Source organism: Plectrocnemia conspersa, unplaced genomic scaffold, assembly GCF_051122295.1.
Source record: "Plectrocnemia conspersa isolate PC_06_02 unplaced genomic scaffold, ASM5112229v1 ptg000002l, whole genome shotgun sequence".
NCBI classification, from domain to species: domain Eukaryota; kingdom Metazoa; phylum Arthropoda; class Insecta; order Trichoptera; family Polycentropodidae; genus Plectrocnemia; species Plectrocnemia conspersa.
In genome coordinates, this window is record NW_028277166.1 from 20,809,175 (window position 1) to 21,097,532 (window position 288,358).

A 288,358-nucleotide genomic window follows, 5' to 3' on the forward strand; every position below is an offset into this window, starting at 1 on the left:
CTAAGTTAGAAAGATAAAGCAATTTTAACTGACGCGTGTCAAAATAAGTTACGTCAAATTCTAGTTTCTTAGACTGTATGTTATGTATTATTTTTAATACTAAAATATTAAAAAATTAACGTAAACCAGTTTTTTTTTTAGTATTAGGAAATGATTCCATATTTTTCCTTTATGTTACTTTAAAAATCACTGTAGATATTTTCTGATAACATACCTATAAAAATAGTATCTACCATTTTTAATATTAATAAATACTTGAAATTAAATATTTTATTATCTATATTTGACAATCGCATTAATAATATATACATAAAAAATCCAATAATCATAGTAAAATATCGTCAATATTGCACATAAATAAAATAAAACAACAATACGAAATATGATATCAGGCCAGCCATGTACATATAATTGCACATGACTATGTTGCAATATGTACACGTAGAATTAACTTTGTCTACCTCCAGAAGGACCGTCTCTCAAGGCCAGAAAGGTGTCGCAATATGTATTAAAAAATAGATAACGCACGCTAGATTTAACCCTATCATTACTAAATTATTAGCCGCCGCAATTCAAATTAAAATAGAAATAATAAAATCATAATAATTGTCGCTGCGTCTAATTCTTCTGAAGCGTGCACTTGAGCGATTTTGATGCCGTGCTTGGACTTGGTAGCTAGGTTATATTACATTTTTATGTTTCAGTGTAAGTTTCGATATTTTCACGACGCAAATACGATTATACACCACCAAAAATGAACCTGAGTAAAAGAAACTCATAGAAAATTTTTAATACATTGCCATAATCATACCGAAAAATACAAACAGAGTATTTTAAAACACTAATCTCTAGAATAAATGAGTATGAAATTTTTTTTTATATTAACATAAAATATCTGAGCACATCTTGCTTTCGAGGTATATTTTTTAAATATTCTTTATTTTATTTTGTAAAAAGTTTTTATTATTTTTTATCACATATTATAATTTTGCTTTTTTATATTTGTATTATTTTACTATTAATTTACTTTCGTAAACTAGTTTTTAATTGTAATGTATATACATATGTTTATATGTAATAAACTTGTAATGAACGTTGTTAAATGTATACAAAGCAGATTAGTGTTTCTCAAATTTGACATTAACACATACATGATCAGTTAGGATAGTCGATAATTGATTTTACTTTACATACATTGTATATGTATATTTTAGCAGCGTTGTTTATCGGTTAAGTAAACTTTAAATGGATATTTTTAACGATTACGATACCAGTATAAATATAATACACGTGTTCTAGGAATGGATTAACAAAATATGCCATAAATGGTTGTATAGTTTAAAGCGAGTTTTCCTCGTTTATTCTTTTTCTATTCAACCTTAAACGTGATGCTTACTAGTTTTAGTATTTAAATAATAAAATACAAATTATATGATATCATAATTCCAAATGATCAAACTTTAATGTAAATATTACCACCAAAAAATTAGATTATGGAATTAAGTTTCTTTTCGAATTGAAAAATATATGTATTAGATATTGTTAACATGCATAATACTAATTTAGTCACAAATGAAAAAGCAATGTTTGACAAAGATCTACATTTGAATGAAAAAATATAAATGGAATCCAAATATTAACCTTTGGTTTTTTTCCTATTGAAAACACGTGTCCACACACGATTCCATAAATATCCAATAATAAATGTTTTTTATTAATACAATGAATCAAATAATATATTAATTGCAAAAAATCTTAAGAGTAATACCAGTATAATATCGTATTAATATAATACATTGAAGATTAACAATGTTTTATGAACGTCAATGAAAATCGATAATAGCTGTAATAAAAAAACATAATTAAAAAATAATCTAACCCATATCGTTTTACAACAAAGTCCACTATAATATGATATTTCTAATTCCTTTTTTTTTTCATTATACATTATCTTGTATTTTCAAAAAATATTTAATCCTTTTATTATTTATTTTAAAAAGTATTTAGAATTATTGAATATTCACAAAGATCCGCAGCAGCAGAGACGAGTTAGAAGACTGCATCGACACTAGAGACACCAGAAAACATCACAGCCGACAATAATATATCTCGACATGCCAGCGAAGACTCTCTGACTTACAAGATCTGCCATTTCACGCTTTCGTCTAATTAATTACATCAGTTGGTGGCGCATCCTGGTGTTACATATCAACCGTTTCTGCAACGGTTAAAGAATTCGCCTTCCTCATCCAGACGAGACGAGACGAGACGAAACAACGTGATACAATATATGGAAAACACGCTTGCGAATTCAACTCCTTGCGTGCGTCCACGTTGCATGCCAAATGACCTGAATCGCTTTACATAAACCCGCTTGTTTTTTGAGCAAAACATAAATATTTATCGCCATTTTCCCCACTTCGTCCAGATGGCAAAAAAGTGTTTCCTGCAACCGATACTCGATCACGTTTCGACGAGCTGACGCAGAAGAGATCCGGATAAAGAATAGGATTGCGAAAAACTATGCAAGATTAGCATAAGTGTATAATATATAATGTAGATTATACTGCTGTTAAGGTCACGATCGGATGCTTTAGTATCATTGTTGTAAATCTGATTTGTGTAAAGGCAATCGTGACTTGGTGACGTAGATAATGCTTAAACAAATAATTTGATACCATGTTAGAAAAGTGTTACTAGATATAACATTTCCAATTCATTGAAGAATATTCCAAAAATTATATTTATTTCTAAAAAAGTTCCTAATATAATTATTTTTACAGTATTTTTTTAATATTGCTCAATTGATTGTCAATAAAAATATTGCACAATATAATATATAATGAACAGTTTTAAAAAGCTCGAAGCAAAAAAATTCTTCTGGATACCCTAATATTTGCACTGTAAATTTAACAGTATAAACTATAAATTTGATACTTTTTACTTGAATACTTATCACCAGGGCCGGGACAAGACATTTTGCCACCTGATGCAAGATATAATATAAAATCTTAAATATATAAAAAAAAGTACTTTTCATTGTTATTTTTTTCAACTTATTTTGTCAAACAAAAAAGTTATAAAAACATACTTGAGATCGTCACATAAAATCAACTAGAATATCATAATATTTTAAATTATTTATTTAACATTTTTCGGTGGTTTAAACTCACTTGTTCAAAAAAATATCAAATATTACAAAAGAAACAAAAAAAATCGTTTACTCTTTATCTTCAAAGTTATATTTTTCATGCTTTTGTTCAAGAAAATACGTCATTATTTATTTAAATTCAATCTGTTTTGTATCACGCCAATCGATAAAATTGTCATATTCGATTTATCCTGGGTAAGTGATCTTATATCTTAAATAGGTTTATTATAATTTCAATTTACTGAAGCCTCTTTTAACAGAGGCTGTGTATGAGAGTGACCGGTAATGTTAAAATTATTCTTAACGCAATATCCAAATTCGTATATGACTATTAAATTACATTCATGCATCGTTCTTAATATTTTTGTAGCTGTCTTGAAATCTGTAATTAATGCCATTGCCTGATTTCCAAAACATATTGTATATGATAATAATTCTTTGGAATTAATATCGGAAAATCAGAAATTCTTTTTTTGTATTCATCGACACCAATTTTTCTTCTGATAAAAAATCGAAATGTGATGAAATTTCATAGTTTTTCATATCTCCATCTAAGCTACGTTATTAAAATATATATCACTCCTTTCATTTTTACTGTAAATAAAAAATTATCATCATAAATCATAGATCAATCATCTAATTTTAAAATTTTACATCGTTTTGCTGCAAGGAATTAGATAATCCTTGTATTTAAAGGTAAAGTTTTAATTATAGTCATCGTTTTTACTGCAAAGCTTTTTTTATTACCTTCTTGCAGTATTAAATTCCATGCAGATAGTGTACACAATTTTTTTTAGTTTTAAAAGGCTTTTAATTTTAACACGTTGTAAGGATTGTTATTTTCCTAAATCCATTAACATGTTATATACTAATGGTATTTGCTGATTCAATTCCTTGATGGTATTTGCTCTTGCTGCTCATTGTAGCTGTATTACATTTCAAAGTTATTTTTAACACATACATTAGTTTATCCCATCTGAACTTCGAATTCACAAAACATGAGTAGATTCTCTAAATAATTCTGAAAAATATAATCATTTTTACAAACCAAATACGACTGTGAGCCAAACATAAAACATACATGGATTGTTCACTTTTCCGATTAATTATGGTTTTACACCATTATAAACATCAGACATATTCGCTGTATGATGTTTGACATATGTGGTCCATGTTTTTCTAATTTATCGATATTTTTATTGGCTAAACCGACGCCCGTTTTTTCTTTAGTCGTTATGAAAGCTTTCTTCAATCGTAATATACTTGTCATTTATAACTATATATATATCGAATAATTTGACACATTTTTTCGCGCTGCGATACATCAGGTGTACAGTCAAGCTTTAAAGAAAAGTATTTTGATTCTTTAACTATATAAATAGATTTCTTAGAAGTGATTAGTACAGTAAGAAACAGACGCCCTTTTGATGTGTTCCGCAATCATCGTATGTATCGACTTACTATTTATATTAGATTAAAAAAAATCCTAAATTATACTCACCAATAGTTTCTTCCGTACCTTTGAGAGATAAATTATTTTTCGCGCAAATTAAAATCACATCTAAAAAGAACACGTCAAATATTTCACCAATTTCATCTTCCAATCTGTATTGCTTTTTGCAACAAATCGTCTAAAAAACAACTGGTTTTCAGCTTTTTTTCAAAGCACTTCCACTGAAGTTATGCGTCACGATGAGATGCGGAATTGTCATGATCGGAAATTCTTTTTCAATCCTTCCATTTTTTATACATATTTCTTTGAGGGATAATTCGAGAATTTATGGTTTGGAATCAGACTGTTTTTTTATATATTTTGTTTCATTAAATGACATGCATTTTTATGGGCAAGTCATTTAATGAAACTTGTCCTCCTCAAATGAGATCCCTGATTTTAGATTATAAATGTGCTGCAGCTGCTGAGCATTTCACACCATGAATATTTTTTAATAAGAGCTTCGTTCAAGACCAATACAGTTTCGTCATTTTTATCAAACTCATCGTACCACCTTTGCCACATTTCTATCCTTCATAAATACGTTGATCTGTGCTTTCTCAGATTTCAGTCGCCCATAGATACCAACATTAAAAAAAGGAGTCGAGAAGACTTGTCAGATGAGAATTGAATAAAATTTTGTAAATCACTATAAATTTTTATTTAAATATATGACGTTTTACAATTTTATTCCACATTTAGTTTTCAGTTGTATATTTGTATTTGCTTGATTAACTTTAGATTTGACATATCTAAAGTAAAGAAAAAAATTATAAATTTTGTTTATTTTTTATGCGCTTCGTGGCATATGAAAATCTGCTTTAAATTTCATTTAAATATATTCTTTTTAGTAAAAAGCTTGACAAGAAGTGAGTTCCAGCACCTTTTTTGTTTAAAAAATCCATGCTTCTATCGCTAATAATTGATGTTTTTATCTATTTATGTAGCTTGTACCATGTTGCATGATTTCAAGGGTGGCAAAACTCGTTTGTAAAAAGTTGTATTTCTTTCTATGTTGCAGCATCGGAAATTGTTTAAAAATGCTTGATGTCGAGCGGCGGAGTGCTTTTGTTAAAGTTATTTAATGCCACTTTGACAGCTAACTAATCTATATTTTTAGGGTTTGATATTCCCGAATGATTGATCTTAGATATTGTTAGTGTATTTATGCCTTTTTGATTGTGTTTTTGTAAGATTTTTAAACATGTTTAATATCTAAGAATCCAATCCGATCTTTGAAGAAGACAATTTGAGATAACGTGGCGTAGACAAGACTACGAGGACGCATATATATTATTGCTCAAATCATATGTGATTTCGTGGGAAGGATGTATAATATAAAAATACGATTATGTTTCAATTAAAATAAAGTTTTCTCAACAAATTCAGAATAAGTGAACGAACGTCTTTACGCATGATTATTTCATGCGAAAGGTGCCTTTCATAAATACTTTGAGTATTATATATAAAATTTAGATAGAAATGATCCGTTCTATTCTGAACTTTTGGTTTGTTTCTAAATCTTTTAACGAAACGGTGTTTCGGTTTACTTTGGCACACATTTGTACATACTAAAATTAGTTTTGTGTTATTCGTGATTCAGTATTTTTTTAAATGTACTGGTTTGGTATCTATACTTGTTTACACAATAAGTGTTACTTACCATACATGAGTTTAATATTACTGTGATAGCATATCGCCTTGAAACATTAGCGGCATAAGAAGATTGTCTCGGTAAAATTGGATAATACCTCTTTCATTATCTCAATGGCGCAATTCATGCAAGGAACTCGTCTAAAATTGTTGTTTGTATTAAAACACATATTTGTGTATTTTAATATCGTATTATTAAAGCTTTGAAAACGAAATGTCAAGTTTTTGATAGCACTGACTTGTTCATTTTGTAACAAAAGCTTTTATCTAAAGAATGTTAAATAAAATCTGTTCTGTTATGGTTCAACTTCACTATCTGCTTTAGCAATAGCCTGGAAATTTTAGCTATAAATTACAAAACGACCTCGAATCTACGTAGTATGTATTATACTACATGTGCCAAACAACGTTTTTTTTAATTGGTCTGATAATTCTAAAAGTAGCGGGGTCATTTTGACTCCACTTACGAGATAATCATTGTACAATGCGAAAAATAACATGTTACTCACGTTAACGTTTCGTGTAGCTGCATAAATTATAAACAAATATTTTAGAAGTTAGCTTCATTGTAATGTATTTAAAAGTTTTTGTAAATAGTCGATACAGTATTATAGACTTAAACCGACAGAGCAATAAGTGAGCAAGATCATTATTTTCTCAAAATATAATGAATCAGAATATGTTACAATTAAAAATAAAACGCATGTAACGATTAGCGATAATAAAAATTGATTGCTTTCGGTCAACGATGTCTCATTGCACCTGGCGTTTTATTACATACGAATGATTCACTATGCGCTTAGATATGCGCCCATTGTTAAGGTCCATTAAATCTGTACAGCGGTCGATCGATAATCCATTGTTATTTTTTTTTCGTTTTTCGTATTGGAGGCTTCCATGTTGGGCAACTGTCAAACAGTGGCAGCACTGCGGCGGTCGAGCGCGTCCATGCATATTAATGATGCTGCAACTGCATACCTTCATCATGTTTACATAGCCGATTATTATAAAATACTGCATATTATAATAACGACTATGTATTTTTACAACAGACATAAACCTTGTAAATGCTCTTCTTCTGACATATTTTACTTTTGCTATTCTATATGACCAGACTTTCTGCAGCAACCAACCTGAAAATATTGGGAGCCGCACCTAAAGTTCTTGGTGTATAAAATGTATTTATTTTCATAACTTTTACATTTTTTTATTTACTTTCATGATTTGTAATGTTAAAATTAATTTTGCATAATCAGATGATAATTAGAAATTTAACTTATAATTAATTATTTCAGATGCTGGCAGGGACGCCGAGAGCTAACCTGGGCCTTGGAAAAACAACGGTTCCGGACCTCATGACAAAAATGGCAATTATATATTTTTAATATCGTAATATAATTTATTCAATAAATAATAATAGGTACAAGTTAACCCTTTATATGCTACAAATAAATATAAATATTAGCTACCGTTGCGACATATTTTATTCGAAATAATTTAATTACGCATTAAAAATTACTAAAAATATCTACTCATTCTTTGCTGCTCGGTGTTGCCATATAGTAAATTTCCAGTCCAGGTCAAAAGCAATAAAATCGTGCCATCGCAGTGAAAACGCTTGATTATATTACGACTTTTTATAACAATATTGCTAGTGAGAATCAAATAAAGTACATCAAAACCGAACTTTGCCCAATAGGAGAGCGCAAAAAACAATTATCCCTTCTCAGAAGTCAAAAATCCACGTCAAAAGCAATAAAATCGTGCCGTCGCCGTCGCAGTGGGAACGCTCGTTACCGAGCGTTCCCACTGCGACGGCGCCGACACGATTTTATTGCTTTTGACGTGAATTTTTGCCTTCTGAGAAGTGATAATTGTTTTTGCGCTCTCCTATTGACCAAAATTCGGTTTGAATATACTTTAATCGGCTCTCTTATATAAGAAATACGTAGTAATATCGTTCAGGATAGCTATAATATTTTTATACAGTACAGTCAGTTCTCGAGTTACGACGGGGTTCCGTTCCACCACCTTGGTCGTAACTCGAAAAGGTCGTAAGTCGAAAATCATACAAAAAAGAATTAAAAACAATGCATACATGCGAAATACAAAAACCACTTTTATTGCTGACTTCAAGTTGGTAACTAAATAATTTTTAGCAAATATCTACATAAATAATTTATTTATAAGAATTGATCTAGAGTATTTTTATCATCTGTGCTACTGATATCCATTGTTAATTCTTGAGATTTTTCAGCGAGTGCAGTGATAGTGCTTGTTTTTCTTAAAAAAAAGCCTAGGTTTGTTTGTACAGTTTGTTGTTTCTTTTCTCTATAAATTTCATAATAACACGCAAGTGCTTGCTGAATAAGGCCGTGTACCCTCGAAGATCTATCGATGTCTTTGTCCATATTTTCAATTTTTTTAATAGCATCATTGATTTGGCTAAAAGCCGTAGCCATGTCTTTTAGCACACATTTTTTTGGTGGTTCTTCGAGTTCATCTAATTCTTTTAGCTCAATTACATTTTTTTCTGTTCCTCAATCTCAATCAAATCTTGGTTTGTGAGTTCCTCAACATCATTTTCCAAAAGATGAATTACATCTTCATTATCAACTTCCAGATTAAGTTGTTGAACACATTTTACAATAATATTTGCTATCTCATCTATTTCCCCTTCTTTATTAAAATACATATTGTCATTATATCTTTTTAAGAGTTTGTTCCATATGCCGTTCATACAATTCGTCGTTACTTTGGACCATCCTTTTGAGATATTGTTTATTGCATGAAAGATGTTGTAATTTTTCCAAAATTCTCTCAATGTCTGATGTTTGTCTGTTCCTGCAATTGCTTGGGCAAAAGTGATTCTTAAATAATGGGCTTTGAAGTTAGCAATACCCCCTTGATCCATCGGCTGTAGAATGCTGGTGGTGTTTGGAGGTAAATAAACCACTTTTATATTTGGATGTGATTCCCCTAAGTGTGGAGGATGGCCTGGAGCATTGTCAAGAATCAATAAAATTTTAAAGGCTATGTCGTTTTCATCACAGTTCTTCTTTACTTCTGGAATGAAACAGTTATCAAACCAGTCTTGAAATTATGTATATGACATAAAAAAAAATTTTTTTTTACAACTTTTTTTTCGTCGTAACTCCGAATGGTCGTAAGTCGAGGTGGTCGTAACTCGAGGTGGTCGTAACTCGAGAACTGTCTGTATAGTGTAATATCGAAATGCAGGCAAACTATGGAGCAATATGTGAGATGCGATGTCTGTCTGTACTTATTCTTCAGCTTATTTTCCCCTGAGGGATGAGTTGGCTTAGTTTGTATTTTGGACTTGACCTCATGAATCTGGACCTCATTAGGGTAGGTTTTGGTTCGAACAGCAAATGGACGTTTCACAACTGTCAAATTGAGCTACATAGACATTTTAGCGCATATCAGTTAAATTACATTTTCGCTAGTAGAAATACATATAAACTGGTGAAAATGTATTTGGACTTTACTAGTGAAAATGTAACTTTACCAAAAAATACACATTCACTGTAACGTTTAGACATCAAATGTATATATATATATATATATATATATATATATATATATATATATATATATATATATATATATATATATATATATATATATATATATATATATATATATATATATATATATATATATATATATATATATATATATATGGTTAATATTTCTAGGAGATATTATATATCTATATTTAACCAAATATTTCTCCGCGAAAACGCATTCAACCACATATATATATATATATATATATATATATATATATATATATATATATATATATATATATATATATATATATATATATATATATATATATATATATATATATTAACGGAACATCAATTTAATCGATTTCATCGTTTCAACATCATATGTCGATCCAAAAATTTATAGTAAACGATATACTGCATTTTTTAAATTGTTGTACTTAATTATTGATACATGTTACTAAAGTTCATTGACTGATTTTGCCGATTTATGTAACATTTGGAGACCTTGATCTCCTTGCATCTCAATTAATTCTAATTCTCCTGGTATCTTTTCGGGAAGTAAACATTTTAATAATGTAAAACCATTGTTAATTACATCGATTTAAAACGGTTTTAATAAAAATGCAATTAATGGTTTTAATGATGGTAAATCTGCAAACCGTTCAATAGATATTTTAATTTTGTTTGAAGTTAATGATTACTGCAAGAGGAATAATACTGCTTTTTTAAAAAGCGATGGAATGTTTTTTCAATTTTATTATTTTGCAAGAGTTTAAAACTGAAGGTGCTGTCAATTAATTCTAAAATATTTTTGTCCTTGCAGTAATATTTTTTTTAAATGTTCCGCTGTATGGGTGAAGAACATAAAGGCATTCTTTATATTTTAATTGCAGATATGATTGCCTTTTTTCATCATACACAGATGATATATTCCAAAAATGCAAAAATTTTATATCGATTTTCACAATTGTAATTTTTTAATTCGTAACTCAGATTTTGGCGGATATTGAGATGCAAACTCTGGGTGCTATTTTTCTTAATGATGCTTTAAATTTCCTACTATAAAATTATGTTGAAATACAACTTATTATTAATATTTTTAGCTGTAAAAGCGTTCTTCCCATTCGTTTATTTTCAATGTAAATTTTGGTAAGCCTTCTGAAAAAATAAATTAATAAAATTAAATAATCCGAAATCGTACCGAAGAACGACCGAACGAATCATCTTCTATGGCTCGGGTGTATTTACAAGATTCAGAAAATTTTAAAAATAGCAAATATATTTTATAGCAACAATAAAAGTATTGAGAGCCGCATGCGGGTCGCGAGCCTCCATTGCTATATAGCATATATGGCCAAATTTTTATTTCCTACGGGCGATTTACTACTGAAATTATTGTTTGCGATGTACCAGTGGCGGACTCATTCATTTCAAACCATTATTTCGTTAAGACACACGATTAAGCATAGATACGATATATATCATACTAAAACGAAGGCGACCACAAATAGCTTCGCGGTCGATTAGTCGATCGCGATCCATTACCAATGCTATAAAGCAATAATTTTATATTATATCAAATTAGCTTTCGTATTTGCTTCACTCGTTGTTGGTTCCAAGCTATATCGTATACTTAAACCATTGACCATAAATATTTTCATATCAGCACAAAGAGGTGTTTTGATAGTTCCGTTTATAACTGCATTCATATCTCAAGTCAATACACGTGAAAACGTCATCTTTCTTACAGGATCTTTTTTTAGAAAATGATGTGGTTGGAATTTTTTAATTAATAAATTACTATTTATTTCAGGAAAATGTAACAATTTATTTGGTCACGCAACGGAAAATTTTTAGGGTTTTTTAAAAACGGATATTGAACTTCATCCGGAAATATAATCGGATATTAAACTTCACAATAAAAAACTGCGCAATAAAAAACAACATCGACGGTTATCGATGGTATCTATCGAAAGCAACCTTCTTGTTTTGTTCAAGATGAATTTTATTACAATCCATTATGTTACAGTTGTCACGATACTAAAGAAAATTATGTGTTTTTATGTAAAGAATAGACAATTCTATGTAATGAATGGATACGTTCCATGTAATAAATGGACAAATTATACAATATTTAGAACTTAAAATAAAAAAACATTTTTAAAATTGATCCGTGTTAAATTACCACTGATGTGTGTTTTTAGCTACCCTCACTTATAATATTGAAGAGGTTAAGAAAGTTGTTATATTTGTTTATATATATATTTAGAACAATATACTTAAGGCACATTTGACAAATATAGTTCTTTACAAACGTTCTACCAAAACTAACACATCTCAAAATTATATTTAAATGTATTTTCATTGTGTGAAAAAACAAGACTCGAAACATTCTCAAGCGTTAATTAGAATACGTTGACACATACAAAGCATACGTCTGAAGTTTTAGTTGTATAATGTCATTTTAGCTACAACAACAAAACAAGTCTTACGTTTGTGGGGAAAAATGATAGAATTTGCAGAATACTCGCACGGTCAACCGTGTGATTCACGTAACGTTTTCAAAACGGGAACCATGACAAAAACGACGCATTCAAATGCTAAACTGTGTCAACGGAATACCATTTATTACTTTATTTCGCATTTAGCGTCGAGTTTTTTCCCTTTTGGATGAATACTTTTTGTTTTGGAGAGTCGCTAATAATGTGGCAAAATGATGACCAAATGGGGGAAATTCAGTAAAACTACATGTGAATTCCAATATTTCATTGATTCATCGATGACCACTAGTAAATAACTCTAGTCTAATTGATGAGAAGATGTTCTAAAGTGATTTCCCTCTTGATATATTATAAATTTTCTTTGAATCCTCTTCAACATAGAGAAGTACGATTCGCAGGGATTCCAAACAATAATACTAGTATTAATGAGAAAGAAACAGTCAATGCCGGTGTTAACATTATTATTTTAATTAATTGACCGAAAAAAAATCCCTGTACCCCGGCAACTATTGTTTCGATTTATTATTTTTTTTAATTACAAATTATTTTAATTAAAATAATTTATAAAAAAATATTTTCTAAAATACGGGCATCTAATCTTTCTTCTTTTGGAAAAATTAATTTATTACAACATCGTCTTTGATCATTCGCTTTTGGATGGCTTTTAAATTTTTAACCCAGGGACCAAAGCACCAATTTATTCCAATAAAATATATTAGTCATTATTTTTTGTCAGTTACAATTATCTGAAAGAACTTTATGGGAAAGAAGTGCGTGAAATGCATAATGCAACATATTTAAAAATACACATTTATGTGATTTAGGTATGATTTATTAATATTATGTTTTAATTATCGCACATTTTTTTTTTAGATCTCAATTATATTTATTTTCGAAAGATTTATCTTTCGTATACTTATTTATTTCTAGGCATGTTAAAAGTAACATTAATTAAATTCGAGTTATAAATGTTTATGTAAATATTATAGAAAAAAAAAATACGTAAAAATACATAACCCTTTTAGTCACAGACACTTTGGTTTAGCGTATGCGATTTTTTTTTAAAAATTTGCATTTTTAGAATAAATTATGTTGTTTTAAAAATAAAAAACTTTTTTGTGTACTCTCAGTGATGTAAGGTAATAAAAAGCTATAATATTTAGTTGATACAACAATAAAAAAGATTATATTTATTTCCTTAAAAAAATAAATGATAAATCAAGTTTGATTTATCATTTTAATTTATGTTACTATGATTTTTTTTAAAAACATAAATTTTGCCCAATTTTTTCAAATACGTTTTTAATTTAAATATAATTATTGAGACTAACTTATTACTAATATTTAAAATATATGTTTAGTGAAGCATATTCTGTGGATTATTTGGGTAAAAATATATCTGAATGGAGATAAAAATGTATGTAATATCTGCCTTTGTTTTTACTTCACCAGCCATCCCTATCATAAAAAAGCCGACAGGCTGCGGCGGTGCGGTCATTACTCTGTTACATAACATAATTACTGGGAATTGTTAGTTACCGTTAGACTTGTCTTGTTATGTTGACATGCGGCGCGTATCGAACATGTTAAATTAAATTTTGAAAATTTGCGCTATCGAAATATCGGTGGAGAGTGTTACTACATGATCCATTGCTTAAACCACTGTCATTACCGGTAATAGGGCCCTACGAGACCAACCCAATGGGTGGCATCCAGCTTTTAAGGGCCAGATGAGCGGGATCCACTCCCCGTAGTGCTACATTATTTGTTAGTCTCAGTAGTGTTTCTCCCGAGCGTTATTGGGAAACGCTCTCCTGAACACCTGCAATTCTGTTGCATTGCTTTTGCATAGCATTAGCGTTACATGCTCCTGCATTTCTATGCTTCATCCTTGAACATCACTTTCGTGATGCCTCAGTTCCAGTATTAGCTCCCGGTCCCTAAGGACCGGGCCCTTATTAGCCTGCTGATTGAAATGCAGTGCTTTGCTCGTCATTGGTAGTCCAAAGGACACTATCTTGGTTGGGTGTTCACAGAGTTTACTTCCTCTTAAGAGATTACGAACTAGCGTATTGTACAGTACGTGGATTTCCGATAAATTGTTAAAGTGACACGCGCTACGCATAACGAAGCCGAGCATCTTCGAAGCCTTATCGTAAACTTTGGCCATGTGCATACAAAATTTCTATCCCTGATCAAACGTCTCTCCCGAAAGTCATCGACAAAGGTATATCTGCTTAAAAATCTGTAAAATTTAACAACGGAACACTTAGCGATGCTGCAAGGTAGTTGGTTATCGATTCACAACCTCCACAGAGACTTCATGTTTTTTTGTGAAGAGAGCGAATCAGAATTTGTGCAGCATATAATATATATTTTGAGTTCCTTATTGCCGCATGTATGTCGTTGATAAATGACTCAGATTGAATCCCTGTGGTACTCAATAATGACCGAAATACTCATCGGATCAACGATTACCAGCGGTGGTTTAAATAACACAAAAAAATAACAATTCCGTGAGAAATGCAAACTTTTTCGAATCAGGTTAGGCTGCATTGACCTGGATTTTAGAATCGAAGGATTTTGTCACCGCATTCGAAAAGCACAAGAGGTTAGTGACGGTGGCATGATGCAGACGAAAAGCGTGTTGTTGGTCCACTAGCGATTGTAGATGTATCTGTTAAAAATTGTATCAAACAATTATATGATTGGGATCTTCTTACAGTGTGTCAAAATAATTAGTTCCCTAACATATTCTTGGCACTTTTTTTACCATTAAATCTCAAAATCATATATTCTTTGTTTCTCCCTTTTTTTTTTAAGAAGTATGTACACGTATCTTCTTCAAAGAGTAAATATATAGATAATTAACGATCTGTATGGTGACACTCTTATGTCTTAATTTCGTCAATGATTGCCATTTTAACTGTCGCAATTAAAGTAGTGACTTCTTAAAAATAAATAATTAGTTTCAAACTAAAGATTTTCAAAGCTCATTTCTTAAATGTGTTAAGATCAAACACGATCCATTTTAACTGGCATACGTAATTTTTAATGTATTCCCATTGTTGTACACCAGAGTGTCTCAAACAATAGAAGCCGATCATTTCAAATTCAACGAACTGAAAATATCAAAAATATCAGTTTGGACAAAGTATGCAAAAACACATTACGAGTGATTCGCATGTTGACACTAAGTAAATTTTTTCCTCTTTCATGCAAGATTATCTTTATTATTCTTCAAATGAGTATCGTGAATCCAATCGGTCAAGGTTATATACGAAACCATCCAATTGTTCAATTAAATCGCTCGATTTGATGTTATGGTGTCTAGATTTGGTTCCAAGAAGTTATTAGAAATTGCACACATTCCTATCACATCGGTCACGTAGATCTATTCATTCATCCTAACACTTCTTAAGGATTTATATCGCTCTAAGAGCGCTGATCAGCATTACAAATTAAGATCGCCATCTTAACGCACGACTCTTATAGAACCGGGTTTTTCCTGACTTTTTTTATCATCATAGCAAACAACACACCATACGTAGTTGCTACGCTATAATCAATAAAACAAAGTTTAATGTTATGATCCGTTTAATAATAATGCATCAGATTTCGTATCGTTTTTACGATAATGTAATGTAAATTATAATGCAGTAAGATTAAACCGTGACATTGATTACCTTGAACGATTCATACAGTTATTATTATTGCGTCATAGAAATTAACGGTTTAATAAGCATACGATTATTCATAAGAAAAATAATTATATGTTGAACGCACTTATTTTATTAATAAAACTAAACGCAGTAAACATATAAAAACATAATTGTCTGATTGATTTATTAACACCATCAGTAGCAGAGTAAGAAATTGATTGAATTCGATTTTATTTATTTTAATATTTTTTATAACTTGTTCTATTTGTTATCAACTCAACCACAGACTGTTTATTTATGTTTATAAATATGGAGCGAGCATTTTTTGCGATAATGCATAATTAAAACTCGTTTTATAAATTCGAAGAAAAACAAAACGGCCACCAACGTGATGTGTGGATGTAATACATATGTACAGTGAAAGCAATTGATTCTTAGAATAAACATGTTGTTATGTTTATTATTATTGTAGTTAAATGGTTCCAAAATCAGAATCTCAAAAGAATAATAAAGTTATTTAATATTATATATATAAATATTTGAGGATAGAGAAATATTATATCGGGATCACCTGACTGCGAGAAAAGACTTGTCGCACATAGTGTTAAATGCATAATGAATGAAACGGTTAATAGTACGTTTGTTATGCTAAGGTATGTGACGATGAAAAACTCGCACTGAATTGATAAATTCCAGACACGCTGGAGAAATACGATAATCAGGATTAAAATTTCCCCAATACAGCGTTACCGTATCTCAAAAAAATACTATACAAACGTTTCTTTGAGTTATATTCATAAAGTCATCAATACTATTTACAGGAAGTCATTTGTGGATTTGGGGGCGGTGTAGGGATGCCAGACATCCGATAATGCGCTGGACTGTTCTGTGCAATAGTGATTTATCCCGTATAAAAATTTAAATGTCCCTCAGGTAAAAAAGAACAGATTTTGCCTGTTATGAAAAGTATTTCTTTCTTCTAGATTTTTTTATTCGAGGAGGACAAAGGAGAAGCAATTACTACGGGACTAAAAATAGGGTCATTTCGTAAAATTTCGTTCAAATGCAATGTAGATGTCGGGAAGCCTCTCGGGGATTGTTAGACATTAGCGTCTGCGTAAATCGGCGTATGTCCAAACGTTCGAAGTGTGCGTGCCGAAGCTTACGCCATTTGTAAAGAATGTATGTTCAATATTTCAACCGTTGCTAAAAAGTCCAAGGTAGTAAAATTACAATTGTTGAAGTATATTCAATTATTAATAATGTTAGGCAGTCCTTGATTAAACATAAGAATGAATGCTCTTATGCAGGGTGACCAGAGAACCTCCTTTAGGGAAAATTGTCCTCCTCGTTCTTCTCGAACAAAAATGTCTGAGATGACAATTTTTTAGCTCCCGCAGCAATTTGTCCTCCTCGAACAAACAGTAAATGTATATTTTTCAGTGTAGTTAAATTTTCACCAATGAAGTCCAAATACAGTTTCAACAGTAGATTTATATTTCTACTATCGAAAATATAATTTAACTGATAGGCGCTAGTGAAATTAAAAGCTACTCTAAAATATCTATGAAACTCAATTTGTCCATTTGCTGTTTAAACCCAAAACTAACATAATGAAAGTTCTAAAACTAATTTTAGTTTTAAAACTTTCTTTTTAGAGCAAACTAAGCCAGCTCAACACTTTGCGGAAAATAAGCGGAAGAAGAAGTAAGGACACGTCGTGTCATGTTTTAAAATTATGATAATTATCTTTACCGATAATACTACGGACTTCTGATATGAATGTTTGTCAAAGTACAATATATTCAATCCGAATTTTGGTCAATAGGAGAGCGCAAAAACAATTATCACTTCTGAGAAGGGATAATTGTTTTTTTGCGCTCTCCTATTGGTCAAAATTCGGCTTAGATGTGCTTTATTAGATTTTTACTTAGTTTGTGCTTTATTATATTTTTCCTTTTTTAAGTCGTAAAATTGTTATAAAAAGTTTTAAAAATATGAACGCTAGATAACAGAGCGTTTTTACTGCGACGGCACTGTTTTATTGCTTTTGACGTGGATTCTAAACAGTTATTTTTTTTCAATTATTAGTTATTTAATTATTTTAAATTTTTTCCCTCTTCTGGAAAAAGCTTAAGTGACGTTTCTGACTATTTCTAATAAATTAGTAATTTTATAATTCAATTTAATCTGATTTTTTATTGATAAATAATTATAAAATACATATGTGCATATAAAAAATAATTAGATCATCATAAAATGTGTTGCGAATGCTTTTAAATTGTTATGACCTTGATAAAATAACTTGTTTTATATTCAATTATAAAAAACCTGCTCGAGCATCTTTCTTAATGCATTCATTAAGCATTTGGTAACTTTTTTGCATAAGTAACTAATGGTAAATTTGATAACGTTACCATTGCTTGATTCATTTAGCAAATGTATTTATAATCATTTTTTATCTATGTCTTAGATATAAAAAACAATGATATTTGAAATTAGTATCTTTGAGACAATGATATTATTATAGTGAAATTAATATAGTATCTTGTATAGTGCAAAATATATTAATAGGTTAGATAATTTTGAGAAGCGCTGTAATAGATAAGTAATGTATTATTTCAAGTATCATATTTTTTAAATATTTAACGGAAATGATGGAAAAGAGTGATAGTAAACTTGCGGTTTTGGTTTTATGACAGGAATTAATTTTGTGTGGAGTATTCATAGAATTTGTGGTCTATATAAATTATAAAAAAAAGTATGATAGTTTTATGATATTTTTATAAAATAACTAACGTTGAATTATAAAACAATATTTTCATTTCGATATCTTCATATTCGGTAAATCAAAGGTTTTTTTTAAGTCAAAGGTTTTTCATTTAAGTGATGCAATTCTACGAAGTTTGCAAAGAAAATGTCTATTTCTTAGCCGAAAACAGCATTCGCCACGGACACAAATAACGGACTTTAAAATATATACGTTTCGGACGGTGAATCTTGAACAAATTCGATCTAGATGCGCTTCATTCTGATGTAAATACACTTTTTTTGCCATTGTCCTCCAGTTTGTAAACAAACAAAACTGTCGCATTTTCCGTGACGAAGCCTCGTTTCGGCGGTCACGGCTATTTTTGTTCGCAAATTGAAAGAAGCCCCCACGTGCTGTTTTGAAAGTTGTGACCGATGTTTAGGAAATGTAGCGCTTGTTGACCGTTGTTTATATTGTAAAGTTGGTCAAACGAGCAAGAACCTCCGTGACTATGATTGTATCTTGTCCGCGCCCAAAAAACTATTTATAATCGTTCTATTATTTTTTTATCAATAATGTTCCGTAACGGATATGAAGTTCATATATCAGGGATATTAAGAAAGTAAATACACAAAGTCGGGATATTATTTCTAAAACAAGATTTTTTCAACACCCAATGCGCGCAGAAATTCTGATATTTCTAATAATTTTCTAACCATTTCATAAAAAAAAACAGTTATCAACATTTCTTTACAATGGTTAAAAGTACATCGACCGTTTAACGCATATTAAAATGTTTTTTCTTCATGAATGACGACAAATGGCCTTCTATTCCTTTATTCGTCAAGAACGTCACTTCTTCCTGCTTTAAATTCAAGACATACGTTCATTAAGTCATTGCTACAAACGGAAACACTGCTCTTTTTTTACAGAAGAAACGGATCAATCGGGATTAGAAATTTGAACATTCAAATGACTTTGTCCAATATTGGATAGTAAATAGGTACTTCTCTTGGAACATATGATTCGATTCATTATGTGAAGATATCGATTGCTGCTCTCTTGAAAAATACATTGTGGGAGTACTTTTTGACCTGTCAGATGCGTTTCATCACGCAAAAGGGCATTGCCACAATAGAAGACTATTGTATTGATAAACGCCGACAGCCGGTGGAATTCTAGTAACAAGTGCAGGTAACGAAAAAATCAACATATCTAATATCCCTATATTGCAGTAGTTGGTTTACGCTTTAGAATAACATCCCATATAACCTCTTCCATCTCGACTAGCGTATATAGGCGCATACGTAATACGCATACTTCCGATAGGATGATAGGAACAATAATCAATAACTTCCACCAGTTTCTTCCGACTTAGGACACTTAAGAACGTGGAAGCCGCCGCTTCCCTCTTCACGTCAACCCTGGTCCAGCAACGAGACGCAGACAAGGACATGAGAACATCAAGTATTTACAAATTATACGCGATTCAACATAGTTTAATATTATGGCAAGCAACAACAGCAGCAGCAACACTACATATACGATTAATAATATAATATGTTGTGGAAGTGTCCGCTCTTGAGTACTAAAAATGCGGATCCCTTTTTGACGTTAGAGCTTCACGGAGAGGGATCCCCCGCATTTTTCACCGTAATCTAGATCAGTGTTTCTCAACCGGTCTTATAAACATTTGGCGTCCATTTTAAAATGTTATGCATAAAAATCAAAGAAAGTCCTGATTATTTATTAATTATGGCCAAAAGAAAATCTAGAAAAAAAACAGTCTCAAATCTAGACCAAATATTTTTTTTAATTTCTTCTCAGTGAAATTCAATTGGAGTACATTTTCACCAATAAATGTATATTTTTAGCAGTAAAAATATAATTCATCTGTCAGTTTCTAGTAAAATATACGATGGTGCCTCGTCCACCGTTCACTTACATATATTTCACAATAAGAAACGTGTAAACTCTATATACTTTTAAAAAATACTACTGCAGCGGCCAAATCTGTGTCTAATTGCCATCCATCACCATCATTCGCAATATCTTCAAGCCCCGTGCAACTAAAATGACTGGGTTCTTCGCTTTTAATATTATCTTCTTATATTTCTAAAAACTATTTATTGTGGCATTGTGTTGAAAATCGTTAAGGCCTACAAAATGGAAAAAATAAGAATCTTTACTATTATTTGACAACAATAATAGTCCAAAAACGAGTATAGTTTAGAAGAAACAAGTAAAATAAAATGTGTTGATACTTTGGAATGTGAAAAAAGAAGCATTGCTAGGCAATATGATAAAAAAGTACTTAAAGTTTTGTTTTGCTTTAGCTCCTGCAAGTGAACTAAATACATATCACTACGGCCTATCTGTGGTATGTTACGAATAAAAAGCACAGTAATCTTGCAGTTAAGCCACTGGATTTTTTTTGAAAGATTATACAAACAGTTGTAAATTCAGAAAAGTCAAATAAAGAAGATGACGACTTGTGACAGGTCGTTGCTTCAAGCTTCTAAAACGAAAAAACCGTTCATTATTGGTGAGAGGAAGTTTTGTGTTCTCAAGGCGCTCAAAAATTCAAAATTGTGTTGTTTTCGAACGACACTTTTTTTAACCAGCCCTTATAAAGATCTTCGTAATGGTAATACATATATGTATTCATTATCTCTTTTTGGAAGACATCAATTCATATACACTTAATACTTTAGATTCAGATCGTACTATGTAATTAATATTCTTTATTTTTGCATTAGTGCTCCGTGAAATCTATATCAAATTTACAGTGGTCTGCAGGTGTAAAAAGGTTGAGAAACACTGATCTGGGTGCAATTTTAATTTTAATAATTTCATTTTCGTTTTTGCAATAAACATAGAATTTTATTCCAAGTTGTTACAAAAATAGTATTACAAACAATCGAACCATTTAAGTTGCATAATAATATTATAAAATATTCGAATTCAACACTGCATGACATGCAAAATTAAAGTTAATTTGACTTCAGGTAAGATACAAAGGTCCAGACAACCAAATAGCTTATTAAGTTTAAATGCAAATGTATAGTAATCACTGTATTTTACGCCCGTCCAAAATAAAGTAAAATAAAAAACTTTTAAGGAAAACACTTTCTTTATATTTTTTTTAAATATTGCGGTTGGAATTTCCAGTATATGTTTATCTCAACTTACAGAGTTAACAATCTGTCAATTTTAAATAAATGCTTAAACAAAGTTGCCAACAGTGAAAAAATACAACCGAGTTATTAATACAAATTTGGGCCATAACAATAAATTTTTGGGCCATAACAATACATTTAATGTATTGTTATGGCCCAAAAGTATTGGTTACAAATGTCATTCATTAAAAAAATGTTTGTCGTGTTAAGCAGTGATTATGCCGAATAACTATAATTAGGCGTCCATCGAACGACAAAAATTACTTTATTTTTTTATATATTTTTTATGAGCTTCGTTATTGCGTCTCAATACATTTTCAGTGTAAACAATGCGCGTCACATATTTTTTTATATAAATATCTACAATACACATGCAAATAAATGCTAGTGTATAAAAAATATGTATTTTTATCAGGTGCTTTAAAAATAGCTTTAAATATTATCAATTTCTAAACGTTTGGTTATTTTGTATATTTTGTGTATTATGAAAAAATCAACTTTTATCCAATTTAAATAAAAATAAAGCAATGAAACTTAATTATGTCACTGGAATTGCAATGAGAAGGGGTCAGTGTACTGCGTCATTATCCGGTAGCCGCGAGAGGTGCAATTTTGCTTCAATATAATATCACATCTTCATAACATACTGGGCTTTATAATATTTTATTTCTCATACTTATAAATTATAATTTATGTTGGAATATTTACTAAAATTTTATAAAAACTGCCAACTTTAAAAATAATCAATTTGTTTGAAACGAATACATTAATCTGTTTGTATTTATAATTTTTATTTAATTCAAATCTTGCGTTAATTTTGGGACATCCTTTTTATCAGGCTGATACGATATTATTTGCCGCTTTTTAATAATAGGCGATTTATAATTATTAATATAAATACATACACAAATTATGATATAACTCTTCAATAATTGTAAAAATTAATAAATAATTAAATTATACACAATCTACGCACGTTTAAGCTCAACGCATTAAAATAATATTGAAGATAATGTATTAGCGATATGATGGTAAAATCTTCATTCCGGCGCAATTAATGCTTTACAAACGGATTTTTATTGTTGACATGGTACCTGTTTGAGGCTCGGTAAAGTGGACCTATATTATTCTACTAATTTTAGAGTAAAACTGCTCTCGACAGAGCAAGTAGTTTTTAGGGGAAAATAGACTGTTACAATATGTACAAAAACATCAGTTACGTAATAATGATTAATATTATAAGTTACCACCCAAATTAAATGTGACTGGTCAAATAAAGAGATTCCCATTTTCCAATCAAATATAAAACGGAACACAAATCACTTTCCACTTTCATCGCGATTTCCGATTCGAGACTGTAATCATCACTTCATATTTGCCAATATAGTCAGTTATTGAACTTAAGTAAATGCAGTTGGCTCGCCATTAGGGCTTCGCCCTTGGCGGTTAGGCCTACCAGAAGCACATGCACTGCGCACTTTTAGAAACAGCAGCTCAGATGCTGCATGAACAGTAGCCGTGCCTCCCAGAGAGTTAGCGCTCCCCAGAATAGCCGCCTTGAGCCAAGAACGAGAAAGTTTCTACGAGCATAGCCATTAAATGTTTTACTACAATATTAATTTAAATACAAATTGAATCATTAAGCAATCTGTAAAAGCCTTGAATTGCGTCGAAGTAAAGTTCACCAAAAAATACCAAATGCGTCAACATATACTAAAAATAACGTTAGTAAATACATATTATAAACATTGAAAAAAAAGCAACAACTGACTCAATTTCTGAATATTCTAACCAGATAATTATTAGAAGTGTGTATATATTATTCAATGAATGTTGTAAAATTAAAAATATTGAGCAATTAATTTGTTATAAAAAAATTATCCAAATGATCGAACCTTTTCGCGGTCACATTGCTATTTCTAATTCATAAATTAAAACTTAGAGCACCACACGAAAGATGGCACTACATATTTGCCATAATAGGTTATATTTTGGATTTTTTTTAAATTATAAGGGGTTTGAAATATACACAAATTACAAAGGAATCTAGAAAAGTATAAAATTATTAATTAAATTCCATATATAAATCGTATGTTACCAATATAGTGTTAACATTTAACCCTTTCGTCGCTATGGACGTCAGTTGACGTAAACATAAGATGTCCTTTCAGTGCTATGGACGTCTACTGACGTCAACCGTTTTACGAACGTTTTATGAGATTTAGGGAGGTCATATTGAAAAAATAATAAAAGGAAATATATTTGTTTATTGTAAATTAAATAAGATGAATTGGCAAGTGTTTGATTAGATCTATGAAATGTTTTGTAGGTTTTTCTTTCAATATTTTTACAGATTCTTGTATTTTTTAAAATTTTATGTCTAAAATATCTTCATCAGATTAACATTTAAAATTTCGTATGAGTTTTTAATATATCATATCATTTTCCCATGAGGAAATGTCGGCAATAAAGTCGAGAAAAAAAGCATGATGAATTCCGTTAAAGACACATTCAATACCTGTCTATATATTGGAGTTGTTTTCTATCAAAAAAACAAAGCTATCATTGTATTTAACCAATTTTTAGATTATGTGTTTTGGTACAAGTTCTGCTATTTTTGACTCGTTCTAATAAAACATATACAGAATTGCATGATTTTAATTATTTTTGTATACGTACATGAACATTTATTACAATTTTATATTATTATTACAATTAAATACAAAAAATATAAAAAAGGTTATTTTCTGTGAACACAGGGACATGTTCTGTCATGTAAATATTAAAATACTATCAGTATCATAATTTTATATTAATAATTTAAATGCATTCGTCTTATTGAACTGCAAAATTACGTTACAGTCATTCATTTTTATAAAATTTAAAAACATTAAAAAATTATGTTATATGGTTATTCATTTTGATAAAGATTATTTTTCATAAAAAAAGTTGAGTATTTCTTATAAATATATATGTACAATATATGATCTAATGTAAAAAATGCCTAAATAGTTTTATAAATTTTTTTTGAACATTACACATCTAATCATAAAATGTTTAAAATAAATTTATTAGAATAGTAAAGAGTCAAGAGTAACTTTTGCATTAAACCTTACAATAGTTTTCCATGTAATTATAAACAGATCATGGCAATAAAAAATAAATAAACATTATACATATTTCTTCGTTATAAAGCTAATGTTAAGATATTTAATCTATAGTTTATTGTTAAAATCATAAATCAATACAGTTTTACTTTAAGAGTTTATAATTTGTTGGTTGTTTATATGAATTAAAAATGTTTAGTTTTGTCATGAAGAACGCCATATATGAAATCTCAAAGCTGCGTACAAAGAAATCTGCATAAATAACGCCCATGCAGCTAATAACGATATGTCTGTAGTAAAGTTTCCCTCTTTCATGTCCATTTCTTCCAAAAACTTTTTAGGCGACTTAAACTGACAAAATGGCACTGAACATTCCAAATCGGGCCTATCGTAATCGTACACGGCTAACATCAGAGCTTCAAATGCATAGCCAAACTGAGAAATATGTGTTAAAAACTTCATATAATTGGGTACGTCGTTAAATCGTATGAAAAAGCCGGAGAATATCAACATTGGTATCGTCAATGCTGGCAGCAAGAACAATCCCATCTGAAATCAAATCAAAATGTATTTGAATTACTGTAATTGCTGTTTATATAGACAGATAAAATACAAACCTGCATGCTGAATACCACACCGCTTACTAATCCGATCAATTGTGATAAAATTGTGAACAATACACAGACGATTCCTACCATTGCGACTCGGAAATAATCGCACGGCTGACCAGATAATGTGTATGCTGTTACCATGAATACTAGAGGACAAATAATCTGAAATAATATTTTATTAATGAATTTTATATGCTGTATAATGTATCTTAGATAAGCTATACTGGATCAAACCTGAAGAGGTAAGTCTGCAATCATTTTAGAGAAATAGTACGATGGAAGCGAGTACCAGTTATTGTAATGTTCTCTTTTAAACACAGCTGCTTCTAAGGGAACTATCAAAGAAAGATTCTTGTAATTCATATAATACAATTCAAAAGTTTTGTTGGTTTTAAACTTGGCTAAGCTTATTTATCAACTATTTTAAAAATTACTTTTTGTTTTTCTGCATACAAATAAAAATAATAAAATAATTTAATTTTAAATTTACTGTATAACTATATATATAACTTAATAAATCGCAGTCTATAAATATTTAGTTATTTATAATTAATAATTTTATTTGATACTCGAAGTTGATTTCTGCAATAGTGATTTTTGTATTTTTTAAAACTTTGAAATATCAACTTACATGTTAAAATTGTTGGCATTGAATTAGCAAAGTATATAAACATCAAGAAAAAGTATAGAAGAGAAGCATTGTTTGTAATTTTTGATGCTTCATTTCCAATTTTATAATATATTAGACCTAATATGAGTCCAACCAGCACATGTGCCACTACACGCATTCTTGTGAGTTGCTGAAAAAATGATTAAATAATTATCATGAATAAAACTACAAAAACAATAGTACTTTTATACTAACCATATCACGGAAAGTACATAAAGTAGATCTTTTAAGCAAAATCCAAAATTGCTTCAATCTTGGTATAGCGTACAAATTAGGTTTAGGCTCACTAGACTCTTTTTCAGCTAGCTGGAATGTGTCATCTTGACAGGTTGCTGTTGAAGGTAAACTATCTACATAACAAAACATGTTAATATAAATTGTGGAAACATATTTAATATATAATATTTACCATTTCTAGATGACATGTTATCGACAATGACTGCTAGCGAATTTGATACTCTTATCGAGTAATCCTTAGTTCTTGTAAGATATTCAAAATTACCGTCCAATTGACGTGTGGCAACTTCTAAAGCTGAATAAAAGATTGTTAAATCGTTAAAGTAATATAAATGATTTACTGCATTAAAAAACTTGTACCGAAATCTGCTCTATTGTAATATTTCGGACACTCGTATCCCGCCAAATGGAATTCTGACAACATATCACTAACAGGTCCGCTGTATATATTTTTGCCATTTGCCATCACCAAAATATCGTCAAACATATCAAACAATCGAGAAGACGGTTGATGTATAACGCAAATTATTGTGCGGCCTCCTTGTGCTAATGTTTTCAAATACGATACAACTTGACACGAAGAAATGCTATCTAACCCGCTGAAATGTCAATAATATTTAGTCTTATAATGTAGGTTTATAGTAAGAAATTATATAAGTGTGACTAAACATACCTTGTTGGTTCATCAAAGAACATAACAGGTGGATTTGTAACAAGCTCCATTCCGATTGACAGTCTTTTCCGTTCACCCCCTGATAAGTCACAAACTCTTGTGTCCAAAGTCTTTTCTAATGCTAAAACTTCTACAATTTCAGATATCTGCAATGCAAAATAGTTATAACGTTTTTAAAGTAGAAACATACAAAACTGAATCTTCACTTTATAAATGCAAAAAAGCTTTTGATATGTGCTAAACAAATCTTTTTACAGAAAAACTCATATACCTAACTAAACAAAATATATTTTCGTTATTTTAGCAGATATTTCAAAGACCCTACATACATCTCTATGTGGTTATGATTCAATCGATTTTAAGCTAACACTTTCTAATTTAGTTTAACAAATGGTAATTTACATTCGATAAGAACACGGTCTATAAAGCGTATCTTTCTAAAAAGGGTTCATGCTGCTGTTCACTTATTGTATGTTTGGCATACTTGCAAGACAAGAAATTATTAAATGTATACAATCTTCATTTTTAGAAATATAAAGAAAAATCACCAGATTGTACTATATTAGTCAAGTAGTTTGGTAAGAAAAGTAGGTTAAATTATGAATATAAAATACTATAAAACCAGGATACTAAGAAAAGAGATTAAGTATGTGTTCTGGAGAATTTGAAACATGACCAACATAAATGTTATGGCTAACGGCGAGAGTTGTCGTCCGATAGTCATAGTGTCTGGTCGTGGAGTTGCGATATCGCTCAATAGTTTTTATTATAAACCATCTGGCGGCAGTTGTGTAAATAAACGTGTTTTACGGTATATGTTAAATATATATGCATTGGTCATTCGAAGCCCCCTTTTAGACAGCCTCTCCAAGAGGGTCATGGCCACAAGTAAAAAAAAAGATCGCCAACTTCTCCTGAAGGAGAGAAGTTAAAACAGTATGTTTGCAGAGAACTATAGATATGTAATCTTAGGGTAGAGAACTGAAATTGTACAAAGAAGCGTTGAAAGGCAGCTTTTCATATGAACCGATATAATATGAAAAGCAAGATGAGGAAGAGTAAAACAGAAAATTAGTTCAAATTAGAAAGACTTTTGTTCAATTGTGGTGATTTTCAAGCCAAATAAGTCACTAATACGTGGAAATGAAAAAACAGGGACGTCATTTCAGCTTTTTTCAGGTGAAGGGGGGGGGGCAAAAGTTGCCCAGTTAGTGGTTGTTTTTTTATATTTTCATTTCATTAATATTTATAGTATTTAATTGAATAACATGCATTTTTCTGGGTAAATTCAAGGGGAGAGAATGCCCCCACCTGTCCCCCCCCCCAAAAAATGACATCCATGTTAGTTATTATATATATTTTTTCAGTTGCTAAAATATATTTTATCTCATTGTGGATTATGTACTATTTATGTAGCTTTAAACTTTGAACTCAACTGACTTCAACAAATAAATAGAGCAAATACTTAAGAATTCAACAAAAGCGCTTCGCGACTGCTGCACTCCGTTCCAGCTCACTGGCAAGTGACGTCAGTGTTTAAAGCTGTATTTAATTACTATTTCCACAACAGTTTACAATGACACACTATTGTGCCAAGAGACGCAATGCGTTCAAACAAGGAAAAAGCACAAATATTTCAGAAAACAGTTGAAAGAGTTGAAATTTGCGACGTTAAATCCACTTTACCATCATTATTAATTTGAGTGCCACTCAACTTTTTCAGGTGTTAATCAAAGTGTGTAAAAAATATTTTTCATATCTTAGTTTTTACTTATAGCAAAAATCTACCTGTTTTTTTTAATATGGATATCTGAATAAATTATATGAATAATTTATTAGATATAAATTATTCATATAATTTAAAATTATATGAATAATTTATACCTTCAATGATTTTTTACTAACATAATCTCGGTATGAATCTTATGTACCCTTTTTTTGTATATTTTTGATTATAGTGTGCTGCGTGTGAAAAATCTAATAAACGCTGATACAATATCATACACGACACGTAGAAACAATATCAGATATGTTCATATTTTATTATTTAATCACTATGTAACATGTATAAATGTGTATCAAATAAGCATCATTAAAATCAAATTTACATTTTCCTAAAAAAGTTTCCTATTAGTAGATAAATTAAACCCAGACAAATAAAAACAACAAAGCAAAAGTCAGTATTAAGGCAAGTTGTTTGTTAATAAATGGAGTTTGATTGTTATTATAAATTTGGTATTTATATGGACTGTTTTCAGCAAAGTAGATATAACAATTCAGTAGTCGTTTCATTATACGATATGAGTATATGTTTATTTACATATGCTATTAGATATTGCTATCTGGCAAAATCTGTAAATTGTAACAACAATTTTTAATAAGCCATGATTATAACTTTAGCTAGCCGAGAGAAAAGTACATAATGCGATATTTGTGCTAAGGTCAGCAATAGTGTTTGACTTTTCTATGTTAACAATAAAATAATAAACAGAGATGAATTTTATATTATGATCCATGACTTGTTCTGCTATTATTATTTCATAAACATTAGATATGATTCTGGTTATTGTTTGTAAAAATAGCAAAAGCAAACTTTAGACTAAATATTTTGTTTAGCACAATTCAGTAATCAATTGTATTAAAAAGAAAACATAAACCATCTCTTACTCACAATTCTACTTTTATGGGCTTTACTCAGTTTTGTTGGTAATTTAAGTTCTGCTGCAATGTGCAAAGCTTCATTTGTAGTCAGAAGAGGTAGCATTGATGTATCCTGCTCTACGAACGCCGAATGCCATCTAAAATTCTCTAGGTTTCGCTCTACTTGATTTATAAGAATTGATCCAGTGACGCCTTGGGTTCTAAAATAATATTGAAATAAATATGTAAATAAAAAATTATCACCACATTCCATCAAACATTTAATATACATACTTATGTCCAGCTAAAATGTTGAGTAAAGAAGTTTTACCGGCGCCAGATGGGCCCAGTATACCCGACAATCTCCCATAATTAAAATAACCAGATACATTTTCTAAGATAATTTTTTCTCTCTTTTCTGAAAGTGTGAACATAAAAGCATTAGATTCCAATAAATCGATTCAATAACATAAATATAATATTTGTATTTAATACAATTACTTTTTTTGCAGGTCACCTTATATGTGATGTCGTTAAATGTAATGTTCAATGGAGTTTTGTTGTAATTTCTCAAATGGACATTTCTAAGCTGCTCCTGTTCGTCCATTTTATTCGTTTATGATCAGTCTTATCGCAATCTTTGAAGAATCTATAATCGAAATAAAAGTTTAGTTCACTTTCTTTTTAACATGTTATCCGATGTATTGTTTTTTTAACGAATAATAAATTTATATTGCTATTTAAGTATAAAATTTTTGTACTGTTTTATAAACTACTATATTTGCTTCTTACATAATAGTGTTACTCGGAGCAATCAAAACGTTGAACTGATAACTTTCACTAATGTAACATGGACCTCATACTCCCACTCCAAAAAGTATTATTGTTAGTTATCATGATTTTTGGTACAAATGTGCATTTTTAATGATTTTAACATAAACAATAACATCAGTAATATATGTAGATATATGTATATTAAAATGCAATTTTGCAAATGATGATTTGATTCAAATTATTTGAATTCTATGGTTTATTACTATAATTATCATTGAAGATAATAAAGAAAACCTTTTAATATGAAAAATAATTTTATTGCATTATATGATATGTATTATATATATATTATAATACATAATCATTGACCTAAATCGTCAGATAAAACACACAGCTCATGATGCATTATATGATACTTTAATCATAAATCATGACTTCATATTATAGTTTTATGAAAGGATATTTTTTATTAAAAATAATTAATTCATTTGCGTCTCAGCATTTGTGATTCACACTGTAAAAAATAAGATAGCCTTGACGAATTGATTATTAACTAGTATCTTACTAGTTAAAAAAAACTACTTAAAGTATATATTATACAAGCAGTATAAATAAACCAAAATATGTTAAATCTATTATTCCTAAAAATATAATTTAGCTTAACAAATAATTCAATTTAAAAAAAGTATTAATTTAATTTTAATGTATTGATGATCTACTTGAATAGTGTTGTATAGTATTTTAATCAGATATATCTATATGTATACTTGTAGTTTTACTATAAATAACTAGTAAACCTATTTTTACATATTTACAGACAAATATTGATTAAAATGTAAATATAGCCATGTTTAAAACCACTATTAAAATATTTATTATTTGACTCCTAACTACCTTCATGCGTTATATCTTTGTATTTATTATAGCAATAAATATAATAAAAATATTAATATATTAAACATAATTGTATGTAATGTATATCATACTTACTATATTAAATAATATTCAAATCTAATCTAAATAAAGATTAATCTGCTGATATATTTCATAGATGTTTCTATAACAATGTATTTTATGTATATATTACACACATATATGTTTATTTACAATTTTTAAATTCGCATAAAAGATTGTATAGATATAATCTGGTAAGAATTTTTTGAGAATATCTATTTTTATCATTCGATTTTTAATCAGTTAATCCATAACAACAAGTTATGAATAAGTAGCCATTTCATCGCTCCTTTGCTAATTCGGCGTATCTATTGTGTGATATAAGACAATGATCTAAATCTAAACATTTAATTTGAACACTTCTTAATATAAAATACAGGTATTGCCTAAATAAAAATTCATATAATAATTTAACATACTTTTTATATAGTATACAAATTTTACGAGTATTGCTTACGTTACTAAATATATTTTGTAAGCACAGAAACAAAGAATAGGTAAACAGCTGCGCAATTTTTTTAAGATTATGAATTTACCTCTTATCGATAAGAAGATTTGTAGACATTGAGCTGTGTGTGGTTTTGGAAAGTAAATTACAAACATGATTTTTAACATAAGATATCGAATTGCTATCTGAATGTATTTATACATGGTGATACTACAAACTTTTTTTTAAATTTGCGCGTAAGTCGATCTTTACTATGGCTTTGTGAGATCTGTCAAAGACACTGAAAATATGTTTTGATAAGTTAGGTGTAATGAACTTATGTTTTTTTCTGTAAATTTTATTTAAGCGTCGTTGATTTTATTGAAAAAAAATGCTTAGCGCGTAGATTTGTTTGCACTAATATAGTGGAATGAAGTTTTGCGCGCTTCTACTTTACTTTAAACACTCATCATTATGAATCAGAATAAAAACGCTCCAAAATAATGAATTTTTGAGAGCAATGACCAAAATAAATTGAGAGCCTCTCTGAGATTTTCATACAAATAAATATTTCATCTATATTATTGTGTTTATATTCTGTCTCATTTAAAATATAAAATTGATGTAATAGTACAGTATCGAAATTATTATATGGCAAGCTCTAATCAAATAAATATCCATAAGTATTTTTTTTTAATCTGACAAATTTCAGTTTGTCAGATTTAAAAAATTAAAAAACATAGTCACAGGAAAAGTTAAATTAATCTGAGGCAAATAATCAAAACCAAAAGCCAGCGTTTGGTTTAATGCAACTACTGGTTGTTATCTCGAATGTTTTAAATATGGTTTTATCAAAATAAGTCTATTATCAGACAAACGTCAAACTAAAACCTAATCAAAATTTATTTTAAAAATTATAATTTCTAAAAAATATATAATTGAGGGGGTCCATTAAATGCCCTCAGGAAACAAAGATTTGCCAACATTGCTTATAATAGCTATATTTTCCGTATGCATTGATGTATGTATACTTCGAAAGATTGTATGAGTTTTTTATGAATATGTTTTATATTCGATACAAAAATTTGTTCAGAATATGTAATCTAACCATTTAATTGAAAAAAACATAAAACAGATCCATTAAAAATTACTAATTTTTAACAAGTGGTCGTTTTTTAAAACTACTGACCTAATAAATACAGGCCATTATACTATATTTATTTATTTTTAAATCATATATATAATGTAAATAGCGATACGTATAATTTCCGTCTATTTACAGTAAATTAAATGTAAGCATTTCACAATTTATGATGAAATACAATGATAATTCGCGATAACATAATAAACACTGCATACAATAAAAACAAAAAAGCATTTATTCACTTGGGTGCCATTTATACTCAAGTATCATACACATAAATTTATTTTTTAAATAAATGTGGCTGATTTTGTTTTGCATATTGGTTGGATTTGGCTACGTTTGTTTGAAGAAAATATTTAGCTTTGTACTCTAATGTTTTAAGTTGATTCTATTTAGACAAGAATATAAAATGTTTTTACCATATATGTACACATGTAGTTGTACTTGTAATGTTACATTACTAAAATATCACATAAGTTTGTCACCACAATATTCACATACTTTTAAGATAAAGAGGTATTTTAACACCAAAACTAAAATAAATGTATCATTACGATCCTCATTTACAACAATGTAATGACGTAAGTATTTAAAACGACCACAGCTTTCACTAACACATCAACACTTATATTAGATAAAACTAATGGCACACACTTCTTTTATAATGCATTTATTAAAATATGTAAAATTGAGGAATGATCCATTTTATTAATGTTATTAGTTAATTGAGGCGAGTTAAAATAACTTAAGAGAGAAATGGTTATGTTTATAAATAAAAAATACGCGTAAACCTTTCGTTGATTATCAAATCACAAACGCTATTTTTGCACATAGAAACAATAGATTTTTATCGTGTAAACTTAAACGGGAATGAACTATAAACGAGTCAAGATTTTGAGCGAACGCGAGCTTCTCCGTCTGCGTCCAGCGCCATACTGACCTTTATTTATCAATTGTTGATATTGTTCACCTCTATACCAATTTATCTAGTAAGCAACGAAGATGGACATCAGACTATAGATAAACTTGTAGGATTGTTGCATCCGCTCTAGGCTGGAAGGGGTGTGATGAGCAGCATTCCTAAAAGTTGTTTCGTCTCAGAGCTGGTTTATAAGCGTGGTATGTTTAAAGGATGGTATAATACTTAGTTCAAGGTGTTCTGAGGCCAAAACATGTAAGAGTAGTTGAAGCCCAAAACTATTCAAAAATAATAACTCAAGTATAGTATCCGTTTAGATTCCAAAACGACTACATTTAATATTATTAAAGAATACCACAAATCTTATTTCTAACCCGACATTTTTAAACTTGCTGTATCATCTGGACAAAAAATGATATTTTTCTTGTGCGGTTATATAAGCTATACATATGTATATATAAATAATAAAAAAAACGCCAAAACGAGTTATAAATGCCAATGTATTGCAACGTATGGCAAATTTAACATGTGTTATTTAATAATATCTACAATGTTATGTATGTATGTGTGGTTTGCAACCATCACTATATGTTTTTTTTCAAAGAAACTTTAATCATAATAGAATAAATTAGAATTTATATTTTAATTTATTTTATTACGATTAAAGTTTCAATAATATAATATAATATATTATAATAATTATTTAAAACAGGATCCACAACATACTGCAACACGTCGAAACGCAGATCCAAGAAATACTTATATAGATTCGATTTGAGGAATTTAAAAAATAAAGTTAGAGTGAAAGTGTTTTCTTTGTCAGTCTTCCTGCTTATATAAGATTAGGGAAATGGGAGGAGATCAACGGCACATTGACCAGTTGAAAATGGAATATTTGTTTTAGGCGATAATAATTTATTATAATTAGTTTATCTTCAAACGCGATACATTATTCCATTATCTGTGACATTCACAATAGATTCCGTTTAAGCGTTATTTGCGTCGGAAAGAAGATACATCGCTGGTTCATTTTCCTTAATAATCTCTATCTGGAATGCACAGAACTAATAATGCTAACGGACCTTGCATATGACGTTTATCTTATTGAGATTTTTTGATGATTAATAATATACAAAATGTATATATATATATATATATATATATATATATATCGACTATCTGCCAAATCAAATAAGCGCAACACTTACAAAAGTCACCATTGTTTAAAGTTTTTTTGTTCAATGACATAATACGATTAAAATTTGAAAATATTATATTTCTTTTTACGCAAAAAAATATTCTTTAATTAATTAGCTGTATTTAAAAATATGATAATATATTATAAATATTAACATTCCTGCTGCCTTTTTCAAAATATTTTTAACAAACTATACTATTTATTTATTCAGGTTTAATTTTTATTCCTGATTGTCAATATGTACATAAATTAGGTCAATGACTCAGGATGCTGAGTGTGTCTTCAACTGCAAAACTATGTGGGCGAAATTTATAAGACAGTTACAAAGTATTAGAACTTAAATAAAGAAGTGCAGAAGAAGAAGCGTTTTGACGAGCTTATGAATAAAATATATATAAAATATATAGTACGAAAACAAATAATAGCTATTGATTATGTATAAAGAGACAAATATTTAGCATGTGCAAATGCGAAATATTTGTATTAAAGATACATGAAACGTTAGAACGACCAATAGCATTAAATCGAACCTTGAAATAACTCGCTCTATTCCAAATGTCTTAACTTCCTCATGATCAGTGGAGCCTATTATTTAACTATTATTCGACGTGCACTGTTTTTTTGTATATAAATTATGTCATAATCGGTATGAACATTTAATTAACTAATTAATCGAGATCATAAAATTGAACAGTCGCCTGAGACTGAATCTTCATATTCTTAATACTGGATCAATCTATGTAGCAGTGTGTTATAAAATAAAAGATTGTCGAATGAATGAGGTTAAATAGTGAAATAGAATAATATTGTTGATGACCCTGACTTTCCACTACACAACGATAAAAAATAATTCTCCGTCTTCGCCTACACAAAATTTTAGGAAAACATTGTTGTTGAATATTTTTAAGTAGTCAAATAATTAGGCACAATTATTAACAACAAAAAAGTCAATGGATGTTGACACGCGAGATCATCACTGAAATAGTTAAATAAATTTCGTTTTAATGACCAAAACGGCAGAAGGTCGCGGATTGTTATGTCACATTTTATAATGCGTAATGTTCATGTTGGTTTATTATCATTAAAGGGGGATCTAAAAAACAAACAATGCGTATTTTTGTATTCTGGCAATACTAATCAAATGGCATAGTCTTGATTTCAATGCGCTAACGCATTACAATCCCTATATATGAATAATATATTTCTAATAATAAATGACAATCACTTATGTACACAATCTTTTACAGTGGATATTATCCTTTGAACGCATTAGTTCATATGTTAGAATTATATTAGATTGTCTGCATTCATACCAATGATTACTTAATTTTATATAACACATAAACAATACAAAGTTATTGAAAAAAAAATCATTAACGTATCTTTAAATTAATTATTTTTAAAGAATCTGTAAATTTGTATTATTTATACACTATGTACTAAATTTCAATCTCCAAATCTTAAAATTGAATGCTTGTTGTAACGTATTAATTTTCATTTGGATAGTTTAGTTATATTTCGCTCATATTTTACCATTTCACTAATAACTAAATATTCCTATTACAAATTCAATGTAAACGATTTAGATATATTTTAATAATAATGAAAAACTTTAATATCACTGTTAATATCAATCTTTATCCGAGTCACAACTACCTCGCAGTAATTATAATTATTATGTGTTGTCTAAATAAATTTATGGAAGCTGGAGCTGTCGAAAATGTACTGCGATTAACTTAAAATCTGAGTCGCCAAAGAGTCACTATGTTCATCGAATTCAGACCCTCCTCGAAACTTTCGCAAGCACAGGAGTCATTAACGATACATAAAATATCATAGCATCAGTAAGTTTGACGAGACAATTTAAAACAATATTTTAAAAGTTATTAGTTATTCGATATAACTTTCTTCCACCAATTAGTCTTTATTACACAATCTCCGTTTATTAAGCATGTACTTTTTAGTCGCTGTAGTTTCACTACTTCCTTTTTTAAATTCATATAACATGCTATGTCGTAAATTAATTTTATTCTCGGCCATTGATAATTTTTAATTTAGATTTGTTACACGATGGTAGACGAAACGAAACTAAACGATTATATTTATTTTGACAAGACTGGAAATTTCTAACGTATACTTATTTTTATATGTAAATACCCATACAGAACACGTTCTTGGAATATTATCAATAATTTGACATGTTTTCAATATTCCAGTTCATCAGAATTTGTTTGATAATATTATTAAAAAAATAATATTTATTACCTTTATTTTATCCCTACGTATTTGCTTCTTGCCCACATAAATATTTATGTGGGCAAGAAGCAAATACGTAGTTTATCATAATTTTTTCTTCATGTTATTTATCTTGACATTAAATTGTAATCTATTCTTTTAGGCATTTCTAAATACAAACACTAAGTTAAATTATTAGCTAAATAAATCGTATTCTATTTCATTTAATTCATAATTCGGGAGTTTATTAGTTTCGTTTAATTTAGATTGTCTTAATAACCTTTTATGGAATCATAGTACGTCGAGTTCTTAATAAGAGATATACATACATATATAACATGTATATTATGTATGTCATACAATTACTAGCATAAAATTAGGATTATAAATTTGGTCGAATATGTATATGGAAAGATAAATTTATAAATGCAGATAACACCATTGTTCGCCTTTTAAGTCATCGATATTAGATATGATTGGATTTAGTTGGACATTGTATGTATGCCTAAAAAATTATTAGAATTGAACATTGTATGTATGCATAATCAATTATTATACCAGTACGATGAAGCATTGGTGAGAGTCATTGATTATATATTTAGAAGGTCATGGGTCATATCTCACATGCACCAAATTCTTTAAAACATTTTATCGTGCCTAATATGTTGTAATGAATAATTATTAGTATTCTGATCGATCATCTTAAAGATTTTCTTAGTATTTCCTAATATAATGGTTGCATGTATAGAATTCTAAATAATGAATTAAAAACGAGCACTATATTAACTTAAATACTACGAAGCCCTCCACCAAAGAGCTAATGTATTAATAATACTAGAGTATTTGTACCATATATGTATAATAAATAAAATCACTCGTGCAATATATTAATCTTAGAAATACTATATATATCTAGTTTTTATAATTGAAGATCCCGATAAAAATCGTTACAAAATCGCTATCTTTTAAAATTATAAATCAGGGTTTTTAATTTAGATCTTTATTCCGATGGAATGTGTAGTTAAACACATAATGTAATCTTATATATAATTGTTCTAAGTATAATATAATTGTACCTGTTTTTATTTATCTAGAAATATATTCAGAAATGGGTCATAGCCAATTTGGATCCGGGACGTTGCCGGGGGTGTAACTCAGTGGTAGAGTGTCTGCTTCGCATGCTGAAAGTCCTGGGTTCAAATCCCAGCTCCTCCAATGCGTTTTTTTACCAAACTAACAAGAGTTCTAAATTTTTGTTGAATAAGCGTGTTTTTATTTTTATTGTTTTGTTTGCCGTTGATATAATAAAATATGTTGTTCAACTTATATTCTAAATAAATAGTTGCTACTTTATTTCAAATGTATATTTTTGCTCGACCTTAGTGCCAATTAAATGTGTATCCTCATTATATCATTATTTTAAGAATACATAACATATAAAGCCATTTTTCTGCAACAATAATCAAAAATTAATGACAACTCTGTACATATATATTTAATACTTAAATACTGTGTATGTATTTTGTAGAATTTAACATCTGCGTACTTTGTCGTTTCAATATTGCGCAATATTGTATTGTCAACATTAATTATTATTCACAATTTAAAAATTAAAATATGCTTAAAATAATAATTTTAAACCCGTTTAAAGTAAATTTACATTTAAACTAATAATACGCAATGTCCAGAATTTGTCGAGATTTTTGTTTAGTTCGATATTACCCCGCTTTTATTTTACTTTGTATAAAGTGAACAGACGTTCTGCTTTGAGAAGGATTGTGTCCCTTAAAATTTTTGTTATCCTTTGTTCTCTTTTTGTCCTACTTTGCAATATCCATAAATAAACACAAATTTCCGAAATGACCTTTCAAAATCTGGTTATCTTACTTATGTTAGTTGTAATTTTATTTATTTGTAGTAGCAACATTTAAAAAGTGATAAATAAGGAATTTAAAAATAAATTAGCCCTCACAGATATATTTCTAATTAAACATTAAAACCATATTTTTTAAATTTTTCAGTTCATGAAAAGTTATGTTCAATTCTAAATAAGCTATAAAATAATTACATGTTATTAAATATATTCGAGTGAACGGTGGACGAGCCACCACCGGCCGCTGTCTTCTCGTCGAAGTCCACCAAAAGAATATGCTGCTCTCCAGCGCTGTCACGTCAGCGTTACCAGAGTACCCCTAAATTTCACCCATAACGAATGAATTAATAAATATATAAATAGGCTCCTTCACTATTTACTTTATCTACCGTATTCCAATGCACTATATTATACTCGAGTTGTATTTTTAGCATGTAAATTTACGCGAATTATTTTCAGAGCATGCCTATATTTATCTGTAACTTAGCATATATTTGCGGCTCGGTAAATTTTGTTATTTATTTCTGATCTGAACTTCATGAGGAGTTTACCCAATGGGTCACAATGACCTTTATACAATTTTTTCAAGTACTCTAACTGACATATTAAAATTATTACTTTGAGCGCGGGACCTTATTCGAATAAATCGATTACGTATGTTTAGAGTCGGCCCCGTTTATAACAAATGAATATGGTGCAAGATAATAATTAGGATTGACCGTATGATTATGTGGTTATAATTCGCAGTGAATTTAAAAAAGTCATTACATTTTTGTTCGAAACGAACGAAACTGTCTGAGGTGGCCTTTTTCCGGTGTAAAATCTGGATCAACGTGTGAAACTGAAACCAAATGCCACACCGGCTAAAATACCGAGAGCAACGGGTGAAATAGGGACTTGTGGTAAACTTAACTAAGGATAACCTTGACGTTGATTTTTTTTGCTCTTGGAGATTTGTTTCTATTTTTTCGTTAATATTTGAGCACACAGATGTTCGAAATATAATATGGGGGAGAGGGGTGGGATACAATTTGAAGTTTCTCCACAGGTTTGGCACGGTCCTTATAATATTAATATGAATTCCCGTCTTATCAAAATAAAGTTTGTTGATAAATTTATTGAAATGATAATTCGTGCAATTTTTAGTGTTATATGCTATTTATTTGTAATTAAAAAGTGAAATTCGATGTAACGAGCACTGCACTCGTTATTGAGATTGAGCAGTTTGATTGCGCGCGCCGAGTGCCGGTTGTCAGTGCGAAATGCAGCCTCGCGGAGGGCCTCCGCCCCCCGCGGGCCCCGCGCAGCCGCACCCTTCCCGCGGAGCGCACATGCAGCCGCACCCCGCGGCTCACGCGCCCCATGCGCCTATGGCGCCTCATCTGCAGCCCATGCACCGCGACGCCAGGTACCGGCGACAGAACGTCATGTCAAACGCGATGGCGGGGCTCTGCCCCTTGCCGCCGCCCGAAACATATTTCCTACACTTTTTCATACAACTGAGCGACGTTAATTTCGTCCCTATCGCGTCTTTGACGGCAAACGGAGAACCGCCATTTGCCATCAGATGTTCGATTCCTTCGAACATATGTAGGGCGCTTTACGTCATTTTTCAATAATAATAATATTATAAGCTATTTAAATTACAAATTTGAATCGTATCATTTGTAATCATATAACTCATTTTGTTTTCCTAATTTATCCGATTGTCTTAAGAAACTGTTTACAATAGCAATAACTGTTTAGAAGACATGTCTCGGACGTTTCATTGTGTTTCTTTTATGTCGCCGCTTTATTCGAGGGGTGAGAACGTATTATGTTTTACTCGTATGTCTGGTTAACCCCTTCTTTATTCTCGGCGTATTGTTGCGAGTGTCTTAAAAAAGTTGAATGACGTGCAAATTTCAAGTTGAAAACGTGATGGGGTATTTACTTTATGCCGATTATCTCGAACGCGTTGGGTGCATATTTCAGTTTTGTGTCAATTAGCTATTTTAGTCAATCTAACTGGTGTCAATAATTTATATATATATGTAATGAAATTATGTATGCTCAATGAAAGTGACGAGCAACCTTTTTTTGCTTAAATAACTTTAATTTATATAAATAAATAAAATCATATATCTTACTGCATTTCCACTTTTAACTTCAGACTAAGGTATTTTTTTTTACAATTGAATAAGGTACTTTTTGTTCATTTTAATTTTTTTCCTTCTTGACGTATTTTCAAATGGTATTCTTCAATAATTTACAAAATTAACACGCAATATATTTATTATTATTGTTCCTATTTATATACCTAATTTCTGCTTCAGCTAGTTACTGTTTTGGGTGTATATCTTCATGCTTAAAATAGTTTTAAACATTTTCAAAATGCAAAATGTCTAGTGCCTTTGTGGTGTGCTTCAGAAGAATAGGATAAAAACTATCAAACTAAAATAACTTTATTGTTAGTGTTAGTTTTATCTAGCTTTGTGTCAGAATTATACAATAGCTCTTTAGAGTCTGATAGTGCAGTAAAAGGTGAGTTTTAACCCTTAGCAGTCTAATATTTTTTACTTATTAAATTTATTTACTCACAACAATTAAGCTTCTATCCTATTATTTAAATATCACTTAATTAGGGTATACATTACCCGTTCCAGATGTTGGAACCACTACCTAAATAAAAACACTCATGAATGCAATGACAAAAGAAAGATTGTTTCACTCTCTATCCTTGTAAATATTATTCAGTTAATTGTTCACTATGGTAATTCACACAACGCCAATGATTCATAACATATTTTTTAATTACTTTGCTATATGAAACACTAAATATATTTATGTATTTACCTTAACAAATAGTTACATATTTACAAACTTTGTGTTTGGTTATATATTTTTGAAGCAATCTTACATCATAAATATATGATTTTGGATCTTGTTATAAAAAAAAATTTTCTTTACATAATATAGGAATAGGTATTTCCTATAAATATTTAAAAAAATATTTAATAAGACACGCCTATTGTCCATCACAACGATTTTTTCGTCCTTCCATGCAGATACTATAATATTATTGTTCGTTTATCTATAGGTTACAACTTCTCTCTTGGTTATTTTTTTGTTGCTTATGAAAGCCCTCTTCTGTAAGACATAATTATACTAGTTAAGTATAATTTTTGTGAAAGTAAATTACCCACTAGTAAGTAAGTAGTTTTTGTTTTTTTTGCGTTCATTTTTAATCAATTTATATGTGAAAAACAATTGAAAGAAGTCGATCTCCTGAGAAGCTTCTGCAATTTTTGGTCCAACTCATTACCTCAGAAAATGGTCGTTGTCTCAGAATGTCATCGCTATTATTAACATTTACCCAATGGTATTAAAATAATCTATGAGAGTAAATTCTGACGATTTAAATTCATTGGTATTATCACTTTCACTCTTGGAAATATTTTCCTCAGTTTCTTGATTATATTCGCTAACAGAAATATTATTTTCATGATAATGCAAATGTTTTTTTGTCAGGCACTTTAAAATTGTAAAAGAATAACTTTTCACCATCACTACTATTGATTTTATAATTTTCTTTGTTAACACAGTCAGCTGTAGTTAAAAACAGTTATTTAATTTATTTAAAGAAAATATGTACATAAATTTAAAAACAAAACTTTTTAGATTGAGAACCATATTAACAATTCACACTTCTGGGTTTTGGCAATAGTCGGGTATTCGAGAGTGGCTGGCACAAACTGGCTAAAAAAATGTTTGCAGAATTTTAGTAATTTGACAATTACAGGTAAAATGATTGGAATTACCGAATCTTTTTACCATAATATATTAATAGCAGTATCCACGGGTAACTAACGAAATAAAAATATAAATTTTATCATCAAGTCACTCAGAAAATAAAAATTATATTGGGATGACATAGATGCCTTTGAACTGCAATGGTAAAACCATTTTGGGAATGAAGAACATGGCTTTGGACTTCTAAGGATTAAATTTTATATTTCAGAAACTTGTAGTAAAGTATAATTACTCCTACATCCTAAGTAGAACAATGTGTTAAAATCGACACAAATATATCGATCTTATCGAGGCTTATAAACCAAGTTTTTACAATTTTTAAAAGCTAAGCTTTGTTATATTTAAGCAGAATATTATTTTAGTTTATTATACCGGTTCTATAAGATTATTATGTAATTATAATTCTGATCGATCATCACAGATTAGGTTTTCGTAGATTATCCTAATATTACGGATGAATAGTCAAAAAATAAAACCAAGCTAGGTTGTGCATAGTGACATCAATTTATAGTAAGCTGTAATAATAGTTTATAATTAATAAAATAGATGTCACTGATTTAGTCTTATGTCTCATTATTTACTTGGTGGTTGTTGGTTGTGTTTACCCCATTGTAACACATTGAACTAACACCTGTAATGTTACAGCTGAAGATATACAAGAAATAAATAGAATTTTGATACAATAACAATAAATAAAACTGGAATCTGAAACGCTTGAGACTGTTTTTTTCAAACGAGTGTTCAAGAATATTTGTACACTTTTGATCGTTTCTTAGGGTTTCATTTGAACGTTTAAAAAAATATTTACGTACTTTTTGGGAAGGTACTACTATGGTGTTATTTTTATGAAATCTGTTTTCTAGCATTAGTTACACTAGTTAACAAATTTCAAAAATAAATTCTGACCTATAACATTTGACAGACATTTTCTATGTAAAATCGCGCGCTGAATCCGAAAATTAAGTTTTCGAGATATTGCCAAGTTTCTGTAATTTTCATTCTGTAAAAGTGTTTTTACCTAATTGCAAATATATCCGGTTCTATTTGGTCGATTGCAAAGTATTTTGTATCAAATTAAAGATAATTAAATTTGCTATCAAGTGTCCATACAACACTTTTCAAGCAGATTATTGGTTTAGGTACTATTTATGAATTTATCAATGATTTTGTATAATTTTTAACAAAATTAAAAAAAAAATTATTGTACGGTGAATTACACAAAATAAAAATTAAATTAGTCTTTGCTTCTTTATTGAATGTTGAATAAAGAAAATCGGTTAGAAAATATAGATATTATTGTATAAGCATTTTAGTAAAAATACAGAAATTCAATTCAAGAAACCAAGTTTAAAACATTTTTTTCTTTGCGTAAATCACAGTACAATCAAAACATTTTCTTATATTTTACTAAAAATGATCTAAAATTGTTTATAAATTCATAAATAGTGCCTAAACCGATCTGATTGGAAAGTGTTGTATAAGGTCGATAGGAAATTGAATTACCTTTAATTTAGTCTTGAACTTGCAATTAAGTAAAAACACTTCTTTTCAAAATGAAAAACTCGGAAATTTAGCTATATATAAATATATACGAAATGACTCAAATGGTATTGGTAAAAATAGCTGTAAATTATGTTATCAGCAGGTGAATTGATAGTAAACATTTCTAATTAAATTAAAGGAAAATAAAATAGTTTTTTAATTAATTACATAGTATGACGACAATTTAAATGAGCAATATATAAAACAATTGTTTGTGCATTACTGTTGGACAGATTAGGTGCGAGCGAGTGAGCATTGCTCAGAACAGTAAACCATCTTATAACTATTTGCAACGAATCCTTTTCAGAATATTTACCTTACATAAATGCACAAATAATTCGTTTTATGGAACAAAGTATTTATTTAAATGCACATTTTCATAAAATAATTCCCTGTTAAATAGCACATTTAAATATTAATTAAAAATGGAATCCGTTCTTCTTGAAGAAGATTGCTATGGTATTTCGTTATTAATACAACTTTCATTTAAAGTAAGATAAATCCATTCTAATTTTGAAAATAGTTCCTGTATGAATCTTGTTACAATCGTCCAAACACTTTTGGTGCCTGGCCACAAATTCAGCTTGATTGGAAATTACTTGATAAAGGAATTAAAACCCCTAATGAACTACCCATAAATTATCACCAAAGCACCACTTTTCCTATTTTCGTTCCTAAATAAATAATTGAATACGCAACAAAAATATTTTGCTTACATGTACATATAACCTACATATAGTATATTGCTAGTATTTTGTATTAGCGTTTGTGTTTTTTTAAATTATGTATATAATATTGCAGATGCTTAAATGTAACATTTTATTTACTACAAAACGCAGTATTCATAATTGGAAAAATTAATATCCCTAAGGATAGTTTTTCTCAACAATTCACATTATTTAAAAAAATGTTTTTGTGTGGTCATTATTTTTAAAATTATTAAAAATATTCTGTTTGAATTATTATCTGTATTAATTACTATGTATATTAACTTGTCACTAACAGTGACAATACTATTTTAAAAAAATTATTGATTTATCACCTTAATTATAAAATGTAACAATTTCTCTCGAAGATGATGGTGATTTTGTTAAATCTAGATCAATCTCATTGAGACAATTTTCACGTGCTACAAAGTTCTTAGAGTATAATGAAAAATGTTTAGGTTTCACAAACTGTATATTTAATAACAAACTAAACTCACAAGTATGTACATGTATACTTAATTTGAAAACTGACATAAATTGATTTTTATGAAACCAACCTAATTCTCAGTAACTCGTAAATGTGTTTAGGATTAAGCCGGCTGGTCAAATTATAATTTTATCAAAATAGTGCTAATATTTATAGTGTCCATATGGTGTTTATCTATTTAAATATTTTTAAGAAGTTGCTCAAAATCTACCTTTACTGTTTTTTTTTTCAGGGCTTACTATAATTAGTAATGAGTAAAAATAAACCACACAAAAAAAATCTGTGATATTTAAAAACTAACCAAATATTATATCCTTATTATATTAAATATTATTATAATTTCAGAATGTTAGCGGGTCACATGACGCACGCAGGCAGCGCCAGCATACCTATGGGCATGAACTACAATTCACACGGGCTTAGAATGAGGCATTGTCCTCCGCCTTCACAGCCTCCCATGTCCGTGCTTCAACAACCTTATCCCCACCCCCCTCCATCCATGCACAAACCCCCGCCTATCCACCATCACATTCAGCATTCTCAAATTCCGACGCAGATGCCGACTGCTCCGCAAAGGTTACCTATAACAACATCTAGCGTTTGTCCATCTTCTGGTAATCATTTATTTCAATTTAATAGTGCTTTTAATTACCATTGTTTTTATTAATAAAGCAACATTTTAAGGTATGATAAGCATGCCGTCTCAGCCTATACCTGTGACTAAGAGTGGAGTTGTGTATGCGCAGAAGTCTTCTCCCCCACCGGTCGAGGAGAAGGCGACCAAAGTCGAATGCGGCACGATCTTAGCAGAACCTAGCAATAATGTATCTAGTAGTAAAGAAAAAACTCCTATGTGTCTGGTCAACGAATTGGCTAGATATAATAAGGTAAGCGTAAATATATTTTGTTAGTTTCTTTATCTTTGTTATTAACCCTTTGGTTGTCATACATTTGATTTAACACAATTAAACATGGGATTAGTTCGAGAGATATTTACATACAGAGATTGGAATGCGGTACTTCAAAATGAGTAGACAATTATAACATTTTATGACAAATTATAAGCTTTACAATTACTCCTTTATGATGTAAACTCTTAGTAGATATCAACACAATTTAAAATAAATAAAAATGCTTATTTTGTATGTAAGACCAAGAAAGAGGATGATGGTAGTGATTATATTTTCCCATAGAATGGAACTGAGAACATTTTAAAATGGATAGCTTTTTTTTATACATATTTATATTGGGGAAAAGGAAAAGGGCCCATTAGAGTTGAATTTATATTCATTGAATATTTTAATTATATCGAAGAGTGTAGAATTGTAGTAAGTTATTTAATAATTGTTTATTATTATTTGTTTTTATAGATTCAGCATCAATATCGATTAACGTCGGAACAAGGTCCCGCACACCGGAGACGGTTCACAGTAGCTTTACGTTTAGGCGGTGGTGATAAAGACCGTCTCGAAGAATACACAGCCGAAGCGCCTAGAATTCGAGCTGCCCAACACGCTGTGGCCGCTGAAGCATTAAGATGTACCAATTTCCCATTGCCGCCGCCACGTCCGCCCAAAGCTCTTCGTAATCAAAGAACTGGCGGTAACGAAATTTGATATACTTCCAGTAGGGGTATAGAAGTAAAAGTGCTTTTAAAGTCTTTTAGATATATGCAGTTTCGCTTCTAAACCTCGTATCTAACTGTAGTATGTATATTTTTTAATTTGTTTGTATTGATTTAGTTCAATTTCTAGGTTCCGATATTATAATGCCCACTGTAGAATTAAACGCTCTAGCAATGAAGCTCGGCGAGCCGGCCACTTATAAGATCGAGAGTCAGCCCACTCAGTTGCTGCAGCCGGTGAGAAACACGTCCGGTTTTACGATGGCGTCTCGTCCGAGAATAAGCCAACCGACGATGATCGGTGCGAATCAAATTATACCGACGACGCACGGACATCCGTCAATGCATGTGCCTAACTTTAATAGAAACGGAAGATTCTACAATCAAAGCAGTCGATATGCATATCCGTATAAATTTGCAAATAACGGTTATAGAGAAGTGTGTGTCTTTATAAATAAATTAATCTCATTCATTGAGTATTTAGTTTTATATTTTATAATATATTTTAGAACATCCTACCTGAGAACTTGTTTCGCGTCGAGTTAACAGTCGGTAAAAGAGTGTTTCACGGTAAAGGGATAACGCTTCAAGCTGCTAGGCACGATGCCGCCGCACGAGCATTACAGGATTTAAGGCAGGCAGAAAAAGAAGGCAGTACTGAAGAGAAAGATTCGTCTATACCAGGTAACATTAGTTTTTATATTTGGGTGTTGTTATTGAATTATTTTATTTATATAAGTTTATTGTAGATAACGAAGGAGATGATAAAAGTGGAGACGAAGATAAATCCCCCGTATCAATGGTGCACGAGATCGCGTTGAAGTTAGAACTTCCGGCTGCATTTAGCGTAAAGAATGAAAAAGGACCACCCCATATGAAAGTATGTTTATTTACATATAATTTTTTTATATTTTAGAGCAGTTGTTATTAAAAAAATATTTGTCTATGAATACAAAGGTGAGGCAAATGAAAGTCTTAAAAAAGTATCGAAGTCAGTGAGACAGTTTAACCGATTCAGATTTAATTATGTTATTAAATACTGTGTTTCCCCGAAAATACTGAGGGCAGTAATAATAATAATTATAAACATGTGTGATCCTAAAAAATGTTTATGTATTTTAAAATATCTATCTCTAATTCGATTTATTTTTAGGCAATGTAGCTAATACTTTTGAGGGTAATAATAATGATTAAAAACACATGTAGTCAAAAAAATATCTATCTCTAATTTAAATTATTTTATTACGAGATGGAGGGGGCAAAAGTTGTCCAGTTGGTGGTTGTTTTTTTTTAATATTTTCATTTCATTAAGATTCATATTATTTCATTAAAACTTCCATAAATTATACAGTTTTAGGGAGGGGGGGTAAAAAATTCACAAAAATTGCACGCATGCATTTTTTGGCTAAATTTATGGAAAAACAAATGCCGTTGTCTGCTTTGCGTCTAAAGCAATAAAATCGTGCCGTCACAGTGGAAACGCTCGGTTATCTAGTGTTCATATTTGGACTTTTTATATCTATATTACGACTTACAATTAGTGAGAATCGAATGAAGTGCAAATAAACCGAATTTTGGTCAATAGGAGGGCGCAAAACAATTATCATTTCTCAGAAGTCAAAAATTCACATCAAAAGCAATAAAATCGTGCTGCTAAAGAAGCACTTGCATGATAAATTATATTTTCATTAGAAAAAATACATATCTACCGGTGAAAATGTATTCCGATATAATTATTATTTTATTTTATATATTTAAAAAAAAGTATTTATGGGAGATTTTTTTTAAGAATAACCTGAGAATTTTAAACAAGTTTTTTTTCTTCTTTTTTGATTAGGGCTTATATATTTAACATTAGGCTTATTTTCAGGGAAACACGGTAGTTACATGCTTATTAAATTAATACACCAACGTTAGTCCAAATGTTCATCCCCACCGTCCAGTATTGCCAGGGGATCGAAATGGCTCCAGGATAGACAACTTATATCTGACCCCACAATTGTAATTTATATAATAAATGGAAAGCACAATAACGTATTATATTTCTATGGTTGTCAATCTTTGTAATTATATAATTATGTATTTTTAACTCAAACTGACATATTTATTCAGAAATTACGTAATATTTTTAAGATGATATTTTGGTATAAATAACAGAGTTAACATGGTTATTTTTTTCAAAGGTTTTTACTACAACTTGCACTGTCGGTGAATTTGCATCCGAAGGTGAAGGCAACAGTAAAAAGATTTCAAAGAAAAGAGCTGCAGAAAACATGTTAGATAAGTTAAAAAAGCTACCGTCGTACCAGGCTCAGCCTAAGACACAAAAACCAAAACGAAAAGCTCAACCACCCAAAAAGAAGAATAGGAACTTAATAAAAGTGAGTTTATTGATTAATTTCTTAACTGGACCCATTTTATGTTATTTATACATTATTTTTATATAGGAAAAGGGCGAAGTGGCCGGAGTTTCAGAACAGAATCCAGTATCTAGATTGCTCCAGTGGGCTAATAATAAAAACAGCGGCGGTGGGGTAGAACCTACTTATACACTTAAAGAAGAAACTCGCGGTCAATATCGGCATAGTTTCATCATCCATTGTGACGTTGCCGGTCGACAAACTACCGGAACGGGAACAAACAAGAAAGTAGCCAAACGAAACGCCGCTGAAAGTATGTCATTTAAACTTCCAAATATAAGCGTATTTTATCTTATGTATTAAATGTTTATTACTGCTTTATAGATATGTTGATAGAATTGGGATTAGGAAAAACAATTCCAGCCACAACTGCATCCAAATCGGCGCCCGCTGATTCAGCGTCTGCGGAGAAACACGATAGCTTAAAGAGTCCACGTAAGGTGACCTTCTCGCTGGAAGCGCAGGCCAAGCAACAGGCGAACAGCGATAGCAGCAGTACGGGGAATACGACCGGTCGTCAGCTCGTGCCGGGCGTTTTACTAATGCAAGATCACTTGGCTTCGGTCGGCGGTCATTTCAAAACACCGACTAAAAATGGTACACATTTTTTTCAAATTAAATTCGTGCTTTTTTGATCTAAATTTATCTAAAATGGTATTACTTTTTTATTCTAAAGTTAGATAAGGAAGTTTTGAAATTATTCACTCGCATTGTGTGCATGTCTTGCTTTTTTTATTTCGCTTTTGCTTTTTTTGTTTTATTATTTTTTATTATTTATCATAGGTGTAAATATTCAAACTACAGCTACTATTGCAAAAGAATTGCTAAGAGCCGGAACTTCGCCTACTGCCGAGGCGCTCGTAAAACAAGATCAGCATTTAGGTAATATTACATCGGAGAAAAGTAGTTTTTATTTTTTTATTGCTTTACTTTATTAAAAACTTTGATTTATTATTTATATAATCTTAATTATTATTAGTCATTTACATATCTATCGTATCTGGTAATTTAGAATTTGTGATTATTATAATTATAATTCTGTTCGTTCTTCTCAAATTAGTTTTTTTTACAAGCTTTTTTAAATTCACGGATCAAGATTGTTGCTCAAGTTTGAGCTAGCTTGTAACTAATGAATACTCAACTAGAAAATAGCTAATATAGTATTAGTTATTATATATGTATAATTAGAAAATCATTTTTCATTTCCACAAATCAGTCAATGTAATGGTATATTTTTTTTGTATAATATCAGAATGACATGATATTTCAAGTATTTGTTTTTTGTGTAATTAAGCCTTGTAAGTTAACCTTTGAATATCGAAAATGGGGTCGAGGACCGGGATGGATACACAGTAACCTAGTTCAAATTTGAGTATTTTTGAAGTAGAAGTTAATACAATAAACCCCCTAATATGACGGTAAATTGGGGCCGTGCTATTTGGGAGCGTGTAGTTTGGGAACTAAAAAATACTCATACAATTTTTTGTAATACGTATGTATGAATCAGGCGCATGTGGTGAGATATCCTTCCTTTGGCTCGCTCATACCTTACATACCTTATTTTTTTATTTAATTTACGAATTCATCTGAATTTTTGAAAATGGTCTGTATTTATTATCTGTTGAATTTCTACTGACCTGAACATCTTTTTTTTTAAATATCAACAATCTTTATCTCAGCATTTCAATCCATAAAATCACTGATTCTCAATAAATGCAAATTATTTCTTATTATTATATAATGCTACAGATTAAAAATATTTTTTAGTTGAAGTTATGAGTTTGTATAAAAAGTTTATATAAAAAATATTTTTTATTTCTAGCCATGAATGCAAATTCGAAGCCGATATCGAGTTCCGTCGTCAGCTCAACGACAGGCGGTAGCGTTGGATCGTCTCAAATTAGTCAAGTCGTTCGTCCCAAAGATCAACTGCTTTATCTAGCTCAATTGCTCGGTTTCCAAGTGCAATTCTCAGATTTTCCAAAAGTACGTATTCCTTTCTCATCTTATCTAGTTTAATTTTTCAACATATTAAAATATCATCTTGCTATGTTTTCAGGGAAATCACGGAGAGTTCCTATCGTTAGTAACATTATCGACCGAGCCGCCTATGCTGTGTCACGGTGGCGGGCTCACGACGGAAGAATCTCACGATCAGAGCGCCAGGGCGGCTCTAGAGCAATTATCGCAAATGGGGCTCGACAATGTCACTCCTCATCAGCCCGTAACGTCCAGTCATGGCACCGAAGGGTAAATATATTAACAATTAATAAAATATTTCTACATAAGTTCGAACGAACCGTGCTCAGTTATGTAAATTCCTTAAAACAGTATTTACATCAATTAGGTGCATAAAATATCAATTTAGCCTATTCTAACTGATTTAATTTAATTGCAGAATTCGAATGTTAAATTCCAGCAGCGGCTCCATCTCCGGCATATTAACGAATGGCATTTCAAAGTAATCGAGAACCATGTCGTGCAGTATTTATAACGTTTTTGAGTAAACGGTTGGCGACTTCAGCGATTCCGATAATATTTATTATTAAATATATAATACGTCGATCAAATTCACAGCCGCATAATACACAGACTGTTACTTTGTGCTAAATAAGTGCGCATACTCATAAAGATGTATAATTATAACATTTGTATATTTGCTTAATGCAAAGTAAAAAAATCGTTTCTGGCATCTGCGGTTCTATCTGTTCGTTAAAATGGTTAAATATAAATGTAATACTTTGATTTTTGATTGCAACTAAATGTATTTAGTGATTAATAAGAAAAAAATATAGCATTAGCTTTCTTGCAATTAATAATCAGAGTAACGTTAGCGATAAGTATATTATTAAAATTTAAAAAACATACTTTATTAATATGTTTATCGATTTAATTTTTATACTGTCACCGAGTATCGTGATACGAGAGGATTCTCATATAAATCTACTTTTATATAATGGTAATTGGCGTATCGGGTAAGTTGTACATACGAGTCGACCGATGCGACTATAATACATAAAATGATAACTTATCATCGCCGCTTGTTTATAAAAAAGTTAGCAACAAAAATTTTATTTTTAAATAAACGTTTATATGTGATTTCTATATCGTTAGAGCTTTAGATGTTTACTGTATCGCTAATCGATGAATTTGCGCATCGTAATCTATATATTTATGTCTATGGTATTTATTACTAATATACGTTACAATGCTCGTCGTGAATCGTATATTGCACAGTAGGGCGTAAATTTGTAAACGGAAGAACTGCAGATGGGGCGAGATGCAGATTTCAAAAATAAAAATCTTAGTTGTATTCGTATGAACATTTCAAAAGACATCGGAATGTAAAATAATATTGACAAATCAAACCTCAAAATCGTTAGATGTATAGAGTAACTCTACCCTTAGGCTTATTGAAATGTTCATATGGATTCAAAGCGTAATATATTTATATATATATTATTTATCCTTTAGATAGTTGAATTAGATTTGTACTTTTTTATTTTTGTTCTTTCCTCCTGTTGCAATTCTTTTGGTCGAAAGAAATTTTATTTTTTACGAGTTTTTGTTTCGTTTCGGCATATATTTACTATGTAGTATATGTTTCTATTTCTTTTCCTTTCGTTGTTTTCTCTTTTTCATTATTTAAAATTTGTTGAAAATATGAAATTGAGAAATTTTATTATATTACAACGCAAAAATTGTAATACATTCTAAAGATGGTTTTTGTCGAGATACCATTTTTATATTATTTATATTGTAATGAAGAAGTTTGACTAAATAAAAAAAATTAGATAATTCATTTTTTTATTTTTTTAAAAGACATACAAAGATTTATTTAGTTCATATTATATAATTTACAATATATATTCAAATCTTAATTCATTAATACGAATGCATTTTGGTAATGAGAAAAATTAATTAGGCGTTGACGGCTTTCGATTTGTTTTGTATAGGTAAGAATAATTTGAACTCGGCCGGAAGTTCATCTTCCGAATACAACCTGTCTGAGAAATAAACCCTTCTGATCCGACAGTTGGCGTGAATTTGTACCCTGAGCGTTTCCACGTAATTTGTGCCGTACGCTCGCCGCGTGAAATCGGCGAGATTGAACTGTATCTGATTCCAACCTTCGTCTAATCGCATCGGCATGGTGCATATGAACGGCTTGACGCGAGTCGTCGATTGATAGTTGCTAGCGCGAAACCTCCTCCTCACGTTTTTATCGTCCAGCACCTGAAATCGATACGCAATTATGAAACGCGTAATCTAAAGCTAAAGCTAGATAATGAATACAATAAATTCCTAACCTGTACTTCGAATGTGAAATATTTCTTTAGATTTTTGATAATCATGACTAGGAAGGGTAGTTTAATCCCTAGCGTTTTGTCAGGATCCGGAGGGCAAGTGACGTAGGCAGTGCTGACGTTTGCTCCGACTATTTCCAGCACCAAGCTCTGGATGTCTCCGTCCGTGATGCGCTTGATGTGTCCGTTGCGAACCTTTTTGTCCCATAGTTGAAGAGGTTTGCTGCCTATACTATACAAAACGGACAGAAAACCGGATTGGAATGTGTTCTTAAACATCTTCGAAGTCGCGGTTCGGTCGATAAGCCGGGTGCCTGGGCGACCGGCTGTCAACAACTTTAAACGCGCTCCTTCGGGGACGTTCTTTAGTAACAGTTCCACTTTTAGGTTACAAATTAAACATCACTATTTTTAACCCATTTTTATATTTATTATGACATAAATTAAAAAATATTTGGTATATGAATTTGTATACGTACAGCTACATTTTATGTATTTATTCACTATTTGGAAAACCGTAAAAATACAATTCCCGTATAATATCACCCTGTTAGTTAAATACAACCATTTGTGTAGGAATTAAGTTACAGTAAATTATTTAGCATTCCCCAGGCAACTGTAAATGTGCAACCTAAACAAGTTTACGATTGTAATACGGGAAAAAGCGAAACGCAAATAAATTGTTGATACTAGCGATAAAATTACACAAAAAGATGTGAAGACAAAAAGATGTATTTTTAAAATTTTCATGGAAAAGTCAATTCGAGAGCTCACCGTTTCATCATTATTCATAATTGAGTAAGAGATGGCAAGTTTGGGTTTACGCCCCCCTACTATTAGCTCTAAAGCACACGATACGGATATACGTTCGATATACTAATCATTAATCCTGTTTATATTTTACAAATTTTATAGAAATTAAAATCATTACTATATTTTTTATATGTATCAATCAATCGGAGTAATGACGTGTGGTAAGTTGCGCCGTCTTGTTGGAACCATATCAATATCTACGATTTCGTGCCAAAAATAACAGTTATCATGCTCTTATAATGCTCACCATTGACTGTTACTGTCCGACCTTCATCGTTTTAAAAAAAGTAAGGCCCAATGATGCTGTCTGACCACAATGCGCAGCAAACAATCACTTTTTGGGCATGTAATGCTCTCTCGTGAATTACATGAGGATTTTGCTCGATTCATATGCGGCAATTTTGCTTAATAACATATCCAGAGAGGTGGAATTGTGTTTTTTTTTTAAGATTTTCTTTGAAAAATCAGCACCAACTTCCTATTGCTCTAATACCCAATTTACGTGAATTATTCGCTATCCATAGTCTATAGGCTTTGGTTGCTGTGTTATCTGAATTTTACACGGGTGTAGGTGCAAGTCAAAACGCAAAATCCGCCAAAATGAGTCATAAGAAAAGCCTAAAAACTGCAATCGCTGACAAATCAACAATTCCGGGTTCTTGGTCACATTTTCACTTACAGCAGCAATATTATCGGCTGACCTAGCGAAACGTCGCTTCAATTTTTTCACTACGTTGCGAATTGTTCGCGAGTAATAGGATGATGAAATTGACTATAATTTTCCCGTAAATATCAATACACAGTTTGTACAGAGCTGTAATTTCTATAGAACAATTAAGCGGTGGTTAAGCGATCCATTTCGTAAACGTGTTGTTGCAAACTAGCATTTGATACTTTGAACGCGCGTGATTATTGATAGTTGTCTGATTTACAGTGCTGTCAACATAGGAAACTGGATATGGATCAGCTTGTATATACGCTGAGGACACATTATTATTAAGCAGTTTTTTACGGCCTTAAACCAATTTCAATCGAATAAAAAAATAAGCAAGATAATACGGAAACATTACCCCTCTTACATGTTAACAGTGAAAAGCCAGTTTTAAGTATCTGGGAATTTTTAGAGCATTAAATTTAAACTTAATAAATACAAACATGAATAAGCCAAGTTAATTTAAACTTTTTCATAAAAATGGCAATCAGATATTAAATACCTTATTTGATTAAAAGTGAAATTGAAAAAAAAAATGTTGTGGTAAAAATAAATGTTTTTGTAAAAAAAATAGAATTTATGAGGAAGGGCACTAGCTTAATGTAACCCGGCATTGATTAAAGTGAAATGAAATCCTGCATTGATTCATGTTAATAAAATAAATAGAGAATAAAATGACGTTCGTTGTTTTGGTTACCATATGGTATCGGGTTCATGGCCGAAAAAAGTCGCGCAGTGGTCATCTGCTCTCGCCCCCCGGCGAAGCCCCAAGCGGCTGCTCCGCCCCCGACCGCCAAGATGACAGCCGAAATGTCTTCCAAAAGGTTAGCGAAACTAAATGCCGTTGTTTTAATTTTTACTTTTGTCCTCGCATTATCGACATTACTTATCTTGGCGACATCCTGTCACGATAACTCTTTCGCATAAACGTGATGTTTTCGTGTGTTTCTAGTAAATTAAAGAAGCTGTCGGAGGAGAGCTTGACGAGGCAGCCCGAGGAGGTGTTCGATATCTTGTGCAAGCTGGGTGAGGGTTCTTACGGTAGCGTTTACAAGGCCCTGCACAAAGAATCGGGCCAAGTGCTGGCCATCAAGCAAGTTCCGGTCGACACGGATCTGCAGGAGATAATCAAAGAGATATCCATAATGCAGCAATGCGACAGCCCCTACGTAGTCAAGTACTACGGTAGTTATTTTAAAAACACAGACCTATGGGTGAGAACAATTTTTTACGTTGCCTATTATTTATTCCAAATTATTTATGGTATTCACTGTTGCCGATAGTGTTTGAAATCAATTCGAATAAAATATTCTTGAACCACTTTGCATTAACGCATGGTATTTCGCACGCTGGCGAAAATTTGTGGTCAGTCAATTCACGCTTTTTCGAGGGTTACAAATAATGGAACTTAGGCTTTTAAAAATATCGTGTGAACATAAACAAGATTTAAACTTTTATTAAAAGAGTGTAATAAAAATATATATATACTTATTTTGATAAAAGTTATTTACTTAATGTTTAAAAAATTGAAAAACCCCAAAATTTTTAACTAAAATAATCGATTTAAACTAATTGTAATTTTATATGATCTGCTTTTATCTATATAATAATAGTTTAAGGATATCTGGTCTATGACATTTCATCGCCGCAGTTTCTTTGCCAGCCAGTTCGTTAATATGTATTTTATTTAAAATGAATTCGCTTATACAATTTAATTTAATTTTTATTTATTATAATATATCTTTACAATTTTTTTTCTTTACAATATCTTGAAACGTTTGCTCTGTAGTTTATTTATTTATTTATAAATTTGGGAAAATTATTTATTTACTTACGTATAGATACAAATTTATTATTTACACATGTAGCTTTTGATGTGTAATTAGTTTTAAATTTATATTTTCCTTAAGGGTTTGTAAATATGAAAACATTCTTAATTACCTAAAATTATATGTAATTACGTTCACGAGGAATATTTTTATAAATTTTCTGCCACCCTATTTAAATATATTATAATATATTTTTAACTTTCATGGATGCTGGTATTTACAAATATAAATACTTGAAGAAAACTATGTTAAAAAAATTAAGGCAATGATAAAAAAAATTAATTGGCCAGTAACGTCCTAAACCTTATTTTATCGCTCCATTTTAAACTTCATTGAAATTGGATCATAATTACGGAAACATTAAAAAAAATCATTTGTGACGAATAAAATTAAATACATTAACTGAAAATTCAAATTTTTACGTTTAAATTTTATTTTATTATATAATAATTGCACATTGAACTTGAAAGTTGAACAATCCAAATGCGTAGGTAAATATTTTTTATATAATTAAAAAAAAATTGTCCAAATAATCGGTGTTGTCAAAAATCTTGTCCAGAATAATCACCGAATCCTTCTCAATATTTAGGTATTAGATGCAATTGAAGTCTTACCGGAACGTAATAAGATATTATATGAGAGGAAAGATCAATTACTTTTCAAATAAATTATTATTTATAAACAAATTAAGAACAATCGCTTGAACCATCGTTTTAAAACTTCATAAAAATTAATACAAATATGATGCATATCTGTTCTGAAATAAACTGTATTGTTCCAAATGTTTCGACTGTTCGTTTCATGCAGTATTGCACTTTCATGAATACTTCAACCTTATATTTCAGATAGAAATGGTGTGTTCTCTTTTCAATGTTCGCAGCATTTTACAAAGATGTAAAAAATGGAATAAAATAAATAAATACAATAACAGCTATAAATCTCTTTACAATTCTCACAGCACAATACAGTTTTAACAATATGTCAAATTAAAATATAAATAATTTACAATTTATGCATGACTTACAATTTTTTATTCGCAAAGAAATCTTCCATGTGAAGATTTAAAACGAAATTGGGATACCCATTAATATGGTTTCAGAGGATTGTAGCATATCCTGCTTTTATAATAGACTGCTACTTTGAAAGCAACAATTTCCAGAAAGAACTTCAGAGAAAAATAATATTATTTTTGGACATATATTTGTTTTATTACGTAATTCATATATATTTAAATAGTAATATCAACTAAAAGGTTAACAATATTTTATCAACTTGAAATATTTTTGGTTTTGTGTGTGGGAAAATATGGAATTCATCCGAACTGAGTGTTATGTATTCAACTCGGGACTTAATTAAATTATGTACATATGAGTAGATTTCAATTAATGTATTATATACTTTTACACAAATGAATTACTTCTATTGCTTCCAGATTGTGATGGAATATTGTGGCGCAGGTTCAGTATCCGACATAATGAGATTAAGAAAAAAAACGCTGACTGAAGAGGAAATAGCTACAGTTTTATGCGACACCTTGAAAGGTTTAGAGTATTTACATCTTCGTAGAAAAATTCATAGGGACATAAAAGCTGGCAATATATTGTTAAACTCCGAGGGTCATGCCAAATTGGCCGACTTCGGTGTCGCTGGACAACTGACGGTACGTTGAAAATCAATCACACCGATTAGAAGCGATGCTCATGATATGTGTATTTTTAAGGACACCATGGCTAAACGCAACACTTTGATCGGAACTCCGTTTTGGATGGCGCCTGAGATTATCGAAGAGATTGGGTATAATTGCGAGGCCGACATTTGGTCGTTGGGTATCACTGCCTTAGAAATGGCCGAAGGGAAACCGCCGTACGGTGATATACATCCGATGCGTGCGATATTTATGATCCCGAGTAAGCCGCCGCCTTCGTTTCGGAAGCCAGATCAATGGTCGCCAGAGTTCATCGACTTCGTTAGCTTATGTTTAGTCAAAAAACCCGAAGACAGAGCGACCGCCACCGAATTACTAAGTCACGTATTTATAGGTAAAGTGTTTTTTGTTATTAGTTTTATCGAGATAGATAAGCCAATACTGATTTATTGTTTTTAGGTAATGCTAAGCAATGCAGTATATTAAGTCAAATGATATTGGAAGCCCACGAATTGAGAAAGAGTCAAGCTTACCAGGCGACGACTAACATTGTTCCTAAACAAAATCAACACGATAATATGGTACTTACTATTTTGGAAATAATTACTTATGTTGCTTTTATTGTAGATGTTAACGTACAAATTGAATTGTTTTAGGATGGCGAAAACAAAGATAGAAACAATACGCAACATGCATTATGCGGCGACGACGATATCGGTGACGATTGCCGTACTTTAGTACCGGGTCAAGATACGTTTTTGCCTGATCAGCAACCTGATTTGGGAACTATGGTTATAAACTCTGATTCGGACGAACCAACAATGAAACGTAAATATGATAATTATAAGATGGTTCTTATATACTGGTAAGGTTACCAGTATATTTAATGTGTTTTATTGAAATTTATATATCTTTTGAAAACCGACCCTGAATTAATGGCTAATGGTACTATGCATCTAAACTGAATTTCTTAGACGCAATTATCTTCGACATTTTAAGGAGTTTTTCCTATTTGCGCCAAGCTGATTTTTATGACTAATTGTTTTCTCGCAGCTTAAGATTTTGATGAGGTTTGTTCTCACTTACAAATTTGTCGCTTATTTGGTAAAGCTCTATGCATAATTGCTTCCCTTTTCAGTATAAAAAATTAAGATGCCTGCAATTACTTTAGCTTTGTGTTGATGATTTTCTGGATATTGTTGATTCGTTTTAATAACCCTTTGAACTCCCATATCGAGATGATCTCGACATTTTTTTCAAGCTGTTCTTAAAGTAATATATTTAGATATTTTTTTATTTTGGTAACATCAGGTAATGGTTTAAAAGGAGACAAATTTCTCATTCATTCAACATCTGGAATTAATAAAAAATGGTCTGCCTAGGATTGATCGGCAGATGTAGTGGGTGCTTGATACAATAGTCTGTGTCGCGACATATCGCCGTGAAAATTTTGTGTATTTTGCAATAATTCATTCTTATCTTGAATGTTTCAATGGTTTTATCATTTATTAGCTAATTATATATTCAGAAAGATTTATTTTTGAGTCGAATTGTTACTGAATTTTAAAATTTTCCAGTACCGATACATAATTATTGCTGAAAAACTTTTGAAAATATCTTCGGAGTGTAAAGGGTTAAATGCTTCATGGGCTTGATACAATAGTCTGTGTCGCGACATATCGCCGTGAAAATTTTGTGTATTTTGCAATAATTCATTCTTATCTTGAATGTTTCAATGGTTTTATCATTTATTAGCTAATTATATATTCAGAAAGATTTATTTTTGAGTCGAATTGTTACTGAATTTTAAAATTTTCCAGTACCGATACATAATTATTGCTGAAAAACTTTTGAAAATATCTTCGGAGTGTAAAGGGTTAAATGCTTCATGGGCTTGATACAATAGTCTGTGTCGCGACATATCGCCGTGAAAATTTTGTGTATTTTGCAATAATTCATTCTTATCTTGAATGTTTCAATGGTTTTATCATTTATTAGCTAATTATATATTCAGAAAGATTTATTTTTGAGTCGAATTGTTACTGAATTTTAAAATTTTCCAGTACCGATACATAATTATTGCTGAAAAACTTTTGAAAATATCTTCGGAGTGTAAAGGGTTAAATGCTTCATGGGCTTTTTAGTCTCCCAGTCTTATCAAACTGACAAATTTAGTCATAATATAAACTATTTGCACTTTTGAATACAAACTAATATATTGCTTAGGTTCAATTAAGTGATAATGAAATATTAAAGATAAAAATATAAAATGTCTTGCAACTTTTACGATTAACAAGGGTTAGGTTTTTGTGTTTTGGATACATATCTCACATATGTATCCATTCTAGATGTATCGTCTTAAGGTACGGAACTCGACTTACAAAAAGAATAATGAAAATAATTTTAAATTTATTGATGTGTATAAAAAAATTATACTTCAAGAATTATAGAACATAAAATTAATGTGATAATATATACATCGATCTTTTGTGAATATATATCATGTAATATTGCTCTCTTAATGAAAATTTTATTTGTCCCATTTGTAATGTCCGTGGTGTTAAAATAATACAATGAATGTTCTACAAGTAATTGCATTTAATCATTCGAATTTAACAAAGTAAAGTATTTAATCATCGCAGAATATTTTTAGTAGTATTTAGTCCTTATTTAATAAATTCATATTTTGTACTTGATATTATTTATATTTGTTTCAGAACACGGCACTGAAAAGTGTGATTATCAGCGTCCGAAATATAGACCTTTATTTTTGGATCATTTTGATAAGAAAGAGCCTAGTCACATTACTATAGAGAATAACACAAATAATGACACAGACAATAGCAATATTATGATGGTGGTCAACCAGAACAAAAACAATTTGAATCACCACAATATGCGGAATAACAGGGAAATCAATGCAATAGAAATGCTGCATCAGCCTACTAATTTTGGTCAAATCGGTGACGAGAGACAGATGTATGTATTATAATTTTAAATATAATATATAATACTTATGATAATATATTATAATTATTACTTTAGTCATGAAACAGTACCGAGTGTTCCTCCGCCGCAACAGCAGCATCATCAGCCGAATGCGCCTTTACCGCCAATGGTGGCACCGATTCCGATAAACTATCATCATGAGAATCAGAATAAATTTCAAAAAACGTTCGTTGACGGAGGAGACTTTGAATTTGTAAGTTTTTTATTTAAATTTCTAATTAAATTAATAACAAAAATTTTTAATACTATTCCATGCACAGTTAAAATTTCTCACTTACGAAGAACTGCACGAGAGAATGGCAAATTTGGACTCTGAGATGGAACGGGAGATAGACGAGCTTCGAAGGAGGTATCAGACTAAAAGACAGCCGATTCTGGACGCAATCGATACGAAGAGGAAGCGACAGCAAAATTTCTAATAATTGCACGCATGATCTGTCACATATCATCACTCTTTGGTTGGTTTTGTGATCTATAATTAGATTATTTCGCAATAGTAAGCTTTCGTCTACTTTCAAATTGCAGTCTTTTCCTCAAAGTTTGCATTTGAACATAGGAAAAAGTCATCCTTTTAGCTTTCAGACATTGTATCTCTTGTGAAAGGATAAAAATGTGCCCTTATAGTCGTAATGAGATAATAATATTCACAAATGCAGTATTATGACGTAAAACTAGTCGTTCGACGCGTTATAAATAACTGTCTCGTTTTTTAATGTGATATATGAAGTGTACAAGTTTTTACGGCACTTAGTGATTATTTAAATAATAATAATAATAAAAATGGAAGTATTTGCAATCTGTTCATGTTTTGTGTTGATAATAAAGTAATATTTTTGTAATACATCATCATGATCGATATTAATTGAAATTTTGTAATCTCAAGTGTTGTTTTAACTTATAGTATTATAATTTTTCAACTTCATAAAGGTATTAATTCGATTACGGTTATATTGTGAGCCATTTCTGCATTTATTGATAATAATAATATCTTATAGTCATATGTTATTTTTCTTTTATTCATTCAATGATTAGTATAACTAAATATTATTTATTTTTATCAGAAATTCAAGAAATTTGTGTTATTATTATTCATGTACTTTTTTATAAGATCTGATTTGGTATTTAGTGATCTATTTAAAAAAATATATATAAAGCAATAATTTGTTTAAATTATCTCTTATTAAAAATTTAGTGATTATGATGTATTTATTTGAGCTCTTAATTTAAATATATAATTATTAACCGAATAGAATGTACTTGCTTAAAGGTGCTATAGAGAATTTAATATTTTTTCTAATTATCTTCTTTATTTCTCTTTTTATATCTTATTATACACACAGATAAATTAAATAATAAGCGGTAATCACAAATGTGTGCCAATAGTATATATATTTTTCTATAGCCATAATTCATATGAAAATATACATAATTTGTATGTATATTATGTTGATTTTGAAAGAAGCCATACTAGTGTAAATTTTTTAACAACATTGTCCTTTGTACAAATGTATGAATAATTAGAAACAATATTTTCTTTATATTCTTTTGTAAGACTACATATTATAATTTTATAAAAATAAAAAGATTACGAACTGAAAACTTCTTTATATTTTAGACATAAAAATACACATATAAAATATCATATTTATTATATATATAATACAATTTCATAAAATACATCAATAAATGTATAAGTTTAAAAATATAATTTTAAATTTGTTTATTATATAATAAAAAAAATATTTTTGTATTATTGGTAACTTAAAAAAAGGCATTCTTTAAATAAAAATCTCACTAAAAATAAATATATCAAACGTTCCGTTTACATTCATCATATCTGATTACACCTTGACTATCAATTTCTTACATTATAATCAGTCTCTACATCCTAAACCGGCCGACCAGTTGCATATTCCTCCCACAGGATCGAAGCTGAGACCTTTAGGACATGTATAAGCCCAACCTACGACGCCACCGTTCTCCATCCTGGCACACGATATGAACTTCTTACATGAATTAGGATGAGGGAAGTTTCCTTGATCCAAACATTGAATAACGCCTACAAGCAATAAAATATTATTTTTAATCCATTCCAATATAATCACATCTGATCTTAAATCCATTCATACCTGTATCATGAACTACCACTTTTCCATTTATAGGATTTTTACCGACTATTTTAATATCGTCATCGTCATAATATTCGTAATCGACGAAGGTTCTGTAATTTTTAACTGGAACGATTTTTTGGAATGCTTCTCTATGTTGAGGCCTCCTGATGATCGGTTTTGAAGTTGTATATATCACACGAGGTGTTTCGGTGGTCGATATTCGTCTCGATTTCGTTGGGAAAGTATATTTGACTTTTCTAGGAAACTCGGTTGTGGATATAAAGTCTAAAACATAATAATAATCAGTCAATATGAATATGTATTACATACGAGTACTTATCTAACAAATTGTACCAGTATGTGTAACTATCGGCGAGGCAGACGATGCATGAAGATATGCTCTTGTAAAATGACTGTTATCCCTATTGTCTGAATCGCTCTGATCGTCTAATGCATACGAAGGTATGGTAGGAAGAGGAGCTGATAACAATTGATGAGCAGCTACAGCAACGTCAGCAGTTACGTCGTCCACATTAGGATCTTAAAAAATATGCACTGTTTTACACATACAAAAATAAAATGCATCATAACTAAAATATATTATATAATTACCATCACTATATTTCACTTCATTTCTACTAGTATCAATCTTTTTCTCTTGCTGCACTAGAGTATGATCTTCTTTAATAACCGAGCTGTAAATCTTCTCCGTCTGTTTATCTTCATTCTGACTTTCAACATTCTCTTCCTCCTCATCATCATCTACATCAGAGATGCTGTTTATAAATGGACGTTTGATTGAAACTTTCTTCTTTCGTAGATCTTCTTCTAATTTAACATCTTCGTTTGCCGCTTGAATTGTAGAATGTGACTCTTGATCGTTATTATCTATATAAACATAATATTAATATATTAAACATACATAATAAAAATCAATATGATTATAAGACATTATATATAAACCTAATTCTGGTTTTGTAATAGAAATCAACGATACAGTTGTCGTTTCCGGTGCTTTAGTTGTGGTTGACGTTGTCGGTCTTCTCCGTACGCCTATTCTAAAGCTTCTTCTGCTCGTTGTTTCGATCGATTTTACAGTCGTCGATGGAACAGTTGTAGCTCTAACTGTAACTAAAGAAAATAATATCTATTATTATTACATAAGCGTGGATCAAATTACACGGCCAATAAAAATATGTTCAACCACGTACTCTTAATCATACGAGTATCACGCCTGTTTCCACTTTCTCCTATTATCATTTCACGAGTGTGCTTACAAGCTTTTTTATTACGTAATCGCATATGAGTTCTCATATATGGCAATATTGATCTTTAGTTTTGATTGAGAACACTTATGGTTTATGTTGTTTAACATTTTTATATATAGGTACATACGCTTTGGGAAAAGTTCACACCATTGTTTCGGTTCACACGTTCGAGCCGGATATTTTTTGTTATATAATTTATATTGAAAGAAGATCAAATTCGTGCGTAAGTATTTTTACGCCGAATATGTGGAACACTTCCCACGGTTGTGACATATGAAATTATGGAAACTACTTGTTTGCGTAGCTCAAGATTCGAATTATGTAAAAGACGATTCAAAAACCTTTGCGAAACGTTTGTTTACAATGAAAGATTTCGATTTTTGTCATTTCATGTGGTGAAGAAATATATTTAGATAACGTTGTTAAGTCCTTTTGTTTGCCAATCTCACTAAAAATTAGCGAATATTGTGATATTTTTTTAGAATTGTGATATTTTATAGAACGTTCAGCAGAAATTTTTAAAAATAATGTTTTAATATTTACCTTCGATTAAGTATAAGCTGAAAAATTCACTTTTTCGTTTCAAGAAATAATAGAAATTGTAGCACGTTAATTATACTCAATTGACAAAAAATAAGCTCCAGTTACGTTCTTAAATTCATAAACACAAAATAACTCAATAAGTAAGGAACGTAATTTCAGCTTTGTCTAGGGGAGGAGGGAAAGCTGGCCAGTCCATGGTAATTTTTTAATATTTCGATTCATTCACTAGTGAAAATCATATAAATTTTCACCAGTAGATAAATATTTCTACTAGCGAAAATATAATTTAACTGATAAACTCTAGCAAAAATTACGTGCAGCTCGACAATGACTATGAAACTCAATTTGACAGTTGCGAAACGTACATCTGATGTTCAAACCCAAACCTAACCTAATGAAAGTTCTAAAACTAATTATAGTTTTAGAACTTTCATTAGGTCAAACTAAGCCAACTCTCTCAAGGGAAAATAAGCTGAAGAAAAATAAAATCAGCAGTGGAAACGCTTGGTTATATAGCGTTCATATTAATACTTTATATAGCAATAAATGAGAATCGAATGAAGCTAAACCGAATTTTGACGAATAGGAGGTCACAAAAAACAATTATCCCTTCTCAGACGTCAAAATTCGACGTCAAAAGCAATAAAATCGGGTCGGCGACGTCGCAGTGGGAACGCTCGGCAACGAGCGTTCCCATTGCGATGGCGACGGCACGATTTTATTGCTTTTGACGTGAATTTTTGACTTCTGAGAAGTGATAATTGTTTTTGCGCCCTCCTATTGACCAAAATTCGACTTGAATTTACTTTGACCAATACTCTCATATTTTAAATCCATAGGAAAGTGCAAACGAATTATGAAGCAATATGCGAGATGTAACGTTTGTCTGTATTTCTTGTTCTGCTTATTTCCCCCGAGAGATAAGTTGCCTTAGTTTGTATTTTGCTCTTGACCTAATGAAAGTTCTAAAACTATCATTAGCTTTAGAATTTTAGTTAGGTTAGGTTTGGGTTTGAACAGAAAATGGGCGTTTTGCAACTGTCAAGCGTTTCATAGATATTTTAGAGCAGCACATATTTTCACTAGCACCTATCAGATAAATTATGTTTTTGCTAGTATCTACTGGTGAAAATATAATTAGATGCCTTTAATTCACTGAAAAATACACGTTCAGTGTAACGTTGTATGTAAATAAATAATGATAAGTAAATAAATGTACATATTACTACATATGGAAAAGTTGAAATTATATAATTTTGCTAGCACCTGCCAGGTCAATTATATTTTCACTGGTAAAAATATATATTTAGCGGTGAAAATATATTACGATATGATTTCACTGAAATTACTTATTATAAAAAATATTTTTGAAGTAGATTCAAGGCTGTTTTTTTTTAGATTTTCTTTAAAAGATAACCCAATAAATTCTGATTTAGAATCAGGGACATCATTGAAATTTGAATAAGTTTCAATGACGTATCAGAGGGGGACCCTGTCTTAAGGTCGCTCATTGTTGACGAATTTAGATCCGTCAGATTGGTTATTAAGGCATTGACCATATGTTATGTTGTTAAGGCTGGCACATTTAAATTCTAGTTTAAATAAGATTATTTATAAAATCTCATTTGTTTAATGCAATTTAGTTTGCTTTGCCTATAAATAAGTCACATGACTTGAGTTATTAATGCTATTGTCATGTGTAGTTTTGTGTCACAATGTCTCTGTTAGTATATGCATATTATAAAAAACAAGCATTTATCTGGTTAATACCTGGATTTTTCCTTCAATCTGCTGTGAAATGTAGATCCAGCTGTGCTTTGTAATGGAACGTTGCTGGCTTTAAAGGCATTGTAATATAATAATGTAATTAAGATAAAAAATGTTGACTGATACATTTAAATGTAGTTCCACATTGCCTTCGCCACAATTATAATAAGTAATTTTTTTTTATTTTTTCGATTAAATTAAGACCATCGTGGCCTAACAGGTTACCCCAATGCGCCACGATGGTCGAAAGCAAATTATAAATTTATAAAACATAAAAAACGTATATATATAAATAAATATAACAATACTTAAACATAACAAAAAAAATTATAAAATATTAAAATTAAAAGATATAAACCGGATCAGATCCTCGTAGCTAACATTAAATAAATCAATTTCCAATGCCAGCGTATTAAGGAGCCGTATGGCCACAGCTATAGGCGAGTCGGCAAGTGCGGATGTCCTAGCCCTAACTGCCATCAAAAGAGGTCTCGATCGTGATTCTCGAAAATGTTCCGGAACCCAAAACTGGAATTCCTCGAGAATAGCTGGATTGTCGACAGCACCTTTTAGTAGTTTGAAAAAATGCTTAGCGACATACAGCTTTCTGCGAGAATTCAGCGAATCATATCCCAACGCTCCTAAAAGAAAGGCGCTGGGATATAAGAACGGATAATAACCAAATGTCCTTTTGTAAAGGTATCTTAAATACCTTTTTTGAATTTTTTCTACTAAAAGGGAATATTTGGCTATTCGGGGACTCCAAATTATAGATCCCGATTCAAGAATGCTACGAACTAAGGTGTCATAGAGGATGCGAATAACTGACGGATCGTCAAAGTGAAAGGGATTCCTCATAACAAAGCCGAGCATCTTGGAAGATTTATCACAGACGTCGTGTATGTGTAGAGAGAACCTCCATTTGCTCTCGAAAGTGATTCCGAGAACTTTAATGGAAGTTTCTCTAGTCAAAATGTTACCACCGAGATGGTAGAAATAAGCTGATGGCGAACGGGATCGAGAAAATGACACAGTATGGCACTTTCCGACACTAAAGGGCAGACGGTTAACGGAAGCCCATCTCCACAGAGAGTCTAAATCACTTTGTAGAGAGAAGGAGTCCGCAACAGATCGAATGCATTTATATAATTTTAAATCATCTGCGTACAGAATAAAACTTGAATTTTTAATTGCTGTATTTATGTCATTAATAAATAACACAAAAAGCAGAGGTCCCAGATTGGATCCTTGAGGAGCCCCCGAAGGGGTAAAATATTCTTTTGACAATCGGCCACCATAGGTTACAAACTGTCTACGATTGCTTAAATAACTCGAAAATAACCGAGTTAAATTATCTGAGCAGCCGAGGTTCGACAATTTTTTTAATAATAAGGTATGACAAACTTTGTCAAAGGCTTTCTCAAAATCTGTATACACGACGTCTACTTGAATTCCGGCATCGATAGAAGTTGTCACCGTTTTGGTGAACGACAGAAGATTAGTAACAGTGGAACGGGCAGGACGAAACCCGTGCTGTTGGTCTAATAAAACTTGCTGAAAGTGATTGTAGAGATATTTATGAATAATTATTTCAAATAATTTAGCAGGAGCTAAATTATTTGAAATAATTATAATTCTTTATATATAATTTGTCACCCTTTTTATGAATAGGGGTGACTTTTGTGCATTTCCATAGATCAGGAAATAATGATGTTTTGAGAATCAGATCATAAATACATTTTAGAGGAGCAGCGAGACTGACTTCGCAACCCTTCAAAATAAAATCGGGAATTAAATCAGGTCCAGTAGAAAGTTGTTCATAATATGCATTTTTGATCAACTATATTTGATTTATTATGCCTATTTTAGTAACTAATGTAAGAAAGTAATACAATCAATTGAAATTACGATAGTCAAAAGCGCCATTTTGATCATGTACGTCGTTAGCATACTTATGACAAAAATAAAAAAATATTTATTGCCGGCCATTATATAACACGGAAAAAATTACTATTCAATAGCTAATCTCCAATACGAACCAAATAGATATCCTTCGTTTCTATGTCACAATATATTCGATTAGCTATTAGATAATCCAACACTATGGTTATGTCGTATGTCTATAATTCGTTTCGATTTTATTGTAACGCTGGTCTTTAAAAACGGCGACGAATGCCAAAAGAGAGATTTAGTTTGCAACTAGAAAAAAGTAACGGGCGTCAATCAAAGCGGCTAAATAAATGATTTGAATGCGGTTGAATTATTTCGTTATGCAACTTTTTTTCTTATACACACAGATTACGGTATTTTACCGTATTTATAACTGTCATAGATTTGAATGTTCCGCACTTTCTTCGAACTAATCATGTACGTGTTGAACCTATTAAAGAGTCAATGTGATTCGTTGCGGTAAAAATCAAAAAATGAATATGTAAAATAAATAACAATAAAGAACAATATTCTATAATTTATTTTGTAAGCTTACTGGAATACAGCTGTCCACATTATATAACTTTCGGGAGCTCCACTTGAGCGTGGGAATAAATTTGTCGCAACTAATTGGTAAAAGCATAATAAAATTAAAAAAATATAATTTGACACTATATAAACGCATGAAACGCATATTTAAGAGCAGCATATAATTTCACTAGCGTCTATGAGTTAAAATATATTCTCAATAGTAGAAATATATATCTAGTAATGAAAATTACTAGTGAAAATATATCTTCCCTGAAAATTATCAAATATACAATTATCACTGCAACGGCGCCGATACGATTTTATTGCTTTTGCCGTGAATTTTTGACTTCTGAGAAATGATAATTGTTTTTGCGCCCTCCATTGACCAAAATTCGGTTTGAATACACTTCGATCAGCACTTTTATATCAGAAATCTGCAGTGATATCGGTAAGAATAGCTACCGTATTTTTAAAACGTAGTATAAGACAAACTATGGAGCAATATGTGAAATGTGACGTTTATCTGCACTTCTTCTTCTGCTTATTTTCCATGAGAGATGAGTTGGCTTAGTTTGTATTTTTGACTTGATCTAATGAAATTTTAGCTATAATTAGTTTTAAAGCCGTCATTATGCTAGGTTTGGGTTTGAACAGCAAATATATGTTTCGCAACTGGCAAATTGCGTTTCATAGACATTTTAGAGCTGCATATAATCGCTAGTAGAAATATATATACTGGTGAAAATGTATTTGGACTTCGCTATTGAAGATATAACTTCGCCGAAAAATACACATTCACTGTAACAAAATTATATATCGCATGTAAATAAACAATGATAAATGTAAATGTGTATATTACTACATATGGAAAAGTTGAAATCATATAATTGCACTAGCATCTGCTAGATAAATTATATTTTCACTAATAAAATATATATCCACCGGTGAAAATGAATTTCGATATGATTTCACTGAAATGACATATTTAAAATCTTTGACTGTTTCTTTCACATTTTCTTTAAGGGATAACCCGAGTATTTCTGTTTTTTAATATTTTTTTCATTAAGATTCATAGTATTTAATCAAATGACATGCATTTTTCTAGCGAAATTCAAGGGGGGCAAGCCCCTTGAATAATTTACAACCACAGGATTCATAAACGAGAAGAAAAAATAAAATATTATAAAATGTCTGAATTTTTATATTTATATCATGAGAAATTGTTTTTAAGTGTTTTAAAAATATCTATTAAAGCCAAGATTGTTTAATATAACGTAAACATAGAATCTAGAGCTAATCTAGCTAATCTTTTTTGTTCGAATGATGTGAAGTCTAAACACAAAAACATAAAAATATGTTTGGTATGTTTAGCTGCGTAGCCTAAAAATAGATTTTTATTAAACACACATATATTATAATTCAAGATTTAGGATACACATATATTTTTACAAGGTAAGTAAGTTCTTAAATGTTATGAATATATCTCTGTGTCTAGGTCGTTATATAACCCTGGATATAAATAACTAATAGGTCGAGTTTTTTCATAAGATAATATTAAAACATTGCCATTTAGAATTATAAATAATAACTCTACAAGGATTTTAAATTGTGACAAAAATATCAATATGCAATTCATTACAAGTGTAACCTCAACCCTACATGAGGTTATATAATTTATCAATTAAAATCGAGGCGTGGTCGCTATGAGATTCGCCTTGAGCGATAACACGATTGACAAGTTTATGACAAGTTTGCGCTTAATCGATCCGGTTGTCTTGTCTTACAAGTGCAGACTTACATATTTTCCACCAATTAAAATATCCATTAAAGGGAGGAAGACTTATATAATTCTCTTCTCGGCGGCTTTCCGAAATGTCCAAATTTGTAAGAGCGCCGCAGCCGGATCCGACACTTTCGATTTACTACGAAAAGCTTACAAAACGGTGCAACCTGCTCTCGTAGTGTCTATCTGTCGTACTTGAACTCGAACGCTTTCATAACTGGGTTCATTCACGCACGCGTTAACCCGTTCACACCCGGCAAATTTTAATTTCAAAATTTTCGCGTTCCGCAACATCGAATACGCGAGGTAGTACCGGTTGCTAAATTGTGAACTTCTTGCTAAATAAGAAAAAAGAGACATTGCTGGACGAATCTATTAGAAACACACGCTTTTAGAATTGCAATATTGAAGAAATATCCGATTTTTGTATATGTACTTGTATAGATATCGGACCATATTTTGGATTAGAAAAGACTAGCTTTAACTGGTTATGGTTCATTTAATTTTGGACGTTTTAATAATATATCAGTCTTTTCTATATTGATACTTTTATGTGTATATGTAAATGGGATATAACGGCTTTTGTGTGTTAAAACATATTTCGTTTTTTCGTTTCAATACAGCGACTGTTAAAAAATAACATAACATTATATAAATTAAGAGAAAAAAGTGTAACATCCTTTCTTTTCACACAAGCATACACGAGTCTTGCGATCAAAGCCGGAAGGAATTTTGTTATATGTAATTTTAAAGCGGAAATGTTAGAAGTATGATTGGATTAAAAAGCCCTTCTAAAATACAAAGTCCTCGTAAAAAAATTGCGTATCGCCTCAAGCGATTTTAATTCGCCTTGAATTGAATTGATAGATGAATGCTTTTGTAATGGGCAATTTTATGTTGCAATGTCACATGTGGGGCATTCAAAACATTTATGATGATAACAGTAATAAATAAACAAAAAACATAATCTATGCTCAATGTTAATTGATACCTGCATACATAATAATTAAAGAAATTTTCCTTTCACTAATAAAAACTTCATTAAATTCCTAGCATATCATAATTTCATTGTTGTGCCATTTAATATTCATGATTGAGATTGGTAAGATAAACTGAAGTATCTCTTATTGGTTTCTTATTTTAATTTTTTAAATAAATGTATGATGAAACCATAAAACTCTTATATCACCAAACACTTGCCGCGCCTACTTATAACACAAATATCGAGGGTGTTTAAAATCCCAAATACGCACAAACTCATTGTGTAACAACCAACACACCTGTTGAACAAATCATAAACACGTTTACGCGTCATTAGCATAACACATTGCCTGATTTGAATAGTAGCGCTCCTTGAAATCGGTATTTTTCTTTTTAATTCCTCTTTAAAATATATTTTAGAATTTGTACAAATAACGTGACACAACATTTTCAATACAAGGTTTAGATCACGAAACCGTGATGATGTTCAATCGAACGTATCGTGTTCGCCGAGCATGAAAAGTGATTGAAAGAATGAGAGTATCAGGTATTTAGTTCACGTTTATAAAAAATATGTATATACAGATATAAAGTTGATGTGTCGTATAGAATGAATTCCTTACGACACCATCGCTAAATTGACAAGTTTCGAAAAATGCGTGGGAATCTTTAAATTGAGTTTGCAGAACAATCGACCTTATGAACTGTTGACATAAGTGCGATTTTCCCAAGATTTTTACGAAACATATTTCGTTGAAGTTGAAAGAAAAATAATTTTGCAACGGACAAAGTAACACGAAAATGCAATGTTTTAGCATTGTTCATAGTGATACTTAATTTAATAGAAAATATGGGACAAAAAGGCACAATTTTCACAAATTTAAAAAGGTTTCACAATAAAAAGTCAAGCAGAAAAATTCCATGGAAGTTTTTACTTTCATATCCTCAATCAATTATTAACCGATACAACTCATACGTAATTATCTGCTTTTTAGTTTATAAGGTTTTTGGCGTAATATTAACTGCAAGATAATAAATATAATATAAAAATAATAAGAACATAATAAATGATAATTATGTTTATTATATTATATCTGTGCCAAACTTTTTATATTGTATATAAATGATATAATATAACGATTGAGATTTTAATCCAAAATATTCGTTAACACACATGCGAAAATGGACGTGAGGAAAAGATTGCTCTAGTTCCGACATTGTTTCTACAAATGATGCCATCCACTAGCGAAACTACCTTGAGCTTTTCCAACTAGTTTATACGGGTGAATTATATATTGTGTTATATGCACAAGTTATTACAAATGAATAACAAGTCTTTCACAAATTCAAGACACATATAACACATGGTATGATTATGGTAAAATATCGGTAGCAAAGAAGAAACTTCGATTTGGAAGCGGAGAAGCATTTGTTTGCAGAAGTAATGAATTAGCCTAGGTGCGGCTCCGGAGCCGTATGCGGCTCTTTGGCCCCTTAAGTGCGGCTCTGGCACAAATATCCACAGGCATTCGCGTAAGACGGGCCGGATTTAAAAAACAAGGAAATATGAAGCTCTAAATTTGAACGACTTTGTGTTGATTTGGAAAATTATAATAAAGGTTTGCTAAGTTAATAAATAGATTTGGCTCTCATTTTTTTTAATCGTTGTAATGTACGTATTTGGCTTTTTGGCTAATGAGTTTGCCGACCACTGGCCTAGGTGGATTAACTAATAGCACAATTCTCAATAATTAGCACGCTAGTGAAATTCTAATAATTATAAACGTATCAAAGAAACATTAACTTGAACTTCAGTTCAACATACTGATAAATGAGAGATATCGACATATACAGACTAACGTGATACTTATTTTTGTTTCATTATAAAGTTTCTAATATGGTGAAATATTTTTTTAATTAAAAGGAAGCGAATAACCTGCTATCTTTGAAGTAGCAAGAATTGCGATTTATATAATAAAAAAGCTATGGAATAATTCGCATCTAACATATAATATTTGTTATAAGATTTTCTATGTACATAGCAAAGGTACCGTTATTCCGATTTATTTTATTCTCTTTTCTCTATATACGCTTGTTCTCCTTTTGTCTTCTCGAGAATTTATCGTCCATTTTATACGCTTCTTAAAAATTTCACACCGTAGGAATATTACAAATATGTAATTTTATGAAGAAAAAAAAATGGTGTATTTTTACCACTTTTTCTTTTAATACATATATGATATTTTTAAGAGTTGAAGAATCTCATTATTATAGAATTTTTAATATCTTATATGTATGCTCTAGCTCGATTTTAATTAATCATCACGAAATTCATACGTGAGATTAGAAAATTCTAACCTGAAATCATTGATCTGAATTATAATTATATAATAAGGCAACAAATTAAATGGTCAGAATTTTATCAACAGCCTGATCATAATTATATTATTCAGGATTAGAATAAATATCAAATGGTTAGATAAAAAAAGCATACGGTCAAGATAAAAATATAATACGATTTGAATAAAAATATAGGATAATCATATAAATTTAAAAAATAATATAAAATTTATAAATATAAATTATTTATTTAAAAAATATATTATAAAATATCTCTCTAGCACCAAAACTGTTAAGACAGGTCAAGTGCGAGCGAGCGGTAGCGAGGGTGCGTTGGTCAGAACATTGAACACCTTATGAATAACTCTCAACGATTCTGCAACGAATATATTTAATTGTATGTAGGACCCGAAGGTATTGAGAACGTCGAACGAAGCGGGAATAACGATAGAGGAGCGGTGAAAAGCACGCTTGGCTTGTTGTATTGACATCTGACAATGTTGCGTGCCCAATCAAACAAGTTGGCCAGATTTTGAAAATTTCAAAGGAGGACACTAAATTGCTACAGAAGCTAAAAAAAGGTCATCATGGAAATTTTTGTTTAAAGAACATCTCGAATTTTTTGTTTGAGAACGAATTGCTGCGAGAGCTAAATAAAAAAGGTATTTTTGAACATGTTTAAGTAGGACAAAGAAATACAAAAGGAGGACGTCTGGTCACTTTACCTATAACACCTTGATAATAACCATGTATTATTATGTCAAAATAATTCTTACCATTAAATATAAATTCTGACCACCTAATATTTATTCTGATCGCTTATATTCTGACCGATGTATTCTGATCTACTAAAATAAATTCTGACCACAATCGTATTAAAATTTTGCCCCGAAGAGTACGAGCCATATAATAATTACTAATTCTAATCTCCCAGACATAATAGAAAATTTAAAAAAAATCACTAGGTCTGTATAAGACCACTCGTATATCGTGTACTTATCCCTAAAACAAATAAAAATACAAAATAGTGAAGTTTTGGTTCTGAGAAACCACTTCCCTCTGCCAAAGGCAAGATAACAACGCGGTCGGGCAGTGACAATTAACAGTAAATCTATTTTCTTTGCTGTAAAAATAGATTAAACATAAAAATAATTTATTCCAGTTTGGGAATTCATAATTAATGCAAGTAAAAGTACCATATAAAACTGTAAACTCGGCAAAATAATCAGTAAGAATCGCGTTGAATGCACCATGGTTTGTCCGCAACTCGATGTAATTCATGAATTAAATACCAGAAATAAAAAATAAGAGATGGCCTATATTGTTCATTTAAAACAAATTGAGGGGGACGAATATAAGATAATGCAAAGCTTTTCTTATTAGACACGGGAAAATTTCTAACAAGAATCACCTCAATGATAATTGATCACCATCGAAGACTTTTTATGCACATCCGTTCCACATACGCCGCATGCGATAAGTGAAACAACTCATTATCAATTTGTATCCGTTTTTTAATCACACGTCACAATTTCATCTCGTTGATGCGATTACTATATTTTTTCATACGCGACAATGATCGATCTCGAAGAATTAGAAAATCGCTTTCATCGCCGCTGAACGCAGCATCATCGTCACGCGATCATGATATTCATTGCCGCATACCTATCTACTGCACACGAGAGGAAGAAGTGCGTCTGTACAACGTGATCATATATTGGCTAAAAACCAGTTTCGCTTACCGTTCGTCCCACTCCTCTGGCCGGCGTACTTCCTCACGAAGAGCCTCGACGGCTTCGGAATCGAGGCCCTGGTCGTGGCAGCCTCAGTCGCGTTTTTGACTTCACTGCGAGCAGTCGTCGTGCTCCTCCTACCCAGCACCAATCTCCTTCTCGGCAAGGATGGAGACGCAGTCGCAGATTTGCGAGTATCTTCTTTCGGCGACGGAGTGGTGCTTTGATCCGGCTTGGGGCTGAATCGACTCGAAGATCTTCTAGGGAAGAATCCTGGCCTAGCTTTCTGAGTAGTGTTTTGACCCTGCTCTTGAATGGAGTTGATCGTGGAAGCTTCCGAGATCTGATGAAAACATAAAATAAGGTAATTAAACAACATGTATATAAAGTTGTATTGTATATTATACACAGCTTAAAATATGAGTAGAGTAGTAGATGGAAATGTCGGTCAACAGTGGTTGCGGCTTATGATTTTTTCGATTCGATTGCGTAACGCACACCTGAGAATTGTTACATCTCAGGGCATCCGAAGATTCATCTCATGGTATGGGTTACGCCTCGAACGGTAAACACGATCCGGTCCGCGGAATGATAGTGAAAGTGGCCATCATCTGATGTGTTAGGCACGGAATTTTTCCTTTAATGTCAAAAGATCACGTTGAGTAACATCACAACTGACGCTTCCTCTTCATAATATTGTTTATTTATTGTTTACAGATCGAGAAACCGGAAAATCAAGATGAAGAAACACACGAGAGGGGACATTGCACATTTTGATGAAAAAAAACATGAATGTAAAACGAAATTAAAACATACTTTCAGCCCGGCTCTTTAGCTGGTGGGCTTGTTTATTTCAATGATCCCATCTCCTGAATTATCCTCTTACATTTTATAACATGGTGTATAATATATAATAAAAATATTTATTTTAACATCAAATAATTTAATTTCTACACTTACAAAAATATTTTACATGGTAATAAATTATATTATTAAATTAACGCCGATTTGCGTAATAATTACACGAAAATGCAAATATGTAACATATGTATGTGACAATGGTTATATAAGTTTAGTGGTGCCCACGGAGAGAAATCCTGTTCATGACACCTTGTACTCGCGAACACGTCTCGCTGTATGTAAATTGGAATTCTTGCGTTTTAAAGGCACGAGCTATTGCAAAACCCTTTTCGAACGGAACGATGAATCGAATTAACATTGAACGTAGCAAAAATTACAGCCATTATAATGATAATTATTCACCAAAAAAATACACATTTATATGCGATTACAAAATACTTAATCTACGCTCGATGCATATTTTAACGCGATATACAAAAAAAACGTTAATTTTAACAACACTTGCATGATGAAATGGACAATGGATAAAAATTAGGGGGAAATAAAAAAAAATAATCATGCTCAACACTTGAGTTATTATGACGCAAACGTCATTCGATAAAATCGCCGCTAATTATTTTTTATTATGGCAACTCACATGTACATATTTATGCCCAATATTTGAGTTGTGTCAAATACATAGATGGTCATAAACGTCATTCGATGAAATTGCCTTTATTTTGTTTTAGATTAGATCGAAGAAAATCTATAGAAATTGATATATCATTTAATTTATAATAATATAAATTAATTTAATATGCACATATTTATTAGTGTCGTGAGTAATAAGGAAGTCTCATAAAACAACATTTTTTAACATGCCCATAATTTGGGTTGTTATCTTAAATTTATGAGCGTAGCTAAACGCCATTTTATGAAATTGTATTTGATGTTCATTTTTATTGTTTTATATATCATATATGTATATATTATTATGATTATTATTAAGGCTGTTCATATGCATATTATTTATGGTATATTATAGTGGGCGTTGAATGAAACTTGAGACGAACCATTTGAATGAAATTCGTGGGAGGAATAAGTTTGGCAATCGATGATGAAACTTTAATGCAAATTAATTAATCCTGCGTCGGTTTTACCAAATATAATCGTTGCCTAATTATGGATTTTTAAACCTGAAAAGATAATTACAGCAAAAAATCACCTTCGCATTGTTATGTTGGAAGCTAAGTTAAGAGCTAAAAAGCTATATCTTAGATTATACAATAATAGCTTTTGAATTATTGAAGATTATCAAAAAAAATATGTAATAAAAATATAAAATATTTAAAACAAACTTTGCTTATATATTTGAATACTTTCCACGATTTTTATAAATAAGTATTGTAATGATAACGATAAGACATGAGAAGCAAATTTTCTGAGTATTGAATACACACTTAGATTGAGCAGTTATATATAGAGAATCATGGTGATCCGCGGAGTAATTTAAATATATTTGAAATTTGCTTATTAAAATGTTTTATTAAAATCCGATTTGTCTTTCTTTTAATTTTCATCTAATTAGATCAATAGGAGCAATATCAAGTATATCACACTTGTTCAAAATAGTTAACGGCAGTCAAACCTGTTCAGATGACAGGTTGGAACTTGTTCTAAAAAAACTAACGCGTCGATCATAAAAGTCCAGTAAAAAAACTGGCTAATCCAATTCAATTCATCTCCAAGTCGGCAGCAGTGGGCGAGCACTAAGTCTCCCTCACGGAAAAACAAGTATCATTTCATCTTTAGAATGTTACTTTTATGAAAAAATCATGGCCATGGTCCGTGAGATCCGAAAGTTGGATGACCGCTGAATATAGAATATAACATATCCATTGCTTTTAAAATAGCAATATTGTTATATATGTTAAAATACATGTCAATTTCTAGTGAAGTTATGTTTTCACTAGGATAAATGGAATTTTACTAACTCAATTAAAATGTATCAAACAATTTTACGGTTGAATAACAGTAAAACTATCTGCTTAGAAACGGATGATCTGTTACGCGTATTTTTATATGATCAGAGATTCACAGATTATTACGACAAAATACTACAACATTTAAAATATAATAAACCAAACTCAAACAAATTAACCGAATGAAAGTTCGACAATTATAGTTAGTTTTATTAGAACAAGTTGGCTTTGGGTTTGAACAGCAAACATTTCGCAATTGAGTTTTATAGATATTTTAAAGCAACATACACTTTCATTAGCGCATCAGTTAAATTACATTTATGCTTGTACAAATATAGATAATACATATATTTGTACTGACGAAAATATAGAAGCAGCAGTTGTGCATTTACAGACTTGTATCATAATTTCATTATTAAAGCACTGCCTGTATAATAAAATGTTGGATTTGAAACATTTGTGCATATACAATTTAGGCTTTTAAAAATATTTATTTTTGTTATGCGGGCATTTTCATGTAGCATTACGTATCATACGGTCTGTCAAGACACTGATAATATCCATCTTCACAATAACAATTACTTTACGTTGTGGCAATATGTAAATCAATAAACATTACATTTGGAGTTACTGGGAGTTTAATTAGAAGACGCAAAAAAAAACAACATACAGCAAAACAACAGCTTGGTGCTATTCTCAAACCCTCAAAAATTTAATAATAAAATGTTTAATGCGAAAAATTATTTAATAGCTTTAAATTTTATTTAATAATACAAACTTTACCGCAAAGGCATTTTAAATAAAAACGAAAGTGATTTTTTGCTATACTCTTATAAAAATTGGTTCACTATTAATTAGAATAGTAAAAGTTCTATATATTTTTTATTTATTCACAACGTAAAATTGCATTTCTAAATATGTTTTTTTTTATTCAATATACCTAATGTATTGACCATAATGTCAGTATAATAAAAACGTGACACCTTTTTTATTTATATTTTATAAATATATTAAATTTCAGCCGCACGTACCAGATAACCATCAAAGAACGTTATGTTACGCGGTTTGCAGCAAAAAAAACTTTGCGGTCAAAAACCTACAAGTCGTTATAATAATTTCTAGTGATAAACGAGAACGCGACTAGCATTACAAATCATGCTATTTATTTGGTAATGGCAATGAACCGAACGTCGCTGAAAATTACGCTAATCAGCGCTTGACTAACGCTCCGTTGAGTCACGATTGCGAAAATCTTCGCCGCAAAATCGACCAACAGGTAATTACCAACGATAATTAATGCAACTCGAACTAAAATCCATAACCTTGGCAGAAATGATTCATACTAATAAACAAAATATTTTGGGATTTTTTACCAATACGACATGTATTTAAATGTCAAGGTATACGTCGTAATTTAGTTTACAAATTCCCTTACATCCTCACATTATTTTTATTGCGCTTAAATGTCAAATGCTTCACGAAGTTCATTGCCAAATATAAAAATCCGGGTGTGTCTTCTTCGCACTTGGAATGCAAATAACCGCAAACGACATAATGCGGATTGAGATTCAGAATAATAAAAACTGGTTTTGCCCAAAATGACTCACACAGTGTATAATAAAATATATAAAAAAAAACGCGAGATGCAGCAAAAACTTATTTTGCGCATCTTTGATAATCAATTGCATCATAATGTAATGGATACATGTGCAATTTTCCTTATTTTCCTTTTATATAAAATACAAATGCAGATCTCCTTGAGATGTCGCCGATGCGCGCAGAATATACGATAGAACGAACGACCCAATTTTAGAGATAAATTTTTCAATCAAACGTTCAGAACCGCTGCTTTGAATCGGAATGGAACTTTGAAAGGTTTACTTCGTGTACTAGCATGAGTCACGAATGCCTGCAGATTTATCATTAGTATCATTAGGTACACATTCTTTGAGTTTAACTATATTATTATCGATCTAGAAAAAATAGCTAATATTTTTATAATATCCATTAGACTAATTTAAGTTTGAGCTTGAAGATGTTCATAAATGAATAAGTGCTTTCGAGTATACTATTCAAAGATCCCTACTTATTAACTTATTTTTACTTACATTTTTATTTACACTTAAAAATCCACCTTTTTTATTAACATTTTAAGAGTTTGGATCAATTGCTAAACAAACAGGAGTTCATGATAAAGAGCTATATGAAATACATATTAACATAGGGCAAACCTTATAGATGTATCCGAAAAGATTTCTCTTAAAAAAATGATTATATAACTGAAGATTGCACAGAGCAGTCGAAAAACCTTAATTGGCAATCAGAAGAAGCTTGCGCAAAGTCAAGATGTCGTTGCGAAAATTCGAGTATAAACAAAACGTATAACGATAATTTTCGCAGAATATAAAAGAAACTGCGTTTTGCAACGATTTCTCAAAGATGAAGAAAATTCATTCTGCATTTACGTGAGAACGGACGCCGGTCCATGTTCTCTGATCAATTATTACACACTCACACACGTAACGTATTTATTTTTTACTAGTGCAAAACCAAAAGATACACAGTGGTCACTGCTCGTAAGATAATTAATAAAAAGTAAAACAAACCGATACAAGATATAAAAAAAATCCATACAAATCTATGTGGGACAAGTCGCCCTTGGAATGTGGTCTCTCGGCTTGTACCGAAAATTCCACAGCGAAAACGAAACTGGAATAACAGCATTGGAATTATATTATAAGCAATAACTTACGTGCATTTTTTCTTTCAGGTTAAAATTTGCATGCATCTATTTAGAGGTCATGTGTGTAGAGAATTACAAAATTTCCTTACAAAACATGCCTTATTTTGGTCAAACGACCATATTTATTATTAAAATGCCTCAAGCGCGATGATGCGTGATATGACTTTTATATTTTTTTAACGTTTCTCACAATGAATGATGTGAGAATAAAATGCGAGTGGTAATTTACTTTATAAAAGTCAAGGTTCGATTCGTTCAAATTAATACACCTGCCGTTTTAAAACAACGATACAATTATATTAAGAAAATGATGATGTTTGATTCTACTTTAGATGACATGTGTTTTTTAAAGGATTATTTTAAGAATAATATGTAATAATGTATCTGCAATACTTTATTGTATTAGATATATTTTTTCAAAAAGTCGAGAATTCTCATTTCTCGAGAAATGAAAATCATCGAGAAATTAGAATGCCTAGTCACAACGACATAAATGTGGTTGAAAACGCAAAACGACCCCTCGGACGGACAGAAAAATCGTTTCTATTGCATTGCGAAATAGTCGGGTTACAAATTAAGGTGTAACTGCTATTTTAAATGATTTTAAAGGAATCGAAATATCAAAGCGACATTTACAACGAAAAAACTGTTGATGATTGGAAAAAAGTACGTCTTTGAATTAGGTTTTAAAATGTTTTTTTTTCAATTCATGCTATAAATGTTTACGGTATTTTTTTTTAATTTAACTGATCCAATCGAAAATCCAATAAAAAATTTTTGAGCAGTTCTTAAATCCAGTGCTCAATACTAATTTAGATATTTTGAAAAATAAACATTGAAAACGTGGGGCTAAACGACCCAAAAATAAAATTAAAACTATAATAGCACTCTAAGTAATAATAGTGAAAGGTGCTGTTACTAGATATTATTTTTTTAAATTAAAACTGTCTAGAAACTACAAAAATATGAAAAATAATGTCTGGTCCAATTATTTTGTCACACCACTGTATATACAGAGTTTTAAAATATCAAAGGAGGATACTAAAACAAAAATAGGTTATCTCGGAACTTTTTATCCATTTAGCTGCTTGAGCTAAAAAATAAACAGCTCAGATATTTTTGATCGAAAAATAAAAAGAATAACAAAATGAGAAGTTTAATATAAAAAAAAAGTTTAATATTAAAATATATATCTGCAGGTGAAAATGTATTTTGATATGAATTCACTGAAATTACTTTTCTACATAGATTCAAGAATGTTTTTTTTAGAGTTTCTTTGAGTGATAACCCGAGAATTTCTGGTTAAGAATCAGGGGGAGAGGGACAAAAGTTGGCCAACCATGAACGTTTTTTTGTAATATTTCGATTTCATTAAGATTCATAGCATTTCATTAAATGACATTGTCAAATTTCCCTGCTCCTATTTGCAATAATTCGTGCTTTTATTATCATTAATATACGTCATTTCATATGCACCGACAAATGTGAAGGATTTTCATTGAAGGAGAATGCACTGGAGAAGAAAAAACATGATAGACAGCTTCCGATCCGGAAAAGAAGAACAATGGGATAAATTACACATGAAAATGGATATATGTAGATGGTGAGATTAATTGCAGCGAGAGAATCATTTATAGATTGCTGTACAGATATTATTTCTAGCTTTTATGAGAAAATAATGCGATTACAATCTGTGAAGAGCATAACCCAATTTTAAAATATAAAATGACCTAACTCACCGTTACGTAAGAATAAAAAAATAAACAAACAACCATTAGATTGACCGCAAAACATACATCATTGGGAAACGTAAACGCTGGTACAATCGTGTCATTATTACATACATAAAAAAAATCGGCGTTGATAATATTTATATTAAAAAAGACTCACCAAAGTCTCGAAGATATGAAGATGATCAAAACAGGCACAATTATATCACAAATCACATATTATAACTAATTGTAAAAAATCTTATAAAATTGTACAAGAAACGCTTTTATTACTATGCATAATAAAATAATACAAAACATACTACATAACGAACGATATTACAATAATAATTTACAGTTCTGTATATCAATACAAATGTCGTATGAGGCAACTTTAACGCCCGAATGATTGGCTGAATCATCATTAATAATTAACTAATAACAATATTAACATTATCGTTAAAACAATACCTTAATATATATACTTATTTGTACATTGATTAACTTAAAACATATGTATGTACGTCATGCGATTAATTAAAATATTTTATGACTATGTGATATTTACAAACTTATCGACTAACTGTCACTATGACACAAGATTCAACACTGGAGCTCATTAATACAATACATTATAATTAATATAATTAACTTTGGATTGGACTACACCACGTGTCGTTATTGTTTTTTTTTTGGATAGGGTTTCACGATGCAGATGTTAAATATTGTCTTAATCTCATACATCCATGCATATTACGGACTTGGGTTATCAGATTTGTTTTCAATTTGTTTTATGTAGGCCATCAGTCATATACTGGCCTTTGGTTGTGTTAATTCATTGTCCAGTCTTCACCACGATTAACTATTTACTCTTCACTGACCTGCGTCGTTGGCGGTAAGGTAGTGGTTCTTCTGAACGCGGAGCTTCGAAGCAGACCAGGCCTCAGAGGCTTTATCGTTACCTTTTTAGGGTTGTCTAGGGTTGATACTTTAGTTATAGCCTCCGTCGTGGAAATTACTTTGGGTTTAATTGGTTCTGGTGCTTTTGACTTTCTAGCGTCTATTGGGACATTTTGGGATCGAATGGCACTGAATCTGGATCTACCAGATGTGTAACTATTAGTCCTGTTGTATTTGGGGGTAGTGAATGGAACGTTTTTAACGTCTACTGTAGTAGCGTTTATTTTATTCTTCGACGAAGGAAGAATAGACAATCTAGTCACGTTATTAGATTTTAGTTGATTTAATTGATTTCGTCTCGGGAATGTTAACTTTGGCCGCTTCTTGGCAATCTTAGATAACGTATCGTTTGCTGACACGACGGGTTTTATGTTAACGATCGAAGATTCTGTTTCAGGTGCTTTGGTCGTCGTCGTTTGATTCTCTTCAACGACTGCAGTAGTGGATGATACAGTTTTCGATACGGATTCTACGGTACTTTCCGTAACATAAATTGGTGTAGTGTTAACACTTTCGACTTTTTCAACTTTCTTAAGCACAACTTTATCTAAAGTGGCTATTGTTATTTCAGCGTCTGGCGCTTTGGAAGTTTCCTCTGTCTTGTTGGATTCGATTGTGGAAACAGTAACGGGAGGTATTTCTACGACTTTGTCTTTCTCAATAATTGATTCAGCAGCAGCTGGAACTCCAAAAAATTCTTGCTTTTCAAATTTCTCGTCTGGTCGTATTACTTGAATTTTAGCAAAAGTATCCAATGATCTACCAGTCTTTTCAGATTCGTTATTTTCACTCGGCGATGAAGTAGTACCTGGCGATGCATACACCACAAACGGTTCGTTTCCTCCTACAGTCTTCTTTTCGCTTGTTACTTTTCTAGCGGTAAGGGTAGAATTATCATCAGCTTTAAAAAGTCCCTCTAAAGACAAAGTTGAAGATTCTGCTACTTTAAGAGTAACGCTTTTAGCCGTAGTACTCGTAAGTTCACTCAGATCAACCGCACCTGGTACAAATCTACTTTCACTTACAGTCGCTGGCATTTCTTCAGTTGTATCTTCTTCTTTTACTTCATCCTCTTTATCTTCTTTTACAATTTCAGTTTTAGATTGTACAGAGTATTCTCTACGATCATAATCTGATATAAGAGGACCGTCAATAATGTCTATATATGCATTTCTGTGATTATAAGCTGAATTAACACTTTCAGACGCTATCAAATTTTCCTTTCCACTATCAGAGAAATTAATCAAATTTCTGGCATTTCTAGCTTCATCAATTCTGATCGGATTGTTGGGAGGATTCGGCACTGGATACTCGTGACTGAGATTAGTAAGATAGATTGGAATATCTCCTTCCACTATTTTTATAAGCGTGAATCTACTCACTTCGCCGATCTTGTCTAACTTAGGTTTCGACTCTAGTTTACGTTCTGTCTTTTCAATTAATCTACTTTCGTTCTTACGATTCAATCTGTGTTTTTCCTGCGAAGAAGATACTTCAACGATTCTGCTAACTTCAAACAATTTATCGAGTTGAGTGCTCGTTTTAATTATAGGTTCACTGATTGCTTTCTCAACGGTAGGTTCGGTAGTCGATGACGTTGTTAAGATATTTATTATAGGAGGAAGAGAATCGTCGTTGTTCTTGCTCACTGTGTGATTCTTTTGATTGAAATGACTAAGTGAAAACACTTGTCTTTCTGTAGTTGGTTTGGCAGTTTCCGCATTGTATATTGTAGTAATTTCGTTATCGTCCACATTTTCAGTGTTCGTTTCATCTTCCATAGATGCCGTGAAATCTTCTGTAGTCGTAAATAATGCATCTATATCCGCATCAGATTCTGTCATGTCGAACATGTCAGTAGTAGTTTCAATAAGATCTGTTGTAATATCAGTACTGTCTTCATCTGTATTTTCCTTCAAAGGATTTGCTGTCGTGAGAGAGAACTTTTTAGGATTACTAAATAGTTGGGTATGCTTAGCTTTAATCGCTTCTCTTATTGCTTCAGTTGTAGAAAGAGTTTCTGTAGGAGTTCTAATTGACGTGAATTTTCTAGAAAAGCTCCTTGTTGTAGATTCTTGGGGTGATGCAGTAGACGTTCCGAATCGATTCTTTTGTTGTGTCGGTCTATTGAATCTTCTGACCTGTTCCTCAGTAGAAGGTCTGGTTCCTACGGGTCTATTAAAACCTACGGGTCTATTGGGTTGTCTAGCGATCGGAACTCTTGGAGCGACTGACGTTGTTCTTTGTGGCGAATTGAATCTATTTGCAAACCTAGTTGTGGTCGTGCTCGGTGTCGTTGAAGACGATGTTACCTCTTCTTCCCTTTCTTCGTCTTCATCCTCTTCGTTAACTTCTTCGACATTATCTTCTACTTTTCTGCCCGTCTGTTCTATTGTTGGACCTCTTGTAAATAACTGATCAAGCGGTACGAACACGAGATCTTCAGGTTCTTCTCCAGCGACAAGGTCTTCGTCTATAAGATCATCTTCGTCAGTTGTAGTCGTGCGAGCGGTTGATACAGGTCGCCTATTTATAGGTCTAGCGCTGAACGTGGGCCTTCGTGGTGTCACCCTAACTTTCTCTGCAGCAGTTACTTGATCGGGAGTTAACGGTGTGGTATAAGGTGCGTTGTTGAATTTTCTACTGTATATTTTGCTAATGGTTGTGCTTGGCTCTGTGGAAGTTAATAAACCTATTGGTCTTTTGATGGGCCGGTAAGACGGTCGATCAGGTTTCGGACGAGTGGAACTCGGAGAGGCTGTTGTCTGTTCAGATAAAACATCATCTTCATCTGACTCTAAGGCTGCTGAAATATCATCGACTGACACTTCCGGCGTTATATTATCGATCAATGTTGTGGAAGAAATCGTTGACACTTCAACTGCTTCCACCTCGTCTATGCGGGTTTTAATTATAACTTCATTCACCGTTTCATTTTCACCGGTTTGAAGTATTCTAGTTTTTCCATCATCTGTTTTAACTGGTTTTAATACTTTACGTAAGATTTTTCTCACTCGAGGAGCTGCAGATGATGACTGAATTTCAACGGTAGGTGTGCTCGTTTCGACGACATTTTCTGAGATCTCATCTTCAACTTCAGGTTCGTACCTTTCCGTTGTAGACGGCTCTGTTATGGTCGTAGTCGAGACTGGCCTTCTGCGCAAAACCTTCCTAACTCTTTGCCTTCCAGTTTGATTTGATGCAAATCCATTTTCTCTATCAATATTGCCACTTTCCGTCACTGCTTCGTCTTTTGTAACATCAACGGCGACAGTCGTAGATCTAATTTTTTTAACAATGATCCTTTTCCTTGGACGTTTCGACACCAAAACATTTGCTTCTTCGTCGTGTTCTTTTTCTTCAATAGCTGTTTCCGATAGTTGGATACTTTCAGAAATTTCTTCTGCTTTTAAAACTTTTTCTCCGGACGTAATTTTTTCTGCTGATGTACTTACAGGTCTAGAGGGACGTCTCAATATTAATATACCACTCTTGTTATTAGTCTGCCCTAGTAAAATATTGGAATTAATAATTTTAGTGACATTTATGGATTGTTGAGAACTTGAAGTACTGGGAGCAGGTGGTAATTTAAAAAGAGAACGACCAGCTTTGTCTTCTTCTGAAACATTAATAACTGGAGCAGACAACCTAGCTTTACCGATGAGTTGTGAATCATATGGTGGTTCGACGATTAATTCGTTTTCATTTTCAGTTTTCGTGTTATAGATATCCTTGAGATTTATCTCTCTATTTAATGTCGTCGCTGAAAATGGTCTTGGAGTGAATCGCTGTATGTTTAAGTTTCTTTGAGAATAAACTGAAGCTTCAGAAGCTTCCGTATTCAATTCTGCATCGGAATCTTCGGTGATTGAAAATCTATTACCACCACGATTTCCAAATATTCTAGGTCTGTTAACTACTCTGGATTCAGTTGGATTATTTTCTTCATCCAAATCATCATATGATTGTTCAGTAGTGCTAGTAAAAGCTGGCCTAAATCGTCTTTGAATATTCCTATTTACGTTCGACACTCTTACATTATTAGCATTTTCACTTTGTGGCCTATACCTGTCGTTTCCTGTCAAAGAAGACAAATCCCCTCTAAAATCTTTTATAGAAGGTCTAAATCTACGATTTGGTAGAGTTCTAGTAGTTGCAATTTCTGTTTGAACAAACTCGTTTCCACTTCCTTCGTTATCAATAGTAGCTGAAGTGGTTGTGAAAAAGTTTTTCGTTCTTGGGAATATAGGAGGTTGTCTTGGAACTAAAGCAGGTCTGATACTGGACGGTGGTTGCTCAATTGGATCTTCTTCTTCTGAACTTGATTTTGAATTTAGCTTACGGCCAGCAAATCTCAATTGGGGGCGCACAAATCTTTTACTGCCATAATCTGTTTCGGCTCCGCTCGGTGCAATTGGATCTTGGTTCTCCTGACTGGCGGGAGTTGTAGATCTGATTTTCCGTACATTTGTTCTTAACTTGCCTTTTGTAACAGTTTCACTAGTTTCGCCTAAATTATCACTATCAATAACCTTTTCAGAATCATCTGCGATTTGATTGCGCAACGGTGCTCTTAACAATGGCGATGAAGTGCTTGATGATGCGTACACACGAGTGCGCTTAATGTTAGCATATTTCCTATCAAAACTCACCTTGTTGTCCGTAGTTTGTTCGCTAACTTCTCGAGGCTTTACTGTGGTCGTTGGACGAGTACGTTTGGCGAACAGCGGGGAGCTTCTTTGAGTCGACGTGATTGGCTCTTCTGAAATTGTTACTTTTGTGGAATAAGCTACGGGGATGCTACTGGGTGTAACGCTACTCTCTTCTGCTGCTTTAGGAGTGTTGGATAATGTAGTGATTTGTGCATTTAACACTGAAGAAGATCCAGCATTCAAGATTACACCATTCTCGGAGGCAAACGAAGGTGAAACGGCCTCGTTGACGTCATTGACTTCAGTGACGTCACTATCTTTTTCATTAATAGTAGTGCTTTCGACTATTGATGATGCTTGTGAAGAGGTAGAAACGGAAGAGGATGGAACGGAAGCTTCTGTGGGACTATTTGCTACGGAGTCTTGCAATGTAGTGATTTTCCCATTATCGTCTGCCGTCGTCGATGAAGTCGTCGATCTGACTCTTTGAATAGTTTTATATCTGAAAAGCAGTTTTGTTTCATAATATAACCAAAAAGCTACATAAACTTAAACATTACGATAAAATGATAATCATACTTGGAATTTGAACTTTCCGTCGTGCTCGTTCTAAAACGATTTATGGTAGAATATTCATTATTTTGTACTTGATTCTTATTTTCATCATCATCTTCTTCTTCTTCTTCCTCTTCTTCTTCTGATTCATTTTCTCTTTCGAATAATGCATATCTGAAGATAGTATAATAAAAATATTAAAAAAATGTATTCCTTATAACTAATTTTTAGAAAAAGATATACACACCGCTCGGTAGATTGCGGTTCTTCTGTGGTCGATGGTCTAGCTCTACGTATATTGACATATTGTGGAAGACCTGGCCTGCTAGAAGTAGATATAATTTTGGTTTCGACTTCTTCGCTGACGTCTTTCTCGGTTAATTCCTCTTCAGAAGATGATTTTTCAGTTTTTGCTGGCCTCTGCCGATTGATTGTTGTATATCTGCATATGAATTATAATTTAATGATACAATCTTTAACTTAAATATCTTCAAATATTAAAAAAGGAGACTCACTGAGGTCTTTCACGGCGTGAATTAACAACCTTATCTTCCTTTTCTGCGCTCAAGCCGAGCGTTTGTGGTCCGCGGCTATTTTGTTGTGGCGGTGCACTGAAAAATGTATGCATTTATAAATACTATATATAACCTTCCATATCATAATAGTATGTAACATACCGTTCATTTTGTGCTCTAGGCTGAGATAAGACTCTTTCATAGAACAGTTTTTTGATGGTCGGCGGCGTCGTCGCTTGAGAATTATGTGCGCTGTTAGCTAAATGTTTTTCTAACTGTTCAACTCCACCTAAAGTATATAACATTATATTAATATATACAATATATGTGTACATAAACACTATAAATTGAAAATAACCTAATTTTTTGATAAGGTCCACAAGCTCTTTGATGACTCTTGGGTCCTCTTCCGAATCACGGCCATTTTCCAAATCTTCTTCTAACGCTTCTTCATCTTCATCGTACTCTTCCTACAATTTAGCAACGCATTATTATAACAAATGTATTACATAAATAATTATTGATTTAGAAAGAATGTTACCTCAATTGACGTCGGCGTTGTGGATTTAAACAGCAAAGTCGTACTGCTAGTTGCAGCAGTTATACGTGGTCTTCTAGTTGTAAAAAGAGCAGATAGAGAAGATAATGGTCTTGATGTTGTAGCCGATGTGCTTTTTTCTGTTGCTACAGCTTCAGCTTTGGTGGTCGAAGCCGGTGGAGCACTAGTGACAACCGTTTTCTTCTTATTACAAAGAACGTTGCGTGCAAAATCACAAGAATCAGCAGCTTTATTGAAGTGAAGTCCTGCAATTGCCATTCAAATAATATATTAGTCAATTCCATGTACATTTAATAGGTATTACGTTAATGCAATTACCAGAGGGGCACGTAAATTGATGTGCAACGATTCCGAGATTGGAAGGTCCACTCTCCAAGCACCAGAAATATTTTTTACAGTCTCTCGGATGAGGGAAAAAGCCTTCCTCTGTGCATTTGAAATCTAGAATATGTAAATTATGTAATTTAGTATCATAAACACACATGCTCATATACAAAACATGGATAGATGTGTACCTGAACCAGGATCTGGTGTAGTGGGTGGTTCTGGAGTATTCAATCCCCAAGATGGAGTATTTGAAGTCGGTGTTGATTCTGTTGTAGTGCTACGTCTAGAAGTATTAGGACGTCTACGATTTGTTCTAGATAAGATGATAAAAATTGCATTTATATTTATGTAAAATAATTTAGTTTTTATAACTATAGATTTTTTATATATGTATGTGTATATATACATATTTTAATATAAATGAATTACTTTGATGTAATCTTCGATTCAGAATCTACTCTATTGCTAGTTTTAGATGTTTTAATATAATTCTTCTCTGTCTCTTTATCTTCAGTAGCTTTAGATGGTTTCGATGGTCTTGTCCGTTTCCTTGTACCTTGTGGTTTCTTCGTAATAGCCGGCTCCGAAACACTAAAAAGTGATAATCATATTATTAAAAACCATATCATAATACAAACCAATACATAAATTAGTATTTATATCTTACCCTAGACTCTTGAACAAAGCTTCTTTAGCTGCTTCAATAAGAGGGTATGGTTTACCGTGGCATTTACCACGGAAATCATCGTTATCGATAGACCAGAACATGATACCTAAAATTACCAATAATTAAAAAAAATATTTTTAATAATATATAGCCTTAATTAACTAACCTCCTAATGATTTCTCAGCGACATATTCAGCCTTCTTTCTTACAATATCAATATCATCATAGCCGACCCATTGATCTCCTTTGTAAGCATATGGACCCAAAGCTCTTGGATTTGGTTGAACAACTACCCATTCCTCTTCTTCATCTTCGTATTCTTCATCGTCATCATCATCATCATCTGAATCTCTTTTTGATCTGGTTTTAGCTAGCAAGCCTTCACAAATCTGTAAAAATAAAATATGTTTAATTGTGTGATACATAAAAAATGTATTCTATAAATGGTTTAATAGTTACTTCATAATATGCAAGGTATCCTTTTTCTCTTGTGGCTTCTCCTTGCGCCCCAGGACCGTCAGCTGGTGAACCGATAGCATTGGCATCAGGATTAATGAGTGTATAAGAACGTCCGTACGTAGGTATGCCCAAGACTAGCTTATCAGAATCAGCTCCAGCTTGCAAGTAATGATTTATGGTGTTTTCCTATATATTATTATAATATTATTAGTGTGTGTAATATAAAAAGTTATGTAATAAATGTATGTGCACGTACAATGTTCAATTCAGAATCAAAGTTGTACTCCGATGCGGCTTCCAAAGAATATAGAGGAGCGTGATGGTTTACTGAAGGCTCAAAAGCAGAGTGGTAATCGTAGGTAAGAAGGTTCATCCAATCCAGGTATCTGAAATTATGATAAAGGCATCAAAAATGGTATATTGTTCATCTAAGTAGCATATTTTTACAGTATTTTGGTGTATGAATGGAGAATGTGAAATTATTTTTAATATCTACTATAATTTACTGTAGAAAAAAGTACTTTTTATTAAAATACAAGAATCATAATCAGAAAATGAAGTAAATTTTTAATAAAATAACATGAAAAATATATTTTTAAGTACTTTAATTTAAACTGCCACTATCTAATGAAAATAAAATATGATTATCAAAATAAAAAATAATGATTTTCTAATGAACATTTTTCTCAAATCCTGTTTAAGTAATCTTGCAGTGCAGTTTTACATTCTCATTTTAATAAAAAAAACATGGAGGTGAGTTTTCGTACCTTTTACTAAAAAAATATTATTTTACTTAAAGTTAACGTTTTGGAAAACCTAGATTGACTGAAATAATAACATTTGTTTGCATATTATATATACTTCCATAAAATATAATATTTGATGTTGAGCGCAAAAGTAAAAAGTTTGTGGCTGTTGCTGTCGCCTTTGTAATTCGGCCCATATCAGGCTCTGGCTCAGGTCTTTTAGACCTATATCGTCAATTAACCGGCAAATTATATTTTTAATAAGCATAGATACTATAATTATACTTCAATTAAACTAAAATTATATTGCAAACAATCCAATAGTTTTATTTTTTTAATTGATTATTTATTAATATTAATATATAGCATACATAATGAATAGCAATATGTTTTTGCACAAATATATAGATAATATGTGATGATTAATCGGTATTATAATTATAATAATCATTAATTTCAATCTCCCAGATAATCAATTAAAATATATTTTGGATCATGTGGGATTCAAGGGCGGCCCTAGATTATTTAACGCCCCAGGCAAAAACTAAGCTGCTTCCTTCCCCTTACATATTATGAACACTCACAAAACATGAGATGAAAAACATTCAAATACATACACCAATACTACTTTATCATCAATTATCATTCATTAATAATTTTAAAATTTATAGTAATTTAAATTAACTATAATCGTTTTAATATTTATAGTAAATCAATCATTGTAATTGTTTATTGTATTATAATTATTTATTAAATATACGCATTTAAGACCTAAAAAATAGTAGAGCAACACTGAAAAAAGTGGCGAAAACGACTGAATGGTAACCACAGAACAAAGAATATAATAGTTGTTGACCAAATCGTCCTACTGTATAAACAATTCGCAACGTAGGACGATCCTGGAAGTGTTGGAGATAAGGTAAGCCAAGTTCATCTCCCTTTGCCGCATATGGGAAAAGGGATTTTTTTTTGTGATTCACTAGATACCTCATTACATGCCCAAACCGTGACTGTTTGGTACGTATTATGGTCAAGCAGCGTCATTAGGCCTTACTTTTTTGAAAACTGTGAAGGATAGACTGTAACAGGCAATGGTGAGCGCTATAAACGCATGATAACCGATTATTTTTGGCACTTATATTGATGTGGAAGACATGTGGTTCCAATAACTTGCCACACATCGGGTGCAATGTTAAACGTTTTGCGTGAAAAGTTACCAGGTCGCCAAAATCATGCGATTTAACGCCTTTTTGCTTTTGGCTTTGAGCAACAAACCCGATATGATCAAAAGGATTAGCTGCTGCAAAAGGTCCAGAGGCGGGCATTTAATTGATATTATTTTTCACAATTAATGAATACATCAAATGTTTGAAGAATAAAAAAAATCTGAATATATCCTTGAATTTTTTTTTTTTTTTTAAAACAAGTTTGAAAACTGAAATTGGATCACACTTTAATATTTAATTGGAAATTAAATATTTTGTTGATACTTTTCCAATCATGATGACCAGATTTGTAACAAAAATAAGATTTTAAGAATTTTTGCCGACGTCAATTATTATTTTTAAAACACTTTTATAAAAACCGTGAGCCTTACAAAGACAAGGGTCGCAGAACATAAATCCCCATTTTCACATTCCATAGAATAATAACGTTACGTAAATATTCAGATAATATATGTATTAGCTTATAACAAAGAGTCTGGCTCCGCCCTGAATCATCTACGTTAATCGAAGGGGCGTTAGACTGCCGTACTCAGTCACTTATATCTGCAACTTCATCTAGAACTACCTAGACTTGGAATAAATGAGGTTTAACTGAATTCACACCGAGTGGAACTACGTTGAATCGATCAAAATGATCCTTTAGAAGACCTTTCGATCTGCTCCAGCTAATGTAGTCTCTTGTATCCCGATCTTTGTGACGACTACTACAAAAAATATCATAAAAACAAAATAATAAACTACCTGTTAAGTTTGGGAATGTCATATCCTTTGTCGATGTATTCGATACCAGCTGGAACAGCCATCGTCAACAAGAGGCGAGGACGACCGCTCGCTTGGCTTTCTTTTTCGTACTCCTCCCTCAACTCCTGCACAAGTCTGGCGTAGTTCTTTCTGTCCTCCGGCTTGCCCCCGTCTCTGAAAGACGGGTACTCCCAGTCGAGATCGAGGCCGTCGAATTTGTTCTGTCGCAAAAACTGAAAAACCAAATGGCCACATTACACAACAATTTCCACATAGCAATTCCATGACATGAATATATTAATAACGATCGACTGGCATTCCAATGCGATAAGACACCGAGGAAATGGCATTAATGAGCGAAACCGAATTGTTCTCAACGCCCTGGTTGCAGTCAAGTCTGCAAGGTCACGTTATCTGACCACATACAGGTTTTGGAGTGTCTGGCATCTGGACAATGACAGCAGCCTCATGCCGATGTGAACTATTCCCATTGTTTTCGACATTAATAGTTTAGGTGTGCGGCACAGTTCCCAAACTTAGATTTACATAGAACCCGATATTTTTTATTCTAAGGTCATTGAAAAATATATCGATCATTCGGAAGACCTTGGGATCTCCTCGCGTTACCGAGTCACGATTTGCAATTTGTAATATTTTTTTGTGTGCGAATCTTCCACTCAATCTTTTGTTCCATTAAACACCCATGCTTCGCGGAAATGATCGAAGCTCATAAAACATAATGACCTGAGATCAAAGCTAAATCGACAATATCATCATGAATTAAATTATCTGATGTTCAAATATGGATATGAGGAAAAACCGATTAATAAAAAAATATATGAAAAATAACATTATAGACAACCATTAAGCTACATATATAATTTGCATCCAAATCTCATTTAAGTCAAGTAATGCATTATGTTAAATGTCACGGTGCTCATCTACAATATATGTTTGTAGAATATTTTTGCCGTATAAGTACATATATATATTATATATATAATAGATACATAGTACATAAAAAGCTAATATAACATAAATACAAACCTTGACTGTATTTTTAACGAATTCCCGTCTTCTTTCTGAACTGGCCACCAACGACGAAAATCTAGAAGAACCTTCATTCCATCCACCGATAGCGATCATAGTCTTCAAATTAGGATTGTATGTCTTCAGACCGGTGAATTTGGCATATCCGCCTGTAAGCCAGCGCAAAGTGAATGTAATTTTATCGCATTCCATACATAGTACATACAAGATAAACGTTGCACTGACCTTTTTCGATGTCTTGATACTTGTCGAAGGGCTTCAGCGTGTTCTCCTTGGTGAATCCGCCGAAAGCGTAAATCAGATGCGTACATAGGTAAGGATTAATGTTCTGAGGATTGAACTTCGCAGTTCCAGGCCTATAGACTGACCAATTCGTATAGTAGCACACCACTCTCGCTTCTTTTGCAGTTTCGCCTGAAATTTTAGAAAAAAAAAACTCTTTCAAAATCCTCCTTATGAAGCAGTCGATATTACCATATATGCCCAAGGCGCATGTAACCAAATCACGATAGTAGCAATTAAATCACACGCATGCACACTTCTTCTAGAAAATGTTGCGCCACCAGCATCTGATCTAGATTTTAAGCATGTACGATTCCGTTTCTAACAGACATTCGTATGTGGCCCAAATAGCGGGGCGCATTCTTGGGTTCGGCTGGCACCAAGGAAACGCTCTCGTGACTGGTGCAAAAACAAAGGAGAAAAACTGGTCCAACAGGATTTCATGCATTGTCAAAATAGATAAAAAAAACTCGTGCTTCATAGTGTTATTATGATGCGATTACTTCACTTCTTTTCAAACCACTCTCACTCGACAAATCTTGTTTCATATGTGTGTCTCTTTATCTGATTCTGAAAATGTTGGAAGTGCACTACTTCACTTGAAGTGTCATCTTATTGAAATTGGTGTCAAAGTGGCATTGGCATTTAAAATAACTTTTACTGTATTAATTTTAATTAAAATATAATCCTGAACCAGTTTTGCTTGAAAATTAAACAGATATACATTTATAAAAGCACAAAACCTAATAATGCCTCGCCTTAATATTTTTTAGGATGATTTACATATATAAGTAGTTTTTTATGCCGAATCTAGTTATAGAAAAAATGTTGATCATGGTACAATATACACCTAGGTACGATTATTCGTTTAAAGCATGTGCATTTTTTGTTATTGGCAATACTTATTTTTAACTGATTTTTTAATTCAATATAATGAGCTTTTTATGTTAAATAGAAAAGACATAAAAAATACACTGCGTCATTAATTAAAATCAAATCTTAGATTAACAAAAAGAGGAAATTGTATTACATGTGTAGGCAATTGGAGGCGCAAAAGACGGATATAAAAGGACCATCTTTATGCCTAAAATCATTTAAACCAAATTCAATATATTTAATGCAAACAAGTCGTATAGTATTTATAATGTAAGAACATAAGTTGTTACGCAGAAAAAATCTTACGTTTAACTAAAAAACAATGTGAAATCTTGTGTTGGCAGAAGAATAAAACTCATAAAATCAGTGTACCACAAAGATAAACATTATTAAAAGAAAAATACTGGATGTTATTATATAATAAATATAAATAATATAAATGTTATTATATAATAAATAACCGTAACCACGAGGCAAAATCAATTGAATGAAAATAAAACAATTGAATGCAAACTAGTCGTAAACTATTTATAATGTAGAATCATAAGTCAGTACGTAAAATATCTTGCGTTCTACAAAATGCCAACTCATTAAAACGTGTTCCAGAATTTTTAAAGATAATTAAGTATAAGAAAACGAGTACGGCTAGGGGAATTATGTACGGAGGTTTTGATTTATATAATAGTCTTCCAAGAGAAATCCGAAACAGCAAAAATATAACGGGTTTCATAAATGGAATAAAAAAACACCTTTGTACATATAGAAATAAATTATAATATTAAGACTTTATTATTGTATATTTTTATTTTTTCTTTCTGTTATGTATTTTTTATATATTTTTATATATGTTTACTAAATTTGTTAGATGTAAAGATTAGCTATTAAGCTAAATAAATTAATAAAATAAATAAATAAATAAATAATTAGAATAGACTCAGACAAAAAACATTAATTAAAAGCAAATAGAGATATAAAATTTTGGATCGACAGGAAGATTAAACTCATAAAATCAATGTGTTTTAACACCGCATGTTTAAAAAATCTTAGGCACAAAAGATGGATATAAAAGGACCACATCTATGAAGCAAAATCAATTAAATTCCAATAAAACCATTGAATTCCAAAAAGTCATTTAATAATAACACTGCATGTTTACAAAATCAGGGACGCAAAAGACGGATATAAAAACGCAAGGACGTAATTCAGGGGAAGGGCAGGTGGAATCATTTGCCCCCCCCCCCATCCTTTTGAATTAAAAAAATATTTAAAAAAAGACAATTGCCTGGACAAATTTTGCACCCCCCCCCCTTTCCTCCCAGAAAAAAGCTAAAATTATGTTCCTGGTTCTAGACCCACAATTCTCAGGCTATACATCAGAAAAAATCTAAATATAACAGTCTCGAAGCTATCCTGAAAATATATTATTATATTTATAATTATTTATTAACATACAATGTATAATATAAATGTTACAGTGAATGTGTATTTTTTTGTGAAGTTATATTTATACTAGTGAAATTCGAATATATTTTCACCAGTAGATATATATTTTTACTAGCAAAAATATAATTTAACTAATAGGCAATATTGAAATTATATGTTACCCTAAAATGTCTATAAAACTCAATTTGACAGTTGCATAAAGTCCATTTACTGTTAAAACCCAAACCTAACATACATGAAGTAACGAAACTCAACATGACCTAATGAAAGTTCTAAAACTAATTTTAATTTTAGAACTTTTATTAGGTCAAGTCTAAAATATAAACTAAGCCAATTCATCTCTCAAAGAAAAATAAGCAGAAGAAGTACAGACAGACGTCGCATCTCGCATTTTGCTCCATAGTTAGTCTGCACTATGTTAAAAATATGATAGCTATCCTTACCGATATTACGACGGACTTCTGATATGAGAGTATTAGTTAAAGTATATTCAAACCGAATTTTGGTCAATAGGAGGGCCCAAAAAAATTATCACTCGTTACCGAGCGTTCCCATTGCAACGGCGCCGACACGATTTTATTGCTTTTGACTTCTGAGAAGAAATAATTGTTTTTTGCGCCCTCCTATTGGTCAAAATTGGATTTAGATAAGTTTCATTGGATTCTCACTAATTGTAAGTCGTAATATTGTTATAAAAAGTATTAATAAAAACAACCCGGTCGCTAAAACTACAGGATCATACAGTCGTATTATTCTCGGAGCATCTTTACTCTTCTTGCTGTTCCATAACATTCGTCCATTTGAGCATCGGCGCTACAGTATAATCAAAAGGCAATACGACAAAAAAGCTTGCGTTTTGAAAAATGACAACCCAAGAAAATGTGTCTCGGTGCTATAATTAACTCAAACAAATAATACTATATCCATAATTTTAATCAAATAGAGATGTATTATACAATTTTGGATTCACAGGAATATGAAACTCATAAAATCAATGTGTCACCAAGACGAATGGTCTCCGAACAATAACATTGTATGTTTACAAATTTTGCGCAAAAGACAGATATAAAAGGACCATATCTATGATGCAAAGTCAATTAAATGTTATTGAATTCAAACCAGACAAAAAAATTGCGTTCTACGAAATGGCAACACATAAAAATGTGTCCTAGAGCTAAAGTTGCTTCAAACGAAAGATACTGTGACATGAATTGAAATGAAATAGAAATGTATAATCTTTACATTAAATAAGGAACAAATTTTTCAAACAAAATCATTGATCGTTTACGAAAAATACGTATTTACGAAGTAGCAACCAATAAAAATAACTAAAAGATAAAATTAACTCTAATTACGATCACTGTAGCATTAATTGAAATCGAGATATAAAAGCTTCTGCTCACAGGAAGAAGAAACACACAAAGACAGTAATTATTCAAACAAAAACATTGGATGTTATTACATATTAAAAGTCACAAAAAATGGATATAAAAACATTCTCTCTACAATACAAAATTATTCGAACAAAAATAACCGCTTTCAGAGATGCAAAATCTTGGATCAACATGAAGATGAAACTCATCATATGAATATGCTACCTACTAAAACATAATTTTTCTAAATAAAAAGCACTTGGTGGCACAAAAGACGAAGATAAAAGAATCGTCTACATTACCCAATACCATTAAACGAAAAACTGAATCTGAATCGTGAACTATTTACTGCGTAGAATCAGAAGTATGGCGAAAAATCTCGTGTACTATAAAATGACAACAAATTAAAATTCAAGAACCAAAATTAAATCAAACATGGAGCACTGTGCTATAAATTGAAATCATATAAAAAACAAAGTGTCACAGAGACAGAAATTCCTCGAACAAAAACACTGGATGTTATATAATAAAATATGCAAACAACAAACATAAAAAGACAATCTAAAATCAGTTGAACGAAAATAAAGCCATTGAATGCAATACCTATATTTTTATTAATAGTTTTTTTGCTATGATCAAATTCGATTGGGAGATTTTATAAATTACATTATGTCGGCTAGTGTTTATGTATTAAAAAACTGATTGCGTAACCATTTAATTAGCTTAAAATCGTTCACACACCTTTTCGTAAACACCATTAATAAAGTTCGATGGGTCAAAAATTCCGCCACTATGTAGGTCAATATTGACACACACAAAATTATTTACAATTATTAATAAATAATAAATATGACGTAAAAGTGTGATTCGATCGCCGGCGGTAAACTTGTATGCTCTGACCCACAAAAAATACGCGCACCAGACACCTGTTTGAGGTCCATATTTTGGGCAATCGGTCAACGAGGCGAGGTCTTTCGTCAGCCAAACGGCAAAATTGCCGCCGTCTGTTATATAACACAAGATCGGAGGTGAAGACGAGTGTTTTCACTTTCTGCCATACCCGGTTTGTGTCGTATATAGAATCTTCCAATTACAGCTAGTGCCTATTGCTTCTTAGGTCTTGTCGGAGTGATTTCTAAAATTCAAATCGAACTACGCAAGATGATTGGGTTATGTAAAGACATGAGGAAATAATTGACAATGGTTCGTTCGCAAGGCTTGACCGTCACTCGAGGAGGAAAAAAGTCATTTGACATTTTAAAAAGCCATCAAGGTTGTCATTGGCGAAAATCGTTAAATTTATACGACCACATATCGTCCAAGGCGAGCAAATGCACTCGTTCAAAAGATCTTGTGTATCTATTCTACAGCATCACGTTTTGATCTAAATTTCGCAAACTGTCATTCATGTGTGGTCAATATAATGGTCGAAAACATTGACCTAGAGAAAGGATCAAAGATTGAATTGTCTTTCTAACATTCATATCATTCCAACACGTACTACTTTGATTAGTTGTTATATTGAATAGACATAAACTATCAGAATTCATTATTAACTAATTATGGTATTAAGACATATTAAAAAAAATATAGATAAAATGCTAATAAGGCACAGTGGTGTGAAAAAAAGATTTTTTGTTGTTAGTTGTTGTTATATTGAATAGACATAAACTTTCAGAATTCATTATTAACTAATTATTTCTTAAGTAACATATGGTATTAAGAAATATTAAAAAAAATATAGTTAAATTAGTTCTTAGTTCTGCAAATGTAATATTACGATATAAGCATAACTTTTCTCAAGACAAATCTTTTTCTTTCACGGAAATATGATGATACAAGCGACGTGTAGTGAGTTTTTTTACGAATACACTACTACAAGTTTTTGAGAATATAGTTTATAACCAATTTATCGCAAGTGTATGTTTTAAAGATAAAATTTACTTATGATAAAAGGTAGATTTGAGTACCATTCTATGACACATGAAGTATAATAATAATAAATAAGTATAGTATATGAAATAAATATTCTTAAAGAACAGCTAGAATTCAATTAGCTAGTTATGCAATATTGAACCTTGTCTGATTGAAGAAAGTTGTTGTTAAAAAGTATCATACTCTATTAGATATAAATATTTAGTTTATTTATAATAAAGAAAAACATAACTACAAAACATAGATAACATAATATATAAGTGACCTTATGTGTAAAAATTGGAAGATAAACAGGAAGGATAATCTAAAATCAGTAAATAAATAAGAAGGACAATCCATAATTTGCAAATAAACAGGAAGGATAATTAATTGTCTTTTATATTAATCTTGTTATTCAAAATCAGAAAATTAGAGCATCCACATATATAAAAAATAATAATTGATAACAGTATATATCATATTTGTTGTCAAGCATGAGCTTTTTGCATTAGGCATTCATTTATGCAAATAAACGATTTTATTCACGTGTATGTACGTTCTAAATTCAATGATTTTAAAACAAGGCTATGTTCAAAGAAAATATTTGCATAATAATAAAAATAAATAGACAATTGATTCTCCAATATAAAAAAAATGAAACAGACAATTTAAAGACTATTATTAATAAAAAAAATCGCAACTTTTTGATGCGATGATTTGTACACGTTAGACGCGACTATCATTATTCATCAAGACATATACCATGTACATTTTAAGGTATCAAAAAGATTTAATACCATTCTCACATACGCCTATCATACAATTTTTAACGCTTACTTCAGTGATATCCAAAACGTTTGTTTGAATAGTAAAAAAATGATCTACTGTGGGAAAAATCACATTAGGTCGCGGTGAGAACACAAGTTGAGCTAATTATAGTTAAGTCACAGCACTTGTGTTAAATTAACGCGTTGCAAAACGGTTCGTTTACTTAATTATTTCGTCAAAATATACAAATTGCAGTAACAAGACAATCGCTCTTGTTAATGACGGTGCGATATAAATCTTGAAATGGTGTGAGAAAATGACAAACTATGGTATACCTGATCTGGCAGCCAATACGGCGCTGAAGATGAACAGCCATATCGTTAAGCCTCTCTGTAAATAAAAAATATGTATAAGTAAAATATTAAAGACATATGTATTTACATAGAAAAAAGTTTTATAAATATCACTAAAATAATAAAGATAGCCATGAATATATTTTTATAGTACATTAACCTATTCCTAAGCATTTCTAAACTCCTCGAAATTAATGTTGTAGTTTATAAAAACAGTTTGTTTTTACTTATAAAATCAGAGAGTGTGATATTATATTTATAAAAAAATGTATATGTATATAATTTATTTTATAGTTATAACATCAAACTCTGAAGAAAAATTGTTCTTATTATAAATGGTATATTAGCAAGATAATAATAATAAAATAGATACTAAACCATCATATTCATTCTCTTGGCCTATTATCTTTTGAACACATAAATAGTGTGTGAAAAAGTCCCTACAAAATAATGTGTGATAAATATAATATAATGTATTGCTGAAGAACAACTCTCAGCAAAAATTAATCAAAGTAACAGAAGCATTTACTTAGGTACAAATATTTTGCTCTATATAACTCATAAATAGAGCTTTTTTTACAATAAATATAAACCATATTTTACTTCACAAATAATATAAAGTAAATTCACTCGCGATCGATTATCACAGATTTTAATAATATCAAGAATGAATATCATGTTAAATAAATAAAATGAACATACCATGGCTAGATAAAATAAGAATTTAAATATACGCTAGATTTTCCCCAATACGTAAGTGTATATGAGCGTTCTGAATTCTCTTCCACCAGGAATATATATTCTTAAGAAAATCATCTACAATCACCACTTCGCTTTCGGTTTGGAACAAACAAAATATATTGCGTATCAAAGCGAACGTTTATTAAACGGTATTTGTTAACACTTTCATTAAAACCGTGGACCTTGTTTGAACAGAGGCGCATAGCTACGGCAAATAAGTACTAAACGCAACATCCCCAGACTACGCGTTTCATAAAATAACGACGTTGTCAATTTTACTAATTTAGAATCTACCGTTTTATAGTTATACAGTCTATTATTTAATAAGTGTTGATTGTATTTACCCCGTTGTAACACAATTTTCAGTGTTTCTTCTCAAGATTTATAATTTCTCGTAAAATTTTAAGAATTTTTATAAAATATTTTTTGTTAAAAATTACATATTTTAAAGTGGTTTCTAATCGCTATGATTATGAAAACAAACGCCGATTAAGATCTGATAAATTTACAGCTACATTCAAAGCAGGTAGTGAGAAAAGGAGCAGAATTTTTTAATTTATTTTTCGAAAACATTGTTTGCCAATATAAGTTTTTTTACTGACTATAGGAAATTACGATAAGCAAACATTTCGTTCAGACTTCCTTGAAAATTTACCGGTAAACAAATTATTATAATATTAAGTCTTTGGCAATGTTTCGTTCGCCGGTTAAATGAAACTTGTTTCAATGGTTTAATGTAAATTCTATATATATAGCACGATAAGATATATAATTAACTAAAATATATGTTATTAATTTACAGATAGATTTCAATCTAGTATTTCATGTGTTGATTGTGTTTACCCCATCATGTAAGCGGAATCCCTGTATTACGCATTCCATAGAATGACAACGTTAGAAATTTCATATATTTCGCATTTATACAGACGAAAAAGATTTTTATTAGACAATGGCAAAGAGATTCCCCCCAATTCACAAATATGTTTTATTAAACACTAATAATTTCAATCCATGGATTTTATGTGATTGCATAAATTTGGTCCTATACGATTGAAACTTTCCTGATTTTCCATATATAAAACAGCTAATAAAATCGTGGCTTTATACCTTTAACCATAAACATAAAGACACACCATAAAACACATATGTGTATTACATACCTACGTAACACATTACAAGTTAACGACCTCAAACGCATAGCTAAATGAATGAAACAACAAATGGTTATGAATACATTACTATCTTCGATACGATATGCGGATGCATTCAATGCGCATCCTCATCAATATCACAAGTTTCGCTCTTAATTTTTCACACATATCAGACACAATGGCACTTCGTTAATGTATATTGTTTAAGCACGGTCTTTACCGTATTATTAACGTTACGTAATTAGTCCACGAAAAAAAACACAACAATGGTAACAAAGTGGCGTAATGATGAATTTCTTTTTCGTATTTTCAACGTGCGTGACTCTTCATTGAAGCGTTTCCTCAAGAAATTATTATAACAGTAATCCGACACAATTCAACAGGAGACAGCGATTTAAGTGCGCTTTGACACTGTTTAACACTAATCAAATTTATTGATTTTCACTATTTGTTACGCAAAAGTCATACTTGCGAAATAATTAAGCGGTAAATGTAAATATTCACAAAGCCAAGGTTTGCGAGTGAAAAAATCTAGTCTTGTCTAAACCTAGTAATCATAAACGGAGAAAAATTTTTCTGCTTTTAGTTATGAGATATGCGATCGGTGTTACGTCGTGCGTTACATTTGCGAATAATATATATAACATTTTTCATACTAATTTAGAAATTTAATGTTTTCTAAATTTCCTGTTCTAAATTCAGCATTGACTCAAATAACACAGCAGAAAAATAATTAAATGTTTCTCTATATTTATATGTGTATAATATTTCTTCGTATTCTTTTAATGTCTAAACAATACTTTTGATACATTTTTTCCAAATATCAATCAAAAACATTTTCGCTTTAATTGAAATAGTTTTGTTATGTGATTTTCACAATTTTCATTTGGTCTTTCAAATGAAAACTGTAAAATGTGTGATGTTGTTATGCAAAAAATCGGAATAATGTTCAGCAGTTTTAAAAATTGTCTAAGTTTAAATATAATGTTATGATTATGATACTAAATATATTTAAGATGATTTATCACAATGTTAAGATATGATTAACGAAGATTATTTATTATTATTTATTTATTTATTAAAATTATAACCATCGTGACCTGACAGGCAAACCTAATGCGTCACGATAGTCAAAAGTACTAATACATCATAATACATACAAATATAAACAAGACAAAACAACAGACACAAATCACCTCAACAGGTGTGCATTGTCCCATACGAATTGAACCAAAACTCCATAAGTGCAAGAGAAAATGTCAATATTACTATGGACAGAATTGAGCAGATAAATGGCCTTGGCCAGAGAAGAGTTGGCAAGTGCTCCAGTTCTACACTTAACAGGCAAGAATAGTGGACGCGACCGAGAACTATATCCACCTTCAGGAGCCCACATTTGAAGCTGCTCGAGCACTGAAGGATTGTCTACGATGCCCTTGAGCAATTTCCAGAAGTGTTTAATTACATAAACACTTCTGCGAGTCGACAAAGAAACGTATCCCAGGGCTCCCAAAATAAAAGCACTGGGAAACAAGAACGGATAATATCCGTATTCCTTCAAGTATAAATATCGAAGAAATTTACGTTGTACTTTTTCCAGCTTCAATTCATTACATTGATTCATTACGCCTGGTATCCAAATGATGGAGCTAGTTTCTAGTATGCTGCGGACTAGAGTATCATAAAGAGTGCGCAATACTAAAGTATTCCTGAAGTAACGCGCATTTCTCAAGATAAAACCAAAAAGATGTTTAAAATATAGAGGTCATAAATGTCTGAGTACAAAAAACAATAATAAAAAAACTAAACAGGTCCGATTGTAAGAATTAAAAATATCTCAAGTTGTCGAATATAACAAAAATATGTACAATAAGTTGAACAAGGCGAGTATCATGTCGATATATAAATACATATAATATGGGTTTTGAGAATAAAAAATGTAATATGTGGAATTACGAATTAGTTAAAAACTCGTTTGGATAACTATTGAATGTCTGTAGAGAGACGATTCGATAATCTTTGTATTAAAAAATGGAAAATAATAATAGTAAAATAAGTTCTAAGCTTCTCATTGGAATTAAAAGTAAAATAATTAAATTAAGAAACAGTGCATCATAGCACTTTATAAATTTATCCAAATCATTTATTACGCTGACTACAATAAATAAATATAAAAAATAGCAAAATAAACAATGAACATACTGTTTGTAAGCAGCTAAAATATTTTTAATTCCGTTGAACAAATTATATTTTTCTACTAGAAAGTACATTTTCCTTACAGATCAACTAAATTTTGCCTTAAATAATTAATTTACTGATATTATAGTGATGATAAGTATTGGGCTGTAACTAAAAAGTTTAATGCACGGCGGCTGCTGTCACGTACAGCTAGCGATCAAAAAATGTGCCAAATAATCGCAATTTTTAAATTGTCATATTGTTAAAATTACGCTACTGATAATTATAAAAGTTTGTGTGGGCACTCACCAATACAATATCAGTGAAAACTTTTCGGTCGTAAATATTCAATATACGCAAAATCTTTGTCGGCTTTTGCAAAATGCCATAAGGCATAAAAATGATACTTCAGAATACGAAAACCACTTCTGTGACTATCCTAAAATTTGTCACCATCGATTCTAAATAAGAATTCCTTATGGTGTGACATTTATATAAACCGATCTAGGAAAATACATAAGGATATTCGAAACGATTTTTTTCAACAAAATCAAGTACCACTAATTATTTAATTTTATATGAAAAAAAATATAATAACGATATCTATTAGAAGAATATACTATCAAAAATATAATTAATCCCTTTTGGTGCCCTAAAATATTCAAAGATGTCAGTAAGAGTCTGTTGAAGTCCCCGATAAGCATTTGGTATTATAACTTGACCAAGTGACCACGATGCAGCGCTTGACGTGCGTGTTAACCATAGGACGCCTACGCGCACATTGAAATTGAACCGAGCTACTCGTTTTATCTCAGTTTTCGAAAAACCATATCATGATCTCTCTCACTCTCGTCACTTAACACGCGAGAGAGCGAAGGGGGAAGTATCTCACCGCTCGCGCTCGAAAGAGCAGCTCCGACTTTGGTCCGTTTGCCGACAATGTTCGGAAGCGCTCGAAGCTGGCCAAGTCGACTGAATTGCCCCCACTTTACCTCCCGTTCTCGGTAAACTCAGACAACTTCCGAGATATTTTAGAGCGGGTCGAACCGAACTCGACCGAAGTAACCCACTATATTCTCTATCCTTGGCCAACCTTGGCCAACTTCCAGAGAGTGTAGTGCAGGCATAAGATTAAACTTTTAGAATTGCAAATAATTTTAGAACTAAAAAATTAATGAATTCATAATGTTTTCTATAATGCCTCATATGCTTTTCAGTTCATTGGCTTAAAGCCATTAAATTGGGAATCGAGTTCAATTATAATATGTTAATCTTTTATTTTTTCAATGAAAAAGGAGGAGAAAAAATTTGTATGTATACATAAATACAATATATATGGAATATTACGAAATTTAAGAACTCCCGCAGTTAATATCTCTACCTATTTTTTATCTAGTCTGATCCGCCATCTTGTTTCAAAATAACGAGTAATAAAAAAAACGTAAATTAAAATAATATAAAAAATATTTTTTTTTCATTTACTTTCGACTTATTTCTTGTGTTTCTGAATATAATGTATAAAACACGACACGAAAATAGTAATAATTTCCCAAACAAAAAATCATAATAAATTTGTGATTGATTAATTTATTTTTATTACTTGAAAGCTTTTTTTATACGACGCACATTTTTTTAACTATGATTTATTATCTGCGTGATAATACATGACTTTAAAGCATACGAAAGTCATAATTATATACATCATTAGCGTCACTACAAAAGAAAGTAACTGAGTTATACAAAAATATATAGTACGTACTGTACATATAATACATACACTTATATAAACAATTCTCATAGATCATACGTTCGATCAAAAACATAGTTATGTTTTCTTTCTAAGCTATTGTTGCATTGTGCGTAAAACATGAGAAATGAAAAAGAAGAGTGAATATCGTACATAAAACTATTAATAAGAAACACCATCGATGAGTATGATTAAAAATCGTGTTTTTATGGGTAGATTCGCACGGTATATGCCGATTTTTATATTGATTGAAAAATTATCGCTTGGTTGACTTGAACAGTTTATGTTTATTATTTATTATTTATTATTTACTCGTCAAAAATGCATTTGGGATTTAAAGGACATTTCTCAACAATGAAACGACCCTCCCGCGATTGTTCGCCTACGATTTCAATTGTATTTATGTTAAGTGAGTAACTCTTCTAATGCAACTAGACAGATTAAAAATCTTTCAAAGGCTCTCCTCGATTTATCGTTCCGTGGGAATCGAACAATCGTCGTGGGGTTTCCGCAAAATCGAAAGAGAAGACAATCGACGTCCTTCACGGTCAAAAGTATCTAAAACCCGATTGTTCTTCGGTTACACTTGAAAAAACAAGCGTGAAGATATTCACTTCATAGTTCGAACCTTACCGTTACTATTAAATATAGCTAATGATGTGTTTGACCTTATATAAATAATTAAGTTAATAAACCGGTATCGCATAATATTATCATAAAATATTTTAAAACCTATTATCATTGTAATTGTGTGACTAAAAAAGACGCGTCATCTTATTCATTTCTAATTAGATTATAATTGAATGCCAATATATGTATATGTTTTTACCATTCAACATTTCATTTTCTCGAGGGCTGATTATTTATATTAATAAAAAGATTATTATTAGAATATTATTTTGTACGAAAAATAATATTCTCTGTCGTAGCACGACGACGGAATGCGGTAAGCAAAAGCGTGAAACGGAAATAATTTACATATATGTCGTTACACATAAACATCAAAATTGATGAAATTCACCTTGAAAATGTCTATGTTTATATCAGTTAAGAAACTTCAGAAACTCACTACATCCAATTTCAATAAAATAATGAATACCGTTACTAAATATAAAAGAGCCTAGCTACATAAAATATCAGCTTGATATCAGTTTACCTCATGTTTTCAAAATAAGTTAGAAACTTCGACAGTGACATTGATCCGCAATTTTTTGCCGGTGTGACGTCGTAAATTGCACAAAAATTCACAATGCCATAATTTCCAGAAATTGATTGCGACTATGAAACGACAGGTATGATGGATATAAAAAATGGCGATGCTTTCTCCTCGGAGGGGCAAAAAAATGTTAAAAGGCCACCGTCGAAAGCATCGATCACACAGAACGGCGCGTGATTCTCAAAGCAAGTGAACACTTTTTTCTCATCTACCCGTTTCTCTCCGCCTCTCTGTCTGTCGTATCGTTACGCCTTTCCGACTCGGCGAAAACGGAAGTGCTCATCACCGGAAACGGTCATAAATTTCCGCTATTCGTTTCTGATGCGCCAAGAAAAAGGCGATATGAGCGAGTCATGAATGTGGATATGACTTTACAAATCAGTATTGGTTAAAAAAATATAATTAATCAAGTTTGCCATTAGAATGCATGACTCAAACTAAATCTATTGACGTCAATAACAGATTGTTACATGTTGATATAATAAATCAAAACCGGTATTGAAATATATTATTAAAATTCTATGCATTACATTAAGATAATGATACGTACAAATTTATTTGTGGTAGGTCAAATTAAAGACGATTACATGGCTTATACGACTGAGTTATGAGTCCAGTTGATATTTTCTGACAAGGTATTATGATAGATGATATGGGTAGTGTAATAGAATGTTGTCAGATTTACTAGATGACTATTGTACTTTTATTTTTTACGAGTATTTAGAATAAGTTTTTTATATTATAACATATAAGTGACAGTAGACTATGTATGTATAAGTAAAATTAAGAAACATTGATATCAATATTTTGATTATTTATATTATTTTTAATGTTAATTAATGTCACTGAATTACAAATTGGTTCTTTATTCACGAGCTATTAAATACTGTTTTTGAGGCTCAAAAGAAATCTGTCGCTGTGTGTGTCAGTTATCAAAAGGAAATATTTGCTAATGTGAACAATTCTTTTATCATAATATATATAATAATTTCACAAGAAAAACATCTTAGAAAAGCTAGGAAAAGTATTAGAATATTTATCTTAAGAAATTTTTTTTTACTGAAATTAAAAATTCAGAACATTTTCACTACGTATAATAAAAAAATAGAAGAGGAATAATTATTAAAAAGCATGACAGTCGGAACACTTAATTACATACCACACTTCACACGGAATGCGAAATTAAACGAGCAACCAATCAATGTCGGTTAAATTAGCCACATTTCGCCATACAGCCATGCATGAGATTCATTTTCATTAAAAAAACTAACTCTAAAATCAAAAGTGAAAAGCAGTGTCAGTATAAACTGTGCGTTTATTTTATTCATATATACGCAATGGATAGTTTAATACATACAAGTCCATCATAAACGTTCACAATTTGCAAAATTACGCAATAAAAATATCAGCCAAGCTCGGAACGGACGAATTGCTACATTCCTAGTTTTACTCATATTTTTTTCCCATTTCTCTTCAACCAAAACCGGTTCTTTCGTTTTTTTCATGCTATAATCGAATTTATGCAACGGCCTCTATGTGACCTCAACTTTTTTCTATCTTTAGTGTTTATTGATGACACGTAATATTTGTCTTTGGGTAACTGCTACCCGTTGTCGTAACACTTTCACTGATGACGCTTCTACCGCTAAACCGTTGGGCAACGGAATCGTCTGAGTTTGATATTTATAAACACATTTACTTTAAAATGATTATCGTCACGTGACGAGGCGAGAAACGAAATTTAAGACTAACATTACGTTGCGTTTAAAAACCGTGAAATTATTATAGCAAACACGTTCATAACGCAATTAAACGATTGCGCATTTATCATACAGCAATTATATTCGGATTATCACATTATCATTTTGTGCTCAGTAAAAACCGCTATTAAATTTTTGGCAAACGGAAAGGTATAAGTGGTTAATTATACTTCGTATTTAATGCATTGCTACTCAGATACAAGCTTTTTAATTCAATATATATAATTTGCAGCATTTTTTTAAAAGAAGAACACCAATCATATAGCTTTTTTACGTTTTAACTACAACTTATTGTATTATTTTGCAGTATAGCCAATAATAATTAAATTTAACCTTCTGTTGATTTAAAATCAATACCATAAAAACTAGCGTCATATTTTAAAAATAAGTTACAGATGCGAATAAGATAACCTTTCAATAAAATACAAAAAGATTAGGCTTAGACATTCCAAACACATTATTTATATAAAATGTTTCAATCAAGGGTTAAATGCTCTATGTATTTTGTCATGGGTATGTAAAGTGTATAACCAATATCAGACATTTTACATTTATCTACTTTTGAATCAAACCCAAAAAAATGTGTATATGTATATACAATTTTCATTATCGTTACTATTTTATTGATATTCTACAAGCTCATTATTATATATTTTTTATACCTTATTTCTACGACTTAACTCGATTTAAAATTATGCAACACGATATTCATCAGTGATATTAAAAAAATCTAGGAAAACCTAATTTGTGATGATCGATCGGAATTATGTTTATATATAATAATCACAAATTCCGATCTCTCAGGTACAATAGAAATTTAAAAACACAGATTCGAACCCAATTATTTTGGTATTAGTCAATGACTATACCATTGATCTATCGACTTAATATTAAAATTATAGTTTCATATTAATGTTTGAGAATAAAACCAACGTTACTAGACCAAAAGTGGTAATAAACTTCTGATTGGTTGTTTTTATTTATTTCGAGTTTAACATATATATTTTTTCTCAAACGTGTTTTCTAGCTTAGAACTTTTTTATAAAAAATAATTATTAGTTTCATATATGCGCATTTATTATAAACATACAGTATAAAAAAAAAAATCTTATGTTGTCACAAATATACTACTGTATTGCATAATCATATATATGCTTATTTTAAATCACAAAAAATATTAGATGCAGATTGAGGGATAAAATTAATATATTGTAAAATTTTTAACGATTGCGATAACAAGTAAACTAATAAAATGCATTGGGGAAACCTGTCAAGTCGTGATGGTCAGATATGTAATAAAAAAATAATAAAATAGGCACTTGATATATAACTAATCGTTAAGATTTTTCCTAAATATGGCGCACTATAAATACTGTGCCTTAAGAATTCAATCATGAATAATAATTCATAGTGATTAATACAAACCGCATTTTAATAAACAATATTTACCATAACCTTGAAAGTATGTATCTATTTTTAACCAATATTGAGTACACTATGTCATGATTGATAAAATACAAGGATTGAAGATCATGTGACATTTTAATTGCAGCAATGACATTGACTTTGAATATTAATTATTTACAAAAATAATATGAATGCATATAATTTATTATAAAAACTCTATTGAATAATAATTATAGTATAATTATGTTTACCCACTTAATTTTATAAATTTATTCCATACTTCATAAAGATACCAGGAAAATATCAACGCTCGGTTGTTTACCGAGCGTCTAGACATCGACGCACAAATTCACGAAACCTGTTCTATCAAAAAAATAATGATAAAATCTTTAAATTGCGCTAAGCGTTACTCTTTCGTCAAAATGAATCTCTTCATCTAAGAAGAATATATAAGTCGTATTACTTCAGTAATTCGCTCCAGATCGCTATTTAAGCATTGAGATAATTACGTCATTTCCTAGAAGAACACATTCTCATGGTGTTTTCACATAGCCATTGTTTCGGGTCTATCCGAAGCTCGGCGATTAATTATGTAAAAAAGAGCAACGCTTCGGAAGTCATAGTACATAATCAAGACGATTTTTGCATGCAGATAGTATTTTTTTCGTCATCGTACATAATAGCTTTAATGAGAAAGAATCTCATAGCTATACACATTTTAATTATTTTTTTTTTGATAATAAATTAATTGAACATTTTAATGAGAATTCTCATAGATGTTTGGAGGTATATTATAAACAATTACGTATATTTAAACTTGAATAAATTTTTCTATTCAGTGAAAGGTAATGGGATTATTATTTTATGGGCCATTAGTGTTGATGTTGGTGTTTTCCACATATGGTTAATATCAAGTGCATTGTACCCAACATCCGAGATTAGTTTCCGCCTAATGTCTAAACTGCATCCAAAGACCACTTTCTCTGTCTTTCAGACGCACAAGTTTAACAAACTGTAAGCCTGTTTAAAAGGGAACGAGTTTGTTAGTGTTCGATGCGAATAAAAACGGATCACGATTTGGACGAAATTGGTCAGAGAAACTATTCATTTTGTAAAGTGGCAAAAGTTGCGATATTAAGACGCAATCGCTAGATGCGCATAAGATAAGGATTTGCTCAAAAATATTTTCAGTTTATATAAAAAAAAAACAATTAAAGCATACAAAACACAAACAAACGTGAGAACAGACTTTTTGCTCGCAAAAACCATCTAAATTTAACTTTCACGCGGAATTCCTAATGGAAATTAGATCTAAACGACTAATTGTCACAAAGATGTAAAGAGAAAATTTTTATATATGATATTGTATTTTTTTAAATAAAATAATTTCCGGTGAAAATTTTTTTATTGTCAACTCTCAAAAGTAAACAGATAAGTTTAAAAAAAATGGAAGATTTTAGTGTCATATAAACCATTAATCGCAACTTTTATTTTTTGTTTTTATTAAAAAAACATCGTAGCTCCATTAATGTTAGACTTTTTTCACACAATACGAAATCTTGCCAATTATTATGGCCTGTGCCTGAGGGAGTTTTTTTTAAATTGGTCTATATATTATTGACTCAAAAATGATGTGGTGCAAATACATTTTCTCTTTTATGAGCAAATTTTGACATTACATACGAGTCATTGACTAAACCAAAGTTAATATAAGATTATACCGCATATTCAATACAGTAAAAATTGCAATGTAGTAGTAAAAATCATTCCATATCAATACTTCAAAAGCACGAAAATAAATATTTAAACATATATAACATACTATTTTAATCATATAAAACTGACGAGACCGATTAAATTAATCGCAAGGACCTGGTATAATTTTAATTGATATATTTGTCCCCTCGGATTTGTAAGAACGGGTTTTTCTCGTCGACAGCCGACATCTGTTAAGCGGTATACATTAACAGTTTCAAAGCACTTGCAAATAAAACCGTCAACAAAAATGTGCATGCTCAAATATCTTCGCCAAATGGGCACCAAGCCCTGGATTTTCGAATCAAAGACAGTAAGAATCTGTTTCTGCCACAAATTATCAATATTGGCCAGACGATCAAGAATCAACGTTGAAAGGCCGTTGAAATCGTTCTGTTATATGTATAGTATGTAATTTCTTAAAAATACCTTACGATATTTTAATGAAGTGTATGCATAACATATCATATTTAGCATATGAAACTTGGTTTATTCATTTTCGATAAAAATATCAGTTATCGTGTTCTTGCCTTAGGTTAAATTATTTCAACTATTAAATTGTTAAACGATTAATAAAATCGATCATTTTGCGCATCCGTTTCCAAGAGAAATTCAGGTTGTCTGTGTGCAATAAACTAATTTTCTCACGCACTTGCCTTAGCAAAATTATAGCAAAACTCTATTCGCCATTCTCGAGTTGAGCAATTCGAAGAGCATGGTGTAAAGGTTATTGCATTGCTTAGATGCTTTGTTCTGCATGAGCCGACCTTTCGGTGTCAACATTGCTGCTATTGTTGAAATTTTAAAGACTACGGTCGTCATGTAAACACAATTTTTATACACAAGCAGTTTTTCATTATTGAAGAGGTGAGAGCAAATCGATCACGATCATCATGATGATCAGTTTTATTATCCGAAATTAGAAATGCACGATTGCGAAGAAAAAATATATAATGAAGCATTCCGGTTATTTAGAATCGTGACTTATCGTCCAATAACGAAGATTAGCCCATTAAACCGCTAAATACAGTTAGAATTGATTTTATCGTTAATAAAAATATAAATTAAATAAAGTTATACTAAATTATCGACTGATGAGCATTACATTCGATGTGTTATTATAAACGTAACTAACCTTCTTGAGGAAGTCTTCAAACCCAATGAATTTGAAACACAGGAGAACGACACAGGAAGCGAAATAGAAAATCAATAAAATGAAAAAATGAAATATGTAACAATAACAAAAGAAGCTATAGAAATATTAACTAATATTAATTCAAATGAAACACCCGGATTAATAATAGAGAAGAAAAAAGCAATTCTTGCCAATTTTATTTTTTTAGATGTTGCTCAAGCTTTTGATAAAGGTTTAATTTAAAAACTAAACAGCAAACTATCGAAACAATATGTAGAATTATTTGAATCATACATTTCCAACATATTATTTGGGATTAAACAAAATAACGAATATTCTGAATTAAAAGAAATAAGAGCTGGAGTCTCACAAGGAAGTGTCCTAGGACCGATACTATATTTGTTGAATACGTATGATTGCCACAAGTAGAGAATGTCATAATTGCAACTTTCGCGGATGATACAGCAATCCTGGTAGTGAAAAAATAAATAGCGAATACTACCGAAAAATTTCAACAAGCTGCCGATAGGATCACCAATTGGAGCAAAAATGGAATATAAAGTTGAATAAATTAAAATCGTTACATATCAACTTCACTAATAAAAATATCACTAAAAAATAAAAAATGTTCATAAACGGCAACACTATTCCATTTAGAAATACAGCTATATACCTTAGCATGACTTTGGACATCAAACTGCAGTGGAAAAACATACACAAAATATGAACTTGAAATAAGGTATAGAATGCTATATAGGCTTATGATAAGAAACTCTAAACCATCAATATATAACAAGATCAAGATATACAATCAAATCTTGAAACCAGTGTGGGTCTACGACATACATCTCTGGGGATGTGCCGAACCGTTCCACAATAAAATGCTTAAAAAAATCAAAATAAAGTGTTATGAAACATTGTGAAAGCTTCGTGGAATATTCGCGATAAGGACATACATCGTGACCTAGGTGTCGAAGACGTCGCCAGTGCTATAAATCGTTTTGCTGTTAAACATGAAACGAGGTTCCAACTGCACGTCAACATCGAGGCAACAAGCTCCTTAATGTGGACAACTTGAAAATACGGTTAAACATGAATTAGCCTTAGGAACTCATTTACTATTAGTGATTATGTAGTATAGAACAACAATTTTGGACGCCAATAGGTAAACATTGTGTTTAAAACATAAATTCTTAAATATAGAAATTAATTGTTGGTCATAAAAAAATCAATTGTTGCTCATAAAAAACAGTTTAAATGTTTTTAAAAAAATAAATAAATGTAGATTTAATATTTTTACACAGCAAACACTTATGATATAGAATTCTAAGTATTTTATACGTTACAGTTAACGTGTTAATGTATTCATTGACTAGCATGTACCTATACTTCGTACTGGCAGCACTTCATACATAATTAATACATTTACAGGTTTTGCATGATTCGTAAAAAAAATCGTTTGACATTAAATTTAGTTTCTATTATATTTACGTTAAATTTAGTGTTAGTAGAATTTTACAATGTATTGAAATTGGTCTTAATGCATCGGAAAACGGCCATTGAATTTTATTAAGAATTGTAATTATTTATCCGACCCCGAATATAATTGTTGCCTAATAAAATTGATTTGAATATTAGCTATAATAAAAAAATCATGAAAAAATGTGCTTTCTCCGTTTGAAAATTGCGAAAAGTACCGAGTGTCCCAAAAATATGGCGGAACACTTTCACCGTTTCGGTTAGCGTATCACACATAATATGCTAATCGATTTGTGTAAAAAAAAATAAAACGCAAATAAACAAACGAGCATATCTGTTCGCTCGGCCCTGTTGCGTAATATTATTATGTTCTAACACCTGGGGAGTAGGGAGAACCCATTTAACTGTGAAAATATGAACATAATGGCGGATTGCATAAACATAAACGCGAGTGCGTACAGATATTATAGAGAAAAACTTATTGTACGACACGCATTCCGCACGTCGCAGACAATGAGAAGGCCGCCGACAAAAAGTCAGCAGCTTTCAGTCGAAAGTTAACGCGTCGCCATTGTGAGACGAATAATTGCATTTGCATAAAACAAATGGATAATCAACCTTCTTCCGCCATTTTGCGGTGCGTCAAATTAGATAACTCGGTTTAACGAGCGTTATTAATTGACGCGACTCTTTGTTGCGAGTAAAAAAACAGCTATTGGAAAATTTTAAATGTTTTTTATAATTTTAATAGTATAGAGTTTCATAATTGTAATTAGTATATAAATTACTTAAACCAGCCATCTGTACTGAGCAATGCGGTTTGTTAACCTTCAACGGGATAATAAACGCCCTCACAGTGACAAAGTGACGCAATAAATTCATATAATACTTCCTCAACCTACATTGTAAAGCAAACTAACTATTGTAAAATTAAAATAAGCATTTAATTACTTAGGGATTAATATTAGAAAAAATAAAATCTAAAATTAGATGTAAGTGATGACAATTTTGCTGCAAAGATAATTTTAACATTAGGCGGCTTCCATAAATGATGTCACAATATTTTCTTGAAATTTTAACCTCCCCATTTTGCCCTCCCCCCCCCCATAGGTGTCACACCATGCCATGTCACATCACAGAACCAAAATTATTTTGATTTAAAAAGGCAACAATATCATAGGTAGTATAAGATATCTTTTTGTGTGGAAGCGATGTAAATTAATAATGAAAGATGTACTCGATATTTATAAACATATAATGTAAATAAATCACACTATATTTGTTCTATTTAAAAAAAATACATTTGGCTTTTTATTGAACAAATTCAAATGCGTGATGTCACATTTAAAAAATCCTACCACCGCCCTGTCACAGACTGTAACAACATTGCTGACCCCTGTGACATAATTTATGGAAACCGCGTTACGTGTTATAATTGATAGGTTATTATAGTTATCTAAATTTATGAACAAATTTTACAAATAATCATGTAACACAACAGGTGTTAAATTTACAACTAAAATGCAATAGCATGTGTTTTATAATATTGTCTTGTAATGGAAATTCTCTAAAAACGGGGAAACTTACTTATATTTATAAAATATGAAGAGTAATTTTAGAATTGTCATATTTTAGATGTCAAGGGCTTCAAAATGCTTGAAAGCGATTTGCAGTCTTTTAGAAAAACACTACCTTTAAGGTTTATTAAAACAACGTTGAATTTAAAGTATCTTTTGCAATGACAATTCATATATGATCCGATATTTTTCTAAGATTTTTTTTAGTAAAATATCGGATCTTCTTTGAACCAAATTCGACGATCTAATCTATAAAGATTAGATCGTCGAATTTGGTCGTGGCAGAAAAATGTGGATGAGTCAAAAACCTCCCTTAGAATGACATGTGTATAAAAACAGACACATCTCGGCAAAATCATCATAAACTTCAAATATAGCTCTTATACCCATTGAGTATGTACAAACTCACACCGAGATGAGCAGCGTAAAAAATAATATTAAATGCTGTTATAAACGCGCGTTTTAAAAATAATTTTAAATTGTAAATATAATCGAAATTTGATTAATTCATGGGAATGGTCGCATAAACATAGTTGTCTCTAGTCTTTTTTAATTTTTGGGGAGTATTTGTTTTCCAAGTTGCATTTTACCATCTGTGGACATAATAATCCTAAACATATTAAAATAAATGATTTTATACACTGACTCCACTCTCTTAGTTTAAATATCATTATAAAAAAAAAACTGATTAGATGTATCAAGCACAAACTCGATGTTGCGAGCGATAATTGAAATCGATTTAAAAAATAGCTAGCCCGAACAATGGCCGGCGCGCCGAGTGCTGAAGGCCAAACATTTCAGACTGGATCGCTGGCGCTGACGCCGGCAACAAGGTTAAGAGTCCGATTTGTTTGATGAAAAATTGTAGCGCCGATGACCCAATAAGCACGAAAATCTCGCCCGTGTGTGAGATCACCGCGAAGAGAAAGGTGTTTGATTGATATTGAGTCACGACGATGTAATATTTCGGCGTACCGAACTCGCTTTTTATGTAATACGTAAAAACTGGGCGTGCGTTTGGAAAGCGCCGATATTGGATGCTGCGCGACCTTGAAACTTCTTCGTTCCACTTCCTTAAGGGGTTTTCGACATATTACATTATACACATCAAACTATGCTGTGACGATAGTGAAAACGAAGCGGAATGGTAGAATAATCGATTTTGAAACAGATCGCGACAGAACGTGTGCGAGTTTCAAAATAGATGCTTCGGTAGAAAGTGTTGCTTGACTTTGGTTCGAACGTATCGAGAACAAAGAATTACAATACACCTATAACTCGTTGTACGGCCGATTTTGAAGCGTCTTTTCGCTATAACGGCCTTCTTGGTTTCGATTTGCAGTCCAAAAATTTACGATGTAATGGCCAAATTTTTAGTTGTTAAGACCAGGGCTGCTTAATTTTTTACATCGCTGAGTTTGAATTTCTGGTTGGATTCTTGACTCTGCAGGCTTTTTTAAAAACATTGATTGATTCAAATTATTAAAATGAATTATAGAAACACTGCTTTAGGAGCAAATTTCTTCTAAAAAAATATTAACCTCAAAGTATTTGATGAAGCGATTTGTCATTTCGAAAAATAAATAAACAATATCTTTTAAAGCAATCTTAAAGAAAAATGAGCATCAATATTTATTTTGATAATACTAACTTTGATAAAAATTTGTGACAAATTTTATATGTTGTCCTATTCTGAATGAGCTGGTATATGTAATTCAAAGTTATTTAAAAAAAATATACATATATTTATATATGTTTAAGAAAATGATAATTATTATTTCTGGCAATTATAGATATTAAAAATATGAAACAGCATTTGGTTCAAACACCCATTCCTCTGATCATAACCACAAATCATTACACAACCTATCTTATACTTTTTCCTGTCGTTTATTATTATTTGCTGCTGTAGATATTATTTTTATTACTTTTAAAATTATTTTAGTCGTAAAACATTATTCTTTACCTGAATAAAATATTGAAGAACGATTCGTTTTGGTATAGCTTTCTCAATTAAATACAGAAATTTATTGTGTTTTCACATTCACAACACATTTAATTAGTTTAGCATAGCATATAAAAAAAATAATGTCTCGAAATATAAGCAAAAATTGAAACATTTTGTATGTGGTCTTATCTCTTCTCCCCCCCCCCCCACCACCATATGACACGAGTTTTAAAAATAAAAAAATAATGCTCAAAAATAAAAGCTTTCAAAAATAAGATATCTCGTTGTGTGCATGAAGCGATTAATGTGTGTTTTATTTCATTATTTTATATTCGACGAACCTTTCATTATTAAATATAAATCATTTATTGTTTATTTATTCGAGATAATTAACTTCAAAGATCTAAATGTGTTTGAGAATATGAATTAAGAGCCGACTAAACTCATATCTGTCTTTGTCGAGTTATTAAGTAGTGGGAGTTTGGGAGACCCTTTTAAGATTTATTCAGTAATCTACTTTTTATTATGGAACTCTTCACTCTTAGAGGAAGTTATTCTTTTTTAATGACTGTTTAAATCTGACCCAAATATCAACGCCTCATATAAGAATAGTATTTTTAATATGGTAAAAGATTATTTGATTTATTTGACCCATAACCACAAGTCATTATGTCCCTAACGATATATGCAGCATAGTCATTATGGTTTAAACTGATTATCCTGTCATAAATATAATGAATACAGATCTCCAAAAACGATTTAATGAAAAATTATTTTTGTGACATTACTAGTTATACCCATTTTATTTCATTCAAACACACAACGAGTATCATCAGAGAAGGCAATTAGGATAACGAGATGAGGCATATGAATACCACACAAGCTTGTAAATAGTAGGCATTTCTGACCATAATGACCTTTTCGCAACGCCTCGTTTGCCGATTAACAAATGTTTTTCTTTCTACTACAATTGTGGTTTTTCTTCTGGTGTACAGTGTGCACTTAAGCAGTTTTTACCCATGTTTTGCTCACGTATCGATACGATTAACGGTTAAGTGTTAATGACGCAAGCGTGAAATCGACACTTGAACAGGTAGCTGACACACTTAGTATTCGTTAATTGAATAACTACTATAAAATAATATGTGTATTGATCATTAATGTATACAGTGAAAGCATTTATTTTTAAATATATAATAATTAATTAAAATTACTTACTGTATTTTTATACATTTTGGATTGTGTAATTCCTCTTGTAATAAATATACGTATATTGTTAATTTAATGTTAATAAATCATATTTGATTTATTTTTTACAGTACTTAATTACAAGTGCTTAGCTCGATGCAATATTGAACACTGAACCAATCTATCCATAAATTAGAACTTTTAATACATAACAATCAATATAAAATAGTTTATAATTTGAATTTAATGATATCAAACGTAAGCGAAGATCTTTATCTAAAACTGGTCATCGTTAGCTTATCAAATTTTAGCTAAATTTTCAATTAATATTTTATTAAATAAATTTGTATTGCTAAAATTAAAAATTTATTTTTTAATTGTTTTATCGAATCCACGTTAAATCGTCAACAAAGTAAAATTTTTCTCAAAGAAAATTGAAATTAGCTTCCAAAGAGTTTTGTGTTTTACTTACTGCTTTGTGTGCAAACACATTCAATGATTACACAAATTGATAACAATTTAATTATAAATTGTAATAAGCCGATCATTTTAACACAAGAGTGTAATCTGAATTGTTCTTGTTTTTAATAGCCGGCTCTTCGGTCAAACACATTGCGTAAGCAAACTCTTTTCTCCTTTTGTCTTCCGTTTATTATTCGCAATATTCAAAATGTTGAAACGAAAAGCCACCGTTGCATAAGATCGCTCTCAATTTCACTCAAAAGTGCACACAATATCTCGGCAAAAGTGTGAGAGATAATCGTTTCGACACGAGTCTGTGGGAATTTTTAATGGTGGTGTTACTCAGCATATAAGATAATGCAAACTGTTATTTTATTGTGAGCATAAATCTGGTTTATTAGGCGAAATGTATCTCTTTATTTGTCTATTTAGGAAGTAAATCCACGTGGCCTGTTTCAAGAAAAGTCAAGAAAGGAACTCTTTTCATTCAGATGCTTTAATTGCATTCATCTAGCTGCGCTATATAATTTTATATCGTTGAACAATCGTTAAGTTTGTTAACTAACATTTTACTCGCATGATTTATAGCGGTAATAATATATGTCTAGCTTTATACATACGTACATTAGTTCTTACTAATTTATATATAGCTCACAAATAGCATTATAAAATTATTTAATAGAACATAAACAGAAAAAATAACTGCTTATTATATGTTTGTAATTTGTAATTAACAATGAACTGTACACATTTTCTCCTTTTGCAATAAACATAAAATATTTTCAATATTTTCTGCTTTAGGTAAGAAATAAAAAAATCAAATTAATTATGTATGTACTTATACATCTTAAAGCAGAAAAATTTTCGATTTTTTTCCTAAATTTTTTTACAAAAAAGCTCAGTATTTTTATAGAAATTATTATTGTATATCATATATGCAAGTAATTAGCTTTTTTCTAGCTAGTTTATATTATAGTCGATTCTTTTATTTCTAAGGATTTTTTTTCTAAGATAACGTTGTTCTATTTTGTTAATAGTTACTATTTTTATCAAAAAGTAAATAATATTTATATTAAAATACCCTAATCTGTCTAGGTGAGCAACGTCGTGTTAATGATTTAACCCTCTGCGGTATCGCCGTACATGTACGGCGATTGATCTATCATTGTTTTGAGGTACCCCAGATAGTTATATACTTACATATATAACTGAAGAAATAATAAATAAAAAACATCATGATTATATAATGATTTTTTTTATAGCTAATGATAAAAATAAATTAAAGACTACAAAATAAATAAACATATCAAAAAAAATATTAAATTTATAAAAAAAATGCCTCTGAATTGATATAAAAAAATCACAAATAAAATAAATTAACGAAATTTACTAATAGAAAAATTTTAGAATAAATAATTAAAACGTACGAATACAAAAAAGTAGTAAAATAAATTAAAGCAATAGAATTTTGAGAGTCATCGAGTTTTTCTATAATTACCTCTAAATGCAATATAAAATAATAATAAATTAATAATAACAGAAATAATTATAAAAAATAGGTAAAATTAACTCACTCTCAGGGGGTTAACGACTAAAATGGCGGATCAGGCTACCAAACGAACTCAGCCAAGTTATTTATAAGATTGATTTCTCAGAAAATTTTTAGGGAAATACAAATAAAACTACAACCGTTATCGTGGTTACAAAAATCATTATATCCTATATACAATATAAATATTTGTTTTTGTTTCAATATCTATTATAGATAATTTTTTCCCTTTTTATTTTTTTTAATGGAGTTATATTTTTTCGTTTTTTTTAATGGCCACTATTTTGAAAAAATATGGCAAATAAAATCAATTTTTCAGAAAGTATTTAATAAATTTTCATGAGATCCTTTGCAATAGGCATAATTTTAATATAAATCATGCAAATAACGTAGAATTCATTGCTTAGATTAAAATGTAGTAAACGTATATCATAAAACATCAAAAAAAATTTTTTTTAGTATTTTTAAAGCGTGGAAAAATGATGCATCTTAAATAAAACATAAAAACATACACCACATAATTTTAAATATTGTACGTTAACTTTTTTGTGCTGATGTTGTTATTATTATAATAAAATACTTATCAATAAAATTATAGCCCCAGACAACACGGAATAAAGCTCTCAGATTGCATTCCTAACCTTTGTGTATCGCAATTATTTTTTTCTTGGCAATACGAAACAAACTTATATTGTTACGATCCATAAAACCCATGGTGGGTTTCGAATCGAAAATAATTACACATCGCAGCCCACACTTCAGCCATAAGTTATGTAAGTTCAATGACACGCGAATTAATTACGCACATCAATCTTCTTCTTGTGTATCGCTCACGATCGTTTAAGTGTTATATAATGAGTGTGAACGTTCGAAATTTGATATTGAAACAACTTATGGACAGTTAAAATAAAATACCACCGTGGCGTGACGCCACTGGACCGCGTGAAAGGTAATAAATTGGCAAATGATTTAATTTTCATACTTTTACAGCCGAGTGAGTTGATCGTAAAAGCATATTATTTAAGAAACAATTACCTTTCAAGCATACATAATAAATATATTATTAACGACGAATAATGGACAGCTATGAAATATAAAAAAACGCGCTTAAAGAAGAACTAACATAACTGCAATAACAATATAGCTTTACAATGCATGTAACTTTACTGAAAATATAAGAGAAATAATTAATTAAGTTATAAAAGTTTAATAGGTTAATAAAAAGTAATACATATTTTAAAACGCTTGACGTACTATATACGTATATAATATAATGACACGTAGGATCATATGTGTTATACATACATACATGTCTAGCGAATTATAGATATTATATATTATACATATAATCTAATTTCAAACACTTTTTTAACCTGGCCTTCATTTGTTGAACATTATAATTATTTTTGTTTGTATATTAATAGTAATAAGTCATCTTCATATGGAAAATGGTGATATTTCAACGATTACTCATCAAAATAATAGTATGTATAATAGCACATACCAAATATCGATACATCCTCCTCTCACTATTTTAGTAAAAAAGTCTTATTCACGAATAAAAGACACGTTCATGACGATCGTCCTTCACATTCACCATCGCTGTGTGCGAACAAAATTTTTACGTATTTAAGAAAATGTCGAGGCCGCAATCAAGCCGTACCATTGTCAGCGTTTTGAGGATTCCTCTCACGTTCCAGCCATCTGAGAGGAAAATTGATATCCGAGCAACGAAGCAACACAAGAACGAAAGAATCCTTGCTCTTAACGGCTTTCGACGCGCCCACACATTAGTAAAGTCAAAGCCCTCAACTGGGACGTTCCGAAAATTTTGACCCCCGTCATGTTGCGTGACATTTGGGCATAAGTAGTCTGTTACTTAATAATAAAAAATCGATTACGTATTAGATACGTAACAGCCGATACGTGTTGAGCCGACTATGAAATCTCGTTATGCATATCAGATGATTTTTAAAATCTCATATTGGTCTATGATATTATGACACTAGAGAATTTATATTTTTCTATTTATAACTAATAACTATCAAATATGTATTAAAATTAATACAGCTCATTAAAAAAAACGCAATAAAAGTAGCACATTAGAAAACTAATCATTAATCATATTCAAAAATTTTTTTAGTATTCTTCACGAGTATCGATTGATAAGATGCGCACAAGTATTCCACATTAGTATCGATTACTCTCACTTGACCATACGCCAACATTTTCACTGCTTCCATTGTCAAAGATGAAAGGAAAGCCAACGAGCTCGATTGAAATTCTAAAGATTATCCCACCAGAGAGCAGCGGTGTTAAAGTGAGAAAGGAAAAAAACACAGTTAGTACACGCAGTTTTTCCATGTATACATAACATCTATTAATTCCATTCCGACCGTGTGTTCGAACGGTGAAATTCGGTTCAGAGGTGAGAGTTTCTGAGGTCCGGCCGGAGGATTTGTTTCTGAGGTCTTAGAAAGCGTTTTGTCCGCAATTAGAATCGGTCGCGTGATCGGAATGTATCGAATATCTTAAAAAATCGCAAAAGTTTCCAAACGGTACGCGTATAAAATAATGGATAGCTCCCGAGGCACTGTGACCTCAGAAAGTTTGACCTCAGAGACAGACTCCTACGGGTCCGGACCGCTCACTATGGACAGGTGCCACTTTCCTTTCTAGTTCTGGTAGCAAGGTGCTTAAGGAATTGAGTCAGATAAGTGAGAATTACTACTTAATAAAGTAAGTGTTACACATTATTGATCGAGAAATTAAATTAAATCGATACATTAGTTTATTTTTGCAAGATAAAACTATATGTATCATGAACATTAGATATTTTTACATAGATTTAATACTAAAATTCATAGATTTAATACTATAAATGGACGCAATTTAAAGATAGTTACGTATAAGAAAACGAGTACGGCCAGGGAAATATTGTACGGAGGTGTGAATGTTTATAATAATATTTCTAGGACAATCCGAAAAATAAAAATATAGCGGGTTTCCTCAATGGAATAAAGAAATACCTTCGTGCATTAAGAAATAAATTATAATATTAAAGTATTTTTATATTCTATTCATGTTTTATATGTAGGTATGATTTGATTAAACTTGTTTAGTGTATAAAAAAAAAAAATTTTAGAAAAATATTATTGTTTTGCAGTAAAAACGCCCAAATTTCACGCACTATGTAAATAAATTAGAAATTTATGGGTAAATATTAAAATATGGATATTTTCACGCTGCGCGGCTTACTGCAGTTTCGCGACTAATTAAACATTGCCATTTTTTAAAATATGTACAAACTTACTGTTGTGATCAGGTCCGGCGTTGGGGCATCCGCCGTGGGTCCCGCGCCTTAAAGAGCCCCACGCGATTTTTTTACTTTTACAAATATTTTTTTGAATTGTATTTTGAAAAAGAAACGCGTCAAGCGACTTTCTCGACAAAAAAACTCGTAACGCCCGTCTAAGCGCACCCCGCCTGGATACAATACGGTGCTAAATATTCTCAATCCGTTTCTATTTCTTGGGATTTTGCAAAAGCAAGGTCGTCTTGAACGAAAACACATACAGTTATTGCTGTTGCTTTCCAAATAAAAATATTTGTATATCGGTTGTCAAGATTACAGATGTTTATATAGTGTATTATTTCTTACGCCAGGTCCTTGACTTGACGTTATTAACCAGGTTAACTATTTTTCTATTCATTTAATTTTTATTAAAAAAAGAACATTATAATAATAACTTATTTTATTTAGTTAATAAAATAGTGTTAGGGCTTATCTATATATTTATTTTTTCCTTCATTATCGCCAAAACTTGGCGGCACTATGGTACAATATTTTGGTGAACCTCGACAGGGAGACTATTGTACCTATTGCCCTTCACCATCCGTTTGCCAAAATATTTCAAACTTTATTATTAAAGATTTTGAATTAATGGATTAAAATGATTTTTATTTTTTTTCTGTAAATATTATATTATATTTACGGAAAAACTATTATTTTTATTAATGGCTAATTGTACCTTTAACTTTCTATAAAAACAGTTAATTTGCACCTATGATCATTTATCACTATTGCAACACTAAATAAATAAAAAATGCACGTGAAAATCGAGAGCATTTCCGACCGAGTTTTCCTTTGACAGTCGCCATTTAAAAATATGTCAATAATGACCGACATTTAGCATTCTCGCAATTAAGAGCAAAAACAAACAAACGATGACCGCCAACGATAAAAAAATCAACACAACGCACACTTTAAATTCGTGCGTATGTGAAAATATAAAATAAAAAAAACACAATCAATTAAATTGACAATTACAATACAATGGTCGCGATTTAACTTCACAATGGCCAATAGAATGTTTTGGGCCAATTAAACCGTCCTCGGTACTATATGAAAATTTCTATTTTTTCAATCACAATTACACGGTTTTAGGAAAACGTCGATTCGTTTCTATTAATGCAAGGTTTTTGACGATTTCATATTTTTATCATTTTTTATAACCGTTAATTTGGTCGATTACTATCGAATGTACAATTAAATCTAATTAAGATCTTGTTCTATTTAAATTAAATATGCAACCATATACGTTGCATATTTTATATTATCGAGCAGTTGCAAAACCTAGACGCGAATGAATGCGCGTTGGCCAAATTAAAAAAGCATTGAATATATACTTAATTCTCAGCGTAGGATGAGCGAATCGTTAATTTAGTTTAGGCTTCGTAGGAGTAGAGGAACTAATCCTATTGTCAATTGAAAAAAACACGTGTTATCGAATTGTCATTGAACATTCCAAATCTCTCTTTTTTATTTTATATCGTTCACAAATTGACGCCCAAAACCGCAAATCAAACCGACCAGAGGCATATCAGATGCAACAGTAACAGTGAAAGCATGTCTTGAGAAAAATTTCTAATTCGTTCAAAAATTGCATGTCCGTACTGTAAATAGATGTATAAAAAAACTAACGCGATTTGAGCGGCAGAGTAAATAAAAGATACAGCATCACGAATTAGAGATACGAATGAAAAGATCGTGCCTATTGAGTTATGCAGTTTACAATTAATGTTTTACAATAGGATCGCCTTCAAGAATGTCGTATTTTACGACTAGATTTTCCTAAATTGTAGATGATTGTTTTTTTCTTACATAATATTTCAGAAGGCCGACTACATTTTTCTCAAACAGGTGTCGTCTAAGAGTTTTTTGATTATGCAAAAAGACAAGAAATTTATCGACGATTAGCTCATCTCGAATATTATACAAACACTATTGACACACAAACACGGTTCGGTATTTTTGGTCACATTTATATGTATATTTTTTTATTTATATAATTCTTGGAACTTCCGCGTATTCTCATTGCCCAATAGATTGGACCTTTGGTTTTGATTTATGCAGATACTTTCGAATTGATGCTATTAATGTACCTAGATTGTAAAATAGCCACATCCTTGTTCGTGACTTTATAATTCTTCTGGTGAATGATGTCTAATCCTTTATATTTGTGTCATGACTTGCTTTCGTAGATTCTTCGCATATCTGAATGATGAATCCAAGGCTCCGCTTAGCTTTCTTGCGAGAATGTTTCAGCGGTTTTCCGCCAATCGAGGCCGTTTTCGGCAGGCGATGGTCTCTATTTGACAGCTTATGATTTTATTATAAAATATTTATATTAAAACAAATATATAACGAAATAGGAGCGACAGCAAGTGACAAATCAAATAGGGATTAAAGTTATTTTCGTTATTTATCTATATTTAATAAAATATGCATAAAAAATCAATAATTAATTTTCTAAATAACTACCACTGTTTTTACAAAACCACGATTTTTAGTCACAAACTACACACTGTCTGATTTAATATTATATATTGTATTTAAAATATAAAATTATTTATATGTTTTTGGTTATAATAATAATAGTTGTACCACAAAATGTGCCTTAAAGAAATTTGATAAAAAAGATCTTTTATTATGTATATTTTTCATTAAATTCTGGAATAAATTAAATCACGTTTTAATCCTGTGGGGACCACATATTTACGGTCACATACAGATATGGAATCGAAGAATAAAATAGCTTCCCATATCGAATCAACCCCTCGCCGACGCGTCGCGGATGTACTAATCAAGCGCGACCAAAATTAGGGGAATCTGCAAACAGAGCAATAACATTTTACGTCTTCCTGGATTAAAAATAAACAAACTAGTTCGAAACCGACAATCCCACGCAAAAAGGGAAACGACATCTTAATTTTAATATGTCACGGATTATTTTATAATAAAATCCAGGATGACGAATATTGCACCTTGCAAGGGAGACGATCGTGAGAAAAATTACACTTGCGTGAGGACCAAAAACCGTGGGAAACAGGACGATATTGCGCAATAATATTGACGGAAGTCTACTATATAAGGGGTTGGAGTTTCCAGACAAAGACACATCACTCTTGCCATCGGCACGGGAGCAAGCAGCCTCACTGAAGTCCACCCTACGCCAGCGAAGACTTACGAGACGCCTGCCTGGAACTTCATCCTGTCGCAGAACCCCTGGACGTCCGCAAAGAGCATCCACCACAGCAAGAACCGAGCTAAGATCAACCCTTTTGGAACGCGAGCCGAACAGCTGATATTTTGGCCATCCAGCACTATCTGTGAACTTCTCTCCAGAAGTACGGCCAATAATTTAAATAAATCGTTGTCACGTAATTTGTACAATTTAGTAGCTAATAAAAACCTACATAGGTGACCTACAATCCTATTTGACGTTTAAAATTCTACTTTTACTTAAAATATTTTAGTAATGCATCATTAAGTCCACCATTTTGATATGTTTTTTTATTGGGATGTCATTTTTAGCTTAAATTTATCATAGAAAACGTAATTTATTGTTTAAGATTAATATAATTTTATCTTTTTTTATGTATATATTTTCGTAAGAATACGTTAAAGTTACATGGCAGCTTAGACTTTCTCATGTTGCGGATCACAATTTTTTTCAAGGACCGACATCATAAAATATTTATATGTCTATTATAATTTCAGGAATTCAAATAGGGACGTGTTGAAAAGAGGGAAGATAAAGTCAAGTAATTGAAAATATATATTTTTAAAAGCGATTTTTCATTTTAAAAAAAGCAGTGTAAAATATATACTTTTCACTAACAAGTCACCATTTTACTCTAAAATACACAAATCACTTTTGGCCGCTGTTATTTTTTAATATACTTAACCGTGTAGCGCGTAATTTTCGGTTATTTTTCTAATTATTTGTTCGCACAGCCGAAATTTAACAAAAAATTAACTATGCTTTCCTAAAATTGAGATAGTATTTCAGGAAATGCATTATTTGCAAAAGTATGATATAATGAATGCTTTCAAGAAGTTACCTCTTTACCATCGGAGAATTTAAGGAGGCAATCTCTTAATTTGTACTTTACTTAAAGAGGTCGTATTGCACTTATAACTTCCTCTATGGTTGAAGAAATTGTCTGGATATGCTGTTAGAATCTGTTGAATCTGGAGATGTTGTTAGAATAGTTTTATTGATTGTTTTACCGCTGGACAGCAAAATATTTTATATACATATATAGATTATGAATCTATTTTCCTACAATTTTAATGTGCGAAAAATCCAGATTTTGACAAAAACATGAATAAAATGCAGCAGCAAAAAAGCCATTTATATTTATTTACATTTTATGCACTTCAACTTGTTTACCCATATAAATTTAAGTGGTTAAAAATATTGACTTATTCAATAACCCTAGAAGCATATTATAGTTACGCAGTTTGTACTATTTTCATTGTGTGTATTTTCCCATAGACTTAGTCAACAATTTCGGCAACAAGCCTCGCGATAAAAATGACAAAGACGGTCAAACTTGAACAGCGACATACATTTCCAGCCGGACGACCAAATATTTTGTAATAATCAATTACATAAACCAAAATTACTATCAGAAGGTTCTTGAGAGTTTTCTCATCTCTCGATATTTTATTATGAGCGGCGCGCGGCCAAACTAGTTGCGGCTATCGAAAGTGAAAACTCGTTTTATGTAACTCGCAACTTTTTCACGTTCCTATTAGACGCATGTGTGTGCATTACGGGCCTGACATTCTTCCAATGCGTTTTTAATTAACACATTTTTTACATATATGACCTACATTTAAAAATGATTAAAATTTGAGTTTTCCATGTTTTTAATCATGTTAAAATAAGAGTTACCCCTTGATATTTAAATTTTTATTACATATATGTATACATAATAAGAAAAAATATATATATCATCTACAATACATAAAATTTCAATATGATCTTACAACATAAATTATTTGTAGATTAAGTAATAAATACGTAGAAATAACAATTAAATATATACTTACAATTTTCATTTTGTCGAACCGCCTTCGAAATTGTAACATTTTTGTTGAGTTCTCGCGTCCACGATGCGAGAAAAACTATAAAAACATTACGTATCGCACACAATTCAGCACTGCTCCCGAAAAAAATTAAGTCGGCACTGTTCGTTGTCGCAGGGTGGCGAATGCGCGTTTACGCGCTAGCTGTCCGTCCGGTGCGGAAAAACAACTTTCAGGTCTGAAGCGGCGTTTCACGCGAGCATGACCCTCGATACGGCGCACGGAGCTAAACGGTTGTTGGCGCGCTCGCGACTCGGCTTGTACTGAACCGAAAAACGCTTTCTACCCAAGCACACAAATGGTTGCTCCTTTGTGGGACGAGTCATCTAATATTACGAGCCACGAAAATGTGTAATATCCAGGCATTGGGCAATTTTAGCTCTTTAAGTATTTGATTAGGATGACCGAGAGCTTCCACCCTAAAACTTATTATTGAATGATTTGCCATATTTAAATGTGATATTTATTTTGTCAAAGTGTTAAAATAAATAATTTATTTTGTTTTACGCCCTAAATTATTTTTAAGTTGAAAATCACCCGCCACTTTTATTCTCCCCTTGAGTTTATATCTAACCTTTTCAATGTGATATTATTTTTATTTTTATTAGTATATCGTAAAAATACATGATTTAAGTATTTTTCAAAATATTTTTTTCCATTCCCCCCCCCCCCCATGGAAAGAGCTGAAATGACGTCTCTGTTTAAAACATCCCTTAATATATTTTTTAACATGATAATATTAAATATCATAATGCATTTACTGAGTCTGACCGATTTTCTTGAATACAACGACATCTTACGCCAACTCTATTTGTCAGCACCCAACGCGAGCAGAGCTTCTATTAGCCTAATATTTTTGTAAACGTTTCACACAGTTCAGTTTTGAGCACATGAATAATCGGTTATCATAACTATTATTTTTTCAATTTTGAACGGATATGTCAGTGTTACCAGATGGCTTGATCATGATGTCACATTTTCCTGTTTTAAATGAATGGCACAACAACAGTTTATTCTCTCGCACAGAGAAAGCGTATCACAGAAAGATCCTCGTACTTGACGAGAAAAAATACACGATCATTTTAAACACACAATACAAGCATGGTGTTGTTGCGGCTGAAGCATAAAAAGCAATGTTGGCAACCGTGTAAAAATTGTTTTTTATATTTACTTGTCTTTAATCTTTACTATTCGAATATATCTCATAATATAATAATTAAATTACGCGATAAATTTATAAAAATACATATGATATTATTTTACCTTTTTAATTTCCATAACATATATTGCTAATATGTATTGAGATTTAATTTAAAACTATTAATTAAAATACTTTCAAACTAAAAAGCAAGTGAAATAAACTGATGGGAAAATTGTTTGATAACTCAATTTAAGAATAAGATGAAGTTCTTTTTAAATTCATTGTAATTTTAAAATGATTTAATAAAACTGTTATTAAAAACCAACCGAAAAATCTAATTTAATACGTATCTCTTTTTGATTTGGTATAAACACTGATTTGATTATAAATAAGTGGGAAATTAAAACGTACAAGACCGAGCGGTTTTAATTGCAATTTATTTGCATGTCTGGTTTTAACTATTAGGTTCACCACAGTTCAGCATTTTAATAGCTATTGTTAACATTGTTTAAAAAATACAGTATGCTATTACCTACTTACTGGTTTTATTATAATACTTTTTCGTAACACAAATCTAATTATCTGTACACTAATAAATTACATATAAAAATTTATAATTTACCACACCTGAGAATTAAAAGTCATATACGACAATTGTATATAAAGTAATACGCGTACACGCACTCGGAACGACCGCAGAATAAATCTAACATTTCGAAATACTATTTGTACGTTTCTTTAATTCAAAGAAAATTTATTGGAATCAATCAGTTATAAATTGAATGTAAATGTAAAAATAAACTGTTTCTTATAATATCGAGGAAAATCGAATTGAAGTTAAATATGCGTAAATATGTTACCTAACGTGTAATTTAAAGAAATATAATATAAAAATATAAAACACTTAGATATTATGTATAGATACTCGCAATTTATAGGAAGTAAAATAGTATATTTCTTGTGATTTTGCGCTCCAATGAATCATTGCGAATGTGCTTCGTCCTATTTTATTGAATAATACAAAACATAACACGCATCTAGAGATTAATTAGTTATAAAAATAATAATATTAATTTGCTTATTCAAATGCTTATTTACGCATTATGTCATCATTAAGAAATTGTAAAACAAACGACTCAGCTGGGCACTAGAAAGTTTTTTATACGCAAATATTTTAATCCCACTCTTAATTCTACATTGCCCTTGCGTAAATATTTGCTATGCCTCAGGAAATGTTGTCTTATTTCACATTTTGCGGATTCTAAGTGTGTGTATCTATATGTGTAGTATGTGCATTTCGATTACACTGAGTATTTGCAGGTGAAAGGATCGTTTTCAAGTTGTCGGTAAGCTCGTAGACAAGCCTCCAAGTATATATAATATTGATGTTCTTCGAAGGTTGTCCGGCTTCAACCTGTATCAACATTCTTGATTACAGTCGACCTTCGAATGTCGGTTATTTTTTATTGAAGTTGTCAAAAAATGCATTAAAACGTAATGGGTTTGAATATATAAACCCGTACGTGGCAGCAAATTAATTAGCATGCATTTTTAATGAAGGTCTTTCCTATATATGAAGCAAATAAAATACTAAAAAGTGAATATATGCCTAAAACTCTGAATTACCCTTATGGATATTATTATTCACTAATGACATTACATATATTGGTGTTAGTAGCGGAACTATGTTTAACAGCGAACGAAATAGAGCACTATAATATTTAATTCCTGACAACATATACCACTGTATATTATTAAACTTAGATTGGTAGATATAATGAAAGTTTTACTAAAAATAACATATACATATATAATAAATTACTACAAACAAATTATATTTTAAGACATATATTATTCATTTTGTATGTTTCGGCAAATGTCAAAGCAATAAAAAAGCATCAGCGATTTACAAATAAATTATCCAAAGAATTTGCGCTACGCGGCCACATTCTCCCACTTAACATAAATTAGTAAAACATACAAATATTATATTTTATATTTAGATTCGGCATTTTGTTTAAAAAATAGCAGTTAATTATCAAAACGTCCTAACTTACCGGAACTACCCAAAATCGTTGCGTTGAAATCATTTGTGCAAGATTTGTTAAAAATATTAAAAAACTAATAGATTTGTGTTCGTCAATATTACTAAAAATCAGAGCACGTCAACCTTTATTTTGTTTTGAAATGCGAGACACTTCTAAATAGATTGTTTATCGAAGTGTCTACTATGACCGAAATTCGCAGAATTCGTTCGTTGAACGAAACAGAATGTTAGAAAGATCCACCATATGTTATAGCTCAACGGTTATATCATAAATAGATGTACGTCGTAAATTTTGTGAAGTTAATTTTTGTATTTGTTTATTTAAGACGCAAAGATTTTATTTTAATTATTTCAATAATTTGATCGCGGTTAATTTATTTATAACTATTTAATTTATATGAAAATCCGCACGAGACAAACTCCGATACCGATCTGATCTCTATGTATATCAAATTCGTTACAAACATTTTTAACTATTGTACTATAAATTCGATAAAATTATGTATTTAAAATGTTTCACCAATTTCGCTCAATTAATTCAATCGCAGCTGATCTTTATTCTGGTGATTTGAAAAAGCTGAATAATGTCCCTGATCAAAAAGTATGTAATAATAAATTAAGCATTTTCCTTTTGACGCCATTACTGATCAGTAATTCGCACAGAATTGTGTTATGAATATTTTATAAAATTTAAAAAGTTTAACGATTTTTAAAGTAATATTATGTCGTTTGGGGTGAGCAGGTATGATAAATCCCCCTCCCCCTTTAAAATTGGCAAAAAAATGCATGTCATTTAATGAAATCGTAATATTATAAAAATGAACACTAACTAGCCAATTTTTGCCCTCCCCCTCCTAGAAAAAGCTTAGTCTACGTACCTGCTTTTGATGTGATTTTTCCGTAGAGGCACAAAGCAGTTAAGAGCAGCATACCGACAAAAATTGTACCTTACACAATACTAAGTACACAAAATAAGTGATATGGTAATAACTAAGATTTTTATTAATTATTACTAGGTCGTTTAGAGCTTCAAATTAATATTTGAGGATAAGCCAATATTTCAAAATACTTCAGTACAACATTAGACGCTAAGTTGCGATGAAATGAACACGTGAAAATTAAACGTAAATAATAAAATTAATGCTTTGGAGAATTATACTAGCTTGTCGGAAGACATACTGAATCATCAGTGTACACCAATAAATTCTAAAACATATCTAGATATATGTTATGAAGTTATGAAGACGTGTGATAAAAATAATTACTGAATACATCTAGAAAGTCAAGAACAGAGTGTTGCGTTACGTGGTGAATGGTGCCGCGATACCATAGAATAGACAGACTCCATCTGAAGTTGAAAATAAAAATATATTAACATATGGACGCTGAGGCACCAATATTGCTAAATGTTGCTGGTAGCACGAAATAACTATCTGACTTCGTTCTCTGAGATAAGACTGATTTTTTAATGTGACATTTTAATTAAATTAAACGCTAACACTTTATTAAAAGTGTTAGCGTTTAAATTCTTATTACTGGCAAATTATTAACAAAATCATCACAGCGGTTAATAAAATTTAATTTATCAGTATTATTGTAAATTATTTAATTTTATATTTGATGACTAGTCTCAGATCATGGCTAGCATCGGATGGATTAAATCATATGGCAAATATTTACTTTATTATCACTAATTATTATATCGTGATCAGGCCTAATCATAGACGCCCTGCATTCACTCGCGTGAATCTTTTGCTAGCTACAAATCTACTGGCGATTTATTAGAATAGATTCTCCCAAATATATAGTCTTCTTTTGACTTATTAGTATCTATACTATAAGAAACCTTGGTATTTTTCAGTGCGGGTTTCTCATTAATGTAAAAATGTCCGGGTATTTTATTTTTTTTTTATTATTTTTCCTTTTCTGGTTAAAATTACTGCTGAGATAAGCAAAGGTACACTATTTTTAGCATTCAACATTTTCTTTGAAAGATACTTTTATTGAATAATATAACCTATCGTGTTCCATGTTGCTTTTTAGATTCCCATAATTTTAAAAATCAATTATAGATTATCTCTAAATACAAATATATAATTATTTATTTATGTTTGTTTATATTATAACATTGATAACAATACAGTAAATAAAATGGTATTTACATAATCATAGACAAACGTATATTAATCATGGTCAATAATTTACATGTTAAGACCAAAATCTCAATAGCTTCACATTGTGATCGTCTGTCAAAATGACAGCATCAATGGACTAATAAGATTAAAATACACATTTTTATATTATTTTTCAATAAGACTGCTGCACCAAAATTAACACAAAGATGGCAAAGTAAGTAATTTAGCATAATTGTAATTTTCGTCAATGAAAAAACCTAATATAGAATCTTATTGGAATTGTTTTTCTTTGTACATCAGGGAAATGATGATCGTGTTTGTTTACGACACTCTCCGTTGTATGGCTGAAGCTGACGATCCTGCTGATGCAGTTTTATATTTTCATCCTGGATGGGTTTCAGACTCGCAACGGATAGCTTTATGTGGTCAATTGATGGGAGTGACCCACTGTTTGAAAGCAATGTTTACAATACCAAAGATATTAACACTGCATAGTGGAAAGTTTGTTATACAAGAATACGGCCGATTTGTTTTGGTATTTATCTGCATTGCATATCATTTAATACTGTAAATTATACTGTTTCTTTATGTGAACTTAATAGGCAATCGGAAGCGATAGGAATATTCCAGACTGGATGCTTAAAAACAGATCAGAAATGCTCACCTCGTTTATTAAGACTTACCATTGCGACCTTCAAACTGTTGCTGCTCAATTCCCCGGTGAAAATAATCCTCGCTTTTCGGAAAAATTGTATCAGATGTTTGAGACGTACTTACCCGTGTTGCAGTTCGGCGGTTATATGTTTCAAAGCGTGCCATTACTTGATTTGCCAAAGGTTTATTAATTGTATATTGCCATTAACGTTATTAAGATTTATTGATAATTACTTTTTCTGATGTTGTAGAGTGCTACCAATATATTTTTAGAAGCAATGCAAATTTTACAACATTGCCAAACAAACAAAGGCGTTTTGGGCGGTACAATATTATTCAATAATAAGTTAGTATCTTTTTTATTTATTTAGCAATCAATAACTTGTTTATATAATTATTTATTTTTATTTTTAGGATAGTAGCAACTCAGTTAAGTCCTCGATTGACGTCTCGTCTGGCAATGGTAGATCCTTATCGTATCAAATCGCCAGGAGAATTTGTGGATACCGAATACGATTTACCAATCGGAGTTCAACTGCTCGCAATATATATTAGAAAAAGATATTTTTCAATTCTTCGTAAAGATGCTGAAAAAATGCATTCTTGGCATGTAAATGACTTTGAGAAAATCAAGACTCAAAAAGTATGTTATTCATTGTTGTTTTAGTCGCTCCTTAACATTTTATTGCTGGTCCTATTCTTTATCAGTATAATAGACTACTACTAACCTTCAATACTAATTTGTGCTGTAATAATTTAATCAAGATTCAGGAAATTTAGGAGCCCACTAAATAATTGTTAGCTTCTTCTCAGTCTTATAAATACATATTTTCTCTATCTCTTTCTTAAAATCTTATTTCTTTAAGTATTTATCAGTCTTTCTTATCAATTATTGATTTTAATTTCAGTGATAGACATTTATCAATTGTTTGATTTATATAAATATGAATAAGCCAAAATAAATAACAATGATAAAATTTATATAAACACACTCATCTTCCTCATATAATATGAATATATTTGTTGACTTATAATTTAAGAACTACCTATTTAAATATATATTTTATGTGACAAAATTATTAATAAAACTACTTTTTTTTATAATTTATTTAGATAAATAGGTTAATGTCGAAAGAACCTATACTTAATTCGATGAAGAGAGACAAATCTCTGCTATTCACTGCTGTTCCAGAAGAAGACATAACGACAAGTCCGTCTCCAACCTCTTCTCCATCCGGCATAAAAGTAGCCAAAGAAAGCAAAGACTTGAAACCGAACATACCTGACGTGGTGCCGTTCAGCAATAAACCTCGTGTTCGTCCGAACAAACTAGCACTAAGTTTCAAACACTCTGTGTCTAAATCGATCGATGAGGACAATAACATTATGGTACCCCAACCGGAGCCTGCTTTTATGGGCCAGACGAGCGTCTGTTCTACTCCGTTGTTAGAATTCAAACGATTACACGGAAACATGATGTCGATATGTAGAACTTCCGATGATAAATTCTTGAGCGAAGCTCTCAACTTTACAGCATCTACTATAGACGATGAATCTAATTCGTCCGTTCCGGTCGCAGAGATAGCTTTGCAAGACATGCCAGTAAGAGTGAGACGGTTAACAGACGACGTCTTAAAGGAAGAAATGTTTAACAACTCATTAAAGGACATAAAAACGTCCAACGAACATTTCATTGCAGCGCCAACCGAAAAAATCAAACAGAGCAACAGCTTGAGCGACATAAACAGTGGATTTAAATTGATTTCACAGTTTTCTACGATGCGATACGGTAGACACGGTAAATCTATGAGTCTCAACGCTGACGAATCGCCAATCGAAGAGTTTGACGATGAAAAAAGTAGCGTCACAATCACAGATCCGTCTTATCCCGTGTTCCGAAACGACGGAGTACCTATTTCTAAATATCTATTCGACGAATACCTCTGCCAGCAGTACCCAGAAAAACCGCCTTTGAAACCTAAAGATATGTTCAATGACAAACAAGTATCCGTCGATAGTAAAATATCTAAAGATTTCGAAGGATTCGACTCCACCAGCGTGAACTCTTCTCCGATGAGAAGAAAATCTCATGACGTTTCGATCAACAAATTGACAAAGATAGAAATGGATAAGATCGAGAAGTCAGATCAGTCGCGAAGAAAGTCGCTCACGCTGCCTTTGAAATCATTAGGAGGCGATAAAAATACATCCGATTTGGATAGTCAAAGTTCCAGTTCTTTGTTTGACACGCATAGAAAGAAACTGTCTGGAGTTCAACTAACGCCATTGATGGAGAAGTTGAGTCATCTTGCGTTCTCTGAAAAGTCTAGCGGATACAGCAGTAGAGGAATAACTCCGATGGAGTTCAAAGATTTTGCTCTGAGCACTCCGTGTATTGAGAAAAATGTCACGTTTCCAAAAGAAGAGAAAAGGTATTTATATAATAGCAAACACTTTTAATTTTAGCTAGTTAGAAAGCATTTTTGTTTATGTTTATTAGGATAGTAGTATCGTAGATATCTCCAAGTTATTAGCCAGGGTTTATTATTATATATTTAAGATTTTTTCAGGGAGGGGCAAAAGTTGACAGTGGTATTTCTTTAACCTTTTTAATGCCGTGCGAGCATTTTGTCGCTCGATTCGATAACAACGCTAGTGCCACTTGAAACTTTTTTCTTTCTCGTGATAAATTATTATGCTAAGAAAAAAAATTACAAGTCATGCTGGGTTTATGCAGTGGGAACGCTTGTTACCGAGCGTTTCCACTGCAGCAGCGCAAGAATGACAATTTATTGCAGTTCTTTTTTCTGTAATCAAATTATTTTTCCGCCCCATTATAGCAAGATTTTTATTTTTAACGCTCACAAAACCAACATGTGTAAACAGTCCAAGTAAGTTCAATAAACTGAAACTAAATGAAAAAAAAAGGAATAATTTTTTTCCAGGTTGTGATTTGTATAGTTTAGAATACACGTAAATTAATGTGCATGGATAAAAAATTAAAAGAGTTGTTAAACTCTCACCATCGCATATTTAACAGCTGGACCGGATTAGTCACGCTTAGCCCTTTTATGACCCTTTGCGTAGAATAAGAAAGGGCAGTAAAAAAAATATGCCATATTATTATTATGGATAATGTAGAAAATAGTCTATTCTTTAATTGGGAAACAATATTTTTAATAGTTTTAATAATAAAGGTGGATTCGTGACTATGAACATCTTAAACTTTTGACCGGTAGTATATATGTATATATTACTACGTGAAATCATATATTTTTACCAGCACCTACCAGATAAATTATATTTTCACGGGTAAAAATACATATCTACTGGTGAAAAAGTATTCCGATATGATTTCACTAAAATGACATTTTAAAAAATGTTTTCGGAATAGATTTGAAACTGGTTTTTTTAGATTTTCTTTGAGGGATAACCTGAGAATTTCTGACTTAGAATCAGGGATGTCATTTTAGCGCTTTTCAGGAGAGGTGGGACAAAAGTTAGTCAGTGGTCGTTTTTTATATTCTGATTTCATAATGTTTCATTAAATGACGTGCATTTTTCTGGCCAAATTCAAGAGGGGGGGGTTACTTTCTACATTTTCAGTACTAGAATTTTTCAACTACTTTTTTAATTTCCTTTAAAAATATAATTTTTCATTATTAATTATCAATCTTTTTCAGTAAAAAGACCATTGAAACTCCAATATCTGATGACAGCGACAGTGATGAAGACACAAACATCACCAGCTACCGTATTGACTGCACTAAATGTGTTTTATATGTTAGCGGTCTTCAAAACATGTCAATGATGCTCATCCTCGAAGAAGAAGCAGCTGATGACCCTCAAATTATCCAAAATTTGGTTAATATCTTTCTACACATTATTAACTTTATGTAAATCGTATATAAACAAAATATTTAATTTGACTTCACAGTGGGACATCAATCTAAAATGCTTGGGCTCAGTAGAACAATTATGCATGGAGCCCTTGCCTTCTGGCGACGAATCGAGCGAATCATATAGTTTCTTATCGCTCGATCCGCAATGGGGGACGGTGAAGAAAGGCGGCGCATGGGCCTCCCTCGACGTAGCCACCATGGGCTACATCCACAATAATTTCAAAGGCGATACCGCACTGACCGAATTCATTATAAGGTAGAAACTAATCATCTCATTTCTTATCGCATGTCATTTGTTCACACATTTCCATCCCAGGAGCGAAGATAGCCTCGTGTACGGCACTAGTTGCGGAGGCTCGGAAACGTACTACCAGGAGAACGGGAGCAAACAGCCGGGTCTGCCGACTCAGGCGGATCTGATGGGAACAGCGCCCCTCAAGAGCAAAAGGAGACTGCAGCGAGATCATTCCATAACGATATTTTAAAAGATTGAAATATACATTCCGTTTTATTTATATTTTTTAAGCGAGTGTTAAAAACACGTTTTTGAATCAAAAGCAGCTATGAAATTCGCAATGTGTCATAAAAACTAGTCAAAAATACGTTACGTTAGGACAATTTTATAGAAATTGATAAGAGGGTTATAAAAGAAAAGGCAGCAAATTTTAACAAGATCTCAAAAAATAGTTCTAACATGAATATGTTAACTACAGTAGTACTGAAGAAATAGACTAGTTCCAAAGAACCGATAATTTTAAGTGCGAAGTTGGATAAAATTTGGATTTGACTTTTAAAATAATGCTTTCTTTGATAAATAGATACTATTTGAATTTTCACATTAAAATGCGAGGGTAAGTGGAATGAAAACAGGATATTTAAAAAGGAACATAACTATGATAGTGTTCAAAGTAAGTTTTTCAACGCTTGAAAAGTGCATGGCTATATCTAAAAAAAAAATTATGTTCAATGTGCACCATCTGATGAACCTCTTATCTATCTTAAAATCACTGGAGACAAATCAAGCAGATATGTTCAAGGCAATCTTAAATGCAGATCTTCATATCAAGTCATAGTTTTGTGTCAATTGCAGATCGATGTTACCATCCTCTTTCATCCTAATCTTTCTCACTCTCTGAATATGATGTACTAATCTACGATTCAAAATGTGAGGCTAATTTGTTCACTGTTACTCGACAATTTTTCTTCAAAATGCTTTAATCTGCTATAATGAACTTTAATATCATCATCCTCTGAATGACAAAAGTGCTGCACTTCAGCACACATTACTGCTGCAGTTTCAGGTCGCATGCCTAATTCATATTCCAAACTATATTTGATACTGCTATCAATTTACAAGATAATGGAGCCTATTGAACTTCTCCCGCACTTTTCATGTTTTCATTTGACTCGCCCTCTTATATCCAATAATAATTATACTAATCGTTGCTCACATTAACGCAAACATTGTCTTATCACCATATACATACATTCTTTAGTTACTCATTATATTTTTAACAATTCATGCCATTTACAAATAGGAGAAATATCACTTTGATAAGAGCACTATTTAATAATGCAGTTTTTCTATTATTAATGATGACTTCTCTCTTAAAAATGAAGCTTGGAAAGAGCTGCCTTTGCTCTTTATACCTCTTAACGCAGATAGTTTTTAGAATGTGAAGTTACAAAAGTATGAATACTCGAGAACTATGTAGTTGTTTAGTCATGTACGTAGGTTCACTGTGAAATATTTTTGTAGTGTTCAATGTTAGTATCTTGCCATTATTATGTAAACGTTAGTCATTCCATTTTTAGAAGACTTGAAATATAATTGTTTAATAACAAGCTTTATAAACAAAAGCAAATAAGATTAAGTTGCTCGTCCGGTGATAGGTAGTCGATAACGTTCCTATTCGACTGATTCATTTACTGAATACTTGAAAATATATATTATCACTCAATATATACGTACGATTAGGTGTGAGTATTTTTAATTAATTAGTGTTAATGTTTATTTTTTCCGTCCATTTTATTTCATTTGGCTTATTATTTGTTGAAACAACTGGTGCCAAAAAGAATAAGTATTAAAACTGTCCTGATATTAGAATCAATACAATTATTTGTGCCAAAGTATTTTTATGAAAATATTTTAAATCAACACTATTTTGCCAAAAAGAACACGATTTACTATTTGGACATTATGTTATTTTTGTTTGATAATAATTTTATACATTTTATCTATGTAATAAAATCATGTTATGCTAGTATGCGTTTTATTGTCGGTTGTGGGATATTGGAGTTATTTATTTTTTGGAGTATTGGAGGGTTAATCTACAAATAAAACTAACCACTGAGTGTCGACCGTAATAAAATTTAATTTATTTCTGACGTCAATGAACATTATGCTACTTCATCCTATATACTGAAATGATTATACGTCGATGCTAAAATAAAATAATAACCAAAAAAATGAAGAGAAAAGAAAAATCACATTGAACACATCGCGTCTTCGACAGTGAACCAAAAAGAATATGATCCCCAGCCAAAAAAAATGCAACTTCTTTCTTGATTTTTTCTGTCTTGTGATGCGATCTTTCTTGATACATTGGCGTTCGGTCAATCTACAGCAAACCTCTTGCCTCAGCTAAAACGATCATATTCTTTGCGCTTCGTGATGCTTCAATTTACATTTTAAACTTCTTATACACCGTTTTCAGACAAACAATCATACTTGAAAAACTTCATCCGTATTTTCTTGTTTCAATACCTTTCCAAACAAAGAAAATTAATATTAGACCAGTGTGTTATTTTTTCTTTATTTTCCAATTTAACTTACATTATTATAGAACAAAAGGGTATTTCCCTCAATAAATTGATTTGACATCAATGTATCAACAATAAGAAATTTTACAGTACGGGAATCCCAAACGAACGAACTACATAACAAAAAGATGATTTATGATCATAAACTAAAACTAAAATTACTCACGTTTGAGATTCCCGATTTAGAATGTATCGAGATGCCATCAAATTGCGCACGCTCCGTATGATTTAAAAATACAGTATTTAACAGGAGTGAGCGTCGCTATCTACAACTTTTGTAAATACAAAACGTGTAACATAAATCTTAACATAATTCATTCATAAGGAATAAAGCAATCGAAATCCATTAGTGCCTAACAATGCATCCCAATAGAAGGCACGACAATCTGCCATCGTTAATAACGACCTGTAAACCAAACATTATAGGTGCAAACTCATTTCTCATCCTTTTTAACTTATTAACGCTTAAAACGGCACATACGCAAACCGCTCGAAGAAATGAAACCGAGCGATTGTGACTAAAACGCAAGGAAACATTCTGCAAGTCGAATCGTGAGAAAAATAAAGACGAACACTATTACAACAAATTCAAGGCACGGTCACAAAGATGTTTATAAGACCAAACTATCTATCTGTCACAATAATTATAAATCAAGATTGTCATGAATAACCGTCCACTGAAACTTAATAAAGATATTGGATCGTAAACATATTTTTACGATAAATTTGTACACAATTACCTGGTACCGTTAATGGAAAGTTGCTAGAATAAAATTATAATCAATTGTACTACCCAAGTCTCCCAAAAGTCAGTAAATACTTTCGCAATATATCAAATTAATAAAAAACAAAAATACCTTTGGGATAAATTTCGAATTTGAACACAAATAAACATAAAGCAAAAAAATCATATTCACATTACTTTGAATTATTTTTGGACGAAAGCTAGTAGTATATTATTTATCTAGGTTTTCCTGACTTACGGGGTGAATATGAACGCGATCTCGATCGTTCGTAACGTGAACGGTGCCCTCCTCGCATCCGGTAGTAAGGAGATGGCGTGCGTCTTGATGATCTATATTCGCGGCCTCCGTAACTTCCGCCACCTCGTCCTCCATAATAGGTACTAAAAAAATATTCATTAGAAAATAACATAAAAGTTGCATATAGCAAAAATATTTCAAAACTTACTCTCTTTCTCTTCGTCTTTCGTCACGGTATCCACTGTTATCTCTTAAACTGAAAAAATATAATTATTGCATAAATCACGTAGCTTTGATTACAATTATTCGTATATTATAATACACAAGAAAAGACTAACAATACAAATATTATTTTAGATGTACAAATTAATTTGCCTTATTTGCAGTTTTTAAGTGTTAATAATATGACGTGACGGAATGATTAACATATCCTCACAAACCAGCAATGAACACAATAGCCGAACAGTATTGCAAATTCGATACTATGTTTGTTACTCAAAGGGCCACGTTTGAAAATTAAATGCTAATGAGGTACAATGTTACTAAGATGATCTTGCAAAACAGCTAATAAATTTATTTTATATTGGGTAAGAACTGAGAGTAAATGGCATTGGATAGCAACTGAGCGACTATTTTTTTGTGTAATATTGCCACTGGCCATTAAATGTGGCTAATGCACGACAAACCTAAACATGTGTAAACTCTGGCAATGGTCCACGTTAACGGTAAAACCGGATATTCATAGAAAGTTATAATAGTAAGCGAATACTCGATAATGACAAGATTAAATTTATTTTATACATCATGAAAATAAAGGCTAAAATTTATTAGTACACCTAATACAATCAAAGACCTTATTTGAAAACCACCATTTTTTACACTTAACCCATTGTGATCGGACACAAATTCCATCACATATAAAAGACCCCATAGATTTTTTTTCAATTTGTTCTTCACTGAGGAATTGGTTGATCATATTGTGAAAAACAAACAATTTATATGCGAAGTAACCAAAAAAAATGCGATTAACCAGAGGATCCATTTGGCACTCGTGGCTTGATGTGCAAAGAAGTAACTTTTTAGCATATATTGGTGTTATTTTAAGTATGGGGACAATGTCGTTTATAAAACGTAATTTTAAATAACAAATGGTTATTGGTGTAGAACTTGACGAAAACTATTTTTGTTTCTCAAAGACATTGTCAGTTTGGGGTGTATATGATACCTCTTGACTAAATTTCATACGTTAGAATTTTTTTCACAAACACTAATTAAAATTTTTAATTATTTTTAATTATTTGTTTAGCTTCTACTACACTCTCAAAGTTGTCCGAACCGAAGCTACAACTAAAATCGGCCGAGATCGCCGACTTTTTCAGATTATAGCTCCTGTAAGTGGCAAAAAAAGAATCTTTTACGAGTCAGGTGGTGCCCGCCGCCCTACCGATATTGTAAAATGTGCTCTAGGATACAAAAAGGTTGGGAGCCCCTGCGTTAGATGATTATAGATAAATTATATTTTTCATGCAAAAAGTTTATGGTTGTTTTTTATATTATTTTTTTATATAGTACATATTATAAGAAAATCAGCAAACAATGAAGCCAAATAGAAAATATGTTTCGTTAAAATCATATAAAAGTCGAAAAATAAAAAAAAGTAACTAATTTTATGATTTAATTTCGATTTCATTCGACCTACAGATGAAAAACCACTGAAGAAATAATTTGATCTTGATCATATGTACTAGTACAAGTCGAAACATTTAAACAATTATTGTTTTTTAATTCCTTTTAGTTCAAAAGATTTTTTTTGTTGTATTTCTGTGTAGCGAGTAATTCTCGTGAAACAGCCCGTCATCACACCTCACGTGGCAAAAAAAAATGTCTTCTCGATTAAGCATTAAGTGAATAATATTCAATAAAAAAAGTTTTTATCGTGAAATAATGTTTTGTTTTATTTTTTCTATTTATCTATTGATCTTTTTTTATGTTAAAAATATGTTTTTAAACCAGAACCTATACGTACTACATATAGTTCTTAATGTATTACAAAAAGAATGATTAAAATAACATCAAAAATACGATTTTTTTTAAAACGACTAAAATGCGAAAAATTGCTTTAGAATTGTTTGCCGACTGTATGATGAAATTCTCCAATCGCAAAAGGTGAAACTTATGTTATTTTTGAAATGAATATGAGCATAAAATTACAACTGCTTTTAGGGCCCAGTCTAAAACGACCATCAATAAAAAGTGCTTTACCAAATAAAAACATAGGTGAAATCATTTCGGAACACCAAAGACTTCCGAAATCCATTATTGTTACTTACCATAGCAAAAACTATTAAACCACCCTAAATACCTTCATGTATGTATGATCTAAGATACACATTTAGAAAGCAATTAGCATGTTTTGTGTGAATAGTTGTTTTTCAAATAAGATCTTTGATTTGTTTGTTTTTGACTAAAAATATCACCAATCTTGGAAGAAAGCGACCATTTTAAATGTTCGGAAATGCCTTTAAGAGAACTTCAATTGGAACATCCTCTTCTAAATTGATCCGATTTTAATATACCGACGGTTTTCAAGACTCGCATAAAACATCTTAAATTATGAATGTCGTAAAAAGTATAGTTACACGTCGGAAACCCTCGAAAACGTCCATACAACAAAACAAACACAATACATACACCGTCGGTTTTCCCATGTATATTCCTGGCGTAGGCGTGTGCGCTCTCTGCGTGATGGAATAATCGACTCTTATCCTCCTGCCGTCTATTTCCATCCCCGTACATTGCTCTTTTGCTATTTTTGCGTCTGCATTGTCTTCGAAATATACAAAGCAAAAGCCTCTCGATCGTCCGGTCTAAAACGTAAGGTTTAATTAAACGTAGTAGTAGTAGTAGTAGTAGTTATAGACGACGGAACACGGCGTGGCGTACCTTGGCGTCGATGACTACTTGCACTCGTTCGACAGGTCCGTATTTTCCAAATATCTGCGTAATCTGCTGCTCGGTGGTGTACAAACTCAAGCCGAAAACTCCTAGGCACCTCGATAGAGTAGGATTGTCCTATAGAGATATTTTTATTAGTCGTTTGAACGAAAGATTATGACGGTAACGTTGTTGAATTTATACGTACTCTGTCTCCGACGTGTCTTCGCCGACTCGACATTGGGCTGTGGGAATGAGAGCGGCCACGATAACCTCCTGATCCATAGGAGCCGGAGCGGCTGCGGGAGTAACGAGCGCGTTTTCCGGCCCTACGGCCCCCCCCTGCTGACTGTGAACGACTGCGCGAACGATAACGATTACGTTTATCGCCGCTGCGATACCCTTTGTAACTATTAGCTGGACTAGGAGTTCTGAAATGGGCGTACGGGTCATACGATTAGGAACTGAGTATCTTTATGTTGATTTATCGATACGTATAAAGACAACAAGCGGAAGACTTTCATACGCTTCCCTACGTACGAGCCAATGTCAGCGAGCTACAAATCTTTCATCGCTTCCAAAAGACTAAAAATATCACCTTCAATACGACAATAACATGTTTAAAATGTTGGCTAATAAAGCTCAAATAGTAATCTCCAGTTGGTGACTGAACACATTCTCACCATCTCCTCGAGAGCTACTCCGATTTGTAACTTGCTTCTCGACATTTACTCAAAAATAGTAATAATAGTAATAGAAAGACAGTTTATTGATAGGTCCTAGAAGTAAGCTTTTCGGCCATGGACATTGCCGTTTCTGCTTTTGTTTACACTCCTTCAGTCCAATAGTTATCTCGTTCGCGACTGTACGGAACTGTATAGAACTGTACGGAATTGTATGGAACTGTACGGAACTGTACGGAAGTCGCTCGAATGCGTTTATAGGAACAAAGTTTCAAAACTATCTGGCGTCCGCGTCGTTAGTTACGGATAGTTACATCGATAGACCGGATACGGACCTGGAGTACTTGCGGTGCTGCTTGGCGGGACTCCTGGAGCGAGATCGCGATCGAGACATACTTCGGCTGCGGCTGCGCCCCCTCGAACCTTTGCCCTCTTTGCCGGCGTGGCCGTGCGCCCAAGAGCCGTTACGCGGCAAGCTCCACTGAAACGAAACGCAGACGTCGGTCAATCGACTCGGTCGCAAAGTCGAGCCGAAAGCGCGGCAGCGAAAGACGCGCACTCACCTCACGGTCCGACATGCTCGCTCGGCGTCCCCCGGCGGCAGCGAACGGTTATGGCGGCGACCCTGTGTTGCCGCTCGCTAAAAATGCGTTCGAATAAATTGCGCGTTTTAATTTCTTAGCCAATAATAAAATATTAAAAATAGCTTATAAATTAAATATATATATTTATTATATAATGACAAATGAACGTTTAATATCGGCACTAATATTTCAATGCAATACCATAAGATAAAAATTCTTAACTAATATTATATATTTCAACAAATTATATAATAAAAACTAATAAACAAAATGCAGACAGTATTCAAATTAGACTATTTTTAGACTCACAAAATTGTATTTTCAACCACATCATTTACTTGATATGAACATAAAACATATCAGTTTTCCCCGGAAAAGTACTACCTACTAGTAGGTAATGTTTTGAGCCCGTATAGTATTAGATTTAATGCATATAAGGTCAACGAACTTGTTATTTTTAGAACTCTAATTTGTTATTGTATAAATGAATCGAATGTGTTCAATATTATATATAAATTAATATTATCATATTAATGCAAGTGGTTTACGATCGAAACCATATTTTAGATATATTAGTGTTGTCATACTGTGTGCTATGTAAAGTCAACCAAATTATTATTTATCCAACGAATATGTATTTATTATTAATATATTTGCATAAATGTCGTCACATTAATCTAATGTAATTGTATTAGCGAATTATCGTCTTTGTATTAGTGGCAAAAAACTGTAAAAAAGACAGTTGTACTAAACGCTAAAATTAATATATCATAGTTTTGATTCTTAAAGCCGCAGATTAACCGTAATGTTGTTAGGGAGAAGAGCAGACGTAGGACCAACAGAATGTTTAGCGAAGCGATCTCTAATACTTGGGTAAGCGAATTTACAATCAGGTAATTCTGCTAAGTTGTCTCGAGATTATTTACCTACGAACATTCTCAAACGGTATTATCATACTTATAATTTATGTATAACATTATATTTAGAATATAAGTAATCTATGTTTTTTATAATAAAATATACTCTACTTGCATATGTATGTTTTCTCTGGTTTCTAGTTCTTGAATAGCTAGAGTTATAAACCAAGAGATTACCATTAAAATTGATAGCAGCGGTAGGGTGTTAACAGTAAGTAAGCGATAGAGTATTTTAAAATAACAAATATATTACACTTTTATTACATATTTTGGCGACGGATAGTGACGGGTGGCAATTATTAGATTGAGCCGCTGCAGTAGTATTTTATTAATAAACATATGGTTAACGTGATTATTACAATATATAGGTCTCATACATTTGCTGTTACATAAAATTGCACGATTGAAGAAAAAACTATTATAATTACTCACCAATCGACATGTCTTTCTCCCGTCCCGTCGCCAAATAAAGTTAGTTAATCTCGCCGCCAATTTTTTAGTCTTGCCAGTGTACCCCGTTGCTCCACGGTAGTCAAATAAAATAGCCGCTGTAATACTTTCTCGTTCATAACTATGATATATTGTACATGCTTAGATTTTATAAACTGTTAATAGCTATGCTTTCCCAAAATTCGACCACAACTTTATCTACGTTATGATATTTCTAATGTAGCTTAGACGCCAGGAAATTCTTATTCGCAAAAATAGATGAACTTTTGAAATATTGTAATACTTCTATATATTCAGAATTTGGGCCGGCTCTGAGCATACTCAACCGATTCACTCGCGTATGGCCCCACGCTCAAAGTAAATATTCAATAAAAACAGATGTTAAAAATATGTTTTTTACAAAATATGAATATGTTTACACTTCATATAGCGATATTTTAGTTCTCTAAAAAAACATGATGAAAACCATATTACGCGTTCGGTTTTGTCGTCTCAAGCTTGATGTGTCTTTATAAAATTCATATACATAGACAAAGCCGTCCTCGGACTATAGCAAAACTCTATCGCCTATTAGCAGGACCCTTGGAACTCTTTGTGTAAAAGAAACAACGACCAGAACAACTTGAATGTTTCATTTCTATGAATCAATCCTTAACGTTTGTCTACGTCTAGAGGCGGTCCGAAGGGCGGGAAATACGGACGGTCGCCTACGTCGTCAGCCCAAAAGAGGCGCCTAATATCGATATCTTGCGCATGACCCTGCACTCACCAGAGACGGTTCTGATCAGATTATATATAATATGCAAATATGCCCTTTTATCACTTTGTATGCAAAACGCGATTAGTCTGATTCCAAATCGACTATAATTTTGATAGTATAATGACCTGGACATTTATGTCGCACACTAATTTGAAAAGAGGGATCAGTTTAAAACCATTTTATAATAAAAATGATTCAACTTTGCATTAGTCAAAAACAATCAATCGATTGAAATGGTGAAGTAAATTTCTGCTCTAAATATAATTATTTTTAGATAACAGAAGTCGAAGTTATAAAATGTATTATTTATTTTAAATCTAAATTCATCAACGGCAGGGTGTATCATTTGTCCAAAGTAGCTTTGGCCAAATTCAAACAATCCGATGACTGGTCGTATTTTAACATAAAAATATTACTATTGTGAGGATGATGAATGATGAACACTTTTTTAAATATCTTGTGATAAGTACCTAGAGTAGTTGTACAGCTGAGATGAATTTATTCAATGATCATTTTATAGTTAAATTTGTACTTTATATTATTTTGTTTTAATGTTTTTTGGAATGATATTAAAAATATATATAAATTACTGTATATTGTAATTAATAATGTAATTTAACAATATTTAAACAGTTTTACTCGTAATGTTAAATTTTTAATTTTTAATAAAAAATATTAATGCAATCGGATATGGCCGGAATTTATGGTGCCTAGTTCCCGTGGGAATCAGAACAAGTCGCAAGGACAAGGAGGGCGAAGTTGAGAGCGAAAGCGGAACGAAAATGTCGAACTGCGATCTAACAAACATGGGTTCGCCGCGCCAGCAGTTACAATTGCCGAGTCCCATCATCACTAGAAGGACACGCACAGCTTCCACGTAAAACGCATAAACTTTACCTTGAAAATACTTAAAAATATGCTCAAAATCTTACAGTAAAATTGTTGTCATGCTTCAATATGACTACTTTAAGTAACATACGAATAAGCTTATGACTTATGATTTGACTTACACGCGAGTTTTAACTCAATGTAAACATGACCTATATTTAGCTTTCAGCACTTAAAATTTGATGACATCGGCTTTTGACTGCATGAAAAAAATGGCGGCCAACTTTTTTTGCTGACTCAAAAACGACATTTAGAATCGTCTTAATATGTTTATATTGAAAAATATGATATTATCACTTCAGGTCAGAAAGAGCGCTCGGCAATCCTCAGGACAATGGTTTGATTAAGTCGTTCTGCAGAGCGAGAGGACATGGCTTTATTACACCTGATAGAGGTGGCGAAGATATCTTCGTTCACATATCGGAGTAAGTTATTCGTTTATTTACCCCATCTTAAACTTTTTAACTAATTCGCAATAACAACATTTTAAACTAAATACAATTTTATGACATTTCTACGTAAATTACAAAGATCATAAGTATAATCATTAGCTTAAACAAAAAAATATTGAGTATAATGATATTCATATTCTTATTTGTCTGTTAACATTCTTGCTAAACGGATTTTATCTCTGTGAAAGATTTATTGCAATTGTCCATAATGTATTTGGTTGTTGTGTCTTTGGACAATATTTACTATAGTATAATCATCAAATTCGAGTAACAACTTTAAAATATTTTTTTTATTATATAATTATATGATATTGATTATTTGATGCACATATTTGATGTAAATCAAAGTAAAGCATAATTGACTTACTGTGTTTACAAATTTAATGTGAGTCACAAATTTATAAGAATGAATTGAAAGTTCAAAAATATCATTTAACCGATACGATTGTGGCAAATGAAAGGTTATTTTCATATGCAATGAAGAAATCAGTTTTGAGTGTGTTTATTACACAAAAAAACAACGCGATAGAAATATTCAACCTTGCATTATTTTAGCACTTAATTGACTGGTCATTTTTTCGCCACCTGCTTCATGACTAGGAGTTTAGCGAGTATTTCGCGCAACACAAAGTTAAAAGACTTGAACTGAAAGGAATAATAATCAAAAATGTTGTCTTCTGTTAAAATTATTTTATCAATGGTCGATTAAGTCAAAATTGAAACCTAATTAATTGACATCTAAAATATATTTTATTTTTATATATATTTACAAATAAATTTAATAGTATCTTAAACTATAGTCTGGTCAAATAAAATATAATATATATTTCTTAATGGGAATTTAGAAATAAAAACTATTTATATAATTAATTGTTTTATTATTATCGTTTCAGCGTCGAAGGTGAATACGTCCCTCTTCCAGGAGACGAAGTCAGATACCGTCTTTGTCCGATTCCTCCTAAATTCGAAAAATACCAAGCCGTGTCGGTCTTCATCGTACACCTGACTCCCGAGAAGCATCTCAAGTGGGACCAGCCGATAGTATAAATCGACAATCGCAGCGTGCATTTACTATCAAATTGACGTCCTTCGTTTGCTGTCGTTAAACGCCATACTTTTGGTTGCATAGGTTTATATTTTTAGAACACAGTGAAGGCCTAATTTACTATTACGACACATCGAAACTTAATTTTCTGGATATATTTTTGTAATAATTAATATATTTTTATTTAATTATGCACGCTAATAGATGTTTGTTTCATAATTTGCAAATCTTTAGAAAAGCATTTCTAAATCTCATTCCGATATAAGACTTTAGATTGAAGTTTTGTTTTATGCAATTCTTTTTAATTGTAGTATTACAAATGAGATCATACAACTCCAGCATTTATTTTCGAAACATACGTATACTCGAACAACATACATACTAACGTCGTATTTATACGTCTTATCTGATTATACGTAAGTTCTATTAATTGCGTGTATTATATACACTGTTGATTTGTTATTCTTTAAAAAAATACGTAAACGTTAGTTTTCCACGCGCGGCCAAAACCAATATATGAACTGCAATACCTTAGCGTAATTGCTCCTGTGTTCAATAAAGGTTAATTATTGCTAATAAGTCATTAATTGTAATAATATAGACGTTTCTAGTGTTGAAAACTAAATGTTAAAGTGTACTTATAGATTCCTTCTTTATTTTTTTACTCATGATTTTTTCAAATTAGCATTGGGTTCATTACTATTGTATATATTGTATTTAAAATAATATGTACAATAAGCTTTTTGAGACAAGAATGTCCTATAAAATTGCCATAAATTTGTTTAAATATATACATTTTATTTAATTAGTGTATTTTTATAAACCTATTAAAATCTCCTTATCCCTAAATTAAATTAAAAAACACAATTTATTAGTAACAAAAATTTTATATTTAATACAAACAGTGTCTAATACATTTAAAAACATTTTCATATATTATTATAATATATAATATAAATTTCATACAAATACAATGTGATAATTATAAATTACCCACGATTAAAAATACATATTCTATATAAAGTAACGAAATTGGTAATAAACGACGACTTCCTACAAAAGATCGATAATCGATAGAAAAATATCTATGTGATGAATGTTACTGGTATGCGATTTAAGTATAATCGGTTTATATAAAAAATACCCTATGAATATAAATATAACCAGTCGATACATTGGAATGATTTATCAACTATGAAAATTAGATTATTCGTTAATAATAATTAATCTTTGATATGAGTGTGCATATGTTAATTATGTAGTATATTAAAAAGCTACAAAAACATGCAGGGTTAATACGATAATTAGACGACCTGATCGAACGGCATGCAGAATTCCTCCTCAGGTTTACCCGTTTTAATCACAAAACTGCATTTGGTGCATTCGGATGGATTAATACCATGAAAAATTTATTATACTACAGTATAAATATATAGTGTAATGGTGTTTTTTTTATATAATAATATTATTGCACAGAATTTTCGTTATGTATGTTAATAATTACGATCGATTAGGCTGAAACATAATAAAGTGTTATTTGTATAATATAAAAATGTATTTAGTGGTGAGATTTTATTTTTGCAAATTTTGGTTTACTATATCTGAATCAGCGAGTCTGTAATTAGTACGACGAAGAGCGGAGAGTTTCAAACGTTCCGTCGCTAAAGCTTGTTCCAATTCCAATACTCTCACTTGCGATTCCATCTCCATCCTTCTTCCAGCTTGTAGCGAAACTCCGCTAATATCGATTTCTAAAAACAATATTTGCTATTAAGTTCCTATTATATTATAATTAGCAAAGTGATTTTATACAATATCTAAAATCAATATTAGACATTTACAATACATTTAGATAAACTGATAAGTATTTATGTAAAATTTACGTTGACATTATTTACCATATATAGTATGAAAAATTCGTTTTTAGATACTAAAATGTATCTAGATCTGACTTATGGACCGCATTCATTATTATATAACATATTGCACTTACCAGTATCTTCCACAAGCTGAGAGCACGACTTAGCAGTAGCGATAACAGCACCAGTGGCACTAGAAACTGCTCGGGAAGCCACAGATAGAGCTTGTAGGCGAGAAGATCCTCTTGCTGCTCTCACTCGAGACGCCACAACCAACTGAGCCGTACTAGCGGCAATCTCTTGCGAAGCTACCATGACATGTTCCAATTTACCATCACCGGTTACGAGCTTATCAGCAGAACCTCTATAAACACAAAAATCGTAGTAAATTCATTCCATAAAATAACAATATATAGAATATGAAACTTACAACAATAAATTTGCTCCCAACGCTACCGCCTTAGCAGCAGATATCAAACCGTCAGTCCATTGATGGTTTCTTTTATAGAACTCTTTGGTCGTATTGCTACCTTTGCCCTGTGACACAACTTCGGCTTGAAGATCGCGCGCTTTCTTCACCAGCTCCTTCACGGCAGCCATCAAACTTGTGCAAGCGTCGAGGATCTTTCCGTTCACTTCCAACTTTACTCCAGAATCTGCAGCACGACTCGCTCTTAACATTTCCTCAATTTTTTTCTCGGCTTCTTCTATAGTCTTGTCCATGTTGGCCAATTCGGATTCTACCGAATCGCTCGAATCGACTATGTCTTGTCCGCCAACGCTTCCAGCCAGCTTCGCTATCGACTCGACCAAATCTCTGATTGCCTTTATTCGCTGCTCCGACATCTCTAGATTGACTTTCTTAGGATCCGAATCCAACAATTCAACGTATCCGATACATGCCGCAGTTACGTTAGCGAGATTTTTGCACTCCTGAGCGATACGTTCACCAAACACTATATCTTTAGACGTATTGGACAACGCAACTCCTTGAATTATGACAGAGCTCAACAAGTGTGCCATTTTGACTGTTCGAACAGCTACATTCTCAGTTGGAGTTCTATTCATCTGAAAATTTATTTTATTTGAATCAATTCTATAATTGTAAAAATCAATCATTACAGCTCAGATTTCCTTCATTTTAGTAGAATATACACATTGAAAAAACTCTTCTTAATTTATATTTATATATTGTAAATCTGCCATTGTAACATGACAGGCATCACCCCAATATGTTACAACGGGATAAACACAATCAACGCCTATAAGTAGACACCAGACCGAAATCAGTCTAAATTAGTGACATCTATTTTATTAATTATAAATTATTATTACAGCTTAAAATTAATAGATGTCACATAACTCATATGCAACATAATTTTAATTATTTATCATGAGATAAGGAAAACCTAATCTATAATGATCGTGTTTTTTTCTTTCGTGTCTGAGAAATCGAAATGAGTGATAATTATATAATTACAATTATGATTGATCATCAAGGATTAGGTTTTCCTAGATTTTCCTAATCTCACAGATGAATAAATAAAATAAATCGAGCTAGGTTATAACATCTATTGATTATAAACTATAATAATAATTTAAAATTATTAATATAAATGTCACTGATTTACAGACTTTGATTTAGTTCTAGTATATCACTACTTACTTAGTAATTGCTGTATTTACCCCGTTGTAACGCATTGGGCTAACGACTGTCAAATTGCAATGGAAGATTTACAATAAATAAATAAATCTTACTGAAGCTATTCAATATCTATGATAAAACCCTTGAGAACTGTAAGTTTATCAATGGCAATACCTTACCTCGAGATCTTTTAACGATGATTCAAAATTTTTCAGAGCGTCTTCAGTTAACGGCAGCAAAGATCTAAAATAATCGGGTCCACATTGCAGCGAAGATATAGCCGGATTTTCAAACTCGTCAATCGTACACTTAATTATCTCCGAAGCCGATTTTATTCCACATCTCATCAAAGACCATAGAACGACAGTTACTTTATCTCTTTCTATTAAAATAAATAACACTATCGTTATTCATTACATCCAAATAAGTGACAAATATAAGTTTAACAATACCGTCATTCAAATCCTTTTCCAATGTTGTAACTTTTTCCGTGAACTGTTCCAATGAGTCTTCGGTTACTTGTTTTTGTTGCAGCAGATCCTGCAAATCACATTCCATATTTATCTTTTCATTGTTACACCAATCCAATCTATTCGACATATTCTGATAAAACGACACAAAAACGAAAATAATGGTAGAATAACGGTGTCAAACCAGGCAGTGATTTTTAATGTGTCCGAGTCCGTTGAAATCATGCAATAAGTAAATGTAATCATGCAAAAAGAAAATAAGATTAGTTATAATATAATAACGCAAGAATAAAATTTGTCATGCATTGGCAGTGATATTAAAAATAATATATGGCAATTATTAGTATGCATAAAACTTAATAATATAACAATACCTGTTTCTCCGTCTTTAACGATTCAATGTCTTGTTTTAATTCGTCCGCGACTTGGTGAGCCTTTTCACACGAGTTCATCATTTCTGTCTTTTCAGTTTCGTACTTCTTTATCAATACTTCCATCTCGTTTTTAACATTTTTAAGTTCGTTTAATCTTTGAATTAAGTCATTGTTAAGTTTATCCCGTTCCTGGTCGAATTTTTCTTTGAGAATCAAAACTTCTTGTTTAGCCAGATCAACCTCTGATTTTGAACTTTGCACATGTGTCTCTGTTATTCTGAAAAATCACATTGTTATTTACATTTCAATTACTATTAGATGAACGGTTAAAATACTTGGAAAGCTCTCGGTTCAATTGGTTTATAGTGGTTTGCATCGTTTCAGATTTAAGCTCTTGTTCGGTCGTTAACTTCTTCAGTATACCAACTTGTTTTACTGTCTCGGCGTGCTTTAAATAAATTAATGTATAGTTATCTCTTCATGTGTACACAATAAAATTGTTATTTTTAAATAATATGTATATACACACCTGTCGCAACAACTTTATATGTTCATCTCTCATTGGCAAATATGCTGACTTTAGCGTTCCGTATTTTTCTTCGATCACTTTAACTTTTTCTTCAGCAACTTCTACGGTATAGTAATAAAAATCGTCATACATATTATATACATACATACCAGTGGCTTGCGGTGACTTTTGTAACAGGGCTTGAGATCAGAGGTGGGGGGGGGGAACAAAAACTATATTTTTAAATTTATTTTCTTTATTTGATAAACATATTGTTGCTGAGGGGTGAATATTGAGATGCGTGGGCCTCGCGCCTTCGGCGCAACTCCCGTGCATATCGACAGTCAGGGTGCGTCGGTCACGGCTCTCAGGGGGCAGCGCTACCGCTCCTTAGTGAAGGGCACCGTGTCAACACAATTCGCGCGCTTTTCATTTCTCAAGGCCCTGATGCAACGGCCTCACTTAGGCCGGAATTTATTTTTTGCATCATATAATATATTGTCTTTCATTAATTTGTCTAAAAGTTTTTTTTTATTGATATTAATATAATTGCTGACAATGTATTCTCACTTTGACTATTTCTAGTGAATGTTTTTATTCTTTCTATTGTAGAAAATTATCTTTCTACAGAAGCAATTTTCGCCGGTATGATAAAAATTAATTTTATTAAATTGAATACTTCCATTAAAATATATTTTAGTTCATTTTTAATAATCACATTATTAATGCAATTTATAGGTTTTAAATAGAACTCTGGTTACGAATATAAATAAATTCACTTTTCAACCTCATAAAATTAAAAAATGTCCAATACAAGTATTGAAGTGATATAAAAAGTGGTTGTGGAAAATTCTTTTCGTGTTCCTTAATTTAGTCACGTTTAAAAGAGCCATAAATTTTAAATTCTCAATATCTTTAAAACGATCGGTAGTACTCGAGGAAATTGTTTCAAGTATTTCGAAATATCGAGCTTTATACCTCAATTTTAGACCTTCTATATTATCATCATGATTTCTTTATCTATGTAATTCTTCAACATTGACTTTGTCCCATAATGAGTCAAAATCTTCTTTTTTGTTATTCAAAAATTCCACAATTTTTTTTATTTCACTTGAAAAATAAAATTTCACACCACCCCATTTTATTGGTTTGGGAAGTCGGCAGCTCCACTGTGAGACATGAAGGCCGTAAGCCCGGAGAAATAGAGAGATTAAAAACCTCAACCGCATAAACGCTTGATGACGGGCGAATGTAAACATGAGCACGAGTAACGGGTGAAGTGCTAGTGCGCATGCCCGACCAATTCAATTCCTGATAAGCAGTTCATGGCGCACGCATATGGACTACCAGCCAGCCAAATCGCTCTGCAGTCGGCTTTAGCCGTTTCCTCGGTATGGTTGTCTATAGCCGATTTTCTGAGCGATTACGTTTCATAATTACGTAAATTAAAAAAATGATTAAATGTTAAATATTTAATTTTTAGAATCGTCTTACAAACCCAAGGCATGCGCCGCATCTACCGCACGCCACTGATACATACATATGTTAGTAGTTAACAATAAAATAATACTAACGGTCAACAACGGGTGTAACAGGTTGACTCAATTGAGCTTGTAACTCATGATACTGTTCCTTAAATTTTTCCATCTCCAACTAAAAAAAATCAATTGATAAAATAACGTATTATTAATAATGTTTCATTGTTTCATAATTAATAAAAAGCTTACTCTAGCCAATGCATTTTTATTCTCCATTAACATTATCTGATCATTCATAGAAGCTACAGTTGCCCTAAACTCCGATATAATGCCTTCTTTTTCATTCCTAAACAAATGTTACAAAAGATAATCTAATATAAAAATATTATTCATATCATATTTATAAAATCATACCTCAGTCTAGTGATTTCAGTCTGTAGATTATCGATGACATCTCGAAATTCAGCCGTGGAAGCAGATCCTTGAGTGCCATTATGATCGGGAATATCCATGTTTACAATCTAAAATTAAAAACTATTTTTAACTCAATAAATCAATATTGATGTCAATGTGTGGTATTAAATAAGCACCTGACTGCCGTTATCCGATGTGTCGATCAAGTTAGCTATCATCTCTGCTTCTCCATCAAACTGCTCTTCAGGCGGTAAAACAACGACCGGCGGCCTATATAATGTGAGCTCGCTCTGAATCAAAAAGTTTGGCGGAAATTCCGGCAGCGATGGCGAGCTTATCAAGTTTTTGAAATACTGCATGTTGTCAGTGCTTGTGTAAAACTTCTTCAAGAGCTTGAATTGCTTCAAGAATCTATCACGATGTCCAGAGAGCGTGTCGGAAGGTAGCATAGTATGTAGCTTGAATAAGAGCTTCACGGAAAAGTCATAGAGTTGATTGGAATCTTGTATGCAGGGTATGAGCGGAGCCAATCGACACTGTCCAGAGCTGGTCATGGAACTGGTGTGCTCGAACAGATTGAATACTGCAAAATATAATGCTTAATATTTACTAAATTTCTAAAATTGTTCCTAAAAGTAAAAGATTTTTCTTTTAAAGCCTTTACTTTATGATATCTCAATTCATAGTATACTTACTTGCACCTTGCAAAGCTAGCACATCATCCAAATAGTCAAACATTTCAACTGTCAATTGAAAACTAGAAAATAAAATATTCATTAAAAGGATCAAACAAGTATCTGAATTATTATCAATTTAAAAAATATATACTAATTATTGATATCATTTCCGCCGATTGCCGTCAACTCTTCACTGGTGAGTTGTAAGTTTCCAGGAAAGTTAGGATTACGCTCATGGAAATTTATCTTTGTGATCAATAGTGTGGTGTAGAGTTGTATCAATTTACCGTATCCGTCTTTAAGATGAACCTAATCAATTAATATAAGCATAAGTTCATATAAAATTGTGGCTTAATATAAAAAAAATAGCAATAAAAATACTCACCCATAATTTACCTAAGTTTTTGAGCAACTCTTTATGGCGTTGCGATTGTTGTAAACAATTGTAATGTCCTTCGCGCAGCACTTTATGAAGAACATGGCAAAACTTCCATGCAACAATTCTGTTCTCTTCCAGTGGTAGCCTTTGAGCCACAATCTACAATTTTAATGAATATCAATAATAATCAAACAATTTATTAAATCCTTTATAAATTTATAATAATTACCCAAAAAGTGCTAGCACCCTTTTCATAAAAAGTACCAATGATTGTACTTCTAACATGTTTCTCTTTGACTGGTGTTTCTAATGAGTTAACTGCCTTATTTATACTCTGATTCTAAAATAACAAATAAAGTATTTCATAAATAAAATGCATAGTTTTTTATATGAAAAATAGCAAAACTAATTATAAAAAGCAAAATTAAAAATATCAAAAATAAAAATCTCACCAAAAACAAAAGACCATGAAGGTGCATGCAAAAATAAAAATGTTATATTATCTATATCTATAGTAATGATTTAAATTATGTTAAATAAAAGTGAGAAAACTCGTAAAAATAGTATAGATGCAGTAACCGTTTGTATTACTAGATGTTAGTAACTAATTGTGTTTTTTAAATATGTCAATTAGAAACAGTATAACATGCACTTCTTTATGGGTATATATGAATCAATAGACACGCTAAATCATTGTGCTTTATTTATTTAAACCAGGGCGGCGGTCTTGACGCAATCATAACACATTGCGTTAGAATCAGCGCATTCACCAATTACTCAAAAATTCCCCCAGCTGCCCCCCACCCCACCCAATTGACGTCGCTGTTTAGAATCCTCGTCAAAAGCGATAAAATCGTGCCGTCACTATCGCACTGGAAGTGCTCAGCTATCCAGCGTTCATATTAAACCTTTTTATTACAATATTACGATGTACAATAAGTGAGAAGGAAAATGAAGAACATATAAACCAAATTTTGACCAATAGGAAAGCGCGAAAAATCCCTTCTCAGAAGTCAAATATCCACGTCAAAAGCAACAAAATTGTGCCGTCGTCGTCACAGTGGGAAGTGGAAGCGTTCCCACTGCAACGGCGCCGACACGATGTTATTGCTTTTGACGTGAATTTTTGACTTCTGAGAAGTGATAATTGTTTTTGCGCTTTCCTATTGTTCAAAATTTGGTTTATATGTTCTTCATTCGATTCTCACTTAATTGTAAGTCGTAATATTGTCATAAAAAGATCAAAATTCGGTTTGAATATACTCGTATCTTTAAAACAGTGTTCTAAATTATGGAATAATATGCGAGATGCGACGTCTGTCTGTACTTCTTCCGCTTATTTTCCCATGAGTTATGTTGGCTTAGTTTGTATCTTGGACTTGACATAATGAAAGTTCTAAAACTATAATTAGCTTTAGAACTTTCATTAGGTTAGGTTTGGGTTTGAACAACAAATGTATGTTTCGCAAACGTCAAGTCGAGTTTCATAGATATTTTGGAGCGGCATATATGTTCACTAGCGCCCATAAGTTAAATTATATTTTCGCTAGTAGAAATGTATATCTACTGGTGAAAATGTATTTGGACTTCACTAATGAAAATATACATTCACTGTAACATTTATATATAGCATTTCATAAATGTATATATAACTACGTATAAAAAAGTTAAAACCTTATAAGTTTACTAGCACCTACCAGATAAAGTATTCCAATATGATTTCACTGGAATGACATATTATAAAAAAAATCGTGATAGATTCGAGACTGTTTTTTTATAGATTATTTTTGAAGGATAACCCGTGAATTTCTGATTAAGAATCAGATACGTCAGTTCAGCTTTATCCAGGAGGGGAGGGGGGCAAAAGCTGGCTAGTCAGTGATCGTTTTTTAATATTTCGATGTCAATCAAATTCATTGTATTTTATTAAAACGCATGCATTTTTCTGGCCAAATTTTAGGGGGGGAATGCGCGCAACCTCCCCCTTCCCCTAAATTACGTTCCTCTGCTACAGCTCATTTTGGATCAACCTGGACTTTTCTTCATAAATGACACCTGAATTGTAGCTGCCTAATAATGACACCTGAATTGTATATGTTTAATTTATATTAATGCAACAAAACTTCGGCCGTCTCTACTATGACCAAAATTCACAGAACGAAATAAAATGTTGAAAAGGCTCACCATTTATTATCGTTTAACGCGCATCTCAAAAACAGGCGTGCGTCGCAAATTTTGATGAAGTTATTGTTACGTTTTTGTATTTGTTGTTTTAATACGCAAAGATTTTGTTTCAATCAGTACAATAATTCAATCGTGATTAATTTATATAAAAATCCGCATAAAACAAACGCCGACACGAATCCGATTTTTATGTATATAAAATTCGATCCAAACATTATTAGCTATTGTTTATATATAATAAGATCGATAAATGTATGTATTTAAAATTAATTCTGATGATTTAAAAAAGCTGAAACGACGTCCCTGATCAAAAAGTATGTAATAATAAATTGAGCATTTTCCTTTTGACCATCACTGCATTGTATTAATGCATATTTTATAAAAATAAAAAAAGTTATAATTATTATGAAAGTAATTAGTGAATAATTAAAGTAATTATTTTTTAATTAAAAAATATTTTACAGGCAATCAATTGATTTTTTACACTTATGGTTATATAAATTAATATTGGTAAAAACCGAGAAAAAAATTACGAATATATTCGAATACTTTTTTCATTTTTTATTTAATATTCGAATAGTTAAAAACTATTATATGAATAATTAAGAACCCTAGTAATAATTGAATAAAATTTCGCTGAACGGTTTAATCTGTGAATGCAAATTTTAATGAGTAAAACATGTTTTCGATCTCATTCGATTGGCGCACTCATTGTTCAAATAAGAAGCGAAGTAAACATATATCTTAATATGTGTTTACCCAGCTTCTGAAGAACGAATTCAAATGTATAACTAGAATTATATCGTGATCAAAATTTTATTTGCTTTAAATATCACTGTCATTTAAAAAAATTTTTTCTTTAAATACCATTGTCATAAAAAAACAAAAAAAGCACAGCTTCATTTAAATATTCCATATCTTCATACACAAACAATTCGTAGTATTATGTGAGCTGGCGCCAACGCCCACTGTATTAACAGAAATGCTTACTCACCGCACCTGCTTTTGACTAGAAAATAGATTTTTCGCTGGAGAAATTAGTTTAAAAGTTTCACTGTTCTTCAAATAAAAATACTGAGACATTACATTGAAATAGTTCTTCAATGACATTCGCACCACATCAAGGCAAGCCTAGACCTAATGCTTAATGGCAATGATTATGATAAAGTTGTCCCTTTATGCATCAACAGGATACTGCACGGAATTTAAATTGAATAATATACACATGCAGTAAATTAATGTATGTATTATTAGCAACTGTCGGAATAGGTGAACGGTCGCATAATCTGAAATTAGTTTATTTTGACACGGTCTGCTGGCGAACTCCATTGAATAACGGACAGTAAATGTTACATATATTATACACTATAAAAAACAGCCTTCCATTTTAAAATCACTCAACAGAGCTATCTAGACACGAAATGAACATTGAATGAATTAACTATGATAAATCTGGTATTGGATTCAGACCCTATTGCTTAATTAATTCTTATCCTTGCAGGATGTATAAAAAATAATAATACTTCTCATAGTATAATGAGGAAAAAATATATGTATAGAAAAAAAATCGTCTAAGTAAATGCTCTACAGCTAAAGTAATCAAAAATGTATTCGATTATTTGATCAAAGACGACGCAGAAATCGACAATTCTAATTCAAAGTAGCAAATGTCAATCAGATTTCGGCAACGAAAGGGTTAATAATCTTTGTAGATTTTGCTAGCGTTGATTTATAGATTACTGGTGCGGTTTATCATTAAATTTATTATAACTATGTTTATAGGAAATAGAAACTGAACCATAACCTAGGTCACTCGTCCAGTATAACGTTGACAAACTTTCTATCGTGGATATAAAGAATGCAAGAAGCATTGCGTCATTCAATTAGTGGAGTACTCGTTTATGTATAAATGAAAAGTTGGCGTACATAACAAATTGCATCACATAAACAATATGGTATGCTACTGCTAATAACGTATTAATGTATGTAAGAATGTACGTCAGAAATTATGCTTCATAATATTTATCATAAAACACAACTTGTTTGTGAGCAATGGTTTCTTTGGTCGTGTAAAACTGGAAGGGTGCATCGTGCGACTAAAAAATACCAATTTTTTGCGACCTACTGTAGAGAATACTTTATTATGTATATGAATATAGGGTAGCAAGAGTATTATTTTTAACAATAAATAAATATAATTTACCTTCGCCTTTATTCAAGTGGAATAAATGCGAAGGTAGATTTTATTTAACCCTTTATCTGCCGCGCCACAAAATTGATATTATATGAATCAAATATAATTCCAAAAAATATTTCAATGACCGCATCAGTTGTCGTAAACATTCACTATTTAGAATCGAATAGCACGTGTCTAGCTATAACATTGCACATTTTTACTATAAGTATTCATTCTTAAAGTTTTTATTTCCAGTCACCCGAAGTCACTTTTTAAATTATTTTACGGAAGTCCTATTATTGCGATCCGCATACCAAGTGGTTATACATATTACAATACTTCGTTGATGTTCGAGTTCATCAGTCGCAACGGATGGCCTTTCCTTTTTTTCTTATCGTGATCTTCCTTCTGATTTAAACTCACATCATATTAATATCCATTAAGACTTTCAGCAGTATTCGACATGATTAGAAATTGACACAGCCTTTTTAAGCACACACTGTAATTACAGCGTTACTGTTAATAAATAAAGTAATCTCTCTTTCTCATTAGAATTAAGCCTGCCATGTGTAGCACGTGCTACGCGGGAAGAATCCGTCTGGTAAATGGCTTTTGAATTGAAAATGTTAACAAAGTGTATATGTCTACCTTTTTATTACCTGACAATAACAGAAATATTCAGTAACAATTTAAATTTAATAATTAACTACGTACTTGTTAAGGAAATGACGCAATATATACATCGAACCATGCAGCGAGGAATTTCCCATTCTCACATCATAATAGTGTTTTATATAGTCTCCATAAAAATAATCATAATATTTAAACTAATCATAATCATAATATTTATACAGAGCGATCTAATTCAGAGACGTAATTTCAGGGTTTTCCATGAAAGAGCAATAGTTGGCCAGCCAATGGTAATTTTTTTTAATATTTCCATTTCATGGTATTTCATATGACATGCATTTTTCTGGTCAAATTCACGGGGGCTCTATTTAGAATCCACGTCAAAAGCAATAAAATCTTGCCGAAACGCTCGGTTATCTAGTGTCATATTAAGACTTAAAAATCAATAATACGACTTATAATAAGTGAGAATCTAATGAAGCATATTTAAACCGAATTTTGACCAATTAGAGAGCGCAAAAAAATTATCTTTTATCAAAAGTCAAAAATCCCCGTCAAAAGCAATAAAATAGTGCCGTCGCCATAGCAGTGAAAACGTCCGGTTATCTAGCGTTCATATTAAGACTTACAATAAGTGAGAATCGAATGAAGAACATTTACGCCGAATTTTGACCAATAGGAAAGCGCAAAAAACAATCATCCCTTCTTAGAAGTCAAAAATTCACGTCAAAAGCAATAAAATCATGACGGCGCCGACACGATTTTATTGCTTTTGACGTGAATTTTTTACTCCTGAGAAGTGATAATTGTTTTTGCGCATTCCTATTGACCAAAATTCGGTTTTGACCAATAATCTCAGAAGTCCGTAGTAATAGCGATATGCAAGATGAGACGTCTGTCTATACTTCTTCCGCTTATTTACCCCTGAGAGATGTGCTGGCTTAGTTTGCATTTTGGACTTGACCTAATGAAATTTCTAAAATTATAATTAATTTTAGTACTTTCGTTAAGTTTGCTTTGGGTTTGAACAGCAAATGGACGTTTCGCAACTGTCAAATTGAGATTCATAGACTTTTAAAGCAGCATATAATTTCACTAGCGTCTATCAGTTAAATTATATTTTCACTAGTAGAAATATATATCTACTGGTGAAAATGTATTTGAACTTCACTAGTGAAAATATACCTTAACTGAAAAATACTCATTCACTGTAATATTTAAACATCTTATACACAAATTATATTTTCACTGGTAAAAATATTTATCTACTAGTGATATTGTATTCTAATATGATTTCAGTGATATGACATATTTAAAAAAATATTTTCGGGATACATTTGATTGTTTTTTTAGATTTTCTTTGAGGAATAATCCGAGATTTTTTGGTTTAGAATCAGGGACATTTCAAATTTTTGTAGGGTGGGGCCATTCAGTGTTCATTTTTTAATATTTCGATTTAATTAAGATACATGGTATTTAATTAAATGACGCATTTTTCTAACCAGATTCAAGGCGGCAATTTTGGCTTTTCTTATGGCTTTCTTTGGCGCATTTTTCATCTGGACATGCACATACACCCGTATAAAATTCAGATAACAGCGAAGAATTTACGAAAATCTTCTTCTCTGATGAGACACATTTCGACATCTTTGAGTATGTTAATAAGCAAATTTTTGGCATATGGAGTGAAGAAAATTCAAGTAATTCACGAGAAACCATCACATGCCCAAAAAGTGCGCACTGTGGTCAGGCGTCGTCATTGGGCTTTATTTTTTTGACAAAGATGAAGGTCAGACTGTAACAGGCAATGGTACAGATTATTTTTACACGAAATCGAATGGGAGATTACGCTCGTGTCTACGCCGATAAGCCCGAAACATTTGAGCAACTAAAAACCAACAACGGAAATGTACGAAAAAGTCATCGAAAAAGAATCGGCTGCTGCAAGAGGTCCAGATGCGACCATTTAATTAATATCATTATTCGATTAATAAAAAAAATCCGAATTTATCCTTAAACTTGTATGTTTTTTTTAAATGCTTGGAATCTTTTATAAGTTGTTGTTTTATATGTTGGATCACTTTTATAATCGTTATGATCCAACCCAATGATAAGCATAAGAAACAAAAATCAATATAAAGTACAATCTATCTCGATAATATTTTTATGTGATCAACAGATAGCGATGAGTATCATATTTGAGATAAACCATGAATTCGAATTGAGTCACTTTGTTTACAGACAGTTTGAATAACGCTCATTCATCCATCGCGATTTTATGAGGTTCGTTTTATTTTAGTTTTTACATACATTTCTTCACTACACTACATTACTATATCGAAAGAAAATCTTTTCCAATTTTCTCATGCGCTCGTTTGCAACTCGAAAAATCTCCCACGCGACATTTAATTATTATCAACCGGCAGTGGGTCGAGCGTTCTCTCCAAGACCAAGAACAAACGTTGACCCCCAAGGGAATTTGGTCACGAAACGGACGTTAATGGGATAATCTCATGTTCGATACCAGGCCAAAGACAAAGAACGGTATTGTGTTTCCAAGATTCGAGAGAGTCAAATTTCGAATCACACGCGGGCTTAGCATACCAATGGTTTCCGTCTCCTACTCCTTCTCCCTCTAGCATCCTCCGATGCAATGTTTATAATCTGGTTTATTTTTAGTGCATGTGTACAACTGAGTTTCGAGTGCATGAACGAGGGTTCGCGTTTCTTTGGTAATATAGTTTGAAAAAAATGGCGACAGCTGCAATCTCGACGCTTGAAACTCGACCCTGCTCATCGCCACCTGCTCCTACTCCTGAGAAGATCGGACAATGAAAAAGGATTTTATTCACTGAACATCGTTAACTCAAGTGTTTAGCATATGCAATATAGTAACGATTTATATTAATCTACTCACTTTTATTTTTCTTTTGACATAATAATTAAGGAAATATCAAAGTATAGTGTCGATTCGCGGAATTAATGTCATATACTAAAATCCTTAATTCGATGAAATGACAACTTCCTATATGAATTTGACATTTGTTGTAGTATATGGTCTGTGTGAGCAGATAATAAATCGTTTGATAGATGTTACACGTGTAAACAATTATTTATTTTCACAGACGCGTCGGCTAAAGTAAAGACGTCTGGATGCTGGTGGCCCGACCGGATGCAGCGACAAGTATCAACTTCCGGTTAGGAAAAAACACCACACAGGCGTCCGCGCTCAAATTCATATATAAATTGCTATACAATATGCGGTCACGAATATTCTCGTCTATTAATTCATGGTCAATGCTCTCGCTCACTTCAAATCCTTACACAAAAAATAAATGTTCAAGGGTTCCAAAGACAGAGGTGGCCGTGAGGTTGATTCGCTATTGACCGTGAACGAACGCGAAAGGTTTCGCTCGATATAAACCAGAGGCAAAGTAGTTCAAGAATCATTGAACATCTATCTATTTAGCGTGTCTTGGCAGCGATGTCAATAAACCAACGAAAATCAGTGGTGACCGATAGTACAGTTATTATAATTTAAAATATGATCTATTAGGTACGAAAAATAAGTAAACTAGCAGTGTGCATGGACGTCATTTGCCCGCCTTTAATTTGGCCACAAAATGCATGTCAATGAAATATTAGAAATCTTAATTAAATCGAAATATAAAAAAACGACTACCGACTAGCCAGCTTTTTCCCCCAACCTAGTAAAGGCTTAAATGACGTCCCTGATTCTAAACCAAAAATTCTCGGATTATCCCTCAAAGAAAATCTAAAACAATTGTCTTAAATCTACCTTAAAAATATTTTTTTAAATATAAAATTATATCGGAATATAATATCACTGGTAGATATATTTTTACCAGTGAAAATATAATTTATCTGGCAGGTATTTTATTTAAATTATATGAATTTAACTTTTCCATATATAGTAATATATACATTTATGTACATACTTATCATTATTTATTTACATGCGATGTATAAATGTTACAGTGAATGTGTATTTTTCGGTGAAGTTAATTTTCACTAGTGAAGTCCAAATATATTTTCACCAGTAGATATATATTTCTAAAGCGAAAATATAACTTAACTGATAGGCGCTAGTGAAATTATATGTTGTTCTAAAATATATATAAAACTCAATTTGCCAGTTGCGAAACGTCCATTTGCTGTTCAAACCCAAACCTAACTGAATAAAAGTTCTAAAACAATAATTAGTAAGCCCAAAATATAACTAAGTCAACTCATCATTCAGCGAAAAATATGCGTTGCGTCTTGCATATTTCTCCATGGTTAGTCTGCACTTCTATATTACAGTACGTTTTAAAAATATGATAGATGTTTTCTGATATGAGAGTATTGGTTCAAGTATATTAAAACTGAATTTTGGTAAGAGGAGGGCGCAAAAACAATTATCCTTTCTCAGAAGTCAAAAATTCTCGTCAAAAGCAATATAATCGTGTCATTGTTATGAGCGCTGGAATATTAATGAAATCAAAATATTAAAAAACGATTACTGACTGGCCAATTTTTATGCCCCCCCCCCCCCTTCTGGAAAAAATGAAATGGCGTCATTGACTGATAAACCCCGCCTATGTATGATACAACTTCAAAAGTATATCTTCCGGGTGGCTATTTGTAAGCGACCATTGTAGTCGCTTTCGATTATAACAAAATAGTTAATATAACAACATATGGCAATTTTTGCCCTTTACGATCGGTGATGAGCTTTCCTACTGCGACAGCACGATTTTATTGCTTTTGACGTGGATTCTAAACAGAATTTTTTTCCCTGAATTTGGCAAAAAAAAATGCATAACCACCGCTCAATTGCTCTACAGAAATAACAATTCTGTACGAACTGAGTATCGAAATTTACGGGAAGATTGTGGTCAATTTCATCGTCCTAATAAGCGAACAATTCGCAATGTAGTGAAAAAATCGAAGAGACTGGAAGCGTTGGATGTAAAGTAAGGCCTGTGATTTAAAGCCGCTGGATCTTTTTGTGGGGTTACGCTAAGAACGCCTGAAACGTTTGGGCTCCTAAAAACCAACATCGATTGCACCCGAAATGTATAAAAAAATATCAAGATCAGCTGTTGCAAAAGCTTTAGAGACTAGAAATACTCAAATGTTCGATTAATAATAAAAAAATCGAAAATATTCTTAATTTTTTTTTTTTAAGTTTGGGAACTAAAATTGGATCATCTTTATATCGATATTAAAAAATAAGTACGTTAGACGGCCTTATTCACTTTCTTGATTAAAATGGCGACTAGGCAAAAATTCAAGAAACAACCGCCTCTGGCGCTTCGCTATTTGAGAATGAACACACTAGATGCGTTCTTAGCATTCATTGAGTTAGTGAGTTATTGATGAAAGATAAGGAACTTCGTATTTTCACATGTTCACAGAATGTATTTGAAAGAAGCATTTCAAGAAAAACAACTGATTGATTTTTATACCGCTTGTGTAGATATTAAATAAAAAACACAAAATACAAAAATAAATTGTAAAAAAATATTTAATAGTAAAAATTCCTCTTGCCATAAAAATTTATGGAGCAGGCTTTCTTCAAATTTGACTTTTTTCAGCTCAATCTTCACTACAACTTTTTTCAAATTAACAATAATGAATTAATAACCACGAAACATTCCAACATAAAGTTGTTTATAGTGATTAACAATTAAAGTTGATTTATAATTATTAGTCACTATGAATTGTATTATATAAGAGTACTATTTAACAATAAAATAAAGTACACAAACAAAGAAAAGACAAACGAATGATTGAAATAACAAAATAAAACAAAAACAATCTGATGTATGTGGATTGCGCAAATAAGAGATACACTGATGAATTAATACAAAATTAAATTATTTATCTTACCATAGTACTATATAATATCTTCGCCATGTTGATAGTTCACTTATTTAATTTGTAATTAATTTAAAAAACACTTTTTTGTCGTGAATCTATTTATATTATAAATTAAGTTTATAAATCACAACACCGCAGATTATAATTTATAAATATTAGCATGCACAAATTTAGCTAGGAAGCGTTAGTATGAAGAGCTTTACGTCCGATTTTGTTTTAATATTGAAATTTGCATGCAATGACGTCCTGAACCTGTAACAAAATGATTATATATAATAATTTACATAATAATAATAGCGATAGACGTGATTTTTTTTACATTATATATTGTTGAGAGAAAGTAATCGCTCAGTTCTAGAACGACGATAATGTAAAGTGTGGCTCTCGTGTTTATCTTCTTGAGTAAAAATCGATAGCAATAAACGTATCAACTTAACTAGATGATATTTTACACCGACAAAATTTGAATATATGTCAACGTGGTTCATTTCGATCCGATCGTCTTCAAAGCCAGTTTAGAATAAATAGCGAGATAAGATATACGATATTAATTGCCGACGATTGTGATAAAAATGGTCACGATCGTTCAATAGTAAAAAGTAACATGCACACAATGTATCCGAGATTACAAAAGCGATAAGATAAAAGGAAAATGGTAAACCGATCAATGTTAAATTAAACAGTTTTGAATGTTGGCGGAGGATTTGCAATAGCGACAGAGTCGATTAATCGGATAATGTAGATAGAGAATAACCTGCAGCTTCTCGAAGTTCTCTCGCTGGACCTCGAGGCTGGTTCGCCGCGGTTGAAGCACCCGCGACAGAGACAGCGACGACATACCCAGGCCTATACGCCGCGCACGCACAGCAGACACCGACTGTCACTCTGGTAAGTGTTGCCACAGTGACGAATGTATTTCCCGACATAACAATTATTTCAATTCTATTTATATGATCAATATTAATATCAATTTCTGTCAGTGAAAATAATAGCCTCGTTATACATTATTAACTGTACTGTAAAACTTTCATTAAAACTAATTAATTATTTTCATTTCCTTGTATATATAACTAAATTGTCTCAATGTAAGTCATATGATAATATAAATCTTTAATTACATTCAAAAAATAAATTATTAGTATTACAGACGTATCAATAATAGTGCTTTCGTTGTTAGGTGTAATGCCGACTTTTTTAATTTACTAGAATAAAATTGATTTTATGTTAATTTAATTGTTAATATAAACAATAGTTTATTCTTAAAACTGAAATATTTGAGTATATGCAAATACATATAAGAGTCTGAATAATTGTGGTAAAAAATCATGTTCTCTTTAAAAGATACCCCTCGATAATGATGACAGCTACAAGTATCTCTGAATCAATATAATATTCAAATAAAACATACCATTTAATATAAACACTGTACCTCGATAGTGTATTTAAGTATTATATAATTTTTAGTTCTAGAGAATGGTGTTACACAATTTAACTGTAAACGACCCTTACCCTAGAAAATCCAAATCTTTCGTACTTCGCGGCTTCCATAGATTATGGCGCAGGTTTAAGAGCGGGGGGTACTAAAAACAAATTTAAATTTTAAACATTCTAATAAAGAAGAAATTATACATTATTTAATAAATCTTTAAAATTTCAGAAGAATAAATAAAGTGAGATACGAAAAACATAACATGTTTAACATGTCAAGATCTAATTATACTTCAGATCACTTTTTTTTAAAGAAAACTCTCTCCGATTCTACACTTACTAGTTAGTTGAATTGTTGCAAAATAATTAAATTGTAATTATTTCTTTCAATTTTTATTATTAAGTATATAATTTATCTTATTGCTTTTTTGCCTGATCGTCGTTATGGTATTAGTAGCTTGACTTTCTATTTTAATTGATGTTTATAATTTTATGAAGTTTGTTGTTTATTTATGCTACAGCAACTAGCAATATCTCAGGACTAATAACTTGTACATTCTCATTTTAACTTGAATTAAATATCCATCTTGAATTTTGAAACTTGATTTTGACCAGAAAAATGCATGGTTTTTAATTAAATATTATGAATCCTAATTAAATAGAAATATTAAAAGAAGCTGAGATGATGCATTATATAAATTATATTTTTACTAGTAAAATATATATTTACCGGTGAAAATGTACTACGATATATTTTCACTAAATTACATATTTAAAAAAATATTTTTGCGATAGATTCGTGACAGTTTTGTTTATTATTTTTCAGAGGGATAGTTCAAATGTTTTTGGTTTAGAATCAGGGACGTCATTTCGGTTTTTCCAAGGGGTGAGGCCGGCAAAAGTTGGTCAATCAGTAGTCGTTTTTTTAATTTAATTAAGATTCATTGTATTTCATTAAATGACATGCAATTTTCTGGCCAAATTCAAGGGGGGCAAATGTCCCCCATATGACGTATTGAGGTAGTGTTGTCATATATTAGTGTCTGCCAACATAGTCTGGCAACATTTCATCACACTGGCAGCGCTGTAGGCGCGCTTCGAGTTGCGTTCTCAGCTGCCATCATGGAGTTTTTAGAATATTCTGACATTTCTGCGGAAGTGAAGGGATCAATGGTATTGTATTATTATAATAGGCTTAAATTTTTAAGTATTGTTATGAATGGTTTACTCAATTGCGCTATTTTACCCATTGTTCCAATCTAACCTAACAACTTTTGCTATATCTATTACATTCTAGGTCCCCGGAAAGCTCAAGATGACGGATCAAAACATAGTGTTCAAAAACAGCAAAACCGGCAAAGTCGAACAAATATCTTCTAATGACATGGAACTTGTTAACTTTCAAAAATTCGTTGGATCGTGGGGTTTGCGGATCTTCTTAAAAAACGGAATTCTTCACAGATTCGGTGGATTCAAAGAAGGCGTGAGTTGTGTTTTATTACTTATTGTGTGTAAATAAACGCGTGTTTAACCGTTTTTATATTAGGAACAAGAAAAAGTCGCTAAATTCTTCAAAGTCAACTACGAAAAGGACATGTTAGAAAAAGAACTGTCTCTCAAAGGATGGAATTGGGGCACGGCCAAGTTCAACGGTGCAGTATTGAGCTTTAACGTAGGCAGCAGGACTGCCTTTGAAATTCCACTGAATAATGTATCGCAATGCAACACAGGAAAGAATGAAGTCACTCTAGAATTTCACCAGGTATTGTAATAATAAGCATATATTCATGCTTCAACTACTTTTATTAACAGATGATAATTTCAGAATGACGAAACACCGGTTTCTTTGATGGAGATGCGATTTCATATTCCTACAAGCGAAATGGCCGGTGATTTAGATCCTGTAGATTCATTCCATCAGCAAGTTATGACCAAAGCGAGCGTTATATCCGTATCCGGCGACGCCATTGCTATATTTAGAGAGTTACAATGCCTCACTCCTAGGTAAGATTGTTTATACATTATGATATTTGTTTGAATGTTTCATTAATAAGTAATATTGTTACAGAGGTCGTTACGATATCAAAATTTTCCACTCGTTCTTCCAACTTCACGGTAAAACTTTCGATTATAAGATACCGATGACCACCGTCCTTCGGCTGTTCCTTCTACCGCACAAAGATTCGCGACAAATGTTTTTCGTGGTGTCGTTAGATCCTCCGATCAAACAAGGACAGACTAGATATCACTTTTTGGTATTACTTTTCGGAAAAGAGGAAGAAACCACTATAGAATTACCGTTTTCAAAGTAAGTTTGCCTTTAAATAAATTAATAATAAAATATATTCATAATATTTATTTGTTTTTACAGAGCCGAATTAAAAGAAAAATACGAAGACAAAATAACAAAAGAACTCTCCGGACCCACTTATGAAGTCTTAGGTAAAATAATGAAAGTCATTATTAACAGACGATTGACTGGACCTGGAAATTTTGTCGGGTGATTATTTTTCTATTATAATTCAATATGTAATTTTATTTCACTTAAACAATGAGTTATTCATTCCCTTTATAGCCACACTGGAACTCCTGCTATCGGTTGTTCTTATAAAGCTACAGCTGGACTGTTATATCCCTTAGAAAAGGGTTTTATATACGTTCATAAACCGCCGATACATATTCGATTCGAAGAGATCACTTCAGTAAATTTTGCAAGATCCGGAGGTTCGACGAGATCGTTCGATTTTGAAATCGAATTGAAATCTGGAACCATCCATACGTTCAGCAGCATAGAAAAGGAAGAATATGGCAAATTATTCGACTTTATATCTTCTAAAAAGTTGCACGTCAAAAATACTGGCAAAACGGTAAACTTTTAATATATCCTGCGAACTTGACGTTCTTGAATTTTTAAATTATTCTATCAATTTTCAGGATAAACAATCGTATAAAGATGACTTTGGTGATTCCGACGCTGAAAACGAACCGGACGCTTATTTGGCGAGAGTTAAGGCTGAAGCTAAAGAGCGCGCCGAAGAAGCCGGCGGCGGTGACGGAGGCGGAGATGGAGATTCAGACGACGACGAGAGCACAGATGAAGATTTTAAACCTGAAGACAAAGATTCCGACGTTGCCGAAGAGTATATATAATCTTTTAACATATGTAATAGAAATATCTTTTTATTACTAAAACAATATTTTTATTGTAAGGTATGACACTAATCACACCGATACTGAATCTGAATCTGGATCCGGAGGCGAAGGATCAGACGGAAGTCAAAAAAAGAAGAAGAAAAAGAAGCCCAAGTCTGCCAAGACGATTGTAATTTATATAGTCTTATTTTTTATTATTAATAAGCAAACAATTTTAATTTTAATGTATTTTAATCAGCCTGAAAAAACTACACGCAAGAAGAAGACTAAGACCAAGAAGAAGAAGGACGTTAATGCTCCGAAACGACCAGCGACAGCTTTCATGATTTGGTTGAACGAAACGCGTAAACAGATTTGTGAAGAAAATCCCGGTTTGAAAATTACAGAAGTTGCCAAAAAGGGCGGCGAAATGTGGAGAGACATGAAGGATAAATCGGTAAATATATCTAGCTGTATAATACAGTACTTATATAACTAATGTTTTGATGAATTTCTTCAGAAATGGGAGGAGAAAGCTCAAAAATCTAAAGACGAGTATGCGATTGCAATGAAAGAGTATAAAGAGAGCGGTAAACCAGCAGCAGCGGCTTCCAGTGGAGAAGAAGATGCCGGTGCCTCAAAACCTAAGAAGAAAAAGGTCGATACTCCGCCTTCGAGGTCGTCCGGTGGCGGTACTGAATATAAAAGCAAAGAATACATCAGTGATGATTCTTCATCGTCGGCAGAAGAAGAGAAGAAACCTAAAACTAATAAGGTTCAACTGATGATCTAATATAAAATATGTCGTTTTATTTTTGTTCTATTTTTAATATATATTTTTTTAATAGGAAAAACCCAAGAAAGAAGAAAAGTCTTCATCGGAAAAAGAAGAATCTGCAGAAGATGTCAGCGAGGAAGAAAACGATAGCGATTAAACTACTGTTGATAATTAATTTAATCTCATATTTTTTAAATAAATAAGATAATGCTAAAATTTATTCATAATGTGTTTGATTTTGTAACTGTTGACTTTAGTTACGTTTCCATTAAAGAAAAATTTCATACCGATTTAAATGAATAAATTGAGTATATTATTTATAGCAGTTTTGAATTTTACTAAGTAAAATTTATTATATTTGTATAAATAGAATTCAGAATTAAATGCAATAAATAAATCTGATTTTTTGCTTATATTTCGTCGGGTTTAAGGTAAAAATCATTTTACAATTTCACATTAATTAAGTACAAACACACTTTTTAATTTAAATTTTAAAGCCAAGAAGAATTTTGCTATAAAAAGCTTGACATTTAGACTATATACCAGGGCTGTGGAGTCATTAAAAAAAAACACGATTCCGATATTTACCAACAACACGACTCCACTCCGACTCAGAAAATGTTTAATTTTATCAGGTATTTTTGGTGTTTTTCTACATGTTTAATATTCATACCCTATACACATTCATTAATACGCAATTAAAAATTCATAATTTAAAAAAATGCTCGGAGTCGCTCATTTTTCACGACTCCAACTCCGGCCAAAACACCACGACTCCAACTCCGACTCCACAGCCCTGCTATATACAGATATTGAAATGTGAAAAAGTATAAATCAGAAATCATGTTATCGTTTGATATTAAATATATTTAGGATATCACTGTTTTTGACGAAAATATAATTTGTAAAATTTTATGTCATTTTTTTATGGTCAATCTAACATTATAAACTCTTAATATGTGAATTTTAAAAATAATGATTGCAGTTAAATCATTTTAGATATCTAGTATAATACCAAAATAAATTTAAATTAAGATTAAATCACTGCAAATTTCTCAGAAAATATTTATTCATAGTCTAGGCTTTAATGAAAATATTCAGTTTATAAGTAAAATACTATAAAAAAATAACTTAATTAAAAGGTTTTAACGTTAAAGTTGATCTCATACTAAAGAAGTATGAATTATTTTACGCAACACAAACCTTTTTAAAGCTTTGTTAAATAATTTAAGTTAACATTAGTAACATAGTTCCAATATAATACCATAAAAAAATATCTCTAAATCACTTACATTATTTACATTACATAATGAATAATTAATATTGTTTTTCTATCTTAAAAAACTTATGTTTATTAATTAAATTAACATTCTTTTTGACAGAAAATTAGATGATAAAACCTTGTATTTTATAGTACACTTCTGATGAGACCAAAAGGGTTTGTGCTATGCCTGATTTTCTTTGTTTCAAAATGCACATTTTAACACAACAAACTAAAAACCATTGTAAGTGCAACATTACAGGATTTCTTAAAATAAGAATTCATAATATTTTTAAATTAAAAGATATGACAAGGCCATGAAAATGGGGTACATCCCCCTCTTCTCCTAAGCCGGGTTATGACTAACAATCATTTAAATTGTCTCTGTTTATACGTGAATATTAAAAATGCATAGTAGGATATTGATTACAGTTCAATAATTTGGAATTTCTAGTATAATATAAAGGTAATTAAAGTATATTTAACCACTTCCCGGTCACAGCACTTTTTTTAAAATGCCTCAAAAACTTCTTGCACAGACCTACCCTTTCCTATGCAGACATTGTAAAACATTTTAAAATCGTACAAATTAATTTTTTAACAAAAAGATCAAAATTCAAAAAATACAAATTTCCAAGTTAACTCGGGCATAACTGGGAAGGGGTTAAAGAAATATAGTAAATAATGATAGTCCATGTTTTAAAGAGATAATGTACCATTAAAAATCAATTGAATTAAGAGATTTTATATTTAAGTTTACTTCTTACTGAAGAAGAATAAACTATTTATTAAATACTCAACACAAAAGTCAACTTAACATCAAAAAGTATGAATTTTATTAACATATTCTTTATAATACTATTCAATGAATAATTAAGTATATCTTATCTCCAAAGAATTTTATAATTTTACATATAACAATATTGAGATTAGGTTTATGAATAGAGCACCGACTGAATAGTTGATTTAATTTTAAGACATTAACAATAATTTAAATTGTTAATTATTTTATACGTTAAAGACCATCGGCGAAAGTAATAAAATGCACTATTAAATACATTCAAGATGTCATTATTTACACAAAGATAAAATAATAAGTGAAATTAGCAGCACATAGTATATTCCTGTAAGGTATGTTTTTTTAGATATCTTTCTATAGTTCATTAATTATAAACAACAATAATAAATCAGGAAAATCATTGCAAATTCGATAATTAGTCAGTCAATGATTGCTAAATGTTGTGCAGATTATATTAATGCATTGGTGCCTTGACTTACGAGTTTAATTCATTCCGTGATGAAACTTGTAACTCAAATTACTCGTATATTAAATCAATTTTTCCAATTGAAATGTCATTAATCCATTTCAAAGAGGAAAATTGAAATTAAAATGGTAAATTCATACTACCTAAATTAATAATAAAGTTTATTTTTAAGCTATGTGATACGCTTTTTTGCTCGTATCTCGAAAAACTTGTAGTCGAGGTTCATATTGTTAACAAAAAAGCTTGTATATCGTTAAAAAACGTGTTGAACTATTTCAATTGAATTAACAGATTGTATATTCAATATGACTCTTTGTAAAGAATAATGTACTATTTTTTAATGGCTTACAAATTCTCAACATGAAAAGTAACATTTTTAAGTAATAGAGTTAAAATAAAGCAAATAATTATTTAAATTGTACACTACTTGATCAATTTTAAGACTAATCGATGAAAATAAAAAGTATGTGTAGTCCAATATTATGAATTCTGTTAAAATGTGAATATTAATATGAAGATACGTGAGTTAAATGGTTCAGTATATATCATTATCAAAAAAATAAATGCATGATAAGATCAAAGTTGAGGAATAAATCATAGTCTAGGTTTTGATTGTCTCTTAATTGAAATGAAAGATTTTAAAACAATTTTCAAAGTTCATAAGTAATTATCATTAAAAAATGTGTTAAAATCTTTCACTTCAATTAAGATAGTGTATATTCAAAATCACTTCTTACTAACGAATAATGTACTGTTTTTGATTGTTTTAAAAATGATTAACACAATAACTAACATTTTAAAATAATAAAACTAATATAAGGCAAACAATCATTTAAATTGTAAACTAATCGACGAGAATAAAAAGTATGTATAGTCCAATATTATGCTTTAAGTTAATACGTGTATATTAAAAGAGTTTAATTTTGAATTTCTAGCACAATATGAAGATACGTGAATTAAATAGTTCAGTACACAACATTATCTAAAAAATTATTGCAAGATGACGTCAAAGCTGAAGAAAAAATTGTAGTCTAGGTTTTAAGATTTTAAAACAATTTTTAACCGTATATTTCGATATGAAGAATGTAGTATTTTTGATTGTTTTACAAAATCTAGATAGTAAAACCTAACATTTTTAAAGCTTTGTTTAGAAACGAAGTTAATATAAGACAATCATTCAAATTTTCATTGATAGGAATAAATGGTACATATTATAAATCGTGTATAAATTAAAAGTGTAAAGTAGAATAATTTTAAATTTCTAGTACAATATGAAGATACGTGAGTGCATATCATTATCAAAAAAATTAATGCAAGATAATATCAAAGTTGAAGAAAGAATCATAGTCTATGTTTTCATTGTTTCTTAATTGAAATGAAAGATTTTAAAACTATTTTTAAACGGTATTTTTCGATATGAATAATGTACTATTTTTGTTTGTTGTTTTGAATCTCGATACAAAACCTAATATTTTTAAAGCTTTGTTAAGAAACGAAGCTAATATAAGACAATCGTTTAAATTTTCATTGATAGGAATAAAAAGTACATATAGTCCATATTATGAATCATGTGAACATTAAAAGTGTCAAGTAGTATAAAGATTACAGTTAAATAATTTTGAATTTCTAGTCAAAGATAAAAGTACAGAAAAATTAATTGAATCTAATAGTTAAATTATTGCAAACTCGATGCTCAGAAAGTAGAACAATATTTAATAAAAATGTAAGTTATCATTGTTTAAATTAAAAATAGGATTGTGTTTCAATATACTATAAAAAATTGTATTGAACTTTTTTAATTGAATTAAGAAGTTCGCTTCATCATAAAGTTTTATTCATACAAATTTTCAACGCAAATCCTAATACATATTTAAAGTTATTGTGAGTTATTACTCAATAAATGATTAAAAGTGATTGTTATCTTAACTCATTCACTATGTGACATATATCGATATTGATTTTAAAGTTTATTATTAGAGCACCAACTGAATAGTTAAAGACATAAAAAACCATTTAAATTGACAATTATTTAAACTAAACATATATACACAATGTAAAGATCAATATTTATTCATATATTTTTGAGATATTGATGAAAAATTAGCATAAATAAACGTCGTTAGTTATGATTTCTCGTAACAAATACTTATGATTATCCAAAATCATCTGGGAATAAAATAAAAATGTCGAAAAGTCAGCTAAATTCACTCGATTAATTAGGATATATTATGAAATTAGGACTAGACAAAGGCTTAGCTATGTTGTAAGCCATTTTATTTATGAGTGCAATAATTTAATGTTTTAAATTACAATTGAAAAGCATCAAAATTAGCTTAAATGCTTAATTATATTGTTTGTTTGGCTACAACAAAAAACTATTGATCAAGCTCATTATGCACGTGTTAGTGCATTGGATAACTCGTTGATGCAAAACGTCACAGAAATCCTTAGAATAATGTCGATCGATGTTTGTCTTCCATAGTTCGTAATAATGTATGGAGAACGCGCTATTGTGCTTTCTTGATACAAAAACGCGGGAAACTCAGTAAAGCACATAAGCGAGTATTGAATATCAATTTATTTATGTGTGCTAATGCGTAATTAATTTTAAACAATTTGGCATATATTTTTATTCACAGGATATCTATATATGAAAGATATTGTGGTTTTTATTTATCATCAACATGCAAAACCTTGTACGAGCGTCATATCGACGTATCTACACGTCAGCGACGCGCGTCTTCATACAAACGCCACACGGAACGGCAGTGCAACGTTGCCGGCTTGTAATAATGAGAAATGTCAGCAAATTTTTTTGATACACGCGTTGCGAACTAATTTAGCAATTTTGTACAATTGTAAAAGAAATACTGCAGTCGAACATCGTTGCGAAATCGATTTTGTAACATATAATTCTTATTATTGTTAGCGTTCGACTAAATACTTTTTTGCGATGTGTGTACGAAGATAAAATTAAAATTGAATTTATATTCTTGTTTATAGTTAAATCAATATTTTTTAGCATTACTTTTGTAGATTTTATTAAGTTGGCAGTTCTTCGGCGCGTCCCATATAAAAGCACATGGCCGCCTTCCGCTGCGCTACGACCTCGGTCGAGCGACGCGTTCAAAGCGTAGGGACAACACGCGCCCCGACCGTTAACAAGCGTCGCTCCGTCTCTTTCTAGCGCAGGTTTCTATGACGCAACTATCATAGACGCGCTCCTGCGACCGTTGAATTCCTGGCGTCGTCCTTTGCATCGCGCGTCCCTCTCGCACACGCCCCATACTTTTAGCTTCCCGCAGATCGACGCTACACAGAATTCAGATATCTAAAAATAAAATTTTGCCGAACGTAATAATTTACGTTGCGTAACCAAGGATTAAAACGCTCGATTAGATTATCTTCCGTTTGACTTTTTGAATAAAACGCAATCTCAATATGGAAGTATGGCGGCGAAGCGGGCGCTTCGTATCGTATCGCTTTTACCTGGAAAACGGGTCGAAGCGATAACGGCTGCCCGAGCGCTTTCTCGTTATCTTACAACCCAAAAAAAAAATATGCAAAACTTTTATATTCATCCCTTTGTTATAGCACTTTAGCTCTTTCATTTAAACGCTGAAAGCGATTTTTTTATTGTCATATATTAAAAAAAACAATTAGTCGATTAAAATAATTAAAATTGATTTTTTTTAATGCTCGCCTGAAACGCTGTTAAGACCAAAACGTATTCACACCTTCTTTGTAAGCAAGACATAGGACGTTCTTCTTCCGAGAAGGTTCAAATATTTTAATCAGAAGTAAGAAACATTTATTTTACGATCGATACATATAATTAAAAAATAATTATATTTATGGGCGACAATGCGTAAACGACCTAATTACGGAAACGTAGCATCCTGCTTTCGTTCGAAGATTTCGTACGCTTCGCGGCGAGAAATTTGACTGTAAATTTTGTACTTGCAAAACGTAGAAAGTCGAATCGCCGAGCGAGAAATCGAACAGGCGTATTATTTGGTCGATGTTTACAAATGCGACGATCGAGCGACTGTATTTGCACATGTGTATGTGCTTAATTTTCGAAACTTGTTTATTATAACGGCGCAATCCGCATGCGGACACATTTTGGGTATTGCAGTAAAATATTTTTGTAATCGTATTGTTGTCTCCAGTTTTTAAATACTATTAAATTTGTAGTAAAACTCATTTATAATGTCCATCATATAGAATGTCAGAACTACATTTAACAAGTTAATTTGTGGAATAATTAGGTAAGGCGTTAATTTATTTACATTAAACTTTATTTCACCGAAAATATTTGATGTTATATCATACATTTATAAATAAGAAATTGTTTAAGCGTTAAATATAAAAATTGAAAAATATTTTTTTATTTACGTAATCCCGCATGAGTAAGAAATAACTCATTCTGCGGTTACAATTTAATACATTAAAATTATAAATATAATACGTATACATTTAGATAAATATAATAAGTACACTTAAATATTTTAAAAGAACAAATAAGATGCAAAGTAAAAGGAAAACAAAAATAACAATTACATAATGACAAAAAACTAGTTTTTAATTTCTTTGCAATTGTTTCTAGTTGATTTTGGTAAATCATTAAAAGTTTTAAAAACAATATATTTTAAAGAAGTTGTGCCAAACTTCACAGAAAATGCTTGAGGGATGTGTAAATCATCGGCAAATTTAATTTCATAATTACATATAGCTGTTTTCTGAATTTAAATTTAGTATTTAAAATCCTATTTTATAACATTGAATATATGATTCAAATTTATTTGCAAACATATGTTAGTTAACATGTTTTTATCTAGTCTATTTTGTTTTTCATTATCTATGAATAAAATCAATTGTTTTCATACACATGTATGTATATATTGAAACTTTGTTTTTCAGTAAAAAATATTTTTTACTTTTATCATATAAATTACAATTATTCACTTCATGAAGTGTCCTATTAAGAAGTATGACAAAAATGTGTAAATAGCTGAAGAACATATTAATTAGTTTTAATAATTTTACTAAAAAATGGACTAAATTTTCAAATGCCTGTTGTATCGAAACATGTTTTTGCCGTCAGGTCTTCAACCATACAAATTTACCCCTTGCATACGAAGTACATACATAGAGCCACAGAGTTCGGATTCATCAAAATTTGACATGAACTTAGTGAAAGTTTATAAAAAAAAGCGCGTTCGGATTATAACTTAAAAGTATCGTGCATTAAACACGTTTTTATGAGTTAATACTCAATGTTTATATTATATTATTGATTTTATTTTTAATTTGACTTTGGCTAATTTCACAAATATTTGAATTGTTGTATTCAGCTAATTATAAAAAAATAATTAGCTGAATACAACAACGAAATAAAAAATATATCTTACTAAAATATACTATAATAAAATATTTACATTTACAATGAATTTATATGTTACTTCCATTACATTTTTTTACTTTTCTTTTGACAGTTACATTCTAACGAAACTTTAGTTCAAAAAAAAATCATCGGCGAACGAAAGAGCTAGCGGCCGTCTCAGGTATAGGACTATAGGACCTTCGGGGTGCGGATTTTCACGGAAGGATCGCTCGGCATACAACAAGAGAGATATTTCGCAAGGGTCGTTCCGCGCCTTTAATTTATGTCTCTTCCTTCTCTCCGAAGCTTCCCATGTTCGCTAACCATTGTTATATAGGAGCGGTAGTTACACTTCGCCTAGTTTCGCACCGTCGACCCACTATGTTCTATATTTTTTTTAAATTGCCGTTTTAAAATATGAATTATTCATAGGGGCGATCGACCCCTAGTCGTTTCGGGTCGCCCTTATATAATAAACGCGCGTTATTAATTCTATAGCGGATTGGCCGCCCCTGGTAATAATAAACGAACGTTGGGGTAGGTCTTCCCTGCGGGGCTCGGAAAAAGCGTAGCGCGCTAGAAACCAGAAACCAAGCGCGTACCATGAGAAAAAAGCTCCAGGGGTACGCAACCGAACGATTTAATTAAATATTCGATTACTTTCTGCTTGTGTTATATTAGAAGGGCCGCGTCGAATAAGCTATTACACGAAATATGTGCTTTGGCAAACAATAAATATGAACACTGGCATTGCTCGAAAATATTAACCGCACTTATCCATGAAAAATAAATATATTATTTGAGACAAAAATATGTTAAACTACTTAATTAACATGTTATTACTATACATGTATACTTATATTCGTCTCTGTAAATATTATTATGAAGCTGCGAAAGAAATAGGCAAGGCATGCTAATGATATTTGAGGTTATATCATGCATGCCTTTCATAAATATATCATTAGCTATTTCTAAAAAAAAACGCTATTTTTAATTTAAGAAATTATTTCAAAGCTTTTACTTATCATTGAAGAGAAGTCAATTGTAATTTTGGAATTAACTACAGTTTTTAGACAAAAAATTAAAAAATATGTATTTCAAAGATGATAATATATAAAATTATTCTACAATAAAAATATATATTTATTATAAATTATAAAAAATCAGATCAATTTGCAAATGTCTTAGATACATAAATTGATTTTTTAAATATGTGAATCAAGTTTATCGTAAAAGGTAAACATAGTACTAGGTAAGAAAATAATTACAGAATTATTTATATATTTAAATCAGGTAACAAAGGTTCAATTTTCTTGTTTGCTTTAACTTATGATTTTATTAAATTTAAATAAGTTAGTAATCAATAAATTAATCATGTTTCTCGTACCGTTATTTATAGAAAAATATAATTTTGGTAAAAGAATCAAACGTAGTTGCCTTCTTATGGCAATTTTTAATGTCAATCACTAATTAGTATTTAGCCCTGATTAACTTTATAAATTATTAAAAAAATTAACATGAGAGTTATTTTAATATTCATAAATTTACGCTTGCGCTGTAATAAATAAAATATATATTAACATTTCAATTAGTTTTATTAAATTTTTGTAATTAAAAACTCTTTTTATAGTTTAAAACAACAAACTATTAAAATTATTAGTAAATTAAAAATACTTGTAAATTTCCCATAAACATTGATAAAAAGTTACTTACACATCTTAAATACTTGTTAAGATAGTGTACCTTTAATTATAACAAATATTTGTTTATAAAAAATGAAATCATAAAAATATAATTTCTTTAATGTCAAAGTAATAAAACGATCAGGATCATAAATTTATACTTAAATTTAAAAAAAAATTGCATGCACTTTCTTTGACTATTACCAATACCTATATAGAATATAACGTATTTTGTGGACTCGGTAACCTAATAAGTTCGTTAGGCGGTATAATTTGCCATACCGTATCATACTGTAATTTTTAGATAAAGCTTAATGAAAATTTGATTATAATTTAGTTGCAGTTATAGTGTTTTTAAAAACCGTTATATTCCATATATTTTATAACCATTAGGATTTCGAAGCGAGCTTTTACTAAGAATGTATTGGACTCGACGGTGAGCTATTGAGCATCCGCGTTCCGCTAGAAAAAGCACCCGCGATCCGAGCTTTACTAATAATATGTAGTATTTCTATCCAAAGACCGGCAGTATGTTATTTTCAATTAAAGAATTTTTTAAACGTCTTTACCGTTCATGAAATAAAAAATATAACTAATATGTATAATAAAATTGTGACGTTTTATCGTTTATGCACGAATTAAAAGCATTAAAATTGAGAAACAACAATTTTTAAGAAAATCTATTTGACCAAATTATTTTTATTTTTTAAATTAAAAAAGATTTACATTAAGATCATTGATGCAGCGCCTAATTTATAATGACGGAATTTTATCTAAAATTAAAAAAAACTTGTGTATATGATAAAATAAAAATATATTATTTTAATTTCTATTATAAACCCTTTTTTTATAAGAATATTATCAACGAATATACAATTTTTTTAATATGTTAAATACCCGCCGTCTTGAAACAAGATAGCAGATCGGACAGGTTAAGGAACTTAGTTGAGATAATTTCAAAGTGAATTTTTACAGAAAATTGATTAAAATATGATTAAAATTAGGACAGTTATCGTTATTGACTGGTGGTAGTCTTGCGGTATTTGTAAAAAAATATATTAATTTAATATTTAACACATTGACTGCCGAAAAATGGTAAGAGAAATTTTCTGTATGAAAATGTTTATTTTAGTTACGCATATTTTTTACATTAGGTTACATTTATTTTTCATACTAGCCAATGAACTCATATTAAAACAAAAAAATCTGATCAAAACTACTGCAGTTTCTACATAACTTATATTCTATATATTTATATTTTTATCAAAATTTATTCAAATATTATATTTGAGGTTATATCATGTATACCTTTCATACAAATATTGTTTGCTTTATAATATATTCAATTTAAGAAATTGTTAAACAAAAAGAGGAGAGCTTAAATGAGTAATAATATATAAAATAATTGTTTCATAAAACGAATTGTTTGTGAATTACTGTTGGACATATTAGGTGCGAGCGAGCTTTGTTCAAATCATTATGATTAACTCTCTGCAACGAATCCTTTTCCGAAGAAAAATCCAAAGATTTGACTTACATAAATGCACAAACAATTCATTTTATGGAACAAAGTATTTATTGTAATGCCCATATCTCCCAACATAATTCCCTGTTAAAAAACACCCAACAATAAATACCATTCAGTGGACAATAAATAAAAGTATAAGATGTGGATTTGTGACGAGAATTTCACGCTTGTTGTTTTTACATGTAAAAACAATGTAAAAACAACAATAAAATTTTCGCTGCGCCGCCTAATTTATCATTGAATTAAGCATTTTTCATTTATTTTAAAATCTATTTTTTCTACTAATTAATTGAGCTACATTTTTGTTCAATAGCAGCCATTTAAAAACCGACATATAAATGCTTTTTTCTCAGAATTTTTTGAAGAACTGCCTTCATCAGACATTTGTAGGTTATATTCCATATATTTCCGCAATTTTTTTCGTAATTCACGTAAAATATGAATATTGTGTTTATAAATCGTGTATACCCTTCACAAAAATATAATTAGCATATTCTAATCAATATGAGGTATTTAATCCAAATATCTTAGTGATTTAAAAAAAAATCTACGCAATATTTTTAATAAATAGTTTCATCGTTGATAAATATAAATTATTAATTATTTAAAAATACACATAAATACAGTCTTCGCTGCGCGCTTAGTTTCTTATGCCGATTTACTGCTTTTTATAATCCAACTTCTGATTATCGTTCCCATAAATATATGCCAAGAGTTATTTTATCATTTTAATTTAAAAATCTAACTTTCGATTTGTTTACTTATGAGGATAGTTTAAATGAGGTTTTTATAAAATAATTTTTCCATAAAACGAATTGTTTGTGCAATACTGTTGAACAGATTAGATGCGCGTGAGCGTTGGTCAGAACAGTGAGCCCCTTATGAATAACTTTTTATTAATTAACTCCTTACCGCATGGATATTTTTCCCTGCGAAAAAAATATATGTTTTTAAAACATGTTGAATAATAAAAAAAATATTTTACTATTATTTAAATATGTATTGTCAAAAACATATTAGGCCATATATGGCACAGCATGCACTAGTAATTATAAAGTTTGTTGAGTCATATGTGGCATTAACCCGCCGTTGGTCGCACGGCGGCGCAGCGCTCACCCTATCGGTTTTTTTGATGCCATTTTTTTTGTATGAAACATATTAACTTGCGGGTCCCTCTACTTTTCAAGAACTATGTTTTCTTCAATATTGCAGGCTCAAACACGTGTTTATTAATTCGATATACATTTGGTTTTGCGTATTAGTTGTGTTATATCAAGGATCGAGAGAGAACGTTATTTACGCGGGTTAGATTCGTGCTGAAAATTTTATTTTTTGGTAGTTTATTTTTATTATTATTTACTTTTTTGTTATTATTATTATGTTTTTAATTTATTTTATAAATATATTTTATTTAACTCTATTGATACATAGTATAAAAATATTATTTTGAAATTTTTTTTCGATCCTTTAGATAATTTAAACAAATTAAACAAATTTATCGCAAAGCTTGCAAATAAAAATATAGCAGTATTTAGGAGAGAAACCTGACACTACGATAATTCATCACCCAAAACCAAGTGAATAGAATCGTCCAAAATGTAATTTTTGCCCTAGGAAAAAAATCGCAAAATCACCATAAAATGCCAAATGTGCTATAACCCAATATGCAAAAAACATTCATCGGCATTATGTCCAGATTGCATAACTTAGTATTAAAGTAATCAAGATCAAAAATAATATATATTTTTCCATGTTATTTTTAAAGTTTTAAACAAATATCTAAAAAAATTATATTTTACTTTTAAAATATTTATTATTTTATTTTTCTTCTTTCGTTATGTATATAAAAGTTTTAAAGAATTTATTTATTTTATATATACAACACTAAAATATACCAAAAATAAAAAAAATAATAAATATTCGATATTTAAACTTAAAAACATAAAGAACTGAGAGGCGGCTATTCGCTCAGGCGCGACCAACGGCGTATGCAATACTCGCGCGACCAACGGCGGGTTAATAATGAAAAAAATCAAATAAATTAAATAAAAATAATTAAAAAAGGAAAACATAAAAAATATAACTTTCTAATAAAACACTGTTTTTTTCCACACATATTGAGTCATTTTCAGTAGTTAATAAATTATTAAAAAAAACTTTGTTTTTGTAATTGCTACCATTTTAAAGATGATGGCGGATCAGAGTGGCTACGAAATAATATTTATATGAAAATATGATTTGAATTCAAAGTTGAAACCTTCCTATTTGTTAATAATAATTAAAATATATATGGCAACGATCGCATTAGCGTTAAACGCGTGCAATCGATCGACGAGTTGCGAACGTCGCTACGATAAGCGCGCGATACGCTAAGTACGGCGCGCCGACGTTTGAATTTGGCGGCGCCTCTGCACGTGTCGCTCGCGTCGCGTCGGTTGGCAGCCCTGGGGACGCAGCATTTGAATGCGGCTGCGTGCGTACCGCGGCGGCGGCCAGTTCGCTAGAGCTAGCGAGGCGATCGGACCGTTCTTCAGTCGCTCCCGTACAGGTGAGGCCGCCGCACCCCCCGCTCCCGCTCCCGCTCCTCTTCTCCGCTTCGTTCCCTTCGGCGTCGCCCCGCGTTCATTCGCCGGTTAACCTAAGCGCCGCGTCGACCGCTCCGTAACCCGGTGCGCCGACTTCGTCCATTTTGACCGTTTTTCGTTCGGCGCCGCGCGTCGCCGCGTTTGCAAATTTACGCCGCGCGGTCGCCTCCATCTTTTCCGCGGAACGCGGATCGCACGCTTTTGGGTCCCGCGACCTCAGATTCTCGCCAGGCGCTCCGCCCTCTTCGCACCTATTCGGGTTTCCCGCCAAAAGCGTCTGCGCGTCGCGTCCCTCGCACTATACGGCCCCAGCTAACTCCCTCTCTTTTGCGCACGCAGATAACTAACTAGCAAAAATGACCGAAAAGCCGAAACGCCCGATGTCCGCCTACATGCTGTGGCTCAACAGCGCGAGGGAAAGCATCAAATCCGAAAACCCCGGATTGAAAGTCACCGACATCGCCAAGAAGGGCGGCGAGATGTGGCGGGCGATGAAGGACAAGAGCGTAAGTTTCCTATTTGGCGCCATTCGCTCTATACTCGACTATACTAATATTCATGTTTTTCTTCGATCGCAGGTGTGGGAAGACAAAGCCGCCAAAGCAAAGGAGCAATACACCAAGGATTTGGAAGCCTTCAACGCGAACGGAGGAGGCGGAGAGACCAAGAAGGTCCAGAAGCGAGGAAAGAAAGCCGCGCCCAAGAAGCCCGTCACGAAAACAAAGAAGAAGAAGGACGAGTCCGACGACGAGGAGTCTGAAGAGGAGGAAGAGGAGAGCGATTGATTCACTCGACGTTCCGCTCTTACTCTCTCTTTAAGTTTATATAATTCGATACGCGTTTATTTATTGTCTTAATTATTAGGGGCCTTATTCGTCGGGCCTCGTATGCAAATTCAGTTAACTACGGCAGGGTCGTGTACAATATGTTATCCTTCGCCCTAGCTGTCTATCACTCTTCAGCGTAACGATTCCGACTTATCTTGTATGTTGTACGGACGACGTCCGAGCGCTAGGTCGCTCGGACGCCGTCCCTTAATGTATGTATGTTAAGCACTAGCGTAGTGACAGTCGTTTATATTATATATATATATATATATATATGTGCGCCGCGTACGGTAAAGAACCTACCTCTGAATTTTTATGTAAATTTTCAAAATTTATGTTAATCGTCAGTCTAACCAAAACGTTGAGAAAACTTGCGTATCGATAAGGCGTCTTGACTGAGAAAAGTGCTAAAGGCACTGGCGACGCGCGTACCTGCGTTAAGTTTAAGAAGTTATTTTATAGTTAACATGATTTTATTTTTAGACTTAACGCATAGGTAGGTTTTTTTTAAATCGGTTTGTCTTAAATTTTGTCTTAACAATATGTTATTTTGTGAAGAAAATAGCATTCCTCGTGTCGAGTGTTTTTAAATGTTCAACAAAGTAATTTTCTTATAATAAATAAATAAATATTTTTTAAACTGTCGTTTCCTTTGTTTTCCTTCTCGATCCGGTCCTTGCGAAACTTTCAAACGCTATAGAGATGTGTCCTTTCCCGCCATCAGCGGAGCGCCCCGAGGGCCCCCATCTCGACGTCCGAGAGGCGTCACGAAAGACCCTCCGTCGAGATCGATCATACGAAAGGCCCCAAACGGGACGCTTCCTATCAAAAAAATTCATCCGAGAGTCCGCCTAGTACGGTAGCGTTGTTTGTATGGGGCCTAATGGCGGGTCGGCCATACAAATTTGAATCTGCCGTCCGGGCGCCGCAGTACGGGGAACGCGCCGGGCGCTTCGCCCTCAACGCGACCCGCTCGCCCGATTTTTTAAATGCCAAAAGCCTCGTATCGCCTTTGCCCGAACGATAGGAGCCATTTGCTGTCTCGCAAGTCGCGTAATGGACGCCAATGACGCCATTACGGACGCGCGGCCATTTAGCGCTCGCATCTCATAACTCGACAGAAAACTACCAAAAAACAACCAAATCGACGTAAAAACGACCGTTTCCGTCCATATTCTTGAAGCGCCCTTCGATTTTCATCAGTTTTAGTGTCCTCTTATCGACGGGTCAACGACCGATACAAAAGGGCGTCGCGCGCATCTCGCGAGACGCGCCCGCTTCGGCGCCTCGACATCGGGCGCTCCGCCCTTGTCCCCGCGGTCTCCGACTCCTCGTTTTATAAATATAGACCCCCAGAGAGAATGCCTGGGAGATAAAAATAGCCATGCGCGAATTCATCGTCGAGGTTACGTTTGAATATGGCGTCGCGTTCGTCTGAAAATCGTGCATCAAAGCCTTTGCCGACTTCGTCGGGGGCGCAGGGGCATAGGGCGCCTCCGCCATGTTGCGGGGCGCGGGAAGCCGCCGGCTTTTACGCGTGCTCGGCCATGACCCCTCCTTTTACGGCCATACGCTGCTTACGCGCTTATGTAATTTATTTACCATCGGATTGATTTTACGTCTCGACAATAATTATATAAAAAATATATTTTACGAGTACGATGGATGTTTTGAAGCGCATTATTGCTTTGGTTGTCGGCATTATGCGTCTGGGGTAATACCGAACGGTGTTTTGTGTAAAAAAAATCTCCACTCATTCCACGTGTGGATTTACTAGATAAGAATTAAGCTAGTGTTTCATTGATACATTAAACGTGCTAAAAAATTGTCAATAAAATATTATTTATTTTTATTAATATATGTAAGTTTTTAGGTAATACCGAACATTAAATATTTAATTGAAAAAACTGAGAAAGTCAGTTGAGTAAAAAAAAATAGAAGTGATTAAAAGCACTTTTTTAATGTTTTTATTTATAAATAGTTTAAAATATGACTGATGTTTTGAAACAATTACAAAACCCTTTTTAAAAGATAGTATTTTTATCGAAATATGCCTAAATTGAATAATGAGCCCTACTGCACTACATTACCCCATAAAAATAAAATAAAGATTTGTTTATGTTATTAAGGTATCATATCGCTATATTTATTATTCAACATAAACCGCAATACGTTTGATGAGCGTAGACTTGATTTTTTCATTTATACCTAATATAGGGTTTTATACGCACTGCTGCCATCAGGGCTGTGGAGTCGTTAAAAAAAAACACGACTCCGACTCCGACTCCGATTCTGATATTTACCAACAACACGACTCCACTCCAACTCCGACTCCGACTTCGACTTCGACTCAAAAAAGTTTAATTTTACAGGTATTTTTAGTGTTCTTCTACACGTTTAATATTCATAAACTATACACATTTATTATTACGCAATTAAAATTTCATAAATTTCATAATTTAAAAAAATGGTCGGAGTCGCTCATTTTTCACGACTCCGACTCCAACTCCGACTCCGGCCAAAACATCACGACTCCACGACTCCAACTCCGACTCCGACTCCGACTCCACAGCTCTGGCTGCCATGAATTAAACATGGAAAACTGATTTGAAGAAACTTTTGTAGTTATCATATTCATAAAAAAATGCTTTATTTCGCAATTCGTTAAAAAATGGGCATTTGCTATTTATTATCGAAATTTTAACAATTATGTTATTGTATTTAAAAAATCTTATCTAATAAGAACTTAATAGTGAAGATCAAAAAATATACGGTCAAACTGAAATACTACTTTTCAGTATTCAATGAAGCAACTGATAAATACATGTATGTAATTAAACTCAAATGAGTTTTATATTTCGTTATGTTAACATAATGTGACTAGATTTTGAAAATATCAAAGGACACTAAAAATTAAAAGATTATTATTGCTGCGAGAGCTGAAAAATCAATTCGAAAATTTTTCTTTAAATGCTTTCTTGGAATATTTGTCAAATGATAACAGGAAGACAAAATTTTTATCTGGTCATCTTAGTTAAAATATATTGCTACGTACTCCATGTCTCCCCCCAAACACTTAAGTGACATTTAAAATATAATATTTAATGACTCAGTTTGCACAATTATGCGTTTTTAATTTTTTTGTGAAGATGAAAACCATTTAATATTTTTTTCACTATGCCTTGAAGATATGACTTAGAGAATTGTAAAATTTATAAATTAATTGACAAATAAGTGGAGTAACGTTATTCGGAAACTCAGATTCAAGAAATATTTATTTTATTCGAATAAAAACTAAAAATATATCGATCGATCGCCCGAATTTTAAATAAATTTTTCGCAATTTATTCGTTTTATTAAGAATGTTTCGGGCCCCGGTTATTTAAATCAGCTGTCTCTCGCATCTTGTCGGGTTTGGTACCATCACATATTATTATGCCGCTGGGGTAATAAGAAACAATATTTTAGTGTTTTGAACCAGAGCTTCTAACCGTTATATTTTTATTTTGGTTTTCGTTTTGCTTGAATTAAAAAATATATAACAGTTCGGTTCCAGCTTTCGTTCCGATGAAAAAATTACTTTTTTTTTCTGTTTTCGGTTCAGCTACAAGTAATTAATTTTAAAATTTGTAAATGTTATTATTAGTATTAAGATATATCTTTTACTATAATTTAGAACATACTACATGAATTGATCCAATAATATAACATATGTATTAATACCTAGTAATTATTTAAAGGTATATAAATTAGAACTAGAAGTACACATATAATATAATTTATTAAATGAAACATATTTAAACTAAACACATGTAAACGAAACAAATTCATATACAAGATTGAAGTATACAAGATTCTTGGGTATATTTATTTATAATTAAAATATATACTACATACCTCTAATTATTAAATAAATCTTTCAATGTAATTTCATTTAAAATATTTCTATTGTGTCGTAGAATAAACTTTACAGCAGAGAACTACTACTTTTAACACTAACTTGTGTTACTGGAGCTCCTAAAACCACTATAGTAATTTTGTATAAATGAGACATATGTATTCTTATTTTCCCCATAAAATTTTAAATCATGTTTTTTTCTATCTAATTGTTAAAGTTTTCAAATATGTATCCAATGCAGAAATAGGGAATATGTGTATTTCTACATATATATTCTTTACCTTTTAAAAGGTCCCTTGAAGCGCTTATCTTTTCATCGGACGTTTCACTATAACTTTATGCTTGTTCATTTGTGATTAAAATTGACTTCTCTAATTTTTTTATAAACTAACACGTGTGATTAAACATGTACCGAACCGATAAACATATTTTTTTTAGTTCAGCTTTGGTTTTCGTTTCGACAAAAATAGCGTTCTTTCCGGTTTCTGGTTTAGTTCTGGTTTGAAGTCGGCACGAAAAATAGATTTATTAAAAGCAAATTTTCTAAAAATGTAAGCTGTCCAAATCTTTTTATTTTACATCAAGAGACTCGAACGTTATTTAATATTTGCATATTTTATTTCTTGCGAAACAAAATAATAATTAAAATTTGAAAAACTCCTACAGGACAAATTCAGGAAGATTTATGTGTGTAAAAATAATTCCTTCTGATTTTTAAAAAGTTTATCTGTTTTTCGCAATATTTTAAAGATAGCATTCATTAAAAATATGGAGGGGTATGAAGGCTATAAGTTTTATTAGTTAATGTAATTACAACTTAATTTTTTTTTTTAAATAAGAAACCTAGAATTTTAGTAAATAGTCTATTTATTTTTAAGAGTCAGTGCGCAATAACATCGTTTAACGCGTAATCATGTGCTCTTAAGTTTCTGTCCTGTGATAGGTCGTTCGCCGTCGAATTAATCGATTCGCTGTGAACGACCAATCACAGAGCAGAAATTTAAGAGCACATTATGATTACGCATTAAACGATGTTATTGCGCAAGGACTCTTGAAAATGAATAGATTATAGAGCGAAATTGAACAGCGACTTACAATATAATTAAAATAAGGCATGGCAGATTTCGAGGAAGCATAAAATTCCGTCATTTTTTTTAAATTAAAATATTTGTTTTATAATAGTATAAAAATACTAATTTTTGATAAAAAAACCCACACTATTATTTGTTTGGGATACGATTTTAAAAAACCGTGCTAAAATTTTTAATTCAAGAAGTGGTTTATAAAATAATCAGTGTATTAACAAGTTGATCTTTATAATACTAATTAGAACAATTATATATTAGATAAAGGATAATACGCGTGCCTTATATTTTTAAGGTTATATTTTTTTTACCATGGCAACAATTAGCGTTTTGACGTTTCGGTTCGCAGCCATCGAATATGGAATATTGATAGTGTGACGTATTGTTTCGGCCAAATGAATCTGTTTTAAAGGCTTTGTTTACAGAATATATACATAAGTCAAAATGGCAGGAGACAATAATACTGTTACTTCTGCGGGCGAACAGCAAGTAATTCTCGTCACCGGTGGCTATGATCACACTATAAAACTATGGCAGGCCCATAGCGGTGTTTGTGTCAGAACCATGCAGCATCCGAATTCGGTAAGTGTGAGATTTGAAGAACAGAATGAGAAATAACATCATACGTTTTATATTAGTATAAAATTAAAGCTCGATTGGAATATGTTCATTAAATTGCAAAAATTATGTCGATATACATTCCAGCAAGTTAACGCATTAGAAATAACGCCTGATAAACAAATGATAGCAGCTTGCGGCTATCAGCATGTGAGAATATACGATCTAGTCGGTCCCAATCCTGATCCATTGTATACTTATAACGAAGCCATGAAGAACGTATCTCGTGCTGGTTTTCAGGTAATCAAACCCAAATGGATATATAATTAAAGCTTGTATTAAATCTATTTTATTATTTTTATACATTCAGGAAGATGGAAAATGGATGTATACCGGATGCGAAGATGCTACTGTTAGAATATGGGATTTCAGGTATTTTAACTTTCATCATAATATTATCAGTACACGTTAAATATGATCTATGTTTTTTCTACGGTAATAGAAGCCATTTTGAGTGAGACTTCTTACAATTTTGTTGATTGCAATTATCATAAATTAAATAATTATAATGTGTAAAATGTTACATATGAATTTTTACGTAGATTGTATTATGTGGGTATGAGAGAGAAAAAAGTAATTTTTGTAAAAATTGTAATATGGATCATATTTAATATGCAGGAGCATACTATATTTTTTAATTTTATTGATAACATATTTTTATGCTCCATAGAACGAGATCATGTCAAAGAATATTCCAAGTACACTCACCCGTAAATGCGGTCTGTTTACATCCAAACCAGGGTGAAATTATGGTCGGCGATCAAAACGGAATAATCCACTTGTGGAATTTGAAAACGGATCACAACGAACAAATAGTAATATTTGTGTAATAGTCGTATACTATTGAAAATGTTTATAATATTGCGTTTTTAGGTAGTGGAGTCATCTATTCAAGACATAGCCATCGATCCTGAGGGTCGTCTCATGGCCGCAGTGAATAACCGAGGACATTGCTACATATGGTCATTGTCGGAAGGACTCGATAGTCAACCGACTAAATTATTCCCTAAACATCAATTGGAAGCTCATAAGAAATACGCATTGAGATGCCAATTCAGTCCGGATTCAAAGTAAGAATAAGATGCCATTTAATAGAATATTTATTAATATTATTACATTTTTTATATCAGTTTATTAGTGACCACTTCGGGTGATGGTACTGCTCGAGTTTGGAGTATGGAAGACTTTAGTTTAGTGATTGAATTGGCTTACACAAACCAGAGATGGGTTTGGGATGCAGCTTTCAGTGCCGACTCTCAATATGTGTTCACGGGTATTTTTTTTTGTGTTTATCTTATAATCATTTTTAGAAGTTGTATTTAAAATGTGATTTATATTTAAGGTTCTTCTGATGGTTATGCTAGATTATGGAACGTATCGACCGGCGTAATCGAAAGAGAGTATTGCGGTCATCAGAAAGCCATTACAGCTCTTGCATTTAGAGATGAAATTATGTAATATTGAAATTCCTTATAAAATAAGACAATGAACGTTTTCTATCTATTCATTTAAAATAATTTTGATACTTATATGACGTGTATACATTTATATGTCCTGTACAAATAATTTTATTTTGTAAATAAAGTGTGCTTATAAATATAATATTTAGTAACATCAATGATCTTTATCTGTAAATAAAAGATGTTCGAGATAATTTAATAAATATATTTTTCATATAATTTTATATATAGTTAATTTTGTAAAATAAAATAAACAGATACAAGTAATATTGTGATAACACAGAGATCCCACATAAAATAAGTACTTTTGAGTGATTGTTTTAACACATTGCATACCGGGTATTATTCCTAAAAATGCAGCCATGCGGCAGGGCTTATTTGCAAAAATTAGAACCTAAAGTTAATTTCTTAAACCATCATAACGTAGTTAATGTTTTAACTTCAAATTTAAAATCCAGTTTCGTAATGGTTGTTTTTCAAATTCACAATGGTAAATGTTAAACTGGATTGCGTATCGATAAAATAAAATATAAATTTATGTTTAGAATCACCAAATATGCATATTTTAAAAATAAAACGATACAGATTATGATAAAATAATGATGAAATACTTTTATTTATTTTTAAAACAACAAATACCATACTTTGTGGCCCCTACAATAATTTATTTATTTTTAACACTTACGGTCAGTTTGCACCACTAGAAAACGTTTGTAGAATTTACTTGTTTTTTACAACAAATTCTTTGTATTAAATTGTGTTATTGTTTTTTAACCATTTTACAATGATAAGTGATCTGTATTGTGAGAATTTTTACTGATTATAAATTGTTTTGCGATTTTTACTGTGATCGTTATAAAATGGATGAAAGAGAAGAAACATTTGAAGATCATCTTTCCCAGCCTTCTTTCAAAGACGAAGAGAACATCAATGGTCACAGTGATTCTGAAGAAGTTTTTAGGACAGAAGTCCATCTAAGTGTCATGCATTTATCAGTCTTCAGAGATTTTTCAGAAGAAGATATCCCTGTTTCCCAGTGCTTTTATTTTGGGAGTACTGGGAAACGTTTCTTTGTCAACTCGCAGGAATGTTTATATAATTAAACACTAAATTGCTCAAAGGCATCGTAGACAATCCTTTGGTGCTCGAGCAGCTCCAAATGTGGGCTACGGAAGGTGGTTATAGTTCTCCGTCGCGTCCACTGTTCTTGCCTGTAAAGTCTAGAACTAGAGCACTTGCCAACTCTTCTCTGGGAAAAGGCCGTTTGTCTGCTCAATACTATGCATAGAGATATTGACATTTTCTCGTGCACATATGGAGTTTTGGTTCAATTTGTGTGGGACAATGCACACCTGTTGAGGTGATTTGTGTCTGTTCTTTTATCTTGTTTTCGTGTTTTTATTTATATGTGTATGTGTGCGTATATGAATTTGTATGTATGCATACGTGTATATATATTTTATACTTTCGGTAATCGTGATGCATTAAGTTAACCTGTCAGATCACGTTGGTCATAATTTTAATAAATAAATAAAATGTATAAATAATAATAAAAAAAAGTTTTTATGAGTATATATCTCTATCGGAGGTGAATGTGCGCTTTTCATTGTATTTGTTAGTAGTTAAAAGAAATCTGTTTGTTTCATTGTGTAAATATCAAACAAATGTCAAAGTTACATGGTTGGGTGCCGTGCGAATTTCACAACGTATATTGACCGTAAAGTGTTAAAAAATATTTAAATACATTTTTTTTTCTTGGTATGCGATTCAGTTTTATGGTAACTGATTTCATTATTACGAATGAATAATTTTAATTGTAAACACTGCCTTGAAACGTAATTTTTTTTACTCAAGTTTTGAGCCCTTGGAATTTAGGATTTTATTAAACAATTTTAGTAATTATAATACTAGTAACATTTTTGGCCAAAGCGCTAAATGAATACGTTACGGTAAATACGCAGCGTAATGTGGGATTTTATTATATGCACACGGTATTCAATGTGTTAAAATCGCTTATTGATACACATTAACTTAAAACATTACAAACTAAAAATTCTTTATAACGTAATGGATTTAATTCTGTAAATAGCGTTGTATTTCTAAAGATTTTTGACTAGTTTTAAGAATCATCAATATATGGATAAAAAACAGCAAAATAATTTTATTATTAATTAATAGAAAAAATATATAATGCAATGCATTTGATTATAAAAAATCGTATAGTTTCTACTGGCATTATATAATTTAATTATGACAATAAAGACTAGCGATAAAAATAAGATTCAATTATAATAATGATAAAATAATATTTAGAAGGTATACATATTTCATATTCGCTTACATTTTTATAAGCTGACTACATTTATAATTCAAAAAAATTAGAAAATAATACTTTTTTTTTGATTTGGTTACCTATATTTTTACATAATCTTTTCTTTCAATCATCCACACTGCATAAATGTCTGTTGGTTATCAAAGATTCATTATATACACATCTATTTCTGACGATGGTTTAAGGCAGCATTGGTACGTTAATAAGCGCGTGCTGTGTTAATTTTTATCACACCAAAGCAACCATCAAGCCTAATTCAAAGTATAGCAAATAATCAGACTCCAATCATATTAAAAAAATACACTTTTTCCATGCTTATCGTAATATAATATAACCTCATTTGGAATGAAATACTTATAGATAATTTATATAATTGAAAAATTACGCTTCGTTCAGGGTAAATTTAACATCTCCGATTTCAGATACAGTTTCTTCGTCGAACATGTAATTGATGACGAATTTCAAAAATATTTCAACTTGACCTTCAGCGGTGGGATGTCCTATCAACATAACTTGCGTAATTGCCGCCGGCGGTAGAAACGGACTAAACGCTGGAAACGTATTTGCCGACGGTTCCAATAAACGCACTTTAAACCCCTGAAAAAATATTTATATCAAAATTGTCTTGCGTTTTTAATTTCAATTTATAAAAAAATATATAAGTATACTTGCATTTACCTTTGGAACGACGGCTTGATATTTATAATCTCTAACGGGACAAATAGAACGGCTCGTCGATGACACAACAAAGACGGCGACGTCCGGCCTCGGCTTGTTTTTCGTAAAGTGTAAAACGACGGTCAATCCGTTCTCTTCTTCGTAGATCGTCAAAGGTGGCTTCGAACTGGACTTTATGTTTTCCAAATCTATATTAATATCAGTCAACGGTTTGAGTATTGAAGATTTTTTAACTTCGGCAATAACCTCAGTCGATTTAATGATCAATTCACTAGCTTCGGGAGCGTTGATATCTTTGACGTCCATAGTTTTCAAATAATCGATCAATGAAATATCTTGATCGTCGGTATTCGTTTTGGATTTAGTTTCTATCAAAGCGTCGTCTGAAGAAATATCGACCATTGCGTCATCGTTGAGCGAATTTTCTGAATTTGAGTTCTCAGATTGTAGCGTTTTCGATATCAGAAAATCTAAATCTAACATATTGTTGGAGTTGCTTTGAGGAAGCAAATGTGAGCTATGACTCGACTCTGGCTTTTCTTCGAACGATTCGATCGGTGATTGCATGCTTACTTTTCCCATTGAATTTAAAGACATTTTTTCAGTTTTTTGACTAAAACACATACAAAATGAGTACTTCTAAAAAAATATTGATATTAAAGATTCGTATTACCTATTAAAACTAGCTAATTGTTTAAAACTTGGTGGGAGAGACGACTTTAGCAATTCTTCTCCTAAGGCATTCAGTTCCTCTAAACCTTTATTTGTAGATTGACTATTAGTTTTTATATTTGCCGAATCTTTTCCTTGAAAGATAGTTAGATGATTAATTCAAAATATATTTAGTATTGCAAAATATTTTTGGTACTTGTTTATTATCACGGCGCCATGCTCAAATTTGACAGTTGCGAAACGCCCATTTGCTGTTCAAACCCAAACCTAACCTAAACAAATATAATAACGGTTTAATGGTAAATTTGTTTAAGTTAAGTTTGGGTTTGAACAGCAAATAGACGTTTCGCAATTGTCAAGTTTGAGCGCGACGCTGTGATAATAAACAAGTATCATATTTTTTATTAAATACCTGAAAAAGACGCTACAGTGACAGGCTTCAAAACGGGTATAGAGTTACTATCGAAACTTTCGTTCACCTCTTTACTATTGTTAACCGACAAAAATATATCTCCTAGTGCTTCCAAATTAGAAGCTTTGCACTTTGATGCTTCATTATTGGATACCACTCGTTGGACCTGCTCCGATGGGCTAGCAAGATCCAATAAAGAACTGATGTTATCGTTCAAATTAGATGAATTCTGCTGTTCGGGAAGTTTTTGAGTTTTACTGAGCAGAACGATTGATGCGTATTTATCAAAAATTCTACCCAAATCGTCACTAACCTCGAGAATTTCATCTAAAAAATACATAAAATGCATAAATTACACAAAGATACTGTAAACTAACGAACTAATACTAACTGAGCATATCTTCGTTTTGCTGTGTCTCGGTAGCAAGTTTAAATAAAGTAGGACGTAATCTACTACATTCGGTAAACAATTCCTTTATCAATTCCAGATCTTCGCCGGAACTAATACCCGGACGGTACTGATCCAACATTTCATCTAATAAGTGAGCATTATTTTGTACAGTTTGGAGTTCCGTGACCCTTCGTGTCACGGCTTCAATGCGACGTTCGCCCTATAATTAATAAACGATTGTACCGGATACTGAAAGTGAAAAAATACAATAATAAACGATAGATACCTCTCTAACCATAGACTTGATCAATCTATTAGCAGCTTGCAAATCATCCGGATTCTTACTTTGCAACAATTTTTGAAGCAATTTAGATCTCTCCTCGTCTTCGAATATCGGATCTTTACTACGAGACTTTGGCACAGTGACAGTACCTTCTTCGACAGGCGGTGGAGGCGGTGCGTCTTTCACCACGCCTTGTTTCTTAAGCATTTCGTAAGCATCTCTAATTTTAATTTCCCGCGGATAATCAACAGTCCAACTGTGCATCAACGTAAGTACCTAAATCACAATTATCATGAATGTCTAATTAAATAATAATTTTAATTGATTTTTAATACCTTCTGCCTGACAGCGGGCGCCGTTCTGTTGCCGTAATACTTTGGCGAAACTAATTTGATCATTTCATTCAGAAATCGAAACTTGTCGACCTCCGAATGAAACGCCGAATCGCATCTTTTCATACAAGAGTCTAACACTTCGAGGGCTAGCAACGCTTCGGTGGGATGTTGAGATCTTATTCTCGAAGCTATCACTCGAGTTGCGATGTAAGAGCCATTCGGTGAGTCAGCAAGGACTGCGCAAAATGCTTCCACAGCTGCCGGATCCGGTCTTTGTAGATTTGCATTCGTGGCCTTGTCTAAATACGCAACGAATAATTTATTAATTGGAATATATTTAAGTGACAACGTGACTTTCATTTCCACTGTTTAATATATTTCCCAAATTAACATATCATCAATATAATAACTGTTATTATATAATAAATTCGAGAGCAACTTAAACTCTTTGAGTATTGAGTTCATTTATACACATTTGCTAATTTGTTAGTATCCATAGAAATCCATAATTATTTCTGTTGTTATTTATTATTATTTTATACTGCATTTATAGTGAATTATGATTCTTATCGTTTTATTGCTTTGATCTATTTTACTACTTTTTTGTATTAGTATGTTTTAATAATTCATTTTATACTTTCTATTATTAAATTTCGTATATTTATTTTACATTTTCTTTAATATTATTCGGATTTTGTAAATTATTTTGTATCAATTCAGAGGCTCTTAATATTTTTTATAAAATTAATATAAATATTTTTTTTTATGTTTATTTATTTCGTACTCTTTAATTTATTAGTATTATTTTCTATCGAAATCATTTATATTATGTAAATATAATGTTTTTTAGTTATTATTTATTCAGTTATATATGTAAATATATAACTATTTGGGGTAACTAAAAACAGTGAAAGATCGACTACCGTAAATGTACAGCGATACCACTCAGAGTTAATTTTGCATAAAAAAATCGTCATAATGTGGACTACTAGGTACTATTCCCATATACATTTTTATATTATGTAAAAAACTGGTGAAAGAAAAACAAAGGAGATGTTTAAAAACGTTATTTAAAATCATATCTACATATTGAAGATTGCTTCAAGAAATATCATACGATGGACAAATATAACCAAACATCAAGCATATAAATATGTAAGTAATTGTAATGTATACATAAATATATTTAATGTTTCATATATCAAAGTAATAAAAAAATAACAATAAATTCAGTGCTATTAAAAATATGCTGAGAACCATTGGTTCTATGTGAATTACAATAATGAACAATTAACTAAATATAATACTATTTCCAAGGATAGAGTGAAATTTTCGTTCTTTTGTCGTTGCATTCTCGAGTGTTTTTTTTTCAGGTAGCGGTCCCAACATCTGGATCGGGTACAGGATATACCCTAAATAAATAAAATAAATTGGACCGCAATGGATTTAATAAGAAAAAAGGTTTTTGTCCGGTAAAGGTTAAAAATATTTTTTTTGTCTGGTATAATCAGTGTCCAAAATAATCAGTGTCCGGAAAAATCACAAAACCTTGAATAGGTATTGTTAACCTTCAAAGATTGGTAGCATTCTAGTCTAACCATTCCAATGGGGCAAAAAGTCCTACAAGATGCATGTTAGAATCTAATAGGGGGAATAGAAGGATTCTAACACCATTTGCATTGGTCAAAGGATCGATGACAAGGGATAATATCTTACTTTCATTGATGGCATATGAGCCAGAACGCTGCCATACTTTATCATTTCAATTCAGAATTTGACCATTTAGCTTCTGACTTAAAATATATGAGTTGTGCTGAATTCGTAAGTGGAGCTACATTGAATCGACCGAAACGATTCTTAGAAGCTCGATAAAAGTAGTCACCTTTACTTTGACCATCCGATTTGGCATAGTCAAACAGTCATTCGGAATCTCCAAGAGTTCAAGTCGATCTTTGATACGACTTGGAGATTATGACTCCAGCGACTACATAGTATGTATATATTTCATTATTGCACAGCTATGTTTTAAATGATTGTGATTAAAAAATATTATATTAAAAATTTGTAATTTCAGATAATTGTAAAAAGATGGCATAGGTCCCTAAATATGGAAGGATAACTGCTATATTTTCATATTAGTAACTTATTCGTTTGATTTATATCTTGACTTATATGCTACTGGTAGCATTTTATGTTATTTTTATCAAGAAGAGGAGCCGAGAAGATTAATAAAGGTACTTTTTTGAACAGAGCCCAATGCAAATTACATGGCAAAGACAATATAAAACAAAACACACGACCTTACTAATAGAATAATAACGAGCAATGCATATAAACAATAACATTAATGCGATATAACAATCACAACATGCAATAGTGTTTATTACATGCATGTATAATAAAACACAACGACTGGGCGACCAAAAACAACAGTCGTTTATCAGAGTTCTATAATCGTATCGGTGGGCGTGAAAATGCCGACAGTTGAGGCTGAGAGAAACGCAGAAAAGTACGCAAATAGCGTTCTCGACAACGCTCTGAATCGACGAAATATTCGGTAACTCACGCAGCAAGGCGTCCAAGCTGGTGATGACGACTTCCATGGCCGCAGTCAGCTGGAGGCCGCGACTGACTGACAGCGGCCGGCATTGCGCATGCGCACACTTCAAACTGGCATTACGTCCAATTTGCGCCATTCAAAAAAATAATCGATCGCGCTGCATACGCGTCGAGTTATGACCGCGCAACTAATCCTACTAGGACATTATTTGCGAGCAATGGGAGCATTAAAGGGTCACAATGGACGCAATATTTCATTATTATATCTATTTTTTCATTTAAAAAATTATAGCGCATAAATTATAATAAGCGATATTACTTATGGTATATGTATTCACAACAAGTTATTCATATCATAAAGTTTATACAGCTAAATCGAAATGTATTAATTTTCACACCAAAAGGTATCACACGCGCATGCGCAAATATGCGTTTGAATTTGAAGAATTGTGAAGAATTTTATGTTTCGCGACAACGCATGCGTGAGCGCAAGTCAGGCCTGTAAATACTGCCAAAGCTTGTTATGTACGGATCTTTATTTATAAATAAAAATTACTTGAATAATGAAGAAAAAACTTATTTTATTCAAGTACATATTTTTAATCGGCTTAGAAAAATTTCTTGCTCTTCACCCTAATATGTTCCATTCGTCAATAAATCCACATATTGTAAGTTTCGAATGTTTGATTGAATTATTTGTGAGTCTATTCCATGTAGAAAAACAGAAAACATAATAAAAACAATATTCCTTTTTTCGGATTGTAACAGTCAATGGTGAGCGCTATCAACGCATGATAACGGATTATTTTGGCACGAAGTCGAATATATTGACGCCGAAAACATGCAGTTCCAGCAAGACGGCGCAACGTGCAACACAACGTTGCAACGTTGGATGTTTTTCATGAAAAGTTTCTAGGTCGCATTATTTCGCATTTTGGCGACGTCAACTGATTTTTTTGTAAGGATACGTCGAAAAACCCAAAATGTTGGAGCATCTAAAACACAACATCCACCAAGAAATGCACAAAAAAGTCATTAAAAATTACATAGAAAAGATTGGTTGCTGCAAAAGGCCCAGATGGAGCTATTTCATTTAAATTATTTTTCATAATTAATGAAATGCATCAAATGTTCGATTAATAAAAAAACCGAAGATGTATGAATTTGTGTTTTTTTTTAAAAGTTCAGAAACTGAAGTTGAATCATCATATACATTCTCAATAAATTATTAATATCATATGGGATCACTTTATTTCACTTCTCAGTTAATTTTGATATCTAATTATTAGTGTTTATTATCTTCTCGATAAAAATTAAAAATGATGATCTCTCATTGTTTGGGAATTGTAATAAAATGTTTTTTTTTTGTTATACGAATATTTTTAATGGTTTATATCAATTGTATTTTTGAAAACTAATGCTGGTTGAAATCTGATAAATTCACAACTGCATTTGGAATAGATTATGAAAGAGGGGATAGGGATTATGATTAACACTCCAAAAACATGTAAACATTTATTACTGACTTAAGGAATTATGATAAGCAAACGTTTCGTTTTGCCTTAATCGAAAAATTGCCGGTCGACAAAACATGAATAATACAAGGTTCAATGACTAAAAATGATAATAATATTGTGCGAAAATAACAGTGCATTATGTTAAAACGTTTAATTTTTCAATGTGTACATATTTTTTAGTGTAAATTTTGATTATTATATTCCATATACAAATATATACGTATATACTATAATAATAAGTCTCATACGTTAAAATTTCTCGAGAATTGGAAAATACTTATAATGATTTATCATTAATTCTAATTCTCGTTATCGTACATTCCTGCAGATTTTTAAATGTTTATCATATTTTCATCATGTTGGATTTTATCAAAACTATATTTTGGTTAGCATATAGGTATTGATAGGAATGTGATACACTATATTATCGAGACACCGTTGTTTCAAAACGTTTACACTAATTATACATTGTTTAAATCTTTGCTAAAAGCAAACTGCGTTTCACAAATCTGTTTTTTAATTTTGTAGTATATTATAAAGTAAAATATTTCTTCATGTTTTTCGTGTTCGATATTGCCCGGTAGCGGAAAGAATCATTATTTTTGTTGCGCAATTTTCACACATGGCAATAGTTCAAGTGTCAAAACCCCTCGTCGGGCATGTGGGGCCGGTGCTCGACTTTGTGGCGCTCTGTAGGGCGAGCGGGGGCTCAGAGGACGCCCCCCGCCAGCCAATCTAGATCGGCGACGACCACGGCTAATGGAGCGCTGCTGCCCGAGCCGCAGCGCACGCCCCTCGGCCTCATGGGGCTCGTCGCCGCCGTAGTGCCCGGCCTCCTCCTCGGCGCCGCTATCAGCAAGAACATTGCCAACTTCCTCGAGGAGAACGACTTGTTCGTTCCTTCTGATGACGACGACGACGACGATTAATACCTCAATATATTCTCCATGACTGCACGCTTCCTATGTATTTCATTTTGTACAGTTCGAACTTTTAAGATCAGCTTTATATCGTTCACGAGACACTAGTCAACTCTTATGCGAAAATAAATCTTATAAAGAATAAAAGAAAAATGAAAACTTGAATATTTATTAATATTATTAAATAATATAGTCTTTTATTAGTTACAATAAAACCCGCTCGGGGCGTTGCTCTTACGTTTTTAATTTGTGCGACTTTGATTCATGTTATATAAAAATGTACAAAAAAATTGTTAAGTTATAATATTGTTATAATGTAGTTTTTACTTATTGCATTGTCCATAAGTGGCACTTGTTTATTTACAATTTAAAATATTTATTATTGATATTAAATTTTAATAAAAAGTACATAAATAATTTACAATAGTTCAGTCATTTATCCTTCACAATCACAAATCTACATATTAGTCGAAACTATTTGTATTTATATATATAAATATCATTTGAACTCGAGCCAAATTTATTTTTATTACTCCAGAGGCCTTTTATGCGGTCCCCAGCCGTGGAAGCATTTCGTGAATCGTTTCGACTCCTTATTCTTCAGTGTTAAAAATAATTTGCGAGGTTTTTCCGGCTGTTTTACTCTCAAATGTTGGATGTACACTTGAGCCGATTTATAAGCCAGTTTGATTTCGACCTCGCTGCATTTAGCACCCAGCCACAAGAACACCTGCTCGCCGTTATCTAAGATCATTATGTCGTCATCAGCCAAATCGTCCTAAAAATGTGAAAACCAATTAGTTGTACTTATTAACAATATCTCGTAGAAAGAACGATTACTTACTTGACAAAAATCGCAGCACTTTTCGGAAACCGTGAAATATCCCTTCTCGTTAGAACATCTAAACAGCCTGGTGTAATTCATGAAATCGGCGTCTTCGTCGTAAGGTTTCTTTCCGCCGATCCCGACCCAGAAGAAGTTGTCGGGTTCGGAGCCTTCGTTTAAAATCTAAAATATATATATAACAAATAAAATATTGACTTATCAAATAAAAAATGAATAAAATTTGTTCACACATTACCTGTAAACTGACCCACGGACTATTGAACATATCTTCGGCTACTCGTTCGACCAATCTCGCTTCTTCGGGATCGCTCTTTGAACCGACCCAAACGTAAACGATTCCCGATTCAGAATCGTCCTCAGTTTCAAATGGCACGTTTAATATGTAACTGAAATTAATAGATAATTCAATATTGATCGAATCCTATTCATTTAAATTAATATAATTACCAGAAAGCACTATTAAGACTCGTAGCATCAGCTTTCACTTGTATGAGTCTCGTACATAGAGGACTGCCATTCGAACGGAGATGATACAATTCAACGGGAGCTTTACCGTTGACCTGTCAAATAAAATATTTTATAATAAATATCATTAATAAAACTCATTATATTGCACCTTCTTGTCTTGCTTCCGTTTTCCGTCTTTGATGATGAACTTCTTATTGAAATGCGACATGAATTTGGCGTTCTCTTGTTGCTGATGCGTCCTTACGACTTCCAAATTGTGACATAAAGATTTGAACTTCTTCTCTAATCCGAACGTGAACGTCAACCAGCCCATATTACCGGCGTATCTGCCTTGCCAGAAATACACGACCCACTGAATGGACTCTTCTTCCTCGGGGTCGTGCTTTGTACCGTCTGTCGAATCTCGGCGAACTCTATTATCCACTTCGCCTTCAGCTTCTAAATCATCCACCTATAAAAATATTTTTAATTATTTTTACTAATAGATCTGTACGACATCAGAATGACTATAACATACCTCCGGGACGACGATATATTTGCACAAGAAAACGTAGCAATCCTGCGTGTGAAATATGCCCATCTCTTCTTCCGGCAGTCTGACGAATTTGCGTCCTTCCAACACGAATGCTTCCATCGCTTCCAAATCGTCGGCCCACTCTTCTATTAATTGTTCGGCTTCGGCGGCTGATACGCCAGCTTGTCGCGGCGTGAACAACGCCGTCAGATCAGCTCTATCCGTTTAAATTATATTAGCACAATAAATAAAAATATAAATAAGATTAAGCCATACTTTGTGTCTTGTTGTTTGGCCCATCTAGTGAGATCGGCGCCCGTCCGAGCTACGGATTCAGCAGTCCTGGTAAAATCAACAGCGATTACTTCGTCCCAGCCTTGGAAGTAACTCTTGAATACCTAATTAACAATCAAGTGATCAAATTGTAAGCGGAGAACATACAAGTGGTACTTAAATATCTGTGAACTATTTTATAAGAAAGATGAAGCGACAGTTTCATTATTTTTGGCTGTTCTGTTCTTTCTCGATCTTCGCCTTTTCCCGTATCATACTTTGATAAGGGTTTTAGAGACTGATCTAAATAAGGAAGGAAATATAAACGTAGGATTGTTTTGCAGTCCTGACTAATAAATATTTTATGTTAAATGTTAATTTATCTTTGTTAAAATTTTATTGACTGATTTTTAAACATTCCAAAAATAAATTTCGGTATCGCTTATATTAATTTTATGATACCTGATGCTCAGTGCCTTCTTGTAGCCTCGTAACCATAGCGTGTGTGGGTCGATCGATCATATTGAATAGCTCTTGTGATAGTTTGACAGCCGCAGCTCGCACTAACCTCGTAGATTTCTTTCCAGACCTAAACAATCACATTCATGAACTTAATTTGTTCATATATATTTAGATTATCTCATGCTTACCAAACAAAGACATCGACATGACAATCTAAGATGTACACATTTCGGCATTGAAGCAAAGTGTTCTGTAATTTGGTACCGGACGGTGTTTCAACCTGAGGCAACTCCAGATATCCCATACCCAATTCTACTCGGTACAAACGTGGAGATTTCCACGAGAAATCTTCGGACACGTGTTCCTGTTGATGAAGGCAATAGTTTTACTTAAGGTTCAAAGTATAATCATAAAGATGACTTTTAACCATTGATTGATAAATAAATATTTACTTGTAGCTCTTCGGGAGGCGATCCTTCCAGATTGCCCAGCACCTTCCAAAAATCGACATTCTCACCGCCTTGATTCAATGAATGAATATCGGCTTTGTTTTTTCTTTCGTTTTTATTTATCTTTTCGGCGAATAGTCTGGCTTTCGATTTCAAAGTATTTTTAGACTTTTTACCAAACCTGCAATCAAAAATTCCATGTTTGTATTACTAAAACATAATATATTTATGAAATCTAAAATCAATACAATATTTTACATTATAGATTAAGAAATATTTAGCCTTTTCATTAATTACTGATAGATGTCTTTATTTGATCTAAAAATATATGAATAAATCTTTACCGGATTTTGATATAAGCTAGAAAATAATTTATATAACAGTAGTGGCATTATAGAAACAACTATATGAAACATCCAACTTTAAAATGATTTTTTGAATATGAAAAACATGAAATTTGTTTGAATTGATGGCTAGTTGTATAGATCTGTATTTGCTCTCCTTAGGGCTCTCAATTATTTTAATATTAAATAAAAATGGACGCAGTATTCAAATATATTTGATTTTTTTTCTCGATTTTTACAGATATTAATTTATTTAACCACTTAGTGCAAAAAATCAATTGTCCATAAAAATATATTTAATTAAAAAAATATTGGTTAATAATAATTTTTTTTAATCATCGATTACTTTTATAATCGTTGAACTTTTTGAATTTTATGAAATATGCGTAACAAAATGCTGTGTGAATTGCTGATCAGTGAGAAAATGTTTAATTTAATATTACAAACTTTTTAATCAGAGACATCGCTTCAGCTTTTTTAAATCACCAGAATTAAGATCTGCTGCGATTGAATTAATTCAGCAAAATTGATGAAACATTTTAAAAATACAATTTTATAAAATTTATTGTATATACAATAAGTGTGGATTTGCATAGCTAGAAATAAATTATCCGTGATAATTTGTTATTGAACTGATTGAAGTAAAATCTTTGCATCTTAAAACAACAAATACAAAATCGTAACATGAAGTTCAGAAAAATTTGCAATGCACACCTACTTGTTTTTGAGATGTGTTAAACGATAATAAAGGGTAGGCCTTTCCAATATTTGGTTTCGTGCAACGAACGAATTTTGCAAATTTCGGTCACAGTAGACACCGCCGATAAACATTTTATTAGCAAATGTTTCTCGAAGGGGTAAAAGCGTTTTTATGTTGCGAAGAAGCGTCTCCTTTTCTTGCATTTCAAAACAAAATAAAGGCGCATAAAGAGCATGGATTTTGGAGCGACACTAGTCACTCGTGTATATTGAGAAAAAAAAGTGTTGCTCAAGTATATAAATTTTTTCATTTTAAGATTTTTTAAATTTCATTCGAGTATAAACGAATATTCATATAGTTGAAAATTGGGCAATTAATTAAAATAATCGAATATTCGATTGACAACCCTAGCTTTTCTACATCTCTACATATAATCTATAAAATATGGACATGATTTTGAATATCTAACACCTACCATATATAAATATTTAATCCGTTATCTAAAAGGAAAACATATCTAGGATCCAAAGATTGAGCTTCAACAGCCACTGGTTCCAAGTGAATTGTAGATCCGCTTGCGTGAACCCGATACAAACGTGTAGCATAGTACTAGAAAAATTTGATACATTGATTAATCAGTAATAAATAAAGTCATAATAAAGCTAAACTTACAGTATCTTCAATAGTGAAGAATCCGCTCGAAGTACGACCGCCTTGTATGTAAGTAACTGCAGTTGGAAACAATTGTAAGAACTCGTCTGTTTCGTCGCTTTGTTCTTGCCTCATAGTACGACCACTAGCTCCTAAATAATTTCTTAAATGTACAGCATGAATGGCGGCACACGCTCGCTTATCCAACTGTAAAAAAATTAAATTGAATATTTTATAAAAACATTAAATGTAAATGTTCGAAAAATTACCGTTGCTTTTTCTCCGATCCAAAAGTGTATTTCCCACATGAGAGAACCTTGGATATCCAAAGACGTTTTCAGTATAATATAGCAATCTCCCTCGTAAAACTTTCCGTGAGCGACTTCTTCGATCTGGTTAGGAAGAAAGTTTTCAATCTCCCAAACGGTCAAACCTGGAATTTGTCCGGCGTCTTCGTCGAAGAACTCGGAATAATCCAAAGGCGGCTTCTCCAAAACCTCATCCCAACGTTTCGGTCTAGAAATATACATATATATTTCATGAAAAAAAACAATTCTACATCGTCTAAAATACGTCATAAGGAAAACCTTCGAGGACTTTTTGGCTAGTGAACTATATAATATTCATGGACAAAGTAAGTGCTGTATTGAAAAATAAAGTAAAAGTCCTAAGAGTATTTTAGATTAAAGCCTAAAAATTGATTAGCATGGGATCAAAAACTTGCCTGTACGACGAAGGAAAGTTACAACTATCAACGGAGAATTCATTGTAAAATGATATTATAAAGCAAAACGTCGTCATTTAAGAGAGAATCGGACACATTTTTAACAGACTGTCAGGGTAAAATAGCATTTTTAAATATAACAAAGGGTTAAAAAATAATTTTCATTTATAAAGTGAACTTTTTTAATGAATATCCATAATATTAGGACTATAAATTGACAGATATAAGCATTTGGAAAGAACAATTACCTTTCTGAGAGAAAGTAAATGAGTTTATTTATCTTGGGTCAATTTTGTCCAATAACAGTGGATGTGAGTGGAAATAAAAAGACAAAAGTGTAATGAGTTGTATCAAAGATTCGTATAATCAAAGAAACAATTCCTTTGAGATGAGATATATAAAGGAATTAGGAGAGGTATCATAGGACGCATAAAATATTTTAAACTAACTTGAGCGATTGTTTTTCTTTGTTCGGTTCCGGAGGCGGTAAATTTGCGACGTCCTGCATGCCTTTCAATATCTTGGCCTGTTCCTGATCGGGAGCTGCTCTTCCGCAACGTCGTAAACGCAACTTACGAGCCACAACATCTTTGCTAGAAGCTAGCAATAATAATAGATCAATAATAAGATATAATTCTTCAATGGATCAAAGGTTTACCTGTTGGTTGAATCGGCGGTGGAACTATAGCGCCTGCTAATCTCAATTGATTCTGCAGTGAAAAATCAATGTTGTAGAATTCGATTCCGGATCCCTTTTGCTCTTGTTGAGGCTTCGGGGGCATCAGCAAATCAGGATTGTCTCTCAAGTCCAGCAGATCCAGATCGGTGAGCAGGTGAATGGCGTCAGGGAGAGTTATTAGACGGTTACATGACAAATTGAGCCTCTTGAGTGCTCCGCATCTGAGAAACGAAACAGGCGAAGAGTCGCTTATGATGTTCCAAATGAGGGTTATCTTCCTCGCGATCCATATCCACAAATATTGCAACGCAAACACGAATTTTAATATATCCATGTATCAGGCAGCTTTCACATCTTCATAGTAACATTCCCAATAATTAATATGCATATTATATTATATGTTTAAATATTTGTGAATGAATATTTTATAGAGGAGTGGTCTGACAGAGTGCACATCAGTGACTGTAATAATATTCAAGCAGTCGTTACGCATCGCCGACCGAGATTCTCTCACAAGTGGAATGTGAAACTGCAGTCTTGGGAATGCATCATGAGCACATGATTGATAATGACTTTTTTACGCATAGCTAATGATCGATTGAAGATGTGATCATTAACATGTACGTGTTGTTATGCTTTTTTTAATATTTATATATGAAGTTATAATATTGTTTATAATTATTATAGTCGATTCGTTGAGATAAGATGAAAGCAAAGATGAAAAGATGTTCACATATAAATTTCCATTACAGAGTTACCCATTACTCATACATTTTTTGTAAAATTATATATATTTGATTCGTCGAAATTTTGATACTTCAAATTTCAGTCAAGTGTCATGCTTGACTGAAATTTGAAGCATCATTTTTCGGAATGTAAAAAATGTTTCTGCGATTATATGAAAAACTATTTTAATAAAACTAGGGTTTATTCAAGTGTAATTTAAGACATGAATGAAGATTTTGGTGTAAAGCAAACAATGTTTTTAAATAGTTGCTGTCATTTATGAGGGTTTTGAGGAAACAAAAAACTTGACGTATTTTTCATATTGAGATAAAACTCTTTCTAAAAATAAATCTTATTAATCCGTTGAATGGTGAGTTATTTTTATGTATTTTCCATAATTATTTCTGTTGTTATATTGCATTTATAGTATATTATAGAAAATATCAGCGATTCTTAACGTTTAATTGCGTTGATATATTTTACTACTTTTTTTGTATTAGTATGTTTTAATGACTTATTTTAAATTTTCCATTATTAAATTTTGTTAGTTTATTGTACATACTTTTATATATTACTTGGTTTTTGTGGTATTTTTTTTATATCAATTCAGAGGGTTTCAATATTTCTTATAAAATATTTTTTGCTAAGTTAATTTATTTCGTACTCTTTAATTTATTAGTATTATTTTGTATACAAATTATTGACATTGAGCCAAATTGAGAATTTTATTATATAAATATGTTTTTTATTTATTATTCAGTTATATAAGTAAATATATAACTATCTGGGGTACCGCAAAACAGTGAAAGATCGACAACCGTACATGTATGGCAATACTGCTCAAAGGGTTAATATCTCGATTAAGTTCGTTATATTGTTTCGCCACCTTGTTTCGAAATCGCAGTTATCCAAAACATTAAAAAGTCCTATACCCTATTTGCGTTAACACAGTCAGTTCGAGAGCTATCTATTCAATCATTATTCATAATTGTTGCCATAGTTGGCATCATTGGTTCTTTACATTTTGTTATAAGCTTTTATATTTATGTCTCACATTTATCATCATTTTTATTTGTTGTATTATGTTTATTTACGATATTATATTTATTGATGAAGCAAATTCAGTGATTCTCAACATTTCATTTTAAGTTTTAATTACGTCTCACTTTTATTAACTTTTGATTGTTTTATATACGCCTCACATTTGTGAACTTATGATTATTTTATTCATGCATATATTAGAGTAAATATTGCTTTATTGATAAGGTAATTAAAGTTTTTTATGTGATAACACGTTTAGAAATATAAAAATAAGAGAGTATAATATAAAACTCACAAATAAAGAAAACAAAGCATCTATTGTAAAACAGTCTAAAATAAATAAAATATGAAACACATCTTGCTTGTTTTTGTGATGCGTTCGAATATAATAATCTACAGAAATAACAAAACGTCAGTATTGGAAACCTATTGAAGATAATATGTTTGATAATATTACATAAAAATATTATTATTTTATAATCTTATTTTTACATTTACAGTGCTTACACACACTAGCGTTGGCAAAATCGATATGCATTTTTTTAAATTTATTTTCGTAATTATTTGCAAAATATTGAGCACAATCTTTAAAGAACATCTGTGATTCTGACGATATCAATTCCAAGAAACACATAAAAGGAATTTAGATTGTGTACCTAATATAAGTCTATTTTAAGTATTTTTCTCGTCAAAAACGAATGATATTCAAATATCATTGATAAATGTACCGTCGAAATTATATAGAAATTATTGATCGAAATTACAAACATTTACTATAAAATGAATAAAACAATTTTTAACATTTTTTATTTTTCCATTAAAGGAAATAATATCTTCGAAAATTTATTACTAATGATACCATCGGGATAAGTAATAAATGAATCAAATTTACAAACGTAAAATGATGATACTCTTATGTGGAGCCATTGCGCCCAAAGGGTTAAAGACAGCAATAAAGAAAAAAAATTAAATATTTGTTACGTTGGCACAATATTTGTATAAACTTGAGTTACATTATTTTAATCTGTCGAAAATGCGTGAACAGACTGACCAAAAAATTTTGGTATCATGCGAAAACGGACCGAACCATATTGTTAGTGTTAATTTACTATTAAAGCTTTGACCTCAATACTAATTTTAGTGTTATACATTATCAATAAAAAAATATACCTGCACAATCCTTCGGGTATCATTTCCAATTGATTATTAGCTGCTGAAAATACTTCCAAGCAACTCAATTTTCCGATTCCTGACGGTATACCCTCAAAATCGAGCATGTTATCATTGACGTATAACCTACGAAGCAATTGTAATTTGCAGAGCGAAGACGGCAACGCAGCCAGTTTATTCCTCGATAGATTGAACGTTTCCAATTTCTGCCATAAATCGATAGCTACAAAATAAACATATTTTTTAAATTAATATATTGTATTATTGACAATAACCTGAAGTAAATATTCACCTGAAGGTAGTTCGGTAATTTCATTCTCGCTCATATTGAGCCTCTTAAGATTGGGCAGGGAAAAGAGAGCATCGGGTATCTTCGGCAGTGAGTTTTGTGATAGATCAAGATCTGACAAATTAGACAACGTCTCCAAAGACGACGGAAAGTTGGCTAAAGTTCGCTGAGTGTTTCGCATGTGAAGCGTTTCAAGGCACAACAACGACGGCAACTGTCTCAATTGAAACAGTCCCATGGGATTATCGTTCAATATTAACGTTTGTAAGTTGGCCAAACGCCTAGTTTGAGGAGGCAAAGTTTCGAGTTCGTTGTGCGACATGTCTAAGAAGAGCAAATCGGTCAGTTGGATGAACAGGGCCGGCGGTATAACGTCAATGCTGATCAAGTAAATTTGTATCAATCAGTATAAGAAAGTATATTTACAATTATTAGCTAAAGTTTGAACGTACGTGTTGTGACTCAAATTCAAAACCAACAATGATTTCGCTTTCTCTAAGCCGTCCGGAATGTGTTTTAGTTTGTTGTGAGAAAGGTCTAAAGTTGTAAATTCTTCCAATTTGAACAAATCGCTCGGCAGACCCGAACTTTTCACTTTGTTGTGTCTCAAGTTGAGCGATCTCAAGCATCTCAATTCTGTTAATTCGCCGTAGAGTTTTTCGAGATTGTTTCGCTTCAAAGACAAGTTTTCCTAGCGTAAAATAAATATAAGATAACAAGCTCGTAATATAATAATTGATACGAATCGAAAAGTAAATGATACCAGTTTGACCAATTTCCCCATTTGTTCGGGTATTTCGGATAGGTTCGTTCTGTCCAATTTGAGCCATTGCACGCCAGTCATCAGGCTCATGGCGCTGGGAAATTTGTTTTCCTAAATGGTGTCAAAAATATATAAATTTAGAATAAATTTCATCAAAATCTGATAAGGAAATTTCACGCGGAAATTAATTGCAATTACGCTAAAATCATTATCGGTGAAGTCCACGCCGCGGACGAACGGCAGAACGCCGGCGCCCCCGGGAGTTCCGCCCGGTGATCCGGCCACCATCGTGCAATTGTCAAAGTTACTAATAAATATTTGCTGGCATAACACCGAAAAAATCGCCCATATATTATTCACATGTTTACTCCAATTATATTTTTTTAATATTTTATTCGCAATCAAAAATACAATTACCAAATTTATACTCTATTATTATATAAATTTATTATATTTTACAATACTAAATTTGTAATGTCAATTATTTATTCTCGACACGTAAACTAATTTCATAACACTTTTAACTATTATATTATATTATTATAATTATAATACCATCATAATATGCAGGGACGTCAATTAGGGGAAGGGGCAGGTGGGCGCATCCACCCCCCTCTTTTTTCCCAGAAATATGCATGGAATTTAATTAAATACTATGCATCTTAACAGAATAGAAATATTAAAAAAAGCTGAAATGACCCTGCTCAGGTTATCCGAACCCATGTGAGAGAAAATGGGACGCACTCACCCATATCTCTCTTGTGAAACTCTCTGAGTAGCATGGGCGCGTGAAAGTTTAAAAACATAACAAAGTAGCGCGAGCAATAAGAGAAATGAAAACAACGCGGTAAGTAAACATTTAATTTGAAGTAAGCTCGTAAACGTAAGGTAGGTTAACACGTTCCTGAAAATTGCATTTACTATTTAACTATTTCACCACATAATTGCACTAATGTTAATATGAAAAATAATATATTAGGTGTAAAAAATGTCATCGACACGGTTTGGCATGATTATCTGCTACATTTATGTGCTCATTCCTAGAGGTTGAAGCTAAATAATAAACAATCGATACCGCGAAAAATGACAGCTCTGTTTTTTTATCGCTGATTACAAAATTAAGAAAACATGAAAATACATACTTCAAAAGTAAGTATAGGTTTCTGTTTTATAACCATTATCTAGTTTACTAAAAAAAATTAGAAAGATTAAATACGACTATCAGTAATAACAAGATAAAATAATACAATAACCTTTTACAAATTAACAAATATTTAAATTAATAAGCTTAATATTATTAATATCTCTTTTCTTAACTAGGGACCTGGAGCTACTACCTAAAAAGATTTATGCATCTAAAGCAATAAGTGCTTAAGCATTCTTTGTTTATACTTAAATTTGATATTGTTGTAGTCACCGATTATGAGATTAGTGGGTTTATATAGTTTTGCGTAATTTTAAATTTTAACGCAAATATCGGAAGGTAATTAAAGTTTCTAATTACGGTCTCATATTTTATTTTTGGATTTATATATACAATAATTGATTAATTCTCATAAATGCGAAGAAAGATTAGTTTGTAGAAATGATTTGATTTAAACTTTATCTTTAACAGCAGCTAGTATTTTTGCGCGCCATTTCGAAATTTGCTAATATGTGGGGGAGTACTTATTTATACCGTAAGTTATTTAAATATTATTTCAATAAATTAAAGCGTTTTTAACACATTTAGGTGCCCAATGCATACTGTCACGGCGCAGGTAGGCGTTACCCGCGGACAGAGACAAAGCGTGTCGTTCATGAGATCGATAACCGTCGACTTTCGTATTATTTATACTGGCAGCACTGCGACGCTTGACATCCGCCAAACAAAAATCGATCCTTATTTACAATTTAAGTTTTAAACAAATAATATTATTTGACAAAAAAAATAAAACAACATCCTTCAATTTATGAATTTTATTCACAATTGATCATTTTGGGTACAGCTTTAGGAATCCGCTTTAACCCAGGTAAGCCGCTCTTCGTAGAAGCTGATGACCGCCTGCGGCCAGGCTACGTTGGCCACCTCGCAAGGCACTTCCTCCCATGTTTCCATACTGGGCCTCCTCACCAGGAACACGGTCAGCTTTCGAGTCTTCCTGCGGATACCGCCGATCTCGACCCGATCAGGATCCTCGTTCGTATTTTCTATCCCTGAAACTAAAAGGAAAGGTAAGCGGCGGCCATAATACAAAAAGCAAACTTTTTGGCCTTCGCGACGAGATCGGGGGCGGTCAGTGTTTTCTACTCACCCTCGAAAGGATTGCGATCTAGCATAATCAGCATTTCCACGTCCTTAGCTAGTAACTTCCGAGAGCAAGCCCGAAACGCTTACTAACGACGCCCGTTCTGTGTTGCCAGAGTAAGGTCCAAAGTGTTTTATTCTATGAAAAAACTCCCTTGTTATTTAATTTACTACTTTTTTTTTAATCATATATAGGCATTATTTTAATACTGATTTTAAACATTTCACATACAATTTGCTTTGTTCAGCGCCTTGCTCCCCCATATGATTAACGCAAAAAACATATATTATTTTTCGTGTACTATCCTTTTCGGGTGGGCACATATTCCTGTCATAAATTCTTTACAAATTAAAGTGATTTTCGGTCTTAAACTATATGAAATACAAATCATATTACAAGCAGTGCTGTAATGGTAAAATTCGCAGAGGGTATACTGTAGCGCATTTTTTTGGTACAATATCGTATTACTTATACCGAAAGCTAAAAGAATATTATTTACCAAAATACATTATATTTTTTTCTGATAGTCTAATATTTTGATTTAGCCAGAGGGTATATGGCGTATATTCTTCAATACTGGTGACTTTTTCGTTGACATGTGTAGATTCTATGATGATTCATCCACACTCTTGATAAATACTCTACCAAATGGGAATCTTATTAAAATAATACATCCGAACTTAAACGTGCATAGTAAATATATTGTTTATTTATAAAATACATTTTCTTTCATTTAAAAGACAATAAATATTAATTATATAAGTAAATTGTTATACACGTAGATATCTTACGGTACATTATACAAATGTATCCGATATATGCGTATACCATAATTAAATATATTAAACAATACTCTTTAAAAATTCACAATTACATTAAATTCATAAACGCACATGCGTAAAATGGAATATTATAATACAAAAAATGGATGAGCAATAAATAGACGAATCATGAGATCTATCAATATAATACAGATTGATAAAAATATTTTTTAAGTACTGAATGTCATATGTTGGAATGCATACTATAATAATACTTTGATATAAGGAATATTTTTAAATTTTAGTAGAATGATATTTGTACAAATATTGATAGCAAAAATTATAAGTAAGAGAATCTTTGGAATTCACAATAAAAGCATCATACAACATCAAGGAAAAGTAGAATTTTATGATTTTCTTACTTTATCGACACACGTACGTATAATTGTGCAAAAAGCACAATCAACGTTTGTTAAAAAAATACATAACAATAAAAAAATAACTCTCGATTGAAATATAACTTACAAATACACACACTAATTATAAGTTACAAAATACATCTTATTATATTTATATAGTGGAGGTGAATTAATATAGAAGAAGAGACAGAATCAACAAACACATTTCGATATAAACAAAAAATATATATTCTTTCATCTTAGAAATTACGCTGACTAGTGTTAAGATTTAATTAGAGTTAAAATGATATATTTTCAACCTATATTACGATTATACCCTTTGGATTTCGAAAAGCTTTACATCAGTATCGTACCATATTGGCGGATCGACATTCCTAAAAAGTAAAATAAATAATTAAGTTTTGTCATATATTTTTTAGTTTATGATTGATTAAATACCTGAGATAGATAACTCCCCACATATAAGTACGAAACCAAGTTGTAGTTCCAGTGTTAGCTTGGTATTTTCGGATGAGAATCGGATGAGGTACGGGCAGTAACCCGACCAATGTCCCGTGTTGTAAGAACTTAAGGATTTCGCTCTCATCCGTAAGGCCTCTGCGATTCGATGTAAAAATGTAATAAATGAAATATTGTTTAATTAATGTACAAGTATTAAAACTTTTCAAATAGCTCTTACTTGTCGATGCATATCTTTTCCACTTGAGGCACTAAGACTTGGAGGAGTCTCATGATCGTCTGCAGTGGCAATTTGCTCCTCCACGAATGGACCCATTCGACGGTGGGAGTCCAAACGTTGTTTGTGTTATTCGAAGCTGAATTCATATTATCGACGCCTGCCACTCGAATACTACCTCTCTAAAAAATAAAATAACAATCGTTACAAAAGACTAACGATGTACATATTTTTTCATTACATACTTGTGCGACCGATCGCTGAAAATGTGAAACCGGTTTAGGACATTCCACATCTTTGCTCGCTCCGTCTATTTTTTTAGGCTCTTTATCCACTTCTTCTTTATCGTTTAAAGTTAATTCTGATAATTTCTACAATCAAACATAAAAATATTCATAATTTATAGAAAAAAATCAATTTATAATGAACTCACATCTTGTGCGTTAATCGATTTAATCTCATCACTGACAAACGTCAAAAGTTGAGATTCGTCAGTCGGGTTATTCGGTGTGGGCGATTGAACGTCCAAGATCTGCGTAACGGGATGAGCCGACTCTCTCTCGGTCATCTGCCCGATAGCTACGCCCGAACGAATCATTATTTACATCAAAAGTAAGCCATAATCATTTTGGAAAAATTATTACATGTTGAATACGAACCGGGAGTATCGGGTAGAGTTGCTTTTAAGGTTCCAGGTTCAGCCGGTTGCGCCGGTCTCGAGCCCTCCATCGTTACTTCGTCTCCGCTGTCGCTCTGACCGTTGCTTTCGGGATTGGCCGGTCGCTGAGCAGCCGCTGACGATCTTCGAGAGCTGCTTCCGCTGGATCGATTTTGTTGTAAGGCTTTCCTGATAGACGCGTTATCATGCGGGAGATTCGCAAGATTGTGAAAGACGCTCCTCTTTCTGATTATCGTATACACCAAGTTTGAATTGCCTGAGTATTAGAAGAAAGTTAGTGAGATAAACGTTATAATGATGTATCATATATGAAATTGCATACCGTCAAATTGATATTGTATTATATTGTTGAACATCTCTAATAAGAAGAACACAAGATGATGGTTAGCCGGAGACGAAAATAGGAACCAAGGTGTACTAAAAGCTTCTAATAAATGGAGCAATTTTGTACTAGCGACCATCGATAACGTTTTCAGATAAGGCGAAACTATAAATTAAATATTATTTATATACATTAGGTGACATAACTACTTCAGTTTTTTTTTTGTATTAAAATTTACTGACCGTTTACTAAAATGGTTAGTAGGCAATCAAACAATGGCTGAAGTCTCTGGTGACCCGTCGTTATAATCTTATGAAAAACGGTAACCAAAAGATCGGCATGTGTTCCGGTGAACACCGGAATATCCATAGGTATTGTGGCTGTGTATGGTTTGTTTAGCCGTACCCCGAAATTTCTCTCACCAGATAGCAGCAAAAGTATGAAAACTCCAATATGCATCAAACCAACTCGAGCTGAAACAAACATATTTTGTAAATTTTTGCTTTGACATTTTAGATATGCATTTTTATTTTTATATGTATCGTAACCATAAAATTGTATCATATATGATCAATTGAAACAGCGATAGCAAGTAGTGTATGAAACAGAAGGTCACTGTTAATTAAAGGTTAAGTACAGGTGTAATGAACACATACAATACAACATGTGATTGCTGTAACATAACATTTTGATAAATTTATATGTAGACATACATTATTTATTTTCTTGTAGACATTTTGATAAGAAAAATTGTATAATTACAATGTAAAACTCAAAATCCTGCTTGAAATGGGTACATACTACTAAAAGCAATCAATATGAATATTTTCGGTATTACTACAACATTTTAATTTGGTAAAAGTAATAAACTTTTTTTTGTAGTGATTTCAATATTGTAATTAGGGATTGTAATACCGGTAGTACCGATACCAGTAATACCGGTATTGAGGCAAAAATCGACTGACGGTATTATACGGTATTACAAAATAAAATACTGGTGTTACAATTTTTTTTTAATTCGTACATTTTTTTTGCTAAAAACGATATCTTCATGGATTAGAACTACAAAAACGACGATATACTTACATTGGTCAGCTCTGGAATCGTTAAGATGATAAAGAATAGGCACCAGAATTTCTAACACATCGCTGCTTTTCAGAACGTAATACAAAAATTTCTGTAAAACATACCTTCAATTAAAAAAAGCAAACTTACATTTGAAAAACGTAATCATTAGAAATAAAAACCTTATTATAGTCGCACATCTTCCAGAACAGCACCAACAGCTCTTGATGAAACTGTACTTTCTTAGCAGAGTTCGGAAGATATGTTTGCGCTAATGGATTATTCAGAAGTCGTGTCACTCCACGCAAGATAAATGCAAAATCTTCATCGCGGTGGATACGCGATAAGTAATTTATGAACAAATTATCAGGAATGTTGTTCTAAAACGTAAAATTATGAGAAACTCCTTAAAGATGCATTTTAAATAATCTCAAAATTTAAAAAAACTTACGTCCTCTCCATCATTAGTACCGCAGCTGGTATCGTGATCTAGCGTGACTATCAAAATTTGAAGAGCGACTTCCACAAGTGGCTCCAGAGAATCTTGAAACAGTAGATGATTGTACGGCAGTCCTAACCCCACTGGATCGTAAGCACATACAGTGTTCAATAGCGACGTAAACATTGGCAAGGCGTGGCGATTTTCCGGACACGTCAGGTAGCTGAAAAGATTAGAATAATTTGGCTAGTATATTTATTTAAATTGGACTAGTCAGAATTTATATTAAATGGTAAGAATTATTTTGACAGATGGTCAGAATTCTTTTTTTCAGTTGGCAATAGTCATTATCATTATCATTATCAAGGTGTTTTGGGGCCAACTTGTTTGGTTGGGCTCGTAACATTGTCAGATGTCAACACAACAAGCCAAGCGTGCTCCCCGCTGCCGCTCTGAATACCTTTATGTCCTACATACAATTGAATCGATTTGTTGCGAGTTATTCACTGTGCTGACCAACGCTCACTCGCACTTATTTTGCAAAATTTTAGGTGCAAGTGAGACATTTTATAAGATATTAACAAAATAAAATTATTGCCCATTTATATTTATATTTTTCATTCTGATCATATGCTATTTTTATTCTAACCGTTTGATATTTATTCTGAATAATATAATTATGACCATTCATTATTTTAATTCTGATCATCCTATATTTTTATTCTGACCTTATGCTATTTTTATTCTAACCATTTGATATTTATGCTGAACCTAAATAATATAATTATGACCAGGCTGTTAATAAAATTCTGACCGAGATTTAATTTTTATTCTAACCAAAAGTTGATTTAATTTCTGACCATTTAATTTGTTGCTAAAAACTTTTATCAATATATTATAGATCATTGTTGATTTTTGCTAATATAATTACCCAATCCATTTATTGGGCTGAGATGAAATGTCGGCAGGAGGCCGATACATAGTTTCACTGAAGCAAGAGAGTAGCAATCTTAGGAGTTCGGTTCGTCTCGCATCTAATTGGGGAATGCGCGGCGGAGAGACGGCAAAGCCGACTCCGGCCTCCCATATGTATTCGCAGCTGTCTAAAGCGGAAAGTTCTTCAGCTTTATCCTGAAATTTCATACATAAATATGAAACAAGATTCTTAAAGCACGAACTTTTGAGTGTAAACTATTTACTTACAGGTCCTGATCTACGACAACTAACAACAGTAAAATCTGGACAGAACAGTAGATCCTGAAAATAAAAAGTGATAATACAAATAAATTCTATATTTACCGAATTAAAAACATATTATAAAAACTTACACATAGGGCGTTAATTAGTGATTGTGCCAAAGGCATCGAGTCTTCATTTTCAGATGAAGAAGCAGGCAAAGAAGACCAAAAAAAGCCTCTCCAATCGTCGTCTTCGAATATGTAAGGCAACACTCTTGTCAATAGTCGAATACAATTGAGAGCTGAGTAAGAACATATACATAATTAATAAATTATTTTTACAGCTAGATGAATTTACGTGTACAAAATTAAAGCAAATAATTTTAATAATGTCTAACATCGGAAATACACCTTTCAACTAACCACTCCCCACAGCCTATGGATTATTTAATATATGATGACGTAGGTTCCGGCAATTCTCGTAAAAGTAGCTAAAGCAGATATTTCGGCAACTAAAGGGTTAATAAAAAAAAATGTGGGGGCAAATAAGAAAATTATTTTTGTTGTAATAGTATTATCAAATTTTATTTCATATACATCATAGATTTATTAACGCTTTTTTTGGATGTATCCACACATATTCGTATCCACACATATTCGGTATAGTGAAGCAAGTTAAACAGTTTAAATTTTCATGTCCTGTTGTAATTTGGTATGAAACGTTGAATTGGATAAATATTGTCAGCAAATTAATGCAAAGTAGAGTTAAACTAAGTAATTCAAGAGTATTTAGAAAAATCACGTTCGAGATTTTGTTAAAAAATTTTTTTTTTAACAAAATCCTAAGTCAGTTCATATAAATGTCACACCATAACGAATTCTCATTTAGAACCGATGCCGACAAATTCAAGGATAGTCACACATGTGGTGTTTGTATTCTGAACTATCATTTTATGACTTATGGCATTTTGCAAAAGCGACAAACATTTTGCGTAAATTGAATATTTACGACCGAAAATTTCTCATTGATGATATTGTATTTGGTGAGTGCCCACACCCACTTCTATAATTATCAGTAGCGTAATTTTAGTAATATGACAATTTGAAAATTGCGATTATTTCGCACTTTTTTCGATGGCACACAAGTACGGGTGTTTTTTCGCGCAAAAGTGAGGCGTTTTAGGTGTTAAGATAGATGCCTAAGACATAGCTTTTTAATCATTGCAAGGAATGGAAAATATTTTAACTGATGGGGAGTCATCTAATATAAACACAATGAATCGTCTTGCAAGACTTTGAAGGCCTTGTAGATGAATCTTCAGTTCTGTGCACAGTAATAGAAAAAATATATCTCCAAGGGAAGTATTAAAATTCATTAGAGCATTAAATTTTGGGCCAAATATCAACATTGCCCTTAGAATTGTATTAAATTATATTAAAAAATTAAAAATCATTACAAAAAATATTTAAGATCCACGATGATTCAAGATAAACTAAGTGGATTGGCTATGATAGCTTTCGAGCGTGAGCTATGTGATAAATTGTGTTTTAATGAACTCATACGAGATTTTGCAGAAAAAAAGTGAGATGAAAATTTTTCGATTAAAAATGTTTTATTTTTATTATTATTGTCAATTGTCTTTCTAAAAGCAAATTTTTAAATATATATTATATTTAAATTGTATTCATTATTGTAGTTTTTAACTTAAAATTCATTTTTTGTAATATTTTGTGAATTCTTAAATAGATATTGTATTTTTTTATAATTAGTTTTTAACTTTTTTTAATTAATTTTGTGTTTATATAATATTTTTTCATTGACTTTTAAAGATATTGTGTACTGTATATTTTTGAAACTAAATTTTAAAATACATATTATAGTTTTTTGTTATTAGTCCTAAACATTTTCAATTAATTTTGTGTTTATATTATTTCATTGATTTTTAAAAATATTTCTATTTATGTTTTTTTTAAATTAAATGTTTAAAAGCATTTTGTGTTTTTTGTTACTATTTTATATTTTATAAAATAAGGTATTTACTTTTTAAAAATACCTACAAAAATTGTCTGTTAAAAAACAATGTTTGGCAAGGGCAGCGAAAAAGTTGAATCGGGATCTGCCCCCAGACTCTATGATAAACGTTTCTTTTCATTTTTATATGGATTTCATTATGCGTTTTATTAACATGTCATAACTACCATTTAAATTGATAGAGGTATTACATAAATATTATGTAAGATTAATTTTCTTAGGCCTAATAATAATGTATTTAATTAAATTTGACCACAAAATAACTACAAAATATTTGTATACCAAAATTATATACATATATGATCTTTTGAATAATATTATTAATTTAAGTATAGATTAAATGTTTTAAAATTAGTTTTAGTATTGTAGGTAATAGCGGTAGTGGGAGCTTTACTGAGCATTTAATTTGTTGCCTATTTATATTGCTATTGTTTCAAACATTAAGATGCATTATACAGACCGGTAAGTTGTTCGTGTTGAGTTCTACAACTGATATCGACAGCTTTGACAAGTTTCTCGACGGCTTTATAGCACAATGTAGCAAGATTGGAAGGCGCTTGTTCTCTCAAAGCTCTGATTTCCGGAGCGGGAACTAATGTGAAGACATCTTGTACGTTTGTGACGTTCTCAGACCAAAACTGATCCCAAAACGTTTCATCGGCGCCGTCGATGGCCTGAAATGTAAAAATGTTATTGCATAAATGATAGAAATTGAGCAACATTATAGTGTAATAGCATATCACATGTGCAAACAAATTTTTAATGCATAATTTTGAAAGTAAACCATTGTGAAACTTTGTGTGAAATGAACATACACAAACCATATGGAATACAATTTTCAATCAATTAGCTTTGATTTTCAATGACTTAAAAAGTATTTTCAAGATCATCGTTTAGTATAGTAATATCTGATATTGATTGAACAATGATAATCTATTATAACATATACCATATGAAATTTGTGTTTATTATGTACATTTATTGATTGACATTATGTTAAGAGTGCAGTTATAGGTATGTGATTATGGATATATTTTGTGCTGGTAAAGGTTAATCTAAAGGGTAAAAGAGTATTGTGATGGATGAGGTTGAAGGATGATGACCTGAGTTTTGGAAGTGAGCTGAAGGACGGCTCTGCGATAGGCTAGCTTCGTGTCAGTGTTCCCCATATTTAGGGGTAGAGAGACAGCCGAGCTGTCAGAGTGTCGGATTGTCCAACTGTCAGGTGGCGTCGAGAGTCGTCCAGCTGGCGTCGACGCGCCACCGTCGGCAAACGAGCCGAATTATTGACATTAATGACCAACCTTTTTTAGGCGCTAACTAAAGGAGTTAAATGTGATTATAAATAAAATATCACTTGTGATTTTTGCGCAGAACCGAATATACAGAATATTTTAATTGAGACTGATGGGTTTTAAAAACTGCTTATATTTCTTTTAGTTTCTTCAGTTATCCTCATTTTGATATTTATCATAGCTATGTGTCAAAATCATTGACGTTTATAATTATTATAGTAAGCGGTATGCTAATTCAACACAACGAGAAAGGGTTTCCTGGTTTCAGAGCTGCGATAAGACTTGTTACTTTCAGAGTATTCAACCAATCAAACTCCCTTTCACCGTTTAAAGTGCCGGAATAAGTCTAGCGCAGCCCAATAATGCCCCTTAAATATGCCCATTAATTATAGAATTATAATATATATTTATTTTATTAAATCTTCCGCTGTAACCTGACAGGCGTAAGCCTAATGCGTTATAATGGGCTAAATCTGTACTAACTGAGTAAGTCAATCAGATATAATAAATACCTTCAAGTAAGTATTAAAACCATCATACTGAAAGTCTGGGAATCGGTGACATCTATATTGATTATTATAAATGATTATGTGTAATAATTTTATAAGCAATAGATTTGTTTATTTAATAATAGCGCATTTTCTTTAAATAAAAATTCGTGTTCCACTGCTGGGGTTTGAGAGCTATTAGTTCGAGACGTCACGGACTGCGCTATTAAGTTCTATAAATATAATTACAGTTACAATATATGAAAATCATTTTTTCAGTTGTAGTTAATGACTAGGTCTTTCAATAATGATTGACTTTAGCTATAGGGATAACCAGATAATTTTTGGCTTAAAATCAGGGACGCCATTTATAGTTTTTAAAATATTCCTATGTCATTAAGAACCATTATATTTAATTAAACGGCATGCATTATTCTGGTTTAATTCAATGGAGAGGGGCAAATGCGTCCTCCTGGTTGTAAAATATAGAAATAGCCGATATTCACAAGTATGGTATTATGAGACCCGTTCCAGGTCATCAAACTAGGGTTAATTATTTATTACCAAGTATGTATGAAAATACTATAAATTTACGAAATAGCGATAAAGCGATTAATAATTTACATTTAATAATAACTTAATATATTTAAAATAGGTTTAATATTTTTGTTTGGTACTATAATCAGTATATTTAAATAATTTCACATTAGTTAGTAGTCTGTGATGAAAAATATAATTTAAATAGTTTTATTAGGTTAAGATAAAAAGAATAGATATTAGCTCTGTTTAGCGTCGCAGCTAACTGAGTTAGCGTACTTAGCGCAAAGTCGATTGTGGCAATTGCGACCGGCTATCTCGTTCGGGAGCCGCGTGCGAGATCTCAGAACGGATCGGGGGCGGATTCCTAGACTATACACCCATAGCGAGCTATAATGTCGGCGCTGGTGCGAGCGGCGCTCGGTCTGGCGAGGCGCGGTGGTCCCTTCGTAATCGCCAGGGTTTCCGGGGCGAAGGCTCCTACGCTGGCGTTTCCCAGGCGAGAGATCGTCGGTCAACTGGCACCCCAAGTTTGCGTAAGTTTCGACCTTCAATTGCGCATTAAATCTACGCGAGAAATCTTCGATGAAGTTAGCGTCGCTTCTTGTCAGAGATTGCATAACGACTCCCCATTCGAGTAAACAATCGCTCGTTATATCGACGCCGGCTGTGCGAAACTATTTTGAAATAAAAAAAAAATAGTTCGACATAATCCAGTATTGAATAACCAGATCGATTCTTTACGTATAAAACGTCACTTTTCTCAGTCTGTGTAGTGAAAATACATAACTTGCCGATTGTACCTACATATTTTGAACTTAATTATCAATTTATGACATTAAAATCCTGGTGTCGCAACATTTCCTAAAAACATCCGTTTATCACATAATTATCGGCCTCTCCTGACCTTTCCGAAATTTATGACAATTTTACGATTGCAGGGTCTGCCATTGATAATTAGCCGCAAATACAGCGACCAAGCTCCGCTCACTTTAGAACTCATTAAAGACAGAGTGATGCTAGTTCTCAAATTATACGACAAGATTGACCCCGAAAAGGTTCGTATGGATTAAACTTGACTTTCTATTTTTGCGATGTTAATTTTTTCGTTATCTTACAGATCACGGTAGACTCCCATTTCACCAACGATTTAGGCCTCGACTCGTTAGACCACGTCGAACTTATTATGGCTATGGAAGATGAGTTCGGCTTCGAAATTCCCGACATGGACGCCGAGCGGATGCTCAAACCGGGCGACATCGTCAGATACGTCGCTGACAGGGAGGACGTCTACGATTAAAGCACAGCTCCACACGTTGTTTTGTTATGCATATTATTGAGTTTGTTGCCTTTATATAGGACGTATTGTATATTTTACATCGCGGAGAACACCACCACTACGAAATCTATTGTAATGTAATAATTAATAAAGAGTCTTAGTTTTAGTTTTTGAATTTGACATTTATTAGCGGTATTGTTAATTTTCTAATAAATACGAATAAAAAGATATATAATTTACAATATTTATAACTCTAAAGGATGACACACACGTTTCGGATATAATTACAAATATGTATTTTCAACAAGCTACTCATGTATCCATATGCTGCAAAACCGGTGGACGCAGGTTAGCTTCGGAGATTCTATGCGTATTTGTAAAAACTAAACGACCGATACTCTATTATTACATATCTACGAGGAAAATGTCGATTATACTTGGAAATACTGGAGCTGTCGTATGAAAAGATCCTGTACGACAGCGGAGAGAACTATGACGTACAAATCAAAACGTTCACAATGCTATATTTAAAAATACGATATTTATTTCGCAACATATGAATCATGAATTATTTGTACAATTCGCTAAAACCTAAGACATTTACACTGACATAAAACAATATAGGCGCATAATGATAATCCGTATATAACATAATATTTATATGGAATTCTATGAAAAATGAAACTTAATTAAAAACGTAAACGTTCTGTAAAAATGCAATATAAAACGAAGTAAATTAAAAAATCACGAGTCCGCGGTGAGAACAGTCAGTCGAGGAACTATAAAAATAGAGCGTCCCGTATTCCCGATGTCGGCGAAGGAGATGGAAGCGACGGGGGTTCACTTCACTCTCGTTTCGTTACCCACTTTAAAAACGTCCGCAGGGAAAGATACGACGCGCGATCGAACTGCTCGAGGAGGGACGCAGCAGGTTATCTGTTTTGATCGGTTCGCAGTTTTCTCCGCGCCCCCGAACTGCGCAGCTTTCTCCTTCTGCCCGGGCCGGCGACCCTGGTTTCCATTTTTTGAACACGCACTACGGGTTGCAAATCTTTGGAGTCGCGAGCGGAACGCTGGAACGACTTGTCCGACTCGCGTTCAGTTCGTTCTGAACCGTCCTCGGCCGTCGTCGGAGCGACTCGATCGTCTCCCTCTGTCTTTTCGGGGCCTTCTGAAGTCTTATCTTCGGCGTCGCTGTTCGACGTAATACTGTTTTCGGCGTTTTCTAACGGGGTACTATTTTCGGCGCTTTCGGCCGAAGCCGCCTCGGGCGCGACGTCGTCGGATTCCGTCTCTCGAAGCGCCTCAGCGTCCACGCTGGCTTCTCGCGAAGAGCGCGCACTCGCAGGATCCCTCTTGACCTGCGCCTTCTTTTTGGCCGGCCAGCCGGTGCGGTTGTTTTTCTTCTTGAATTTGTGGCCTCTCCGTCTTCTCCTGCCGTCGCTCAGTCGAGCAGCCGTCTGCATCTCTCTGGCCGCGTCCTCTATCGCCTCGCACTCTTCGTAGCTCTGCAGCATGTCTGCGAAATCTGGCCGCGACTCCGCCTCCTCCGCTCGAAAGGTCGCATCCAAATGATCCACCAGCGTGTCGTATTCGTCGTCATCTATGAGAGAAGAGAAAAATTCCTCCAGTTTCTTGGATGATTCGGGTACGTGAAGTTCCGGCAGCTTGATTCCGAAGGGCGCCATAGAAATGTCCTCTTCCGCCACGGAAGGCAGTGATTTGGTGTCTTCGGAGCCGCTGAACTTGCTCCTTCTCTTGTGCACCAGGCCACCCAGGATTGCGAGAGTGGAGGCATGCTCTCGCGGAGACTTTCTTGGTCTCTTTCCTTGGACGAGAACCTCTTCTTTTTTTATCTTTTTCTTCTTCGTCCCTCTGGTTCCGTACAGCCTGGACGGTCCGGGTTTCGGCTCCGGCCCTCTTTTCAGCCGACTGAGCGGACAGCAGTCCGGCTTCAGGGGCGGCAGCTGTCCCATTTCGTAAGGTAGGATCGGCGACTTCCAATAATAACCTGAAAGAGAAGAAGGCGAGCATTAGATTAAATTCGTAAGAACCAGAGCGAATGTTGCGACACTCACCTAAATACCGAGCGACGTCGTGACTGTTCTCCTTTCCGTCGTCCTGTCTTTTGTACGCGTCGTACCAGGGTTCGCGCTCCGGCACGCACTCGAAGGCGAAGGTGAGATTCTCGACTTCAGGCGAAGCTTTCAATCTTCCGTCTTCCCACTTGAGACATTTTTGAACTGTGCGGACGGGCAGTTCGGACGTCGCTTCGGTTTCGAATTTGACGTTTTCTTTGGATTCCTCGAGAGATTCGGACAGACTGTCGAGATTTCGGCGTTTGGAAAAGCGCACTTCGACGGAGGGGGCGACTTCGGAGCGTTTTCTCCTTCCTCTTTTTCGCGTTTTGCTAGATTCACAGCTATCTGAGGAGGCTTCCTCCCCCGACGCCGTTTCCTCTTTGACCGCAGAGCCGTCCGCGGGAGCGTCGTCCTCGGTCGAATCGCTGTCGTCCTTCTTTGGAAACATGAAGTTTTCGGCCTCGTCGCTGAGCACTGACAGCTCAGATCTTCTCACTCTCCTGAACTTGACGACGAGACCTGCGTCTGCGTTTCCGTTGCACCGGGACTCTACGGGAGGGGGCGGCGGCAGCACAGCGTCTTTCGGAACGGCCGGATCGCAGCCGGCGCCGGACCTCAGCTTGGCGCTCACGCCGACCACTTTGTAATAGGTCCTGTCCTCGTGCGCGGTGTCGGGGCTCGGCCTCCTCCAACGGGAACCCGGGGGCCTACCTCTCGGGCGAGGGGCGAACCCGTTGACTTTGGGATACTTTCCTTCAGACTCCCTCCTCGGACTCAGATCTCCGTTTCCGGCGTGTTCTTTTTTGCAGTCGCGGGGAGATTTCTGCGGCGAATCGGCTTCGGCGACTCCTTTCGATCTCAAGTAATGACCCCTCTCGCCAGGGGAAACGGTCCCGTTGCCCCTCTTGGGGGATCGCGGGTACGAATCTTCGCCGGCGCACACGATCCGCAGCTGCCGGCGGAGACACTCGGATTCCTGGTGCACTTTTATGACGTTTCTGAGGGAACGACGCTCGCAGGCGTTGGAGACGGACCTGTTCATCTTGAGGAACGTTTCCACGTCCGCGCCCTCCTTTATCAGAGAGTCCAGAGACAAAAAATTGGAACAGTTCTTGACGAAGTTAACGTGCGAGGAAGCTCGCTCGTGCTCCGACAGCGTCGAGTAGGAAGCTCGGCATATCTCGCAGTATCCGCCTTGCTTGGGCGCGACGTCGGCGCGCTCCTTCGGTCTCGGGCGGGTTTTTCGAGTCATCCTGCGAAAGAGAAAGAGAGGTTCATGCTCTGGTTGTTCGGAGGAGCGAGACCGGCGGGGGAGAGGGCTCGCCTCGAACGGAGGTCTCGGGGCTCGGCCGGGTTTGCGGCGTCGACGACCTCGCGGCGACCGTCGGCCTCTCGGTCGTCAACTCTGCCGCCGGATCGCGCGAACGGGTGTCCACGGCGTCGCCCGGAGAGATCGAGACGGGGCCATTCGGCGAGCTCCCTGGCGACGGTCCGATTCTTCCTGAAACGCGAACGAGAGGTGAGACCGGGAGAGAGACGGTCGTTTATTTAGAATGCGATGCGACGTCTCGAGTTTTCCTATTCTATTAATCGTTTTCTTTCTCGTTTCGCGATGTGATAAATGCTTTTTTTAAATACTCGTACAACACCATCTCGTTGATATTGTTAAGTTTTTATTCTGATTTTCATCTAAAAATATACCATGCAGCAGGGCTAATTTGCGAAAATTAGAAAGTAAATTTAATTTTTGCTCTTTATATTCATGCATACCAATAAAATAAAAAATAGGGTTGTATTTAGAATCACCAAATATGCATTTTTTTTTAATAAAAACTATACAGATTACTTATTTTTAAAACAACAAATATGAAACTTTGCGACCTATACAATAATTTCTTTATTTTTAACACTTTACGATCGATTTACACACGACGGTTCAACTTTGATACTGATGTCGATACATTGTTACATGTTTTGATATCAATTTCTCAGGCATCATAGCAATAAAAATGACCTACTTCAGTGACTCCCAACCCACGGTATTCGTAGGGCTAAGTGTTGGCGGCAAACATTAGATCAGGGATTATTGAATACGTTCGAAGGCAAGTAATTAGTAAAAAGGGACTTAAAATTTTATCTTCACACAAAAGAATAAATATATATATATATATATTATATCCCAGAGGCATAATAAGACAAATTATAAACAATGGCGACATTTTCTTCGAAATTTGCATTTCTATAATGGCATTGCTGACGAATAAGGACGATGCACTTGCTTAAAACGACTAATCAAGTAGTAAGTTCTATGTAGGTCTCTGATATTTTAGTTATTTTCTGGCTGCCACTAGAAAATACTAAAATTTACTATTTTTTTGACTTAGCGCTTTTTTGTAATACCTAGTATATTGTATTGTTTTTAATACACAATCTGTATTGAGAGATTTTTACCGAGTTTAAAATTTTTTTTGATTTGTGATTTTATTGTGATCGTTACAAAATGGATGAAAGAGAAAAAACATTTTCAGAAGAAACTTTCGAAGATCACCTCTCCCAATCCTCTAGCGAAGATGAAGAAGACATCAATGATCACTGTGATCAGAATAAGATATCTTCGATGTGACATTAGATTGATCAGAATATGACCATCCAGGAAGTTTGAATCATTTTTTTTGAGGCGACAAACCACCGTAAATGGGTAATCAGCTCACTCGTGAAAATGAAGAGATATTATAATCCCAAAATTAAAAAAAATGGTTAGCTTTACTATTAATTGTGGCAATAGTATTGTAAAAAATATTTTAGTATTTTGGAAAAACAGTGAGTGAGTCCACACCACACAAACATAAATAGTAAATTTAAAATTTATAAGTTTTTATGAATGCGTATCTCTATTGGATGCGAGTGTTGATTTTTCATTGTATTTGTTAGTAGTTGAAAGAAATCTGTTTGTCTGTTACATGGTATAAATATCAAACAAAATGTCAAAGTTGCACGGTTAGGTGCCGTGTGAATATCACCACATATATAGACCGTAAAGTGATAAAATTTATTTAAATACATTTTAATATTCTTGGTATGCAATTCATTTTAATGGTAACTGATTTCATTATTACGAATGTATAATATGCGTGATGCTACTTCCGACGTCACCGTCGAAGAAAGAATCGAATACATTTTTAATGGGTTTCAGAGGAAAATAATATTTTTCCGAACAAGTAAGACATCAGATATTTAGATAGTAACAAATTAAATTCCTCGGTTGTTAGTCCATCAAAGAACTGATATACAGGATGATCCAATTCGAGCTTCTTATGTGGCAGCAGTGTAAATCAGACAACCGTCAATAATCGCTTAACCACCGCTCAATTGTTCTACAAAAATAACAATTCTGTACGAACCGTGTATGTAAATTTATGAGAAGATTATGGTCAATTTCATTGTTCTACCGAGGGAACAATTCGCAGCATAGTGAAAAAGTTTGAGAAGTAAGGCCTGTTTTGAGCTTTTGTTATGGCTCCTTTTGGCGCATTTTGCATCCAGACTTGCACCTACACCACCCAGAAACAATGGACAGCGAAGAATTTATGCAAATTGGGCGTTAAAGCAGCAGGAAGTTGATGCTGATTTTAATGAAATCGAATATGTTGATGCGATTTAACTCAAAAAAATTTTAGTCGGAGCAGCCAAACAGCACGAAATGTTAGATTAATAAAAAAAAAGTTGACAAGTGCAGGTAATTGTCGATTGTGTTATAAAAACGTTAGTGGAGACTCACCCGTCCACGGATTCGAACTTCAAGAAAGACCCTCGGAGTCTAGTAGCGCCCGCTTTGATTCCGCTCTCGATGTCGTTGAGAAACTTCTCCACCTGCAACGGAAAGAGCGATCGAGAGGCGGACGAGGTTAGGCGAGGCGAGGAGGCGGGGGGCGCTCTCACCGTCTTGAGGGTCCAGACGGGCACTGCAAGCCGCCAGGCGTCTAGAGTGGCCGTCGGAGTGGCGCGCGCGGAGTCGAGGACGCTCTCCAGCATCGCATCGGTGCGGCCCTCGCGCGCTCTCCGCTCGGGGCGAAGGCAGGCGGGGTCGGCGGCGTCCGCGACGGCGTGAGTCGCCGTCCTCGATGGGGTGAGCTCCACGGCCTGCGAACGAGGAGCGCGATGAGCGAGAGCGTCGAAGCGAGCGAGCGAGCGAGACGGAAGGGCCGCGTCGCGTTTGTTATTATATAGGTTGTCATGTCGGACGCGAAAATAACGATTTCGGTCGGCGAGGCGCGCGCGCGAACGTGAGCTCTGGGACGCCGGTCGCAAGGGCGAGTTTGGCGCGCCGCTCGACCCCAGAGCCATTTCAACTGTCAAAAACGTCGGCGACGCTCTCTGCGAGCGGGTCTCGTTCGGCGCGACTTCCGGCGTCCGAGACGGGGCGCGGACGCCGCGGAGGCCGACTGCGTACCTTCGCCGGCGCGGTGGGGGAGCGCCGCCCGGGAACGGTCGCCTGCTCTTCTGGGCGGCGGCCGCGGCTGCGGCGGGACCGGGCGCCGCTCGAAACGTCACAAAATGGAGATGCCGGGGTTCCCGCGGCGGCCGCTCGGCGCTGCGGGCGCACCCCTCTCCCGCGGTTTTGGCGCCAAAGGGCGGCGGGGGAGCGAGGGAGAGCGAAGAGCGAAAGAGAGCGTACCCCGCCGAGGCGTTCGATCCTCCGGCGCAGCTCCGCGCTCGTCGGCCGGCTGCGAACGCTCAGCCAGAAGACCGCGCCGCCGAGGGGGAGCGACGGCGACGGTGGTCCGGCGCGGCGGCGCGCGCGATTCATCCGTCAGCTGATCGCCGGCGACGGAAGCGCGCCGACGTTCGAACGCGCAATATTTTTAGACGCGACTATTTTAGGTCGCGCCGAGCGGAGCGGGGAGAGCGGGGAGTGGCGGAGTCGGGATTCGACTCGAAGCCGACGCGCCGACGTTTCTTTCCCACCCTGTGATGTACATGTCATCCTAGTGTACATGTCACCCTATTATATTTCCATACTCGATAAATCTAGCAAAAATATTTCGTATCAATTCATCGTTACGATCAAACGTGCGAGTGTTGCCAGTCGAATTTTTCACTTCTCGCGAGTGACGTTTGCGTACGGACATTGTTTGCTCTTATTTTAAAATGCGCATTTGCTATGCAAAAACGCTTATTCAACGCTCCGGTCGAAAAAGTAATTATTTATTTATTTTAAATTAAGTTAAGCCCATCGTGACTGGAGACTTCAATAATACCGGTATTGACGTTATTATTATTTTAATAAATTATCGTCAAATGATTTACCATGTTCACCGGCAACTTTTGTTTTGATATATTATGTATTTTAATTACAAATTATTGCAATTAAAACACTTTCATTTTTTATAAAAAAAATATTTTTCAAAATACAATAAATCTAGGACAACGTCGTCTTTAATCGACTGCTTCTGGATGCCTCCTAAATTTTTGTAACGGGCCAGAGCACCACTCGTCAATTTATTCCAATAATATATGTTACTCATTTTAACATCACAAAAAAAAAGAAATTGCGTAGAATTTGTTTAAAAACATTTATATCATTGATGATTGTGATATTTATGGAATTGAGGTGTGATTTGTTTATATTATTTTATTTTAATTATTGCCTATTTAATATTTATTTTAGAATATCTCAATTATATTTATTTTCGAAATATATATCTTTATTTATTTCTACTTATGTTAAAAGTAATTTGGCTGATGGGTGGCAAATAAACGCACGCCGCTGCAGTATTATTTTATTGAGAGTATATTGTTAAACCCCTTAATCCGCAATGCAGAGGTGGCAACACTTGGCGGGCCTGCATTGCGATCGTGGGTTAGCGGGTGGGAGATCCAACGGCGCCCGCCATTCCAGACAGACGTGTGACCAGAGCTCAAGCCAACCTGACAAGCGAAGCGACTACTACATATACACATACTATCAGAAAACTCTCTAACAATATATTTTACATAAAGCAACACCGGCCGTTGTTTTTCGTTGAGGTCCACCAAAAAATCTCCTGTCCTTTGCCGCCGTCACACCAGTGTTACCAAAGTGCCGCCAAGTGTTAGCTATAATGAATGAATAAATAAATAGGCCCCTTTAGTAACATTTATAAAATTTAAGTTACAAATATTAATGTAAATATTATAAAATAAAATATACGTAATAAACGCATAACTTTTAAAGTCTCATACAATCTAGCCTAACATTTGCGATTTTTTAATTTGCGTTTATTAAATAAATTGTGTAATATGTATAAACTATAAATATAAACTTTTTTGTATACTCTCAATGATGTAAGGTTATAAAAATAAATAATATTTATTTGTTAATAAAAAAAGATTTTATTTTTCATATTTACTTAAAGAAATTAAAATTTGTATAATAGAGAAAATTACTTGATTTTATAGATTTTTCCCCAAAAATTTGGAAGAAATTACGTTTTTGCCTTACTTAGAGATTTTGTATTGGACGGCTTCCAAAAATATGTCACAGATCTAAAGGAGGGGGAGGGCGGCGGAATTATGATAGTGTGAAAGAAACAAGTCTGTCTCAATGACATTTTGTAACACATAGGTAGAGGGGGGGGGGAGAAAAAAATCCACAAGAAACGTGACTTCATTTATGAAAGCCGGCGAATGGGGCTATTTCTATTTATATATTGTTATTTTCATATAGATTTTTGTTATAGCCAAAACTTGGCAGCACTCTGGTAACACTGGCATGAAAAATTCTCTCGGCTGGGCACCTTTGGCGCGTTCGCAAGCCGTTACGGGCCCGCGCTCCATTATTTTTAGAAAGACCACGTAAACAACCGTAATACTACAATAAAAACATTACTGCAGTGGCTCAATCTGTGTCTAATTGCCACCCACTGCCAAACTACATTGAATATTTTTGAAAGAAATTATATTTTTGCTAAATTTTTGGCGACAATTAGACACAGATTGAGCCGCTGCAGTAGTATTTTTATTGAGATTTAATGAAGTTGCATGTTTTATATTAACTACGAGTGAACAGTGCGCGGGGCACGCACCGGCTGTGCGAACCCACCGAAGTCGCCAAGAGAATACGTGCCCGTTACGTCAGTGTTATCAGAGCGCCACCAAGTTTTAGCCATAGTTAAACCTAAATAAATACATATATAAATATACCCCCTACAAGCCCATATTCAATAATTGCTAAAATGTGGAATAGATGTGAAGGGTGGTAATTTGACAAAGAAACTGAGACTACTTTGTATCCTTTTCTAAAGTACCACATGCGCCAAAAACATCTCTATTGAAAATATAAACACCACCGAAAAATACACATTCACTGTAACATTTATACATTGCATGTATATAAATAATAATAAGTATGTAAATGTATATATGGAAAAGTTGAAATCATATCATTTTACTAGCGCATGAAATACTATATTTTTATTGGTAAAAATATGTTCCGATATGATTTTACTATGACATTAAAGAAAATCTTTTCGGGATAGATTCGAGTTTTTTTTTTATAGATTTTTTGAGGTATAACCCGAGAATTTCTGGCTTAAAATCAGGAACGTCATTTTAGCTTTTTCCAGGAATGGGGAGGGGGGGGGGCAAAAGTTGGACAGTCAGTGGTTGTTTTTTTAATATATTGTTTTCATTAAAATTTATAGTATTTCATTAAATGCATTTTTTTTGGTTAAATTCAGGGGGAAGGGAAATGCCCCCACCTACCCTCCCCAAATGACATCCCTGCTGCACATGTGGCTTTTCAGCTAAGGTAAGGGATGTAAATCATTCTGAGCAAGGTCCGGGAAGTATGTTGAATGATTAAAAATAATTGGTAATCTTTTGAATGGTCAGTGTTATCGAAGCACAACAACACTTTTTTGTCAAAATAGTAGAAAGATCAGCTCATCGTATACATCTATATTCTCTTTATACTATTTGAAAACTTTTCCTTTTAAACTGCAGTTAATTGGTGATAGATACCTCGATACGGACTTGCTATAGCATGCGAGTAATCAATTTAAAATAAAAATTAGAAAGAACATTTTTGTATAGCTTGATGGTTAATTTAAAAATCCGCTTTAAATGTACTTCAAACTAAGAGTGATATATTTTTTCAGTGTAAATAAGAGTTAATTAAAGTTTTTATTGTAAAATATGCAATGAAGAGTAGTTGTATGGGTTAAGTTAAAATTTGTCAATCAAATCAAACTGCAGGCTCGCTTTATTCGACTGATAATTTTATTTATATAATGACGTACAATATATTACTATATATGACAATAGTTGATCTTCACATACACATATGACACGTAGAGAGTAAAAAATATCTAATCCTAATTGGCACCTAGCGCTTTCGTTCAGTCTTAAATTACTTAAATTTACTTCGACGCCTCGCTCGACGAGCGGGATCCGTCGTCCGAACCCCGCAGGTCCTCTCTCCGTCGCGACGGAAGCGTATCACAGATATACGAGAATATACTATAAAAATATGTCAATAGTCGAAAAGTAGCACAATAACGATACAATATAATTATAGTAATAATATTAATAGATTCTTAGATAGACTTTGCAAAACATGACGTACACGAAAACGTAACAATTTCACATTCGAAACGTAAACAATAAAAATATCCGTAAAAAATTATATCAAATATATATATATGTATATAAAACTACGCAGAGTATTTACAAAAGTATGACGGTTTCGCAGCCGTTTGCGTTTCCGTCGAGGCGAAAAGCGACACGAGAGGCAATCTCGACTCGGTTTTGATTTCAAGGCGCATAAGCGCAGCGCTGGCGCTCTCCTTCGACGCCCGAGAGTCTTCGTCACCAGTAGGGCACGTCGCAGGGGCCGTGCCAGCTTGCGTACTCGGACCACAGGGTCGGCGGTCGGCGCTCGTCCGTCTTGACGGCGGGACCGTCCGCGGCATTGGGCGGCGACTCGGGTCGGGCGACCTCGCCCCTCTTGAAAACGGAGTAGTTGGCCCCGCCGTTGTTGTCCCAGTGCTCGGCGCTCTGGCACCTGAAGCACACGCAGAAGTCGAGCCGGTTGGACCGCACCGGCAGCAGGATCTTGAAACTGAACGTGTCGTAGACGGCGACGGCGCCGGCGGACAGGGCCGGCGCGTCGACGTAGGCGCAGAAAGCGTCCTCGGAGGTGGCCCAGTCGTCGGCGGACCACCGCACCACGACTTCTTTCTCGAAGCCAACGTTCTTTACTTTGACGGTGCCGGTGAGGAAGCCCTCTTTGAACCTGACGATGACGTTCTCGAGCGACACGTTCTCCTCGTTGATCTTACGTCTGAAGGCCACGTAGTCCGAAGCCGGTTGCGGGAAGCCGAGCTCCCATTTGGGCACAGTCGTCCGCTGGACGGGCGCCGCTCGGAGCGACCAGTGCGGCGGAGCGTCCGACGGCTCCCACATGACTCGCACCTGCGTGAGAGCGAGGCCATGGTCGTCGGCGAAGACGACCCTCTTTTTGACTCCTGCCGGCGGGGCTTCGGGTCGCAAGCACGGCCTGGGCGTCCGCTGCTGCCCCTGCGCCTGAGGCTTGATCGGAAACGAGGGCGCCGAGTTCCTCGACGGGAGCGGTCTGCGTGCTCCGTATATCCTGCACGGCTGGGCCGGCGCGTACTCCATGAGGAATCCAGCCGGGGGACTGGCGCCGTACAGGGGGAAGCCTTGCGACGCCAACATCTTAGTCGATCTCGAAGGGAAGATCTTCGGACGGATCGGTCGACGGCTGTCGTTCTTTTTGCTCTGTCAGTTTTGTTTCACTATCATTATAGCAAAGTTGTCAGACTGGGACGCTCTCGACGCTTGGATTTATTGTCGTCCCTTCATATTCACGCAGGACGGTCCGAGTTATTCTCGTTCTGAATTGGACGTACTTTTTGAGAGAAATTTACGATCTGAAAATAGAAAATAAAATTATAAGTAGGCGTCTTTTAGCATGCATTGAATAATGAGCACAAAATATATAAAACTGAAATGATGAAATTTATCCTAAAGAAATATTTATTCATTTGTTTACACTTATAAATGACATTTTTTAAGTAGATTCGTTGCAAAGAGTTATTCATGTCATTTATAATTGTATATGGAAAGTACATATTTACCAATATTTAAATTAAACAGTAGTAATATTGTATTAATGGTTAGTTGTATTTTGAGAAAAGAATGAAAATTCAACGTAAATATTGAATATAAAATTAGATATAATCCTCGACGATTTATAATTTGTAAGCTAAATCATCCTTGGAAAAGTGTTATGAATTTAAGTATGTACATTATAAACTACTCGTAATATTACTGACTAAGATGTATGTATAGAACGTATTTAAAAATCATTCATTTAATTTCACAGTAATAAGAAAATCATACAGCTGTTCGATATAAATATAACATATTAAAGTTATTTTTTATTCACTCGAATCGATCGTTTCACGCCCCCGAAAGAATCGTTAATCATAGGCGAAAGAAAGAACTCCATATTGTCACTGTGCCAAAAATATTTAATCTGCGGCGTTCGATAACGCGGTTAAATTATTAACCCACCGATTCGAACGTATTAATTAATTACGCCTCGGAGATAAAGACGTCGGTAGATTAAACGGTAATAAAATAATACGAAGAGCGATCGCCGGAGCGCCGGAGCCGACCGCCCCCTTCGAACTTCCGTCTGACACTGGCGCCGTAGCCGGCTCTTGACAGATTAGAGACGTGCTCGTGGTAAAAGCTCGTTAAAAATAATTGTTATTTATCTTCGTTATTAATGTAATCGATAAAACGACCAAACTCGCGCGTTTCATTGTTTCGTCGTTTCGACTGTTTTAACGAATGTGTTAATCTTCTCGTCAATACGGAGGTGGGTCGGGTTATAGTAACCGCGGTCGTCGCCACAAAATAGTAACGGGTATGGCGCATCCCTACGGATCGTTACCGATGCGGCGCAGCGGGCGCCATTTTCGAAAGCGTATGCTTATCGAAGTGCATTTCAGTGACACTTTGACACGGTCGTCCTCTGAGCTATCGATAACCTAACCGTTCGACTGTTTATAAACACACGTTCGACGAATAAAAAAATAATGACAAAAATATAATACAAAATCCGCATTACGCCCTCGTTGTTTTCCTTCGCGAAAAGTAAGTCACGGTCGAAGCGAGCATCGAGCATCGAGCGAAATTAGATTTTTTAGCGATCCTTCTTCGAATTAAAGCGAAAGACGACATCTTGAAGCCGCAGCGCCGATAAATTGAGCCATTGTTTTTTTTTTGTCAATCTTAATAACATAATAACAATAATTTTAATCATCCTCCACGGTGACATTGCCGGTTTACAGTTTAAAGAAGAGATTAACCCATTTCAAAGCAATCTTAATCGAACTCGAAAATGTCGACCTCCGAAGCGCTTATCGATCCGCAATAAGTATTATTTTTAATGGCGAATAAGCAAATAATAAATTTAGCGAAATAGTTGTGCGTTGTGCGCGTTACGAAATATAAATATCATAGTATTTTTAATTGTTATGTTTTTTAAGCGTTTACCTCGATTTATCAAGTTAGACTCGAATCGTCGCGTCGTTGGAAAAATAGCTGTCGTTTGACCCGGCAGTATCGCCAAATGTCGAGAAACAATTATTACCAATGTTATATCACTAATTTTGCCGATACTTGTGTCAGTTTATAAGCTACTATTATATCAGTAGTTTAGCTTATTTCTTATTATATCCAATTTTTTCAAAAGCATGTTATCACGAAAGGAATATAATCTCTTTTCAAAAAGTGTGTTCCAAAAAGAGGCAATTAATTGACGATATATCAGTTTATCGGCTCGCACTATAAATGTAATTAGTTTTCTATACTATTGTATTGTGTTAAATGAAAGATACTGTTCAAGTATTATATTGGCGATGATATATTTTTAAGTGAACAAGAACCAATAAGCTAGTTGTAAGAGAATTTCAAGTATTGAAAAAAATAATATGAGAGAGCAATAATTGGTTTATGTAGCTTTAGGATTTCTAATTATGGTTTAAATGCAATATAAATACGTTATATAATATACAACCAGTAAGGTAAATTCAATAGATAAAACGACTATTTCTGTCAAAAATTAAAAATTATATTTATGATGTTGATTTCTGATTTCTTCAATTTACGTTTTTGACGTAACGATTTAAATTAAAAAGTATAATTCGTTTAAAAACCGTTTTTAATGGCTATGAAGCATTTGAATAAAAACGTCAAATTATTAAAAAGCAATATATTTTTAATTTTGAAAGAATTTTGCCTTAAAAATACTCTATTGTTGCTAATAAATTCATTCTTAAAATGCATTGGATCTTTACAAAATATTTTTGAGACGCTTTTCAGACTTCAAAAATTCTTTCATTTCTATAATATATAGAATACGTTCTTAATGGTTTTAAATTAATAAAGTTGACGAAGTTTTATCACTGTATTTATCACGTACATACATATGTATAATACATACATGTAAACAACGAACTGGAGTTGCAGACCATCATTTACTTTCGTCTCTAGGACTAGTTGCGCTATTGATTATATTATATTAGCAAAAAGAAATGCAAAAAAGACGCGTATCATTATTAAGCGCTCTTTTTTAAAATCATAATAAACCAATGAGACCATCGTCTAAATTATGTAAAAATAAACCAATTTTTATTTACGCGATTTACTATAAAGGGTTATGTTATATATAGCGCATTATTTTAATTTTAAAGATACATCATTTTACAAACATGTTACTATATCCTGACCAATATGTTTATAATTTAATATAATTACAATAAAATGAAAAAAAAAAGAAATCCCATTAGCATTTATGATTCTCCCTCTAATGACATTTTTTATTTGTATTTAAATTTTGTGTTTTTTATCGTAGTTTCCGACACTTGAAATTATTGAAAAATATTTTTATAGTATTTTCTAGGTGAAAAATAACAACCTCCCTTAATCGGATATAATGAAAATAGCAATACCACTAAAAAGTTTTTATGATTAGTATAAAAATATGTATTGTATTTTAAATTTATAACTTAATAGTGCTCCTGCTAATCAACAAGATGTTTACCAACGTGGAACATAACATAGGAAGAAGAAAAAGTGTTACTCCGCACCTAGCAATTATATTTTATGTTTTGTGAAACTTCCGTTGTTACATGATAGACAGTGCGTTACAATGGGATATAAACAATCAACAACCAATAAATAAGTAGTGAGAGACCAGACTGGTATCAAAGTCAGTAAATCAGTTATTTTATATATTCTGTTGTTACAGCTTACAATAAAGAGATGTCACAATGCACGACCTATGTTTCGAGGTAAATCTGTGACTCAAGGATGTCATTTTAGATTTTTCAGGGGAAGGGGGAAATGTGGCCAATTTGTGGTCGTTTTTGAAATATTTTCATTTCATTAACATTCATAGTATTTTATTAAATGACATGCATTTTTCTGGACAAATTCAAGGGGGTCCCTGTTTAGAATCCACGCCAAAAGAAATAAAACGTGTCGTCGCAGTGTAAACGCTCGGTTATCTAGCGTTCATATTAGGACTTTTCATAACAATATTAAGTGAAAATCGTTGAAGCACAACTAAACCAAATTTTGATTAATAGGAGAGCGCAAAAACAATCAATACTACTACTTTGTTCACTTTGGAGAGGCGATGTCAAAGCTTGTCTATTTTTCGTAATTACGCATATTTGGAAGCAGATTGTTAGGTTCATAGCTCTGAGACCTATAGGGTTTAGTTAAGTGCGTGGGCTATGAAACGGGAGTGGCTTTCTCTAACGTTGCATGGGTGGCGCCCGACTCTCGGGTGGGCAAAGGCAAACTAAACCTGTTTCCTCGATGGAAACTTACTGCCGCGTTGACGTGCAAAAGATATAATCTGTTATTTTCGAAAGAAATGTCCCGGCTTTGTGAGACGTGAAGAACGGCTGCGAAGAAGACATCGCATCTGAAGAGAAATCTTTAATATGTTTGCATATGCAAATGAAGACCGAACAGTTAATACTCGCAAATGACCCCGAACTGAAGAAGAAAAGAACACGCGAATAACGTAGCTTATGTTAAGACCGATTTAATTTCGTTGCTCCGAGTTAATTTCGATTAATCTGAACTTTTTGAAAGGTGCGCTGTGACGTAAAGGAGGCTGGTCTGTTGCCAAGCGAAAGAATACTATTTACGTATGTATATATAAGCGTTTTAAAATGGATGCCGAAAGTTTTTCTACTTGGCAGGTGAGCACGCCACCGGCGCGTGGTCGTCGCGCCACGAAGAAGCGGGACAGTCGCGTTTAAAAATCCATCACATGATTGTATAAATCCGATCACATAAATGCGTATTTGTATGCACATATGCAGTTATGAACACACACGTAATGCGTGACTTTGACTCACGGTTTCACGTGCTGCCGGGAAAGGTGGCCAAATTTACAATTTGATATGGTTCGCAAAATAAACTTTGATAACTCGGCCATATTGTGGGTCGCTTATCTGTGCGTGTCTCGGTAGAAGTACAATTAAATGATTATAAAACAAATAAATAATAATAAAATAGAGACGAATTCCTATTACGACTGCGAACTGTCCCATATGATAGGTCTATTAGAAATTGTTAACTTTTTTGCTCTCGAGTCGGTCTGGTTAATTTATATTGAAATGACCTTTTTTGCTTTAATTCCAATATAAAACTTTTGGAATTTCACAAAAAAAGTAATTTTTAATAACAAATACTGTACCTAGTTTCAAAGAATAAAACAACACTGAAGATCATATTGTTAGCATGCCTTTGTAGTTTTTCACATTTTCTTCGAATGTGACACATTCGCCAAATATAATTCTGAACGATTTAAAAAAATCAGATTCCTTCCCACGGCATTGTATCTAAGTAAACTTGAACTAAAATAAACGCCTGATCTACGATTGTATAACAGTGACTGTTGGGCTCAGTTCTAATATAAGGATGAATCAGTAAACACAGATAACTCAATATCTAAGTGTATCTTTAATTTTACTAGTACTGATAAATATTTGTTGTGCATTTTTTTCAAGCGCTGTTAATGGCAAGCTATCGCATTGGCGCGTGTGTCTACACGGCCATATCACTCATGATGTGTATAGTATATGACCAATGCCGAAATACACGTATCTTTATTATTTGTTCGATTTTATTTTCACCCTCAGTAATAAGTCAAAAATAATTTAGTTAGTATATATATAGTATATAATATTATCCAGGGAATAAAAGTATTTTTACAATATTATTTGGCTTTGTGTATTAGATTTTAGGTTGTGAAATTCAGGCAGAAATGGACTGTCTCATTTCCAACGTTCGCATCGTTTCACTAATAAGTAAAAAATAAGTATATATCGGATGGAAATGTAATATTTAAAAAAAAAAACTTCTGAATTAAACTCTCTCTCTCTCTCTCTCTCTCTCTCAGCCAATATTTACGTTCGAGATACGACAGTATTTTATTTTAATACTAAAAGAGCGAAAAAAACATGATCTGAGGTGAAAGTAAGCGCTATTCAGAACATCGATCCCATTAAAAATATTACATTTCATATTTAAAATAGCAATTTATAATCGATATAAACCTATTTTTCATGTATTATGAATTGATGCGAATGTTGCGAATAGATCGAAGCATTTCTGCCTGAATTTTCAAATAATACGATAGAAATATTTACCCCAAAATTGATAATTATTCTGCTTTGAAACGCGAAGTGTTGCATGCGTGAAGACGTTCGATTAATACAATTTGTTTGTCAAAAGTGATTTTCTTCTCAGTGAATACATTTTATAACGGCTCGTATATTTCGGATCAGAATATTAACACGGTTGCTGTTAAAATGTGTATTAAAAGGTCAGAATATAAGCGGCCAGAATAAATATTAGATGGCCAGAATTTATATTAATTGCTCGGAATTTATATTAAATGGTTAGATCTTTAATTGGACTGGTCATAATTTATATTAAATGATACGAATTATTTTGAAAAATAGTCAGAATCATTTTTTTAGTCAGTATTTTCATTGATCAGTTTTTATATTATATTATCTGTATTTTTAACCTCAATGTCAGTCAGACACAAAATAATGGCACCAGTAACTGGCAAAAATGGCTTACAAAAATATTCCGTATGATCAATATGAAATTTAACACTAAATTGTAAATTGTAAAAAAAATGTTCTAAAAAAAATAGAAACGTTGAGAAAATATACATAATTTTTATGTTGATCATCTGTCATTATTTTTAATATAGCAGAATTCGCGAGTTATTATAATAACAACAAATTAATGTTTCGAAACTTATAAAATTTGTTCTTTTCAAGTCAGAACATACTCCCCCTCATTTACAACTCCAGTACAATTTTTACACTTAGAGAGAAGTTGCAAAATTTACTTTTTTAAATATTAGCTGTACTGTAATTTATAAAAGAAGGAATATAAATTTTAAACAGATAATGAAACTGACAATATTTTTTTAGTAAATAAATATTATATGTAAGCCAAAAGATGCAAGGTTGACGGCCATGACTCGCCGCTCTAATTTCTGCCAAAGTTTCGAATCGTCAATTTGGACAAACGACAGAATGTGATACGTCATATCAGTACCAATCTAGGAAAAAATGAAGCAAGTAAGAAAAGTGGCGGAAATCGGAAAAGGTTAGCAATGAACAAGCAAAAAATATGAAATGTCATAGTTCAAACGTTCGAAACAATAATAATCTTAACTAGCTATGGACAGGTTGAGAGTTATCGAGTTATTTTCTTACGCAAATGTCACGGGGTTTGTTTATAGAAAACAATTATTTATAAAGATTTGGCGTGAGCTCGAAGCGTCTATATTTAAATGCGATTGATTCAGAAGAAAAACTGGCGATTATTGTCCTAGGACCTAGGAAAATAATTGCCGCATATTATTTTATTAACCAAAGAAAAATATCGGTATGCTCATTTCAGTGGCCTCCTTATTATACAGTTTTTTTTATAAATAATAATGTTTAACTTATTTAGCCAACAACGGAAAATTCCACAATATCTCATATGTAACATTCAGCAAGAGATTATATGATATTTTCTATTTAGCTGCGCAGTTAACATTTTTGGAATATTTAACATTTTATTTAAGAATGTTTGTCTATTTCTTACGTTATATATGTTTTTATTAAAATTGTAATTATTTTAAAAATAAAACATAGCTTTGATTTTTCATATCTGAATTAATACTAATCATAGGCATCTAACAAAACACTTGCTATTGAATACCCGATTTCAGTAATTGTCAATAAGCTATGTGTTATGTATATTACTTACAATAAGTAGACCAAAACAAATCAATAATAAAAATAAATATTATATATTAATTATCGTAGTATGAGATACTTGAGCTTATTAAGCAATACTTTTATAGTATTTTCTAGGAGAAAAATAACAATATTATTTAATCGTATATGATTAAAATAACAATACTATTATAAAGTTTTTATGATTAGTATAAAATGTGTATTGTATTTTATTTTTATGACTTAATAGTGCTATTCTTAATCAACAAGATGGTCAAAAACGTCGGACATAACACTTGAAGAGGAAGAAAAAGTGTTACTCCGCACCGAGCAATTATATTTTATGTTTTGTAAAACATCCGTTGCAACAAGATAGGCTTTATTCAAATGCGTTACAGTGAGGTCATTTTATATTTTTCCAGGGGGGGGGGGGGAAGAAGTTGGACAATTAGTGGTCGTTTTTTTAATATTTATATTTCATTAAGATTCGTATTTCATTAAATGAGATGCATTTTTGTAGCCAAAATCAATAAAATCGCGCCGTCACTGTCGCAGTGGAAACGCTCGGTTTAACTAGGGTTCATATTGAGACTTTTTATACCAATATTATGACTTACAATAAGTGATAATTTAATGAAGCATATCTAAACCAAATTTTGACCAATAAGAGAGCGCAAAAGAACAATTATCCCTTCTCAGAAGTCAAAAATCCACGTCAAAAGCAATAAAATCGTGCCGTCCCACGGTTACTAGTGAAAATATAGTTGTACTGAAAAATACACATTCACATACATATGGAAAAGTTGAAATCATATCATTTTACTATCACCTGCTAAATAAATTATATTCTCACTGATAATACTACCGGGGAAAATGTATTCCAGTATGATTTCACTGAAATTATATACTTCAAAAATATTTTTGGGATAAATTCAAGAATGTTTTTTTTTAGATTTACTTTGAGAGATAGTTGGATTTTTTTAATATTTATTTTTTATTAAGAATCATAGTACTTAATCCCTTCTCCCTTCACCATCTCCCCAAACGACGTCCCTGATTATTTAGTGAATATTATTTAATTTAAACGCATTATTATTTTATTATACATGTACAGTTTTTAATAGCACTTACAAATACTTCTTAAACTTATGATTCAATGATACTTTATTCAGGGATCAGATTTCTCTTGTTAAATGTAAATTTAACTCTAATGCTAAGCAACGATATATCGTCGTTCATGGTAGCAGCGAGGAACGCTAACGACGATTGTTATAAAGCTCAAATTTGTATGTCAGTGGTATAAAACATTTTTGATACATTAAATTGTATTGTTTTGGTGCGTGTGACTGGTATTTTAATACATCATAGCTGTCATATATACGTATATAATCGAAACTGTGCAAAGCCGCAACGCACGAGTGTGTTCTACGGCAAAAACTAGAGATCAGATAAACATTTTATATATATAGTCCCTCAGATATATTATTGTCTTATTAATAATATTGATAAAATAAGACTAAAATTAATGTGCACACAGTTATACTGCATAAAGAATGATGAAATTGCCTGAAGAAGCTGAAAATATACAAAGCATTACGAAGATCGCTGTGGGAGTAGATTTAAGAAGTGACACAGGATTCATCACAAAAGCTTGCACTTTCAAAAGTTGAAAGTTTGCCAAAAAAGTGGCATCATGACAAAAAGGTGGCAGCGTAAAAATTATATGATTGAATTCATAAATTTATGTTGCTTGTTGCATTTTGAGATTTTATGCGACTGCCATTCCATTTTCCTTATAGGAAAGAACCGATGCGACCTTGTGCGCCAAATTCGCAACGAAAAAATACTAACGACCTTGCAACATATGTATGTATGATCAACAAGCCAAAAGGTAATACCCTCGACTAGACGAAACGTCTTGTAACCTAGCGGAGATTTCGCATTGGCCTGATTGCTGAGGTAGGAAAATCAAAATGCTGGTCAACGGACTGCGATCGATCGTGACCATAATTCGCACACAAGATGCTCCAAGATACCGGAGTTCCTTGGAATTCACATACGCCTTGAAGGCGAGGCCGTTCAGTGCCAAAATGTCATTTCTTCTCCGGCCGAACCTATGACCGCTAACTAGATTGCGGAACTCGAGTACTGAAACTGTGGTCGGCGACAATTGTTTCCAGATTTGAGGTCGCCGAGTGGTGGAATTGGCTTTGAACGGGTTTCTACTTCAGTTCTATTTTTGGAGCGGAGCTGTAAATCTCTAGAGACCGGTCCGCTTCTATATAGAAGAATAGGGGTAGGTGAATGCATCGTGGACGAATTGCAAATATGCAGTTCTGAACCGCGCCTCAGAAGTAGACATTTGCCCAGATCACAGTCAATACTTCAAGTGCAAATATTGAACTTTCGTTATTGGGTTTTCGACATTCGCAAGCGATCGAACACGAGTAGAACCAGTTGGTACACGAAACGTCGGCGTGCATGTGCGTTTGCTATATTTAGTTAACGAGCGTACCCAAAAACGATTGGCAATGTTTGTTAAATTAATCATGATTGATTATTTGAAAGCTGCAATATGGATACTAAAATTTAAAACATTATTTCGACTATTAACCCCTAATGTTTTCCTCAAACAAAAACAAATAAGCGCTAAAGATAGTTTCTTATCAGCATTTTGCGATTATTTGGAGAAAACGTTGATAAATGATAAGCTAATGCGGGAATACCAACAAGTAAAACAAGCAAATGCTTAGATACATAAATAACGAAAATTAAAACAGTAGTATAAAAGCTACATGAATACTAAATATTTGAACAGAACGAGAAAAGCTATAGGCGTAGTTTGGTCCGGGTGCAAGATACAAAGCAAGAACAAACTTTCTTCAAAATTCCCATAGAAAAGGTTATCCAACAGTTGCAATGCAATTAAAATGTATTTTTTAATCTATGATCGTAAGAGGCAATAATTTAAGCAAGATAAGATAAAGTTTGTACAAACATGTATCTTTAAGTCTAGACAAATATTCGTTTTTTCGCCTACGTTGGAATAACAACAGAAACTAAAATTGAATATGAACTTAGAACACAAGTACTGCGTTAAATATTCTATGAATCAAAGATTCATTTATGAATAATCAAGCGATAAAAAATAATGTTTTTATGAGGAATAAGTTTAAGGATAAATCATATTTTAAAAAACATGATGAAATTGTATACTCGATTAATTAATAATCTAATTCATGAATAATATAATTTTAAATTAATGTGATTATATTCTAATCTGTAATGAAAAACTACCTAATGTAAAAATATTATTGGCACAATATATGTATATAATTACAACTAATTACAATCAATATATTACATAAAAAAATAATTAAATCAATCTCAGGAGAGCGACTTAATCAAAATGTAACAAATATACATTTTTTCTTGATAGTAGAAATGATTAAGTAAGTTATATTAAATACATTTTATACACATGGAAAAAAAATCTAATCGATTATAATTGTATAAAAGTATATTACAAAAAAACTTATACATTTCACTAGCATTTAACAATATCGTATATTAATATTAAAAAAATATATTACGTTTAGCCAATAATATCATTCATATATTAAGCACTATTTATTTATTAAAAATATAATTTAAATGCTTGAAAACACGTACGAAATTATACCAATAAATTATAGTAGTGCATAAATGAGATGTGTAACATGTCATATAAATTACTCCAGCTTCTTGTTGCTATTGCCGAAAACATCATTGTGTCTGGCAAACTCGTTGAAAGTTGAAGTCCTGGCCGCAAATGCAAGGACGACATTTGGGGAGAGGGCGCATGTAGGAGCACAGGAGCAAGTCATTTAATGATATACTATAAATCTTAATAGAATCTAAAAAAATACGACTGACTAAATTTTGCCCCCCCCCCCCCCCCCCTCCTAATTCTAAGCCAAAAACTCTCGAGTTTTCCCTTTACGAAAATATTTAAAAAAAACAGTCTCGAATCTACACAAAAAAAAATTTTTAAATATGTCATTTCAGTAAAATCATATCGGAATACATTTTCACCAGCATATATACATATATATGTATATATTTACCAGTGAAAATATAATTTATATGACAGGTGCTAGTAAATTATTATGATTTCAACTTTTCTATACGTAGTAAGTATATAATACATACTTAACATTATTTATTTATACATGTTACAGTGAATGTGTATTTTTCGGTGAAGTTGTATTTTTACTAGTGAAGTATAATTCAACTGATAGGTGCTAGTGAAATAATATGCCGCTTTAAAATGTCTATAAAACTCAATTTGACAGTTGCGAAACATATATTTGCTGTTCTAACCCAAACCTAACCTAATGAAAGATCTAAAACTAACTAGGTCAAGTCGAAAATACAAACAAAGTCAACTCATCTCTCAGGGGAAAATAAGCAGAAGAATAAGTACAGTCAGAATTGCACCTTGCTCAATAGTTTGTCTGCACTTCAATATTACACCATGTTTTAAAATATGATAGCTATCGTTACCGATATTACTACAGAATTTTGTATTGTATTCAAACCGAATTTAGGTCAATAGGAGGGCACAAAAACAATTATCACTTCTTAGAAGTCAAAAATTCACGTCAAAAGCAATAAAATCGTGTCGGCGCCGTCGTACTTATAAGTCCAAAGTTAAGCAGTAGTTATAAATAGTCTTAACTTGGATGTATGTATTTTTTATTTTACTTTAAAGGGACCTTGTAATTTTTCTTTAATTTATCTTATGTTTTTATTACTATTTGTTAAGAAAATTGTTGTAACCCAACTTGTACTTTTTTTTTTTAATGTATACTTAATATTGTAATAAAAGTTTATGTAAAAAAGAGGGAGCATTCTCAAGCGCTGATGTCCTTGTTGCCACGGTGAGAACAAGGGACGTAATCGCAATTGTTTTTACGCGGAGTTGACACGCCAAGGGAAAATCACACGATCGTCAAGATAAATAAACTTGACACTGCCAGTTGCGATGCATTCGGATACTTGTACATTGATAGCAAATATTTTAGATACATTTGTTTTTTTTTTTAACAATGTATGTATATATTAGGGGTACGAAATAATAATAGTTTTCTGTATTAAGTTTTACTCAAACACTGATGGATGTCATTATCACCCCTCAGCAAAAAGTGCTTCATTTAATTTAAGCTACATCGAAAATACAATGAAGTATATTCTAACGCTTTTAATTAAAATACACTAATACGATTCGCAGCTCACCTCATAAAGTACTTTACTTCGCTGAGATTACAGAAAATTAAGATATATTCGAAAACGCTACGAACTAACGTATCATACAGAAAGTGACAAGCGCTCCGCATAATGAATCCGATAATCTGCAACGCTTTGCATACTAAATCTTTTAAATATTCTTAATATCTTAAACTGTAAGGGATTTTTGCCGGGAATATTTACGATGATGATATTAATATAGGTACCTATTAAAATGTTATATTAATTAGATTGTAGCGTTTTTAAAATTAATTTTGCATATATACTAATTGATTTACAATGGAAAAGATTAGTAGAGTTTATCTGAATGTTATCGTTTTTATATGTACATATATTTAACACACTTTAAAGATAGTTTCTATAAACGGTGTGTACACACATTAAATTTAATATAATATAATAAAACGTGTCAGTAACTATGTTGAAAACAAAAACAGACTGTTTTAAGAATAAGTTAAAAACATTCAGATTTAGATAACATTTATTATTATTATGTAGTTTTAAATAAAAATAAAAATAGATTTACTTGTTGTAGAAGTATGTTTAATAGATTGAAATATTGAAGATGAATGTTTTAGTATTTATATATAAGTTAGAAAATAATATATTATCAGAGTAATTTAATAAGTATTTAATAAAAAATAAAGATGTGCGTGGATTTAATACTAGAAATAAAGACAATTTAAGGATAGTTTGGTATAAGAAAACGAGTACGGCCAGGGGAATTTGTACAATAATATTCCTAGGACAATCCGCAAAAATAAAAATGTAGCTGGTATCCTCAATGGAATACAGAAACATCTTGTACATTAAGAAATAAATTATATTATTAAAGTATTATTTACACTCTGTTTATGTGTTTAGTGTAAAAACAATTAGCTATAGTAGCGAAATAAATTATTAAAACAAATAATAAATAATTTAGTCATTAGCGGTCGTCGGCAAACGGGATTTACACTTTCATCTTTGGTAGCTCAAAGAAACTACCATAAAATTTTCGCTGCACATGCAATTTTTTTTTATATTTATGCGCAGTTTATGCGCTGCTATATTAACTACTTTAAACTTTGTGAGTGTATAGTATTGCATTATATAGTAGTTCGCCGAATAAATTAATTCCTCTATATGTTTGTTGAGCACTGCACTAGTCCCTCGCATATAATAAATTATCTCGAGCAATTTGGCTGTGCAAAAGTGAGTACGTGCCGACCGATTTATTGTTCAAATGATGTTACATGAGACAATACCTCGATTAATTTAACTGTGCTTCTATTATAGAATTGTGAGTTGTGATTCATGGACATAAACACTATATCTTTAATATATTAAAAATATGGAATATAACTTATTCGAGATAAGCTACCTCAAAATATTACAGATGATTCTATATAATGTTGGCAAACGAAATAAATACAATATATCAACCGGAACGAATAAAAAAACATTTTACTTAGGTAAAATGTTTTTTTATTCGTTCCGGTTGATATATTGTATTTATTTCGTTTGCCAACATTATATAGAATCATCTGTAATATTTTGAGGTAGCTTATCTCGAATAAGTTATATTCCATATTTTTAATATATTAAAGATATAGTGTTTATGTCCATGAATCACAACTCACAATTCTATAATAGAAGCACAGTTAAATTAATCGAGGTATTGTCTCATGTAACATCATTTGAACAATGGGGTGAAGTTTCATTTCACTCTTGACAAAAACAATCCAAATCAACGAATAACATAATAATGACTTATCACCTATGACTCTAGAAGCTCTCATAAGTTATGTTATTTGTAAAAAAAAACCCGCTTAAAAGAACGATAATTGTTTATCAATTATATAAATATAATATATTACATATGGTGTCACACAGTGTCAAGATTCAGTCGACCGCTGGGAAAACGATAAGGTCATTTCTATTACCATCCACATTGTGATCTAAGTATCGGGGTTTCGACCTACAAGCGCCACAACAAACGCTTAGATAACATTTTTTTAATCCATTCCACGATCGATAAAGATGAACTCACGTGTTCGTCAATATACACGGCATACATGCATGCTTGTCTGAAATAATATTTTTGTTTAGACTAAAGAGAGAGATGTTTATGAATATTGGAATGGAACAAGCATTTCCTATTTGATGTTTCTACATATCTTACAACCGCGTTGACAACCACCAAAAAATAGGTGGCGTTATCTAAATCCTTCCAATCAATTATCTAGACAGAATATTTATCGACGTGTAGGAAAATTTTCAAACATATGTTAAAATATGTAAGAAGATTAAACTGCGCGTCTGTTACTTGTTATTTACTATTAACAATTATGGAACAGCGGTATTCATTTTCAATTTTTATTACAACGTGTTCTGTTAAAATTTGGATGAACAATTGACTAAACTGGTAGAACCTGTTATCAATTGATGTTATTTAATTGCAAGATTAGCTAATTTTTCAATAATAAATATAATTTAGAGACACGTGACTTAAGCCAAACAAATTGTATACAATAAAGTTCTTAAATATAAAAAAATGGTTGTATGAAATAAAAGGCATATAATAATGTTGTATTCTTCACTGAGCGATCGTCGAATATTGTATGTATACAAAAACGAAAGAATATAACAAGTTATATATTCTTTCGTCAATGCATCAAGGAATGGGTTCGGCAACGCTGAGACTGGATACTTGTAGATTGGGTGATGAATAAATGGGATTAAACAAATATTTATTTGTGTAATTATTTTTTTGCACATAATTTCGACTAAAATATGTCAAACATGGAATATTGTGATTTTAGACTGCATGGTAGTAGCAAGAATAGGATTCATAGTCATGTGAGAGGATCGCAAACTCATTGTTGCATCCATTACAATAAATTCTTGCGACTTGTGAGAAATGTTTGGTTTGAGACCCAATATTAATAGTATTTCTGTTATCTTTTAAAGAGGAAGGTTGGCTAAAATGACGAAAATAATATTATGAATAACCTATGTTTATTTACTTAAAATACACGTTTTAAAGCAAATGGGCAAAGAGTGTTCATCTATTATGCGAAGCATGGGTTCAAATGCCCTATCATGCAAATTTTAAACAAACATCTCATGTGTAAATATTTACGTATGTAAAAAAATGCATAGATAAAGATGACACTGCGGCGAATACAACGCGTATGAGAGATGTGTCTGACCGCAACCACAATATTGCTGTTGTGTATCCAATTATGCCTTTAAAAATGAGATCATAGTTAAACCATTGAGTATGTGTATGTTATTTTAAGACTCTAGATCCTATTTTGATAAATTATTTATATGTATGTATATAAGAGTTTTTGGTAGGGTCGGCATTACAGCTTTTTCCAAGGAGGGGCAAAAGTAGGCCAGTCAGTATCTCTTTTTTTATTATTACGATTTCATATCGAAATTTAAGGGGATGTCCTTGTTTAAAATTCACGTCAAAAGCAAGAAAATCGTGCCGTCGCAATAGAAACGTTCAATCTAGAAACGTTAACAATATTACGAATTACAATAGGTACAATATGTTATTACAAATGTAACATATCTAATTATGACTAATAAAAAAGCGCAAAAATCAATTATCCCTTCTCAGAAGTCAAAAATCCACGTCAAAAGCAATAAAATCGTGTTGGCACCGCTCATCATATATTTAAAAAAAAGTGTAATATCGGAGTGCAAACAGATAATGGAGAAATATGCGGAGAAAAATATCATATAATTTTAATAGCATCTATCAAATAAATTATATTTTCACTGGTAAAAATATATATCTACCGGCGAAAATGTATTCCGATATGATTTCAATGAAATGACATATTTAAAAAAATATTTTAGTGATATACAAGACTTTTTTTATGGATAACCCGTGAATTTCAGGCCTAGAATCAGAAAAGCTTTCATTTTTAATATTTCAAATTCAAGGGGGGCGGGTGGAAAAAGCCCCACCTGCTCTTCCAAAATGACGTACGTGTACGTGACAATAGCTCATTCTAAATTTACAGCTGATTTATACCATAATGTATTATATTTAATGGTAAGTAAATACATTTGAACAATTTCTTAAATTTAAAACATCATATTTCGTTTATATAAATATCTGACAATATTTTTTAACGACATGCTTAACATAACCTCAAATATTCATATCATATTTGTTCGGTAAGCAAAGATTTTATTTCTTTTTTCATGACTTCATGAACATAACTTACAGAGCCAAATATTAAAACATGTTCAAGTCAAAACATCCTATAAAAAAGTGCAGTTGACATATTATTGCTAGTTCTACTTTTTTTAGTAGTAATATCGCGTGCTCGATGGAGAAAATTTTTGTGTCTCTGATGTTTTTTTTTAATATTACTCGTATTCCACATAAAGCACTTTATGTGGAATACGAGTATGTTTTTCCCTTGAGTTTTACATACGCAAGAAAGTAAGATCGTTCTGGTAAAATTATTGCGTTTTATAATTAAAATAGTGGCATTTCTATCCGATTTAAAACTATTTTTTACGTTTTTGTAAAATGCTGCGAGCGTTGAGAATGGAATAAAAACAGCAAGACTGTCTTTTGAAGCAAGCAAAAAACGAAGTTTTCGTATCTATTCTGTTTTGAAAAGCGAAGTGTTGCAGGTATGAAGACATTCGATTGCTCGCTTTCAATTTGTTAATCAAAGCTGATAATAAATTAATATATCATAGATAATAAAGATGGCTAAAGCTTAGCTTATAACAAGTTAAACTATTAGAAAGCCATATATAAACGAAATTTTAGAAAAATATTTATTATTAGGAAAACCAACTTTCACTGCGCAGTGAAATTCTTTTTTACTTTGAAAGTAATTTGTTAGCTGTATAGAGTTGAAATAATGTAATTATAAGTAAATTAAAAAACATATCTAATCTTGAACGTGTCTTAATTACTGTTTTTTACGTTACTAATATAAGTTGATTGTGTATTTAATATACCCCACTAATTAGATAATTAAATTTTAATAATAATGATGTAACATATTGCTTGTATTTATAATTCGCAGGCATTGAAATTATTTTTGTTAATTTTCGTTCCAAAAGTGCGCACTTTTTAGTGTTAGATGTAATAAAGTGTTTTTTTTTGTGTTGTAAAATTATCGCTATAAATCATTGAAAATTATCAAAAATTCAAGGGTCAACTAACTGTGCCACGATTTTAACGGATATGACCTGCAAAATACGTTTATAATTATTAAATTGAATTAGTAACTCAAATTTTTTATAGCGACATTATCTATAATATTTTAATTAAAGAGACAGTCGGACGCTGCATGATTTTGTCATAATACATAATATATTTTATATTTTGGGCAGTTATTTTTTTATCTATGTGAGAATTACCAATTCGTATTCAAAATGGCGTCTCTTAATACATCGAAATTAACTTTGTAAAAAAATACTAAGCACATTCGGAAAAAACAAAGTTTATTTTAATTTATTAATAACTTCCTTTTTTACATAGGTTTGCTATTATTGATATCACTAATTGACAAATATGTATGCATATGTATAAGAAAAAAAGCTAGGGAAAATTAATGTTTATTAATTATTACCGAACAGATTACCCCAATGCGTCATAATAGTCGATCGCAAAAAAAAACATTACATTTATAAATTGATGATGAAATACTAAAATTAAGCAATATTTATGTCTAGCTTCTCAGAGCTTATATTGAACACATCAACGTATAATGACAGCGTATTAAGAAGCTGGATGTCTACTGCTATAGGCGAGTTGCCAAGTGCGGATATCGTCACTGAAACCGGCATAAAAATTTGCCTTAAAAGTGTTGATGTGTATATTCCGTAATTTAAGAAATTAACAATAAAATGCAGTAAGGGATAATAAATAATCGAATTCTCTCATATAAAGTATCTCAGAAATCTAATTTAAAATAAAAAAAATAACTTTCAAGCAATGTTTTTATAGATTGTATTATCAGTAATTTAACAACTATATTTAATGCAGAAATATAAATAAATAATATATTCAGTTTCTCGTGGTTATTGCTAAAAGAAAATCTAGAAAAATAGTCTCGAATCTATCCCGAAAATATTTTTTAAAATATGTCATTTATGTAAAATCATATCGGAATACATTTTCATCAGTAGATATATATTTTTATCAGTGAAAATATAAATTATCTGCCAGGTGCTAGTACATTTATATGATTTCAACTTTTCTATATATATATATATATATTTACATACTTAGTAGTATTTTGCTTAAAGCACTTCCTCCCAAATTATAATGGAATTTCGTTTTGAAAAGAGATATGTAAATTGTAAAAAAATGAACAATGCTGAAAGATTGCCGGTTGTCGAACGACTACATTGATAGCGACTCCAGGTCTTTTTGTAAAGACAGCGAATACACTTTTAGGTCATCAACCTATAAAGTTTTCAATTGGCACTTGTGTAATATGTACATATTAATTCAGAAAAAAACAGATAATAGGTGTAAGTTAATCAAAATTAATAATAACTTCAAGTCGTGAGATTCAAATCGTTTGATGTTGTTGAATGAATCTGATCCTGACTGAATGGTCCTTCATAATTATAAAATATTATTTTTTTTTATTTAGATTCACTTTTGCAAAGTTAAATCAGAAGAAGCGATCAAATCATTCAGTTTGAGTTTGTTGAATCTAAAAGTTCGTGTAACGTTGGGTCGACCTATTTAAAAACGGTAAACGAGCCTTAAGAACGATTAGCGTAGCGGTCGACCAAAACTGCAGTTAGGGAGAAATTATTTCTGCTTTGAATAAACTAGTTATTTATAATACACGTGTGACCATTAATGAGGCGTGCATTGATTCCAGAGAAGTTTCTGTACGGTGTCGCGAATGTTGTGACCAAATCAGAGAATTGTTAGATTCCTTACAGGTATTTCAAGCTCGTGCGATTTCTTTCACTGAGAAGGTGATGCTTCGATATTTTGCAGTTAACGCAAAATACTATTAAAATCAGTTTATTGGAACAAGAAGATGGCAGGAAAGCTTCACTGTTGATTAACAAGTAAAGTTATGACAGATCTGCGATGAAAATTGCTACTTCTTTTCTAAAAAAGTTTGCTTCTCGCAGTGAAAAGTACATAGGCAGTTCAAACAAATATTTGTATATATACAGCGATAAGTGATAAATATAATTCAAGATGGCGTCGTGCGGCAAGTTCAAATTGGCTTGCGTGCAAAAAATCACAACAAACATCTTTAAATTCAGCATAGAGAAGACGACGCTGAAGTGTCAAGTGAAAAAAGAATAAATATATGTGTACATTTAAATGACCTTTCCGAAATATTCATAGATACAATACACACCTTGTGGTAGGTAGGCGGGCAAAGACCGACGTCGAGGCAAGGAGCGAAATGCGACCTCCTGTGATCTTGCCCCCCTGTCCGCGCCCCAATTATCCTTTCTGTCTTTCCGCCATTGCGACCGGCCAGCAGCCTTATTTATAAGATGCAACACAGTCTATTGACACTAAACGCCTGCTTTGAACACCAATCGAATCGAACCGAATTACTTGCGACGCATAAATATGCACTAAATATACATATAATTACACATAATTATTTGGTGATATTTAAAAATTAAACAAAAATATGTTTAATCTATAATTAATTAAATCAGACATAAGAATATATAGATATTTTATATGACTGTTATTAGGTGATTTGGAAATCTGGTGGGTGAAATCGTGTACAGGTGTTTCTAAATATGTTATGTTAAGAATATACATTGCCAAATTGTTATAATTGTTATTATTGTTATTGTATAACAAAATAAATTCATGTTAAATAAACCCTAATTTTAGTTCACTTTCGGACCACATCGGAGAACGTCGGGGTAGATCAGGTCTCGGCAACATTTTTCGGCTGCGGGTCAAAATAATTACAATGTGACTATCAAGAAGACTATTCGGGTAAGTAAATATTTTTGGTCCTAACAATCATATATGTGGTCTGATCGTAACATCATAATCCTGAACATGTACATTATTAAAATTAAATGTTATTTGCAGAACTCAAATGGATCATTTAAAATAATCAAACCCGCGGGTCATAGGTTGCCGAGCCCTGAGGTAGATTTTTTTATTTCAATATATGTGTACATTTTCATGTGTATTGGTCTTCAGTCCTTTTTTATCTATATGTACCTATATATAATACATATATGTATATGTTTGCGTCGAGGATATTCAAATATGATCTCAAATATGACTCCATTGTCTGGAATCCGAGAGAAGCTAAGTACTCCTTGTTGTTAGAGAGAATTCAAAGAAAAATTGGTACGAGTCGTATCCATTTTTGTATCCTAGTGCCTTTTTTCTGGGAGCGTTGGAACATAATTTATGAATCACTTTTTAAAGTTTTGGAGCAGTTTCGAAATCGCGTAAATTCTCGGCGACTTTCGGCTGCGAGTGCCCTAGAGAGTCGCGATCGCGTTCCTTATTCTTACACGTTGCGGCCACGACGTAAACGTTTGAAAGCGCACCTCTTGTACGAGCGATCCGGTTTCTCAACGAGCTTGCCAAACACAAGAATGTTATCGGCGATAGCTATGAGGAGCTAAAAAAATATGTGAAATGGTGCTTCCCTATTTTATGTGTGTTGTTGCACAGTTTTGTATTACTTTCTAAAATGTTTTATATTGCTTATATTATATAATAGCCATTATGGCGCCTGTCAAGTCATAATGGTCAGATTTGTAATAAAAAATAAAACAAATATCTCTATATGGAACATGTTAAATACATTATTATATATACAATAGGTAATAATGTTTGGAACGAATTTGATATACATAAAGATCGTATCCATAACGACGTTTGTTTAGTACGGATTTGCATATAAAATAAATAGCTAGAACGAATTCTGCGAATTTCAGTCATAGTATTCACTGCTGATAAACATTCCATTTATAGATGTTTTTGTACAAATACTTGTAAAAATGTAAATGTAACTGTAATATATACTTGTAAAAATCTAGGATAAGTTAAATCTAGGATCCGTAAATATCTAGTAAATATTTCTGCTAAATTCGTTAGTTTGTTTGATCCGCCATTTTTTCTTGAAAATAGCATTTATTCAGAACATGAAAAAAATTTCTCCGTCAAAAAAATTAGAGAAAAATTAAAAAAAGTAAAAATGGTTTTAAAATAGAACTAAAATTAATAAATATGGTTTTTAATTTTTTTGTTTTCATATGATATAACAAAATTTTTGGGCACAATATCAACATGAAATTTGTTTTAAAAATTGCTCTTGGCTAAGTTAGCGAACCAAATCCACCTAATCTTTTTTTTAAATATTAAACATATTATAAAAATATTTAAGAGAAAAGTTAGGAAATAAAGAAAGTATGTATTTATAAATAAAAATTACAAAAAACTATTTCGCGAGGCTAAAAATATTATTTAATAGATATAAAATAATATTTAAATTGAAATTTATCTTTTTTTATACAGTTATATACAAAAATCTATCTAAATCTTGCGACCTTTCCAGGATATATTTTTTTAAATCAATTCATTTAACACAATATGTATTCTTAAAATTCTGTTGAAAATAATACTATTTATGCAACAGTGCATTACCTCCCGCCTGTTGAGCATTTCAAAATTTGAACGCCAATTTAATAGCATAGACATATATATGATTTCACATATCAGATGATTATATGAAATATTAATATCGTCATATAAATACACGTGTTAAATTGAATGAACAGTAGCGAAATAGTGTAGTATTATACATTTCGAAAGACCAATCTCCATCTCAGTAATTTCCCAAAATATTAATGTTTTAAAGTTTGGTTTATTGCACTTAAAAGTCAAGATGGATGTGATATAAAATCAACTATTTTTATATTTAAATAATAGTTTTTGACATCTCTTATCTTGATACTAATATTTGATAAGCACAATCGAAATATCAACCGGTGGCGTCATGGAAACAGCTGATCTCTACAATGTGATCATTATGTTTAATAGTTTTAGTAGATGGATATTTACTCTATATTTATGCATATATTTAAGACGCAATAAATTTATTATGTATTTTATATGCACGTGCCTGATTTAATATATGTATTTACATTATATACATGCTTTTGTAGATGTATATAATTTTATAGATGTTTTCTTGATTATTATTATTTATTTAATTTATATATTCCAAACTTTCAAATATCGAAAACATTTAGATTAAAGGTTTCAAGTATTTGTTGAAATTGGTCAGATTGGCACACAAACTATTGAAACTTGAAAATTTACTCCCTGTTCGGCGTATCTGAATTTAAAATGAAATGTTTACTTTTCTTCATTTTGTTAAATAGATCAGTGATTTTAAATATGTGTTTCTAAAACGAATGGATAGATGTGCATACTGCGTTTTAAAAGCAAGTAATTGCAGACTATATATTTTTAATTGTCATAATGAATATTGCAAAAATATATTTTAGGTGATTTTAAAGATAGACCATTTACGTTTAAATAGTAATAATGATAAGATAATCAAACATCGGTAGCACAAAAAACAATAAATTTAACCTTTTAAAGTTTCGTCAAATATTTTATGGTGGATATATTTCTCATATTATATTTTATACTATTTGTGAGTATAATATTGGTAATAAATAATTCGGTTCGATTTAAAATAAGACGATTAAAAAATATTACCAAAACAACTTAAAAGAATGTTCACAAAACATAATATTTATTTAGAAAACACACTAATAAATGTGAGGTTTCAAATATTTTTTTGTAAAGAAACGTTACATAGTATATGATTCACTATTATTTTGACGCGAAATTCATATAGATAAAAAATCCTAAATATTGTATGCTATCTTGTTACTATACAAAATTTCATTAAACACTAATGCATCTATTTCTCAAATGAATTTGTATTATATATATATATATATTTTTTTATTATTATTATATTTTTGAAAGCATGTGACAATTCACAGATGAATAAATGTATACAAAATATACAAAATGGTCGCCTATATAATTGTTTATTTCGGAATACTTCCGAAATATTCATTCGCTTGGCAATTTCTATTCGGATTTGCGCCAAATCGGCGAAATTGACGAAATAATTGTAACGCGACGCTTTGCCAAAAGAACGTTTTCACGAAAACAAGATCATTTGCTGTTCTATTTTTTGATTCAATATTTATGTTGCTAAATTTTCTTCAGAATAACTTTCTTAAAATACAACGATAACGTGTCAATTTAAACAACAAACGATCGTAAATAGTCAAGATTATTTGTTAATTGGCCGTTATTAAATATAAAATAAAGAGTTTGCTTAATTGTCGATACCAGACGAACAATTAAAACCAATAAATTACGTGATTAGCGATTTTTTTCTCCTTGCACTTTTAACTTCGGCCTTATCGCTAAACATTATACATTTCAAAAATAAAATAATATCTCACAAGTTTGTGTTTTATTTTTTACAGTAATATATATATAAAATATAATACTATTGTCAATTATCAACACAAATACAGATATTAATAATTACTGGAAGAGTTCTGAAAAAACTTCTGAATATTGAATATTCATGTAATTAGACTAAGATGTCATCTTAATATATGATAATTATACTCCAGTCTTGAATATAAAGAATAACTGCATTCTGCATTAAAACAAGATAATTCTTTTCGGTAGAAATATGGATGAAAATGGATGTTCTGCTGCCTGTTTTAATAACGTATCGCAAGCGTTTTGAGCAAGAAGTAATGTAATTAAAAATATACTTCTTTATCAACTAGTAAACCAGGAGGAACGAAAATCACTCCATCCAATTAATTCAGGAGTTTAACAATAAATATATTCTACAATTCATTAGGAAACAAACTATTTTAAAGCCAATATATGGAATTCAAATCTGGGGTGTAGCCAAAAATTCCAACATCGAAATAATCTTATGATTGCAATCAAAAACATTGAGATGCATCAAAGGTGCTACATCTTCGTGTTAAATGATGTAAACCAAAAGAAGAGATTAATACTTACATAAATTAATCGCTAAACAACATGTAACATACATAAATGCCACACGTTTGTAGGTAATTCAAAGAAATAAACGTCACACATTAAAATTGATGTTTACTGATTTTCCGATCAAACCGATCGTTCGTAATCAATTGTTTAGATAAGCTTTGAATATCGAACAGTCTTTGTGCTGTAATATTTAGCATTCCAAGTGAGGTCGGTCGTCGACCCGAATATTGGGAATCTCTCCAATGAATGAAAATAGAAATTGTAGGGAAAATAATTTTCGCACAAAAATAAATTATAACATGAATTTAGCAATTGCTATTTCGTTCGCATAAATAAGCTGGCATTGTGTTTAACAAAAATCAGCTAATTCATAACCAGATCTAAACTTGAACTTGTGATTCACAAACTCTTTTATATTACACGTGTGCCAGATACAAATATAACTTAAGGTCAAGTTATTTTCGACACATAACTATTAAACCTACAGGCGTTCAAATATATTTATGAGTAATATTTATATATATTAAATATATAATACTTGTTTAATACAATTAGAGTAGATGTAGGTTATGGTCTTTCTATTAACTTAATATCATAATTTCACAACGATTGTATTTTAATGATAAGTGATTAACGTAATGATGAGTCAGTTGTTAATGTGACACTAATGTTTTTTATATGAAAAAAATATATATAAAATAACATAAGCGTACTTACAAAATATTTCTTATCCCTTAAAAGATGTGTAAGAAACTTGAGAAAGTGCAGTTGCAGTCTTCCGATATGGACCAAAAGATCAGTTGAGGGAGGGTTTATTTTTTCTTTTTCAAAAAAGTTTCATTATAATGTCGTAAGTAGAAGGAAAGTAGGATAGAATAGCTAGGACTATCGAGGACCCTCCCTCGCGAAAGTCTTAAACTGACTGAAGATATTCCCACACAAATGTCATTCTTGTTAAGTGTACTTTTACCGCTAAACTTCTAAAACTGTATGTATTTAAAGGAAAAAACATTTATTTTAACTTAATTTAATGAACTTGTAATTGAATACAATATGTTGAATAAGTTGTTTTAACATAAGCAATATAGGGGCATTATATACTTGGCAAGTATGCGGGCTCCAGTAGACGCAACATTGAAAGTAAGCACTATCCAAACATTGTAGTTATAATATTATAATATACGATAATTACTATTTTGTAGGAAATAATTTATTCAAAGATAATAAGAGCTTACTATATATTATACAACTTTTCTAAACCGCAAAATAGTAAATTTGACACAATTATACAAAGTTTGCGCTACTATACTTCGTTTCATTTAACAGAGTCACTTTGAAGATTATCTCGTATTTCAATGATCCACTTGCGCCAAGCAAAGTTGTCATTACGTTCCAACAACTTCATTGTTATTCCGACACTCGCAGCGCACGTACGATTCATAAATGATTGATTTTGATAGCTTATACCTTTCACTATTTCAACATTAAAAAATATAGTAACGTTTCTACAGGTTACCCAAATGCGTCACTATTGTCGAAATCAATATTTACGTCTTAATATTTAATTGTAAGCTCTTTATAACAACTACGGATATCTCTAGCAGCATGGATCGCTATTTTAATATACATAGTGTATTTTTTATGATAAAATTCAATCTACTTGCGAATAATAGAATTCAGTACTATCAGCAAACCACACAGGAACTTTCCAGAGTTTCTAGATATAAATTTACATTTAGAAACTTTTGGAAAGTAAAAAAATTAAACATAAATTTAAGTGGCATTATTGAAATAGATAATATACAATCCTTATCAGTTTCCTAATAGCATTACGCGGTAATGAGTTATTATCTCTAACTGTAAGGAAAATAACTAAAAAAATGCAAATTTAAGTTTAAAAGATTGTTTCCAAGTATATGTTTTTTGAACTTAAAGCATATAATTCATTAAACAAAGTGGTTTTAATAAATATGTATTTATTGAAAATCAAGAATTTAATGAACTATAGAGAAGTAAGAGTTTGTAGCTATTTTAATATAATACTAAAAATTTCACTATTTTATTATTACAATATACATATAATATCCAAAATATTTTCGAGTATTTTTTTCAAGTAAATTTGTTAAAATGCGATGCATTTTAAAAAATGTTAGTGATAATAAAATAGAAAGTTTAGCTCAATAGTAATTCTCCGTATAAATATAAATTATCTTATCTGCGCGATTTTAACACTATATAAGCGTTAAGTTTAAATTGGCTAAATTCATAGAAAAGACAAAAAACTTTGTGACTCATTGATATGAAATAAATGTAAAACCTAATAATTTTATTGGTTTTTCCTACTTCCTGTTATTTTTACATTTTTGTCGTATATTCCTTTAAACTTTTTTCTTTCTGGGAATAAAATAGTGATAACGTTTTGGCAATTGTCCTAAATGCCTTTTTATGTGTGAAAAATTGACATTATTGGATACAAATTACATTTGGAACTAAATTTTATGCATATTGTAGACAAACAGAATGTACATAATTGGTTGTGACATATATTCGTTCCATTATCTCAGCTTTGTTGAAACATCACTTGTATGTACTTTCACCACGAATATAATACTTTTTTATTTAGAAAGTGACAAGCAGATGTCATTTGAATAATAAAAAATAGAATTTTGTGAAATTTTAATCATATCAAAAACTAAAGTACATTTTTGTCATAATATGCTTTTTTACTACTGAAGGAGAAAAAACGTGTTGCAAACGTTTATAAAAATGTGTGCTATATATGGAGCCATGTTGTAGTTAATTCAACTGTGCAGAAGATTTAGAGGTTTTGCTGTTAAATATACATCCGTGTTACATACGTGCATTAAATCAAAACCTCTGATCGGTCGGGTACTAAAAATGATTGATGGTACTAAAAATGATGAAAATTAAAAATTACTGTCAATATTATACCCAACTTCTTCTTCCGCTTATTTTCCACTGAGAGAAACATTTGTGGATAGAATGTTTCTCAGTTATATCTACTATGACTGAAATTCGTAGAATTCGTTTGTTGAACGTAACAAAATGTTGGAAAGGACCACCTTTTATTATTGATTGTTGCAAATTGGCTGGATGTTTGAGTAATCCATCCACCAAATAGTCAGGGACGGCATTTTTAGGGGGCATGTGAATCCACTTACCAGAAAGATGGACGAAATTCATCATACATAAATTTGTACAACCCAATATTTAAGGTGAATATTGATTAATTATATTAAAATTTTGATGGATAAAATTAAAATAATATTTTAACAATTTAAAGCATGTGTTCTATATTTACATGTTGTATACTCACAGTTTTTTGTTATTAATAGCGAATTTTTCGTATCAGCTGTGTAAATAATCTTTCGCGTTATTTAATGCATGAATATAATCGAAAATCGTTTGATGTTCGCTGGAGTATCACGCACAGGCATCGTGCACGTCCCCAGACAGGTTTATTTTTACTATCACGCCACAACTCCGCTTGAACGCGTGTGAGTTAACTACCGAAAGAGTTTCGATTATGTACTTTTGTAAAACACTTAGTCTACTTAAGACTTTTACGTGTGCCATATGCAATGAATCAATAAATGCATCCTTTAAGTAAAAAATGTGTTTTTAAATTGGTCATTTTATTGTACTCGTCTTTTATAGTATCATAAAATACGAGTACAACTTAAAATAAGTATCATATAAACATAAAACAAATTAAACTAAATAGCTGCTGATAATGGAACATTGACCTCGAGATTTTATTTTATTAATATTAAAGTTATAAAAAAATGTATTATATATATGCAAATATATCCGCGTGATTTTTTCATAAACTAATGGGTCATTATGTTAATATATTTGATTCATTTTATCCGTGGTTTTGTCGAAAATGTGACAGTAAATCAAACAAATAAACAGACTAATTAACACGAGTATTTCTCTTATAAAATAACTCTACATACAAATCTGATATAGATATAATCTAAGGGTCGGATCGTGGATGCTTTTTGATGCGTTGATACCTGGCTGCATATACCTGGCTGTTAAAATCGTAAATAAGTGAACTAAGAATTTATCATTATAAAAGTCGAGTGTGAGGGTTTTTAAAATGATAGTGTGTGTAAAAGCAACACTGCCTAGATAGTAGATACATAGTTATAGAAATATCGGTAAGGATAGCTATTATGTGTAGGGGGCCTATTTATATGTATTTATTTAGGTTTATTATAGCAAAAAGTTTGCGACATTCTGGTAGCACTGATGTGACGGAGACTCATCTCTTGGTAATTCCTGCGGGCTACGCCGGTGCGGGCCCGCGCTTTGTTTACTTGTAAACAACAATGTAATTAAAATTTTAATAAAATACAACTGCAGCGGCTCAATCTTTGTTTAATTGCCACCCGTCGCATCCCGTCGCTAAAATATTTTTAAAACACACTGCAATATCAAACAGAGACTAATTTTGTATTTTGGATTTGCCAACTATATTTATTTTAAAATTTTTCGTTAGGTTAGGTTTGGATTTGAACAGCAAGTGGACGTTTCACAACTGTAAAATTGAGTTTAAGGGACATTTTAGAGCAGCATATAATTTTAAATCAGTTGAATTATATTTTGGCTAAATAATGATGAAAATATGTAAATGTATATATTACTACGTATGGAAAAGGTTAAAATCATATAATTTTACTAGCACCTGCCAGATAAATTATATTTTTAATTGTAAAAATATATATCCACCACTGAAAATGTATTCTGATATATCACTGAAATAATATATTTTCGGAATAAAATCGAGACTGTTTTTTTTTATATTTTTTTTTAGGGATAACCCGAGATCATTTGATTTAGTCTTTTTTAGGGGGGGGGGGTTTAATTTCGGTTTTATTAAGATTCATAGTATTTCAATAACCTTTTGGATGCTACGGTGTTTTTAATTTTTTTTCTTTTTCACATATTTATCGGTTTTTAAATTACATTAATATAATTAAATTTATTCAAAAACTGTTTCATGCCATTGTCATACTAACGGGGTAATAAGTTCATAAATTAATTTAGCTTACATAATAATGAACAAGAAAAAAGTTTCATTGTTTAGCATCCAAAATGCTTTTATCTTACTAAATTAGTGGAATTGTAAAGGTAAGTAAAATTATTTATTGAAAGATGCTAAAAACAGTCGAAAATCATGGGCGACATATTATGCGTTTAGTTCGAAACCTAACCATAAAAAACATTGTCAGACGCCATATTGTGTTGACGGGTATTGACCGGTATCGTTCCATTTATAACCATTAGGTATAAAATATAGTTTTAAGTGTTGTAATTAGTGTGAAATTAAAAATGTAATGTACGATGTTTGAGTGAGTGTCTTGTCACATGAAATCGAGTTGTGTGTTCGTATTGCAGTTGGAGAATGGTGCGAGGAAATTCAAGGGGTGGAAGAGGGCGACGTTTTGCTGGACGTGGTGGACCATTTGGTGGTATGCCACGTCCCGCCCTGAGGCCACCTTTTGATTTAGCCCTCGCCGAAATGGCTTTTCCGCGTTGTCGTCCTCTGGCAGACGACACCGCGTTCACGCAAGTAAATATCACGCGAGTGAAATAGGCGCCCTTTTCGCTCCAAATGTACCAAATGTACCAAATGTACGATTGTGTCGTTTTAGGCGTTGCTAAAGAGGCACACCGAACTGACGCCCACCCTGGCCGAACAGGCGGCGGTGCTCAGTCTAGTCACTAAGATAGAAACCGTCGTCGAAAATCTGGCCGTGTTGCCCGGCGACTTTGCCGCCTTTCAATTGTTGACCGTGAGACACGTCGGCGCTTTCAAACAGGGAACGATGCTCAAAGGCGATAACGTAGCTGAGCTGGTGTTCGTCTTGAAAACGCTGCCGACCAAGGAAGCCGTCGAAGGACTCGCCAACAAAGTATACAATGACTATTTTTCTCGTAAATGGTTGCTGCGTCAAATTTTTTAACTATTTTAAAAATGTATCCGGAAAATTAAATATCTCCTAAATGTCAACACTTTTTCCCACTTTTATTTGATAGTAGTTCTTCGGTGCTCATGAAGTAGTGATCCGAGGCGAATGTGTCGAATCCGGTAAATATTATCAACATTACATTTAAAACATGAGTTGATATACATCAATACTACTTTACCGTCAATTATAAAATTTATAGTAATTCAAATTAATTACAAACATTTCAAAATATATAGTGAATCAAAATAACTACATAGTTCTTGTGTATTGTATTGTAAATATTTAATAAATTTGCGCATTTAAGACCTAAAAAATCGTAGATCAAAGCAGCGATAACAACTGTATGATAATCACAGAACAAAGAATATAATACTAGCTGAGTCGCTTTACTATGGGGAGTTATATAAATATTTTTTTATTAAAAATATACAGTGCAGTTGACATGCTGTTGAAAAAATTTATAAATAAGCTCAACATAAGCTTAAATAAATCAAGGTTATTTTAAATCATCCGCTAGCTATACGAAATAACTTTGAATGATTGTGTGAACAAAATTGTGAATAGAATGTATTGGCGGTGTCTACTATGAGCAAAATTCGCAAAATTTCTTCTTTGAACGAAACAAATCGTTAAATGCTTATCTCAAAAACAGGCGTGCATCGCAAATTTTTGTGAACTTCATGTTATTTTTTTTAATTCGAATGCGGTTAATTTCTTTCTAGATATTTCATTTATATGCAAATCCACACAAAACAAACATTACGGATCAGATCTTGATGTTCATTCAAATTCATTCCAAACATTATTACCTATTGTATATACAATAAATTCGATAAAATTATGTATTTAAAATGTTCCATTAATTTTGCTGAATTATTTCAATCGCAGCTGATCTTAATACTAGTAATTAGAACAAACTGAAATGTTGTATGTAAAAACAAAAAAAAACAGTCAAATATATTCAGAAAATATTTTTTTAAATATGTTTCATTCGATTCTCACTTATTTTAAGTCGAAATATTGTTATAAAAAGTCTTAATTCAACATCCCACAGATACTTTGACTCAAAACGAACATTAAAAATAAATGTGTGCTGCAATAATTTTCCTTTATCGCATATTCATTATCAACTTGCAGTAATTTTTAATGTTTATGGTACTATTTTTAAATGACGAGGGGGAGCGCTGTCTTGGTGTAAAATTGGGTATTAATTGGCATCCAACTGCTGCCTTTTACGTCACTTGTTAAAGTAAAGGATCCATTTCTCATCTTCAGTAACAATTCGACTCAAAAATAAATCTTTCTGTTCTAGAATCATTTATTATTGCCAATATGAGATTCACTGCGCAAGGTTTTCTCAGAAAATTAATACCTTTCCTAACTTTTAATTGTATGTCAATTGATGTAGGCAACACGTTGAGCTTTTGCATTAGCTTCTGTATTGTTAAGCTCAGACCTGGTTTGATGGCAGCCCTAATATCCTCACTAACAACCCACTATTACGTAGATATTTACTGTCGAAATTTTCGGAACGAAACTTTTAGAACCACATTTGACACTTTAAATTTAATGGCATCCCTGTCCATTACATTACAGATGTTTTTAACTGGTATTGTATTATGACTAGGGTTTTTCGGGTCCGGATACCCGGACTCGGATCCGTGCGGTTTTAGGTAAAAATACCCGGTCTAAGACCCGACGGGTCCAGTTCTTTTTTCATACAATAATTTTCTAATACGAATGTCGCCCATTGGCTTGTTTCGCAGACTTGAGAATATATGTATTGCAGTAAGTAAGAACTTATTATTAATTAACCTAAAAGTACATTTTTTTGTGTAAACACCCAAATCTCGCAGATTTTAGTAAAAATTCTGTAAACAATGATAATTTGCTAAACTTGTAATTACTCGTCTGTTTTAAAGACATTTTTACCCATACAAACGGTTTTGTGCAGAAAAGTGTCCACTTTATTCAATTTCACAGCCAAAATTCTCAACCCTACACGCGTGCTACTAAAACAAAGCGTTGGTATTCTAAAGGTTAAAAATTATATTATTAATAAAAAAAATGTTATTAAAATGAACCCAAATGGCAAAAGTGTGGGATTATTTCACGCAACGCACGGATTCAGAAAATTGCTGTAAATGTAATTTATACTCATCAATATTAATCAAGAAGTATGAAAATATATTATCAATGATTAATCACTTAAAAAGTGAGCATGGAATAGCTTTACAAACTCAAAAAGACAAAACTGAAGGAAAAATCGAGTTGTTAATGACAATGGAGACTCAAATAAATGGTCGCAAAATATATAGAATTTATATAGCTATTAGACTGCATCGTAAATGGTATTATTCCTTTAAAGAAAGTACTTAAGTTTGCAAAGTAATTATTAAAAAAAATATTTCAATAAGAAAATGTTAAAACTACTACAACAACATTCATTTGAAAATGATTGAGATGATATAGAAGATGATATTCAGACAGAACAATTATTGACAAAAAAAAAGTACTCAATCAAATATTTAAAAAAAAACAGACAATATCATGCCAAATTCAGAAGATTAGTTTAGATACATTAAAAAAGAATTTATTTTCAGATAAAAAAGAGTACTGAATACTTACAAAAATTATAGTTGAATATTTGCAAAAAAGTTTTTTAGAGCCGGACCCGTCGGGTCTAAAAAACTCGGGTTTTCCCAAACCCTAATTATGATGGAGTAGAAACTCATAAAGCATAATATAGCTTAACTGAGATTATTTTATCTCCACTGCCATTGTTGATTTAGCGTTGAAAAAATCTAAGAATATCCCATTACTAAATATTATCATTGATAGTATTACTGTCAGTAAACAAAAAGAATAGTGAAATTTTCGTTAATATATAAAAGTTATACATTTTTGTAAATGTAAGAAAAAAAACGCAAGGCTAATGGGAAAACCTCATATATGTACACATATAAGATTTTAGACAATACCATAACTAATATAACTAGAAGCATTTAAAGATAGAGATATATTTATGTATTATTTATTTTTCCATATCTTGATCAATGATTTTAAAACTCAGTTCTCAAATTCACACCTGCTTAAGTTAAATTTCATTGTTTGTACACATTTTAAAATGTTTTTTGTCTCGATTTATGCAGCAACCTAATAACGTTCTTATTGTATTATTATATTTTCTTTCGTTATAAAAAATGTTGCACATCTAAAGGTTACCGAAGAATTGAAAAATTTGGTTAAAGACGATGCCGAATTTAAGCCAGAGCAAATTAAAATGACCACAAACGAAGAAGGTTTCTGCATCAACAGCGGAGACGTATCAGTCCGAGTTTTAGTCACGACCATCACACCAAATTTAAATAAGCTCAAACCAAACGTATGTATTAATTCCAGTACTGACTGAATTACTCCGAGTAAAACCATTTTTTTAATTTTCGTGCTATAGGTACATTTAGATTATGAAATTTTGAAGGGGCACAGTGTCGCCATCGGTCACACAATGTGGTTTGAAGAAAACGCACATCATTCTTCTATACGGGTAAGTGCTCAATAGCTAGAAGAGAAGATTTGATTTGAAGATTGAAGATAATGGATTATTTGTATTACAGGTATTGGTACGTCTCATGAAAGATTTGTGCGCTCGTCATGCCGGCCTCTCTTGTCTCACTCCGTGGTTACTCGACGCTCTCGCATATCACGCCATCATGAACAACTTGACACGCCAAGCCTTACCACTTAACGTTGCTTTCAGGTTTATTTTTTTAGTTTTTCACTACATAATTTGAAAGAATTGGTCGAGATTATTATTGATTGCATGTTTTTTTAGACGAGTACTTCAACTGTTAGCATCAGGACTTTTCCTACCCGGATCGACTGGAGCGCCGTGGCCAGTCAGAGGATTGAGATCTCCAGCGCACTCTATACTAACACCGGCGCAGTTAGATCGAGCCACTATGACGGCACAAACTCTGTTAAGAGTTTTGGCGCGTGGCGGTTATGCCAATCTTCTCGGATTGCAAGATTTTGAAGACGGTATTATTTTATAATGATCATTTTGCTTTATATTGTATCAAAATTTATGATTTAATATTTTTATAGGCATAGGCAAGGACATATCTTGCGAAATCACAGTTTGGGATGGTGTCGTGGTTTCTCCATTGGCGCCAGCTTATGAAGCAACTCAAGAGAAGAACATGTGTTTGGACGGAGACGATTTTATGTACGCCGCCATGGATGAAGAGTCAGAGGGAAATTCTGTGGATCAACCATGATTATATTATAATGATAATGTATAAGAATAAATCAGTATTGACATTTTCTTCGGTTTTTACAATATACAATAATTGTGACAAAAAATATTTGGTAAATTGTGCCGGTCATGAATTGAATGATGTTAGCAACTTAAAATTACATTTGTACCTTTTTCTTATAATGTTAATTAATTTTCGATCAATCGCATTAATTCATAGTGTAATTTTATCGTTTTGGTGATATTATAAGATGCTAAATACAATTTCTAGACCATATATTTTCGTTTTATTTTTATTAAATATTCATCTATCCAGAAAAAACAAATTTTGTTGTTTCTTTAAAATCAAGAAATACATTTAAATATAAATACAGTAGACCCCCCAATAACACGGTAAATTAGGGACGTGCTAATTGGATGCTTGTTATTGTAAGTGTAAGCGAGCCAAAGGGAGGATATCTCATCACACGCGCCTGATTCATATGTACGTATTGCAAAAAAATTCAGAGTATTTACCCAAATAGCACGTCACCAATTTACCGTGTTATTGGGGGAGGGGTCTACTCTATATCTACTGGAAAATTTCAAAGCACTGTCTTCGAATATGATCAGTGACCTGAAGCTATGTCCTGTTATAAAAAAATATTTGTTATATATATGGAATATAACGGATTTTATGGTTGCCATATCTACAACAGTTACATTTAAAACAGTACATAATCTTAATTCAGAAATCAATCGGTAGAGCATTATTTTGGCAAAATTCATAGGTAAGAACGAGATGGCAATATTTGGGCTCTACCTTAAGTCAACACACCTATATATAATCAATAAGATTGTCATCTCTCCCTTTTATATTTTGAACAATTTTATGAAAAAAAAACATTGGTATGATTCTTGGGTTTATAAGTAGAGTGTGTGTCATACTTAGCCAGTTAGATGCTGAAAGAGCTGTTTGATATCCAGTTTTATTGTACAGATATGAATTATAATTATATTCAAGTTTCAGTATTGGGCAACTTTGTCGAATGAGGAAAAGTATCCAAAGGGATTGATGTAAGTAATCGAGGTCGATGTATAGTACTTGCGATTGACTAGGAGAGGCTTGTTTCGACCAATTCAACCAGCGGCCCGCAACACTCACAATCGTTACCAAATATTCTCAAAAACACCTAAAATTGTTTTCAAGTTAATGCAAATAGAACAAAAAATGTCAGTGGAGATATCTCAAGATGTAGTGGTGACAAAAGCACCATATGAAATTTGTTACATACTCGGTAAACATATAAAGGCATTTACTGACGCAGAGATTTTAAAGGAATGTTTTATTAATGCGTCCAAAAGATTGTTTGATAAATTTAGCAATAAAAATAAAATATTATCAGAAATAAAGAAAATGCAACTCACTTATTATACCTGCGTTAGACGCATTGAAGATATTGCATAATACATTTTTGAACGTATCATAGAAGATTTGCGACATTGTAAATATTTTAGTCTAACTTTGGATTTAAGTATCGACTTTTCAGCAACATTAGTGTGCCGTTTTCGTTATATATTGCACAAAACATATTTTTTGAAATTTCTTTCTCTGAAGAATCAAACTAAAGTCACAATATTATTAGTACTTTTCTGGAAAAGAATAATACTAATATATATAAAAAAAATGTGTATGCATCGATGGATGTCCTTCTATGATCGGATCTGAAAAGAGATTTATTTTGCTATTAAAGAGGAAATACAATTTAACAAATCTCTTTTCATTTCACTGCATATTACACCAACAAAATTTCGTAGCACGTAATTCCATCGGCGAAGTAGATGCTGTGATGAAAACCGCCATATATATATATAGTGAATTATATACGAGCACTAGAACTGAATCACAGAAAATTTAAGTCTTTTGAAAGAAATGGACAGTAAACCCAAATGCTGCGTAATTTTATAACCCTAATAAAAGCTAAACAATATGGTATTGACATTTCTCCGAAAAAATATATTATAATTGCAAATTATTTATCTGCCTTATCCAAGAAATTTAACACTAGATTCCAGGATTTTAGAAAAATCAAGAAATGTCTGAAGTTTATAGAAAATCCCTAGCACATGGAAATGAAAATAGCACTAGCAGCATTGGGATTTGATTATGCAATGTTATTTGACGAAATCGTCGAGCTTGAAAACAATACGAATCTGAAAACAATTTTTATAGAAAAGAGGGAGACAGAGGAGTATGCTGAAAAATACAAGATTACAAAATTGTGCTCACCTACTGCTCACATTGTTCGCCCCAACGTATCTCTGTGAATCATCTAGTTCTAAAATTAAATATGAAAAGAACATATCTATAAATCGACCTACTGATGATGTATTAAGAGTAGCCTATACCAATCAGAAACCTGATTTGCCTAAAATAGCTATATGTTTGTTTCAACATCAGAAATTACATTCATTTTTGAATAGGTAAATTTTAAATATTTTTGTGTATTTATATTTACATATTTTTTAGTGCGTCTCCTCGTAACACAGCAAACATCTGTATTTGGTCCGGAGGAAAAAAATGTTGAGTATGACTGAATTAAACCCTTCCAGGTGGCTTTTTGTAGGCGATCATTACAGTCGCTCCTGGAGATGACAAAAATATACGTATAATCTATTCTTTGCAGACTATGCCTATAAATTGTTTTCTATGCGTGTTGCAAAGAGTATTAAGAATATTAGTTACTAATATTAATGCTAAATTGTTTTCGAAAGTCTGCGTGACCATTGTGGGCTTAGTTGCTCTTCAAAGAGTATAATATAAATGAGCAGTATTCAAAATAATTGTTCTATAAAACGAATTGTTAGCGCATTATTGATTAGGTGCGAGCGAGCAAGCAGTGGTAAGAATAGTGAAAGCCCCACGAATAACTCAGCAACGAATCCTTTTCCGAAGAAAAATCCGAAGATTTACCTTACATAAATGCACAAGCAATTCGTTTTATGGAGCAAAATATTTATTTAAACGTACAAATCTCTTAAAATAAATCCCTTTTAAATCGCACGCCTCTTTAAATACTTGGGTGTTCTGAAATGACGATTTTTATCTTGTTTTGTTTAGCAAAGCAATTTTGTTCGATGATAGCTTTCTACTGGGTAATTATGAAGGATCCCCTACACAACTATTTTAAAATTTAGTGCTCAGATACAAATGGTATCGTCAAAGAAAAGACTTGTAATATGGAAGAAGATGGCTTACAAAAAATAATACAATAAACGGAAATGCCATCAGAAGGTTAGATGACAGTTTTTCTGTAAAGATATTTCATAATTTAAAATATTAAAGGTGAAATTGCATCTGTAGATAGGCCGGCTGTTTCAACAGCACACTATGGTAATTGAAAACGATCGCTACACTCAAGGGTCGGCAAACTACGGCCCGCGAGCTAAGATTAAATTTTACATTTTCAAACTCATTAAAATTAGTAGTAAGTACGCGTTATAATGGAACGGCCGATCGTCGAGTTAATGAGTTGCGAGATATGACCGTATGTGGTGATCCTATTGCTTCGCATTTCACTGTGACGTTACGCAGTTATAATTGGATATTCATTGCCAAATTAAGCACCCGAAACGATATTCACAGCTCGCAGAAAAGCAGCAATCAAAAAAGTTTAAGACAGTATTTTTTTATTAAAACGATTTTTTTTCGCTGAAATAAAAACGAAAATATTAGGATATAAGTCAGTTCACGTTCAGTTCATTTATTAAATAATTTAGGAAAGCCATTTACCGATAGTGAATTAATTAAGTCATGTTTGATTGTTGCAGCCGAAGAAATGTGCCCAAGAATATAGATTTATTTCAATCTGTTTTTCGGCGAGAACAGTTGCTAGAAGGGTTGAGTACATTGTGAGCAACATCAACAGCATGTTAAATAGCAGATGTTTATTAGCCTCATCCAATGGTTCCAAAATATTTTCGACTCTCTGCGTCCTTGTGAAATCCAGAATTTCCCCAGGCGCCCTATGTCAAATTATAACAAGTGCACTTTGAAAAACAGCAAATATTTTGTATAATTAAAGGGTTAGGTAAAATTAGTAACAGTAAATACACATTTTAAAAGTTTCTACAAACAGCTAGTTACTGATTTGCGCCACATTATTTATTCGAGGAGTCAGTATGTATGTTTTAAGTGACTGAAAAATTAGCTTCTATGAATAGTCTCCATGGAACAACTATAGACAAACATTCTTAATGAAGTCGAGAAAACGTTAGCAAAGTATATTCTAAAGTGCTTTCTAGAAAAAATACAAGCGAAACAGGTTAAGGCTTAGTTGGATAAAATATGAGGCTTGCGAAAATGTAAGGTGTTCAAAGCCTCTGATTATCCATTGTATTATTCATTAGCAGGTACTTTATGGGAAACATCTCCATCAATCATGTGTCATTGAACCAGTTCTGTCACAGTGAACTTGATTGAATTTAACTGACGTCAGTTCCATGACTTTTTATTAGAAATGAAAATCAAATATCTTGTCTTGCTCTACCATTCAGCAGTTCGATGGGTCAGTCATGGTAAAGTTTTAACTAAAAGGCTTTGGAAATTAGCAAATATTATTGAACTTCTTAACGAATTTAACTTCAAAATACAAGGGGAAACAGTGCTCATATATGAAAATTACGTTTTTTGAAGTTCACTTTAATTTTGATTCCTAATCCGTCGAGTCTGAAATATTTACAATCTGGCACTTTACAAAATCAATTTGCCGACATCAGCTCTAGACTCAAAATGCAGATGAAACCTCATTTTTCTGAAAAGAATGACAAGTAAAACGTACATAGTCAAATGGTCTTTAAGGTGGACAATAACCCTGATGCTTTTTTATTTTACTAAAAGTCTTCAGATTATATGCTGGAATCTATATACATGTTTACTGTACGACATAAAAAAACGCCTAATTTTTTTATTCCAAATGATTGCTGTATGAGCGATAAAGGACTTGAATTTTAGATTTTGTTGATTATATATTTATAATGCACCCACTTATGGAGCACGGAAACATAAAATGTTGTTTTCTACCCCATAAATGCAAGCACTAGATTAAAAAATAATTGCAACCTTTAAGAGTTATTACATAATTTGAAATAAAGTGATGAAAAACAGTCATGAATTCATGGAGCAAAGTTTCGATTAATGATTACATCAAGCTGTTTCGCTAAGGATGAGTGGTTAGAAAAGGATCGAAAATAAAATTATTAGGCTTGCCCTTAGGATATCCGACTTCAAAAAGATGACGAAGAGGATCCTACCCTCACTGCGGATTTAATTAAAAAGGGCTTTAACTGATTTATAAATAACGAATACATTTCAGGAATGTGAGTGATGTTCCAAGTACTTCATAACGAATGCGTTTAGTTAATAAGTAATAATGGGGCTTGTAGCGCATGATCATTTATTAATTTCAAAAGCAGACATAGTACGTTTTTAAAATAAGATCTTTAAATAAATGCAAAAAAGCGAACTTTGAGAAAAGAATAAAAATATTTTCACACGTGAAGATCAACAAAATATACGACCAGTCTAAATACGAAATCTGAAATGTATATTTTGATATAATAGAAGGAATAATAAAGAAGAGATCAGGGTTTTGAATCGGAATTGAACTTAAAACCGAAAAAAACGTTATTTTGTCGAAACCAAAAACAGAGCTTAACCGGAAAAAAATATGGGTTTATTTTGGTTTGGTATATGTCCAAACCTTAACTAAAATTGGTGTTGAAAGACCCTTCTTTGGTTTAGTTTATTCTACGAGACAACAGAAATAGTTTAAATAAAAATGCATTAGAAGATATTATAATAATTATAGGTTTTAATTATAAATATATACATTATACTCGAGAAACTTTCAACGGTGCATATACGAATTTG

General features: G+C 32.0%; 21 protein-coding genes, 1 long non-coding RNA gene and 1 other non-coding gene across 48 annotated transcripts; 12 read left to right on the forward strand and 11 right to left on the reverse strand.

The window, feature by feature from the left end:
* Positions 1 to 18,902: 18,902 nt before the first annotated feature.
* LOC148238019 (ATP-binding cassette sub-family G member 4-like) lies at positions 18,903 to 34,246 on the reverse strand. 5 transcript variants are annotated; one of them, XM_088181823.1, is made up of 13 exons: positions 33,958 to 34,092; positions 33,586 to 33,699; positions 30,369 to 30,516; positions 30,162 to 30,285; positions 29,899 to 30,088; positions 27,228 to 27,373; positions 26,915 to 27,153; positions 26,727 to 26,849; positions 26,513 to 26,667; positions 26,279 to 26,447; positions 25,882 to 25,982; positions 25,654 to 25,809; positions 18,903 to 25,585 (listed from the first exon to the last, which is right to left on the reverse strand). In XM_088181823.1, exons 3-13 carry the CDS (start codon positions 30,472 to 30,474, stop codon positions 25,241 to 25,243), a joined length of 1,854 nt encoding a protein of 617 aa, XP_088037949.1. In that variant the 5' UTR covers positions 30,475 to 30,516; positions 33,586 to 33,699; positions 33,958 to 34,092; the 3' UTR covers positions 18,903 to 25,240. The 5 variants fall into 5 exon arrangements, with proteins under 5 accessions (XP_088037949.1, XP_088037950.1, XP_088037947.1 ...); XM_088181824.1 differs by lacking the exons at positions 33,586 to 33,699; positions 33,958 to 34,092 and adding an exon at positions 34,107 to 34,246; XM_088181821.1 differs by lacking the exon at positions 33,586 to 33,699 and having other exon boundaries at positions 33,958 to 34,103.
* A 4,415-nt stretch (positions 34,247 to 38,661) lies between these two features.
* Positions 38,662 to 38,733, forward strand: TRNAA-CGC (transfer RNA alanine (anticodon CGC)). Its single transcript has one exon. It is a non-coding gene; the product is annotated as a tRNA-Ala (tRNA).
* A 1,867-nt stretch (positions 38,734 to 40,600) lies between these two features.
* stau (double-stranded RNA-binding protein Staufen) lies at positions 40,601 to 53,761 on the forward strand. 5 transcript variants are annotated; one of them, XM_088181826.1, is made up of 14 exons: positions 40,601 to 40,799; positions 46,265 to 46,533; positions 46,604 to 46,806; positions 47,290 to 47,521; positions 47,662 to 47,981; positions 48,053 to 48,227; positions 48,293 to 48,423; positions 49,727 to 49,924; positions 49,991 to 50,216; positions 50,288 to 50,560; positions 50,747 to 50,845; positions 51,786 to 51,949; positions 52,023 to 52,213; positions 52,362 to 53,761. In XM_088181826.1, the coding sequence occupies exons 1-14, from the start codon at positions 40,654 to 40,656 to the stop codon at positions 52,426 to 52,428; spliced, it is 2,694 nt and encodes an 897-aa protein (XP_088037952.1). In that variant the 5' UTR covers positions 40,601 to 40,653; the 3' UTR covers positions 52,429 to 53,761. The 5 variants fall into 5 exon arrangements, with proteins under 5 accessions (XP_088037952.1, XP_088037955.1, XP_088037954.1 ...); XM_088181829.1 differs by having other exon boundaries at positions 52,383 to 53,761; XM_088181828.1 differs by having other exon boundaries at positions 47,674 to 47,981.
* Positions 53,757 to 54,637, reverse strand: Bug22 (cilia- and flagella-associated protein 20). Its single transcript, XM_088181832.1, has 2 exons — positions 54,274 to 54,637; positions 53,757 to 54,199 (listed from the first exon to the last, which is right to left on the reverse strand). Exons 1-2 carry the CDS (start codon positions 54,547 to 54,549, stop codon positions 53,885 to 53,887), a joined length of 591 nt encoding a protein of 196 aa, XP_088037958.1. The 5' UTR covers positions 54,550 to 54,637; the 3' UTR covers positions 53,757 to 53,884.
* A 1,824-nt stretch (positions 54,638 to 56,461) lies between these two features.
* hpo (serine/threonine-protein kinase hippo) lies at positions 56,462 to 63,877 on the forward strand. Of its 2 annotated transcripts, XM_088181248.1 has the most exons (9): positions 56,463 to 56,619; positions 56,748 to 57,009; positions 59,057 to 59,284; positions 59,345 to 59,663; positions 59,729 to 59,850; positions 59,926 to 60,097; positions 61,987 to 62,248; positions 62,315 to 62,471; positions 62,539 to 63,877. In XM_088181248.1, exons 1-9 carry the CDS (start codon positions 56,510 to 56,512, stop codon positions 62,695 to 62,697), a joined length of 1,791 nt encoding a protein of 596 aa, XP_088037374.1. In that variant the 5' UTR covers positions 56,463 to 56,509; the 3' UTR covers positions 62,698 to 63,877. The 2 variants fall into 2 exon arrangements, 1 of the variants encoding a protein (XP_088037374.1); XR_015808872.1 differs by lacking the exons at positions 61,987 to 62,248; positions 62,315 to 62,471; positions 62,539 to 63,877 and adding an exon at positions 60,933 to 61,539 and having other exon boundaries at positions 56,462 to 56,619; positions 59,926 to 60,692.
* A 33-nt stretch (positions 63,878 to 63,910) lies between these two features.
* On the reverse strand, positions 63,911 to 134,002 carry Cht6 (Chitinase 6). 2 transcript variants are annotated; one of them, XM_088181247.1, is made up of 25 exons: positions 133,702 to 134,002; positions 103,987 to 104,041; positions 97,221 to 97,409; positions 96,993 to 97,144; positions 95,946 to 96,178; positions 93,489 to 93,618; positions 93,233 to 93,418; positions 92,940 to 93,162; positions 92,774 to 92,879; positions 92,536 to 92,697; positions 92,295 to 92,419; positions 92,098 to 92,220; positions 91,762 to 92,024; positions 91,579 to 91,690; positions 91,383 to 91,509; positions 91,221 to 91,316; positions 90,953 to 91,147; positions 90,730 to 90,879; positions 90,151 to 90,652; positions 77,274 to 77,607; positions 65,353 to 65,520; positions 65,002 to 65,277; positions 64,744 to 64,929; positions 64,408 to 64,674; positions 63,911 to 64,337 (listed from the first exon to the last, which is right to left on the reverse strand). In XM_088181247.1, the coding sequence occupies exons 1-25, from the start codon at positions 133,738 to 133,740 to the stop codon at positions 64,153 to 64,155; spliced, it is 4,584 nt and encodes a 1,527-aa protein (XP_088037373.1). In that variant the 5' UTR covers positions 133,741 to 134,002; the 3' UTR covers positions 63,911 to 64,152. The 2 variants fall into 2 exon arrangements, with proteins under 2 accessions (XP_088037373.1, XP_088037372.1); XM_088181246.1 differs by lacking the exons at positions 63,911 to 64,337; positions 64,408 to 64,674; positions 64,744 to 64,929; ... (1 more) ...; positions 65,353 to 65,520; positions 77,274 to 77,607 and having other exon boundaries at positions 84,806 to 90,652.
* On the forward strand, positions 77,488 to 78,656 carry LOC148238025 (uncharacterized). The gene is made up of 2 exons (XR_015808873.1): positions 77,488 to 77,628; positions 77,982 to 78,656. It is a non-coding gene; the product is annotated as an uncharacterized LOC148238025 (long non-coding RNA).
* A 5,156-nt stretch (positions 134,003 to 139,158) lies between the features above and the next one.
* HPS4 (Hermansky-Pudlak syndrome 4 protein) lies at positions 139,159 to 145,880 on the forward strand. The gene is made up of 9 exons (XM_088206102.1): positions 139,159 to 139,274; positions 139,361 to 139,595; positions 139,663 to 139,896; positions 139,966 to 140,060; positions 140,129 to 140,357; positions 140,828 to 142,146; positions 143,398 to 143,578; positions 143,652 to 143,872; positions 143,933 to 145,880. Exons 1-9 carry the CDS (start codon positions 139,267 to 139,269, stop codon positions 144,099 to 144,101), a joined length of 2,691 nt encoding a protein of 896 aa, XP_088062228.1. The 5' UTR covers positions 139,159 to 139,266; the 3' UTR covers positions 144,102 to 145,880.
* Positions 145,881 to 145,967: 87 nt separating this feature from the next.
* Positions 145,968 to 151,671, reverse strand: tra2 (transformer 2). 2 transcript variants are annotated; one of them, XM_088206104.1, is made up of 8 exons: positions 151,603 to 151,671; positions 151,375 to 151,520; positions 150,565 to 150,601; positions 150,366 to 150,494; positions 150,114 to 150,289; positions 147,631 to 147,678; positions 147,423 to 147,565; positions 145,968 to 146,383 (listed from the first exon to the last, which is right to left on the reverse strand). In XM_088206104.1, the coding sequence occupies exons 1-8, from the start codon at positions 151,615 to 151,617 to the stop codon at positions 146,358 to 146,360; spliced, it is 720 nt and encodes a 239-aa protein (XP_088062230.1). In that variant the 5' UTR covers positions 151,618 to 151,671; the 3' UTR covers positions 145,968 to 146,357. The 2 variants fall into 2 exon arrangements, with proteins under 2 accessions (XP_088062230.1, XP_088062229.1); XM_088206103.1 differs by having other exon boundaries at positions 150,565 to 150,787.
* A 2,792-nt stretch (positions 151,672 to 154,463) lies between these two features.
* Positions 154,464 to 156,940, forward strand: LOC148238028 (cold shock domain-containing protein CG9705). The gene is made up of 3 exons (XM_088204969.1): positions 154,464 to 154,627; positions 154,941 to 155,063; positions 155,984 to 156,940. The coding sequence occupies exons 1-3, from the start codon at positions 154,533 to 154,535 to the stop codon at positions 156,135 to 156,137; spliced, it is 372 nt and encodes a 123-aa protein (XP_088061095.1). The 5' UTR covers positions 154,464 to 154,532; the 3' UTR covers positions 156,138 to 156,940.
* A 424-nt stretch (positions 156,941 to 157,364) lies between these two features.
* Hip1 (Huntingtin interacting protein 1) lies at positions 157,365 to 175,720 on the reverse strand. 8 transcript variants are annotated; one of them, XM_088204940.1, is made up of 18 exons: positions 175,570 to 175,720; positions 164,169 to 164,279; positions 163,946 to 164,098; positions 163,712 to 163,869; positions 163,579 to 163,640; positions 163,060 to 163,466; positions 162,884 to 162,990; positions 162,719 to 162,815; positions 162,566 to 162,644; positions 161,013 to 161,113; positions 160,819 to 160,931; positions 160,484 to 160,760; positions 160,092 to 160,179; positions 159,819 to 160,021; positions 158,425 to 159,062; positions 158,129 to 158,358; positions 157,732 to 157,886; positions 157,365 to 157,650 (listed from the first exon to the last, which is right to left on the reverse strand). In XM_088204940.1, exons 1-18 carry the CDS (start codon positions 175,651 to 175,653, stop codon positions 157,636 to 157,638), a joined length of 3,078 nt encoding a protein of 1,025 aa, XP_088061066.1. In that variant the 5' UTR covers positions 175,654 to 175,720; the 3' UTR covers positions 157,365 to 157,635. The 8 variants fall into 8 exon arrangements, with proteins under 8 accessions (XP_088061066.1, XP_088061034.1, XP_088061083.1 ...); XM_088204908.1 differs by having other exon boundaries at positions 160,092 to 160,242; XM_088204957.1 differs by adding an exon at positions 175,019 to 175,067 and having other exon boundaries at positions 157,595 to 157,886.
* Positions 175,721 to 177,315: 1,595 nt separating this feature from the next.
* Positions 177,316 to 180,373, forward strand: Ssrp (structure specific recognition protein). Of its 2 annotated transcripts, XM_088181820.1 has the most exons (12): positions 177,316 to 177,416; positions 177,541 to 177,726; positions 177,790 to 178,005; positions 178,069 to 178,247; positions 178,312 to 178,551; positions 178,615 to 178,743; positions 178,819 to 179,110; positions 179,178 to 179,383; positions 179,454 to 179,565; positions 179,635 to 179,832; positions 179,896 to 180,150; positions 180,224 to 180,373. In XM_088181820.1, exons 1-12 carry the CDS (start codon positions 177,366 to 177,368, stop codon positions 180,308 to 180,310), a joined length of 2,151 nt encoding a protein of 716 aa, XP_088037946.1. In that variant the 5' UTR covers positions 177,316 to 177,365; the 3' UTR covers positions 180,311 to 180,373. The 2 variants fall into 2 exon arrangements, with proteins under 2 accessions (XP_088037946.1, XP_088037945.1); XM_088181819.1 differs by having other exon boundaries at positions 179,454 to 179,832.
* A 13,306-nt stretch (positions 180,374 to 193,679) lies between these two features.
* LOC148238031 (high mobility group protein D-like) lies at positions 193,680 to 195,327 on the forward strand. 2 transcript variants are annotated; one of them, XM_088181187.1, is made up of 3 exons: positions 193,680 to 193,823; positions 194,200 to 194,366; positions 194,439 to 195,327. In XM_088181187.1, the coding sequence occupies exons 2-3, from the start codon at positions 194,217 to 194,219 to the stop codon at positions 194,643 to 194,645; spliced, it is 357 nt and encodes a 118-aa protein (XP_088037313.1). In that variant the 5' UTR covers positions 193,680 to 193,823; positions 194,200 to 194,216; the 3' UTR covers positions 194,646 to 195,327. The 2 variants fall into 2 exon arrangements, with proteins under 2 accessions (XP_088037313.1, XP_088037314.1); XM_088181188.1 differs by lacking the exon at positions 193,680 to 193,823 and adding an exon at positions 193,904 to 193,944.
* A 4,655-nt stretch (positions 195,328 to 199,982) lies between these two features.
* On the forward strand, positions 199,983 to 201,890 carry Lst8 (MTOR associated protein, LST8). Its single transcript, XM_088205548.1, has 7 exons — positions 199,983 to 200,252; positions 200,376 to 200,528; positions 200,599 to 200,660; positions 200,959 to 201,103; positions 201,162 to 201,358; positions 201,419 to 201,561; positions 201,631 to 201,890. The coding sequence occupies exons 1-7, from the start codon at positions 200,115 to 200,117 to the stop codon at positions 201,744 to 201,746; spliced, it is 954 nt and encodes a 317-aa protein (XP_088061674.1). The 5' UTR covers positions 199,983 to 200,114; the 3' UTR covers positions 201,747 to 201,890.
* A 2,288-nt stretch (positions 201,891 to 204,178) lies between these two features.
* Gga (ADP-ribosylation factor-binding protein Gga) lies at positions 204,179 to 209,668 on the reverse strand. 2 transcript variants are annotated; one of them, XM_088205546.1, is made up of 8 exons: positions 209,418 to 209,668; positions 206,852 to 207,150; positions 206,520 to 206,792; positions 206,234 to 206,453; positions 205,843 to 206,169; positions 205,432 to 205,564; positions 204,753 to 205,371; positions 204,179 to 204,677 (listed from the first exon to the last, which is right to left on the reverse strand). In XM_088205546.1, the coding sequence occupies exons 1-8, from the start codon at positions 209,545 to 209,547 to the stop codon at positions 204,462 to 204,464; spliced, it is 2,217 nt and encodes a 738-aa protein (XP_088061672.1). In that variant the 5' UTR covers positions 209,548 to 209,668; the 3' UTR covers positions 204,179 to 204,461. The 2 variants fall into 2 exon arrangements, with proteins under 2 accessions (XP_088061672.1, XP_088061673.1); XM_088205547.1 differs by having other exon boundaries at positions 204,759 to 205,371; positions 209,418 to 209,666.
* A 1,880-nt stretch (positions 209,669 to 211,548) lies between these two features.
* Positions 211,549 to 212,271, forward strand: LOC148238034 (essential MCU regulator, mitochondrial-like). The gene has a single exon (XM_088181783.1). It carries the CDS (start codon positions 211,587 to 211,589, stop codon positions 211,854 to 211,856), a length of 270 nt encoding a protein of 89 aa, XP_088037909.1. The 5' UTR covers positions 211,549 to 211,586; the 3' UTR covers positions 211,857 to 212,271.
* On the reverse strand, positions 212,003 to 222,275 carry fliI (FLII actin remodeling protein). The gene is made up of 20 exons (XM_088181782.1): positions 222,146 to 222,275; positions 221,948 to 222,058; positions 221,637 to 221,875; positions 221,188 to 221,564; positions 220,896 to 221,118; positions 217,938 to 218,179; positions 217,729 to 217,879; positions 216,825 to 217,071; positions 216,577 to 216,762; positions 216,380 to 216,513; positions 214,864 to 215,041; positions 214,600 to 214,775; positions 214,412 to 214,538; positions 213,953 to 214,074; positions 213,680 to 213,893; positions 213,311 to 213,613; positions 213,142 to 213,254; positions 212,930 to 213,080; positions 212,692 to 212,856; positions 212,003 to 212,625 (listed from the first exon to the last, which is right to left on the reverse strand). Exons 1-20 carry the CDS (start codon positions 222,233 to 222,235, stop codon positions 212,377 to 212,379), a joined length of 3,798 nt encoding a protein of 1,265 aa, XP_088037908.1. The 5' UTR covers positions 222,236 to 222,275; the 3' UTR covers positions 212,003 to 212,376.
* A 1,616-nt stretch (positions 222,276 to 223,891) lies between these two features.
* Positions 223,892 to 224,393, reverse strand: LOC148238036 (heterochromatin protein 1-like). The gene is made up of 2 exons (XM_088181708.1): positions 224,242 to 224,393; positions 223,892 to 224,149 (listed from the first exon to the last, which is right to left on the reverse strand). The coding sequence occupies exons 1-2, from the start codon at positions 224,273 to 224,275 to the stop codon at positions 223,938 to 223,940; spliced, it is 246 nt and encodes an 81-aa protein (XP_088037834.1). The 5' UTR covers positions 224,276 to 224,393; the 3' UTR covers positions 223,892 to 223,937.
* Positions 224,394 to 224,918: 525 nt separating this feature from the next.
* LOC148238037 (protein HID1) lies at positions 224,919 to 233,077 on the reverse strand. Its single transcript, XM_088181706.1, has 16 exons — positions 232,910 to 233,077; positions 232,267 to 232,480; positions 229,925 to 230,076; positions 229,800 to 229,853; positions 229,528 to 229,727; positions 228,609 to 228,819; positions 228,340 to 228,537; positions 228,179 to 228,269; positions 227,335 to 227,565; positions 227,093 to 227,257; positions 226,751 to 227,026; positions 226,525 to 226,670; positions 226,337 to 226,462; positions 226,095 to 226,273; positions 225,854 to 226,012; positions 224,919 to 225,789 (listed from the first exon to the last, which is right to left on the reverse strand). Exons 1-16 carry the CDS (start codon positions 232,973 to 232,975, stop codon positions 225,726 to 225,728), a joined length of 2,532 nt encoding a protein of 843 aa, XP_088037832.1. The 5' UTR covers positions 232,976 to 233,077; the 3' UTR covers positions 224,919 to 225,725.
* Positions 233,078 to 234,427: 1,350 nt separating this feature from the next.
* ND-ACP (NADH dehydrogenase (ubiquinone) acyl carrier protein) lies at positions 234,428 to 235,571 on the forward strand. Its single transcript, XM_088181707.1, has 3 exons — positions 234,428 to 234,662; positions 235,068 to 235,184; positions 235,247 to 235,571. The coding sequence occupies exons 1-3, from the start codon at positions 234,522 to 234,524 to the stop codon at positions 235,424 to 235,426; spliced, it is 438 nt and encodes a 145-aa protein (XP_088037833.1). The 5' UTR covers positions 234,428 to 234,521; the 3' UTR covers positions 235,427 to 235,571.
* Positions 235,567 to 242,360, reverse strand: LOC148238039 (uncharacterized). 4 transcript variants are annotated; one of them, XM_088181704.1, is made up of 6 exons: positions 242,162 to 242,360; positions 241,426 to 241,626; positions 241,265 to 241,356; positions 238,811 to 238,987; positions 237,484 to 238,739; positions 235,567 to 237,416 (listed from the first exon to the last, which is right to left on the reverse strand). In XM_088181704.1, the coding sequence occupies exons 1-6, from the start codon at positions 242,291 to 242,293 to the stop codon at positions 236,338 to 236,340; spliced, it is 2,937 nt and encodes a 978-aa protein (XP_088037830.1). In that variant the 5' UTR covers positions 242,294 to 242,360; the 3' UTR covers positions 235,567 to 236,337. The 4 variants fall into 4 exon arrangements, with proteins under 4 accessions (XP_088037830.1, XP_088037828.1, XP_088037831.1 ...); XM_088181702.1 differs by lacking the exon at positions 242,162 to 242,360 and adding an exon at positions 241,937 to 242,037; XM_088181705.1 differs by lacking the exon at positions 238,811 to 238,987.
* A 3,363-nt stretch (positions 242,361 to 245,723) lies between these two features.
* Positions 245,724 to 273,111, reverse strand: Gbs-70E (Glycogen binding subunit 70E). 2 transcript variants are annotated; one of them, XM_088206200.1, is made up of 2 exons: positions 272,905 to 273,111; positions 245,724 to 247,418 (listed from the first exon to the last, which is right to left on the reverse strand). In XM_088206200.1, exon 2 carries the CDS (start codon positions 247,201 to 247,203, stop codon positions 246,334 to 246,336), a length of 870 nt encoding a protein of 289 aa, XP_088062326.1. In that variant the 5' UTR covers positions 247,204 to 247,418; positions 272,905 to 273,111; the 3' UTR covers positions 245,724 to 246,333. The 2 variants fall into 2 exon arrangements, with proteins under 2 accessions (XP_088062326.1, XP_088062327.1); XM_088206201.1 differs by lacking the exon at positions 272,905 to 273,111 and adding an exon at positions 248,065 to 248,196.
* Positions 273,112 to 277,443: 4,332 nt separating this feature from the next.
* Positions 277,444 to 282,724, forward strand: LOC148238041 (interleukin enhancer-binding factor 2 homolog). Its single transcript, XM_088206202.1, has 8 exons — positions 277,444 to 277,503; positions 277,615 to 277,789; positions 277,872 to 278,132; positions 281,410 to 281,574; positions 281,644 to 281,736; positions 281,807 to 281,949; positions 282,025 to 282,230; positions 282,297 to 282,724. The coding sequence occupies exons 2-8, from the start codon at positions 277,622 to 277,624 to the stop codon at positions 282,467 to 282,469; spliced, it is 1,209 nt and encodes a 402-aa protein (XP_088062328.1). The 5' UTR covers positions 277,444 to 277,503; positions 277,615 to 277,621; the 3' UTR covers positions 282,470 to 282,724.
* Positions 282,725 to 288,358: the final 5,634 nt, after the last annotated feature.

Excerpts from the sequence above, each read along its gene's own strand:
- LOC148238019 (XM_088181824.1), bottom strand. The coding sequence starts at position 30,474 with ATGGACGAACAGGAGCAGCTTAGAAATGTCCATTTGAGAAATTACAAC. Across the intron at positions 26,448-26,512 it reads TATGTACTTTCCGTGATATG|CAACTCACAAGAATGCGTGT; the intron begins GTTAGTATAAAA and ends TCATTTTTTCAG. Across the intron at positions 25,983-26,278 it reads AATGCCAACAATTTTAACAT|TTCCCTTAGAAGCAGCTGTG; the intron begins GTAAGTTGATAT and ends TTTCTTTGATAG.
- stau (XM_088181826.1), top strand. The coding sequence starts at position 40,654 with ATGCAGCCTCGCGGAGGGCCTCCGCCCCCCGCGGGCCCCGCGCAGCCG. Across the intron at positions 49,925-49,990 it reads AGAATAGGAACTTAATAAAA|GAAAAGGGCGAAGTGGCCGG; the intron begins GTGAGTTTATTG and ends ATTTTTATATAG. Across the intron at positions 50,217-50,287 it reads CAAACGAAACGCCGCTGAAA|ATATGTTGATAGAATTGGGA; the intron begins GTATGTCATTTA and ends ACTGCTTTATAG.
- Bug22 (XM_088181832.1), bottom strand. The coding sequence starts at position 54,549 with ATGTTTAAGAACACATTCCAATCCGGTTTTCTGTCCGTTTTGTATAGT. Across the intron at positions 54,200-54,273 it reads ATTTCACATTCGAAGTACAG|GTGCTGGACGATAAAAACGT; the intron begins GTTAGGAATTTA and ends TATCGATTTCAG.
- hpo (XM_088181248.1), top strand. The coding sequence starts at position 56,510 with ATGGCCGAAAAAAGTCGCGCAGTGGTCATCTGCTCTCGCCCCCCGGCG. Across the intron at positions 56,620-56,747 it reads GCCGAAATGTCTTCCAAAAG|TAAATTAAAGAAGCTGTCGG; the intron begins GTTAGCGAAACT and ends GTGTGTTTCTAG. Across the intron at positions 59,664-59,728 it reads ACTAAGTCACGTATTTATAG|GTAATGCTAAGCAATGCAGT; the intron begins GTAAAGTGTTTT and ends TATTGTTTTTAG.
- Cht6 (XM_088181246.1), bottom strand. The coding sequence starts at position 133,740 with ATGTTACAATTTCGAAGGCGGTTCGACAAAATGAAAATT. Across the intron at positions 97,145-97,220 it reads GTATCAAGACATCGAAAAAG|GCGGATATGCCAAATTCACC; the intron begins GTCAGTGCAACG and ends GCTGGCTTACAG. Across the intron at positions 93,419-93,488 it reads TTGATTCTGAATTGAACATT|GAAAACACCATAAATCATTA; the intron begins GTACGTGCACAT and ends AATAATATATAG.
- HPS4 (XM_088206102.1), top strand. Across the intron at positions 139,596-139,662 it reads AATACGGCCGATTTGTTTTG|GCAATCGGAAGCGATAGGAA; the intron begins GTATTTATCTGC and ends TGAACTTAATAG. Across the intron at positions 140,358-140,827 it reads AGAAAATCAAGACTCAAAAA|ATAAATAGGTTAATGTCGAA; the intron begins GTATGTTATTCA and ends TAATTTATTTAG.
- tra2 (XM_088206103.1), bottom strand. Across the intron at positions 150,495-150,564 it reads GAAGACACGTCGGAGACAGA|GACAATCCTACTCTATCGAG; the intron begins GTACGTATAAAT and ends ATATCTCTATAG. Across the intron at positions 150,290-150,365 it reads AAGTAGTCATCGACGCCAAG|ACCGGACGATCGAGAGGCTT; the intron begins GTACGCCACGCC and ends CTTACGTTTTAG.
- LOC148238028 (XM_088204969.1), top strand. The coding sequence starts at position 154,533 with ATGTCGAACTGCGATCTAACAAACATGGGTTCGCCGCGCCAGCAGTTA. Across the intron at positions 154,628-154,940 it reads AGGACACGCACAGCTTCCAC|GTCAGAAAGAGCGCTCGGCA; the intron begins GTAAAACGCATA and ends TTATCACTTCAG. Across the intron at positions 155,064-155,983 it reads ATCTTCGTTCACATATCGGA|CGTCGAAGGTGAATACGTCC; the intron begins GTAAGTTATTCG and ends TTATCGTTTCAG.
- Hip1 (XM_088204899.1), bottom strand. The coding sequence starts at position 175,653 with ATGTCGTCGCTGTCTCTGTCGCGGGTGCTTCAACCGCGGCGAACCAGC. Across the intron at positions 163,467-163,578 it reads GCTAGCTTTGCAAGGTGCAA|TATTCAATCTGTTCGAGCAC; the intron begins GTAAGTATACTA and ends TATATTTTGCAG. Across the intron at positions 160,243-160,483 it reads CGTTAAAGACGGAGAAACAG|AATATGTCGAATAGATTGGA; the intron begins GTATTGTTATAT and ends TCGTTTTATCAG.
- Ssrp (XM_088181819.1), top strand. The coding sequence starts at position 177,366 with ATGGAGTTTTTAGAATATTCTGACATTTCTGCGGAAGTGAAGGGATCA. Across the intron at positions 177,727-177,789 it reads TCGGTGGATTCAAAGAAGGC|GAACAAGAAAAAGTCGCTAA; the intron begins GTGAGTTGTGTT and ends TTTTTATATTAG. Across the intron at positions 178,006-178,068 it reads TCACTCTAGAATTTCACCAG|AATGACGAAACACCGGTTTC; the intron begins GTATTGTAATAA and ends TGATAATTTCAG.
- LOC148238031 (XM_088181187.1), top strand. The coding sequence starts at position 194,217 with ATGACCGAAAAGCCGAAACGCCCGATGTCCGCCTACATGCTGTGGCTC. Across the intron at positions 194,367-194,438 it reads GGGCGATGAAGGACAAGAGC|GTGTGGGAAGACAAAGCCGC; the intron begins GTAAGTTTCCTA and ends CTTCGATCGCAG.
- Lst8 (XM_088205548.1), top strand. The coding sequence starts at position 200,115 with ATGGCAGGAGACAATAATACTGTTACTTCTGCGGGCGAACAGCAAGTA. Across the intron at positions 201,104-201,161 it reads CGGATCACAACGAACAAATA|GTAGTGGAGTCATCTATTCA; the intron begins GTAATATTTGTG and ends TTGCGTTTTTAG. Across the intron at positions 201,359-201,418 it reads CAATTCAGTCCGGATTCAAA|TTTATTAGTGACCACTTCGG; the intron begins GTAAGAATAAGA and ends TTTTTATATCAG.
- Gga (XM_088205546.1), bottom strand. The coding sequence starts at position 209,547 with ATGGCGCAAATTGGACGTAATGCCAGTTTGAAGTGTGCGCATGCGCAA. Across the intron at positions 205,565-205,842 it reads CACTGTAGCGTCTTTTTCAG|GAAAAGATTCGGCAAATATA; the intron begins GTATTTAATAAA and ends CTATCTTTCAAG. Across the intron at positions 205,372-205,431 it reads CAATTAGCTAGTTTTAATAG|TCAAAAAACTGAAAAAATGT; the intron begins GTAATACGAATC and ends TATGTGTTTTAG.
- LOC148238034 (XM_088181783.1), top strand. The coding sequence starts at position 211,587 with ATGTGGGGCCGGTGCTCGACTTTGTGGCGCTCTGTAGGGCGAGCGGGG.
- fliI (XM_088181782.1), bottom strand. The coding sequence starts at position 222,235 with ATGGTGGCCGGATCACCGGGCGGAACTCCCGGGGGCGCCGGCGTTCTG. Across the intron at positions 221,119-221,187 it reads AATTACCGAACTACCTTCAG|CTATCGATTTATGGCAGAAA; the intron begins GTGAATATTTAC and ends TTTATTTTGTAG. Across the intron at positions 213,614-213,679 it reads AATATATCGTCGTCCCGGAG|GTGGATGATTTAGAAGCTGA; the intron begins GTATGTTATAGT and ends ATATTTTTATAG.
- LOC148238036 (XM_088181708.1), bottom strand. The coding sequence starts at position 224,275 with ATGCTGATTATGCTAGATCGCAATCCTTTCGAGG. Across the intron at positions 224,150-224,241 it reads AGATCGCAATCCTTTCGAGG|TTTCAGGGATAGAAAATACG; the intron begins GTGAGTAGAAAA and ends CTTTCCTTTTAG.
- LOC148238037 (XM_088181706.1), bottom strand. The coding sequence starts at position 232,975 with ATGGGGAACACTGACACGAAGCTAGCCTATCGCAGAGCCGTCCTTCAG. Across the intron at positions 229,854-229,924 it reads CACTAATTAACGCCCTATGT|GATCTACTGTTCTGTCCAGA; the intron begins GTAAGTTTTTAT and ends TTTTATTTTCAG. Across the intron at positions 228,820-229,527 it reads CAGCCCAATAAATGGATTGG|CTACCTGACGTGTCCGGAAA; the intron begins GTAATTATATTA and ends TAATCTTTTCAG.
- ND-ACP (XM_088181707.1), top strand. The coding sequence starts at position 234,522 with ATGTCGGCGCTGGTGCGAGCGGCGCTCGGTCTGGCGAGGCGCGGTGGT. Across the intron at positions 234,663-235,067 it reads AACTGGCACCCCAAGTTTGC|GGTCTGCCATTGATAATTAG; the intron begins GTAAGTTTCGAC and ends TTACGATTGCAG. Across the intron at positions 235,185-235,246 it reads ACAAGATTGACCCCGAAAAG|ATCACGGTAGACTCCCATTT; the intron begins GTTCGTATGGAT and ends GTTATCTTACAG.
- LOC148238039 (XM_088181704.1), bottom strand. The coding sequence starts at position 242,293 with ATGAATCGCGCGCGCCGCCGCGCCGGACCACCGTCGCCGTCGCTCCCC. Across the intron at positions 241,627-242,161 it reads GGATCGAACGCCTCGGCGGG|GCCGTGGAGCTCACCCCATC; the intron begins GTACGCTCTCTT and ends CCTCGTTCGCAG. Across the intron at positions 238,740-238,810 it reads CCCCGAGACCTCCGTTCGAG|GATGACTCGAAAAACCCGCC; the intron begins GCGAGCCCTCTC and ends TCTCTTTCGCAG.
- Gbs-70E (XM_088206200.1), bottom strand. The coding sequence starts at position 247,203 with ATGTTGGCGTCGCAAGGCTTCCCCCTGTACGGCGCCAGTCCCCCGGCT.
- LOC148238041 (XM_088206202.1), top strand. The coding sequence starts at position 277,622 with ATGGTGCGAGGAAATTCAAGGGGTGGAAGAGGGCGACGTTTTGCTGGA. Across the intron at positions 277,790-277,871 it reads ACGACACCGCGTTCACGCAA|GCGTTGCTAAAGAGGCACAC; the intron begins GTAAATATCACG and ends GTGTCGTTTTAG. Across the intron at positions 281,575-281,643 it reads TAAATAAGCTCAAACCAAAC|GTACATTTAGATTATGAAAT; the intron begins GTATGTATTAAT and ends TTCGTGCTATAG.